This window comes from Pelophylax lessonae, assembly GCF_965119305.1.
Source record: "Pelophylax lessonae genome assembly, chromosome: 2".
NCBI classification, from domain to species: domain Eukaryota; kingdom Metazoa; phylum Chordata; class Amphibia; order Anura; family Ranidae; genus Pelophylax; species Pelophylax lessonae.
Window position 1 is genome coordinate 709,776,113 of NC_138769.1, and position 288,358 is coordinate 710,064,470.

Consider the following 288,358-nt stretch of genomic DNA (forward strand, 5'->3'; position numbering starts at 1 on the left):
CCTGCACCCTGGCAAGGCATAACACTGATCCAGGGAAGGCGGCATGCAGGGCCACCTCCAACATTCAAGAGTGGACGAAAGCCCACCTCCTCCAGATATTCTCCACCCCCCACCCTCTGCCGCACTTGTGGAGCCAAAAGGTAGGGCTCTGATATGAAGAGGGGACTGTGTGATTGCGGTGCTGTGTGATGAGAGGCTCTGATGCAAAGGGGGGGACCTCTGGCTTGAAAGGGGGATTCTGATGTGAAAAATGGACCTCTGATGTGATAGGGGAACCTCTCATGTAATGGTGCGACCTCTTTTGTATAGGGGAGCTGTGATGTGTTGGTGGGACCTCTGATGTGAAGGGGGGGGCTCTGACGTAAAGGGGGGACTCTGATGTGATGGAGGAACCCCTATTGCAGCCTTTCTCAACCTTTTCAACACAGAGGAACCCTTAAAATAATTTTCAGAACCCCTGCTAAAAATGACTATATTTACAACTCTTGATACATTAGTGTGATGGTCAGTGGGAAGAATGCTCCTTACACTTGTGGACACTGGGAAGAATTACATTCTTCCAGATAGCTAAACAATGGGGTCAGGGGGAACTTATCTGAGAGGCAGAAACTGCCAATTGCTCAAGGAACCTCTAGCAACCTCTGGAGGAACCCTAGTGTTCCATGGAATCCTGGTTGAGAAACACTGCCCTAATGTGAAGTTAATTTCATCAAGGTCGGCCCTAGGCTCAAGTTTTTCATTGATAAATAACACGTTATTACAGTTTAGACTGGTGGGCCTCGAGTAAATGCATACTTTAAAAGGGTGCCTCCACTGAACAAAAGTTGGAAAACATGGGTCTAGGGCACAGAAAATACAGTTTTACTAACTTGATCCTCTGCTCCCCGGGAAAGCCAGAGTTCTCCTCTATTCTTCTAAATTCTGTGAGCAGACTGTCCCTCTGTGTCTTCGTGCCCAGTGCAGGACCTTGGGCTCTGAATTGTACTTGATGATGTCAGAGGACCTTTATGTGGACTTCATCAGGGCTCCTCAAATTCACATGGGCTTTATCAGGGCTCCTCAGATTTATGTGGACTTCATCAGGACTACTAAGATTTATGTGGATTTCATCAGCGCTCCTCAGATTTATGTGGACATACTCAGGGCTCCTTAGATTTACGTGCACTTCATCGGGGCTCCTCAGATTTATGTGAACTTCATCAGAGCTCCTCAGATTATTATGGACTTCATCATGGCTCTTCAGATTTAAATGGACTTTATCAGGGCTCCTCAGATTTACGTGGACTTCATCAGGGCTCCTCAAATTTTTTTTGGCTTAATTAGTGCCCCTCAGATTTATGTGGACTTCATAACGGACCCTTAAATTCAAGTGGGCTTCATCAGGGCTCCTTAGATTTATGTGGACTTCATCAGAGCTCCTCAGATGAATGCAGACTTCAAGAGGGCTCCTTAGATTTACGTGGACTTCATCAGGGCTCCTCAGATTTAAATGGACTTCATCAGGGCTCTTCAAATTTACGTGGACTTTATCAGCGCTCCTCAGATTTACTTGGACTTCATCAGGGCTTCTCAAATTTATGTGGGGTTCATCAGGGCTCCTCAAATTTATGTGGACTTCATCAGGGCTCCTTAGATTTATGTGGACTTTGATTATGGCGAAGTCTTAGATTTGCACAATATACCTTTCAGGTTTTGATGTCCACCCTAACATATTATACATCATTTCATTTTGGGACATGCAGGACTTTTTATTGGTAACAAATTTGAATACATATATATTTTATTATAATTAGAAGAAAATGCATTTTCTTGTAATGCTAGGTTTTCATATAATGTGTGCAAAATCTTGCGCTTTCCTAACAAGCACAGAAACATGCTGCCCTTCAGCAGAGCTGCAGTGAGGCCTTTAAAGAGGAAGTAAAGCCTCATAAAAAAAAAATGAGGAAAAAAAAAACCTGTAAAGACAAAGACATAATGAGCTAGTATGCATTGCCTACTAGCTCATTATGGAATACTTACCTTAAAACGAAGCCCCCGCAGTCTCGCCCGCTCAACGACAGGAAGGCCGACATGTTCGGCCGTCCTGCTTCCTTGTTCGTGTCCTCCCGCCATCTGATTGGCGCGGGAGCCGCCGTTCACGGCATAGGGCTCTGAAGGAACGGCACGGGTGGCCTTTTCTTCAGAGCGCATGCGTCGATGACGTCATCGGCTGCATGCACTGTAAATATCTCCTAAACTGTGCATGTTTAGGAGATATTTATAGCACCTATAGGTAAGCCTTAATATACAGTAGGCGTACCTATAGGTAAAAGACTTTAAAGTGGGTTTACAACCACTTTTATTTGTAATAGCACCCCCATGCACCTGCAAATAGGCATGTTTTCAGTGCAATGCATTTTTGGAAAAAAATTGTGCACTTTTTTTCTGCGCTTCTCATGGGTAGGGCAGCCTATTGAAATGAATGGTGCAACATTTATGCACTTTTTGCACCCCCAAATATTTACTAAGGTAAACTTAAATTGGTTATTAACCCTTACATATACCTAGTGAAGTGACTGGGCCTCACGTTATACACAGATTAAACAAATCCTCCTACATAGGTTGTATCTGTCTATCTGCAGTCTTCTCTTATCTGCAATGTCCAAAGTGCTGAATTTATGAAGCTTGTCTGAGTTGTCAGGAAAAAAAAAAGGGGGTGGAGAGCTGAAGTTACACTCTGAAGAGCTCAGTAAGGAGAGCTCTGAGAGCTGATTGGAGGGAAGAGACACCACCCCCCTTCACAGGAACAGAGCTGAGGCTGTCAATCACTGGCTCTGTGCTGGAGCTTCCCCCCCCCCCCCCGTCACCTTTTCCTCTTGGTGTCAAGAAAACTTGTCAAAAGTGACTCATGCTGATAGCAGGGGAAGGAAGCAAAAGACAGGAAGTGGCACTTAGTACTCTTGATTGAGACAAGTACACTCTATAGAAGGATATGCTTTGTTAATTTTTCAAGTCTGAGGCTTACAACCACTTTATTGTATCTAATGGTGGCCATATGCGCTTCGATATATCAGGAATTTTTCAGGAATACCCGATCTGTAGTCGGCAACCTTTCTGATCGTTGTGCCACTAACAGGGAAGTGAATTTTGATTGATAGAAGCAATCATAACAGAAGTTATCGATTGCATCTCCGTTTCCATCATGTAATCTCCTAATATGATCGCACTCGAGAAAAAAGTATCTCAATGATGCCAATTGATCCAAAACGATCGATAATATTCCACCTTGGCCAGTCGACTCAATTTGATTGAATCTGATTGAAGTTGAGTTATGGCTATTCTATTCTTTGCAGAGCCGACTGTTTTGATCGAATCTCAGATCAATTGGATTAAAAAAAAAAAAAGAACGAAGTCCATTTGGCCACCATTAAGCCAAAATAGTTTTTTTTTTACTTTTCCTGCCATCTGTGTGCCATAGGAACTCACTCACGGCTGCCCCGGCCCTTGTCACCCTTCTGAAAAGTGATGTGTAAATACCAGCGCCGCCCCATTTACTTGCATGGGTACCGCCTGCCGAATGCGACAGGGGGTATACTTTTTGCAGCGGCTGCAAAGCAAAGCACTGCGCTGGTGCCAAGTGTACAATTCTAAGTGACTGCATGCTATCTTTGCAGCGGGGGTAAAATCGTGATTGCGGTAAAACCGAGATTTTTATCTGCTGCTGCTTGGCACAGGAACTGGAAAATCACAGCGATTGGTATGATAGCCCAAAACTAGTACAGTGATTGTCGGCTTCCACTCACATGTATGAGATTTGCATACATAAATTGGCCATATAGCACTGTCGCACTGCCCCTGTAGGGACTGCCAGATATTAACTCTGCGGGCTCTCCTGGTTACCAACACATGGTTATAAGCAGATACAGATCCTGGATCCCTCCTTGCTCCTGTTGGCTCTTCCCAGTCTAGGGGTGTTGGTTTTTTGTTGTTTATTGGTAATTGGGATAGGAGAAGGGTATAGTGGAATACTCCAATTGAACTATTCACATAGATGAGGACTTCTATCTTCACAACTTCTTTAGTGATCATAAGCCAGGCTGTTGATCCACACCATATAAAAGCGTGCTGCACTAGGGGGGCTTTGCCTTTGATAACGCCTATGCAGGACGAAACGCGTCAGGCATGCTAGCCCCCATGCAGGCACGCTGTTCGAGCCGCGGCCATCCAATTGATTTATGACATGCCTGTATCAAGCAGCAACATGTGAGTTTTTTACCTTTATTTGTGAATAAAATTCTGTACATACTTCACTATGTGCGCCCCCATTTGTATTCTTGGAGGTCATTCCTTATGCACACCTGGGGCTTATTGAGGTTTACTGAATCCATGGTCCTGCCCGGAGATTCCGTGGATGATTGGAGGAGATTTGGGTGCGTCGTTTGTTCCTGGTGACTGATATCGCATGCCTGTTTGACCTTCCCTAACAGGGGGTCCAACTTTCCGGTAAGGGTACATCCTTTATTGCCTTGTGTGATTACTGCCAGAAACTTCCTTTGCAAGATTGATGTTGGATTTACGGCTACATTTTCTGCATCTGAACCATTTCTCCTATGTGGACTTTATGGACTCTAATTTACCTCTGCAAGTTTAGATAGTTTATTTTATTTAGTGGCGCTGTACCTCCCTTTCATTTCTTCTGTTAATCCACACTACCACACCTACCGCTCCTCTGGCCCTCAGGACGACCTCCTGTGACCGCATGGCACCTCTACAGAGGAGGAGACAGCCGCCCCCTCCCTCCGGGACTCAGCTCTCCAAGAAAAGACCTCAAGCACATGATACTTTTATACAGTATCCCAGCATGCACCGAGGCGACCTGCCCTCTGCCAATCATCAGGACTGTATCAAAAGCCTATGCACCCATTCATCAGGTTTCCTCCCACTGTCCAGCATGCCTCCCTATTGGACCAGTGTGAAACACTCTCTAGACTGAATGAATCACATACTGAGCACAATGAGTAGACCTCACTGACAGATCCTGCTCCCTGGTAGGCAGAGAACAATATAGATTTACCTGCAGCCCCTCTGGTAAGCAGACAGAGCTCAACACTATACTTTCTCATTAGCACCGCCACCTACCTAGGAGGGTGCTACATATAATCTGATTGTATAGTTTCCAATAGATTTTCAAAAACTATACCGAAAGTGGGACACACCTAAACAAGCCATTTAATTTATATCCAATCAGACAGGTCATTGCACTACATAGTTGATGGTAGATGTAAAGTTGATTGTACAAGCAGACTGTATAGTGTATGGTCGCCGCGTCACCGCGAACATTACAATCTTAGTACAATCAACTTTAGATTTACCAAAACTATCTAAAATGAGCGCCTACCTAATCTATTAAATCACTCTGTATTCAATCAGGCAGGACCTTGCACTGCATAGATTTTGGTAGATCTAAAGCTCACCACACATGTTACAATCTGATTGTACAATCTCCTTTAGGTCCACCAACAACTGTGCAGCACAAGGGCCTGCCTGGTATTTTGGTATTTCAGTGATCCTAGTTCTCACCATTTTGGTGCTTTAATGTGCTTTTAAAGGGCCTCATGCACGCTGAAGGTTTTTTCTGCTGCTCCTAGGGGCGTCAGGGTCATCTAGAGCCCGGGGCAAATATGCCAAACTGCAACACCCCCCCCCCCCAAGATGTATGAGCACTATGTGTCAGCAATCCCCCCCCCCCCTCCAAAAACAGTGAGCACTAATCTGCATGTTTACCCCCTAAGAATACATTCAACCTCCTCCCAGCACAAATCTGCCCTCCTGCCAAACCCCCCCCCCCGAAAAAAATCACCCTTCCTTGCACAAACTGTCCTCCCCTAATCCCCTTAAACCACCTCTCTTAGTACCCCCCCCCCCCAAATTTCTACTTCTAGAACAATACTTACCCCCTGACGCCCCCCAAATTTCCCCTTCCAACACAAACCCCCCCCCCCCCCCCAATTACCTGAGCAGAAGTATTAGTAATCATCGATAAAAAAATGGTACCGGTTTAAAGTGCATGCGACTCCTTGCAGTGCAAAGGTATTGGTACCGGCGAGTACTTGAGCAGAAGTATTGGTACTCGTCAATAAAAAAACGTTACCGATTACTTGAACAGAAGTATTGGCACTCTACAAAAACAATCTGGTACCGGTTCAAAGTGCATGCGATTTTTTGCAGTACAATTTAAGCACATTCGCTTTGTATGGCCTTAAAGCGCACCCTACTAAAGGGTAGTGGGTTCAGAGTTTTGCATGTAAACGTACTAAAACGCACAGCAAACACAAATAACGTCTAAAAAAACGCACAGCAAATGCAAATAACGTCTAAAGGAACGCACAGCTGATGCATACAGAACTGCATAGTGATCAGGACTGCAGTGTAAAGAGGTAGATGGTACATTAAGATTGTATAACAGGGATCCTCAAAGTATGGCTCTCTAGCTGTTGCGGAACTACACATCCCATGAGGCATTGTAAAACTCTGACATTCACAGACAGCACTAGGCATGATGGGAATTGTAGTTCCTGAACAACTGGAGGGCCATAGTTTGCAGACCCCTAGTATAGTGTATAGCCAGCTTTATGTGTAGGGTGAGCCTTAGCTCTTCAAGCAATTAGAGATTGGTGGTGTGGGTGTCAGGATGGGGCAGGGTGCACTTTTTTTTTTTTTTTTATTATTTCTTTATCTCTGGTTCTTATATAGCACCATCAATTTACGCAGTACTTTACATGTACATTGTACATTCACATCAGTCCCTGCCTCTAAGGAGCTTACAATCTAAGGTCCCTAACTCATATACATACATACACATACTAGGGCCAATTTGGACAGGATCCAATTTGCCTACCAGCATGTCTTTGGAGTGTGGGAGGAAACCGGAGTACCCGGAGGAAGCCTGTGCAGGCACAGGGAGAACATGCAAACTTCAGGCAGGTAGTGCTGTGGTTGGGATTTGCACCATTGACCCCAGTGCTGCTAGGCAAAGGTGCTAACCACTACACTGTGCTGACTCAATTATTATTATTATTATTATTATTAGTAATAGTAGTAGTAGTATTTATTTATTATTATTATTATTATCATTAGTAGTAGTAGTAGTAGTAGTAGTATTTATTTATTTTTATTAATATTATTATTAGTAGTAGTAATAGTATTTAATTATTTTATTATTATCATTAGTAGTATTTATTATTATTATTATTATTATTATTAGTAGTAGTAGTAGTATTTATTTATTTTTATTATTATTATCATTAGTAGTAGTAGTAGTAGTAGTATTTATTTTTATTTTTATTATTATTATTAGTAGTAGTAGTATTTATTTATTTTTATTATTATTATCATTAGTAGTATTTTTTATTATTATTATTATTAGTAGTAGTAGTAGTAGCATTTATTTATTATTATTATTATTAGTAGTAGTAGTAGTAGCATTTATTTATTTTTATTATTATTATCATTAGTAGTAGTAGTAGTATTTATTTTTATTATTATTATTATTAGTAGTAGTAGTAGCATTTATTTATTATTATTATCATTATTATTAGTAGTAGTAGTAGCATTTATTTATTTATTTTTATTATTGTTATTAGTAGTATTTATTTATTCTTCTTATTATTATTATCATTAGTAGTAGTAGTTGTATTTATTTATGTTTATTATTATTAATATTATTATTAGTAGTAGTATTTATATATTTTTATTATTATTATTATCATTAGTAGTAGTAGTTGTATTTATTTATTTTTATTATTATTATCATTAGTAGTAGTATTTATTTATTTTTATTATTATTATTATTATTAGTAGTAGTAGTAGTATTTATTTATTTTTATTATTATTATTAGTAGTAGTATTTATTTATCTTTTATTATTATTAGTAGTAGTAGTAATGTTAATATAAATTGCGGTCCCATCAAAGGCTTGCAATGATTTACCTCTTAGCCTACGCTTGCCCCCCAGTAACCCGTGTCGCTGCGCGTTTCCAAAAAGCATCTGAAAATAAAACCAAAGTCCAGCGCAAACCGAAAATGCTGCATGTCGTTTTTTTGGGGTTTTTTTTTTAATGCAAGCGCCCAATGTGTGTTATTTCTGCATCCTGCCTTTCCTTGCCATCGATAGCTCCAGGCATCCTCCGGGAGTACAATGTCCTCTCTCTGCTCTCTTATAGGAAACACATTGCATTTTTCTCATTTGTGACATATTAGATACATTCTTTCCTGCAGTGAGCAGAAACTTCTGAGCCTTCCTTTTTTTTTTTTTTGTAATCCCTTCTCCCTCCCAGCTTTCCAAGCCATCCTCCTTCCCCCTGCAGCCTCCGCTCTCCCATCCACACAGCACCTCCCTAGCAACTTGTAGTCCACAGGGGCCCCTGCCTCCTATACAGTCTAATGGAGCAGCTGCCTCTGGCAGGACTACACCTCCCAGAATCCCCTGGGCTCCAGGCATCTCCCTGTGCACGTCTATTGGCCTGCTGTCCTGAGGAATGATGTCATGATAAGAAAAGCAGGGAGAACTCCAGTGCCTTTTATTGTGCATGGAGCCTGTGCAGAGGACGCCTGCTGCTGCTGCCTGCATCCATCCCCAGCCCACTGATGAGCTGCTGATTCCAGCTGCACACACCCTGTTTTTATTGTATGCACCCTTCTCAAGGTAAGCCACCCCATTGCTCATCTATTTCATTCTATTTTTATTATTTGCAATCTGTGCAAAGTTGTCCTGCAAATCCGCCGTGCTGAGATCCTTGTCAGGGCTGAGGACCGGCCACTGGGATGCTTGGCAACTTAATAGTAGTCAGCTGGCTGGTCCCTCTGCAATGCTGTGTGTGTATATTGTATAATACAGGGTGGCTGATCGCAGATCCCGGGGCTGCCCAATCAACGCCAGGCAGCTGGGAATCCTCAGAAAGCTTCAACATCTGGATATCCGGAGGCTCCTACACTTAAATCTACAACCACCGGGGTTTATTGCTGGTCGATGCAACCATCGCGTAGATGAATAATAATTACTTGAAGGATGACAACAACAACAACAACAATAATAATAATATAATACATAGAGTATAGGTGGGTTGTATTTGCCACCCGCGTATAGACGTGGCTGTCCCTGGCTCTGTGCCTTGGTCAACTTTTCAGTAATTTTTTGAAAACAATGTGGCAATATTGTTCATTATTGCCATTATTGTTATTTTATAATATTAATAATATTATTTATAAATAATAAATGCAGCAATAGTATTATTATTCGAACACATAAGAGGGTATAGGTGGGTTGTACTTGCCACCCATGTATAGATGTCGCTGTCCCTGGCTCTGCGCCTTGGTCAACTTTTCAGTAATTTTTTAAAAGAATGTTGCAATATTGTCAATTATTGCCATAATTGTTTTTTTTTTTATAATATTATTAATACTATTTATAAATAATAAATACAGCAATAGTATTATTATTCGAACACATAAGAGGGTATTGGTGGGTTGTACTTGCCACCCATGTATGGACGTGGCTGTCCCTGGCTCTTCTGTGCCTTGGTCAACTTTTCTGTAATTTTTTAAAACAATGTTGCAATATTTTTAATTATTGCCATCGCCATCATTGTTATTTTATAATAATATTATTATTAATATTTATAAATAATAAATACAGCAATAGTATTATTAATCGAACACATAAGAAGGTATAGGTGGATTGTACTTGCCACCCGTGTATGGACGTGGCTGTCCCTGGCTCTGCGCCTTGCTCAACTTTTCAGTAATTTTTTAAAACAACGTTGCAATATTTTTCATTATTGCCATCATTGGTATTTTATAATATTATTATTATTTATAAATAATAAAAACAGCAATAGTATTATTAATCGAACACAAAAGAGGGTATAGGTGGGTTGTACTTGCCACCCGCGTATAGACGTGGCTGTCCCTGGCTCTGTGCCTTGCTCAACTTTTCAGTCATTTTTTAAAACAATGTTGCAATATTTTTTATTATTGCCCTCATTGTTATTTTATAATATTATTATTTTTAAATAATAAATACAGCAAAAGTATTATTAATCGAACACATAAAGAGGGTGTAGATGGGTTGTACTTGCCACCCGCGTATGAACGTGGCTGTGCCTGGCTCTGCGCCTTGCTCAACTTTTCAGTAATTTTTTAAAACAATTTTGCAATATTTTTTATTATTACCATCATTGTTATTTTATAATATTATTATTATTTATAAATAATAAATACAGCAATAGTATTATTAATCGAACACATAAAGAGGGTATAGATGGGTTGTACTTGCCACCTGCGTATAGACGTGGCTTTCCCTGGCTCTGTGCCTTGGTCAACTTTTCAGTAATTTTTTAAAACAATGTTGCAATATTTTTCATTATTGCCATCGCCATCATTGTTATTTTATGATAATATTATTATTATTATTTATAAATAATAAATACAGCAATAGTATTATTAATCAAGCACATAAGAGGGTATAGGTGGGTTGTACTTGCCACCTGTGTATGGATGTCGCTGTCCCTGGCTCTGCGCCTTGGTCAACTTTTCAGTAATTTTTTTAAAACAATGTTGCAATATTTTTCATTATTGCCATCATTGTTATTTTATGATATTATTATTATTTATAAATAATAAATACAGCAATAGTATTACTAATCGAACACATAAGAGGGTATAGGTGGGTTGTACTTGCCACCTGTGTATGGATGTCGCTGTCCCTGGCTCTGCGCCTTGGTCAACTTTTCAGTAATTTTTTAAAACAATGTTGCAATATTTTTCATTATTGCCATCATTGTTATTTTATAATATTATTAATACTAATTATAAAAAATAAATACAGCAATAGTATTATTATTATTATTCGAACACATAAGAGGGTATAGGTGGGTTGTATTTGCCACCTGTGTATGGATGTGGCTGTCCCTGGCTCTGCGCCTTGGTCAACTTTTCAGTCATTTTTTAACACAATGTTGCATCACTTTTAATTATTGCCATCATTGTTATTTTATGATATTATTATTATTTATAAATAATAAATACAGCAATAGTATTACTAATCGAACACATAAGAGGGTATAGGTGGGTTGTACTTGCCACCTGTGTATGGATGTCGCTGTCCCTGGCTCTGCGCCTTGGTCAACTTTTCAGTAATTTTTTAAAACAATGTTGCAATATTTTTCATTATTGCCATCATTGTTATTTTATAATATTATTAATACTAATTATAAAAAATAAATACAGCAATAGTATTATTATTATTATTCGAACACATAAGAGGGTATAGGTGGGTTGTATTTGCCACCTGTGTATGGATGTGGCTGTCCCTGGCTCTGCGCCTTGGTCAACTTTTCAGTCATTTTTTAACACAATGTTGCATCACTTTTAATTATTGCCATCATTGTTATTTTATAATGTTACTAATACTATTTATAAATAAATACAGCAATAATATTATTGGTCGAACACATAAGAGGGTATAGGTGGGTTGTACTTGCCACCCGCGTATGGATGTCGCTGTCCCTGGCTCTGTACCTTGGCCAACTTTTCAGTAATTGTTTACAACAATGTTGCAATATTTTTCATTATTGCCATCGCCATCATTGTTATTTTATAATAATATTATTATTATTATTATTAATATTTATAAATAATAAATACAGCAATAGTATTATTAATCGAACACATAAGAGGGTATAGGTGGATTGTACTTGCCACCCGCATATGGACGTGGCTGTCCCTGGCTCTGCACCTTGGTCAACTTTTCAGTAATTTTTTAAAACAATGTTGCAATATTTTTTAATTATTGCCATCATTGTTATTTTATAATATTATTAATACTATTTATAAATAATAAATACAGCAATAGTATTATTAATCGAACACATAAGAGGGTATAGGTGGGTAGTACTTGCTACCCCTGCATAGACGTCCTTGTCCCTGGGTCTCTTCGCCTTGGTCAACTTTTCAGTAGTTTTTTTAAAACAATGTTGCAATATTTTTATTACCATCAATATAATTTTTTTCTATTATTGTTACTATATATAAATATTATTATAGCAATAGTATTAATTGATAGCTGTAAAAACCCGCCCCTTCTTCTGATCCTTCCAGACTTCCAGCCTTAAAACTGTATTGACTATCCCATATACAGCCCGTCTGGGCTCCTCACTGTAACTTTATCCAAAGATAGGAAAAGGTTTTTGGCTTGACAATTACTTTTAGCTTCCCAGAGTGAAACGCGTTAGTAAGGAAAAGCCCAGACGAAATGCATATGGTCAATAAAGTTTAATAGCTAGAATAAAATCTGGTGTGTAGCTTTCTTTATTTTTACATGCATGATGTGGAGGATTAAGCCCAGAACCAAGAGCACCCAGGACTGAGGTGAGCAATTTTATGAGAGGCCATCAGGAGAGTGACATAAAGGTCGGGACCCTGTATAGTGGCTTTATCACCTATTAGTATTTTTTAAAACTATTCTTGTAAAAAAATATATTTAATGTCCCTTACAACAATTTTCTATAATGTCTGTTAACCACTTTACCACCGGAGGATTTTGCTGTCTTACGTCTGGGCCACTTTTTGCGATTCGGCACATTTTTTTATATGAAATTCCTCCCAAAAAAATGTAAAAATCAAAATTTTTTATCATTTTAGGCCAATTTGTTATCTGCTACATATTTTTGGTGTAAAAATGACATCAGAGCCGCCGGTCACTCGCGCGGTGATGGCAGTAAACGAGCGGGGGCGGGAGCGTGGCGGCACGCACTTGCTACCTATTGGCTCACGGGCGAGTGACATACCGATACGTCACTTTGCCCAGGAGGGGCTGTCTGCCTCAGTATATGTACTTGCGGTGGTCGGCAAGTGGTTAATTCATTCTGTCTTGTCTATTTTAACCAGTTCTATCATTGTGTCATGATGACACTGTAGTGCAGCATGGTCCTCAATGAGAGCATCTATCAGCTTAGAGCACTAAGTCTTAACCTTTTTTGAGCCATGAACTACTTTACGAAACTGATTAAAGCTAAGGACCCCCATGATGATACAAATCTAAATAGTAAACATGGGCCAACAATGAGTCAAGAAACACTTAGCGGTCGTCACTATATGCAGTGGCGGGGTGCATTTTCTTTCATTTCTTTCAATGGGAAACCATTGATTAGGACAAGGGGGAGGGAAGTATAATAAATATGAATGGTATTTTTTATCCAACCCTCATGGACCCCCTGAAACCCATCCATGGACCGCTTAAAGTACATTATATTATCAAAAGTATTGGGACGCCTGCCTTTACACGTACATGAACTTTAACCACTTAAGCCCCGGTGGTATTTGATCACCTGTGCGATTTTTTGATAATGCGCTATAAACAAAAAAAGAGCATCAATTTTGCAAAAATAACAATATTTTTCACATTTTTTTATAGAAATTCCCCAAAAAAAAATGTAAAAATCAAAATTTTTTAACATTTTCGGCCAATTTGTTTTATGCTACATATGTTTGGTAAAAAAATCGCAAAAAGCGTATTTTGATTGGTTTGCGCAAAAGTTATCGCGTTTACTAACAAAGGGAAAGATTTTTGTCATTTTTGGTGGTTTTTTTTTAACACGTAATGGCGGCGATCTGCGATTTATTTTTGCGGTACTGCGACATTGCGGCGGACAGATCGGACCCTTGACTGACATTTTTGACACTTTTGGGGGTACCAGTGATATTACTACAGTAATCATTGCTATACATATGCTCTGTTACTGTAAAATTACACTGGCAGGGAAGGGGTTAACTGTATTGGAGAGGGAGGGGTTAAGTGTGTCCTAGGGGCGTGTTTCTAACTGTAAAGGGACATGGCTATTGGTGTAAAAAGAAAGATCAACGGTCCTACATAGTAGAACCGTCTGATCTTCATTTTTACACCAGGGAGAATGACGGGCGGCTTGTTTACATAAGCCGTCCGCCTTTCTCCCTTCACCGGAGCGATCGTGAGTGACCGGTGGAGGATCGGGTCCGCCGGTCACACGCACTGACTTGTCAGTGAAGGAGCCGGGGCGGACGCGTGCCTCGGCGGGCGCGAGCCCGCCCGCAATTGGCTCACAAGTCAGTGACAGGCGAGTGACGTACCCATACGTCCCTCTGCCTGGCCGGGGCTGACCGCCGCAGTATATAGTCGTGCGGCGGTTGGCAACCGGTTAATGGCATCCCAGTCTAAGTCATTAGGGTTCAATATTGAGTTGGCCCACCCTTTGCAGCTATAACAGCTTCAACTCTTCTGGGAAGGCTGTCCACAAGGTTTAGCAGTATATCTATTGGAATGATTGACAATTCTTCCAGATGTGCAGTCTCCACTCAAATTCATCCCAAAGGTGTTCTATCGGTTTGAGGCCAGTCAAGTTCCTCCACCCCAAACTCACTCATCCATGTCTTTATGGACCTTGCTTTGTGCACTGGTCCAAATCATTTGGTGGAGGGGGGATTATGGTGTGGGGTTGTTTTTCAGGGGTTGGGCTTGGCCCCTTAGTTCCAGTGAAGGGAAATCTTAAGGCGTCAGCATACCAAGACATTTTGGACAATTTTCATGCTTCCAAATTTGTGGGAACGGTTTGGGGATGGCCCCTTCCTGTTCCAACATGACTGCGCACCAGTGTACAAAGCAAGGTCCAAAAGGACACAGGTGAGCAAGTTTGGGATGGAGGAACATGACTGTCCTGACCGCAACCCGATAGGACACCTTTGGGATCAATTATAGGGGAGATTGCGCGTCTGAAAGAATTGTCAACCATTCCCATAGACACACTCCTAAACCTTGTGGACAGCCTTCCCAGAAGAGTTGAAGCTGTTATAGCTGTAAAGGGTGGGTCAACTCAATATTGAACCCTACGGACTATGACTGGGATGCCATTAAAGTTCATGTGCGTGTAAAGGCCCAATACTTTTGAACACCTTTGGGATGAATTAGAGCAGAAACTGTGAGCCAGCCCTTCTCGTCTGTGCCTGGCCTCACAAATGTGCTTCTGGAAAAATGGTCAAACATTCCCATAGACACACTCCTAAACCTTGTGGACAGCCTTCCCAGAAGAGTTGAAGCTGTTATAGCTGCAAAGGGTGAGCCAACTTAATATTGAACCCTACGGACTAAGACTGGGATGCCAATAAAATTCATGTGCGTGTAAAGGTAGGAGTCCCAATCCCGATTTGTAATATAGTGTTGGTGGCTTAACTCAATATTGAACCCCACGGACTAATGCTGGCCATACACTAAACGAAAAATCGTTCAAACTCTTTCTAAAAACGAACACTTGGCTGTAAGAACGAACAATAGTGCCATCATGTAATGACCGATAAATTGTTCATTAGACATAAATGACCTTTCAATTTATCGTCTGTTTGGCAGAAATTTTTTTGCCTCAAATACGTCACAACCGATTACCAATTTGTGTCCATTAACTGGCCGAAAAACGAACAAACTGTCCAAATGACTGAATTTCGGCCGATTTTTCATATAGTGTAATGCTAGCATAAGACTGGGATGCCATTAAAGTTCATGTGCATGTAAAGGCAGGTGTCCCAATACTTTTGGTAATATAGTATATATGTAAACCCTCACCTTGTAAAACAACTCATTCAGTTTAAAATAGAAATGAAAGGCAAACATTTGTGTATAGCAATAAAAAAAACATTATCAATACCCTTTTCCCCCCATTAAGTGATCACATACCCTCTAAGCTCCTTAGAGAACAGAGAGCTGGGGGAGGGGAAACAGCAGCACACGGATCTTACCATAGCGCGGGGGGAGGGGGTTGCGTGTGAGCAAAAGTCTGATCATTGGAGGAGAGCACACTGAGTTCCCAGCACAGCTAGAGAACTGACCACACTGTGTTCTCATGCTTAGTATGGTCAGTTTTTTTTTTTTTTATAGGAAAGCACAGTGACTGGTAGGAAGACCAGGGATCTCACACAAAGAAAGCAATACAAAGAGAACAGGAGATGTTTTCATACAAGTACATGGTACAGCAGGCACATATCAGGAATGTAAAATGTTGGTTTAGGTTAAAGAATCCCCGGCTTAGAAGTCTGCTTCAATGCCCTGTAATGTTTTTTGTATGTGAGCCACTGTTTCACATTTTTGATAATCCAGATAAAGGGAAACGACTTTGTAAATTCTGTTTATTTTGTGATTTCTGCAAAGGTTCTTTAAAGTTTTCAGTGTGAGACGTTTCAAATGGGCTTACTAAAGTAATGGAACAGTAAACACAGCTGTGTTCATTAACCTACTGTTGTCTACAGCAAGCGAACGGTGCAGCTTTTCAGAATTATTTTCTTCCCATATTTATAAGCACTGACAAATTCCGGAGTTTTTTTACAGAGAACCTAAAACCGCATCAGAGGAGCTTACTGTCTAATTTCCCCACCATACTCCTACAAGAACACACAGCGTAAGGAAATCTTATTCACAAGCCAGTAAAGAGATTGTGTCATGACTAAGGCACCCCAGATGTAATCCTCAACCTCATCATAACCCAGGGGTGTAACTACAGGGGTTGCAGGGGTTGCAATTGCAACCGGGCCCCATGCTCCAGGGGGCCTGTGCGACTCCCCTGTACACCTGGATAGGAGGGGCGGGGGGCACCATGTAGAGAAATCACTGTCCTCCTTTTTCCTCCTGTAGCTGCAGGAGGAAAATAGAGGAGATTGGTTCCTCTGTATGCTGCCCCCGCCACTCCTCCTATCCAGCTCACTTGTGTTCTGCTGTCTCTGGGCCCCTGTGTGCTCCCCTGGTCCCCCCCCCCTACTGTGCTGCCCCCGCCACTCCTCCTATCCAGTTCACTTGTGTTCTGCTGTCTCTGGGCCCCTGTGTGCTCCCCTGGTCCCCCCCCCCCACTGTGCTGCCCCCGCCACTCCTCCTATCCAGTTCACTTGTATTCTGCTGTCTGTGGGTCCCTGTGTGCTCCCCTGGTCCCCCCCCCCCCACTGTGCTGCCCCCGCCACTCCTCCTATCCAGTTCACTTGTATTCTGCTGTCTCTGGGCCCCTGTGTGCTCCCCTGGTCCCCCCCCCCTACTGTGCTGCCCCTGCGACTCCTCCTATCCAGTTCACTTGTATTCTGCTGTCTCTGGGTCCCTGTGTGCTCCCCTGGTCCCCCCCCCCTACTGTACTGCCCCCGCCACTCCTCCTATCCAGTTCACTTGTGTTCTGCTGTCTGTGGGCCCCTGTGTGCTCCCCTGGCCCCCCACCCTACTGTGCTGCCCCCGCCACTCCTCCTATCCAGTTTACTTGTGCTCTGCTGTCTCTGGGCCCCTGTGTGCTCCCCTGCGCCCCCCCCTACTGTGCTGCCCCCGCCACTCCTCCTATCCAGTTCACTTGTGCTCTGCTGTCTCTGGGCCCCTGTGTGCTCCCCTGGTCCCCCCCCCCCCCCTACTGTGCTTCCCCGCCACTTTATATTGCTTTCTTTGTTTTCAATTTAGTAGGTTGGAGGGCTATAGCATATGTGGGCCTTGCATGTTTATGCAAGGTCTGCTTTAAATAGGAACATAGAACAGTGTTCAGTAGGCCACAACAACCAATCACAATTCTTCTTTCGATGTGCGCACTCCAGTAAGCTAAAATTCAACTGGCTGCCTTGCAAAATAATTTACAAAATATTTGACAACACATATAAACATAAAAAATAACATTAAATCATTTAAACATATTTTACCAATTCACTATTATTATTTGTTCCATATGATGTAAATATCAATCAAATTAATTTCCATGGGCAGAATAACTTATTATTCTGGTCAATGAAATTAATTAACGCCCAAGCACTTGACGCCCATAAACGCGTCTAGACGCCTGAGGCCCGCCTTCCCACTTATTGCTAGCCTGAAGCCTGTTACCCAGAATAAAGAATGCCCATTCCAAATACATTTTCAATGCTTTACTGCAGAGGTCTCCAAACTTTCCAAACAAAGGACCAATTTACCACTCTTCAGACTTTAGGGAGGCAGAACTGTGGCCAGTGGAAGTAGAAAATGCCCCATCAGTGGGGTGAATAGTGCCCCATTGCTGATATCAAAGAGAAGAATGGTGGCCCATTGTTGGTATTCAAGAGAGGAATGATACCCCATCATTGGTTTCTGTGGGAGGAATGGTCCCCCATCATTGGTGCCAGTGGGAGGAATGGTGCCCCATCATTGGTGCCTGTGGGAGAAATGGTACCCCATCATTGGTGCCAGTGGGATGAATGGTGCCCCATCATTGGTGCCTGTGGGATGAATGATGCCCCATCATTGGTGCCTGTGGGATGAATGATGCCCCATCATTGGTGCCAGTGGGATGAATGGTGCCCCATCATTGGTGCCTGTGGGATGAATGATACCCCATCATTGGTGCCTGTGGGAGGAATGATGCCCCATCATTGGTGCCAGTGGGAGGAATGGTGCCACATCATTAGGGTCAGGTAGAGAAATGGTGCCCCATCTTTGGTGTCAGTGGGATGAATGGTGCCCCATCATTGGTGCCTGTGGGATGAATGATGCCCCATCATTGGTGCCTGTGGGAGTAATGGTGCCCCATCATTGGTGCCTGTGGGAGTAATGGTGCCCCATCATTGGTGCCTGTGGGAGGAATGGTACCCCATCATTGGTGCCAGTGGGAGGAATGGTGCCACATCATTAGGGTCAGGTAGAGAAATGGTGCCCCAGTGGTGTCAGTGGATGGAATGGTATCCATCAGATACAGGCAAGCAAAGGGTCACATGTGACAAGCGTTCCACAGTTTGGAGACCACTGTTTTGCTGCATCCACTTATGTTCAAATAGCAACATTTGTTCATGGTTCACTGTCACAATGCAGAACACTCGGTATAATACACATTACTATTGCAACCAGCAATCTTCCCAGGTGTTACCAGTCAGTCCTCAGTGGCAGTTCCACAAATAGGGAACTATCCTGAACCAAGCCTCAGGACCTGATAAGCAAAGCTCAAGGGTGGCAAGGTTCCTCCACCTTCTCCCTATATGTCCATTTCTGGTCCTGCTGTCAGTTAAACCCAATTGGCTCTATCAGCCTCTTCACATGACACAGACCTACATATTGTTGGTCAAGGGTGTCCTGCTCCGATACCCCAAACCGTCAGGCCCCAGCCATAGCTGGTATATAAAAAGCATAGACTTCACCTACTACATCACCAATTAAAGGGCACTACACTTGCCAACAGGTGTTCTTGTTTGCTGTATGACAACTTATTATAGTTTTCTTTTAACCACTTAAGCCCCGGAAGATTTTACCCCCTCCTGACCAGGCCCTATTTTGCGATTCGGCACTTCGTGACTTTAACGGACAATTGCGTGGTCGTGTGGTATTTGATCACCTGTGCGATTTTTACTTTTTGCGCTATAAACAAAAAGAGCGAAAATTTTGAAAAAATAAAATTTTTCACATTTTTTTATATGAAATTCCAAAAAAAAAATGTAAAAATCAAAATTTTTAAACATTTTAGGCCAATTTGTTTTTTGCTACATATGTTTGGTAAAAAAAAATCGCAATAAGCGTATTTTGATTGGTTTGAGCAAAAGTTATTGCGTTTACTAACTAAGGGAAAGATTTCTGTCGTTTTTGGTGTTTTTTTTTTCTTTTTAACGAGTAATGGCGGCGATCTGCGATTTTTTTTTTTTTGCGGGACTGCGACATTGCGGCGGACAGATCGGACCCTTGACTGACATTTTTGACACTTTTGGGGGTACCAGTGATATTACTACAGTAATCAGTGCTATACATATGCACTGTTACTGTAAAAATGACACTGGCAGGGAAGGGGTTAACAGTATTGGTGATGCAGGGGTTAAGTGTGTCCCTAGGGGCGTGCTTCTTACTGTAAAGGGGTGTGGCTATTGATGTAACCACAGAGACATACGATCCTATATAGCAGGAGCGTATGATCTCTGCAGTTAGATCAGGGAGAATGACAGGCGGCTTTGTTTACATTAGCCGCCTGCCTTTCTCCCTCTGCAGCGGACGATCGCAAGTGACCGGCAGGCATCGGGTCCGCCGGTCACACGCGCGGACATGTTAGGGAACGAGCGGGGGCGGGAGCGCGCCTCCGGCGGCACGTGCTCGCCCCCTAGAGGCTTTCAGGCGAGCAACGTAGTACTACGTCACTTTGCCTGTATGGGGCTGACCGCCGCAGTAAATAGTCGTGCGGCGGTCGGCAAGTGGTTAAAGAAATTATTCTTAAGTATTTCTCTTAAATATGAGCACCTCTGCTGACCTTACCTTTTTTTTTACCGCAGTTTTTTTTATCCTTTGGGGTAAAAAGCTTTTATTTTTTTTTCCATACTGGGATGCAACTACTACCCAGTGCAGGATTATCCAGGACACCTGAATGAGCATTGAGTGCAGCCACCCATCCTACCAATGCGGTGACAGATGTATTCTCTGAAAGCCCCAGAAGTAGGCTGCTTGATCCCCAGTTGGGTGTCTTGCAACCTTTAGTGTCCATTCACACTAGTTCGACTTGTCAGGCAACTTGGTCAGCCTGACAAGTCACGCACCGTCGCGTCCCATAGTGTAGTACAGGAACGGTTCTAATAGGAGCAACACAAGTCGCTCCGACTTAGAAAAAGGGTCCTGTACTACTTCGGGGCGACTTGCATAGACATTCATTTTATGAAGTCCGTGCAAGTCGTGCCGAAGTCGCGGTGCACGCGACTTCACAGGTCGCCCCGAGAGTCGTGCCGCTTCAGTGAACCGGCACTTAGACGTTAGTATTGATTGGAATTATTTTGTTCGTTGTTTGATTTCCTACTCTCCTCTACTACACTTCTATGGATTTCTCTCATGGCATTTTATCCCCCTTTTCTTTCTCTCCCCAATTTTCTGGAGAACCTCAGCATTTTTGAATATTGTCAACTTCACTGCTTTGTGTCCCCCCTTTGCTGTCAGCGTTGGAGGTTATCTCAGGATTAGGTTTCTCCTCTCCAACAGCAGGAAATATTTTTAATTGGCTGTTTGTGTTGCAGAGCCAGCACACTGCCATTTCACATATTTGCTGAAGCACATATACCAAGGTGTCTGTATGCTGGAGCACAGGGGGGGTTCCCAAGAAGTGCCTGAACAATATTTTAGGCTGTCGATGCTTATTTAGTGAGCACAGAAAGCAACAGTGAAGTGCAGAAGAAAAAAGTGGCATCATGAAAAATATAGGTGTCTTGTGCAAAGTTCTGGTGCCCTCAACCTTAAGACCTTCAAGGGCTTGTGAACATGAGAGTTGTTTCTGCAATGCATGTGTTTAAAATGCACATCAAACCCAAGACTGTAGATCAGCATTTATTTCAAAGGCGTAATGTAAATGACAGCTCAGAGGTGGCTTTTGACCTGCGTTGGTTTTGACCTGCCTTAGTAGATCAACGGGGTTGATCTACTAAGGCCCCTTTCACACATGCGGTCCGTTTGTCTGTTTTTCATTCATCCGTTGACGGATGAAAAACGGACATCAATGCATCTCTATGTAAAAACTGATGAAAAAGGATGATCATCCCTTAACATCCATTTTCATCCTCTTCCATCAATGTCCGTTTTTTGGAACGGATGAATGTCCTATTTTTCATCCGTCAAAAAAATGGATCAGACGGAAAAAGGGATGTTAACGGACAAACAGTTCCGTTTTTGCATTGGTAGTGGAAGTAAAAAAAACTGATGAAAACGGACGAAAAACGGACTAAAAACGGACGAAAAACGGACGAAAAACGGACGAAAAACAGACGAAAAACAGACGAAAAATAGACGAAAAACAGACGAAAAACAGACGAAAAACAGACGAAAAACAGACAAAAAACAGATGAAAAACAGACCAAAACGGATGAAAAATGGATAAAAAACTGATACATTTTTAATGTGACTGAACTGATGAACTGAACAGACCGTATGTGTGAAAGGGGCCTAAAACTGGAGAGTGCAAAATCTGGTGCAGCTGTACATGGTAGCCAATCAGCTTCTAACTTCAGCTTGTTCAATTAAAGGGTAAGTTCACCTTTACAGACAATCTATAAGGTGAACTTACACTGGACCCCCTCCTGGACCCCCTCCTCACCCACCACCCCCCCTCGCTCCCCCCGAGACACAGAGTATCCCCCGCTGTGAGACACGGGGACCTGGGACTTTATGGTCTGGGGAATTAAAATCCTTCTGGCTTTCTCTACTCCAGCTTAAATGGGACAGGCTAGGAGGGTTCAGATTGGTCAGTGCCGTCCATGTGAAGGTGCCGACCAATTAGAATGCCTCCTATCGTATGCTGAGAGGTTTAAGATTAAGCCGCAGTGAATCAGGGACCCGGTGTCTCACAGTGGGAGATCACAGGACTCTGGTAAAGGGGGACAAGGGGGGATGGGGAATGGATCAAATGTAAGTTCACCTTACAGATTTTCTTTAAAGTGTTGCTAAACCAACAACAGTAAAATCAGTCTGTGTATGTAGTAAAGCATGCTTGGTATACTCTCTGTGGAACCTAAGGGGTTAATCCTCTGCATTGTGTAAAAAGGCTGTTTGATCCTGTATGCACAGATCCTCCTCTTCTTTCACTGACTCCAGAACATGTCCGGATAAGACAGAGCCTTTGGAGTCAGGCTGCACATGCTCAGTTTGCAAGAAAGTTTTTTTTTATCTTGGGAGAGTGCATGTGATCAGCACAGAGCCAATCAGCACTGTCCAGACAGAGGGTCAGGGGCCCTAATAGGACAGCTCAGTGCAGTATGAAAACTCCTCCTACAAGCTTTACCAGGAACTGATAGAAGTCACAAGACTGCTAAATACTGCTGATGAAAAAAGGTATTTAGCTGTTTATATTTACTAAAATAATTGAATTTCCATGTTCTGTGTACTGTGGGAGACCGGATATAGTTACTGCCGGCTCCTGGGTTTAGTAACACTTTAAGCTTTGACAATAAAACCTGAAAGCTGATTGGTTTCTATGCAGAACTGCACCAGATTTTGCACTTTCTAGTTTTAGTAAATCAACCCCAGCATGTCCTACTGAGATGCATTTGGATTGCAGGCAAAAACTGGTCAAATTCAGCCTTTTCATGTCAAGCTCTGCGCCCAAAGGCATATGTTGGTACAGTGCTATGTTTGAATGGTAAAGGCTGCGTTTGCCATCAGTGTCCATCTACACAAGCCCTTTTTGCTGCCCTCCTTGCACTTTAGTTCCCTACATTATTCGAGTATAAAAAAAAAAAAAAAAAAACTGGTTCGGGTCATCCCTGGAGCAAGAGCAAAATCACAGCTTTGACTTCTTTAACCAAGGTTCCAATGCCACCACATAGCAATCAGATTTCCTTTAGTGAAATAAGATTTCTAATTGACTGACTCTCTTATTGACTAGATGTAGAGTCGTTTGCATTGTGTGTGGGTAGAAGGCACCAGCAAGGAAGCAGCCAATGACACGTGCCGAGTGCAGTGATGCTACCCCATGCACCCATACACTTGGTCATGTGACTAAGCACAGGGAGCACACAAAACACTGGTCAATGGATTTTCATAATGGGGTGATGTAATGTTTGGGGAGGCCAGTAACTGGCCCAGGTCTTCCCTGGAGCAAGAGCAAAATCGCAGCTTTGACTTCTTCAACCAGGGTTCCAATGCCACCACATAGCAACCAGATTTCCTTTAGTGAAATAAGATTTCTAATTGACTGACTCTCTTATTGACTAGATGTAGAGTCGTTTGCATTGTGTGTGGGTAGCATGAGAAACCTTCAAAGACAAAGTGAGATTTCCCTACTTGTGTAGGTAGACACAGGAGAAAAAAATGTCTTACGAACATTAATAGTACATGTCATGCTGTTGTATCTTCTAAAGCACAGAGAAAAGTGCTAATACTGGTAATTCAGTCATTCATTTTTATTTCTATATCGCTTATCTCCCTGGGCACTCAAAGTGTTTTTATCTGCTATTGGGGCAGATAGTGAGGCAGCCATCTTGGAAGTGCCCAGTAGAATATCATACTACTGTAGAGCCAATTTTAGATAGGAACCAATTAACTTACCAGCATATCTTTGAAGTGTTGGAAAAACGGACTACCCAGAGGAAGCCCACATAAGTACAGAGAGAACATGCAAACTCCATGCAGATAGTGTTGTGTGTGCTATTATGTCTTCTCAAAGGCCTGCCAAATAGCTAGTTACACACTTGACTTAACTGTGATGGACTGCCTGGCACCCCCACCTGTGTGCCTCTTTCAAGATACAGCTTCCTCCACACTGGAACCAGGAATTATAGCTGAGAATTGCATCCAAAAACTAGACAACACTAGCTTAGGTGAAAACTGGAACTGACATTATTGTAAATTCACACAGAATATATACCACACAAGATCAAGTAAGAGCTTGATCACATTATCCTAAACAATGCAAACTGTAAACAGTAATTTCAGTACATCTAATGAACAGCTAACATAAACAGTAAGCTACAACTAGTCACCTAGACAAGCCTAGGTGTCAGTGCCCACACACCAACAGTTTGGCACTGTTACTCAAGAAAACCCAGTGCTGTCCAAATCTCATTATTCCGCTTTCTTTTCACATACATCTGCTTACTGAGTTTCAAGTTGGCAAAGAGCATCATGGCTTCCTTGATTGTTAAATGTGGTAATGTCACCTTGCATTATATAACAGGACATCTTCCTGAATTCTTGTAGCCCCCTAAATGCCAGGGCCCATAGTCAGTAGGCAAGAGGCTACCCTGCAGTCCACTCCAAATGCCCGTCCCGGGTGTGTCTGTCACAATAACTAAATTGATTTCTACAATACTTGAAGTTAAGCAAAATAGTCTTGTGATTTCTCCACTGTTGGGCTATATGGTTGCATGGCTTGAAGGTGAACTCCATGCAAACACCTAAGCACACAGATGAAATGCATATAAGAGAACTGATTCAACTGCTAAATTATTTGCTATTCTGCTCACCCAATCCTGAGATTTACAGACCACACAGCTCAGCCTGGAGAATGACACCACTCCCTCTGTTACAGTTAGAAATACTTTGGTGTCATCGCCCTACCTCACCTTGTAGATTGGACAGTGAAGGAGCAGCAGCAGAATGATAAGGTCTTCCCTCTGTTCCTTGTTAGCACATTTACATGCAACACATATGACTGGCTGCTAAAACCATTACTGCTCCTAGAGTAGTGGTGGCCCTTGATGTAGGTTGCCTCAAGCACAGCCCCTGACCTCACCAATGGGATGCACATTATATTCAGTGAATGTAATACTACAGAGCGTCATAGACTGTGGACATGCTACAAGAGGTAGATGATCAGACTGCAGACAAGAGTGGTTGGTGACCTAGGATGCTACAGGAGAGTAGACTGGAGACTCATTACATGAGACTGGTAGGGATCACTGCTACTAAAGCCCCTTTACAAATCAATACTTTCACATTTGTGTTCCCTACAGCCTTCTTAAAAAATTAGTTGTGCCATAAGCATGGTGGCTTAGTGGTCCTTGGTTTGAACCCTAAGCAGGACAGTACCCACAGGGGGTTTGAATGTTGCCTCTGTGCTGGCATGGGTTCCCCACACTCCAAAGACATGCTAGTAGGTTAATTGTCTTCTGTCCAAATTGGCCCCAAGTGTGGATATGTAAGCATGTGGATTTACGGACTCTATATTTGTAAGGTTCCTGATGACGGGAACTCTTGTGAATGTACAATGTGTAAAGCACTGTAATTTGTAGAAATACCTGTAATAAAGAAACGTTAACTCCCAGCCTAAAGTATACAGTATTTATCTTTCCCTTACGTAGCATGCAACTAGATAATGAAAACACGGACTAATATCTGCAGGGGTCCCAGGGCCAAACAATGAGTGCCAAAGGGGTTGGGTTGGGCACATGTGGTATAGAGCAATGTTTCTCAAACTTTTTTCAGCCAAGGCACCCTTTAAAATTGCGGACAGTCTCGAGTCACCCCATTCTAAAATGTAAAAAATGATTCTAATAAATTTACATAATACATCAATATCCACACGTAGGACACCCAACGTTAGAGGTGATTTAGTCTTCCATATCCAATACACTTTTGCACACTGGTACTGACTAGTGTTCCAATGTCTCTTCTCCCTCAGTTTTTCTCCATCATTCAGCTAATGTGACCTATGTGCTGATAGCGAGGGGCAGGGGAGGTTCGTAGTTTGTATACAATTTTGGGGCAATTTTTAGGCATTTTGCCAAGGCACCCCAGGGTGCTTGGGGACCCTGGTTGAACAAGGCTGGTATAGAGCATCCACAGGCTGCTCTTACTTTAGTTTTGACCCTGCAGGGACAGGACCACTTTAATGCAGCAAAAAATATGCAAGATCAAACATGTTACATAAAAAAAAATATATATATATACTGTATATATATATATATATATATATATATATATATTTAGGCCAACTGCAATAAAGACTACAACGGGTTCCTATGGAGAATGCACTATATTGTCGTTTTTACCAAACTCCACTTTGAATATATTTATTGTGTCTGAAGAAGTTCCCTTCCCCCATCCAGTGCCTTTCTAACAGATTTGTGAGCCGAATTTGTTCTAGAAAAGGTTTTATGGAGTATAACACAAACACATCTACTGGCAGTGCCTCTCTATGAAATATTCCGATGTAAACAGAACTGCACATTTGGCCGAACGCTGAGTATTTCCTCAGATGGCCTACGAAATCTGCAACCAATTAACCCCTCAAGGCTGTATCGGCAAGTAATCTTAGTCAGTCTGGCCATATGGTAGGAGGTATTTAGCCTAATCAACCTTCTAACCCTCTGTTCCGGAACACAAAAATAACGTTCCATCGAGGTTTCAGCATAAACACTGCTTTGGAATTTGTATATCAGTGTAGATATTTTTCTTCTAGGAAAAATGATAGGTATAACTAAAAACAGGGTAAATAAGTGGGTACGTGTGGGTGTAGCTTCATCTACAGAACAGCAACCCCCTTCCCTTAAGGTAAGCAGGCCTATGGGCACTAAGTTGCCCCCAAGGCTTACTACACAAAACTACTGTACACACTGTGTGCACAATTATTAGGCAAGTTGTATTTTTGAGGATTAATTGTATTATTAAACAACTACAGTGCTCTTGGTAAACCCAAAATATTAATAAACCTCAAACCTGAATATTTAGGAATGTTAAAGTGAGGTTTTGGCTTTCTTTGGAGAATATCTATGTGTGCAAACTTATTGGGCAACTATTAGTGTTCAAAATTATTATGCATCTAAATGAAAAACAAAAATTTCTCTGTCGCTCATTGACAGACGCAGTCCTCTTGATTAATATCAAATCGGGTTATACTGCCCTCTACAGGAGTAGGACACTAGGCAGAAGGAAAACGTTCTGGCCACACCTTAGGGGCAGTCCCAGAGGGTATATCCTCTCCCTCCCTGCTACAGGAAGTCAGTTTTTTTCTGTCTAGTTAGGAGTAAGGACCTAAGTTCCTTGCTGGGATCTTTGGTCCTGGCAAGATTTTTTTTAGAAAAACTTTTTTTGTAGGAGGGATCCGGTGGATCGAAAAGTGGAAGCGGAATTCCGCTCCATTTTTTCCCTGATAGGGTCAACCCTTAGGCCAGTGGTTGCCATTGGTTTAGTTTCACAAACTAAGCCCTCCAAAGCCCCTTCAGGGGGTTTCAAAGGGCGCTGGTCGGGTAAACAAAAGTCCGGCTCAGCCAAGCCTGAAGATAAGTCCGATACAGCCTGGAGGTGCGCCCCCACCCATCTCTGGGGTGGGGGGACGTCTTCACCGGTTTCCGGATCCATGGCTTTCCAGAATCCCGGACAAAGGGGTTCGCGAGGTCATACGGTCGGGATACAAGATCGAGTTTTGATCACTTCCACCGGTGCGATTCTTCCCTTCCAATATTCGACTATCCCCGGATCGCTTAAAAGCTTTGCGGGGGGCAGTAATGGACTTGATGCAACAAGGAGTGGTAGTTCCCGTTCCTTGGACAGTTTCAGGGGTTCTATTCGAACCTGTTCACAATGCCCAGGAAAGAGGGCAAGGTGCGTCCAATTCTGGTCTTGGGAGAGATGGAGTCCATCCGAACAGTGGTGGCCTCCCTGCATCAGGGGGATTTCCTGGCGTCCATAGACAGCTAGGATGCCTACCTTCATATCCCCATCTTCGCAGGACATCAGCGTTTTCTTCGCTTTTCCCAAAGATCATCCCTGGTTCCCACCAGGAGACTGAACTATCTGGGCCTAAATTTGGATACATCCTTGGCAAGAGTGTTTCTCCTTGCGGAGAAACTCCAGAAGATTCAGTCAACGATTCGAATGTTGCTGTCCGTCAACTGGCTGGGACTGATGGTGGCCTCCTTAGAGGCAGTACCGTTCGCCCAGTCTCATACCCGAATTCTAAAAGAGGAGATTCTTCTCAAATGGAATTGGAATTCCGATTCCCTGGACAATCGGATCCGGTTAAACGAGGGGACCAGGGAGTCTCTGGTCTGGTGGCTTCGGTCTCCGATGCTCAGCCAGAGGAAGTAATTTCTTCTGATAAATTCCAGGTTACCGATAAATGTGTTGGAACTGAGAGCGATCAGACTTTGTCTGATTTACTGGACCGAGCAGCTCCAGGGCAGCCCGGTTCGGATCCAATCGGACAATGCCACGGTCGTGGCTTATGTCGATCACCAAGGGGCACCAAGAGTGCCCTGGCGGCCATAGAAGTGGCCAGCATTCTTCATTCGGCGGAACAGTTGTTCCAGCTCTCTCCGCGGTATTCATTACGGGGGTGGAAAATTGGCAGGCAGATTATCTCAGCCGTCAGATTCTGGATCAAGAGGAATAGTCTCTTCATCCAGAGGTATTTCACCAGTTGTGCCTCCATTGGGGCACCCCGGATGTGGATCTGTTGGCATCTCGGCTCAACAGGAAGGTGCGGAGGTTTGTAGCTTGCGCCCGCGATCCTCTAGCGGACGCAGCAGACGCGCTGATCGCCCCGTGGGGGCAGTATCAGCTACGGTATGCCTTCCATCCTCTCAAGTTACTGCCGAAACTTCTTCGCAGGATAGAGATGGAGGGAATTCCAGTTATCCTGGTAACTCCGGACTGACCTCGTCGAGCCTGGTACGCCGACTTGGTCAGGCTGGTCGCGGACGCTCCTTGGAGACTTCATCTCAGGGAGGTTCTGCTGTCTCAGAGACCGATCTTCCATCTTGCTTTACAATCGCTGGCTTAACGGCCTGGCCATTGAGACCCAGGTGCTGAAGGACAAGGGATTGTCAACTTCAGTTATTCCTACTCTAATTAAAGCAAGGAAAGCGACTTCCAGAAAAGTCTATCATCGCACATGGAGGTCTTATATTGCGTGGTGTGAATCCTTTGGATTTCCTCCACGGGCCTATTCGGTGACCCGAATCTTGGCTTTTCTGCAACAAGGAATTGAGCAGAAGCTGGCCTTGAGTACTATCAAGGGTCAGGTTTCAGCGTTAGCAATCTTCTTTCAGAAACCTTTGGCTACTCATTCCTTGGTGCGGAATTTCATCCAGGGGGTGCGGCACCTGGCTCCACCAGTGCGCGCGCCCTTACCGCCCTGGGATCTTAATTTAGTGTTGTCGGTTCTTCAGAAACCTCCCTTTTGAAAATATCAGGGAGATTCCCCTGCTTACTTTATCCCAGAAGGTGGCCTTCTTGGTGGCCGTTACTTCTGCACGCAGGGTGTCAGAACTGGCCGCATTATCTTGTCGTTCCCCATATCTGGTGGTTCATAGGGATAAGGTGGTTCTTCGTCCGAATCCATCCTTCCTTCCTAAAGTGGTTTCAGAGTTTCATCTGAATGAGGACATTGTATTGCCTTCCCTATGTCCTAAGCCCAGTCATCCTCGGGAGTTTGCGTTACATTCGTTGGATGTGGTTCGGGCAATCAGGGTATACCTGAAAACTACGGACTCGTTTCGTAAAACGAATTCACTTTTTGTGATCACGGATGGCCCCAAAAAGGGGTTGCCTGCATCTGCCGCGACTATCTCCAAATGGATCAGACAGACGGTGGTACAGGCTTATTCTATTAAGGGTCGGAATCCTTCGTTCCCTGTTAAGGCGCACTCCACTCGGGCGCTTAGTGCTTCCTGGGCCTTCCGCCATCAGGCGTCAGTCGTCCAGGTTTGCAAGGCGGCTACCTGGTCGTCGGTTCATACCTTTACAAAATTTTATAAAGTTGATGTGATGGCATCGGCGGATGCCTCTTTTGGCCGCAAGGCTCTGCAGGCCGCAATTTGAGGAGACCGTTGGTCTACCTCGAGGGTTTTTTTCTGTTGGATTTTCAGTTGAGTCTCATCCTTTGGTTTGATGAGCCTTTAAGACTTCTAGTCGGCACCGGTTGGGCCTTCTGGATTTAAATTTTGATTTCTGTTATCCCACCCCTCATTTGTGGCACTGCTTGGGGACGTCCCGATTTGATATTAATCAAGAGGACTGCGTCTGTCAATGAGCGACAGAGAAAAATGGATTTTTGTAAAATCTTACCGTAAAATCCTTTTCTCTTAAGCTCATTGACAGACGCAGTACCCGCCCCTCTACTTTTGAGTTGGGTTGGGTTAAATTCTCTAACACTGCTTTGTGACATAACTGACTTCCTGTAGCAGGGAGGGAGAGGATATACCCTCTGGGACTGCCCCTAAGGTGTGGCCAGAACGTTTTCCTTCTGCCTAGTGTCCTAATCCTGTAGAGGGCAGTATAACCCGATTTGATATTAATCAAGAGGACTGCGTCTGTCAATGAGCTTAAGAGAAAGGGATTTTACGGTAAGATTTTACAAAAATCAATTTTTTGCCATCTCACTTGTTTATTTTCATCTGTAAGAGTCGGTTCACACTAGCGCGACTTGTCAGGCGACTTGTCAGCCCGACAAGTCGTGCTCCCTCGCGGTCCATTGACCGCTACAGGACCCGTTCTAATAGGAGCGACACAAGTCGCTCCGACTTAGAAAAAGGGTCCTGTACTACTTCGGGGCGACCTCGGAGCGACTTGCATAGACTTCCATTATGTGAAGTCCCTGCAAGTCGCTCCGAAATCGTGGTGCATGGTAATGCACAAGTCGCCCCCGAAGTAGTAAGGAGTCGTGTCGCCTCAATGTGAACCGGCTCTTAAAGTGAGAATAATAAAAAAAAAAAACAACCAAAAAATCAGTGACCAATCTAGCACCCTTTTTTTCAAATATCAGTCATAAGCCCTCCATTCATGGAGTCTGTGAGTTTCTTGATCTTGACGATCAACTTTTTGTGCAGCAACAACCAGAGCCTACCAGACACTCTTCAGAGGAGTGAACTGTTTTCCTTCAACGTAAATCTCCCTGTTTAGGGAAGGCCCACATGTTCTCAATAGGGTTTAGGTCAGATGAAGAGGGCCATGTCATTATTCTTTCATCTTTAAGGCCTTTAATGGCTAGCCACGCAGTGGAGTACTTTGATGCGTGCAATGGAGCATTGTCCTGCATAAATATCATAGCCTTTATGAAAGATGCAGACTTTTTCCTGTACCACCGCTTGAAGAAAATCAACTCAAAATGCCTGCACAAAAACGCTACAAAAACGCCAGACAAACACCTGTAAAAAAAGCAACGCCTAGATGTGAATTAGTATGTTAAAGCTGGATTTCAGGCATGGCCATTTTGACATAGTTTTATTGATCCAGGTTGGAGAGCAATGTAAGTATTTACATCCCATACCTGTGCGATCTTCATGAAAGCTGGAAATCATTGTTGGATACGCTGCTACAACAGAGACTGGCTCTGGCTTTCAGGTCCCGTGCCTACTACACTGATTTTCAGCTTTCATAGGGATCAACTAGGTTTGACACATACATACTTACATTGGTACAAGCTGGACTAATATGCCTATGCAAAATAGCACCTACCTAAACTTCAGCTTTAATTCCTCATCTCGTGAATGTTTCTGAGTCTTAGCCCAATAATATATAGGTCAGTGTGTTCTCTGGTTCTATCATTGTCCTCTCTCTGAAATCACACTGTAGCCTTCTATATATTGGAACAGTCACTATATATAGCCGAAAATAGGTCCACTTTAAATAGATAAGAAGGGCAGTACTTCTTTTCCCCCAAAAAAACAGCGATAGTAATTTGTAGTGACTTGAACGTGGAAAAAAAGCCTAACTACAAGTTCTTCCTCTTACTTATCCTGCCTGACCTGTATAAAAATCTGTACACTTACCAATTTTTAATCCATTCCAGGTACATTATCCTGCAGCTCTGGAATAGATCAAGTTAGATCTTTCTTCCACTTTATTACCTACATTCCATATCATATTTACCAATATTATGGTTCCGTATCCAGCCACTTTAACCCCAGACACAGTCCACATTTAGTCTGCCAACATTTTGGGTGGACATGCTCAAATCACACCCAGTATACAGGTTGATCCCATCCAGACCATGCCTTTGAATATGCAGGGACTGTCGGCAACAACCATGGGTTGGTCCTACCCAGACCCCACTCTAAATAAGCAGGTACTACCCACTCATGGACCCAATCCCCTGCAATTAAAGTGGTTCTAAACCCAGATTAGTTTCCCATGCCTGCTATATGAGGCACATCAGCATGGTCAGTGTAGTGGCCAGGGCCGGCCCTACCATGGGTCCTTATGGGTCCATTAGACCCAGACAGCACTTGGAGAGGGGCAGCAAATTGACTCCCAAGATTTGTTTTTCAGCAGTTTTGTGTGTCATCAGTTTTCAGCGTATTATGGGCAGCATTTCCCTATACCATACTGCCGCTTGTCGTGCAAACTGGTGAGTATGATGAGCGTCTCCTCCAGGGAACGTCCCTCAAGTGATTCTGGTGTGCGCAATGACGTCAGACATCAGCGAACTCCATCTCACGCAGAGCATGCTGGATCTTCTAGGGCGGTGGTGCGGCAGACACAGGAGTGACAGGAGGACTGAGGACAGACAGTGGGTGTTTGATGGACCGGTCCAGTGGTGGGTTATGGAAGAAGATAACAGTATATATAATATTTTCTACATTTTATATTTATATAAAATAATGGATGTGGGGGCCTTTTGTTGGGTGTGACTTTTTTTTTGGGGGGGGGGGCAGCATTTCATTCTTTGTCCCAGGCAGCACAATGTCTTGGGCCAGCCCTGGTAGTGCCAATGCAGCTGAGGCGCTATGATCCCACACCTTATTGCCACCAATGACAAGGAAATATGACCGAATAGCCACATCAGTAGTATATTTATGTATAAGGGAAGTCTGTATACAGGGTGCACAGACATTTAAAAAAGCAATAGGAAGGTTTTAGTCTTTTGGTGATGGGGTTAAGGACACTTAAATGCCTTTTAGGTATGTGCAGTAACTCACTTAGGGTTGATTTTGGAATCCCAGGACACAGCATTGGCAGGACAGAGGGCCCAGATGTGGGACTTTCCCATCAAATCCAGGACAGTTGGCATCTGTACCTTATGTGTAGTGTGTCACACACTTTGTTGCCCCAGTTTTCACTGCTACCTTTAGCAAAGCATATTTCATCACTGTGGGTTTGTAAATAAAGGTGGGCCCGAAGCAAAAAAAAAAATAAGCGAAGGGCATGCACGACTAGGTGAAGAGGGGAGACAGAGAGGTAAAGGGTTAAGGCATAGTGGGTATGGTATATGCGACCTGATTGGTGGAAGTGTCAGGCAGTCACAGGAAGAGGCGGAGAAACAGATACCCCAGTCGGTGGCCATGGGACGGAGAAGGAACTGCCCACCCTCCCTGTGTTTTGGATTGGTTCAGGGTCTGAAGTCACAGCAGCCTGGCATTGTGGTCTTTGGAGGCGGTAAAAAATCAGTGATAGTCTAATGGTTGGGGACCCATCTGTGGTATGGTGTCCTCGGGTACTGGTTATATAGTTACATAGTAGGTGAGGTTGAATAAAGACAATAGTCCATCTAGTTCAATCTATGTAGGTGCGTGTGGTCGTAATCATTTTACATACTCCTGAATGTTTTGATCCTTGAGATGTACGTCCAAGAGTCTTTTAAAAATAGCCATACTCCCCGAAGTTACGACCATTTGTGGTAGAGAATTCCAGTCTTGTAGCCCTTACTGTAAAGAACCCCCTGCGTAGCCTGAAGTTAAATCTCTTCTCCTCTAATCGCATTGTATGGCCTCGTGTCCTCATGCATTCCTTGCGACTGAATCGTTTTTTTTTCTATGTTGAGATCTCCGTTGAGGTATTTGTAAATTGCTATCATGTCCCCTCTCAGGCGTCTCCTCTCCAGGGAGAATAAATCAAGCGCTTGTAGGCGCTCTTCATAATTAACCACTTGCCTACAGTGCACTTTCACCTTCTTCCTGCCCAGGCCAATTTTCAGCTTTCAGCACTCTCACACTTTGAATGACAATTGCGCGGTCATGCTACACTGTACCCATATGAAATCTTTATAATTTTTTTTTACACAAATAGAGCTTTCTTTTGGTGGTATTTAATCACCACTGGGTTTTTTATTTCGTACAAAAAAAAAAGAAAAAAGACAGAAAATTTTGAAAAAAAAAAAAAAAGTTTTTCTTATTTTCTGTGAGTAAATTCTGAAAATAAATACATTTTTCTCCTTCACTGATGTGTCCTGATGAGGAGGCACTGATGGGCACTGATGAGGTAGCACTTATGGGCACTGATGTGGTGGCACTTATGGGCACTGATGAGGTGGCACTGATGAGGAGGTACTAATATGCCACACTGATGAGCACTGATAGGTGGCACTGCTGGGCACTGAGAGGCGGCACTGCTGGGCACTGAGAGGCGGCACTGATGGGCACTGATGGGTGGCACTGATGGACACTGACGGGTGGCACTGATGAGCACTGACGGGTGGCATTGATCAGCACTGATGGGCAGCACCATCAGTGCCCACACTCAGTGCCCATAGTGCTGCCAGTCAGTGCCCATCAGTGCCTAGATGAGCAGGCACTGATGGGCATTGACTGGCAGCACTATGGGCACTAATTGTGGGCACTGATGGCAGGCACTGTGGATACTGATGGTGGGCAGTTATGGCATTTTATTTCACTCTAGTGTAATCAGGGCACTGGTGATCAGTGCCCTGATTACATTTCTCTGTGTCCCCTATGAGGAGGAGCCGCTGATCGTCTCTGCTCACCTCACACTGACAGTGTGAGCTGAATAACGGCACTTCCTCATTTACATGTGACCGGCTGTGACTGGACACAGCCGATCACATGGGTAAAGAGTCATGTCATTGACTCTTTACCGAGATCGGGATCGCGCCGTGTCCTAGCAACACGACGCAGTCACGATCGCCGCTCCACTCGCCCCCGGGGGCGCGCAAGAGAGGCTGTTCTAGTGCGCCGTCATATGACGGCGTCCCAGGATAATAGCTACACCGCTCCGCCGTCATTTGATGGCGGGCGGGTAGTAAGTGGTTAAGGTCCTCCAATCCCCTAATCAGTTTAGTTGTCCTTCTCTGGACTCTCTCCAGCTCCAACACATCCCTCCTGAGGACTGGCGACCAGAACTAGACAGAATACTTCATATGCGGTCGGACCAGTGTTGGGGACCCATCTGTTCTATGGCGTCCTCGGTAAATGGTTGGGGACCCATCTGTGGTATGGCGTCCTCGGGTGCTTTCCAGTTAACGATGGACTAATGGCTTGTTTCCACTGAGCTTTCTGGTACGGTTTGGTTCGGTACGGTACGCTATTTATGCCGTTTCCATTATGAATGGTACCCTGATTCCGAACCGTACAGTACCACTTTTTGGTACCCTTTCGTTCTTTTCATTAGTACCGTACCAACAGGGTGGAGCTACACTCTGCAGAACTTTGATTGGTTGACAGAGAATCATCTATCACAGCTTTCCTGCTACACCACGCCTATCATGAAAGGGTACTATTGGCAGTGGAAACGCAATGTGTACCGTTCCGAACCGTACCGTACTAAACCGAACCGTACCGTACCACTCAGTGGAAACGAGGCATAACTGGGGACATAGAGGTCTCTGCGGATAGTTTGGTCATTGTCCCTGAGCCGGCGTGTTGCGGCCGGGGGCCTATTATTCCGCAGATAAAATTAACCAGTTTTGGGGTGTAGTACCTCCAAAGATCAGGTACCTTATTACATATATTTCTGTTTTAAAGGAATTGTTTTTTGTTAATATTGTTACATGTTAATAAAAGGCTGCTATGGCCAATTTGTACCCGAAATCTGGTGTAGTCTGGTTATTGGCAGGTATAGGTACATAATTGGTTTGGTATGGCTTAGCAGGTCATTTTTATTAGGATTTGGGACATCTGTTCCACCTCAGTCATGGAAATAGCTACAAAACCAGCCCTGACTATGAGACTGGTGAAGCCGCACACAGAGAGAGAGCTGCTCTGTGTAGGCCGTAAAGGCCTCTCTCACCAATGACATTGCTGAATTGATTAAGTCAATTCATCAGGCGGCCTGAACGGGTGCATTGATTTGTGCAGTGTTTAGTAAGGCGTTGCTTGTAATGCAGGCTTAAAAGGAAAGGCAGCTTTCCTAATGTGTCAACATTAGGCAATGCATGCTTATGCATTAAATATACTTAACTGCCCTGGCATCTCATATTGTCCGCCTGCCGTACTGTGCTGTATGGCTTCCTATTACAGAAATGCTGTGATTCCTTGTTAAAGCACACGCATGTTTATTAAAGGGAATATAAGATATAAAATTATAAGCTATATTCATTATAAAACCATGAAATCTATTTCTGTATAGAGCTAGAATAACTACCTGAATCTTTCTTCCTATTAGCCTTCTGTACTGCTCCCCATAGTAGCGCTTAGCCAGGGGTAGGGAGGGTGGTACTCTGAGCCAATCACGCTCTATTGCTTTGCTCGGTGCTATGTGCAGGGCTTTTATTCAGTGGGAACATGTCTAGCACTGCATGTATGTAATGGCAAGGGGCGCCGGGATATGCTGGAGAATCTATTGATGCTAGGTGCTGGAGGATATATTGTCGCTGGAAGGGATCTATAGTTGGGAGGGTCTTTTGTTGCTGGCGGAGGATCTATTGTTACTGAGGGGGTCTAGTGTAGAGAGAGGTGTCTATTGTTGCTGAGGGATCTACTGTTGAGGAAGGGGTCTATTGTTGCTGGGGGGGGGGGGGTTCTACTGTTAAGTGAGGGGTCTATTGTTGCTGGCTGCTGAAGGGTCTTTTGATGTTGGCTGCTAGAAGATATATATTTTTGCTGTGGGGAATCTATTGTTGCTGAAGTGGATCTATTATTTTGGTTGGGGCATCTAATATTGCTGGGGGACCAATTGTTGCTGATGGGGTCTGTAATTGCTGGAGGCATCTATTTTACTGCTTTTCTTGTTATAAATAACAAATACCATACAAATTACTTAGCACCAAAAAAATAATAATTTGTTCTGTATTCTCTAAGGGGGGCTGTATTGGGAGGTGGCTAGGGGGTGGTACCAAGCAGGGGCTAACTGGCAACTTTCGGCCCAGGGAGCAAGTACAAACTAGAGGCCCCTGGTGCCTCTTCCCACTCTCCCTCTTCCTGGCCTTCTCCTGACCCCCATTCGAGGCTGAAGCTCTGCTCCTGGTATTCTCTACTCTGGCCAAATCAAGGTTTCTGACCTGGCCACCAGGGTGGAGCTGGAACAGCTCGGTCGGGACTGGCCAGGGGAGAAGAGTCTCCAGTGGGGCATGGAACCGGCCTCTGCTCAGACACAGTTTACACCATCCATGCTAGGGGGGAGAAAGGAGGCCTGTGCTCTGTCCTTGTCCTCATCCTGCACTCAGTAGGTCAGCGGCAGAGACTTTTTACTTCTCTTCACCAGGAATAATTTAGGCATGTCTGTGGCAGAAGCAGTGCAGCCTTTTTATGGGGCAAAAGACCGGCCCTGGGGGCAATTTCCCCCCTTCCCCCTGGCCCAGTCCTCCACTGGTACCAAGGGATGTGCTCAAAGGTGGGTAGAGGGCGGAGACAAGGGGTGACTCAGAAAGCACCTATTCTCTGAGAAACAAAGCTCTTGCTATGTGTATATGAATATGTGCTCCGGAGGGGAGAATAGAAGGTTCAACCTATTAGTCCCCGTTCACACTAAGGCGACCTGTGAGGCGACCTGGTCGCCTCACAGGTCGCCGTAGGTCGCCTCCCATAGGGAAGCTGCGGACCCGTTCTAATAGGAGCGACACAAGTCGCTCCGACTTAGAAAAAGGGTCCGGAGCTTCTTTGGGGCGACCAGGAGGCGACCGCCATAGACTTCAATGTTATGAAGTCCGTGGCGGCCGCTCCGAGGTCGCGGTGCGAAGTAGCGTCGCTTGTATGTGAATGGGGTCTTAGTGTCCTACTGCTTCTTCACTCTCCATCCACAAGCTGGGGTGGGTCCTGAACCAGGCTGTATTACTTACCACAGTGTTATTTGCAGAGAAGTGCAAGACCTGGCTGTGCTGTCTAATGGAGGTGCCAGGTCACAAGACTGGCTGATCAGAACTACAAAATCTTTTGGTAGATAATTAGTCATCTGTATGTATTTCAGTTGTGTATCTGTTCATCTTTAGTTTCTGCTTCATCCACACTGGCATATGTACACCTGTGTGAAGGGCCGTTTTTGCCTGCACGGGATGCACAGGTGCTTTTTGCATTCCGCATGCAGGCTCCCCTATTCTCTTACCAGCGTGCAAAGCAGATTCCCTGCAGTGAAATTACTAAAGGGTTGTCACCCGGTTGAATGTTGCGCAGTCAGTGCTGGCCTTGCCAAACTCCTCCCCTAGGCATGATGACTGACAGAAGGATGAAGGTGGTCCTACAGGACACCCTGAATCTGAGAAGGGTGCACGGGGCCCCCTCTTCCTTCCAGGTTCAGAAACACGCTGTAAGCCCTGTGATGATGTCCCAGGGGCTACAACAATGTTTCCTGCATCTCTGGACCAGAAAGACGAAAAGGAAAAAAACTCTGAAGCAACAAAAGGGGCACTGAAAACCTTTATTTTAGAAACATTTACTATAGATGAACTTAAAAAGAATGGTGGACTCACTTCCAGTCTCAACTTCTCCTTACCATGTCTGATCCAGGAAACGAAATATGTTGTGGTGGAACCTGAGCATGTCCCATTATGCTCAATATATCTGAAGGTCAATGTTACATTATGTAGGGGGTAGACATCAACCCCACAAATTTCATGGTGTCAGAATGTAAACCACATATGGATACAGCTACACTAGATGGACCAAACATTTGTGGACACTTGACTTCACACCTGTATGACCTTGATGGTAGTGTCGGTTCTACATTAAATTGCTCCCCGGGCAAGACTCACTCCCGGCGCCCCCCCCCCCCCCCCCCCAAAAAAAAATAACATGACAACATAACAATAAATGCAGAGTGCCACAGCATTGCCCCCAATAAATGCAGAGTGCCACAGCATTGCCCCCAATAAATGCAGAGTGCCACAGCAATGCCCCCAATAAATGCAGAGTGCCACAACAATACCCCCAATAAATGCAGAGTGCCACAGCAATGCCCCCAATAAATGCAGAGTGCCACAGCATTGCTCCCAATAAATGCAGAGTGCCACAGCATTGCCCCCAATAAATGCAGAGTGCCACAGCAATGCCCCCAATAAATGCAGAGTGCCACAGCAATGCCCCCAATAAATACAGAGTGCCACAGCATTGCCCCCAATAAATGCAGAGTGCCACAGCATTGCCCCCAATAAATGCAGAGTGCCACAGCAATGCCCCCAATAAATGCAGAGTGCCACAGCAATGCCCCCAATAAATGCAGAGTGCCACAGCAATGCCCCCAATAAATGCAGAGTGCCACAGCATTGGCCCCAATAAATGCAGAGTGCCACAGAATTGCCCCCAATAAATGCAGCGTGCCACAGCAATGCCCCCAATAAATGCAGAGTGCCACAGCGTTGCCCCCTTTCAATGTAGAGATGCCAGCGTCACGCGTACCACCTTTCAATGCAGAGCGCCAGCGTTCCCCCCGCGAGACCCATCCGTGCACTTACCTCACTTCTCTTCAGTTCAGTCCCCGGATTCCCTGCGTCTCCTCAGTCCTCCCGCGGCGCCTCCTCCTCGGCCAATGGCGTGGGGTTTGCCTTTCGGCCAATCAGGAAGCGGGAGGACCCCCTCCCTGTTTGGCCAGGAGGAGGATCAGTGTGACAATAGCGAATTTTCATTCGCTATTGTCACACAATTGGCGGGCTCGAGGGGGGGGGGAGCAATGCTCTGCGCCTCGGCTCGGCTGCCACAGTGAAATTATTCAAAGCTCCTCGGGTGGCCCAGCAGCAGGGGCGGCGGGATTCCCCTCCCTCCCCTTTCCGCTCGCTCTCGCTCAGCTCAGCTTCTGTGCGGCAGCGGCTCCTTCAGCAGCCGGGGGCGGCGCAGCCGCGCAGGTATAGAAAACCGCTTAGCGGCACAGGCTAGCACAGATCAGATGATTTTTTTTTTTCCTCCAGGTTCGTGTGCCGAGTGCCGCCCCCCCACGTGTCATGAAAAAATGCCGCCCCGGGCGGCTGCCCCGTTCGCCCATGCCTAAAACCACCACTGCTTGATGGGCATCTCAATCTAAAATCATGGACATTGGTCTAAAGCAGGTATAATAGCAGCCTCACCCCCTCCTGGAAGGCTTTCCACACAATTTTTGAGTGTGTCTGTGGGAATTTGTGCCTATTCAGCCAAAATAGCATTTGTGAAGTCAGGTACTGATGTTGGATGAGAAGAAGTGGCTTGTAATAGACATTCCAAATCATCCTGAAGGTGTTCAGAAGGGTTGAGGTCAGTGCTCTGTGTAGATCCCTCCAGTTCCTCCATGCCAAACTCATCAAACCATATCTTTTTTGGAGCTGGTTTTGTACACAGGGAGTACAGCCATGAAGGAGAAATGGAAGTTCCCCAAACTGTTGTCACAAGGTTGGAACCACACAGTTGTCCAAAATGACTTTGTATGCCATATAATTTGGAGTACCTGTAAGCATGTGCAGTCTACAGACTCCACTGCATCTGACGCTCAATCCGTAGCAGCAATGCAACTGGAGGAGGAAGTTGGGAGAAACTGGGTTCCTTTATGGTTTCGTCGGTAATCTAGAGCAGGATCCAGGTGACCCTGGTGGCCATCTTGGGTCATACAGGGTCTTTTTAAGCCCTGCCCCTGGGTTTGGTGCGCTTTATGCAAGTGGCTAGTGTAGGGACAGGGCACCTGCCTGTCAGGGACGGCACTAACAGTAGGGAGAGGTTCTAATGGAGTAGGAAAAGAGTAGGACCTACATCTGCCTCTTCAGGAAGCTCCCCTTTGAGTTGGACTTGCCAGGCCGCACTCCTCTTCCCTTGACAATGGACTCTCGTACTGCTAACTCTGACCAGAACTGCTCCAAACAAAATAAGGTGAAAGACACACCTTTCTCCTGCGCTCAGAAAATGAGGCTCCCCGACTGCTCTTCCCACAGAACTTTGCAAAAGGCGTCTCAGATGGCTATGGTCTTGCTGCCCTAAAGGACTGGGGCAGTCCAACAGTACTGCAAACAAAAAACACAAAAAGGGCGCACGACCTAGCGCATTATCCTCAATAATGGTTTTATTGTGTAACATAAAAATTGCTACTCACAAACGCAGATGAAATCAATCATATCGGACTCAGAGCCACTGAGGAAGAGGTGTAGGCCTCGAAACGCGTCAACCGTCATCCTAATAGGACAATGGACTTTCGTATGGACTACTACTGACACTCAAGTTTCTGAGTCCGATATGATTGATTTCATCTGCGTTTGTGAGTAGCCATTTTTATGTTACACAATAAAACCATTATTGAGGATAATGCGCTAGGTCTGCCCAGAACTGTTGTAAGTTCCCCGGTCGGGTGGGCTTTCCCACTGGGCTTGCTTGTGCTGTTTTACAAGTTCTGCAATACATAATTTTTGACAATCTAGGACTCTGCGTGCTTTCTGCCACCGCACCATGCTGCACCTACTCAACAGTACCCTTCACTAAAAACACCTCAACTCAATCATTTGGATGGGGGTCCACCTACTTTTTGCTATATAGTGGCATTATGAAGGTGAGAAGTCCTCATACGCTTGGCCTTATGGTGTACAAGTTTTGCAAGTGCTAAGAGTCAGCAGTTTGCCAGCTCTTCCCTAAAGTGTGTCACCATCTTTGTCGAATGTGGAAGACTCCCTCCAGAGGTGGTTCTGGTTAGCTCACTAAATTGCTTTAAAAAAGGTCTGGATTCTTTCCTAGGTGTACATAATATAAATGGGTATTAAAGCGGAGTTCCGGGCACAGATCTCATTTTTTGATGAACATACCCCCGGGACAGTCAGGGCTAGCACATTCCACAATGGCTAGCCTCTGATCTGTCCCGGTTCGCACTTACCTGCAAGAAGAAATGCTTACTTTGAAAATTTCTTCCACAGCGTTTCCATCTCTCTTGTGGGCAGCTGAAGCCGGCGCGGTCCTCTTCGGTGTCTTCTTCCGCGTCCTCTTCTCCCAGAATGCGCCGCACCGGCCCCTCTCGTCACTTCCGGTGCGGCGCCGCATTCCTAAACAGCTTCTGGGCATGCCCAGAAGCTGTTTAGCAGGGGAATGCGGCGTCGCCCGGAAGTGACGTGCGTGGCCGGTGCCGTCGCATTGATTCCTGGGAGCGATGACGTTCAGCTCCCAGGAATCATCGCGAGGCAGGAAGTGACGGGGTGAGCCGCGGCGCTGGAGGAGGAAGTACCCTGAGGTGAGTATTTACGATCTTCGATTACAAGGTGAGTGTACAAAAAAAAAAAATAACTATCCAATTCCTTTTCAGGTTATGTGTAGCTAGCGGAGGGGCACAAAAAAAAAATACCGATTTTGTGCCCGGAACTCCGCTTTAAACATTTTTTTAGGTTAAGTTGATCCAGGGAATATCCGATTGCCTCTTGGGGGATCAGGAAGGAATTTTTTTTCCCCTGCTTTAGCAAATTGGATCATGCTTTGCTGGGGTTTATTTTCGCCTTCCTCTGGATCAACAGCGGGTATAGGATTGTGTATAAGGGATTGTATGGTTGGGTTTTCATTACTGTTTTTTGTTTTTTTTGGTTGAACCGGATGGACTTGTGTCTTTTTTCAACCTGACTAACTATGTAACTATGAATGGACAAAAAATGAGATGGACTATAGCCAACTTCAGGTGGTGCTGCACCATACCCATAGAAATGAACGCAGATAAACTAGAGCAAATTATTTTGCTAGCTAAAACTCTGTTCTTAGGATAAAACTGATCGCCATCTGTTTGTGGATCCAGAGATGGAGTGCACACAGGCCGCATAGGAATGTAATGCCTTCAGGAAAACTCACACGGTCAGGTTGTTTTAAATGAGAATGACAGAGGTAAGCAGATTACATGCCGCTACATGTGTAGGACCATCAGGCGATGGAGCTGCGAGGCGGAATTTCCAATATTCTAAAAGAATGGGGCAGAGTGCAGACAAACAGGGAGATGTTTGCTTTTAAACTGACTCAGGGGATACAGGGTTTACATTAAAGCTTAACTCCGGGCAGATATAAGAGGCACAAATTAATGCAGCTCTGTATTCATTTATTCATCATTAAATGTAGTTTTGTAAAGCTGAACTCCAGCCTTTCTTTTTGTCTTGCACAGTCGTACCGGCGCCTCTTCTGTACTGAAATGGCTTACTCTGATTTCACTGCACACTGTGAGCTTCTCACAATGTGCATTAGAAGCTCAAGGAGATCCAGCATTCTCCACTGCTTTCTCCACTGCTTGCATCACATATTCATACCTCTCAACTTCGTAAATTGGGAATGAGGGGCACCTATTAGCAAAAGTATGTAGGCATAGATACGTTGGCAAACTTTGCGGTGTTATACCGGGGTGATGCCTCTAGCTAGAGGCATCACCCCGGTACAGTGGTTTAGAGCCGGCGGTCGGCTTTTCGGCTGTAACGTCCGATGCGGCTCGGGAGCCGCTCGATCGTTACCCCGGTGAGCGGGAGGGAACGTCCCCCCCCCTCCCGCGGCTTTGTCCGGGTCTCCCATCCCACCGGGAGACTGAACACCCAGCCGGCACGTCTGCCGGCTGGACAAAGCGGCTTCGATCGGGTCTACGATGACGTAACCCGGAGGCGGCGTCCATGACTTCACGTCCGGGTTACTCTGCTGCTAAAGGCGGCAGATTCAAAAAACGAATGCATTCAAAAATGCCCTTTGCAGCGTTTTGAATACATGGAAGTGCAGTGGAGGGGTTTGGGGTCTTTTAGACCCCCGATCCCTCCATAAAGAGTACCTGTCACTGCATATTGCTGTCACAAGGGATGTTTACATTGCTTGTGACAGCAATAAAAGTGATCAGATTTTTTATTTTTTTTAAAACCTGTGATAAAGTAAAAAAAATAAATTAAATAAATAGGAAAAAAAAATTTTTTAGCCGCCCCCATCGCCGTTAGCTCGTGCACGAAAGAAAACGTATATGGAAGTCGAGCTGTGAATGAAATCGCTGTTCAAACCACACATGTGAGGTATCGCCGCGATCGCCAGAGCGCGAGAAATAATGTAAAAAAAAGAGCTGCACTCCAACTCTAAACTGGTAACCGTTAAAATTTTTTAAAGCGTCGCCTTATTGAGATTTCTATTGACCGTAGTTTGTCGCCATTCCACGGGTGTGCGCAATTTTAAACCGTAACATGTTGGGTATCTATTTACTCGGCGTGACATCATCTTTCACAATATACAAATAAATGGGCTAACTTTACTGTTTAGTTTTTTTTAAATGCAGTGAAATGTGATTTTTCGAAATTTTTCCAAAAAAATGGCGTTTTAAAGACCGTTGCGCAAATACCGCGTGGCAAAAAATATTGCAATGACCGCCACTTTATTCTCCAGAGTCTTTGCTAAAAAAATATATATAATGTTTGGGGGTTCTAAGTAGTTTTCTAGGAACAAAAAACTGATTTTAACTTGTGAACAAAAAGTGTCCGAAATAGGCCTGGGGCTTAAGTGGTTAAAGAAGACTTATGCGCAAAAAAAAAAAAATGATTGGTTAAACCCATAAGTGCTTTTTTACCACTATTCCTTTATACTGTCTTTTGGAATTTACAAATGCCGCAATTTAGAAATTGGATGAAAGGTTTAGCACTGGGAAACACTTTTTGAAGGATAAAAAGGTGCATTTTATATACAACTATATAGATCAGACCAAGATGAGGGACAAATGAGGAGGAAAGAGGGACAGAGGGACTTTGTTCCAAATCAGGGACAGTCCCTCGAAATCAGGGACAGTTGGGAGCTATGCATATTGGTGTTACCAGGGTTTTCTTTCAGCGGGAAAATGGGGGATCGTAATTCTGGAACCTCCAGCAATGAATGCATGTAATGGAAAGGAGTGCTGGGGTGTGCTGGAGGATCTAGTGATGCTGGCTGCTGGGGGAATCTTTTGTCCCTGGTGGGGAATCTATTTTTGCCTGGGGGTCTATTGTTGCTGATAGGGGGTCAGTTGTTGCTGGGAGGGATCTACTGTTGAGGGAAAGGTCTATTGTTGCTGGCTGCTGGAAGTTCTAGTGATGCTGGCTGCTAGGAGATCTGTTGTTGCTGCTGGGGGTCTTATGTTGCTGGGGTGATATTTTGTTGTGGGGGAAGTCTGCTGTTGTATGGAAGATCTATTGTTGCTAAGAAGGGCCTGTTATTTCGGGGGGGGGGGGTGTCTACTGTTTTTTTGAGTATTGTTGCTGACTCCAGAGGTTCAATCCTACTGTCTTTCTTGTTACCATTAACAAATTGTGAGAATCACTTAGTGGCACAAAATTATACTTGGTTCTGTATTCTCTCAACGGGGGGGGGGGGGGGGGGGTACTGGCAGGTAGGTAGGAGGCGGAACCAAGGGACATTGCTCAATGGTGGGTAGGGGGCAGAAACTAAGGCAGATTTAGAAGGTGGGAGTTTCTGCACCTTTACTCTAAGAAAAAAAAGCCCTGGGTGTTACCATCGTTCTGCCAGCCCCTCTGCCTGTGTTGCATAGAGAAGCAGAGAGACCTGGTGAGAGTGCCACTGGGTCTAAGATTAGGTATGGTATGAAAAGAGAAATATTTAATTTTAGGCTGAAGTCTAGATATGATCTGAATTGCATAGTTACATCGACCCAGCTTGGACCAATGTATACCTATGGGATCCCTGTGGAAATTAAGGCTGGCCATACATTATACAATTATCTTGCTCAACCTTCCTTTTGATTTTCCAAGACCAGTGGCGGCTGGTGCTCAAACTATTTGGGGGGGGGGGCGCAAAAAGAAAAATTTGCGGCAAAAAAACGCGGTAAAAAATTTAGCATAGCACTTTACCTGTGTACAATGTAATTGGCCTGGCCTGCACTTATATTGTGTACACTGCTAAGCAAGCTGCTGGCCTGGCACTATATATTTATTAATAGTAAATGGCACACAGTGGCCTGGTATAAGATGGTATAAAACTCAGTAAAATTATTAAAACAGAAAGTTAATATTCTGAAGAGGAGTAATTGTCCTATGAAAAGCAATGCCATTTAAAAAGTAAAATAATTTAGAGCCTGCACACTGAATTCTCATCAATTAGTAAATGTCTGCACATGAAGTAACTCCAACACAGATATATACTGTACACAGGCTGTTAATATTTATAGGGCACAGATACCCTGTGTATGTAGGCCTTAGACATGACCAGCGTGCCGTGCCCCCCCATCATCAATGCAGTGACCAGCTTGCCTTGCCGTGCCCCCCATCATCAATGCAGTGCCAGTGAGCAGCTTTCCGTGCCCCCATGATCATCAATGCAGTGACCACCAGCTTGCCGTGCCCCCATGATCATCAATGCAGTGACCACCAGCTTGCCGTGCCCCCATCATCAATGGCAATGCAGTGTGACCTGACCAGTGACCACCAGCTTGTCTGCCGTGCCCCCCCATCAATGCAGAGACCAGCGTGCGTGCGTGTCCCCTTCAAAGCACCAGTGACAGTGTGCAGGCCGGGCCCACCCCCCCCCCCCCCGAGGCATCACTTACCAGCTCACTCACGGTCCACGGACAGTCTGCTGCTTAGTGCGGGAGTAGTGTCTGCGCCTGCAGTGCGGACTCTGAGAAGAAGTGTGGGTAGACGAACATTCTCTTCTCACGCTGACAGTGTCACTCTTCTTCTGTTCCGAACTTCCGACTCCTCACGCGGCTCTCCTCTCTCTGCTCTCTCGGGGCCGGCGGGCGGGAAGGTGATCATGTGACACCGGGACAGTGAGTGACTGGCGCATGTCACCAGGTCCCGGGATGTCCTCCTGTGTGATTGGTCCAGGCTGGAGTCTGGACCAATCACAGCCAGGATATCAGTAAAGTGGGGAGTGCCGAGACGCATTGCTCTGTGCCCCGATGACCCCCAGAAGGCCGCCAATCGGCGCCTCTGCCTGCCGCACATGGGGTGAAAACCCCCCCCCCCCCATACCCACCACTAGGTCCGGCGACCCTAGTGGGCTGAAAATTGACATTTTTTTTTTTAGCTTTTTCTTCCTGGCCACAGAGGGGGGGGGGGGGGCGGCGCCCCTGCGCCCCCTATAGACAGGCCGCCACTGACCAAGACCATATAATATGAGGTCAAACCTAAACACTTTCAATTTGTATGCAATCAAGCAGGCCCTTGCACTACATATAGTGAGGGAAAAAGTATTTGATCCCTTGCTGATTTTGTACGTTTGCCCACTGACAGAGAAATGATCAGTATATAATGTTAATGGTAGGTTTATTTTAACAATGAGAGACAGAATAACAACAAAAAATATCCAAAAAAAGGCATTTCAAAAAAGTTATAAATCAATTTGCATTTTAATGAATAAAATAAGTATTTGATCCCTTTGCAAAAACATGACTTGGTGGCAATCACAGAGGTCAAACTTTTCTTGTAGTTGGCCACCAGGTTTGCATACATCTCAGGAGGGATTTTGTCCCACTCCTCTTTGCAGATCCTTTCCAAGTCATTAAGGTTTTGAGGCTGACGTTTGGTAACTATGACCTTCAGCTTCCTCCACATATTTTCTATGGGATTAAGGTATGGAGACTGGCTAGGCCACTCCAGGACCTTATGCCTAGTTTCCACTGAGCAGTACGGTTCGGTTTGGTACAGTTCAGTACGGTTCAGAACGGTACACCTTGATCAGGCTTGTGTTTCCACCGCCAACAGTCCCTCAGCTCAACAGTGCCTCAACAGTGTAGCTCCACCCTGTTGGTACGGTACTTTTGTGCTTGGTACCCCAACAAAAGGGTCCCAAAAAAGTGGTATGGTACGGTTTGGAATTAGGGTACCATTCACAACTTTTGACAATGGAAATGGCAAAAATTGCGTACCGTACCGAACTGAACCGTACCGCTCACTGGAAACGAGTCATTAATGTGCTTCTTCTTGAGCCACTCCTTTGTTGCCTTTGCCATGTGTTTTGGGTCATTGTCATGCTGGAATACCCATCCACGACCCATTTTCAATGCCCTGGCTGAGGGAAGGAGGTTCTCACCCAGGATTTGAGGGTACATGGCCCCGTCCATTGTACCCTTGATGTGCTGAAGTTGTCCTGTCCCCTTATCAGAAAAACACCCCCAAAGCATTATTTTTGCCACCTCCAACTCCACGTTTGACAGTGGGGATGGTGTTCTTGGGGTCATAGGCAGCATTCCTCCTTCAAACACGGTGAGTTGAGTTGATGCCAAAGAACAAAATTTTGGTCTCATCTGACCACAACACTTTCACTTAGTTCTCCTCTAAATCATTCAGATGTTCATTAGCATACTTCAGACGGGCCTGTACATGTGCTTTCTTGAGCAGGGGGACCTTGCGGGTACTAAAGGATTACAGTCCTTCACGGTATAGTGTGTTACTGATTGTTTTCTTGGTGACTATGGTCCCAGCTGCCTTGAGATCATTGACAAGATTCTCCCGTGGAGTTCTGGGCTGATTCCTCACCGTTCTCATGATCATTGAAACTCCATGAGATGGGATGCCTAAATCCCCAGACCGAGAGAGATTGACAGTTATTTTGTGTTTCTTCCATTTGCAAATAATGGCACCAACTGTTGTCACCTTCTCACCAAGCTGCATGGCGATGGCCTTGTAGCCTATTCCAGCCTTGTGCAGGACTGCAATCTTGTCCCTGACATCCTTGCACAGCTCTTTGGTCTTGGCCATGGTGGAGAGATTAGAATCTGATTGATTGCTTTTGTGGATAGGTCTCTTGTATACAGGTAACAAGCTGAGATTGGGAGCACTCCCTTTTAAGAGAGTGCTCCTAATCTTTGCTTGTTACCTTGCTGATTGATAGGGGATACAATTCTTATCTCACTCATTAAAATGCAGGGGTTACCCGAGACCTGAAAATGTTTTGAAGGATTCTTCTGGTTTAAAATTTTTGAGAAAGGTTGGTTCAACTTCTAGCTGGCCTTTAAATGTAATTCCTGAGATATTTTACTCCTAATCACAAGCTGTATTTACTTCTTTCCTGCACTTCAGACGGATCTACTTTTTATAGAGATACTTGGTGTCAGATTTGGCTGCCCCATCTGCAGAATCAGCCTGTCTTCTGTGATGTAACTGAAGCGTTTCAGGAAATGTCTGTGTGAAGTGGGGCCTGGTGGGTGTTTTAGTGGCAGACCACAGACTACATTGGGCCGACCTTTGGGGTTTGAGGAAAACCACAGGAGACTATGTTGTTTAAGGGACATTGTGCCAAAATGTAATGCCCTAGCCAGCATTAATCAGGTCAAATACCATAAAGTGAACCTGTCGCCTCCTGTCTTGTTCCATCTGTATCCATTTATCTTAAAAAAAGAAGGAGGAAAGAAAATGAGCACACTGACAGTTATAGTATATGATAAATAGTCTTTTGAACCAGAGGTCTTTTAAAGCTGAACTCTAGGCACAACATTTTTTATTTAAATACACTATATTACAAAAAGTATTAGCATGCCTGCCTTTACACACACATGAACTTTAATGGAATCCCAGTCTTAGTTTGTAGGGTTCAATATTGAGTTGGCCTTCCCTTTGCAGCTATAACAGCTTCAACTCTTCTGGGAAGGCTGTGCACAAGGTTTAGGAGTGTGTCTATGGGAATGTTTGATCATTCTTCCGGAAGAGCATTTGTGAGGTCAGGAATTGATGATCGACGAGAAGGCCTGGCTTGCAGTCTTCGCTCTAATTCATCCCAAAGGTTTTAAATGGGGTTGAGGTCAGGACTCTGTGCAGGCCAGTCAAGTTCCTCCACACCAAACTCCCTCATCCATGTCTTTATGGCCCTTGCTTTGTGCACTGGTGCGCAGTCATGTTGGAACAGGAAGAGGCCATCCCAAACTGTTCCCACAAAGTTGGGAGCATGAAATTGTCCAAAATGTCTTGGTATGCTGACGTCTTAAGAGTTCCCTTCACTGGAACTAAGGGGCCAAGCCCAACCTCTGAAAAACAACTCCACACCATAATCCCCCCTCCACCAAATGATTAGGACCACACATTTGGGGGTGGGGGGTTGAGAGTTCACTCCTGTGATGGTGGGGGTGAGCTTAGCAATGTCCTAGCAACAAGGCTAGAAGGGATGATGCCATCTCTGGGTGTTTTTCAGGCTGGCTTCAGCTGGTACACACGGGGCTCCTGTTAGAAATCATGGGGCTCCTGTACAGCCTTCCTGACAGGGCCCACCCAACCCCACCCACCCCCCCGGGGTGAAGTGGAACAGCAGCACTGACTTTATCTGCCTATGCCTCAAAAATGAAAAAGTCTCTCCTCTGCTCCTACCTCCTGGGCCCCTCTGTTGACCTGATGGGATCCATGGAAATGCAACTTTGAGCCCTGGTAAGAAAGTAGGAGTGGGGGTGTGGTCTAGGAAATTCCATTTATTAATTTAGGCAGAAATTAACAATTTAGCCACCAATATCAATAAAGCTACCTTGGGCCCCCACTGTTCAACTGATGGGGCCTGGGCCCAGTACAACAGAAACCAGGGCCGCTGTTAGAAATCATAGGGCCCTGTAGAGCCCTCCTGACAGGGCCTCCCAACCCCGCCTACATCCCACCCACCCACCCCCAGGGTGCAGTGGAACAGCAGCACTGACTTTATCTGCCAATGCCTCTGCTCCCACCTTCTTGGCCCTTCTGTTGACCTGATGGGGCCCAAGGAAATGCAACTTAGGCCTTGGAAAGCAAGTAGAAGAGGGAGTGTGGTCTAGGAAATTCCATTTATTCATTTAGGCAGAAATAAACAAAAAGCCACCCTTGGCCCCCCTGTTCAGCTGATGAGGCCTTGGCCCAGTACAACAGAATGCAGAGCCACTGTTAGAAATCATAGGGCCCTGTACAGCCTTCCTGACGGGGACCCCCAACCCCTCCCACCCCCAGGTTGCAGTGGAACAGCAGACAAACTTTATCCACCTATGCCTCAAAAATGAAAAAAATCCCTCCTCTGTTCCCACCCCCTGGGCCCTTCTGTTGACCCGATGGGGCCCAAGGAAATGCATTTTAAAGTGAAGCTCCACCCAAAAGGGGAAGCTCTGCTTGTTTGCTTCCTCCCCCCTTCCACTGTCATATTTGACACCTTTTGGGGGGAGGGGGGAGCAGGTATCTGTTTTTGACAGGTACACATCCCCACTTCCGGATGACCTTGGTGCGGATCTCGCCGAAGGAAGTTTGCCCACCCCCCCTTAATTTAGGCAGAAATGAACCATAAAGCTATCCTTGGCCCCCCTGTTCAGCTGATGGGGCCTGGGCCCAGTACAACAGAAAGCAGGGCCACTGTTAGAAATCATAGGTCCCTGTAAAGCCTTCCTGACGAGGACCCCCAACCCCACCCACCCCCGGGGTGCAGTGGAACAGCAGCACTAACTTTATCCGCCTATGCCTCAAAAATGTCCCTCCTCTGCTCCCACCCCCTGGGCCTCTCTGTTGACCTGATGGGGCCCAAGCAAATGCAATTTAAAGCAGAGCTCCACCCAAAAGGGGAAGTTCTGCTTGTTTGCTTCCTCCCCCCCTTCCACTGCCATATTTGGCACCTTTTGGGAGGAGGGGGCAGCAGGTATCTGCTTTTTGACAGGTACACATCCCCTCTTCCCGATGACCTCGCCGTGGACCTCGCCAAAAGAAGTTCGCCCACCCTCTATTAATTTAGGCAGAAATTAACCATAAAGCTACCCTGGGCCCCCTTGTTCAACTGATGGGGCCTGGGCCCAGTAGAACAGAACCGGCTTTACTGCTTTATCAGCACTATATGGCGCTTTTCCACTGCATGGAACCGAACGGTTCGGCTTGCTTTTGCGCTTTTCCACGGCTGGTACCGCATGGTTCAGTACGGTACGGTACGGCGGCGCTTTTCCACTACATGGAACCGAACGGTATGGCTCGCTTAAACAGTACCACCTCAGTTGTGGTTCCAAGAGGGCCGTACCGGTACCATATCCCACAATCCTTTGCATGCAGCCTTGACTGTTTGTCACTACTAGCCACTGATTGGTCAGAGAATCGTTGTTATCCCACCCACTTACTACTTTAGTAGAAAAGCAAACCGTACCAAACCGTACCGAACCGTTCCAACACCGTACCATGTGGTACCATGCAGTGGAAAACCAAACCGAGCCAAGCAGGGCCAAGCAGGGCCGAGTGGAGCCGAGCTGGTACTTGCACTGGAAAAGTGCCAATAGTGTCATCCAACCTTAGTCCGAACTGCACAGTTCTTTTTTATCTATAGGTGCCCCTTACCTGTATAGTAAGTTTTTTGGTCAAGGTGAACTAACTCTTTAACCCTTGCAGTGCGGGGGAAGTCCCTTTGCAAGGGCAGCTTTTACATCCCCCCCCCCCCCCAGGGTTCAGCTTTACCTTTTTCTTGTGCTTTTTTTTTTGCAAACACATTAAAATTGCAAGATGAGACCAAGATGATGACAGCTTGAATCAAACGGCGATGGAGTTTAGGAGGCTTTAGAAGCCTTTTCCGAGCCGGCCTCGGCCCGGCAGTTTGCTAAGTAACCTGGCTGACTTTTATGTATAATTAAAGAATACAATGTGATGTGGGAGTATTATGAGGCTCGGAGCTCAGTGGGACTGAGAACACCGACAATAGACTTTGAAGTGGAGTGTAACATTCTAGAATCAGCTCTAGATCTGTAGAAAAAACAGACCCTTGAAGTCATGCGATTCATTTGTTTTGCGGGATGTAAAGTCCGTGACAGATGACTTAGCCGATACATAACACATCACACATCTGCATTCGCCTTGCTTTCATAGAAATCAGCTTTTATTTAGGAACCAAGATGAATGTAAACTTGTATTTTCCTATTGATCAAGGTCCTTTCAAGTTTACTTTTTTATTTTTTTTATTATTTGAGGATCTTAAAGGAATTTCGCTGTCTGAGAGAACATAGAAAAGCGACCCTCCTGCTAAATGCTGAAGTTCCATTCAGCTATTTTAAGAATGTGTGTATGTTTTGAAATATTGCTTCTATAAATAGATCCTACTTATACACGTCCCGCGTCTTGATTTGTTGAACAGCATGGCGATTGCCCCTTACCCACTTCAATACCCTTCCTGCCCAGGCCAATTTTTATCTCTCAGCACTGTCAAATTCTAAGAGCCGGTTCACACTGAGGCGATCCGACTTCGAGGGGCGACCTGTGAAGTCGCGGTGCACAGCGTGCACCGCGACTTCGGCACGACTTGCAGGGACTTCACATAATGGAAGTCAATGCAAGTCGCTCCCAGGTTGCCCCAAAGTAGTAAAGGACCCTTTTTCTAAGTCGGAGCGACTTGTGTCGCTCCTATTAGAACGGGTCCTGTGCTAATCAATGGCGAGCGACCGAGCGCGACAAGTCGCATGACAAGTCGCCCTAGTCTGAATGGGGTCTCAATGATAATTGCGCGGTCATGCAACACTACCCAAACTAGTTTTTTTTTTTTATCATTTTGTTCACACAAATAGAGCTTTCTTTTGGTTTTATTTAATCACCACTGGCTTTTTTTTATTTTTTGCTAAATAAAAAAAAAAAAAACAGGTTTTTATTTGTTTCTTTTATAAAATGTTGCAAATAAATTTAGGCCAAAATGCATTTTGTTACATTTCTTTGGTGAAAATAACCCCAAATCAGTGTATATTATTTAGCTTTTAGAAAAGATATAGAGTCCGCAAACTATAAGATATATCTTAAAATTGAAGAATCTTGATGTACTGACTGCCTATCTCATTTCTTGAGGCCCTAAAAAAATGTCAGGACAGTACAGATATCCCCCAAATGACCCATTTTTTTGGAAAGTAGACAGTCCAAGTAAGAGGCGAGTTTTTTTAAAGTTTTCATTTTTAGTCATAAGTATTTGAAAAATTAAGAAATTACATTTTTTTATTAGTTTAGTTGTAATGTTTTGGCTTAATTTTTTGGAATGTGAATAAATAAAAAAAAAAAATGTTCACAATTTTTTTTTTTTTTGTACATATTGTCACCAGTGTAGTACAGCATCATCATAAAACTGGTGTGGCGGTGATCGTGGCCACTGAACGGTGACAGTTAGGAAAATAATAATAATAATAATTTTTCTATTCACATTTTTTTTTACTATATATTTTTTCTTTTTTATGATTTATTTTTTAATACACTTTGACCAGAGCAATATAATGTTACCATAGTCACATTGTACTACTCTGGGGAAGTACAGTGCCTTGCGAAAGTATTCGGCCCCCTTGAACTTTGCGACCTTTTGCCACATTTCAGGCTTCAAACATAAAGATATAAAACTGTAATTTTTTGTGAAGAATCAACAACAAGTGGGACACAATCATGAAGTGGAACGAAATTTATTGGATATTTCAAACTTTTTTAACAAATAAAAAACTGAAAAATTGGGCGTGCAAAATTATTCAGCCCCCTTAAGTTAATACTTTGTAGCGCCACCTTTTGCTGCGATTACAGCTGTAAGCCTCTTGGGGTATGTCTCTATCAGTTTTGCACATCGAGAGACTGACATTTTTGCCCATTCCTCCTTGCAAAACACCTCGAGCTCAGTGAGGTTGGATGGAGAGCATTTGTGAACAGCAGTTTTCAGTTCTTTCCACAGATTCTCGATTGGATTCAGGTCTGGACTTTGACTTGGCCATTCTAACACCTGGATATGTTTATTTGTGAACCATTCCATTGTAGATTTTGCTTTATGTTTTGGATCATTGTCTTGTTGGAAAACAAATCTCTGTCCCAGTCTCAGGTCTTTTGCAGACTCCATCAGGTTTTCTTCCAGAATGGTCCTGTATTTGGCTCCATCCATCTTCCCATCAATTTTAACCATCTTCCCTGTCCCTGCTGAAGAAAATCAGGCCCAAACCATTATGCTGCCACCACCATGTTTGACAGTGGGGATGGTGTGTTCAGGGTGATGAGCTGTGTTGCTTTTACGACAAACATAACGTTTTGCATTGTTGCCAAAAAGTTTGATTTTGGTTTCATCTGACCAGAGCACCTTCTTCCACATGTTTGGTGTGTCTCCCAGGTGGCTTGTGGCAAACTTTAAACAACACTTTTTATGGATATCTTTAAGAAATGGCTTTCTTCTTGCCACTCTTCCATAAAGGCCAGATTTGTGCAGTATACGACTGATTGTTGTCCTGTGGACAGAGTCTCCCACCTCAGCTGTAGATCTCTGCAGTTCATCCAGAGTGATCATGGGCCTCTTGGCTGCATCTCTGATCAGTCTTCTCCTTGTATGAGCTGAAAGTTTAGAGGGACGGCCAGGTCTTCGTAGATTTGCAGTGGTCTGATACTCCTTCCATTTCAATATTATCGCTTGCACAGTGCTCCTTGGGATGTTTAGAGCTTGGGAAATATTTTTGTATCCAAATCCGGCTTTAAACTTCTCCACAACAGTATCTCGGACCTGCCTGGTGTGTTCCTTGTTCTTCATGATGCTCTCTGCGCTTTAAACGGACCTCTGAGACTATCACAGTGCAGGTGCATTTATAGAGAGACTTGATTACACACAGGTGGATTCTATTTATCATCATTAGTCATTTAGGTCAACATTGGATCATTCAGAGATCCTCACTGAACTTCTGGAGAGAGTTTGCTGCACTGAAAGTAAAGGGGCTGAATAATTTTGCACGCCCAGTTTTTCAGTTTTTTATTTGTTAACAAAGTTTGAAATATCCAATAAATTTCATTCCACTTCATGATTGTGTCCCACTTGTTGTTGATTCATCACAAAAAATTACAGTTTTATATCTTTATGTTTGAAGCCTGAAATGTGGCAAAAGGTCGCAAAGTTCAAGGGGGGTCGAATACTTTCGCAAGGCACTGTAATCATTTTTTTTTTTCTTCTATTTACACATTATGTTTTTTTTTTTAATCAGATAATTTTTATTAAAGACAAATTGACAATACAACAAGATAGAAACAATGATCAAAACTCAGACACCTATATAAAGACCAGTATAACAACAGATTTATGTACATTCATCAAAACATATATATGTGATCATTATTTATCTCTATACAGAAATACCTTCATCTCGTCACATGCACATACTCTAGTATAAAGTATAAATATTTTTCCCATTTTATTTCCTAACTAGCTACATTCTTAACACAAAAAAAAAAAATTCAAGCCCATAAAAAAAATTATGTTTGCATATACAGTAGCAGTGCATTATTCAAGCATTTTACTGAATTCAATTCATTCAGTTTGTTTTGTTGTGATTAGCTGTGATTGATCAGAGCTAATCACATGGTACAGGTTGGCTGTGATTGGCCCAGTCTGTACCCTTTGATCACACTGACTAATCACAGCTAGCAACACTATTGTATACAATGGTCGACTTGAAGGTAAGCCATCCATTATTTACAACTGCCATGCGATCGAATGTGATTGGTTAGAGCAGTCACATGGTACTGTAGCAGGCCAGTACAGTGATCAGTCATCGGCTGTGTGTCCGGTGGAAGCAGCTGGTGACAGATCACACCACACAGGACGTCATATGGCGAGGAGAGGTTCCTACCGGTGTCATTATGCTATAGCCCCCTCCCTCCGATGCTTCTACCGGCTCGCCCGTGCGGTTGGCGAGCCGGATAAGGAATCGGCCACCAGCGGAAGTGTACCATAGAGACTGCGAAGACCAGATGGTCCCCGGTAGTCTCTATGACACTTGGAGGCCCGGGCGCGACGTGATGACGTCACGCCCGGCCTGGCAGTTTCAATACTGCACTGATCTCAGGATTCAGCTGAGATTGTTTTTTTTTTTTTTTTAATTTCAGGCTTTCTAGCCTGTAGGAGTGATCTGAGGTCTTATTGACCCCAGATCTCCCCATAAAGAGGACCTGTCATTCACTATTCCTATTACAAGGGATGTTTACATAAAATATATTAGGAATAAAAGTGATCACAAAAAAAAAAAAAGTTAAAGGGAAAGTGTAAAAATAAAAATAAAAATAAAAATAAAATAAACAATAAAAAAAAAATTTAAAGTGCCCCCGTCACCGTGTGCTCGCTCGCAGAAGCGAACGCATGCATTCGTCGTGGCCACATATGTAAACAACGTTCAATCCACACATGTGAGGTATCACCGCGAACGTTAGAGCAAGAGAAACAATTCTAGCTCAAGACCTCCACTGTAACTCTAAACTGGTAACCTGTAAACATTTATAAAGGGCCGCCTATAGAGATTTTTAAGTACCGAAGTTTGGCGTCATTCCACGTGTATGCGCAAATTTAAAGCTTGACATGTTAGGTATCTACTTACTCGGCGTAACATCATCTTTCACATTATCCCAAAAAAATTGGGCTAACTTTAGTGTTTTTTTTTTTTAATTCACAAAACCGTTTTTTTTTCCCCAAAAAAATGCGTTTGAAAAATTTCTGCGCAAATACCATGTGACATAAAAAGTTGCAATGACCACCATTTTATTCCCTAGGGTCTCTGCTGAAAAAAAAAAATATATATATATAATTTTCTAGCAAAAAATTGATGATTTTTACATGTAGGAGCGGAGTGCCAGAAATCGCCCGGTATTGAAGTGGTTAAAGAAATTGTAAACGATCACCATGTAAAACAATCCATTCCGTTTAAAATAGAAATGAAAGGCAAAGCATATTTGTATAGATATATAAAAACATTATTAATACCTATTTTCCCTTTTTTAAAGTGTTCATATCATATTTGCTCAGCTGTGGGAGGAAAAGCAGCAGCACACCTCTGAGCTTCCCTGTGATTGGCTGGGCAGTGGGGGGCGTGTCAGGACAACTCTGATCATTGGAGGAGAGCACACTGAGCTCCCAGCATAGCTAGAGAACTGACCACGCTGTGCTCTCCTGCTTAGTGTGGTCAGTTTTTAATAGGAAAGCAGAGGGACTGGCCGGAACACCAGAGATTTCTCATAATGGAAGCAATACAAAGAGAACAGGAGACTTTCTCATACAAGTACATGCTACAGCAGGCACATATCAAGATGTTTTGATGGGCTTTCCCTGGGTTCCTCAGTGTTCTCTCACAATCTTGGAACATGCCGATCGGTTTATACTGTAAGCTTTCTCGCAAACTGGCCTTAGAACGTGTACTTATCCGTACGTCCATGGCAAAGTCATTTGATTGTAAGCTCTTTTTGGAGGCACAAACAGATGTATTAAAGACCAAACTAAATAATGCCAATCTGTAAAAAATTGTATTCATTCACGCAGAGTGGCCTTTGAGGTTGTGTCGGTAACTGATTAGTGATCATGGTCCTTTATCTTCGCCTCAGGCTGTCTTTTATCAATGGGATTAAAATAATCGCAGTGCATCCTTGTAATAGAGAAGTCAGTAAATGTTCGGTGATGTCTGAGGCTGACGCAATAAGGGAACAGTGTTTATGCTGCAGGCATCAGACCCGTGTATAATACAGCAGTATGTGTGTGTGTAGGTGGGGGGGGGGGGGGGGGGGTGCAGCTGTCAATGCAGGTCTGCAGGCTGAGAAAACAGTAGCAGCACGATGTGTTCTAATAATACAAGGACATCCCGAGTCCCTTTCCTTCCTGCCTGTGCATTGCTCTGCCCTAGGACCTCAAGCCTTCCGGCTCTCCCTATCAAGCTTTATTTTGGCATTTAGGGTGGATGGCTGCCTGTCACCACCCTAAGCGGGCGAAAGTCGCCTTCTGCTCAGGTGTATAGCTAAAGCTGGTCACGTTTATACCTGTCCTGCCTGATTTTTCCCATTCGGTTGGAATTATTAACCACTTAAGCCCCGGAAGATTTTACCCCCATTCCGACCAGGGGGTATTTTACGACTCGGCACTGCGTGACTTTAACTGACAATTGTGCGGTCATGCAATGTGGTACCCAAACGAAATTTACGTCCTTTTTTTCCCACAAACAGAGCTTTCTTTTGGTGGTATTTGATCACCTCTGCGCTTTTTATTTTTTGCGATATTAATAAAAAAAGAGCGAAAATTTTGCAAAAAAATGACATTTTCAACTTTGTCTTTTAAAAAATATCCAATATACTCAATTTATGTATTTTTTTTTGGCCAAAATATATTTAGCTACATGTCTTTGACAAAAAAAAATTCAATGAGCGTATTTTTATTGGTTTGCGCAAAAGTTATAGCGTCTACAAACTATGGTGTAAATACAGAAATTTACGCAGCTTTAATTTTTGACTGCCTATCTCATTTCATGAAGTGCTAAAATGGCAGGGCAGTACAAAACCCCCCCAAACTACCACTTTTTGGAAAGTAGACATCCTAAGGAATGTTCTGAGAGGCATGTTGAGCTCATTGAATATTTCATTTTTTTGTCACAGGTGTTTGAAAAATGACTAAAATTTTTTTTTTTTTTTTTTTTTTACACAAAGTTGTCATTGAAATGATATATTGCTCACACATGCCATGGGTATATGTGTAATTACACCCCAAAATATATTCTGCTGCTTCTCCTGAGTACAGGGATACCACATATGTGGGACTTTTTGGGAGCCTAGCTGAGTACGGGACCACAAAAACAAATCCCCACCATCAGAATTTCAAAGGGCGTACATTTTTCATTGCATTTTCTCACTACCTCTAACGGTTTAGGAGGCCCTGAAATGTCAAGATACCACAAAACCCCCCCAAATGACCCCATTTTGGAAAGTAGACACCCCAAGCTGTTTGCTAAGAGGCATGGTGAGTCCATGGAATATTTTATATTTTACCACAAGTTTTGGGAATATTACTATTTTTTTTTTTTATTTTTTTTTTTTACACAACGTTGTCACTAAAAGATAAAATTCTCACACATGACATGGGTATATGTGGAATTACACCCCAAAATACATTCTGCCACTTCTCCTGAGTATGGGGATGCCCCATGTGTGAGACTTTTTGGGAGCCTAGCTGTGTACAGGACCGCGAAAACCAATCAACACTCCCAGGTTTTCTAATGGCGTAAATTGTGCATGTCACCTCTGCACTACCTGTCACAGTTTCGGAGGCCCTAAAATTCCAAGATAGCACAAACCCCCCCCAAATGACCCCATTTTGGAAAGTAGACACCCCAAGCTATTTGCTGAGAGGCATGGTGAGTCCATGGAATATTTTATATTCTGCCACAAGTTCCGGGAAATACATATATATATTTTTTTTTTTTTTTCACAAAGTTGTCAGTAAATGAAATATTGCTCACACATGCCATGGGTATATGTGAAATGACACCCCAAAATACATTCTGCTGCTTCTCCTGAGTACAGGGATACCCCATGTGTGAGACTTTTTTGCAGTCTAGCCGAGTACAGGTCCCCGAAAACCAGTCCCCGCTTTCAGGCTTTCCAAGGGCGTAAATTGTTGATTTCACTCCTGACTACCTATCACAGTTTCGGAGGCCCTAAAATTCCAAGATAGCACAAAACCCCCCCAAATGACCCCATTTTGGAAAGTAGACACCCCAAGCTATTTGCTGAGAGGCATGGTGAGTCCATGGAATATTTTATATTTTGCCACAAGTTCCGGGAAATATATATATATATATATATATATATATATATTTTTTTTTTCACAAAGTTGTCAGTAAATGAAATATTGCTCACACATGCCATGGGTATATGTGAACTGACACCCCAAAATACATTCTGCTGCTTCTCCTGAGTACAGGGATACCCCATGTGTGAGACTTTTTTGCAGTCTAGCCGAGTACAGGTCCCCGAAAACCAGTCCCCACTTTCAGGCTTTCCAAGGGCGTAAATTGTTGATTTCACTCCTGACTACCTATCACAGTTTCGGAGGCCCTAAAATTCCAAGATAGCACAAAACCCCCCCAAATGACCCCATTTTGGAAAGTAGACACCCCAAGCTATTTGCTGAGAGGCATGGTGAGTCCATGGAATATTTTATATTTTGCCACAAGTTCCGGGAAATATATATATATATATATATATATATATATATATATATTTTTTTTTTTTACACAAAGTTGTCAGTAAATGATATATTGCTCACACATGCCATGGGTATATGTGAACTGACACCCCAAAATACATTCTGCTGCTTCTCCTGAGTATAGGGATACCCCATGTGTGAGACTTTTTTGCAGTCTAGCCGAGTACAGGACCCCGAAAACCAATCATCGCCTTCAGGCTTTCCAAGGGCGTAAATTGTTGATTTCACTCCTGACTACCTATCACAGTTTTGGAGGCCATGAAATGCCAAGACAGCACAACCCCCCCCCAAATGACCCCTTTTCGGAAAGTAGACACCCTGAGCTATTTGCAGAGAGGCATGTTGAGTGTTTTGCAGATCTCACTTTTTGTCACAAAGTTTTGGAAATTGAAAAAAGAGGAAAAAAAATGCATTTTCCTGTTTTTTCTTCATTTTCCAAAAAAAATTAGAGCTGCAAAATACTCACCATGCCTCTCAGCAAATAGATTGGAGTGTCTACTTTGCAAAATGGGGTCATTTGGGGGGGGTTTGTGCAATCTTGGCTTTTTATGGACTTCAAAACTGTGATAGGTAGTAAGGAGTGAGATCAACAATTTACGCCCTTAGAAAGCCTAAAGGTGCGCATTGGTTTTCCGGGTCCTGTACGCGGCTAGACTGGCAAAAAGTCTCACACATGGGGTATCATTGTACTCAGGAGAAGCAGCAGAATGTATTTTGGGGTGTCATTTCACATATACCCATGGCCTGTGTGAGCAATATATCATTTACTGACAACTTTGTGTAAAAAAATAAAAAAAAATAAAAAAAATTTTTTTCCTCGAAACTTGTGGCAAAATATAAACTATTCCATGGACTCACCATGCTTCTCAGCCAGTAGCTTGGAGTGTCTACTTTGCAAAATGGGGTCATTTGGGGGGGTTTTGTGCCATCTTGAAATTTCAGGGCCTCTGAAACTGTGACAGGTAGTCAGGGGTAAAATCAGCAATTTACGCCATTAAGCCCCGTACACACGTACCGATGGTCGGCTTACAAATGTTCCTCTTTTCTCCCCGGGATGTCGGTGTCTGCTGAAAAGTGCAAAGACAGCACAAGGACAGCACAAGAATTTTGTCCGCCGACTGCAGAAGTGATGTCATGTAATGGTTAACTTTCCCTGTGTTTTCTATTTTCTGAGCATGCCCAGTCTTGCAAATCTGCGGTCTGTCGGCCGAATTGTGTACTGACAGGCGAACAATCGTCCGTTCTGGTGTCGGCATACAAATATTTTCATGTTTGCACGAAAGACTTTTGTCCGCGGATTGTGCGCAGACATCTGTCGGAGGCACCATACTAACACGCGTACAATCGGCAGATCCTTCGTCCACCGACGTTTGTATGCCGACGATCGGTACGTGTGTACGGGCCTTTAGAAAACCTGAAGATGTGGATTGGTTTTCGGGGGCGCGTACACAGCTAGGCTCCCAAAAAGTCTCACACATGTGGTATCCCTGTACTCAGGAGAAGCAAAAGAATGTATTTTGGGGTGTCATTTCACATATTCCCATGGCATGCATGAGCAATATATCATTTAGTGACAACTTTCTGTAAAAAAACAACAAAAAAAAAAAAATAATAATTTTCCCGAAACTTGTGGCAAAATATAAAATACTCCATGGACTCACCATGCCTCTCAGAAAAAAGCTTTGGGTGTCTACTTTTCAAAAAGGGGTCATTAGGGGGGTGTTTGAACAGTTCCGGCATTTTATACTCAATCTTATCCACACATCACCCACTCTTCTAACCACTTGAAAACCAAGCCTTTTCTGTGCCTTTTTGTTTACATGAAAAAATATTTTTTTTTTACTAGAAAATTACTTTGAACCCCCAAACATTATATATTTTTTTAAAGCAGAGGCCCTATAGAATAAAATGGTGGATGTTGCAAATTTTTTTGTCACACGGTATTTGCGCACAGATTTTCCAAACGCAATTTTTGCGAAAAAAATACATTTTTTTTTAATTTATTGCACAAATACACTATATAATTCCAATTTTTTTGGTAAAATTTAAAAGATGATCTTATGCCGAGTTCATAGACACCTAACATGACATGCTTTAAAAATTGCGCATGCCTGCGCAGCGACAAAAACGTATGTACATTTTTGAAAACCTTTAAAAGTCTCTACAGGTTACCACTTTAGACTTACAGAGGAGGTCTACTGCAAGAATTACTGCACTCGATCTGGCGATCGCGGCGATACCTCACATGCATGCTGCAATTGTGGTTTACATATGACACTAGACCACCGCTTGCGTGCGCCATTGCGCGCAAGCACCGGGGGTAAGGGGGGGGGCTCAATTTTTTTTTTTTTTCTTTTTTCTTTTGCTTTTTTATGTTATTTTGACACCTTTCCTTTAATTTTTTTTTTTTAAATCATTTTTATTGTTATCATAGTGAATTTAAATATCCCCTATGATAGCAATCTGTGGTGACAGGTACTCTTTTTTAAAAAAATTGGGGTCTTTTAGACTCTAGATCTCTCCTCTGACCTTAACGCATCTGACCACACCAAAATTGGTGTGATAAAATACTTTCCCAATTTCCCAATGGCCCTGTTTATTTCTGGCGAAACAGAAGTCATAAAATGCTCGTAGCCTCCGGCATCTTAGGCCATAGAGATGATTGGAGCCATTCTCATCTCCAATTAGCTCTATGGTTAGATAATTGAACCACCGGCTGCACTCTCGGGTTAACCGGTGGGACAGGAGAGCCAGAGAAAAACCATGGAAGGCTGCGGAAGGCGGCGGTGGGGGGGGGGGAGGCCCCTCCCACTGCATGTAAAAGCAGTCTAGCGGCCAATTACCTGCTAGAATTGCTTTTACATGTAAGCCGACCGCTGGCTGTAAAAAACGATACCAAGATGATGCCTAAATCTGCAGGCATCATCCTGGTATAACCACTCAAAGTCCAGCAACGTACCAGTACATTGCTGGTCCTTGTTTGGCATATAGGTTTTTTTTTTTTTCATGCAGCCTGTGGGCTGAACGGAAAAAAAGAGAACCTATCAGAAATCAGCACAGGAATAATGCGTAGTATTACTCATCATTAACCGCCCAAACAACCACCCACTGAATTTAATGATGGGTATACACGACACTATCCACGTATACCAAAATAGGATTTTAACTGCAGTGCTGAAATCAGAAAATCACCACAGCTGCTATCAGCAAAGGTATCCATATATGCTGAGCGCAAACGCTGTTTGTGTCAGAATATATAAAATCAATGCGTGGTAGCCGACGAGGGACCTGCAAGAGAAACAGGTCACAAAAGAATGAAAAAACAAACAAAGGACATTGAAAAAAAGTATAGTAGGAAGGAGTAGAAGGACATATAAAATGACTGACAACAACAGTTTTTGGATCTTCATCATTAACCGCCCAAACAACCACCCACTGAATTTAATGATGGGTATACACGGCGCTATCCACGTATACCAAAATAGGATTTTAACTGCAGTGCTGAAATCAGAAAATCACCACAGCTGCTATCAGCAAAGGTATCCATATATGCTGAGCGCAAACACTGTTTGTGTCAGAATATATAAAATCAATGCGTGGTAGCCGACAAGTACCTGCAAGAGAAACAGGTCACAAAAGAATGAAAAAACAAACAAAGGACATTGAAAAAAGTATAGTAGGAAGGAGTAGAAGGACATATAAAATTACTGACACCACAACAGTTTTTGGATCCTTTTATTTTTCTTTCTAACTGTTCCTTTACTTCTTGATTTGGGAGGGACTGCAATCATCTGCGATCTTCTCTTCCAGCTTGGGTCTCTCAAAATGTTGATGGACATCCAACATCCTTCGAGACCCTGTGTTTATGTGCCCTACACTGTGTCGTGCTGTACCCTACGCTAATAATCCACTAGTGTATGGTAGCGCTCGAAACATTCCCCGATGCAGAGACCAGGTTGGTCAGGACATTTGGGACAATAATAACGGGTGTCACGCCTAAATCCGCGCTTGCTACAGACACGACATCTTCTTTGGGGCCATCTTTGGGTAGGGGTACTCGGGAGGACATGTGAAAAATGCCTCTCATGCAGCCGGCTCACTGCATCTGGAAGGGGAAGTTGGGCAGGCATGCCTCCTGGGTACAGGTAGGCAAGGATGATCTCTTCCTGGAATTCCCGGAAAGATCCAGTTCGTCCTGACGCCCTGTATAGGACAAAGGCGTTCAGCATAGCCAATTGGTATAGGTAAACAGACACTTTTTTGTACCAGCGTCTGGCTTTACGGGCAACTAAATACGGCGCCAAAAGCTGGTCGTTAAGGTCCACCCCTCCCATGTTAAGGTTATATTCGTGGACACAGAGGGGTTCTCCATAACGCCAGTTGCCGTAGGAATTTGGATCGTCGTGTCTGGGTGAAGGGAGGACAGAACATAAACATCCCGTGTATCCTTCCACTTCACCGCAAGTAATTTGTCCGTTTTCAAGCAGGCTCTCGCCCCCCGACTAAGACGGGAATCTACAAGCCGTTGGGGGAAGCCCCGGCGATTAGGTCGCACGGTGCCACATGCGCCAATTTGTAAATCGAGAAGGTGACTAAATAGTGGCACGCTTGTATAAAAGTTGTCCACGTACAAATGGTACCCCTTTCCGGATAAGGGTGACACCAAGTCCCAAACGATCTTACCGCTGCTCCCTATGTAGTCTGGGCAGTTGGGGGGCTCCACACAGCTATCTTTTCCCTCATAGACCCGGAAACTAACTGTATAGCCTGTGGCCCTGTCACACAATTTATACAGTTTGACCCCGTACTTGGCACGCTTGCTGGGGAGGTACTGTTTCATAGCAAGGCGGCCAGTAAATTTAATCAGGGACTCGTCAACGCAGACAACTTGTTCGGGGGTAAACAAGGCTGCAAACCGCTGATTGAAGTGGTCTATGAGGGGCCGAATTTTGTGGAGCCGATCGTATGCAGGGTCTCCCCGAGGACGACAGAGTTCATTGTCGCTGAAATGCATAAATCGCAGAATTTGCTCGTATCTCGTCCTGGACATAGAGGCAGAGTACATGCGCATATGGTGAACTGGGCTAGTGGACCAATATAGCCGCAATTCACTCTGTTTAGTTATGCCCATGTGGAGGGAAAGGCCCAGAAAGATCTTAAATTCGGAAACCGTTATAGGTTTCCAGCCGAATTGTCTGGCAAGGTGTGAATTTGGGTTGGCGGCGATGAACTGTTGTGCATATAAATTTGATTGATCCACAATAGATCTGTAAAGATCTTCCGTGAAGAACAGCTCAAAAAAGTTCAGGGGCGTAAAACCAGCTGTCTCCACGTGGATTCCAGGTTGGGCGGTGAATGGGGGAAGTACTGGCGCTGTAGTATCAGTGGGTTGCCAATTAGGAAATGCCAGCGCATCAGGGAGGGCACTATGGGCTCTACGGGCCTGTCTTCGAATACGCGGTGGCTGCGGGCCACTACTTGTGCTAGCCACCGCACCAGCTTCAACTGCACTTAGGGGACTCGCCACGTCACCAGGTCTTACTGCAGTGCTGGTTGTACTAGGTCCAGGTTGTACTAGGCCGCTGGCGCTTGCCAGGTCGCCAGAAGGATGAGCGGCACTAGTACCCACACTCTGCTCCATACGAGCACCCTGCGATTCCTGCATCACAACAACTTCAGAATGGGGTCGGGTACGCCTGGGTCTAACAGGGACCCATCTGTCGTCGGAGCTATCTGTCAGGGAGCCGCTGCCGTCATCAGGTTCATATACTGACACTAATTCGGTCATTGTAGCTTCCCCTTCGCTATCAGATGACTCGGTCAGCATACAACTGATAAGCTCTTCATCCCTGTACGAACGTTTGGTCATTTTGGTAACTAAATTTACTCGTACAGTGATGCGACTCACAGGTAATAAAAGCACCTGGTTGTCGAAGATTATTTCAAGCGCTACAAAAAAAACTGCTAATGCTAGCAGGGATCAGGCCTGACTCTGCTAACACAGCGGTTTTGTGTCTTGTGTTTTTTTGCAAGTGACAGTAATCTATTGATTACTACACTTGCCTGGGTGAAAGGGTTAAACGCAGGTGCTGGCCGGAATCAGTACTGATCGTGCAAACACCGCGTTTTGGGAACCCTAAACTATGGGGGCGCTAGTATAGTTCTGATCAGATCAGATATTGATCTGTTCAAACACTATACTAGAAATGGAAGTGTAGGTGCGTGCGTGCGTGCGTGCGTGTGTGGCAATCAAGGGGTTACTTCTAAACTATGCGCTGAGGATCTGGGGGGGGTGGCGGGGACCCTAAACCTCCTTTGGGAAAGAAACTAGCTAGCTAGCGCAACCTCAAGTCACAATGACACCAATACAAAATACAGTAAAAACAGTATATTATGTGTGTATTAGTGCTAATGTGACAGAGGGTGTAGGGGTTAACGGGATGTGATCAGGGGGGGATCAGGGGTTTAAATCTTTATTGGAAGGGACTGGCGGGTATCCTAAGGATAAAAGGAACGGTGGCAAGCGCTAAACCTGGTCACAAGTCACACTTATACGGGTATATAGAAAATGCTATATACTGTATACAGTGTGCGTTGTGGCAGGGGGTGTAGGGGTGATCAGGAGGGGATCAGGGGATTAAATCTTTATTGGGCGGGTGGCGGGGACCCTAAACCTCCTTGGGACACAAACTTTAGTCGCCTGCGCTAATTCTGATCACAATGACACTAATACAAAAATACAAAAACACAGTATATTACGTTTGTATTAGTGCTGATGTGACAGAGGGTGTAGGGGTTAACTAGCGGTGATCAGGGGGGGATCAGGTGGGATCAGGGGCTTAAATCTTTATTAGGGGGGGTGGCGGGTAATTCAAGTGGAAAAAGGGGGGTCGCAAGCGCTAGACCTGACCACAAATCACACTTATACGGGTATATAGCAAAATGCTATATACTGTATACGGTGTGTGTTATGGCAGGGGGTGTAGGGGTAATCAGGGGGGGGGGTCAGGGGCTTAAATCTTTATTGGGCGGGTGGCGGGGACCCTAAACCTTCTTGGGACAGAAACTTAGTCGCCTGCGCTAATTCTGATCACAATGACACTAATACAAAAATACAATAACACCGTATATTGCGTTTGTATTAGTGCTGATGTGACAGAGGGTGTAGGGGTTAACGGCGGTGATCAGGGGGGGGTCAGGGGAGATCAGTGGGTTAAATCTTTATTAGGGGGGGGTGGGGGGTAATTTGAGTGGAAAAGGGGGGGTCGCAAGGGCTACACCTGTTCACAAATCACACTTATACAGGTATATAGGTATATGCTATATGCTGTATATAGTGTGTGTTGTGTCAGGTGCTGTAGGGGTTAATTGGGGGGGTGATCGGGGGTGAAATGTGCCTATCTAACTGTGTGTGGGTGTGCTTGGTGCAATACTCACAGTAAGATGTGCTCTCCTCTCACGCTGGATCCAAAAAGACCGTTGTGGGGGGAGGGCACATCTCCTCTAAGCCTGTGTTTACATTTCACAGGCTTAGAGGATGATCTGATTGGGCAGGACCGATCAACAGGTCCAGACCAAAAATGATTGGCCTGGACCTGATGACTGATCGGTTCTGAACCCAATCGAGTCATCATCGGCGGCGGGGACGCGCGGGAGCGCGCACAGGGCCGGCAAATTGTGCTGACGTAGGCCTACGTCAGTTTGCCTGGCCGGGGCTGAGTGCCGACGTAGATCGTCGTGCGCCGGTCGTAAAGTGGTTAAAAGGACCTCATCTTAAATATGAAGTTCAATTTAGGGCACCAGTTAACAAAATGGATTGATCCTGCAGATTTGCAAAGAGCGCACAGAAGAGCAACTGAATTGCTAAGAGCTGTGGAGGATCTCAGCTAGGGGACTAACTAAAATTAATTTGAGCAAATACGGGTTGCAGGAAAGAAATTGGATTGATTCCCCCATTAACAGAGCCATCCCCGGTGAGAGAAGAGAAGACAGTCAATATTGCTAGCGGCAATACCAGCTGCTAGCGATAATTGCATGTAAGATCCAGGAGGCTGGTTATACCCAAGTTGATCTATCAACTTGGTACATTCAGCCTGCCCATACATGGTTCAAATCTCCCCCATTTCCAGGAACTGGCTGAGATTCGAACTGTCTATGGCTGGCCTTATTCTTCCTTGAGAAGGGGCAAAAGAAAATAAGTGCCCTTCAGAACAAAGTCCAATAAAGCTTCTTGCACCCTACCCTTGACCTAACTTTGAGACGGAACCGTCCCACACTCCGCGTGCTTCAAGATCCCTTCCATCAGTATACCGCTTTCTTTAGTTTGAACATAGCTATCAGATATTAAAGCTGCTTATTGCAACCAAGAACTAGACGGGACTCATTTAGCTGCAAAACTGGAACTCTTTATTGAACAAGAATACAGGCTTTTTATACACTACACACTCAGGTGAGGCTGATCACATTATCATATGCAAACGCAACTGTATACAGAAATATAATTAACACATTCAGTTAATTAAACAACTAGCCATCTGGACAATCTGGGATCTCATTCTAGGTCAGACTTGCCAGTATCGAGCTCACAAAGTACAATACACATCATTACAAGTGTAAACACACCCCCTAGCAGACAATAGGTTTGTTATTTAGCACAGTATACTGCTTTCATTAGTCTGAACATAGAAATTATATATTATAGCTGCTTATTGCAACCAAGAACTATACGGGACTAATTTAGCTGCAAAACTGGAACTCTTTATTGAACAAGAATACAGGCTTTTTATACACTACACACTCAGGTGAGGCTGATCACATTATCATATTCAAACGCAACTGTATACAGAAATATAATTAACACATTAAGTTAATTAAACAACTAGCCATCTGGACAATCAGGCATCTCATTCCAGGTCAGACTTGCCGACATCAAGCTCACAAAGTACAATTCACATTATTACAAGTGTAAACACAGCAGACAAAAGGTTTGTTAATTAGCACAACTAGCAATACAAACAGTGATCTCCCCCCTCCTCAGACTAGTAGGCAAAAGACTATAGCAGGAGACCTACTTACAATAAGCACATTATGGCAGGGGACCCCAGTGGTTTAAGTGGATTACATTAACATCTACAGTCATTGCTGGTCTGCATAGAGGCATAGAGGCCCCAAATATGCATATGGAACCTCCAGTTCCCAGAGTCTGTGTGTTTTGGGAAGACATGAACTTGAATCAGAAACAAGACCACTCCACGGATCCCCCAGGCATTCACCTTCCAAAGAGTAGTGTTCCCTTAAATTCCAGGGCCCATAGTCATTGGGTAACAGTCCCCTCCAATAGCCCCTGCCCCAGGTAGGTCTGTCAAAAACTTAACTCAATCTCCCCCTCCACATATGCATACTTACCTCAATCCAGGGTCGCCCAGTAGTGCAAACCTTCACTGCCCTGATCATGCCTGGGCATTGCAGCTCCATAAACTTTTAGGACAAAGATGATTGAAAATAGTCCCATTGAAGTCTACGGGGATATGCTGGCTGAGTCAGGGGAAGGGGGCAAAATGGATAAGTGCACTCTCTTAAAGTTCACTCATCCTTTAACCCAGGGTTTCTCAACCAGGGCTCCATAGAACCCTAGGGTTCCTCTACGGGCTGCTAGAGGCTCCTTGAGCAATGAGCAATTTCTGCCTCTCAGATTAGTTCCCCTGACACCATTGGTCGTTTTAGCTATCTTAAGGGGGGAAATTCTTCCCAATGACCACAAGTGTAAGGAGCAGTCTTCCCACTGACAATCACAGTAATGTATCATGAGTTGTAGAGATAGTAATTTTTAGTAGGAGTCTCCTGAGACCAGAAAGGAATTTCAAGGGTTTCTCTGTGTTGAAAATGCTAAGAAAAACTGCTCTAACCTCCTGATGACTGCGTAATGGCGTATATGCGGTGGCAAGAAAAGTATTATAGTTACATTGGTCCAGCTCAGGGTTGGTGCCCCTGGAAGCTGAAAATCACTGAAGTAGATACTTCTATTCTAGTGATCTCCACTTGCTTCCAGGTCCTGTGCTGAGTGACTGCCCTGCTGCATTCTGACCTCAGGACATTGCCTGCTAATTTCCTCAATAAATACAAAGACTTCACTGATTGGACGATGTAGAGAGGCAAGATGGTGCTTTTACGCTTTTCAACTCTTTTAATCAGAGAATGCTTTGCATTCATTCAGAAGATGCATCCAAACGGTCTTCTGATTTAACAAGTTGAAGAGGTGGGGTGGTGACATCCCACTCTCCGCCTTGTCCTATCAGAGAACACTTTGCATTCATTCAGAAAATCTTTAGCATTCTCTGAATGGCTCCTGTGCTGAGTGACTGGTCTCCTGTGTTCAGAATGCAGCAAGGTGGTCCTTCGGCACGGGACCCGGAAACAAGTGGAGATTAGTGGAGTAGTCATGTCTACTTCAGTGATTTCAAGCTTCCAGGGACATCAGCCAGGTATGGTATATACAGTGGAGTATTTAGGTTTTGTGCTGCCCTAGGCCTCACTAAACTTGGGCACCCCTAATTTAAATATGACCCCCCCCCGTCCTGGAAAGGCCACACCCTTTCCTGTTTATGACCCGCCCTGTCATCTGTAAACCACAGACCACAACCACAGTCTATCAGTGCCCATCAGTGAAGCCTCATCAATTCCCATAAGTTCAGCTACATCAGTGCCCATCAGTGCAGCCTCATTACTACCCATCAGTGCAGTCTCATCAGTGCAGCATATCAGTGCAGCCTCATCAGTGGCCATCGGTACAGCCCCATCAGTGGCCACCAGTGCATCATATCAGTGCCCATCAGTGCTGCCTTATCAGTGCAGCCCTATCAGTGCAGCTTATCAGTCCTGCCTCATCAGTGGCCATCAGTGCATTCTATTAGTGCCCATCAGGGCAGCATATCAGTGCAGCTCCATCAGCTTTTTTGCTGCCCCCCAGCAAAGTGCTGCCCTAGGCCTGGGCCTTTTTGGCCTAGGCCAAGATACAGCACTGGGTATATACATAGTTACATTGGTTCATGCTGGATCAATGTAATTATGTATAAAATATCCAGACCTGGAATTCCTCTTTTAATTACAAAGTGACTGGCTAGTGTAGAGTAGAGTTTTCCTTTCGTTTTTTATTAAAATTAATTAGGCTTGAAAACAGAGTGGATGAAGTTCCCATGTAAGGATTTTGAGTTAAACCAATGGCCACCGCTTTAACCGCTATACTGTGGCAGGCTGGCTTGGCTGGTCGAATCGTCGTACCTGTATGGCGATCTGCGGGAGCGTTCCTAGGGGCACACCGCCAGAGGCACGCGCACGCCCCATTCGCCAGTGGGGAAATTGCCGCTGGGCACCCGCGATCGCTCCCCGTGAAGAGAGAACCAGCAGTCTGCTGTTGTAAACACAACAGACCATTGTTCTCTCAAGAATCAATACAGAGCTCCTGTGTTCCTCCTATTTAGGAACACAGGTCTCTGTGTTGATTCCACAAGTCCATCCCCCCTCACAGTTAGAAAACACCCCCTAGGTTACCTACATTTAACCCTTTGAGTTCCCCTGGTGTTAACCCCTTCCCTGCTGGTGTCATTATTACAGTAACAGTGCATATTTTTAGCGCTGATTACTGTAGTAATGTCACTGGTCCCCCCACAAATGTCAGTTAGGGGTCCGATCTGTCCCCAGCAATGTCGCAGTCCCGCTAAAAATCGCAGGTCGCCGCCATTACTAGTAAAAAGAAAATAACAATAAAAATGACATACAGTAAAACTTTCTCGTAGTTAGTAGACGCGATAACTTTTGTGCAACCCAATCAAAATACGCTTATTGACATTTTTTTTTACCAAAAATATGTAGCAGAAAACAAATTGGCCTAAAATGTTAAAAAAAAATTAGATTTTTAAATTATTTTTTTGGGAATGTTATATAGCAGAATGTGAAAAATATTGTTTTTTTTTTTCAGAATCGTCTGCCTTTTTTTGTTTATAGCGCAAAAAAAAAAAAAATCGCACAGGTGATCAAATACCACCAAAAAGAACGCTCTATTTGGGAGAATAAAAGGACATTAATTTTATTTAGGTACAGGGTCGCACGACCGTGCAGTTGTCCATTAAAGTAACGCAGTAACGAATGACAAAAAAAATGGCCTGGTTATTAAGGGGGAAAATCTTCCGGTCAAGAAGTGGTTAACAGAAGTAGCAGATTTTGGGACCATTGAGCGACATATGCTGTGTGATTATTTAGCGGCTCGGGGGAGTTGACTGCCTGTAGCAACAAGCCTTTCATCAAAGTAATGCTGATAAATGAATCTTGCTGGAAAATTAGTGAAGACTGCTGGGTGCAGCTACCTCTCATTTTCTTTAATATACTCTGGGGGGGATTTGATGCTGAAAATAGTACAAATTAGACAAAAGTGGCCCATGCAAAACCCAGCCATAATTATACACCGACTGTCTGTGAGAAAGCGGGGCGTTTCAGGGCATGTGGGTAATATAGAGGTCTCTGTGTCATTAATGCAAACATCTATTGTAAACTGATCATAGGAGAGATACAAGAGCTGCCATTGCTGAGATTTTTCTGCAATTGCCTGGAACAAGTATGCAGCAAGTAAAGACAGATCTCTTGATTTGAATGCTTGTTCCTGTATAGCATTACTGAATCTCTTGTCATGGGTTCCATTTCTATTGAGTACTGAAATCAAGGTAGATATAAATGTGTAGCACCCTCCTAGGTAGGTGCTAGGAAAAGCATATATTTGGCCCTGTTCTGCTTATCAGGAGGGCCTGATTTGTTAGCTAGCCTGTCACATGCTTCCAGGTGTGGTCTGTTGAGTCTGGGGAGCCTCCCCCACTGTATACAATGAGGGATCTTGTTGTACAGTGGAGGAAACCCAGCTTATAGCACACCAGGGTTTATGACTGTCCCAGTGGGTGGGCATTGCTGCAATGCATCCTGGGATTGGGAATAAATCCGGAGGGAGCATGTGACAGAGGGTCTTTTGGCGGGAGCAAAGTCCCAGGAGGAGGTGGACGGCTGTGTCTCCTCCTGCTGATGTGAGGAAGGTGGTCCAGGCAGTCGGCCTAGGGACCAGGGGTTGAGCTGTGCTGCAGAGGATCCAGTGTGCTGACCAGTTGTCAGATCACTGGGTGGAGGCCAAAGTGCTGAGAGGGCTTCCCTTGCAGTTCGGTGTGAATCACCCCTGGAAGTGAGACAGGAAGTGACGCGACCCAAGTAGCACTGGATGCTTGTGGTGGTGCAGGTGGATGGCTGAGAGGGATATCCGGGTCCCTTCTGAGAAGCTCCAGTGAAAGCAGTGCAGTGGTAAATGCCAGGCCGGGGGTTATACACATGTGGTCAGTCCAAATAACAGCAAGCCGGGGTCGGTACACAGGTTATCAGGCAGAGACAAGTCCGTGGAGCAAGCCGAGGTCACAACAGGAAACAGGCATCAGGAAACAGGAAGCTGACGATAATCCAGCACTGGATGAGAGGGTGAGTGATCCTTAAGAGGAGGCTGGGTTGGTACAATGTGCGTCATGACGCATGCACATGCGCACTCGCCTAGATGGATTGTAGGCTGCACAGCGGCGTCTGAGTCCCTGACACCAGTGGAGCTGCTGGGCAGAAGACTTCAGGAAAAACAGTGTCTTGAGTACTCAAGGATCTGCCCAGGAGTCTGCCTAAGAGAGGGGACCACTCGAGGTCAAGGGGATCAAGGAGCCAGCTAACCCAGAGTGTTACAGGAAAGGGGGTGCCAAGTAGCTAAGCCCTGAAGATAGGGATAAAGGGGGTGCCAGGAAGGGCCCTGAAGTTGTTCAGCAGTACAGTCTACCTTAATCAACAGCTTGCCTTAGGAAAGGATTACCTCAGGAAGCTAAGTGACTCTTTTCACAGCCAAGGGAAACGTGAGGTTGTGGCCTAGCTGTGACTAGCTCTATACAGCGTTACACAACGTTCACCAGTGTTAACCAGCATTTTTCAAGTCGTCCCTGCTAATTGTGCATAGTTCTAGTCAGTTGGAGTATCCCACTCATCCCTTCTGCTATCCAAGTTCCTAATAAAACCTAAAAACCAAAGAAATTGGACTGGTCCTTGTCTGAGGTAAAATCACTTGGAAATATTCCAGATTGTTCTACTGTTGCTAATGGTAACCCACAGGAACTCATATTCAGCAGCTCCCAAAGGAGTAGTGCTACACCAATGATAGAGCACTATTCCTCCCATTGACACCAATGGTAGAGCACTATTCCTCCCACTGACACCAATGGTGGGGCACTATTCCTCCCACTGACACCAACGACGGGGTGCTATTCCTCCCACTGACACTAATGATGGGACACTATTCCTTCTACTAACTCCAATGATGGGGCACTATTCCTCCCACTGACACCAACGGCGGGGCACTATTCCTCCCACTGACACCAATGATGGGGCACTATTCCTCCCACTGAAACCAATGATGGGGCACTATTCCTCCCACTGACACCAACGGTGGGGCACTATTCCTCCCACTGACACCAATGATGGGACACTATTCCTCCCACTGACACCAATGATGGGACATTATTCCTCCCACTGACACCAATGATTGGGGCACTATTCCTCCCACTGACACCAATGATGGGGCACTATTCCTCCCACTGACACCAATGATGGGGCACTATTCCTCCCACTGACACCAATAATGGAACCCTATTCCTCCCACTTACACCAACAATGGGGTGCTATTCCTCCCACTAATACCAAAAAAGCACTCCCACTGACCGCAGGACAATTTCTGCTCCCAATAATCACAGTCTGCCCCCCCCTTCGAAAAACAATAAACTGGCCCTTTGCGTAGAAAGTTTGTAGACCCCTGCAATAAAGCAATGTTATTGTGGCTTCATTGTAACTTCTATGGTTCATTCATAGCAGATCAAAGGGGTGAACTGCATATGACGTGATGGCGAACCTTGGCACCCCAGATGTTTTGGAACAACATTTCCCATGATGCCTAACTACACTGCAGAGGGCATGAGCATCATGGGAATGTAGTTCCAAAACATCTGGGGTGCCAAGGTTCACCATCACTGGGCCAAATGATGTCAGTTAGTCAACCTTGTGAATAAATAAAAAAGTTGAAGTCTTGTCCCTCCCCCAGCTAGTGACTGGGCAGTGAAGAAGAATCAGCACACTGATGAGCGCATCTCTATGTCACTCTGCTCTCTCCTCCTATCAGCACCGTCCAGTCACAGGCTGGGGAAGGGACAAAACCTGTAAGGCCCCATTCACATTCCTCATTCCTAACCCTTCCCGACGTTTTACATCCAAGAAGGGGCGGCTGGACTTTACCATGGCTGCAGTGTTTCCTGCATAACATGGGCAAGTCACAAATTGATGCTTTTCTAATAAACAACCCCCGTTCCTGTTTGCAGCTTAGGCTTAAATCATAGAGAAAGTGAAACTGCGCAATGCTTCGGGGAATCTGTAGTGTGCTGAACATCTGGTGAGGTCCTGTACTAGCTGTAAGATTTAATGTTATCCATTTCTGTTGTATGAGAACATTTATGTTTCCTAATGCAAATCAAACCTCAAAGGTTCTGTAGCTCTTTACATGCGCTGAGTGTTGTATTCCATATGTTCTAAATAAAAGCCCAAATCACTGATTTCCTGCAGTTCACTTGAATTACTCAGCTAACATAAAACAGTTTTAAAGTTCAACTCTAGGCATAAGAAAGAAACAACCTTTGCAGTGCCCATGCACCAGCTTGGACCAATATATGACATACCTGGACCCTGCTGGTCTAGACCCCATACAGGAGGACTGGTGGTACCCCCTTATCCACAGAGCTGGCGTGGGGTCACCATCCTGCCTCTCCAACTCATCCAATCGAAGAATGATCCCTGTGATGGGAGTCACTTCGGTTGGGGTGCCCGTGGAACCTAGCTTACCTTTGAGAGGTTGAGAAATCCCTCTCTCAGCTCCCTAGGCCCCTTTTATGTGTAAGTCACCCTGTGTCTATAAAATGACGGACAACTACTTGGTGGACAATGAGAATGTGGTTTTGATTGCTTCAAATGGGACAGTGATATTTGTTCACAATATTCCTCAAGAAATCTAAGATACATTAATTTCACTGTATCAGAATGATAGAACATTGTATGAGCTTTGCCTCATAGACTGTTGTAGACCGTTGCCATGAAGTCTGTGTCTTCTGAATGGTCGGGGCGTTGCTTGGATGTGGATTCCAGGTTCTTCAATGTAGGAGACGGACAGTCTGTTACTGGTGGTCTCCTGCTATTGTCTGTTTAACAAGGTGTTCTGTGTTTATACGTAGGATTATGTGTAATGTATTTTATTTCGTTTTGTTGCAGTGCTGAGTTAATTAACAAGTTAATTATAACAATGTCTACATGTGGATTCCCATTCAGCTATTGTTTCTGTCCAGATGGCTAGGTAATTAGTTCAGGTTAATTATATTTCTGTACACAATTTCATCTGCATACGATAATGTAACCAGGCACCTGACCTGGTGGGGTAATCTGATCAGGAGGGGGATGTCCTCCTGTGTGGTATATATTGTGTGTGAGTCTGTTCAATAAAGGTTCCAGATCTATACAAGCTAAGTTCCGACTAGTTTTGTATGGGGCGCTGTAATATCTGATATCTATGTTCAAGGCTGAAGGAAGCGGTATTCTGATGGAAGCCCACAGGCACATTGTGGGGTCACGGTTCCGTTACAATCCCCACTTGTTTCCAGGTCTCGTGCTGAGCGGCTGCCCTGCTGCTTGTGAACACAGGAGGTTGGCTGCTCAGCATTGGTGCCAATCAGAGAATGCTTTGCATTTTCTGAATAAATGCTAAGCTCTTGCTTATTGAGGGAGGTAGAGATGCAGGGAGATGGTGGCCAACCTACTGTGTTCATAATGCAGATGCAGATCAATGGAACAATTTATTTATCTGTAAATGCTTTGTTTTGTCTATGGGTAGAGGAATAAGGTGAGATACTTACCTTATTCCTTGCCTCAGCAGGGTCCCTCTAGCTGTGCAACCGGTTCCCTGCAGCCACCTACTTAAGGTGCTACTGGCCTTGGTTGCCCACTCCTTTCCTCTACATGCAATACATGGCTAATATTATACATATATATTATATTATATTATAGACCTGCATTGTACCTGATGATGCCAAGGGATCACCCACAGAAAAGGACAACACCAGGGTGGGAATAAGGGAAATGCAGCCTTCTCATCTCCCCCCTAGACGTTATGAACGTTTAACCCTTGCAGTTACGGGGACCACTGCAATGATTTTTTTCCTTGGAGCCTGGATTTGGGCTTCAAAAAGGATTTCTGGTAAAAAAAAATATGAAAACATTTATAATGCTTGAATTCTGCTTAAAGGACAACTTCAGTTTTAGTAAAGTTGTCCTATAAACCCCCCCCCCCCCCCTCCCTTCTCACCCACTGTGAGTGGAAGCCACATAGCAATAAACATTTAGCTCTGCTCTGGGGATCCTCACTGTGCTGCCCTGATTGGCATTGCCAAGCCTTTGCATAGAAAAAAAGCCCAGCTGCATGTAGAAGAACCCAGGCTGATGCCGTGTGCAGTAAAGATATAATCCATGTTTTTTTTATTAACTCTGTATATACGTAGTACTCTTACATTTCAAGAATATATGCTTAGAATTTTGACCATTTATGCAAAGAAGCTGATTAAACATTTGACATATCCATCATTAATGCCAACCAAACCCAATCTAGACCTGGGAATTTCCAGAAGACAAGCTCATTGCTTAGTCATAACAAGCTCACTTGGGGCAAGATAACCCAGAGCCTTTCTTGTTTGTTCCCACATAACAAACTATACTTTTTCACACGTTCACATATTCTTGTTTAATAACTCTTTACAAGGCCGGAGGAGTCGAGGAGGAGTAAGACTATAATATAATAATAAGACTGTATAATAATATTAATAATAATGCCCACCAGGCCTATAACCTGGATGAAGCCACGTCCAAAATTCTGCATGCACATGGACATTCCTCGCATCATTCTCTCTTATAGCTAGGTTCGTACTTATAGCAGCTCAGCTAGTAAAGTAAACCTGTGCTTTACCTATGTAGGGCACTGATCCCCAATCTCTCTGTTCATCTACTGGAAACAGTAATACCCAGTACTTTGGGGTATGGAGACCATACGGCTCACTCGGTTTCCTCCGATGGGACAGTGCTAGTGCTTTGTAACAGGCAACTCAAGGACCCAGCTCTGTCACAAGGACTCCAGCCCTATCTAAAGCTGGCCATTGATAGGTATTTTTTTTGTCTTTCAGCCAGCGGGCTTAATAAAAAAAAACTATAAGATTCTTCCATTCACACAAATGAGGTGAATGGAGGAATCCCACCCGTCGGGTGTCAGAATATATTGATCAGCGGTGCAACCACTGATCAACAAAAGTTTTCCAGCATGTCTCTTCGACAAAGGTTGATCAAATGATTAACTTCCGTTGAACAGACTGGCCAAACATAATTGAAATTCAGACCACCCTTGCTAAACCAGCCAAACTTTGATTCATCTAAGGTCAGTTCAAGCCTCAACCAGGATTTGCACCTTGGAAAGTAGATATGGGTTACTCTCTTTGCCCCGATGCCAGATTAGTATTAGTGAGCATGTACAGCTAGGAAAGGTGGCAGTTAAAAGAACCTGTTGCCTTAACCTGGCACAGGCAGCCAATTAGGGTCTGTGCTTTGCATGATTCTGGTCCTTCGCCAATACTGGAAATATAAGTAAGCATTGATTCCAAGGGACGTTGCTCAAAGAAAAGAAGTGTTTAAGGTCAAGCAGCCATTTATTTTAAAGGCCTCTGCAAGAGAAACCAAGAATCAAGTTTTGAGTTATAATCTGCTTTAAATGAAAAAAATGTAAGTTCAACTGTAGGCAAATAAAAATTAAATGTTCATTAAATCTAGGGGATTGCAGAAGAGGTTGTTTTACTTACCTTATTACTTTATCCAGCAGGCTCCCTCGATCCATGTGATTGTTCACACAACCTCCTCTGTAACCTGCTCCCGGACCCTCCCAGGCATGATAATTCTCCTGCCTCCACCATGTACAATACAGGGACAATAGCCCTGCACTGTACTTGATGATGCAGAGGCTCCACCCACAGGCCAGAGCTTGGAGAACAAGAGGAGAGTGCTGGAGCCTGCTGGAGCGTGGAGTATAGGTAAGTAGTAGAGCCTCTTCTGCAACTCCTTAGACCTAAGGAGCATATAAAGCTTGCAGGGTGAGTTTGGGGGACTACCGCAAGGGTTTTTTTTGTTGCTGCGCCTGGAGTTGGGCCTTAAGACAGTAGTTCCCATTCATGTCTATAAGTCAAATTTAAACATGGAACACATTACATGCATTAGAGTGAGCCTTCAGTCCTGTTTGATCACCAGAAGTTGAGTAAAAACTCTGGCACTTCCAGTTACAAGTGTGCATGTTACCTAATCCTCCGCTTTCATGTGACTGTTCTTATGCCTGGGATTGGCCCAGCACTGTCGCATGGTATTGATGAAGTCTCCACAGTCCTGTGTAAGCCTTAAAATGTTGTTAGAGCTTACACAGGGCTTTGTTTCCCTAGTCCTGTTATCTGAACATAGGAGCAGGGGAGCAAGGAATTCCTAGTATATGCTAGTACAGCCTTTTTCAACTAGGGTGCCTTCTGGGTCCTTCAGGGGTGCCTTTGCAAAATGCCTAACAATTACCCCAAATTGCCCAAACATTGTGTACAAGTCAGCGGATGTATCAAGCTTGCTTTTTTTTTTTTTTTTTTACACAAAGCCACAGGTTTTTATTAGGGATGCACCGATCCGATATTCGGATCGGATTTTGGCGCCGATATGGCCATTTTAGATGGATCGGGGGATCGGTAACATTGACGGATCCACTGGCCGATCCGGTTTTTGCTTGGTAACGGCTCAGCCATCCCTTACTAGGTGCAGTAGTAGTATGGGATGGGAGCCGCTACTTCCTGTATAGGTCCGGCTCACAGGCGGAGTGATATCAGATGAACTGTGAATGGAGGAGTCGTACACATGAAGCAGCGGCTTTGCTCTGTACTGCAGCCGATTGCTTTGTGTGTAGCTCCGGATCAGTTCCGGTATCGGCGATTTCACAATGCCAGATATCGGTATCGGGTCCAAAAAAGTCGGATCGGTGCATCCCTAGTTTTTATTGTGCACAATTACAACCTTGGGTATTGTGCAGGCCAACCGCTAGCATCCTATCAACCATTGACATCATTGGTTGATGAGGAGGACATTGGGTACCTGCATAGCATCCTTGTTTGACCCTCATCGCTCTCTCTCAGCAATGGGGTCACGTTATCTGCGTAGGGTGTAGAAAATGAGAAAGAAGAAATGCTGGAATACTAATCAGTGCCAGTGTGCAAAAGTGTATTTGCTTTGAAAGAATAAATCATCTGTAATGTTGGTTGTCCTACGTGTATGTGGATGCTGCTATGTAACACTATTATGATTAGCATTCCCCCTCGCTCCAGGATATATACTCCTGCTTCAGATACTTTGAATACTTGGCAGCCTTGTTGAAGGTAGTACCTCCAACACTTTGGGGTAAACAGCATCGCCATACTATATGCTGCTGCAGGGCATGTCTGTTTCGGCCTCAGTGGTCAATGACTGTTGTGACTGGATATAACACTCCCACCACCAACACTTCATACCTATAAAAGTCACATAGATATGTATGTGTAGGCACAGATGGCGGAGATCCTGAGACATTGTTTTTAACATTATACATGGCAATGTAAAATCTCTTACCGGTGTAATATATAGGATTGACACATATTACACCTCTGAGCAGTGGCGGCCCGTACATACAGGGCATAGGGGCGCCGCCCCACTAATCCATGCACCCGGCCCCTAATCTACATGCAGGGTGTCGGAAGCATGGATTCCAATGGGTCTTTTTTTTTTTTAAAAGCATACGATTAGACCCGGAGGCTCTAATTGGCTTCAAAAAGGGAGGGATTGGGGCGCAGAGCACTGCGCCCCAAGCCCACCCAGTTGTGTGAGATTAGCAAATTAATATTCGCTAATGTCTCCCTGTTTCTCCTCACGGTCAATCAGGAAGCGGGTCCTGAGTCACGATTGGCCGCAAGCCCTAACTCCTGATTGGCCGGGAGGAGAATCGACTGCCAGGACTCCAGGGGAGACGCAGGGGTGAAGACGCCACCGGCATGGGGTAAGTGCAGGGGCTGGCGGGGGGCCTGACAGGCGATCGAGCGATCGAGTGATGGGGGGGTTATATGGTTGGCTGGCTGGGGGGGGCTGTGGGCCGCCCCCCCCCAGTAAATTAAGCACCAACCGCCACTGCCTCTGAGGAAGAAGCTGTCTGGGCTTTGAAACGCGTCGGTGACTTAGATGTTGATCCATGTACATTACACACATTGGTGCAAGTACCATTGCGCATTTCATGTATTTTTTGTAATTCTTTTGTAAATGCTTTTATTCTTTTGTGATACAATAAAATGAGCCTTTTAAAAAATACTGTGACAAATTTGATTAGTGCCTAAAAAGTCCCACCTTAAGGGGTATTTTTCCATGGTCCTTAAAGGGGAGGGCATTGGGTACCTGAATAGCATCCTTGTTTGACTCTCATCGCTCTCTCTCAGCACTGGGGTCACATTAGCTGCATGGGGTGTAGAAAATGAGAAAGAAGAAATAATAATTCTAATGGAATACTAATCAGTGAAAAAGTGTATTTGCTTTGAAAGAATAAATCATCTCTAATGTTGGGTTTCCTACGTGTATGTGAATGCTGCTATGTAAAACTATTAGTTTGGTTTACAATAAAACATTTCCAGAATTTAGGGTTTTTAAGGTGCCATTTAGAAAGAATATTAAACAATTACTAAAATGTATTCAAATTTTTATTAGACAATTATTAAAAATCTCTATTTAAAAAAAAACAGTTGTCACTTGCATATGATAGTATCCCAAACTATGTAATCATAGCTTCTTCAGGAGATTGGTCTGGATATTGTTCACATACAAATTACTGGGTCCATAGGAGGAACATAACACCCCATTTGATCAATATACATCCCAAAATTTTAATGAAATTCTTTCAAAACTTTGAAACCAGATGAAGGACACTTAAGAATTTAGCCAAAAAATGCTTTTTTAGAGTGGATATCAGTGTACCATAAGGAGCAATGGAAATCAAGAATAAAGCACCTATGATCACTTCTGTTAACTTAAAGTGGAAGTAAACCTTCCTCTACAACTTGTACCTATTGGTAAGCCTATGATAAGGCTTACCTATAGGTACTGTAAATGTACCGTTTAGGAGATATTTACTTTGCATGCAGCCAGTGACATCACTGGCACATGCGCTCTGAAGGAACGGCCGCTCGTACCGTTCCTTCAGAGCCCCATGCCGTGACTGTTGGCTACAGTGACGTCATCGCGGCTCCAGCCAATCAGATGGCCGGATGCCGCAAATCCAGAAGAAGGGTGACCGAACATGTCACCCATGAGACAGGTGAGCGGGCGGCACTGCGAGGCTTCGTTCTAAGGTAAGTATGTCATAATGAGCTTGTATGTGATGCATACTAGCTCATTATGTGTTTGTCTTTCAGGTGTTCGTTTAAAAAAAAAAAAATTTTCTAGGTTTACAACTTCTTTAGGAGTTGCAACTCCTTAGAAGCAACAGGACGCAAGAAACCTCATGGAGATATTATTAAAAATCTTCCTTGTCATAAAGGCATAGCATAAAAACTCTCAGCATACCTAATGTGACGGTATTCACCGTCACTGGGAGTGAAAGACAGATACTTAATGGTTTGGATTGCTTCAAGTGGGACAGTAATATTTGTCAGCAATATCTCTCAAGAAATATGAACATTTAATCCCACTTTACACTGTGAGACCTATAGCCTGTTGCCATGAAGTCTGACTCCTAAATAATCATAGCAATACGTAGATGTGTATTCCATGTACTTCAATGTAGGAGACCGCCAGACCGTCATTGGCAGTCTTGTCCTATTGTCTATCTATTGAGGTGGAATGTGGATTGTGTTAAGTCTGCCTGTCACATTCTTAAATGTTAATGAGCGCACATTGTTCTGTCCAGATGGCTAGATAATTCGTTCAGATTATTTCTGTTTCTGAATACAATTTAATCTGCATATGATAATGTAATCAGGCCTGTGTGTGGTAATATGTTTAGGAGGGGGAGGTCCATGCTGTATATAAATTCTGTGTGACTGTTCAATAAATTGTGATTCCAGTACAAGCTAAGTTGTGTGCTAGCTTTGTATGAGGGCGGCTGGGAAAATCTGGTATATACTGTATGTTTATGACTGCAAGGAAGCCGTATACTGACGGAAGATCACAAACACAGTGTGGGTGGGCGGTTCCGTTACATTTACGTTGTCCTTCCTTCTCACATTGGTCTCCCCAGGGGTGCTGCAGGGCTCAGGTTTGGTTTAATACATTTTAGAAGGGGGCTCCTTGAGATCATCCATTATTTTAACCACTTAAGCCCCGGAAGATTTTACCCCCTTCCTGATCAGGGCCTATTTTGCGATTCGGCACTGCGTGACTTTAACGGACAATTGCGCGGTCGTGCGACGCTGTACCTAAACGAATTTGGCATCCTTTTTTTCCCACAAATAGAGCTTTCTTTTGGTGGTATTTGATCACCTGTGCGATTTTTTTGATCATGCGCTATAAACAAAAAAAGAGCGTCAATTTTGCAAAAACAACAATATTTTTCACATTTTTTTTATATGAAATTCCCCCCCAAAAAATGTAAAAATCAAAATTTTTGAACATTTTAGTCCAATTTTTTTTTTTACCATGTCAAAAAGCGTATTTTGATTGGTTTGCGCAAAAGTTATTGTGTTTACTAACAAAGGGAAAGATTTTTGTCATTTTTGTTGTTTTTTTTTAACACGTAATGGTGCCGATCTGCGATTTTTTTTGCGGAACTGCAACATTGGGGCGGACAGATCGGACCCTTGACTGACATTTTTGACACTTTTGGGGTTACCAGTGACATTACTGCAGTAATCAGTGCTATACATATGCACTGTTACTGTAAAAATGACACTGGCAGTGAAGGAGTTAACTGTATTGGAGAGGGAGGGGTTAAGTGTGTCCTAGGGGCGAGATTCTAACTGTGATTGGCTGTGGCTTGATGTGTAAGAACAGTGATCAACGGTCCTACATAGTAGAACCGTTTGATCTCCATTCTTACACAGGGGAGACTGACAGGCGGCTTTGTTTACACTAGCCGCCTGCCTTTCTCCCGCTGTCACGGACGATCGCAAGTGCCCGGCGGCGTGCGGGGGGGGGGGGTCCGTGACCGAGCGCGCTCGCTCCAAAAACCCTTACAGGCTAGCGACGTAGCCCTACGTCGCTTTGCCTGTGAGGGGCTGACTGCCGACGTAAATAGTCCTGCGGCAGTCGGCAAGTGGTTAAAGGGTGCGTTGACTGGAAAAAGGTTGAGAAACACTGTGCTAGTGGGTGAGGGGTGAACTAAGTGAGCCTTTATCTTTGCCCCACAAGGACATGATTGGGTCACTTTAAGTTGTAGTGCAGAGAGCATAGTTCTGTAGACTCCATGTTGCATTGAAAAATGCTGAACTGATAAGGCAGTCAGCTGTTGACAGGTGGAATAGTATTGGTGGACTCACCGGTGCTGCAAAGATTCCTAGTTTGCCGGAGCACTGAGCCGGACATGCCTGCCAATCAGTATCTGGTGGGGTGAAAGGCAGGCAAGCGTCTTTCCATTTTATCTCTGAAAGTGGAAAATCTATTTTTTCAGCTATGACTCTTGTTGCGTTTCACCCTCCCAAATTTCCTCTAGCAGGAATTCTGGCAGTTCCATCTTGGAAAGTGAGCATGGGTGTATTCTGCTTTGTTAGATATTCTCAAATATTTTTATTCCAGGCAGCGTTTTACTGTTTCTATATTTGTTTTTTGAGCCATACAGCATCTTCGACAACTGTGCCTTAGGAGGAATATTCAAATTTAATGATATTTCTGCTTCCAGAATATAAGGCTTTGTAGAACATGAAATTACCATAGAGATGTCGCGTTGGATTACACTGCCTTATACAAAATACATAGTACAACGTTCTGGGGGTGGGGGTGTCATGATCACTACCTGCTGACAGTCCGTCACCCCTCGGGGTTCTCTTGAGCGCACGCGGTTTGAAGCCAGAAGCGTTACATTGATCCGTAGTCACATCTGCAGCCAACATGTTGACAGTGGCTCAGCAGTGGATAATGGGACCGGCTTCATGGAATAACACTGACATCAAAAACGGTCATTGTAACTCATTGAGAATATATTTACACTCACTGGCCACTTTATTAGGTACAACTTGATAGCACTGGGTTGGACCCCCTTTTGACTTCAGAACTGCCTTCATTCTTCGTTTCATAGATTCAACAAGGTGTTGGAAAAATCCCTTTTTTTTTTTTTATTTAAGAATAAAAATTATTTGTTTTTTTAGAAAGGGATTATTGAGCCGCAGGATTTTTATTGCAAAAGTGACATGCACGCACCTTCCTGCCTGCTCTTGGCGTTATCTAGTATTATAGTTTGAGCTGTGCATGCGCAGCTCTGCTTATAGTTTTGGCCTAATCCCTGTGTGTCAGGATGATTATCCCCTGTGCATGCACAGAAGTGACGTCATCCTGCACCGGCCAATGAAGATGGTGCAAGACCGGCACACAGAGGAAGATGCTGACGCGGGGAAGGAAAGGTGAGAATAGCTCTTTTTAGTTCTGCTTTATGCCGTGATCACATGATTATGCAACTTTCTGTTTACTCCTTGGATGGGTCCTTCTTCAGGTGTCCAGGTCCTATTGGCTGGCCAGTGGAGAAGTCCACTCAGGATTCAGAAGAGGACTGACATCAGACCAGTGAAGAGTGAAGAGGACCGGCCAGTGAGGGATAACGTGCGGCGCTGGACTAGCGGCAAGAGTGTGGGACGTGGATGTAGGGACTCAGACGAGTGTAACTGACTTCACCAGGTAAGGAAAAATAAACTAGAAAGAAAACCAATTCTCCTGCGCTTGAGAAGATTGTGTGCGGCTGGATGTGATTGTGTGTCTCCACTCAAGGGCTGACAGGCAACTTTCAGCCCAGGGAGCAAATACAAACCAGAGGCCCATGGTGCAGGGATTCGGCCCCCCTCCCACTTTCTCTCTTCCCAGCCTCCTCCTGACCACCATTCCAGGCTGAAGCTCCGCTCCAGGTACTCGCTACTCAGCGGCTGAATCCGAGTTCCCGACCTGGCCAGCAGGGGGCGGTTGGGTGGAGCTGGGGCAGCTTGGTTGGAGCTGGAGGAGAGTCTTCAGTGGGGCATGGAACCGGCCTCTGCTCAGACATAGTTTACACGATCCATGCTGGGGGGGGAGGCCTGTGCTCTGTCCTTGCCTTCAACCCGCACTCAGTAGGTCAGCGGCAGGGACTTTTTACTTCTCTTCAACAGAAAATTTTAGGCAGGTCTGTGGCAGTTCAGCCTTTTTACGGGGACTCAGAGTGGCCCAGGGGGCGATTTCCCCCTTGCCCCTGGCCCAGTCCTCCCCTGTCTCCACTGTTTCAGCTTCCACAATGGCTGTGCTGGCACTCCCAACAGGTCAGGCAAACCAAGTGGAACTCTACAAGTGGAACTCTATAAAGAAAAGGAACACAGGATGCACCAGCCTAGCACTTTACCTTTGCAACAACTTATTGCAACAATTTATGTTTATAAAAGGGAAAGAAGTGCAGCGCTATAATTGATAATTAACCACTTTACCACCAGAGGATTTTGCTGTCTTACGTCTGGGCCACTTTTTGCAATTCGGCACTGTGGGACTTTACCTGACAATTGCGAGGTCATGCAACGCCGAAAACAAACGAAATTTACGTCCTTTTTTCCCCCATAAACAGAGCTTTCTTTTGGTGGTATTTGATCACCTGTGCGATTTTTACTTTTTGCGCTATAAGCAAAAAAAGAGCGACAATTTTGAAAAAAATAACAATATTTTTCACATTTTTTTATATGAAATCCCCCCCCCCCCCCAAATGTAAAAATCGAAATTTTTTATAATTTTAGGCCAATTTGTTTTCTGCCACATATTTTTGGTAAAAAAAATAGCAATAAGAGTATTTTGATTGGTTTGCGCAAAAGTTATTGCGTTTACTAACTAAGGGAAAGATTTCTGTCATTTTTGGTGGTTTTTTTTTTTTAACTAGTAATGGCGGCGACCTGCGATTTTTTTTGTGGACTGCGACATTGAGGCGGACAGATCGGACCCTTGACTGACATTTTTGACACTTTTGGGGGTACCAGTGACATTACTGCAGTAATCACTGCTATACATATGCACTGTTACTGTAAAAATGACACTGGCAGGGAAGGGGTTAATTTTTATTGGTGATCAAGGGGTTAATGCATGCCTGGTGCTTACTGACGTGTGTGGGGGGAGGTGACTGAGTGACACAGGGACAGATCGCAGGTTCAGCTATGCTGAACCCTGCAATCTGACCCTGTCTGTCACTTAGGAGATCCGCCCGCTTTGTTTACACAAGCGGGCGGATCTCCAGACTCGATTCCCCGACGATCGGGGAAGAGCGGCGGTGATCACCGCCGCTCCTCCCCTGGCCCGACTCCCGCTGTAACTGAATACAGTGGGAGCGAGCCTCTGGCGGTGCGCGCGCGCCGCCCACAAGGGGAGGAGTCCAGCGATGTAGGTCTACGTCTCTGGACAGGAATGAGCCACTTTGCCGCAGTACAGTCAATGTGACTGGTCGGCAAGTGGTTAAAGAACTGGAACTTCAACAGGTGGGACAATCGTGCAACAATCTCAGTCTGGATATATGTGAAATATCCCATATGTGAAGATAAAATAGAAATGGAATTAAAATTCTGATAATCCCTACATCATGTGTCAACATATAAAAATATGCACATAAGAATAAAAAATATAAAAATATATATTATGTTGAAAAATTGGTTTAAGCCTGAAGATTGGCTTATACTGTGTGCTAACCGAAAAAGGTAAATACACCCGTGTAAATTTAAGACGAATAAACAAAAGAAAACATGTACAAAAAATTGATGAAAGAAAAAATTGTCCAAATTCCCTTGTGATAAAGATCTGCAGGGAGAGTGCTATATAGATTATAACAGTCTTCACATCTTATCCTTAAGGATCACCCGATCATGTATAAACCACCACCAAAAATAGAGGGGGGCTTACCAGGTGTAGTGGGCTCAAATAGGCATACGCCTAATAGGCCAAAAGCATAAACAGCCAGTGGTGACCGCCTCAACTCCTCCAATTAAATGTAGACAGCTGATGGTAATTTTATGTGGATAGGGTCAAGATTAGTGGACATTCAGTAAGGCCAACCACAGTAAGGTTTTATGTGGATAGGGTCAAGATTAGTGGACATTCAGTAAGGCAAACCACAGAATCCTCTCTGGGTCGTCTCCACAATAACTCAAAGAAAAGAGGAGCTCCACATAGTGTAAAAACCTCCCAAATAAATATTTCGTTAAAATTTAATAAAAATTGGATACTCTTACAAAATAGAAGACAACAAGCGCTTGTATCAAAGAACCTCAAAAGATTATGGGTATCACAATGGCATCAAGGTTAGACATCATCTGGGGGACATCACCTCCCCATTATAAACAATTTATGGTTAAAAAATATATAAAATTATACCCGCACGTGTTTCGAGGGTTGTCCCCTCTTCCTCAGAGCTGCCTGAGCTCTGAGAAAGAGGGGACATCCTTCAAAACACGTCAGCTTTTTTTGGACTCTTCATCTCACAATTGGCACTTGCCAGCAGACCATGCTGGGTGGAGCATTTGGTGGACTGTATTTTGCTTGATAAAATGCATTAGTTTTGTATAATTTTATAGATTTTTTAACAATAATTTGATGCAAAGGCAATGCGCTAGGCTGGTGCGCCCTCTGTTCCTTTTCTTTATTAAGAAAAAATAAACAACTGGAAGGATGGGCTAGAGGTGAGAGTCAGGAAGGGATGTAAAAAAATTGAATTTGCCCAGAGTTTGCCTATAACTGCGGCAGATAAAGGTCAATGCCTTTTGTCCTGCCAGACAGGACTGTGCTGTGTGGCACAGCTGTGGAAATCCTAGGACTGGATGGACTGTGATGCACATCTATAGTAGTGTGGGTAACCGCTTACACATTTCAGAGCAGTGGCGTAAAAATAGCCATAGCAGCATACGTGGCTGCTATGGGGCCTAAGGGTGGAAGGGGGCCTCCTTAGGGGGGCTGATAAAGCAATTTAAATAAAAAATAAAAAATGTGTGCATACCCATCCCTGTATTATTAATCATTGCAGAGGTTGCTTTTGACACTGACCCTGTATTCCCTGTGACATTTTTAAGAGCTGACATCAGACGTGCAAGAGGAAATTTCAGAATCGGCATGCCAAGAAACAGATCCCACTTTGCAGGATGTGGAGTAAGGAGAATGTTGAGCTGGAAATGCAAATCACTTCTTTTTTTTTTTTTATTGGGTTTTTGACAGGGATCAATTTTATTAGCTGGGATTAGGAGAAGTACAGGGGGAATTAAGGGTCCAAGAGAAAACTGACGTTTTCCTTTAAATCGAAACTAGTAAACAGCATTGGGATTTTGGCAGTTATATGACGGCCGTGTCCGATATCCTGGCAGTAACTGCATAACTGCAACCAGCTGTGCTACGACAGGCTGTAAAATAGTTGCGAAAATCATTATGACATGGAGCTAGCATGGGGATGATAATTATTTCTGGCGTGTCAGTGCTAATATGAAAATGTGACCATAAAAAAAAAAAAACAATAATAATAAATTATATAAATTAATGAATAAAAAAAATTAAAATATTAATGGAAGAAGCAGCTAAGACATTTAAAAGGAAGCTAAAATCTTGTTCACATCTTTTTTTAGATACACAAGAGAAAGTGAACTGTTTCAGATATGATGGTTTAAAACAGGGGTCTCCAAACGTTCTAAAGAAAGGGCCAGTTTATTTTCCTTTAGACTTTAGGGGCTCCGGATTGTGGCCAGTTGGAGTGAAAACTTTTCTGGCATCAGTGGATGTAAACATCACCACATCTGGTATTAGAGGGGGGAATAATGCCCCATTGTTGGTATCATTGGGAGGAATAGTGCCCCGTCATTGGTATCATTGGGAGGAATAGTGCCCGTCATTGGTATCATTGGGAGGAATAGTGCCCCGTCATTGGTATCATTGGGAGGAATAGTGCCCCTTGTTGGTATCATTGGGAGGAATAGTGCCCCATTGTTGGTATCATTGGGAGGAATAGTGCCCCATCATTGGGAGGAATAGTGCCCCATTGTTGGTATCATTGGTAGGAATAGTGCCCCATCATTGGTATCATTGGGAGGAATAATGCCCCATTGTTGGTATCATTGGGAGGAATAGTGCCCCATCATTGGTATCATTGGGAGGAATAGTGCCCCGTCATTGGTATCATTGGGAGGAATAGTGCCCCTTGTTGGTATCATTGGGAGGAATAGTGCCCCATTGTTGGTATCATTGGTAGGAATAGTGCCCCATTGTTGGTATCATTGGTAGGAATAGTGCCCCATCATTGGTATCATTGGGAGGAATAGTGCCCCATTGTTGGTATCATTGGTAGGAATAGTGCCCCATCAATGGGAGGAATAGTGCCACATCGTTGGTATCAGTGGGAAGAATAGCTCCCCATTGTTGGCGTCATTGGGAGGAATAGCGCCCCATTGTTGGTATTGGTGGAAGATATAGTGCCCCATCATTGGTATCATTGAGAGGAACAATGCCCCATCGCTGGTATTATTGGGACGAATAGTACCCCATCGTTGGTATTAGTGGGAGGAATAGTGCCTCATCATTGGTATCATTGGGGAATAGCTCCCCATCGTTGGTCTTATTGGGAAGAATAGTACCCCATCGTAAGTATCATTGGGAGGAATAATACCCCAGTATTGGCATCATTGGGAATAATAGCTCCCCATCGTTGGTCTTATTGGGAAGAATAGTGACCCATCATAAGTATAATTGGGAGGAATAGTGCCCCATTGTTGGCATCATTGGGAGGAATAATGCCCCTTCGTTGGTATCATTCAGAGGAATAGCTCCCCATCGTTGGTCTTATTGGGAAGAATAGTGCCCCATTGTAAGTATCAATGGGAGGAACATTGCCCCATCGTTGGTATCATTGGGAGGAATGGTGCCCCATCGTTGGTATCATTGAGAGAAATAGTGCTCCATTGTTGGCAAAATTGGGAGGAATAGCACCCCATCATTGGATTTTATTGGGAGGAAAAGCTCCCTATTGTTGGTATCATTGGGAAGAATAGTGCCCCCTTGTTGGTGACAGTTGGCAGAATAGTGTCTCATATCAGTGCTAGGAATAGTGCCCCAAGGGCCAGGTGAAGGAAAGAAAAAGGTTGGTTCCAGCCCCTGGGCTGCAGTTTTGAGACCACTGGATACTGTATGGGTACAAGGCTTTTTTTCTCAGAGAATAGGTGCAGGAACTCCCCCTTTCCAAATTACCCTTGTCTCCGCCCCCTACCTTCCTCCTTTCCTTTCCTTGATTCCACCCCTTCCCCACCTCCCACTGCTGCCCTTTTTAGAGAATACAGAACCAAGTATTATTTTGTGATACTAGGTAATTTGTATAGAATGTGTTAATGATACCAAGAATAGCAGTATAATAGATCCCCTGCAGCCAAAAACAATAGACCCCCTCAGCAACAGTAGATCCCACTAGCAACAATAGACCACCCACATCAAAATACCCCCAGGGACAATAGACCCCCAGCAGCAACAACAGATCTCCCTGTAGACCGCATCAATAGACCCTCCAGAAGCTTGACACAATAAACTGTTCCCTCAACAGAAAATCCCTCCCAGCAACAATTGACCCCCCCCCCCCAGCAACATAAGACCAAACCCAGCAACAATAGATCTGCCACAAGCAACAATAGACCTCCCCCCAATAAAAATAGATCCCTTTAAGAAATAATAGGTCCCCCAGCAGCAACAGTAGACCCCCCAGCAACAATAACCCCCCAGCAAAAATATATCTCCTCCAGCAACAATAGATCCTCCAGCATCAACAGACACTGTAGCAAACCCAGCACCCCTTTCTATTACATACATCCAGTGCTGGAGGTGCCGGAACTGCGTTCCCCCGCGTTCCCGCTGAAAAAAAGCCCTGTGTGTATGTATTCGGGGACATGCGCTCACACAACTGTCAAATTGAGACCACCAACTGTGTCCGTGCAGCCTCTAGGTCCCAATAGACTTAAATGGGACTGCCTGCGCATAGATGTACAGAATCCCTTGTGTGCACTCTTCACTCTGATATACAGATATGTGCACCTATGTAAATGAGCCCTAAAGGAGGCAGATTCATTCTGCTTGAGATACAGGCAGAAACTACAAATCCATATAGATGATACAATACTGGAAGTATAGTATGGCAAGCATGCAAACTCTGAAAGCTGAACTCTGGGTACAAAAACTTTAAAAACTGAGCTCAGCTGGAGAAGGCGACAGCGCACGGCACACATGCAAAGTTTGAATGGCCTGGAGGCGGATTTGGGAGCGCACTGCACACGTGCATCCCAGAGCGCCCACTAGGGGGCACACAATTCAAATGTCCATCCTGTCCTGCAAATGGCAGGACAGAGGGGGTTCAAGGAGCAAGTGGTTTTTGGGAAGAGGCCACCAACAGCTGCATCTGGGAGAACATGCACCACATGCAAGAGGAGCGCCGGTATGGTATATGGATTTGCATTGGGGGGATTTTGGGATAATTTTACCAAAGGCAAACTTACACTTTAAGAAGCAACAACCAATGACGTAAGAAGTGGTCCATTATTATTATTATCTTTATTATTGAATTGGAATTATGTTAGAGAACTGCGACTTGGAAATGTAAATGTAAGTCCTGAATTCTTGCAATGGAGGCTCATTCTAGACGTCAACTTTGTGGACTGCGATTTTCTCCATTTGAAATTCTTTTTATTATCATATTTACCTCTTTTGTTGCATTTCTGCTGTGTAGTGAAATTGTCTTCATTTGTATATTTTTCGTGCATCAGCACCCCGGGCAGAGGATTGTAAGATCCAGCCATTAAAAATATGATTCATCAGCAGTACATGGCTGAAATGTGCTAACTGCAAAAATCTAGACGGCCTAATAGGAGGCTGAATTATAAGGATGTCATGTGGTTTGCAGGATTTTGCAGGCCACAGTGAGTTGGAAGCAAAACTTGGCTTTCAAAGGTTACGCTATCCATAGACGTAGATGTGTGTTGCTGCTTGGTTGCCATCGTGGTACAGTTGAGCCTTCTCTGACCCCCCCCCCCCCCCCCATCAACATACTAGTGAATATAAAACCTTTGCTTTTTTATTACATGTCTTTTTTAGCCATGGTGACATCATCACTGGGTCTCGGTGCTTCTCTTCTTCTTGAATGCAGGCAGATCATGGCTGGTGGGGTGCAATTGCTTGATTGCTTGTATTACATACACTTGTATTACAGCGGTCCCTGGCTCCCCAGAGGAATGGGAGTGCCCGGAAATAGCGAGGGGGGGGGGGGGGGGGCAGGAGAGGGCTTCACACTACTGTAAAAGTAATCAGGTAGATGTAGAGCCATCTGAATCACTTTTACATGATATCCAATCCCCAGTGCTATACAATGGTACCAGGATCATGGCTGCAGCGGCAGCCACAACCGCGGTATCATCACTTGCTGTCCAGGATGTCTTTACACTATACTGCTAAAAGTATTGGGACGCCTGCCTTTACATTCACATGAACTTTAATGTCATCGCAGTCTTAGGCCCCTTTCACACAGGGAGTCCGTCAGGCGGACTCACTTTTTCTCCGCTGAGCAGGAGGATAGCAGCTCTGTCTCAGCGCTGTGTGCAGAGACAGAGCTGTCAGGTCCCCATTCTTCTCTATGGGGGAATCGGATGAGAACGGACCATCTGTCCGTTCTCATCCGATCCACCAGACGGATGGAAAATAGGGTTTCCATCCGTCCGGTTTTGACGGATTGGATCGGATTGTATCGGATCGGATGTCAGCGGACAGGTCTCCGCTGACATCCAATGCCCCATAGAGATGCATGGGGCATCCGTTCAGATCCGCCTGAAAAACGGACAGGCGGATCTGAACGGACTCCCTGTGTGAAAGGGGCCTAAGTCCAGGGCCGGTGCTTCCCCTAGGCAAACTAGGCAGCCGCCTAGGGCGCATTGCCACCTAGGGGCGCAGCCATGTCTCCGCACTCGCTCTCCATCATGAATGATCCTTGTGAGCTGAGGGGATTGGCAGCCGTGGGGGAGAAAGAAGGGGCAGTGGAAGATGCCAGGTGTCTTGGGCAGTGCGGAACTACTAGGCCCTGGCTTTCCACCACTGTTAGGTGGCCCAAAGGGGCAGGAAGTGAGTCCACCAGCGTGCTGCCTTAATGATAATCCTCTTCGGCTGGAGCTAAACGGCCTTAAACCCGGGCAGGAAGTTACTCTCTGTACTGAGCTGATGGGCAGCCGTTTATTTCCCTGGGTCGGTATTAAGCAGGGAGCTGAGGAGAGCTGAACCTGAGCCGGAGCTCGGCACTGTAGGGCGGAACCATTACTGGAGCAGAAGCGACGAGGCTCCGGAAGGGTCTGAGGAGGTTGGCGATGAAATAAGTGTGGAGCTCTCTGACTGCTGCTTTTCCCTTCACCAGGAGCCGGTTGGAGCTGTGGTGAGCACTGTGGTCCAGGAGAGGAGCGTCCTGGGACAAGGAATCAGCAGGATCACAGTGAAGGAGGGCAGAGTGCGGGCCACTCTCTTCATACCACCCAGTGAGTGCCCCCAGAACAAGGGATCAGGTCCCTGGGTGTTACATGGAGCATCACTGGTATGAAAGGGAATCGGGGTCATCAGGTGTGCCATGGGGGATAGGGGTCACCGGGTGTAACGGGTTCAGGGTCACCAGGTGAGCCATGAGGAATTGGGGTCCCTGGGTGTGCCACGGGGGAATTGGGTCCCCAGATGTGACACAGAGAAACATTAGGGTCCCCAGGTGTGACATGGATGAACATCAGGGTCCCCAGGTGTGACATGGATGAACATCAGGGTCCCCAGGTGTGACATGGAGGAACATTGGGGTCACTGGGTATGACAGCATGACATGGAGGAACACGGGGTCCCTGGGTGTGACATGGAGGAACATTGGGGTCAGTGGGTATCACAGCATGACATGGAGGAATATTGGGGTACCAGGGTGTGACATGGAAAAACATCAGGGTCCCTGGATATGACATGGAGGGACATCAGGATCCCCGGGTGTGACATGGAGGAATATGGGGGTCACTAGGTAAGAGAGCATAACATGGAGGAAGCATCAGACCAGGGTCACTGGGTATGACATAGAGGAGTTTTTAACCATTTCCCTTTTTTTTTCTTTTTTTTTGGGGGGGGGCGCAAGTAGCTGGTCTTGCCTAGGGCGTAAAATAGTCTAGCACCGGCCCTGCCTAAGTCCGTAGGGTTCAATATTGAGTTGGCCCACTCTTTGCAGCTATAACAGCTTCAACTCTTCTGGGAAGGCTGTCCACAAGGTTTAAGAGTGTGTCTATGGGAATGTTTCAAAGAAAAAGAACAAGGGCGCCAAGTCATAAAGGTAGATTAACAGCTATATAATTTAATGTAGTAACTTACATGTTAAAAACAGGTATTCCAATAAGACAGCATGCATGGTGCAAAAGGACAGTTCCCACAGTGAATCCGATGGAAGATGCAAGATGAAGGATAATCGCATCTGGGTCCTGTATAATGGTGAAGGCAGTCCTGGATACCGGCAATACCGGGTGATGCCGCAAATGGCGTGACGAACACTGAAGCTTTGCAGCCCGCCCTCCACTCTTGGTTCAGTGTTTGTTCCTGTCGGCTTCCGTGGAGGAACCGACAGACTTGTCCTTTCTACTTCCGGTTTCCGGGTCATTACCTCCCTGCTGCACGGCGGATTGTGGTGAGGCTGCCCAGCCAGGGAGCCCACGCCATTTGCGGCATCACCCGGTATTGCCGGTATCCAGGACTGCCTTCACCATTATACAGGACCCAGATGCGATTATCCTTCATCTTGCATCTTCCATCGGATTCACTGTGGGAACTGTCCTTTTGCACCATGCATGCTGTCTTATTGGAATACCTGTTTTTAACATGTAAGTTACTACATTAAGTTATATAGCTGTTCATCTACCTTTATGACTTGGCGCCCTTGTTCTTTTTCTTTGTTACATATTTGGAGGGTATCCCTACCTCTTGAGGAGCTGCCTGTCTAATCTTCACCCCAGTACTCTGATTTGGACTTTTTGTACTCTTTCATCAGCAAGGATCCATCCACTCGGGATCATCGCATGATTGAATAGGACTTCTATACATTTGAGGTTCTTGTATCTTGTTTGCCCTGTAATATTTCCATTGTCACTTAATTCAATTTATATATATTTTTTTTTTATTTTTTATTATTATTTTTTATTTATTTATTTAATTTATTCATTTATCCATTTAATGTTATTTACATTTATTTGTGATTTCATCTGTGGCACCACTGGTCATGTGGTCCCCTCCAGAGTGGTCCAGTGAGCGCTGATTCACTGACTTAGGTCAGTGTGTGTCTTTTTATTCTCTATGGAAATGTTTGACCATTCTTCCAGAGGTGCATTTGACCTGCCTTGCAGTCTCTGCTCTAATTCATCCCAAAGGTGTTCTATCAGGTTGAGGTCAGGACTCTGTGCAGGCCAGTCAAGTTCCTCCACCCGAAACTCGCTCATCCATGTCTTTATGGACCCTGATTTGTGCACTGGTCCAAATCATTTGGTGGAGTAGGGATTATGCTGTGGGTTTGTTTTTCAGGGGTTGGGCTTGGCCCCTTAGTCCCAGTGAAGGGAACTCCTAAGGCGTCAGCATACCAAGACATTTTGGACAATTTCATCCTCCCAACTTTGTGGGAACAGTTTGGGGATGGCCCCTTCCTGTTCCAACATGACTGCACACCAGTTCACAAAGCAAGGTCCATAAAGACATGAATAAGCGAGTTTGGGGTGGAGGAACTTGACTGGCCTGCACAGAGTCCTGACCTCAACCCGATAGAACACCTTTGGGATGAATTCGAGCGGAAACTGCAAGCCAGGCTTTCTCGTCCATCATCAATGTCTGACCTCACAAATGAGCTTCTGGAAGAATGGTCAAACATGAAATTTGGCAACTGAAATTTAATGTGGATAAGTGCAAGATAATGCACCTGGGGCGTAAAAACCCAAGGGCAGAATATAGAATATTTGACACAGTCCTGACCTCAGTATCTGAGGAAAGGGATTTAGGAGTAATTATTTCAGAAGACTTAAAGGTGGGAAGACAATGTAAAAGAGCAGCACGAAATGCCAGCAGAATGCTTGGATGTATAGGGAGAGGTATAAGCAGTAGAAAGAGAGAAGTGCTTATGCCGCTGTACAGAACACTGGTGAGACCTCACTTGGAGTATTGTGCGCAGTACTGGAGGCCATATCTCCAGAAGGATATAGATACTCTAGAGAGAGTTCAGAGAAGAGCTACTAAACTAGTACATGGATTGCAGGAAAAAACTTACCAGGAAAGGTTAAAGGACCTTAACATGTATAGCTTGGACGAAAGAAGAGACAGAGGGGATATGATAGAAACTTTTAAATACATAAAGGGAATCAACTCGGTAAAGGAGGAGAGCATATTTAAAAGAAGAAAAACTACCACAAGAGGACACAGTTTTAAATTAGAGGGGCAAAGGTTTAAAAGTAATATGAGGAAGTATTACTTTACCGAGAGAGTAGTGGATGCATGGAATAACCTTCCTGCAGAAGTGGTAGCTGCAAATACAGTGAAGGAGTTTAAGCATTCATGGGATAGGCATAAGGCTATCCTTCATATAAGATAGGGCCAGGGACTATTCATAGGATTCAGATATATTGGGCAGACTAGATGGGCCAAATGGTTCTTATCTGCCGACACATTCTATGTTTCTATGTTTCTAAACATTCCCATAGACACTCCTAAACCTTGTGGACAGCCTTCTCAGAAGAGTTGAAGCTGTTATAGCTGCAAAGGATGGGCCAACTCAATATTGAACCCTACAGACTAAAGGGCCATACACACTATAAGATTTTCTGAAGACTTTTTCCTTCCGATTTACCTTTTCTATGTAGTGCAAGGGCCTGCCGGATTGCATACAAATTGAAAGTGTTTAGGTTTGACCTCATATTATATGGTTTTGGTAAGTCTAAAGGAAAAAATCTTCAGAAAATCTTATAGTGTGTATGGCCCATAAGACTGGGAGCCATTAAAGTTCATGTGCGTGTAAAGGCAGGCGTCCCAATACTTTTGGTAATATAGTGTATATATGCTGAATGACAAGTGGTTATAAATGTGTAAAATTGAGTAGTATAGTGTAACAGTGTATTGTTAGCTTGTATTTACTAATTCATTCAAATGTAGATCAAAGGTGTGACTTTTGATCTATATATGACATCACATAATGACGCCCCACAAGTATACAAAAATGTTTACATTATATTATTAATAAAAAATATTTTTCTGTCTAACCCTCTATTAACCCTTTGTTAACTCTAATCAGCTCAAATGAACTCCTTCCTACCCTTCGCCCGAGTTTTTTGTTTTTTATTTTTTATTTATTTATTTTATAATCTGATTTTTTTTTTTTTTTTTTCACCATTAATTTTAAATTTTTTTCAGTTCTTTTGTTGGTTGCTTTTTTTCAGTGCCGCATTATGAGAAAATAAGCACAATTGGGGGGGGGAACACCTTTATTAATTTCAAAATAATATTGCACTCCAAAGTCAGTGCAACTTTGGAATCATATAAGTGTGAATGAAGCCTCAAGCTGTGCAGGCATATATCATAGTGGGGGTGGAAGAGTAATAACAGCGTGTCCCAAAAGTCACAATACATAGGGAAAATGAGAAATTGTAGCTTAAATGTAACTTTAATTACAAAATAGTCATTGCAACATTTTTACAAAATAATCTCTACGTGTTGGGCACCTCTTTCTACACTCACTCATGGTGAAGACATTCCAAGATCTCTATTGGTATGCAAGTATATAAATATTAAAAATATAATATAAGACATAATATGAATTTGTTAATTTTTCCTATGTATGGAGACTTTTGGGACACCCTGTAGATATTTTTTGACGCTGGTGACATATTTCCTTCAAGTGCTTTAATTATGTCTTTAACCACTTGCTGACCAGACACCGAAGGCTATACGGCGGCAGGTCGGCAGGTTCCCGTAAATCGCCATACCTGCAGTTGGCAGAAGCGCTCCTGAGGGCACACACGTGCGGGAGGAGGCGCGCGCCCGCACCACCTCACCAGCGGGGAAGCCGAGACGCGGGGCCGCGATTGCCGCCGGGCACCTGCGATCGCTCCCTGTGAAGAGAGAATGGCGGTCTGCTGTTGTAAACACAGCAGACCGTTGCTCTCTCTGGTATTAACACAGAGCTCCTGTGATCCTCCTATTTAGGAACACAGGTCTCTGTGTTGATTTCACAAGCCCCCCCCCCACTGTTGGAAAACACCCCCTAGGCTCACACTTAACCCTTTGATCGCCCCTGGGTTAACCCCTCTTCTGCTAGTGTCATAATTACAGTAACAGTGCATATTTTTAGCACTGATTACTGTAGTAATGTCACTGGTACCCCCTAAAAGTGTCAAAAAAGTCAGTTAGGGGTCCGATGTGTCCGCCACAATGTTGCGGTCCCACTAAAAATCGCAGATCGCCGCCATTACTAGTAAAAAAAAATAAAATGCAAATGACATAAATCTTTCTCCTAGTTTGTAGACGCGCAAACCAATCAAAATACACTTATTGGGATTTTTTTTTTACCAAAAATATGTAGCAGAATATGAATTGGCCTAAAATGATGAAAAAATTTGATTTTTACATTTTTTTGGGGGAATGTTTTATAACATTCCCCCAACTGAACGCTCTTTTTTTGTTTATAGCGCAAAAAATAAAAACCGCACAGGTGATCAAATACCACCAAAAGAAAGCTCTATTTGTGGGAAAAAAGGACATCAATTTTATTTGGATACAGCATTGCATGACTGCGCAATTGTCCAGTAAATAACGCAGTGCCAAATCGCAAAAAATGGCCTGTCATTAAGGGGGGAAATCTTCCAGAAGTGGTTAAAGCGAAGCTCCACCCAAAAGGAGAAGCTCCGCTTGTTGGAACCCTCCCTTTTTTTGGGAGGGGGGGAGCGGATACCTGTCAAAACCAGGCACCCGCTCCCACTTCCATATAAGACCGCCGATCGGTGATTGTGGCGATCTACGCAATTTCCGGCCCCTCATGCCCCCTCCCCCTTCCCCGCTGCTTCCTGGGAGACACACAGGTCCCAGAAGACAGCAGGACCATTCAGAAAGCGCAGCGCAACTCGAAAATGCACTGTAGGAAACAGTCTTCACTTCCTGTTTCCCTTAGTGAAGATGCCGCCACCTGCACCCAAAGCCCATTGATGAATCGACTAGGGTGGCCGACATCGCGGGATCCCTGGACAGGTAAAGCTGGATACACACTATCCAACTTTTGTGGTTAGATTTCCTTCAGATTTACCTTTTCTATGTAGTGCAAGGGCCTGAAAGATTGCATACAAATTGAAAGAGTTTAGGTCTGACCCCATATTATATGGTTTTGGTAAATCTAAAGGAAAAAGTCTTCAGAAAATCTTATAGTGTGTATGGCCCATAAGTGTCCTTATATTAAAAGTCAGCAACTACAGTATTTGTAGCTGCTGAATTTAAATTTATATTTTTTACAGGCTGGGACTCCGCTTTACCTGCGTGACTCAAATCGTCCAATGAATTAGTATTCTCTATAATTCAACACTTTTTGTTTTTCCTTCTCATTTTGGAACGTCCGGACAAATATATGATATCACAGATAGTTGCTGGGGTCTTCTACATTTCCCCCTCCGCCTGGTGGTTCCAGTCAGTTGCTTCTGGTCTACTGTTGATATTCTCACGGTTCGATGCATTTGTCTTAGCTCCGGCTCCATTGTCCTCTGGAGCTCCAGTATTTAATTTGAAAAAGATTGATTGGGGGCAGCGTATTGAGGTCGTAGCTCAGCTACCGAACAGTTATGTCGGAGTGTCGCCCGGCTCCCTATAAACACTTCGGAAATGAGTTTTTGTCTCAATTCTGTGTACGTTACGAAATGTCATAGTAGTTTTTTTTTCTAGCCAATGGTCCAACAATGTTCTGGAGAGGAGCAAATTTTAAAGGGCACCTGTCATTTATCACAAAGCACTGTGCTGTAATGAAGAAAGGTTGGCTGTTCTTTTATGTTGGTGAGGATTTTAGCCCTGTTGTGGAACTACACTTCCCATGAGGGAATGCATACTTGCCAACTGTCCCGTTTTTGCCGGGACAGTCCTGGCAAATTGGAGCCTGTCCCGGCAATGTACTTATTTACACTTTGCACCCTTTTTTATATTTACATATTACATTTTTTGTATGGTCACCCCTGAGCACATTTGACACTTTAGAATTGCAAGGAATTGTGAGGAGAATTTTAAACTTCAGGCAGAAGTAGTGCAGCTGAATGGGAGAATTATTCCAACTCTGCTACTTTGGCCTCAAGTTTAAAATTCCCTTTTCAATTTCCTGCAATTCTCTCTTTATTGAGTAGACCCTATAAATCTGATGATAAGTAGGCAGAGATTAATTATGCAGAGTGGGTGGAGCTTCAGGGAAGCGGTGTGGTAATTAATTGATAGCGGTGCTGCAAAGTGTCCCTGGAAATTTTTTTCAAATGTTGGCAACTATGGGAATGTAAACCTCTGACATGACTACGCATGATGGGAATTGGAGTTCCTGAACAGCTGGAGGGCCATAGTTTGGAGACCCCTGCTCTAGAGGAACCCAAGGGCACCGTGGAACCCTGGTTGAGATCCCCTGATTTAAAACATTTTCAGATGTACTTAATCACATTACAAATCTATACAGCCCTTCAGAGGAGGAGCGTCCATGTGCCGGTGTTCTATCAGAATACCGTCACCTATCAGACACTGGAAGTGACGTTCAGACGAGAACAACTTACTGAACAGGCGCCATGCGTTCCAACATGGCCGCTATGCGCTCCAATAGCTTTCCTAATCTGACAGAACACCAAGCAGTGGCGGACATCTTACACCCACGCAAGTCTTGAATTTTACATTTATTTTATTTTTTACTTTTTATTATGTAAAATGTAATGGAAGGAGCTGGAACACACAAAAGTGGATGGAACCACCAAATTGGGTAGGAACAGGAATTATGGCAATATGGCAGGAAGATTTCACTGTTGGACTGTCCAAGACTTTTGGGTTTTCCAGCAGTTTATTTGTTTTTCCAGTTTAATTAATTTAGTGAAATTATATGTTTCCTTTACCACTTTTATCAGGGGTCAGAGGGGCATAATGCACAAAGTACAAGGGTCTGAAGTGGGTATCAAACAGAGCAAGGCGTCAAAAGTACATATTGAACTGAGTGCAGGGGACAGGTGTGCGAATTGTAGAGAGTGCAGGGGACAGGGGTGCATAATGCACAGAGTGCAGGGGACAGGGGTATATAATGCACAGAGTGCAGGGGACAGGTGTGCGAAATGTAGAGAGTGCAGGGGACAGGGGTGCATAATGCACAGAATGCAAGGGGCAGGGGTGCATAATGCACAGAGTGCAGGGGACAGGGATGCATAATGCACAGAGTGCAGGGGTGCATAATGTACAGAGTGCAGGGGACAGGGGTATATAATGCACAGAGTACAGGGATGCATAATGCACAGAGTGCAGGGGACAGGGATGCATAATGCACAGAGTGCAGGGGTGCATAATGTGCAGAGTGCAGGGGACAGGGGTGCACAATGTGCAGAGTGTAGGGGACAGGGGTGCATAATGCACAGAGTGCAGGGGTATATATTGCACAGAGTGCAGGGGTGTAAAATGCAAAGCATACAAGGGTCAGAACTGGGTATCAAATAAAGTGCAGGGGTCAGGAGTTCATAGTGTAGAGAGTGCAGGGGTCCTAAGTCGATACTACACAAATTGCTGGGGTCAAATGTGAATAACACACAGAGTGCAGGGATCAAGAGTGAATAACACACAGAGTGCAGGGGTAAAGAGTGCATACCACACTGAGTGTAGGGTTCTGGTGTGCATAATGTAGAGAGTGCAGGGGTGAGTGATGTAGAGTGCAGGGGTCAAGAGTACATAACGGACAGAGCACAGGGGTCAGGAGTGCATAATGTAGAGCATGGGTGCTCAACCTGTGGCCCTCCAGCTGTTGCGGAACTACAAGTCCTATTGCAATACTGACAGTTACAAGCATGACTCCCAAAGGCATAGGCATGACGGGAATTGTAGTTTCACAATAGCTGGAGGGCCACAGGTTGAGCACCCTTGATGTAGAGAGCGCAAAGGTCAGAGGTGCCTACTGCACACAGTGCAGCGGTTATGAGTGCATAATGCAGACAGTGCAAGGGTCAGAAGTGCATGATGTAGACAGTGCAGGGATCAAGAGTACATAACACACAGGGTACAGAATACAGCCACAATTGAATTCCTCCTCCCATCCTTCCAGGCCAATATCCCCTATCGTACAGATCTCCACAACGTCACTATTCCCCCCAGTGCAGATCTCCCCACACAGCCCTAAAACCCTCTCACCAGCCAACCTGCTCAGTAAAGACTGCCTCCACCAGTAGAGCCTCCTCCAGCACTGACCTCCATTCCATACAGATCTCCCCCTCCTTCCCTTACACTTATTCATGAGGTGCAGCAGTTCAAAGTCAGGTGTTTTACCAAAGAAAGGAAATTTACACCATTTTTTATTCCAAAACAAATTAGGACAAACTGCTAACTTTAAATTCATAAAGGGACAATTGACACCATATTTGACAAACAGCTAGAGTCAAATGATGTAGGCCATTACCAATACAGACTCATTAATGCTTTTCAAAGTTTGCGGTTGCCCATCGTGATATCAAGATTGGACCCAGTTGGAAACCTTTTACAGATACTTTGAAAATTGTGCTCTGAGAATAAGTTTGAGGTATAATTATGTTGGAATTTCTATATTTATTACTCAAAGAACAATGTTCAGTCATTTGACAGTTCTTTGAAGTTTTAAATGTAATTATTGAATTCAAAAGACAGGGTTTTAGATTGAAACCTGGACCGAGATTTGGACTTACACTATATTACCAAAAGTTTTGGGACGCCTGCCTTTACATGCACGTGATCTTTAATGGCTCCCAGTCTTAGTCCGTAGGATTTAATATTGAGTTGGCCCACCCATTGCAGCTATAACAGCTTCAACTCTTCTGGGAAGGCTGTCCACAAGGTTTAAGGAGTGTGTCTATGGGAATGTTTGACCATACTTCCAGAAGTGCATTCGTAAGGTCAGGCAGTGATGTGGGCTTAGAAGGCCTCCACTTGAATTCATCCCAAAGGTGTTCTATCGAGTTGAGGTCAGTTGAGGTCAGGCCAGTCAAGTTCCTCCACCCCAAAATTAGCTCATCCTTGTCTTTTTTTTTTTTTTTCCAACAATCCTTGTCTTTATGGACCTTGTTTTATGCGGTCATGTTGGAACAGGAAGGGGCTATCCCCAAACTGTTCCCACAATGTTGGAAGCATGAGATTGTCCAAAATGTCTTGGTATGCGGATACCTTAAGAGTTAACCTCACTGGAACGAAGGAGCCAAGCCCAACCCCACACCATTTTCCCCCCTCCACCAAATGATTTGGACCAGTGCACAAAGCAAGGTCCATAAAGACATGGATGAGCAAGTTTGGGGTGGAGGGACTTGACTGTCTTGACCTCAACCTGATAGAACACCTTTGGGATAAATTAGAGCGGAGACTGTGAGCCAGGCCTTAACCTAAGCCAGGCCTAAACCTTCAAGAAGAGTTGAAGCTGTTATAGCTGCAGTGGGTGGGCCAACTCAATATTGAACCCTAAAGACTAAGACTGGGATGGCATTAAAGTTCATGTGCGTGTAAAGGCAGGTGTCCCAATACTTTTGGTAATATAGTGTATCTATAGTATTTACACCTTGATGTTGGGATACTATAATTGGATCCAGTTGAAATTCATTTTTGTTTAAACTTCAAAAATCCCCACAATGGTGGAGTTTGTATGTGTTAAGACTTTATCCAGGCATTTTTCTCTCCTAAATTCAGCAATGTAGGGATTAGATAAGGATACCTTAGTTTGCAAAATTCCAGTAAAATGAAACAGCTTCATTCTCTTGTTTGGCTTGCTTGACCGTAAGATTTATTTTGAAGATGTACAGACATGCATAGATAAAAAGACATCAAAGAATGAACCTTGGCGCGTTTCACACAATGTGCTTATTTGTAAGGATAATGTACTCTTAACTGCCAGCAGGAAACAATTGTGGGATAAAACTCTATGTTCTATTTAATCAAACTACTATCAAAATAGCAGATGCTTCATTCATACGAATCAAGAGTTCAAATAAAATTATAATACAAATAAAATTTATGTTACTTTAATCACTTGCTGACCAGCAGTTGAACTATTACTGCTGGCCGGCGGCTTTGTTGTCCCCCACTTATAACCCTTCCTGGTTTAAAGGTGAGCGCGACCCCATCCTCTCGTGCTGTGGTTGCAAACAACACAAGTTCCTCAGCAGGCTCACAGCCAATAATTTTGGCTGTGAACCTGCTGATTGTTGTGGCCAATCACAGTACAAATCTGTGTGTGTTAGTTAACATAACCCAGATCTGGGTGTTTTTTTTCTTCCTGATTTCACTTACTGGTCAGAGCTATAATCAGGAAGAAAGGCCAGCCACTCTGTAAGGGAGTAAAATCAGCACACATACACTTGTTAAGCACACAGCTAACCCTCTGATTGGCCTCCTGATCACCTGTCATCCAGCCAGTGCCATTAGTTCAGTGTCAGTGTACAGTATCACCATTGATCACTGTATTAGTGTCACGGGTGACATCATATAGTGTCAGTTAGTGTCCCTCCCAGCCAGTGTCAGTTAGCGCCAGTCAGCCACACTATAAGTCACTGGTCCTTGCCATTACTAGTATAGTGTCTTTCCAGGTCTGTATCCTGATCACGGTCACAACTATCCTAGTCTCCCCAGTAATATAGTGTCCCCAAAACCCCAGTGTTAGCAGAATCCAGTGGCTTCTCCAGCTTTTATATTTAGGAGGGGGGGTGACACATAGCGGGACGGGGACAAAAGTAGGGGGGCCAACTATAAAATGAGATTTTATATATATATTTATCATATTTATGCATTTGGTTCCCATTGTCAGGAATATTTAATGTTTATGTGTTTGATACCCACTATCAGGAATATTTCATGTTTATGTGTTTGATGCCCACTATCAGGAATATTTCATGTTTATGTGTTTGATGCCCACTATCAGGAATATTTCATGTTTATGCATTTGATGCCCATTGTTTCTTGACAATCTGCATCAAACGCATAACCATGAAATATTCCTGACAATGGGAATCAAATGCATAAACATGAAATATTCCTGACAATGGGAATCAAATGCATAAACACGAAATATTCCTGACAATGGGCATCAAACACATAAACATGAAATATTCCTGACAATGGGAATCAAACGCATCAACATGAAATACCCCAGACAATGGGCATCAAATGCATAAACATGAAAAATTCCTGACAATGGGCATTAAACGCATAAACATGAAACATTCCTGACAGTGGGCATCAAACGCATACATGAAATATTCCTGACTGATGCCCATTGTCAGGAATATTTTATGTTTATCCCCTCCTACTCTCCCTCTTCCCGATCTCCTCCTGACCCCCATTCCAGGCTGAAGCTCTACTCCATGTACTCTCTACTCACCGACCAAATTCGGGTTCCTGACCTGGCCAGCAGGGGGCAGTTGGGGGGAGCTGGGACAGCTTGGTTGGGGCTGGCTGGGGGAGGAGAATCTCCAGTAGGGCATGGAACTGGCCTCTGCTCAGACACAGTTTACACCATCCATGCTAGGGAGGGGGAAGCCTGCGCTCTGTCCTTGTCTTCAGCCCACACTCAGTAGGTCAGCGGCAGGGACTTTTTACTTCTCTTCACCCGGTATCCTGTAGGCATGTCTTTGGCAGAAGCAGTGCAGCCGTTTTATGGGGCATTAGAGCGGCCCAGGGGGCAATTGCCCCCCCACCCAGTCCTCCCCTGACAGGGACCTAGACAGTAACAACGCTGTACAGAACTTGTACATTCACATCAGTTCCTGTCGTTAATGAGCTTACAATCTAAACTCCCTATCTCACATGCATATACAGTATACATATATTAGGTTCATAATTAGTAAGTGCAGCGCTGTGCATGTAATAAGTGCATATACAAAAACAAATAAGTGTAAACAATAAACCAGTGAGACAAAACCAAGGTCCACTAAAGGAAAATCCAAAAGGAAAAAAAATCCTAAAAGAAATCAGTGCTCAGTAAAGAGATCCTAGCGGTGACACCAACATTTAGTTCACACTGGAGGCTTACCAGAAAGCCAGCGATCACCCTTACTCGGGGAGATCAAAACTCGCTTAATTGGATCTCAGACCCAGGCTCTATGGTTCAGATATCATCATGATTTCCCCAGAAAACAAGTAAACACTCCAGGAAGTAGATTAATGCAAGCCCCTTTTCGTATTCAATGGGTATATAAAAGACACAAACTTTGCGCACATAGCACAGGGGCCTGATAACATCACTTCTGACGAAGCGCGTTGGGTGGAGCCAAGTACATACGCTACTGCGCATGCGCTACCGGAGTTTGGCCATCTTTAGTGTTGGAAACCTACCTGTTTATCATGTTTTAGCGTTTTTTTTTATCGTCCTTAATGTAAATGCACTACTATTTGTATTTAATAAATGATACAAGTCGTACAGTACTGCGCTATGTGAAATTTATGTCTTTCATATACCCATTGAATACAAATGAGGGCTTGCAGTAACCTTCTTCCTGGAGTGTTTGCTTGTCTTCTGGGGCAATCGTGATGATAGCTGAATCATAGAGCCTGGATCGGAGATCCAATCAAACAAGTTTTGACCTCCCTGAGTAAGGGTGATCGCTGGCTTTCTGGTAAGCCTCCAGCGGGATTTAAATGTTGTTGTCATCGCTAGGATCTCTTTACTGAGCATGGATTTCTTTTTGAAATTTTTTTTTTGGTTTTTCCTTTTATGGAGTTTGGTTGTGTCTCACTAGTTTATTGTTTATACGTATTTGCTTTTGCATATGCACTTAAGGCCCTTTGCACACTTGTGCGACCTAAAAGTCTTTTTGCAGCAATTTTTTTTGCCGTGATTTTGTCACGATTTTTACTGGACTTGAAGCAATGCCTATGTCTATGGAGCCGCAAAACGCATCAAAGTTGGACCAAAGTAGTGCAGGGACTACTTTGAAGTTCTTGCAACTTGAAGTCGCACAGATATGAACGGTACTCATTGGAAATCAAGAAGTACGACTTGTCATGTGAATTTGCAGTCCCAAGTCGCAGGACAAGATGCACAAGTGTGAAAGAGGCCTTATACATGCACATCGCCGCACTTTGATTATGAATTGTTTATGTGCCTAGTATCTGGGTTATAGTGCTTGGCTGCTGATAGAAGTTCCAAGCACAGATAACCCTCTCTTTTTTGTTAATACATATATTAGGGCCAATGGGTTTCCACGTGCTACCTGTGCGTTCCCGCGCGTCACATATAGGGCAGCTCATTCATTTTAGTGGGCTGCCGTATGCGCAGAAAACGCGCAAAGGGAGTCGCAGACCCTTTTGCAAAATCACGCTGCATCGCTGTGCAGTACCATGGCACCGCTGCATGTTTGCTAAGCGGTAGGGATTGACCGATATAGTTTTTTTAATTGCCGATACCGATATTTTGGTCATCGCGTATTGGTATCAGCCGATATGGGCTGATAGTTTCGTACATTTAAAAACATTTTTATTTTTTTACTTGACAGGTACTCTTGTGGAGGGATCTGGGAGTCTAAAAGAACCCAAACCCCTCCTCTGCACTTAAAAGCGTTCAAAGTGCCAAGTTTGGCTGTTTTGAATGCTGTCATTTTTTTAAATCTGGCACCTAGTACCCGAAAGTGATGTCATTACATCACTTCCGGGTTTTTGCATGGAGACCCGATCAGAGCCGAATGCGGCTTTGATTGGGTCTTCGGCGGCCGTGCAGGCTGGTTTCCAGGGTCTCCCGGTGGGACGGGAGACCCGGGCAAGCCACGGAAGGCAGCGGGAGGGGGACGTCCCCTCCCGCTCCTTGTAATGACAGCAGAGCGGCTTCTCAGCCGCATCGGTTGAGATTACAAGACAGCCGACCGTCGGCTATGGACGCCGGTACCGGGGTGATGCCACTAGCTGCAGGCATCACTCCGGTACAAGCACTCGCCGAAACATCGGCAATATCAGTAACCTCCGGGGCCGATTCCGATATATCGGGGAAAGTGCAGATCGGCCCTCGATATATCGGCGTGTCGAGAAAGGGCGCGATTTGCATGTGTATCCGACACACACAGAGTGTAAATGTAGCCTTAGACAGGAGCCAATTACCCAACCACCATGTTTTTGAAGTGTGGGAGAAAGCCGGAGTACCAAGAAGTTGTGGTTGGGATGAACACAGGACCCCAGTGCTGCTAGGCAGAAATGCTAACCACCAAGCCACTGTGCTGCCCATATCTTCCTGTTTTTAGAATGAAAAGGGTCATAAGGAATAAAAACTGATTGAACCCCTCTATGTGCACACATACCATTAGTTTATTTTTCTCATATAGATGCTTTATGGTGTGCTACTTATTTTGACACATTAGCTCTGCCTGACATACGAAGGACGTTACTTTAGATGCCGATGATGACTCTGTCGGTGGACAGTGAGCATCTGGCAGCTGGGTAGGGATGGGGGTTGTTTGCGATGTGTGTCTGCATTATCAGTAGAAGAGTAAGCAGCGGGAGATATTCATATAGAATGGTAATGGTAAGCGAGAGCGCTGACTGTCCAGCTTGTTCCCTCAGGCTCGCGTCCTGCCATTGTTGTCCTGACCTACAGGAAGGTCACAGCCAAGCTCTGTCTATGGAGAGGGACCCGTGTGTTATTGACATGGATGCTGCTTACAGGGCTGTATAGAGGAGATGAGAGGGCCAGTCTGGGAAGCGTCCACAATTTCTTATTTAACAATTAAAGTGATTCATGTATGTATTCCTAACTTAGTGGTTAGCACTTCTGCATTGCAGCACTGGGGTCATCGGTTCGAATCTCAACCACAGCACTACCTGCATGGAGTTTGCATGTTCTCCCTGTGCTTGCTCACACTCCAACATAGCTACAATATGTTCAATAGCCCATGCTGCCTCTAGCGTAAGCCTTATGATGGTGGCAGTGGAAAGGTTAAAACCCCTTTTGTTTCCTGTGTCTTGTTTGGCAGATCTTTCACTTCCTGTGCCAGAGACACTACAGGAAGTTTTAGGAAATATCTTCAAAGGTGAGGAGAAAGCCCTTTTGGAAAAAGACACAAATCCATCTAACTCAACCAATAAAAAACAAAAAAGAAAACACAACTATACAATCCCATATACACAATCCTATACACCTAGTTGATCCAGAGGAAGGCGAAAAAACCCCAGCAAAACATGATCCAATCTGCAACAGCAGGGGAAAAAAATTCCTTCCTGATCCCCCGAGAGGCAATCGGATATTCCCTGGATCAACTTCACCTATAAATATTAGTACCCATTTATATTATGTACACCTAGGAAAGAATCCAGGCCTTTTTTAAAGCAATTTACTGAGCTGGCCAGAACCACCTCTGGAGGGAGTCTATTCTACATTTTCACAGCTCTTCCTGTGAAAAAACCTTTCTGTATTTGAAGACGAAATCTCTTTTCTTCTAGATGTAAAGAGTGTCCCCCTTGTCCTCTGTGTTGACCTTAAAGTGAATAAGTCAACACCAAGTTCACTATATGGACCCCTTATGTATTTGTGCATGTTGATCATATCCCCCCTTAATCTCCTCTTCTCAAGACAGAATACATTCAGTTCCTCTAATCATTCCTTATAGCTGAGCTCCTCCATGCCTCTTATCAGTTTGGTTGCTCTTCTCTGCCCTTTCTCCAGTTCCCCGATATCCTTTTTGAGAACCGGTGCCCAAAACTGAACTGCATATTCCAGATGAGGTCTTACTAATGATTTGTACAGGGGCAAAATGATGTCTCTCTCTCAGGAGTCCACGCCTCTCCTAATACAAGAAAGGACTTTGCTTTGGAAACCGCAGCTTGGCATTGCATGCTATTATTAAACTTATGATCTACCAGAATACCCAGATCCTTCTCTGCTATGGATTCCCCCAGTTCTACTCCCCCTAGTATGTATGATGCATGCATAGTCTTAGCTCCCAAGTGCATAACTTTACATTTATCAACATTAAACCTCATTTACCACATAATTGCCCTATAAAACAGTGCATTGAGGTCAGCTTGTAAGTTGGAGACATCCTGTAAGGAAGTTATTCCATTCCAAAGTCTGCAAAGACTCAAATAGTACGTTTAATCCCAGACCCAATATCATTTATAAAGGTATTAAAAAGTATGGGTCCCAACACTGAACCTTGGGGTACACCACTGACCATTCAGAGTAAGAATCATTAACTACTACTCTCTGAATTCTATCTTTCTATCTTTTAGCCAATTTTCCATCCATTTACAAACTGATCTTTCCAAGTCTGTAGACTTTACCTTACACATTAGCCGTGTGTGGGGAACTGTGTCAAACGCTTTTGCAAAATCCAAGTATACTACGTCCACAGCCACCCCTCTGTCCAAGGTTTTACTTACCTCCTCATAAAAAGAAATCAGGTTTGTTTGACAACTTCTGTCTTTCATGAATCCGTGCTGTCTGTTGCTTAAAATATTTTTTCTTGCAAGATCTCATCTACAGTATGTGGTCTTTTCTTAAACTCTCCAGTATCTTCCCGACTATAGAAGTTAAACTAACAGGTCTATAGTTACTTGGCAAAGACTTTGATCCCTTTTTAAATATAGGCACCACATTGGCCCTACGCCAATCCAGTGGTACTATTCCAGTCCTTAACGAGTCCCTAAAAATTAGAAACAAAGGCTTAGAAATTACAGCGCTCAATTCTTTTAGGATGCGTGGGTGGATACCATCTGGTCCAGGCGCTTTATCCACCCTTATTCTGTCTAAATATTTCTGGACCATATCACTTTCGAGCCATTGTGGATCATTTGGGGCTGTGTCAATACCATCCTCATTACGGTCATGAGCTCCCCCATGCTCCTTTGTATACACAGAGCTGAAGAAAGTATTTAATAAATTTCCCTTCTCTTTGTCCCCAGTCACCCACTCCTGATTATTTTGTAAAGAACCTACATGCTCAGACCTATCCTTTTTACTATTAATATATTTGAATAATTTTTTGGCGTTTGTCATACTATCTTTTGCAATCTGTCTTTCATTTTGAATTTTTGCATCCCTGATTTCCTTTTTTTACACTATCTGTTATATTATTTGTAACAATTAAACAATGATAGTGTTCCTTCATTTTTGATATTTTTTAAACACTTTTCTTATTATTTATAGTTTTTTAACTTTGGCCGTGAGCCACAAAGGTTTTATTTTTACCCTTTTATTATTATTATAATACAGGATTTATATAGCGTCAACAGTTTACGCAGCGCTTTACAATATAAAAGGGAGACAATACAGTTACAATACAATAAAATACAAAAGGATTAAGAAGGCCCTGCTCAGAAGAGTTTACAATCTAATAGGGTGGGGTAGGTATTACAAAAGGTTGTGACTGTGGGGAATGAGCTGATGGAAGAGGTAAAAAATTTGTTGGAGGAGGCTTCCCTGAAGAGATGAGTTTTCAAGGATAGCCTGAAGGCAGCTAGAGAAGGAGACAGCCAGACAGGTTGGAGGTACAGAGTTCCAGGGAATAGGAGAGGCTCTGGAGAAATCCTGGAGACAAGCATGGGAGGAGGAGACAAGGGAGCTTGAGAGTAGGAGGTCTTGAGAGGAGCGGAGAGGACGGTTTGGACACCTCCCAACTTTTTGATATGGGAACAAGGGACACCTATTAGCAAAAGTATGTAGTCATAGGACACACCCCCTGTCACGCCCCCTTAAAGGAGAATTGGGAGGAGAAATAGAACTAGTTAAACCCACAATTGCTTTTTTTTTTTTTTACCAGTATTATTTCTTTATATTGGCTTTTGATATTTACAAATGCAGCAATTTAGAAATTGGATGAAAGGTTTAGCACTGGATAATGCTTTTTTGAAAGATAAAAAGTGCATTTTATATACAATTCTATGGATCAGACCAAAATGAGGGCTTAATGAGGGACAGAGGGACTTTGTTCTGAATACGGGACAGTTGGGAGTTATGCAAGGAGTCTGTAAGTCAGCTACTGGTATCTGAGACCCCTAACCCTCTTTCCTACTACCTTCTTCCAAGTTCTACATTAACCACTTCAGCTCCAGAAGGTTTACCCCCCTTCATGACCAGGCCATTTTTTGCAAAACGGCACTGCGTTACTTTAACCGATTCTGGACCGCCCACCGCGGATATACTGCGGCAGGCAGCCCCTCCTGCGCGAACCGACTTAGGGCTAAGTCAGTCACGCGCCTGCAGCTAGGGGGCAAACGCAACGCCGCCGCCGGCGCACTCCCGCCCCCACTCGGCAGCGGAGACTCCCCGCTGAGAGAGAAGAACAGTCAGCTATTGTAAACACAGCTGACCGTTCTTCTCTCTGGAATGATCACAGAGTGCCTGTGATCCTTCTGTATATGATCACAGGTCTCTATGGTCATTCCATAAGCCCCCCTCCCCCTAGTTAGAATCCCTACCCTAGGCTCACATTTAACCCCTTGATCACCCACAGTGTTAACCCCTTCCCTGCCAGTGTCATTATTACAGTGCATATTTTTAGCACTGATTACTGTAGTAATGTCACTGGTCCCCCCAAAAGTGTCAAAAATGTCAGTTAGGGGTCTGATCTGTCTGCCGCAATGTCGCAGTTCCACTAAAAATCGCAGATCGCCACCATTACTAGTAAAAAAAATAAATATATAAAAATGACATAAATCTTTTCTGTAGTTAGTAGACGCGATAACTTTTGCGCAAACCAATCAAAATACGCTTATTGTGATTTTTTTTTACCAAAAATATGTAGCAGAAAACAAATGGGCCTAAAATGTTAAAAAATTTAGATTTTTAAATGTTTCTTTTTTTGGGAATGTTATATAGCAGAAAGTGAAAAATATATATATTTTTTTCAGAATTGTCGCTCTTTTTTTGTTTATAGTGCAAAAAATAGAAATCGCACAGGTGATCAAATACCACCAAAAGAAAGATCTATTTGTGGGAAAAAAAGGACATCAATTTTATTTAAGTACAGCATCGCACAACCGCGCAATTGTCCGTTAAAATAACACAGTGCCGAATCGCAAAAAATGGCCTGGTCATTAAGGGGGCAAATTCTTCCGATCCAGAGGTTGCTAACTGACAATTGCGCGGTCGTGCGATGCTGTACCCAAAAAAAACTGATGTCCTTTTTTTCCCACAAATAGAACTTTTTTTTGGTGGTATTTAATCACACCTTTGGTTTTAAAGTCTTGCGCTATAAACAAAAGAGCGACAAAAGAAAAAACGACCGACAATTTTGAAAAAAGAAAAACAATATTTTTTTCTTTCTGCTATAAAACATATCCAATAAAAAAATGTAAAAAATCTAATTTCAAAGTTATAGCGTCTACAAACTATGGGATATATTTATGGAATTTAAATTTTTTAAATCTTTTTACTACTAATGGCGGCGATTAGCGATTTTTTTTTACATTGCGGCAGACAAATCTGACATGGAAGTGACACTTTTTGGGAACCTGTGACACCAATATAGAGATCAGTGCTAAAAGAAAATGCACAGTCTCTGTACTAATGACACTGGCAAAGAAGGGGTTCTTTGGGAGTGCTTTCCAACTGTGTGGGGAAGGTGCTTTGACTGGGGGAAGACAGAGATCCGTGTTCCTGCTTAGCAGGAACACAGGATCTCCATCTTCCCATCTGACAGAACGGCGATCTGCCTTGTTTACATAGGCAGACTGCCGTTCTGCCTCTCTCAGAAATGATCGCCAGGTACTGGCGAACATGGGGTTGGACGGACCCGCTGATTGGCTACTGCTGTGTCCAATCACAGCAGAAGTGGTTCACCAGCGGCGCATGCACGCCCAAACCCGAAACAAAAAAATGCCCACTTTTGCATTACTATCAGTACAACCCACAAGGAAGAAAAATATATTTAAAATATATTTTTTAAAAAAAAATTCATTTTTCCCCAAAATATATTGGAAATATATTTGAAATGCTACAATTGTGGCCATATTCAATATATTTCTAAAAAAATATCCCTAAATATATTGGAAATATATTTTTCTTCCATATGGGAACCCTCGTATGTTTACACCCATCCAGGTCCAAAAAAGCAGACCTGGACCCAAACTTAATGCATTCGGTCTGACAAACTTGAACAAACCCGGATATAAACGGTTGCACAACCGTTTACATCCAGCCGCCCATAGGGATACATTGTAGTCAGTTTTTGATCCACTCCACCAGGTCAAAAATGGATTGATGGAGCACCTGCGTAAATGGGCCCTCATCATTCTAAAGCCTTCATATTACAGAAACGACTCTTTGATGGATTTTATTTCTTAGCGTTGGCCTCTTTTCTGTGTATGGGAAAAGATTAAGACGCAATCTTGCTGGGAATTGATAACAAGCAAACAAGAGTGAGTCAGTAAAGAGCCTTTAAACCCAGGACAACGTGATGGTGGTGTCACAAGGAGAATGTTTATTGCAATCATTAGGCTGATGATCTCACAGAATAGAGATATCAGAGGCTCCTGAGTCATTGTACCCTGCTCCACGCTTCTGAGAACAGAGCTGAAAGTTCCTCAGAGACCAGATCATCGTCATATAGTACACAACCACTCCTCGCACATAGGACAGAACATTATCAGAACATTATCTTTTCATTTAAAGCAAAACGGTATGTTGGCCATGTGGGCTGACTTCAATATTGAGTGGTCTTCCTCGGCGTCCCCTCTAGAAGCTCCTCTGGGCTGCATGACAGCCATTACCATGACTAGGGGATTAAAGATGATTTGTCTCCATTCTGCTCTGACCATCACTCTCCTCCTCCATTATAAATAACCACATGCCCAACGGTTGGATTTAAATGGCCATAGCAGCCTTTTATTAAAAAACTGTATACATAACAGATAAATAACACGTTAAACCCAGTTTTTTACTGGAGCCTCAAGGTTCCGTTAGGCATCAAAGAAGGAGGTACCTGCGTCCGACTTCATTAGGCCTCCAGCCACCACAGCACCGGCTTGGAGACAACCAGTCGCAGGTACCAACATACCAACTACTGGGAGCCATACCTCAGACGGGTCCCTACAATTATAAGTTTGTACCATCAGGGAGCCGTACTTCAGACGGGTCCCTACCAAGTATAAGTTTGCACCATCAGGGAGCCGTACCTCAGACGGGTCCCTACCAAGTATAAGTTTGCACCATCAGGGAGCCGTACCTCAGACGGGTACCTACCAAGTATAAGTTTGCACCATCAGGGAGCCGTACTTCAGACGAGTCCCTACCAAGTATAGGTTTGCACCATCTGGGAGCCGTACCTCAGACGGGTCCTTACCAAGTATAGGTTTGCACCATCAGGGAGCCGTACCTCAGACGGGTCCCTACCAAGTATAAGTTTGCACCATCTGGGAGCCGTACCTCAGACGGGTCCCTACCAAGTATAGGTTTGCACCATCAGGGAGCCGTACCTCAGACGGGTCCCTACCAAGTATAAGTTTGCACCATCAGGGAGCCGTACTTCAGACGAGTCCCTACCAAGTATAGGTTTGCACCATCTGGGAGCCGTACCTCAGACGGGTCCTTACCAAGTATAGGTTTGCACCATCAGGGAGCCGTACCTCAGACGGGTCCCTACCAAGTATAAGTTTGCACCATCTGGGAGCCGTACCTCAGACGGGTCCCTACCAAGTATAGGTTTGCACCATCAGGGAGCCGTACCTCAGACGGGTCCCTACCAAGTATAAGTTTGTACCATCAGGGAGCCGTACTTCAGACGGGTCCCTACCAAGTATAAGTTTGCACCATCAGGGAGCCGTACCTCAGACGGGTCCCTACCAAGTATAAGTTTGCACCATCAGGGAGCCGTACCTCAGACGGGTACCTACCAAGTATAAGTTTGCACCATCAGGGAGCCGTACTTCAGACGAGTCCCTACCAAGTATAGGTTTGCACCATCTGGGAGCCGTACCTCAGACGGGTCCCTACCAAGTATAAGTTTGCACCATCAGGGAGCCGTACCTCAGACGGGTCCCTACCAAGTATAAGTTTGCACCATCAGGGAGCCGTACCTCAGACGGGTCCCTACCAAGTATAAGTTTGCACCATCAGGGAGCCGTACCTCAGACGGGTACCTACCAAGTATAAGTTTGCACCATCAGGGAGCCGTACTTCAGACGAGTCCCTACCAAGTATAGGTTTGCACCATCTGGGAGCCGTACCTCAGACGGGTCCTTACCAAGTATAGGTTTGCACCATCAGGGAGCCGTACCTCAGACGGGTCCCTACCAAGTATAAGTTTGCACCACCTGGGAGCCGTACCTCAGACGGGTCCCTACCAAGTATAGGTTTGCACCATCAGGGAGCCGTACCTCAGACGGGTCCCTACCAAGTATAAGTTTGCACCATCAGGGAGCCGTACTTCAGACGAGTCCCTACCAAGTATAGGTTTGCACCATCTGGGAGCCGTACCTCAGACGGGTCCTTACCAAGTATAGGTTTGCACCATCAGGGAGCCGTACCTCAGACGGGTCCCTACCAAGTATAAGTTTGCACCATCTGGGAGACGTACTTCAGACGGGTCCCTACCAAGTATAAGTTTGCACCATCAGGGAGCCGTACCTCAGACCGGTCCCTACCAAGTATAAGTTTGCACCATCTGGGAGCCGTACCTCAGACGGGTCCCTACCAAGTATAAGTTTGCACCATCTGGGAGCCGTACCTCAGACGGGTCCCTACCAAGTATAAGTTTGCACCATCAGGGAGCCGTACTTCAGACGGGTCCTTACCAAGTATAGGTTTGCACCATCAGGGAGCCGTACCTCAGACGGGTCCCTACCAAGTATAAGTTTGCACCATCAGGGAGCCGTACCTCAGACGGGTCCCTACCAAGTATAGGTTTGCACCATCTGGGAGCCGTACCTCAGACGGGTCCTTACCAAGTATAGGTTTGCACCATCAGGGAGCCGTACCTCAGACGGGTCCCTACCAAGTATAAGTTTGCACCATACTAACCTACCAGGACCTTGTACCCCGCTTGCTGCCATGACAAAGAACCACCCCAAAAGAAGAAAGCCTCTGTTAAAACAAAAACCATAAACAAGGGCGGTGGACCGCAAAACCAAAAGTCAGAAAAAAACAAGAAAATACAAGAAAATGGGAGGGAGGGTGGGAAATATTCTCCAATGCAGCTTTCCTCTGGCTGAAGACTTCCTGAGGTCCCTAACTTGACCTCTCCCTATAGCTCCACCCCTTCCTGGCCAAAACACCAATTAAAAGTCCCACCACTTATATTGGGCTGAAAACCCCTCCTTGTCCCAAACCCCTTTAACCCCTGTAATGCCGGCCCTCCATCCATGTCTCTTCTCTCCTTTACTCCGGGCCTCTCTTTCAACCTGCTTCCTATCAGGGTGGATTTGATTTAAATCAAGTCGATTTAAATCTTCGTTTAAATCATGATTTAAATCACTAGTAAAAAGGCTTGATTTAAATCAACTCGAATTAAATCATAATTTTTGTAGAACAACTGTCATCTCTGTCCCGCAGCAGCTCCTCCTCTGACCCACTGTTAACTCACCGACAGTCCCATTCACTTTAACCACTTCTGAGCTCGAAGGATTTGCCCCCTTAATGACCAGATTATTTTTTGCGATCCGGCACTGCGTTACTTTAATGGAAAATTGCGCGGTCGTGCGACGCTGTATCAAAATAAAATTGATGTCCTTTTTTTCCCACAAATAGAGCTTTCTTTTGGTGGTATTTGATCACCTGTGTAGTACAGTGACAGTGCGTTTTTTTTTTTTTTGCACTGATCACTGTATTGGTGTCACAGGTCCCCAAAAATTGTCACCTAATGTCAGATTTGTCTGCCGCAATGTAAAAATCGCTGATCGCCGCCATTACTAGTAAAAAAAGATTAAAAAAATTTAAATTCCATAAATTTATCCCATAGTTTGTAGACACTATAACTTTGAAATTTGATTTTTTTACATTTTTTTATTGGATATGTTTTATAGCAGAAAGAAAAAAATGTTGTTTTTCTTTTTTCAAAATTGTCGGTCTTTTTTTCTTTTGTCGCTCTTTTGTTTATAGCACAAACATTTAAAACCAAAGAGGTGGTTAAATACCATCAAAAAAAGGTTCTATTTGTGGGAAAAGAAAGGACAGTTTTATTTGGATACAGCGTCGCACGACCGCGCAATTGTCAGTTAACCACTTCTTTGCCCCCTTAATGACTGGGCCATTTTTCGCAGTTCAGCACTGCGTTATTTTAACAGAAAATTACGCGGTTGTGCGACGCTGTACCAAACTAAAATTGATGTCCTTTTTTCCCACAAATAGAGCTTTCTTTTGGTGGTATTTGATCACCTCTGCAATTTTTTTTTTTTTTTATGTCTTATCAATAACTTGACATTCCCCGAGTAGTAGTGCAGAACACATCAGTGTCACCAACACAAACTTTTAAAATACGGCCATCTTCCATATTCTCACCCTATAGTTGATCCTCACATGGAGCCTCTTTCCGGGCCTAGGCCCAAAAAACCTTCTGCTCTCCAGGCTCCATAGCGTAAGTCAGGGGTAGCCTGTTCCCATCCCCCTTCTGCCCAGAGCCTCACCCACACCAGACTATATAAGATCCTAAACTCCACCCACAATCACACGTAGGGGAGGGGTCTCCCTAAAAGGGATACAAAATGGACAAAATGGTAAAGTATAACTTAGGACCCTTACACACGGGGCCAATTCGTTTGGACGGACTCCGCTTGTTCTGTTGATCCTCTCTGAGCAGGCTGATGACAGGTCCGTCTCCGCTCACTGTGCAGAGACTGAGCTGTCAGAGTTCTGCTCTCCTCTATGGGGAGATTGGATTAAAACGGACAGCCTGTCCATTTTCATCCAATCCAATCTGATCCGACCCACTGAACGGATGGTTGAACGTATTGCCAAACATCTGTTTTCAGATTTTGCCAGATCGGATGCTAGGCGGGTTTCAGCGGACACATGCCAATGGGTCAATGGGTGGCCCGATCGGCAGACAGGGAGACCCAATTGGTCAGAACGTGTGAAAGGGGCCTAAAGGTAAATCTTTTTGTAGTTTTGGATAGAGTTGAGAAGGTTTAGAATACCTGTCTGGTTTTTATTGCTGTCTGTGCCCCCGTTCACCACCCTCTTTTTTTTGTCTTGTTTACTGGTATCATCAAAATGTTTACTGGTATCCTCAAAAGTGAAAGTAAAAGAAAAATACCAAATTTTGGGTTGTCCCCAGAAAAGTAATAGAGGGGAAATCTAGTTCTAGTGACCCTGGTGACACCCGGAGTTCCCTCACTTTGACGGGATTTCCTCTCACTTCCTGATTTGGTTATGGGACAGGAAGTGAAGGGAAATTTCCCCAGTGGAACAGAAATGGCAAAAAAATAAAAAATGACAGGGGTCATAACCCTCCCTTACTCTTTCCAAAATGAAAAGAACATTTTTGTCTATAGTTCTACTTTAAGGACTTTCGATTAAATTAGTTGACTCATCGATGGCAAGAAAGAATGTTCTGACAAATTATTTCCATACAAACATTTAAATGAAAATCTAGCCATGTGTTTTCAGCTTTAATGTGGTCCTCAGTCATACTTATTGTAATGTGCATGTGTCAGGAAAAGTTTCATCTGGAATTAGAACTTTTGTGGTCAGCAACATTCGTTCTTTCGAACAATATGTATGGGAATGTATTACAATAAACAATACAAAGGCTCCTCCATAGTGTATGCAAAATTGGATTCATACTTAGATACCAATATACGTATACACAATATATATGTATACATATATATATATATATACATACACACATATATATATATATATACACACATACATACATACATACATACATACAGGTACATATACAGTATATATATATATATATATATATATATATATATATATATATATAGACACTCACTGGCCTCTTTATTAGGTACACCTTGCTAGTACAGGTTTGGACCCCCTTTTGTCTTCAGAACCGCCTTAATTATTTATGACATAGATTCAAGAAGGTGTTGGAAACATTCCTCAGAGATTTTGGTCCATAGTGACATGATAGCATCACACAGTTGCTGCAGATTTGTCGGCTGCACATCCATGATGAGAATCTCCTATTTCACCACATCCACAAAGGTGCTCTATTGGATGAGATGTGGTGACTGTGGAGGCCATTGGAGTACAGTGACCTCATTGTCATGTTACAGAAACCAGTAGTGAGATGATTGGAGCTTTGTGACATGGTGCATTATCCTGCTGGAAGGATCCATCAGAAGATGGGGACACTGTAGTCATAAAGGGATGGACATGGTCAGCAACAATACTCAGGTAGGCCGTGGGGTTTAATGATGTTCAATTGGTGCTAAGGGGCCAAAAGTGTGCCAAAAAAATATCCCTCACACCATTATATCACCACCTGCCTGAACTGTTGGCAAGATGGATCCATGCTTTCATGTTGTTTATGCCAAATTCTGACCCTACCATCTGAAATTGAGACTCATCAGACCAGGCAATATTTTTCCTGTCTTCTGTTGTCCAATTTTGGTGATCCTGTGTGAATTGTAGCCTCAGTTTCCTGTTCTTAACTACCATGAGTGGTACCCACAGTGGTCTTCTGCTGCTATAGCCCATCTGCTTCAAGTTTCAATATGTTGTGCGTTCAGAGATGGTATTCTGCATACCTTGGTTGTAACGAGTGGTTATTTGAGTTACTGTTGCCTTTCTATCATCTGGAACCAGTCTGCCCATTCTCCTCTGACATCAACAAGACATTTTCCTCCACACACCTGCCACTCACTGGTTATTTTATCTTTTTCGGACCATGCTCTGTAAACCCGAGAGATGGTTGTGCGTGAAAATCCCAGTAGATCAGCAACTTTTTAAATACTCAGACCAGCCTGTCTGGCACCAACAGCCATGCCACGTTGCGCGAACGCATATGCACGAAAATGCGTGAAAATATGCGCAAATGCGCGCTTTGCAATTAGACAAAAATTACGGCTGAAAAAGGAGATACTCAAACAGGAGTATCGTGTGCAAGAGGCCTACGTGCGACACTAAAAAAAAAAATATTAAACAAATTAAATAAAAATGACAAAGTTTAAATATCAAATAGATAAAGAATAGAAATAAAAAGATCAGCTGTAAAATATAATGCCTCGTTTCCACTGAGCGGATCGGTTCGGGTCGGTTTGGTACGGTACGCTAATTTGAGTGTTTCCATTATGAAAGCGGCCCATACAACCGAACCAAACCGCACCATTCCTGGTCCTGCTTCAGATGTAGGGCCATAGGAAATGGTACGGTACGGTTAGGGCGGAGCTACTGGCGTCACACGATAGAGTCCACTGATTGGTGGACAGGAAACCATCAATGCTCACATCAAATGAAAGAGCAAAACAAACACCTCATTTGGTGTAAACCCCGCATGGTCCCTGGTGGCCCGACTTGCAGTGGAAACGCTCACCTGAATAGACCGGACCATTCTAACCCTTCCAAACTGTACCGAACTGAACCGTTCCGCTCAGTGGAAACGAGGCATTAGTGAAGGTTAAGAATGAGTCAAAGTGGTTATAACGTTTCTTTTACTAATGTATTCTTTGAATACATTGGTTCTAAGGGATCAAGGTTTTTTTTTACCTGCATGCATTCTATGCATAGGTAAAAAAACCTTCTGTGTGCAACAGCCCCCCCCCCCCCCTTTAAGGCCTCATGCACACAGGGCATTTTTGCAGCTGCTTTTAGGAGCGTCAGATGATTTTTTTTGCAACTTAAAAACTCCATGTTATCTTATGGCCTCATGCGTTTTGCAGCTGTAAGTGGCATAGGCGTTTTTAAGCTTCAAAAAAAAAAAAAACATTCTGAGGACCAGCGTTAGGCCTCTTGCACACTGCAGCTTGAAAAAGCTCAGTACATCTTTTTTTTTACTGAGCTAAAATACAGCCCATTAATTGTAATGTGCCTATGCACACAGGCGCATAAACGAGCGCTGTGCATTCTTCAGTAAAAACAAAATATAAAAATCTGCATTTTTGGTCAGTAATTTACGCCTCATGCGCGCAAATGGCAATTTACAAAATGTGCAAGAACGCGAGAATAAGTTTCTGCGCATTTGCGTGCAAATGCACGCATGCGCGAAAATAAGCACAAATACATACAAAAAAAAAACAGCTGAAAAAGTAGATGCTCTGGTCTTCTTTCTCCAGTCTTCCTCCGGTCCTCCTCCGACGATGTCTCCCGTGATTATGCCGGCTCCGCTTTTTTCAGCTTCCTATAGAGCCACAGGGGCGTGGCCACCCGGTGACATCACTCGGAGACCCCACCCTATTGTGTCGTCATCTGACACAATGCTGAAAACAGCGGAGGCGGCATAATCATGGGAGACATCGAGGAGGACCAGAGGGAGAAGACTGGAGAAAGGAAACCAGAGGGAGAAGATCGGAGGGAGAAGACTGGAGGAAGATTTCTAATAAAGGACTTCTCCAAACTGTCATTTGTCATTATTTACACTACACTGCCTTTTGTGGGGTGAATGGGTAGGGGTACAATGTACCCCATACTCATTCACATAGAGAGGGGGTCCAGGATCTGGGGGGCCCCCTTTGTTACAGGGGGCGTCCAGATTCCGATAAGCCCCCTGCCCGCAAACCCCCACAACCACCGCCCAGGGTTGTCTGGAAGAGGCCCTTGTCCTCATCAACATGGGGTCAAGGTGCTTTGGGAGGGGGGGGGGGTGCAGAGCCCCCCCCCTCTCCAAAGCACCCACCCCCCCATGTTGAGGGCATGTGGCCTGGTATGGTCCAGGAGGGGGTGGGGCCGCTCGCTCGTCCCCTCCCCTTTCCTGACCTGAATGCTCGGATAAGGGTCTGATATGAATTTAGGGGGGGGGGGGCATGCTGTTTTTTTTGCGTGGGGCTCCCTTCAAAATCCATACCAGACCCAAAGGGCCTGGTTTGGAACCTGGGGGGGACCCCCACGCCGTTTTTTCCCCCATTTTGGCATGGAGTTACCCTTCAAGATCCTCAGAGCGCAAGTCGCATCACAAGTCGGGTCATCCTGATCCGACTTGGATGCGACTTCTATTCAAATCAATGGGCTCATAGGCAACCATTGATTTTGAATAGAGGTAGAAAAACGCTGCTAAAAGTTAACATGGCTAAACGTGCATTAACGCCAAAGGAAAAAGCTACTAAAAGCAAGTTTTTACCGCTGCTTTTTCCTGGTGTTAGCAGTGGCTCTGCAGCTATTTTTTTTCTAACGCCCTGTGTGCATGAGGCCCAATACTTACCACAGCCCCCTCTCAATCCAGCGATGTGCACGAGTACCTCGGCTCTCTGGGGACTCTGCCTCTTTGACTCATTGGCTTCCGCTGCTCTCAATTACAGCCACTAAGCCAATCAGGAGAGGGAGGGGCCAAGCCGCTGCTCTGTGTCTGAATTGACACACAGAGCTGCAGCTCTCAAGCACGCCTGCCCGGGTGCTACCATTGCAAGCTGCTTGCACTCGACAGGCGAGAGACCCGAGAAGAGGAGGATCTCTGTGCAAAACCATTACACAAAGCAGGTAAGTATGACATGTTTTTTATTTTTTTGTTTTATTTATTTTTTTTATAATGATAATGAATAGAAAATCAGAAATAAAATAATAATAATAATAATAATATAGAAAAAAAAATAAAAATAAATAAAATATAAAAATAAATAATGGACTTACTTATTTTTGTATGATATTTTGCTAATCTTATATTTTATTATACATCCCTCTAGTGCCACTTTATATATATATATATAATTAATTAGATTATTTTTTGGCTTTGTATATGATGTCCAATGTCCAGAACTGCTTAAAGAGACCCTGTTACTTTACTAAATAGGGCAAGTCGACAGGGTCTCACTAACCATAATAAACATATGATGTGTCTCTTACACAGAATAAATGGTCACCTACTATATTCTCCGTTGGTTTGCCCCAGACACAGGAGGTCTCCTGATGCCGTTGTGTCAATCAGGGCTTCTATTGTTTTGTGTTTGCTGATTTTTGAAAGGTTTTGCATGGGTTTGTAGAAATAATGAGTGACCCCTGCGGGCCAAACAGAGACAAAGCCAAATAGTCTGTGTTTTGTCGCCCTCGCCATGCAGATGAGCTGTGGGAACATTTGTCTGAACTCCATCTCGAGTTTGCGTTTTGAATATTGATGAAGATTTGTAGATTTCGCTTTTTTAAATTGCGGAGCCTTGTTATTGATGGTTTATAGGGGACATCTCAGGAGGCCTCTTGGTGGGCACAGTTTTTTTTTTTTAACCGGTTGCCAACCGCCGCAAGTACATATACTGCGGCGGTCAGCCCCGGCCAGGCAAAGTGACGTATGGGTACGTCACTAGCCTGTCAGTTGCTTTTGAGCCAATAGCGGGCGAGCGCGCGCCCGCGGAGGCACGCGCCCACCCCGGCTCGTTCCCTGTGTGTCACTCGCGATCGTCCTCCGTGAAGGGAGAAAGGCAGGCGGCTAATATAAACAAGCCGCCTGTCATTCTCCCCTGTGTAGAAATGGTGATCATACGGTTCTACTATGTAGGACCGTTGATCACTGTTCCTACACTAGTAGCGATGTCCAATCACAGTAAGAAGCACGCCCCTAGGGACACACTTAACCCCTCCTTCCCCAATAAAGTTAACCCCTTCCCTGCCAGTGTCATTTTGCAGTAACAGTGCATATGTATAGCACTGATTACTGTGGTACTGGTACCCCCAAAAGTGTCAAAAATGTCAGTCAAGGGTCCGATCTGTCCGCCGCAATGTCGCAGTCCCGCAAAAAAATCGTAGATCGCCGCCATTACTCGTTAAAAAAAAAAAAAACATCAAAAACGACATAAATCTTTCCCTTAGTTAGTAAACGCAATAACTTTTGCACAAACCAATCAAAATACGCTTATTGTGATTTTTTTTACCAAATATATGTATCAGAAAACAAATTGGCCTAAAATGATAACAAATTTTGATTTTTACATTTTTTGGGGGGGGGGGGGGAATTTCATATAAAAAAATTTGAAAAATATTGTTATTTTTTCAAAATTGTCGCATTTTTTTGTTTATAGCGCAAAAAGTAAAAATCGCACAGGTGATCAAATACCATCAAAAGAAAGTTCTGTTTGTAGGAAAAAAGGACTTAAATTTTGTTTGGGTATGGCATTGCATGACCGCGCAATTGTCAGTCAAAGTCGCTTAGTGCCAAATCGCAAAAAGTGGCCCAGACATAGGACAGCAAAATCCTCCGGTGGTAAAGTGGTTAAATTGCGGAGCCTTGTTATTGATGGTTTATAGGGGACATCTCAGGAGGCCTCTTGGTGGGCACAGTTTGTTTTTTTAAATTGCGGAGCCTTGTTATTTATAGTGTATAGGGAACATCTCAGGAGGCCTCTTGGTTGGCACAGTTTTTTTTTTTTAAATTGCGGAGCCTTGTTATTGATGGTTTATAGGGGACATCTCAGGAGGCCTCTTGGTTGGCACAGTTTATTTTGTTTTAAATTGGGGAGCCTTGTTATTGATGGTTTATAGGGGACATCTCAGGAGGCCTCTTGGTTGGCACAGTTTATTTTGTTTTAAATTGGGGAGCCTTGTTATTGATGGTTTATAGGGGACATCTCAGGAGGCCTCTTGGTGGCACAGTTTTTTTTTTTAAATTGGGGAGCCTTGTTATTGATGGTTTATAGGGAACATCTCAGGAGGCCTCTTGGTTGGCACAGTTTATTTTGTTTTAAATTGGGGAGCCTTGTTATTGATGGTTTATAGGGAACATCTCAGGAGGCCTCTTGGTTGGCACAGTTTATTTTGTTTTAAATTGGGGAGCCTTGTTATTGATGGTTTATAGGGGACATCTCAGGAGGCCTCTTGGTGGCACAGTTTGTTTTTTTTAAATTGGGGAGCCTTGTTATTGATGGTTTATAGGGAACATCTCAGGAGGCCTCTTGGTGGGCACAGTTTTTTTTTCTTTTTAATTGCGGAGCCTTGTTATTGATGGTTTATAGGGAACATCTCAGGAGGCCTCTTGGTTGGCACAGTTTGTTTTTTTTTTTAATTGGGGTGCCTTGTTATTGATGGTTTATGGGGAACCTCTCAGGAGGCCTCTTGGTTGGCACAGTTTTTTTTTTTTTTTTTTTCCAAATTGCGGATCCTTGTTATTGATGGTTTATAGGGAACATCTCATGAGCCCTCTTGGTGGGCAAAGTTTGTTTTTTGAAATTGCGGAGCCTTGTTATTGATGGTTTATAGGGAACATCTCAGGAGGCCTCTTGGTTGGCACAGTTTGTTTTTTTAAATTGGGGTGCCTTGTTATTGATGGTTTATGGGGAACCTCTCAGGAGGCCTCTTGGTTGGCACAGTTTTTTTTTTTTTTTTTTCCAAATTGCGGAGCCTTGTTATTGATGGTTTATAGGGAACATCTCAGGAGGCCTCTTGGTTGGCACAGTTTGCTTTTTTAAATTGGGGAGCCTTGATATTGATGGTTTATAGGGAACATCTCAGGGGGCCTCTTGGTTGGCACAGTTTGCTTTTTTAAATTGGGGAGCCTTGATATTGATGGTTTATAGGGAACATCTCAGGGGGCCTCTTGGTTGGCACAGTTTGTTCTTTTTACATTTCTGAGCCTTGTTATTGATGGCTTATAGGGAACATCTCAGGAGGCCTCTTGGTTGGCACAGTTGAAACTCACATCCAGTGCTGGAGGGTGCCATCACATAATGGTACAGACAGCGCTGGTTTTGGAGCAGCACAGATGTGGATAGTGGTCAACTAATGACCTCAAGACAAGGACCAAGTAACAATTGTCAGGACAGGATCCCTATAGCTTACTGAACTCCCATCAAAATACAACATTTAGCCATAGATATGCAAACTGTAAAGTAGATCTAAGCTAGGGGTGCTCAACCCTTGGCCTTCGATGTGGACCTCTGATGTGGCCTGTGAACTCAAACCAGGGAAGTGCATGCTCGGGGAGACCCGTTGTTTGGGATCTGGGCTTGCCAACTCCCCATTCCCAGAGCATCAGAGTGCTTGGAGCTGGCGCCGGCAGCAGAGGAAGCAGGTGGCTGCAGAGGAAGAAGGAGCTATATACTGTAAGCCAACGTATTCTCTTCAGCACTAGCTCCTGCCCCAGGTGGGGTGATACCAAGTGGACTTCACCCGGGACCTTTCTAGCAGCCTCTGGGTTAGCTGCATGAACCATAGTCTCCATTAAGGAAAGCAGGGAATAAAATCCATCACTTCCCTGGGTAAAAGCACCACTTATAGTACAGTAAAACACTAGCTAGGCACACAGTTAACACTTTGATCGCCCTAGATGCACAACCCCTTCCAAGCCCCTGTCATTAGTACAGTGACTGTGTATATTTTTAGCACTGATCACTGTATTACTGTCACTGGTTCCCACAAAGTGTCAGTGTAAGTGGGCAATCCAACAAAGTGTCCCACAAAGTGTCAGTGTAAGTGGGCAATCCAACAAAGTGTCCCACAAAGTGTCAGTGTAAGTGGACAGTCGGTCATTCTCAGGTGTTCCATGAATGATTACATGTGAGCCGCCATGATTACCAGCAGGAGCTGTCGGCCTCATATTGATTTCAATGGGGCTACCACCCACAGCCATTTCCTAGGAACCCCGCTGGATCTCCCACATGTAACTGCTAACAGTTCCATATGCAATTGTGAATGGGGCCTAAAAATGTAATTAGAGCAATCTGAGAGGCCTTCAGGATCTTGGCTCCATCTTTTTGTTTGGAATTAGTGGTTCGCCAAGTGGCATCGCCATCTGCTAGTGGTTTAAGTGGCTAAAGCATGACTTTAGACAAGTTGTTGGCAAAGAGAAACACTTCAGGGTAAGTAGAGGGTGAAAACCATAGTGGTAAACCACAGGACGCAGGGGTGGTGCTCTGCCAGATTGATGTTTTAACATTGCAGTGGATCTGACTGTAGCGGGAGATCAGAGGAGAAAGTGATATCTAAAAATCTTACTGTATGTACACTATATTACCAAAAGTATTGGGACGCCTGCCTTTACACACACATGAACTTTAATGGCACCCCAGTCTTATTCCGTAGGGTTCAATATTGAGTTGACCCACCCTTTACAGCTATAACAGCTTCAACTCTTCTAGGAAGGCTGTCCACAAGGTTTAGGAGTGTGTCTATGGGAATGTTTGACCATTCTTCCAGAAGCAATTTTGTGAGGTCAGGCACTGATGTTGGATGAGAAGACCTGGCTCGCAGTCTCCACTCTAATTCATCCCAAAGATGTTCTATCAGGCGATCGTAAGGCTCCATTCACACCAATGCGCTTTTTTATGCTTTTTGCAGAAGTGTAGGACATTTTTTTAACATGGGTTCCTATGGAACCCGTTCACATCAATGCATTTTTGTACCTTTGCGTTTTTGGAAAGGGCCAGGGACTTTTTTAAATGCAAAACCGTTCTTTTTTTTTTTTTTTTTTGCTTTTTTGGTTCAATAGACTTCAATGGAGCAGCTGCAGAAAAGCATGTAGTGCATTTTTACCGTGATATTTTTTTAAATCTGCCATTTTTAAAATCTGCCAAACAACAAATTTTCCCCCCAAAAAAGCATAAAAACCTGCAAATCACTGTAAAATCAAAGCAAAATCGCGGTAAAAATAAAAACGTGGAAAGCACAGCAAAAAGCATTACAGAAATGCTCAAAAGCAACATACATTGGTGTGATTGGAGCGTAAGATAATCTGATCATCAGTACAAAGCTTTCGAGAGCCAATCAGGACAGGTCGTGCAAAATTATCCGATAGAACAGGCATGAAAATTTTTCTCGCCGCATATAACAGATCAAATGATTTTTGTTTAACACGTTCCGGACCGCCCGCCGCACATTTACTGTGGCAGGCTGGCCCTCCTGAGCGAACCGACGTAGCCCTACGTCGGTCCCACACTTGGTGCTGGGAGGCAAACGCAGGGATGCCAATGCACGGGGCCGGCAGCCGCGAGAGAGAAGGACGGTCAGCTGTTGTAATCACAGCTGACCGTTCTTCTCTCTGTAATGATCACAGAGCCCCTATGATCCTTCTATATAGGATCACATGTCTCTATGGTCATTTCACAAGCCCCCCCCCCCCCCAGTTAGTAAATGATCCACTAGGCTCACATTTAACCCTTTGATCACCCACTAGGTTAACCCCTTCGATGCCAGTGTCATAATTACAGTAACAGTGCATATTTTTAGCACTGATTACTGTAGTAATGTCACTGGTCCCCCCAAAAGTGTCAAAAATGTCAGTTAGGGGTCCGATCTGTCCGCTGCAATGTCGCAGTCCCGCAAAAAAAAAAAAAAAAAAATCACAGATCGCCGCCATTACTAGTTTAAAAAAAAAAACAATAAAAATGACATAAATCTTTCCCGTAGTTATGTCGCAGTCCTGCTAAAAATCGCAGATCGCCGCCATTACTAGTAAAAAAATAAAAATAAAATAAAAATGACATAAATCTTTCCCCTAGTTTGTAGACGTGATAACTTTTGTGCAAACCAATCAAAATACTCTTATTGCAATTTTTTTTTTTTCAAAAATATGTAGCAGAAAACAAATTGACCTGAAAGGATGAAAAATTTTGATTTTTACCTTTTTTTTTTCGGGGAATGTTATATAGCAGAATGTGAAAAATATATATTTTTTTTTTCAGAATTGTTGCTGTTTTTTTGTTTATAGTGCAAAAAATAAAAATTGCACAGGTGATCAAATACCATCAAAAGAAAGCTCTATTCGTGGGAAAGAAAGGACATCAATTTTATTTAGGTACAACATCGCACGACCGCGCAATTGTCAGTTAAAGTAACGCAGTGCCGAATCGCAAAAAATGGCTTGGTCATTAAGGGGGAAAATCCTTCCGGTAGAGAAGTGGTTAATCAGTACAGTATTTATCCAAAAATACTATAAAAATAAAATACGGTACATCATGTTTGAATTTTTATTCTGTCGTTTGAGAATGTTCATAGCTTTAAAGAGTAACTCCACTTTCGTGGGGAAAAAACAGCAAATAGAAAAAAAACAATATAGCGTATACAATTGCGACACAAATCATATTGTAATTGAATGTTATTAAAAATGACTTTTCCTTTTCAATCTGCAGCTGTTGTCATTTTCTGGAAATGCAATGCAATATGGCCGCCTGGAGCTGTTCTGTAAACAGAATGTATACTGACCACACCCCCAGAAACATCATTTCCTGCTTGTGTGATTGGCTCACCAATTTTCCCAGAAGTCTGCACTAAGATACAAGTCAGATTTCAGGCATCCCCTGCAACAAAAATGTCATTTTGGTGAGATCCTCCCAATAGGAACACCTCTAAAGGGATGCAGGCCCAGCAGATTTCCTCATTAGTGCTCTGCAGCTGCCACAGCTGATAGATAACTATGAAACCACTCCCATTAGACTCACTCAGCACAGAGGAACAAACAATGATTTCTTCAGAATAACAAAAGGAAGGAATCTGCAACAAAAGTTGTTAAAATCCTTGTAATGTACAGAGATCACCCAGAGGGGAATGTTTTTTTCTCAACAAAAATGGAGTTACGCTTTAACAACCTCTTCATTTTTGATATAAGACTAGCATGCAAAAAAAAAAGGGGACAATCATTCATAGGGAGGGGACGATAATCTCATTGTGTGTACCAGGCCTAAAGTGCAGGAACCGCAGCATCCTATCCAATGACTGAAGAATAAATTCTGAGCGGATGTTGGGAGGTAATGTGCTTTGGTTTATTATATAATCTTAGATAATACATCCATGGATTGGCGTAAGAATTTGTTACGGTATAGAGAGAAATTGTATCTCCTCCTTGTTTTATTTTTATCCCTTCCCGCTTTTGATGAATAATTTTCCATAAATATAGCAGGTGGCAACAATGCTAACAATGATTGTTGTTAATTACCTCTTTTAATTAAAATGATGCTCTGTTTATACCAACCATGTTTACAGTCGCTTTAACGGAGCAATCTCCATGTTAACTCCATAGGAGCCGCAGGGAGAATGCGAAGAAAGATAGTCCGCAACCCCTTGCTTGCTCTTTAAAATCTTCAAAATGTATTGATTCTCCATAAAAGACACGGTAACAGACAGCAGATGTAAACGCGTTTCGGCCTCGTTTACTACAAATGCCATATACAAAAAATTTCACAATTTATGGTGTATAAACCCCTCCTGGCAGCACATGTCATTAATTTGCCAATTAGTAGATAAAACCATACTTGGGCAGACATAGTTTTAACCGAAAAAACAAACATAATTGGCTGCATCAAAAAAGGACATTAAAATCCAAGAAAATAACAATATAAAAGCTGAATAAACTGAAAAAAATAAGCAATAATGCCCTGTAGGGAAAAGAAAATAGTACTAAAACGGAAGAGGCAGGTAGTGCAAAAGGGAATCAACATGAGTGAAAATCCAAGTCCCATCTGAGATTTAACCCCTGAGGGACCCTGGTTTTTAATTCAAATATCCATCATGGCTCTCTGTCTAAAAGCCGTCTGTTCCTATCTCCACCCCTGGCCAGGGAGACTGCGATGGGCAATTTGAAGCGTTTTAAGCTAACCCCAAACAGTAACCATATTCTTATCAAAAATGAAGTGAACCTCTGCAGGTCTCCAAAAGAACGTGCCATATAATGCAACTATGGTTCTCTTCTTCCCAACCGGCTTCTTCTTTCTTCAGCCTTTGGCCAGCTACTGACAATGAGAATGCGCTTCTGGCATTCAGCTGGACTCTCAGTCTCCTACCCAAGGACTCTACCTGCTAGCAATTTTCGGGGGGGGGGGGGGAACCTTAGAACTACTCTAACTAGGGGAACTTTACCAGTGTAACGCTCATGCGTTTTTGTTAGTGGATGGATTTGCAGCTGCAGAATTGTCACACTCAGTAGTCGTGTAGAGATTCTGTTGAACAAACATATCCAACTCTCAGGACTTCATCACTGTGCACAGCCTGTTTATGCAATATACATACACTCAATCTGATGTTAATGGAGGGATAGAATATGTGAGAGTATATAGGTGAGAGACAGGCTATAGTATGGTGAGCACCTAGGAGTAGTATTAGGAGAGTGTTTAGGTGATGGTAGTAAGCAGATAGGTTCTAATGTCAAGTATAGTGCAGATGGTAGGGGACAGCAGATGGAGTATACAAGACAGAGTAACCTAGTGCAAGGATAGTTGATGGTAGTCCCAAGAGCTAACAGTCTATGCAGATGATAGGAAATAGCTTAGATAGAGATAGTCCTGGTATATGCAGTAGATGACAGTAGAAGTGCAGGTTAGTAAGGAATCCCCTGTGGGGTACTTATCACTAGATAGGTAGTAGTAACAAAGTTCAGTAGTGAGAGGTGATCCAGTAGCAAGATACGGATCGGCAGCGAGGTTCCGGTTCAGTTCAGGCAAAGGGAATAGCCAGCAGCTCCAGCTTCACAAGAGAAGGTGCGGTGAACATGCGGTTTGAACGAGCAATGAGTGAGAGAAAGCCGGCGATTGAAATAGCCGCTCATAGCGGCGCTCGGCGATGATGTCATTGCCCTTAAAGGTGTATGCGTCCCATTTGGATAGCAAGATGGGACGCAATATTAAGAGAGAAATGTGGAAATAAGGGTACCAGAGGTACCAGAACATTACAACCAGCAACCGGAATACCACACACCGAAATGCAAATATTAGTCTTCCCTTATAAAAAAAAAAAAGCCAAGAGGAAAAAGTTCTTCTGACACGTTTTGCCCTAGGCACAGCACTTTCTGAGAAAACGCTATGCCTAGGACAAAGCATGTCAGAACAGAACTTGTTCCTACTGGTTATTTTAATGAAAGAAGAATATAATTTGGCATCTCGGTGTGTGATATTCCTTCTGATGGTACAATTGATTGCTTTGGTGGAGATGAGCGGATCCAGCACAAGAAATTTCACATGCTGGCTACTCTTGTTTCCACCAAAGCAATCAATTGTATCAGAAGCAGGAATATTGCACACCAAGATGCCAAATAATACTCTTTCTCTGTTAAAAAAAAGCCAACAGAAAGCAACCATACATGTTGACATGGGAGAGGGACCTTAGTGTTGCAACGGAGTCTGAGGCTTGGTGTTCTAGGCTACGGACTGCTTACAGGGGCATATTGAACATTTCCTTGATAGTACTGACAAGATGGTACCTGGTTCCCTCTCGCTTAGCCAAAATGTATCCATTGACGTCTGAGAATTGTTTTCGAGGATGTTCAATGCGAGGAACAATGCTTCACGTTTGGTGGGAGTGTGCCAGGATTAGGGGCTTTTGGAATAAGGTTTTTGCTTTGATACAAAAAGTAACGAATTTTGAAATAGATCAATCACCCTATGTTGCTTTAATGAATGACACTCTGGGGGAAACGGACTCTCGTCACACTAAACGTCTACCGTAATTTGTTTTATGTTACTGGCAGCAATGATCGCTATTGCCGGAGCGTGGAAGTCTCCCTCTGTGTCTAAGCAACGCATGAAACAGAAAGTATCCTGGATAATGCTGCATGAAAAAGTGGCCAGTTTTCTGAATGATAAACAATAAATCTTTGAGCTAACTTGGGAACCGTGAGCACACTATTGGCACTTTTCCACTGCAAGTACCGGCTCAGCTCCACTCAGCCCTGCTTGGCTCGGTTTGGTTTTCCACCGCATGGTACGGTGTTGGAACGGTTCGGTATGGTTTGGTACGGTTTACTTTTCCACTAAAGTAGGAAATGGGTGGGATAACAACGATTCTCTGACCAATCAGTGGCTAGTAGTGACAAACAGTCAAGGCTGCATGCAAAGGATTGTGGGATATGGTATCGGTACGGCCCTCTTGGAACCCCAACCGAGGTGGTAATGTTTAAGCAAGCCATACTGTTCGGTTCCATGTAGTGGAAAAGCGTCGCGTACCGCACCGTACCGAACCGTTCCAACACCGTACCATGCGGTACCATGCAGTGGAAAAGCGGAGAAGTGAGCCCAACCATTCGGTTCCATGCAGTGGAAAAGCGCCTTAAGTTAGGTTACTACTATAACGCACACCTGGGTGAATGCTGAAAGGCGTTCTTCAATGCAAACTCTATTCCTCTCCCTTTACTCCTTACTTTCCTCTTCACCTTTCCTCTCTCAACTCCCACTACTTTGAATAACTTTGTCCCCATACGGGGCAAGGTTTTCCCTTTGGTGTTGTTGTAAGCCAGTTCAGCAGACGCGGGGTAGATTTGCAAACCTTTTTTTTTCCCCTTATATGTATGTTAGCCCATCTTTATTCTAAACCCTGAGGCTACTCAGTTGAGAATCCGAAGGAGCTTGGCGTTCCGAGCCCGCCACTTGCTGTTATTATAGCAGTTAATGCGGACCAGATTGGCGCGGCACGTTCCTTTTTCTCTTCACAAGATTGCTGTCGTGCTCCGCAGATAGTTGCAGGGTCTGGCTGTGGATGGTTGTGCTGTGGATCCCCCCCCCCCCCTTGGCGCAGTTGTGCTTTCAGTGGGGGTGTCGGGGGTGGTGAGATAGCACCCCAGTCGTAGACACAACAATGGTACTCACTTTTACTTCAAATAGACATGGGGTCTCATGTCTGGTATTATATAAACTGTACAGTTTATTTCACTAGTGATTTCTGTTTTTGTTGTTCTCTTTGAAAATCCAATAAAATATTTTCAACGAAAAAAAAAAGCCAACAGGGATTAAGGTAGCCCATACATCAACCAGCGGGTTGAATGAAAAAAATAACTTGATGTGGATCGGGGAATCACACATGCTGTGCTATTGAGTTCTGAAGCCAGGGAGCCTTCCCGGCTGTCAGAACACACCGATCAGTGCTCCAGGCTATAGCCAGCAGCATTGATCGTTCAAGAAGAAAAACCCAACTGGTTTTCTGGCTGGTTTTCGTCTACCGATCAAATTTTGTACAACCAGCCTGCCCATATATGGATCAATATTTGGCCAGTCCCTGCTGAACCTGTAGGCAGGTGCAGCCTACTTTCAGGTGACGCTCAACCACAGTGGCATTGCAGACGGAGAGGAAGTCAAGAGGAACATGGTTCCTCCATGGTTTCCTGGGTCACTGGGGGAGCTATCCAATCGGATGCTGGCCAACAATGTGACTCTGGTGGCCATCTCTGGTCAGGCAGAGTGTATTAAAGACCCTGGCTCCCAGGCTTGACATGCATTTCATGTGTGGGTAGTATAGGGACAGGTCACCTGTCCATCAGAGACAGTAATTAGAGGCAGGGAGAGGATCCAGACAAGTAGGAAAAGAGCAGGGACACGCCATTCTTCTTGGAAGCTTCCCTGTTTGGGTACGGACTGGCCACGCCGCATTTCATCTTTCAAGACAGACGCTGTTGGTGCACCCAGGACCTATTGTTATACTTCTCACTGCAAGATCCTTGAGTGCACCCAGTCGTCATCTGACAGTCCGGCCCTCTTATCTTTGGTGCCGGAATATGGGCAGACCCTTCGGCCAGTGGCTACTGGTCCAGCACTGATTACCGTGCAGGTGTTATGACATTGGTGAAAGGGGCTGTGACAAGACTGGTTAGAAAAGCTATTGTAGACTGGTCATCACAACTGGAACCAGTAGGGAGGAGGACCTCAGGACCATGTATTAAGGTGAGTATTACTCTGTGTTACCCATCTTCAGACAGGGGGTTGGGGAGACCTAATTTTACTATTAATTTACTGATTGGCTTTAGACTAGTCGACCTCAAACTGGTTATCAGTGATAGCAATGGAAGTTTACAAGCATGTAGGTACTGTTGTTTTTCCCAAACTGAAAAGCACATCATGCCTATATAAATTGGAGGCCTCTAAATATGAGCCCTATTTAGATCTTTAAAAGTGCCTCCTTAATGTGTTGGCATGCGGACTGATGTGCGTTGACACGTGCTTTCAGTGCGTTTGTCAGGTTGAGATTTGGAGCGGATAGAGTCAGTGCTAGGACAAGGTCATCCAGGGCCTAGGGCAAGGATGCTAAACTGCACCGCCCTACCTTGTTCATGGGAAATCCTACACCCAGCACTCGCTTGTTAAAATCACTGCTGTTGTCAGCCTTGCAACAGAAGAAAGGCGCCCCATCCCTACAGTACACCATTGTGCCCATGGCAGCCGTCCCTCTTGCCCACCCCTTGTCCCAGCCCTGGATAGGGTTAGCAGCCATTTACCAAGGCTTGGTAATACACCATCCCAATGCTTCAAAACTCATGTTACATGTGTTTTGATGTACTGCCATTGACTTCTGTGAGCCTCCCAATGCACTAAAATGCAGAAAAAAAAAGCAATTTTTCAAAATGAAAAGCCCAAAATAATATTTAAATTAAAACGCACCACCACTCTAGGTGTGGGCATGCTGAATATTATATCTGCAGCGTTGAATAGATGGGGCTTTCTGCTATAATGCCTGCAATTCAAAATAAAATCTCCTAAACATCGGAATTTGCTTTGCTGATTAGCTGGCAATGACATTTGGCAGTGACAGGATTTGAAAAGCAATAGCGATTTCAGCATCGTTTTAAAGCAGAACTATGAACAGGGATTTTTTATTATTAATATTACGGAAGAGACATACGGTACATCTGGCATCAACTTAAAATATGAAAACCACAAGCTGAAGGTTTTAGCTTCCCTAGTATAAGGGCTCGTTCACACGTGAGGTTGGGAGGTGGTAAAATCCTGCGGCTGAGCTGCGTTTTTTACCACCCCCATCTGCTATGCCTCTTTAGCTGTAGAGGCAGCTGTCAGGGGTGTACACATGCCAGGAATGGAGGAGGTTTACCCCCGTTATAGGCAGTAGCGCTTGCTGAGCACAGCCCACTTAAGTGAATGGGGCCGTGCTGCAAGCACCCCGCAACTGTGTGCAATGCCACGGTTGTGGAACGCTAGTGTGGGGTTCAAGGGGTTAAAGCAGGTGGTGAAGAAGTGATGCAAAGCCTCTTAAACCACCTGTTAAATGCTCTCTGACAAGTGATCTGAACGCAGATCGTTCTTCAGAAACTAAAGCAAATGTAAATTTCCCGTTAATCATTTTCCAATTTATGTGCAAAAATATCAGCATTACTTTTTTTCGCTGCTTTGCAGTCAAAGTGACAATTTATTTCTGCATGAATTACGGTAAAGGGGTAAAAAAAAAAAGTGTATGTACCCCTGTTTACATATCATGTTTTCAGTGCTGTGCTTTGTATGCACGATACGCGTTTTAAAGCGCATTTGCATGCTTTACTAATGAACTTTCCATATCATATGCTTTACTGAAAGCTGCATCAAAGTACTGTTTTCCAACATATTTGCCAAGCACCTAAAATGTATGGTTTGAAAATCCTTTGCATGCTCCTGACATTGCCTTTATGTACATGCAGCTGCGGGGCAGGGATCCCCCAGCTCGCAGGTGATTGGTCCTGTAGACAGCTTCCTTCCAGGTTCGGATAGAACTAAAACTCAATGACCCTTTATGGCCATGCGGCCATATTCAGTCGATGGTGTCAAGAGCATCCCTGCCTGCTTTGGGTACAGGGAGCTGCGGGCAGGGATTCTCATGCTCACAGGTGATTGGAACAGTATTGTAAGCTTCCTTCCGGATTCAGACAGAACCCAAGCTCAATGACATTGTCCCTACATGGCCATTTGGCCATATTCGGTCTATGGTGTCATCAACATCACTGCCCCCTTTGTGTACTTTTAGTTTCAGGGCAGGGATTCCCCTGCTCGCAGGGGATTGGCCCACTGCTAACATCTCCCTTTCAGGTTTGTACAGAACTCAAGCACAATGATTGACCAAGGTCAATGATATTGACCCTATATGGCCATGTGGCCATATTCGGTTGATGGTATCATGAGCATCCCTGCCCCCTTTCTGTACATACAGCTGCAGGGAAGGGATTCCCCCACTCAAAGGTGATTGGCGCCAGTACCGACAACTTCCTTTGGGGTTTGGACAGTACTCACGCTTAATGGCATTGACCAAGGTTATTGACATTGACCCCTATATGGCCATATTCGGTGAATGATGTCATGAGCATCCCACCCCCTTTGTGTACATGCAGCTGCGGAGCAGGGATTCCCCGGCTCATAGGTGATTGGCCCACTGCTAACAGCTCCCTTTCAGGTTTGTACAGAACTCAAGCACAATGATTGACCAAGGTCAATGATATTGACCCTATATGGCCATGTGGCCATATTTGGTTAATGGTGTTAGGAGCATCACATTTACTTGCAACTGTGGAGCAAGGATTCCCCCACTCGCAGGTGATTGGTCCAATAATGACAGCTTCCTTCCAGGTTCAGACAGAAGTCAAGCTCATTGACATTGGCCAAGGGCATTGACATTAACCCTATATGACCATGTGGCCATTTTTGGTTAATGGTGTCATGAGCATCAATGCCCCCTTTGTGTACATGCAGCTGCAGGGCAGGAATTTCCCGACTTGCAAGTGGTTGGCCCAGTACTGACAGCTGCCTTCCAGGTTCTGACAGAGCTTAAGCTCAATGACATTGACCAAGGTCAATGACATTGACCCAATGATGTCAAAGGTATCCCTGGCCCCTTTGTGTACATGCAGCTGCGGGGCAGGGATTCTCCAGCTCAGAGGTGAATGGCCCGGGACTGACAGCTTCCTTCCAGGTCTGAACAGAACCAAAGCTCAATAACATTGACCCTGTATGACTATGTGGTCATATTAGGTCAATTATGTTACGAGCATCCCTGCCCCTTCAAGTACATGTAGCTGCGGGGCAGGGATTCCCCCACTTGCAGGTGGTTGGCCCAGTACTGACAGCTTTCTTCCTGGTTCGAACAGAACCCAAGCTCAATTACATTGTTTCTATATGGCCATTGGGCCATATTCAGTCAATAATGTAATGAGTATCACTGCCCCCTTTAGTCATATAGGGTCAATGTCATTGAGCTTGGGTTCAGAACCTGGAAGGAAGCTGTACTGGGCCAGTACCGGGCCAATCCCCTGCAAGTGGGGGAATCCCTTCCCCGCAGCTGCATGTACACAAAAGGGGCAGTGATTGAAGTTAATGTGTGTGTAAAGGCAGGCATCCCAATATTTTTGGCAATATTGTGTAGGTTCCAACCAAAGCCCGAACCCAATCTCATCCCTGCACAGTGGGAGTAAGGACTTTAACCACCACCATCATGTAACAGTGCTTGGGCCTAGTGACGCTGCATCATGGGAGGAGGTCCCATACTCTCTTAGGCCCGTTAGCACTGGGCAATTTTCAGTGGTGGCAGCAGATGAAGGACTGGTGGGGGGTCACCGGAGAGGTCAGAATATGATGGTTGGGGAGTGGCCTTCACACAATGATGTGAATGGGCAAGGTGACAGCCTCTCTTTAATTTACTATAAAAGATAAAATATAACTCAAGATTTCTGAGTGGCTTCATTTTAAAAAGCAAACCCAATACGTGACAACACTGGGCGATGAATGGTATCCAGACTTGGAGCGTTTCTGCTGCCAGCTCTGTCCTCTGCATGCCCGTTCTCACATTTCAGCACAGAATGACGGCACCGATCCACGATGGTCCTGCCAAGTGCGTCTCCAAACGTAGCTGGCTGCTACTTCATCTCCTCCGATGGATGCTGTGCTCGTTGTCAAATCTCTGATCGCTGTTTGATCGGGAAAATATATTATGAGTCATATGTGGACATCTATCAACAAAGCCGAGATGATAATCTCCTGCAGAGCGTCTGTGTACACACATCCTGATTCATCCCTGTCTTCATATCCTCCTACAGAACAAGAATCACTAATAAGGCTCCTCTGCACCGCCGCCGCCGCTGAGTACGCTGATGTAGAGGGATGAGGGAGTTCGGCAGCCTTACACTAAACCAGAATCTTAAACATGCAGATTTACATTAGAAAAACCTCTAACGCCAATATTAATAGAACCCAACAAATAACATCAGAAGACAGTTCAGTATCTGCTTATCAGGGCCGCTGATAGGGGGGGGGGGGGGGGGAAACAAGTCCTCCTGTAGGGGGCCCCCTGATCATCAGTGCCCTGATTACAGAAAATGTAAATAAAGTGCCAATTACTGCCCCCCATCAGTACCCACAGTGCCCATAGTGCTGCCAGTCAGTGCCCATCAGTGACTGCTCATCTAGGCACTGATGGGCACTGACTAAAGAAATGCAATTGCCGGCACCTCAAGGGGAACTCTACGCCAAAATGTTAAAAAAAGTGGTGTGGTGTTCCCCTCCCCAATATCCATACCAGACCCTTATCCGAGCAACAACCTGGCAGGTCAGGAAAGGAGGGGGACGAGTGAGCCCCCCCCTCGTCCTGAACCATACTAGTCCATATGCCCTCAACATGGGGGGGTGCTTTGGGATGGGGGTAGCTCTGCCCCCTTCCACTCCAAAGCACCTTGTCCCCATGTTGATGGGGACAAGAGTCTCTTCCCCACAACCCTGGCCAGTGTTTGTGGGGGTATGCGGGCAGGGGGGCTTATTGGAATCTGAAAGCCCCCATTAACAACGGGGCCCCCAGATCACAGCCCCCTCCTATGTGAATGAGTACCCCTACCCATTCAGCAAAAAAGTGTCAAAAAGTAATAAAAACACAGAGACAGTTTTTGACAATTCCTTTATTAAAAAAATAAAAAACAGTGTCCCCCGATGTAAGGGGCTAGGCTGGCGCCTACTGTTATCTCCTCCGCTGTCTGACAGTTCTTATATAGGTAAGGGTGGGGCCACCTGGTGACATCACCTGGTGGCATCGCCCCCCCCTTGTGAAGTCACAGACCGGTGCATGCTGGGTCATTGATGTCACAAGAGGGCAGTGCCCCAGGTGACGTCGCCAGGTGGCCCCGCCCCTTACCTATATAAGAACTTTTAAACGGTGGAGCCTACAGTAGGCAGCCGGCCTTCATGGATGGCGGGAGCGTTATTTTTTGTTCCGGGTCCGGCGGTGGCAGCGTGATTGACTATGGATTTACATCGGGGGAAACCTTTTTATTTTTCAGTTTTTAATAAAGGAAATGTCAAAATCTGTCTTTGTGTTTTTATTACTTTTTGACACTTTTAAGGTAAATAGGTAGGGGTACCCCATACTCATTCACATGGGGGGGGGGCGGGATCTTGGTAAAGGGGGCTTCCATATTCTGATAAGTCCCCTTCCTGTATACCCCCACAACCACCGGCCAGGGTTGTGGGGATGAGGCCCCCCCCCCCGAAGCACCCACCCCCCCCCCATTTTGAGGGCATGTGGCCTAGTATGGTTCAGAGGGAGGCTAGCTCGTCCCTCCGTTTCCTAACCCACCAGGCTGCATGCTCAGATAAGGGTCTGGTATAGATTTTGGAGGGGGGGGGGCACGCTGTTTTTTTTTTTTCTTTACTGGCAATTTTTTTTATTATTCAGCTGTCAGCGGGGAAGTCCAATGACAGCTGATGACTCATCGGTTTTTAAGAATGCCGCAGTTGGCTTCCCAGCCCTGCTCCTTAACAACCAGCTTTTACTGTGCCCTGATTAGGCACAGTGCATTGCAGGCCGTTCGGCAGAGCGAACACCCGCAGAACACCCTGGGAAAGGAGTGACAGATTCCATCGTCAGCTTGTCTGGTGGCTTTGTCAGTTCAATTCTGAGACACTGTATTGTTTTAGAATGAAGGTACCCCCAGACCCGGGACAGACCTGCAAAAGGTGGGACTGTCCTGGGCAATCCAGGACACCTGGTCACCCTAGTCCAGAGAACCCCACTCCCCCTTACACATGTCAAGAGCCTCCCCCACCATCAGAAGTCAAGAGTCCTCCACCCCCCCTTTCATCAAAGTGCTGCCGCCGGAAATAAGCTAGGGGTGTTGCTGGGAAGCAGAATGCGTATGTTCTGGAAGAGGAGCGGAGGAGGGGTATGCTGAATGATGAGAACAAGGGAGAAGGAGACAAGGGGGTGCTGCAACTGCACAGAGAGATACAGGATCTGTAGAAGGTGTTCTGTCCCGCTCTCTGCTGCCAACTGCTGAGACCAGGGGCGTGGAGAGAAGGGGGCAGAGATGAGCCTCTCTGTGCCTGCATGGAGAAGCACAGGATCTTGTGGAGGAGTTCTGTCCTCTCTGCTGCCAACTGCTGAGACAAGGTGGAGGTGGAGACAAGGGGGTGTGTCGCAGCTGCAGGAGAGGTACGAGGGCCACATGAAATGGCTTGGTGGGCTGGAAGGTAGACAACCTAACTGCTTAGCCACCATGTTGCCTGGCTGTTATGGTGGCACTATTGGTAGGAGCAGTAAAGGTTGCCATGTAGAACACAAGGCCAGACAACTTGTAGACTTCACCTCCGCAACATCTCTAAAATTCGTCCCTTTTTAACAACTGAAACCACCAAGCTACTCATTCACTCCCTAGTTATTTCTCGCCTCGACTACTGCAACTCTCTTCTCATAGGCCTACCACTCTATAGGCTATCCCCTCTTCAGTCTATCATGAACGCTGCTGCCAGGCTTATCCACCTTACCAACTGCTCAGCGTCTGCCTCCCCTCTCTGCCAATCCCTACACTGGCTCCCGATTGCCCAGCGAATTAAATTCAAAATACTAACCATAACATACAAAGCCATTCACAACTCTGCCCCGAGCTACATCACCAATCTTGTCTCCAAATATCACCCAAATCGTCCTCTCAAGACCTCCTACTCTCAAGCTCCCTTGTCTCCTCCTCTCATGCTCGTCTCTAGGATTTCTCCAGGGCCTCTCCCATCCTCTGGAACGCTCTACCCCAACCTGTACGGCTATCTCCTACTCTAGCTGCTTTCAGGCAATCCCTAAAAACTCATCTCTTCAGGGAAGCCTATCACACCGCCAACTAATCTGCCATCAGCTCATTCCCTACTCTTACCTCTTGTAACACCTGCCCCACTCCATTAGATTGTAAGCTCTTCTGAGCAGGGCCCTCTAAATCCTCTTGTATTTTATATGTACTGTCTCCTTCTAATATTGTAAAACGCTGCGTAAATTGCTGGCGCTATAGAAATCCTTATTAATAATAATAATAATAACTGTCCATAAACAGAGCCAGTGATGCCGTTGTGCCAACGCATCACATCAGCCTTGGACATGTGGTCTGTACCATGGCAAAGGTCACTTGAATAAAGTCAGGTCACATTGTTTTATTATAAGGAACTTTCTCCTATCATATGACATCTTGGTTTTTGTCAATACGATAATCCACTTAGCCATAGATCTGCTTTTAATTAAATCTTCAACTTTTCTGCTACAAAAAAAGATATAATAATATGAAACTTCAGCACGGCCTGCTAGTTGGCAATCCATCCTGTTATGGTCTTCTGCTGTCAGTTCGCTCTTCGCTGTGCCGAGTATTGATTGATGTGACAGCGCAGGGGGAGGGAAAGGGGGGGGGGTAAAAAAAAAAGAGATTGTAAATGTGTTCTGAACGTCAGTGCCTGTTACATCAGCTGCAGATGATTCTAAAGATGGCAAGATGACCTAAAAGTCCTTTCAGGGGCTGGATTTTAAAGGCAAACCTCAGCTGATCACTGTACAAGCTAAAGAAAGTAAAGAGAACCTGTCACTAACTGATTCGGAAAATGCGCAGAAAAAAAAAATCAAGTGTTTTAAATGCACACGCGTGTTTTTCTTTCTATAAACTCTCTTGCCTCTGAGGTTGCTAGGAAATTGACACCCCAAAAAAGTGTAAATTTCCTAGCACAGTCCCCCTCTCTTCTTGCATATAATAAACCTCCACTCTTCTGGGATTGTCCGATTACTGTATGGGCTGGCCCAGCTCCTCTGCTCCTTCCCTCACCTCTCTACATAACCTTTGATATGGTGATGGAGAATACTATAGACCAGCTATTCTCAACCAGGGTTCCTACAGATGTCACCAGGGGCTCCTTGAGTTGTCAACAGTTTCTACCCTCAGATAATTGACCATTGACACCAATTGTCTTTTCCCTGCAAAGGGGGTGCATTCTTTCCACTTACTATGTACTATGCACTATGTAGGAGGGTCCTTTCCCTCTGGCTACTTCTCTACTAATCACCAATATAAGAGGACCCTACATTGACCACCATTGTAAAAGGATCCTACAATGACCATTAATATAAGGTGGTTCTACAAAAAGCACCAATGTAAGGTAGTCCTACAAGGAACATCAATGTAAGGGGGTCCTACAATAACCATTACTGTAAGGGGGTCCAACGATAACCATTAATGTAAGGGGGTCCAACGATAACCATTAATGTAAGGGGGGTCACACAATAACCATTAATGTAAGGGGGTCCAACAATAACCATTAATGTAAGGGGGGTCACACAATAATCATTAATGTAAGGGGGTCCAACAATAACCATTAATGTAAGGGGGTCCAACGATAACCATTAATGTAAAGGGGGTCACACAATAACCATTAATGTAAGGGGGTCCTACAATAACCATTAATGTAAGGGGGTCCTACAATAACCATTAATGTAAGGGGGTCCTACAATAACCATTAATGTAAGGGGGGTCACACAATAACCATTAATGTAAGGGGGTCCAACAATAACCATTAATGTAAGGGGGTCCAACGATAACCATTAATGTAAGGAGATCCTATGATAACCATTAATGTAAGGGGGGTCACACAATAACCATTAATGTAAGGGGGTCCAACAATAACCATTAATGTAAGGGGGTCCTACAATAACCATTAATGTAAGGGGGTCCTACAATAACCATTAATGTAAGGGGGTCCTACAATAACCATTAATGTAAGGGGGTCCTACAATAACCATTAATGTAAGGGGGGTCACACAATAACCATTAATGTAAGGGGGTCCAACAATAACCATTAATGTAAGGGGGTCCAACGATAACCATTAATGTAAGGAGATCCTACGATAACCATTAATGTAAGGGGGGTCACACAATAACCATTAATGTAAGGGGGTCCAACAATAACCATTAATGTAAGGGGGTCCTACAATAACCATTAATGTAAGGGGGTCCTACAATAACCATTAATGTAAGGGGGTCCTACAATAACCATTAATGTAAGGGGAGTCACACAATAACCATTAATGTAAGGGGGTCCAACAATAACCATTAATGTAAGGGGGGTCACACAATAACCATCAATGTAAGGGGGTCCTACAATAACCATTAATGTAAGGGGGGTCGCACAATAACCATCAATGTAAGGGGGTCCTACAATAACCATTAATGTAAGGGGGTCCTACAATAACCATCAATGTAAGGGGGTCCTACAATAACCATCAATGTAAGGGGGTCCTACAATAACCATTAATGTAAGGGGGTCACACAATAACCATCAATGTAAGGAGATCCTACAATAACCATTAATGTAAGGTGGGCCTACAATAAGCACCAATGTGAGGTGGGCCCACAATGGCCACTAATGTTAGGGAGTCCTACAATGACTATTGATGTATGGTGGTGTTGCAATGACCACCAATGTAAGAGGGTTCTACAATAAATGCCAATGTAAGGGGATCATATAGTGACCACCAATTCAAAGTGGTCCTATAAAGACTACCCATGTAATTGGGTCCTACAGTGACCACCCATGTAAGGGGATCGTACAGTGACCACCAATTTAATGGGGTCCTGCAATGGCCACCAATGTTAGGTGGTCCTACAGTAACCATGAATGTAAGGGAGTCCAACAGGGACCACCGTACAATGACCACCGATGTATGGTGGTGCTGCAATGAAGACTAATGCAGGGGTTCCTACAGTGACCACCAATGTAAGGTGGTCCTACAATGACCACCAATGTAATGTAATGAAGTCCTACAGTGACTACCGATGTGTTGTGGTGCTGCAATGGACATCAGTATAAGAAGGACTTGTATTGAGCACCAATGTAAGGGGGTCCTGCAATGATCACCGATGTAGGGGGTCATACAGTGACCACTGATATAAGGGATTCCTAAAATGACCACCCAAGTAAGGAGGTCCTACGGTGACCACCAATGTAAGGAGATCCTACAGAGACCACCAATATAGGGGGTCATACAATGACCACCCATGTAAGGGGGTCCTTCAGTGACCAAGCCATGTAAGGGGGTCCTAGAATGACTGCCAATGTAAGAGGATCCCACAGTGACCACTAATGTAAAGTGATCCTACAGGGACTCTGAATGTAAGGAAGTCCCCTTACATTCGCCCCCTAGCTGCAGGCGCACGCTGCCCGCCACGCACCCACCCCCCACTCTGCAGCGGGGACTCCGGTGCACAGGGCAAGCAGCTCCGATTGCCGCCTGGCACCCGCGATCGTTCCCCGCTGAAAGAGAAGAACGGGCAGCTGCTGTAAACACAACCGACCGCTCTTCTCTCTGGAATGATCACAGAGCTCTTGTGATCCTTCTATATAGGATCACAGATCTCTGTGATAATTTCACAAGCCCTGCCCCCATACAGTTAAAAACACGACCCTAGGTACACATTTAACCCTTTGATCGCCCCTGGGTTAACCTCTTCCCTTCCAGTGTCATTATTACAGTAACAGTGCATATTTTTAGCACTGATTACTGTAGTAATGTCACTGGTCCCCACAAAAGTGTCAAAAATGTCAGTTAGGGGTCCGATCTGTCCACCGCAATGTCGCAGTCCTGCAAAAAAAAAAAATCGCAGATCGCCGCCATTACTAGTGAAAAAAAAAACAATAAAAATGACATAAATCTTTCCTGTAGTTAGTAGACGCAATAACTTTTGCGCAAACCAATCAAAATACGCTTATTGCAATTTTTTTTTTACCAAAAATATGTAGCAGAAAACAAAATTGGCCTAAAATGTTAAAAAATTTAGATTTTTGATTTTTTTGGGGGGGGGGGGGGGGGGGGGGAATGTCATATAGCAGAATGTGAAAAATATATATATATTTTTTTTCAGAATTGTCGCTATATTTTTGTTTATAGCGCAAAAAATAAAAATTGCAGAGATGATCAAATACCACCAAAAGAAAGCTCTGTTTGTGGGAAAAAAAGGACATCAATTTTATTTGGGTACAGCGTAGCACGACCGCGCAATTGTCCGTTAAAATAACGCAGTGCCGAATCGCAAAATATGGCCTGGTCATTAAAGAGGAAGTAAATGTGGAAAAAAAAAACCTGTAAAGACAAAGACATAATGAGCTAGTATACATCACATACTAGCTCATTATGGAGTACTTACCTGAAAACGAAGCCCCCGCAATGCCGCTCGCTCAGCAACAGGACGGCCGACGTGTTCGGCCGTCCTGCTTCCTGGATCGCGTCCTCCGGCCATCTGATTGGCCGGAGGCGCGATTACATCACTCCCGCCATTCACGGCACAGGGCTCTGAAGGAACAGCACGGGTGGCCGTTCCTTCAGAGCGCATGCACCGATGATGTCATTGGCTGCATGCATTGTAAATATCTCCTAAACGGTGCAAGTTTAGGAGATGTTTATAGCACCTATAGGTAAGCCTTAATAAGTAAGCAGATGACATGGCTTCACAAATCATCACTGACTGTGAAAAATGTTGCATTTCATTTGGAAATCAAAATCCCAGAGTCTGGAGGAAAAGTGGAGAGGCTGAGAATCCACGTTGTATAAGGTCCAGTGTGAAGTTTCCGCAGTCAGTGATGATTTGGGGAGCCATGTCATCTGCTGGTGTTGGTCCACTGTGTTTTATCAAGTCCAAAATCAGCGCAGCCCTCTACCAGGAAATTCTAGAGCACTTCATGCTTCTCTCTGCTGACCAGATTTATGGAGATGCTGATTTCATTTTCCAGCAGTACTTGGCACCGCCCACACTGCCAAAAGTACCAATACCTGGTCACATGATCATGGTATCACTGTGCTTGATTGGCCAGCAAACTCGCCTGACCTAAACCCCATAGAGAAGCTGTGGGGTATTGTCAAGAGGAAGATGAGAGACACCAGACCCAACAATGCAGACGAGCTGAAGGCCGCTATCAAAGCAACCTGGGCTTTCATAACACCTCAGCAGTGCCACAGGCTGATCGCCTCCATGCCACGCCGCATTGATGCAGTAATTCATGCAAAAGGAGCCCCAACCAAGTATTGAGTGCATACTATACTGTACATAGACATACATTTCAGTAAGCCAACATTTCTGTATTAAAAAATCCTTTTTTTATTGGTCTTTGTAATATTCTAATTTTCTGAGATACTGAATTTTGGGGTGTCACTAGCTGTAAGTCATAATTATCAAAATTAAAAGAAAGAAATGCTTGAAATATATCACTCTGTCTGTGTGTAACACATCCATATAAAATATATGAGTTTCAATCTTGAATTTAATTACTAAAATAAACTTTTTGATGTAATTATAGTTTTATGAGATGCACCTGTATATATAAAGTATATATATATATATATATGAGGATGAGATCTGTATATTGCAATTAATTATTATTTAGAAAATCCATCTTCATATATAATAAATGATCCAACAAGCAACTGTACAGTTTCCAGCAGTGCTTTGCTCTTTCCCTTTCTCAAGCCACATCCTGGATTATTTTCAGAGAGGTGGTAGAAATGTGGAAAAAAAACCCAAAAATCCCATCTTAGTAAATAGGCGCGCTCTGATGAAATAGATCAGGGGTGGGGAACCTAAGGCCCGGGGGCCGTATGCGGCCCTTGAAGTCATTTGGTCCGGCCCCCCATGCAGCTGATCTGTGAGAATGGAGCCGATTCTTCCTGTATAGTTCCGGCTCTGTTCTGACAATCTGAGTGAGGCACAGCGAAGTGACATCAAATGAACTCCGCCTGTGACCAATACAGGAAACATCGCCTCTTCCTCCAGCGCAGCGCCGCTGCTAGCCAGCATTTCCCGCCAGCAGCACACACAGCAGTACCAGCCAGAGCCAGCAGTACCAGCCAGAACCAGCAGTACTCACAGCAGTACCAGCCAGAGCCAGCAGTACCAGCCAGAACCAGCAGTACTCACAGCAGTACCAGCCAGAACCAGCAGTACCAGCCAGAACCAGCAGTACCAGCCAGAACCAGCCACAGCCAGCAATACCAGCCAGAGCCAGCAGTACCAGCCAGAACAAGCAGTACTCACAGCAGTACCAGCCTGAGCCAGCAGCACACACAGCAGTACCAGCCAGAACCAGCAGTACTCACAGCAGTACCAGCCAGAACCAGCAGTACCAGCCAGAACCAGCCACAGCCAGCAGTACCAGCCAGAACAAGCAGTACTCACAGCAGTACCAGCCTGAGCCAGCAGTACCCACAGCAGTACCAGCCAGCAGTACCCACAGCACAGTACAAGCCAGCCATACCAGCCTGGGCCAGCTGTACCCACCAGCAGTACCAGCCAGCTGTACCCACCAGCAGTACCAGCCAGCTGTACCCACCAGCAGTTCTTATCAAAACTTACCACCACAAAGAGTCGACTGCGCTCCAAACTGACCGACGCAAACCTAGAAAACCAGTTGCGAGTAGCAACATCATCAATACCAGCTAACATCACACACCTCACCAAAGAGAAGCAGTTGCAGCCATCACATTAGGGGTGAGTTAATTAAATGTTTGACCAAATATAACAGGCACATTTTTAAGTTGATAATTTTATACGGCCCCCGAATGATTTTATAAATACCCAAATGGCCCTTGGCAGAAAAAAGGTTCCTCACCCCTGAAATGGATAGTAATCACAAAAAATGAAGAGAGGTTTTATAAGTGGGTTCTGGTGTTAGCGTGGAATTTGGAATTTATTCTATGTGTCCTTTCACCTAAAGCCTGGAGCCAGCAGATGCAGACAAGACTCTACACTTTCCCCTCCGTGCCATAAACCACGAAGTGACAGTTCCCCCGTACAGCCAGGTTTGCCCAGATCAGGTCATGTCTATGGCCTGCTGATTGCTGTCATAGAGAACAGATAATTACCATATCTGCCCCCAGCGCTGTTATCATAATTGCTGCATCTCTGCAAGGGCTCCCTTCACGCTAGCTTTGCTCCCTGAAAAGTGATCCACATTGGGATCGCTCTTCAGAGAGCTTTTCACAGGTGGTGAGGAGTTGTTGTATCCTCATGTTGGGTCACGTGCCAAAATGTAGCGTTCAGATGGTTTTCAGTCAAATGTTTATATAAGCCCAGGGCTTTTTTTCAGTGGGAATGCGGAGGAACACAGTTTTGACACCTCCAGCACAGAATGTATGTACCGGGAAGGGGGGCTGGGGTGTGTTAGAGGATTTATTGATGCTGACTGCTTGGGATCTCTTGTAGCCAGGGGTTGTAGTGTTGCTGGGGAGGTGTGCTGTAACTGGAGGGATCTACCGTTGTGGGGTGTTGTTGTTGCAAGGGGATCTTTTGTTCTGGGGTTCTTATGTTGTTGGGTGGGATGAACTGTTGAGGGGGAGAGGGTCTATTGATGCTGGCTACTGGGGGATCTATTGTTGCCAGCAGGGGTATTTTGTTGCCGGGGCAGATCTATTGTTGCTGGGGGTGTATTTTGTTCCTGGGGGAGGGTCTATTGTTATTGGGGGGTGTATTTTGTTCCTGGGGGAGGGTCTATTGTTATTGGGGGGTGTATTTTGTTCCTGGGGGAGGGTCTATTGTTATTGGGGGGTGTATTTTGTTCCTGGGGGAGGGTCTATTGTTTCTGGGGAGTGTATTTTGTTCCTCGGGGAGGGTCTATTGTTGCTGGGGGTGTAGTTTGTTCCTGGGGAGGGTCTATTGTTGCTGGGGGTGTAGTTTGTTCCTGGGGAGGGTCTATTGTTGCTGGGTGTGTATTTAGTTTCTAGTGAAAGGTCTATTGTTGCTGGGGAGTGTATTTTGTTCCTGAGGGAGGGTCTATTTTTGCTGGGGTGTATTTTGTTCCTGGGGAGGGTCTATTGTTGCTGGGTGTGTATTTAGTTTCTAGTGAAACGTCTATTGTTGCTGGGGGTGTATTTTGTTCCTGGGGAGGGTCTATTGTTGCTGGAGAGTGTATCTTGTGCCTGGTGGAGGGTCTATTGTTGCTGGGGAGTGTATTTTGTTCCTGGGGGAGGGTCTATTGTTGCTGGAGGGTGTATTTTGTTCCTGGGAGAGGGTCTATTGTTGCTGGGGGCTGTATTTTGTTTCTGGGGAGGGTCTATTATTGCTGGGGGGTGTATTTTGTTCCTAGTGGAGGGTCTATTGTTGCTGGGGGGTATTTTGTTCCTGGGGAGGGTCCATTGTTGCCGGAAGTGTATTTGTTTCTGGGGAAGGGTCTATTGTTGCTGGGGGGTGTATTTTGTTCTCATTGGAGGGTCTATTGTTGCTGGGGGTGTATCTTGTGCCTGGTGGAGGGTCTATTGTTTCTGTGGGGTGTATTTTATTCCTGTGGGGGGTCTATTGTTGCTGGGAAGGATCTATTATTGCTGTGGGTCTTTTATCATTAACCAACTCCATACAAATTACTTAACAACACAATGCGATACTTGGCTCTGTATAAAAGACGCAGTACTAGGAGGTGGATAGGGGGGTGGAGACAAGGGGCGGTGCTCAGAGGAAGGTCGGGGCGGAGAGAGAACCTGTACCTATGCCCTGTATAAGCCAGATTTCAAAACTTAGCTCTTCTTTCTATATTTAATTGATCAAGAGATGAAACCTACATACATTATTGTTTCCGCCTAAAACCACCTTCCTTGACGCTTCCATAAAGACATGGATGAGCGAGGTTTTGAGGTGGAGGAACTTGACTGGCCTGCACAGAGTCCTGACCTCAACCCGATAGAACACCTTTGGGATGAATTAGAGTGGAGACTGCGAGCCAGGCCCTCCTGTCCAACATCAGTGCCTGACCTCACAAATGTGCTTCTGGAAGAACAGTCAAACATTCCCATAGACACACTCCTAAACCTTGTGGACAGCCTTCCCAGAAGAGTTGAAGCTGTTATAGCTGCAAAGGGTGGGCCAACTCAATACTGAACCCTACGGCAGGGCTGTCTTTGAGGCAGGGCAAAAGGGGCAGCTGCCCCGGGCCCTGTCATTGTTGTGGGACCCAAAGTAGCTGTCCCTGGAGCCCACACTGCCAGCAAATATTTGATAGGTGGATTTTGGAGGGCCCAAGAACATGTTTGCCCAGGGTCAAATCAATATTAACCACTTGCCGACCAGTCACGTTGACTGTACTGCGGCAAAGTGGCTCGCTCCCGTCCAGCGACGTAGACCTACGTCGCTGGACTCCTCCCCTTGTGGGCGGCGCGCACGCGCCACCGGAGGAACGCTCCCGCTGTATTCAGTCACAGCGGGAGTCGGGCCAGGGGAGGAGCAGCGGTGATCACCGCCGCTCTTCCCCGATCGTCGGGGAATCGAGTGTGGAGATCCGCCTGCTTGTGTAAACAGAGCGGCCGGATCTCCTAAGTGACAAACAGTGACAGATTGCAGGGTTCAGCATAGCTGAACATGCGATCTGTCCCTGTGTCACTCAGTCCCCTCCCCCCACACACGTTAGTAAGCACCAGGCATACATTAACCCCTCCCTCTCCAATAAAATTAACCCCTTCCCTGCCAGTGTCATTTTTACAGTAACAGTACATATGTATAGCACTGATTACTGTAGAAATGTCACTGGTACCCCCAAAAGTGTCAAAAATGTCAGTCAGGGGTCCGACCTGTCCGCCGCAATGTCACAGTCCCGCAAAAAAAAAAATCTCAGATCGCCGCCATTACTCGTTTAAAAAAAAAAACACCAAAAACGACAGAAATCTTTCCCTTAGTTAGTAAACGCAATAACTTTTGCGGAAACCAATCAAAATACGCTTATTGTGATTTTTTTTTTTACCAAACATAGGTAGCAGAAAACAAATTGGCCAAAAATTTAGAAAAATCTAGATTTTTACATTTTTTTTGGGGGGGAATTTCAAAAATGTGAAAAATATTGTCATTTTTTCAAAATTTACGCTTTTTTTTGTTTATAGCGCAAAAAGTAAAAATCGTACAGGTGATCAAATGCCACCAAAATAAATCTCTGTTTGTGAGAAAAAAAGGACGTAAATTTTGTTTGGGTACATCGCTGCACGACCGCGCAATTGTCAGGTAAAGTCGCACAGTGCCGAATCGCAAAAAGTGGCCTGGACGTAAGACAGCAAAATCCTCCGGTGGTAAAGTGGTTAAAGATGGCCCTGCCTTATGGACTAAGACTGGGATGCCATTAAAGTTCATGTGCGTGTAAAGGCAGGCGTCCCAATACTTTTGGTAATATAGTGTAGGATGTACTTGCCAGCCAAAACTAAAATGTTAATTTGTAATAATTTGACTGTCACGTTGGCTGATACCTGGCCCATATACAGGTCCATAGAGCACTCAACTTATCATGTCAGTTGTGTTTTCTCAGAATGGCCTTGAGATATTGGCATCTGCTGATACGAACATGCATCGTGCCGCCACTTGTATGGTAGTATTGGGTCAGCTAGGTCTTGTCTCAACCTGAGACTAAGCCATGTCACCATGACACATGAAACCCTCTCCAAGGTCTCGGAGCAGAGATAAGCTCCCCTGAAAACATTCCTAATAGGAAGGCAGATGGCTGCTTTGTTGTGCACCATTCACCCCTCTCCTGTTCTCTGTGGGAATATAGGACATGATGCATTGTGATCCTTATCGGAGTCTGGTTGTGATGTACGGTACCTAAGTGGGATTGTACGGTTTAGGCGTTTCCTATTAAAGAAAATGTATAGTGGGTTTGTATGCATTATCTTTATTATGGTCAAATTGCAATTTTAAAAAATGTTTCCTTTTTTTTTTTTTGTAGCTATGAATTGTTGCATATGAATATTTTGTATTCTCATTTACAACCAGCAGGCGGAGCTATAGAATCATTTTCACCTTTTTTAGACAATCATCTGATGTTCTATAGCAAAAAAATAAATAAAAATTAACCACTTTACCACCGGAGGATTTTGCTGTCTTCCGTCCAGGCCACTTTTTGCGATTCGGCGCTGTGCGACTTCAACTGACAATTGCGCGGTCGTGCGACGCCGTACCCAAACGAAATTTACGTCCTTTTTTTCCCATAAACAGAGCTTTCTTTTGGTGGTATTTGATCACCTGTGCGATTTTTACTTTTTGCGCTATAAACAAAAAAAGAGCATTTATTTTGAAAAAATAACTATTTTTAACATTTTTTATATGAAATTCCCCACAAAAAAGATGTAAAAACCAATTTTTTTAAAAATTTTTGGCCAATTTGTTTTCTGCTACCTATGTTTGGTAAAAAAAAATCGCAATAAGCGTATTTTGATTGGTTTGCGCAAAAGTTATTGCGTTTACTAACAAAGGGAAAGATTTCTGTCATTTTTGGTGTTTTTTTTTTTAACGCGTAATGGCGGCGATCTGCGATTTTTTTTGCGGGACTGCGACATTGCGGCGGATAGATCAGACCCTTGACTGACATTTTTGACACTTTTGGGGGTACCAGTGATGTTACTACAGTAATCAGTGCTATATATATGCACTGTTACTGTAAAAATGACACTGGCAGGGAAGGGGTTAATTTTATTGGAGAGGGAGGGGTTAATGTATGCCTGGTGCTTACTGACGTGTAGGGGGGGAGGTGACTGAGTGAGTCATGGACAGATCGGATGTCCAGCTATGCTGAACAGTCCGATCTGTCACTCCCTGTCACTATGGAGATCCGCCCGCTTGTGTTTACACAGGCGGGCGGATCTCCACACTAGATCCCCGGCGATCGGGGCAGAGCAGCGGCAATCGCCGCTGCTCCTCCCCTGGCCCGACTCCCGCTGTGAATGAAAACAGCGGGAGCGAGCCTCCGGCGGCGCGAAAGCGCCGCCCAGAAGGGGGAGTGTCTGACGACGTTAATACTACGTCGTCAGACGATAACGAACCACTCTGCCGCAGTACTATTACCGCGAGCAGACGTAAAGTGGTTAAGCTCCAGGCATTTTCTGGCACTTTTTGTTTACAAGTAAAAATCAGTATAAAAGAAAAATAGTAGATAGGCGCTATCGCATGAAGGTCTAAACCTATATAATTGCACTGATAATGTAACTCTCAAAAAGTGACAAATAGTACATATAAAATATATAAAAATAAATCTTGATAAAAACGACAATGCAAGTGTAATAAAAATCACAATAATCTATCTATGTGATAAAGTGCATAAGAATATTGTAAAACAATAAATGCAATTCAAAAATCCGTAAATGTGAATCATGCTGAGTGCAAAAAGAAAATACATGAAAAAAATGTGCAATGAAAACTGAGTGCAAAAATATTGTTCAAGGTAGAATAGCAAATAATTAACGCCCAAAAATCAAAAATATCCTCAAAATCTATGTGCAAAAGACAAAAAAAAAAAGTAAAAATCAGTATTTTTTGCTAGAAAATTACGGTACTTAGAACCCCCCAACATATATATATATATATATATATATATATATATATATATATATATTTTTTTTAGCAGAGACCTTAGAGAATAAAATGGCGATCGTTTACACTTTAATGAATTGTAATGCAAAAAAAACCCACAATATATAACCCTATTGTTTGGTGAAATATGAAAGATGATGTTGCGCCGAGTAAATAGATACCTAACGTGTCACGCTTTAAAATTGCGCATGCTCATGGAATGGCAACATACTACGATACTTAAAAATCTCCAAATGGGGCGTTTAAAAATTTTTACAGGTTACCTGTTTAGAGTTACAGAGGAGATCTAGCTCTAGAATTATTGCTCTTGCTTTAATGTTTGTGGCGATACCTCACATGTGTGGTGTGAACACCGTTTACATATGTATGCGTTCGCTTCTGCGCACAAGCATTGAGGGATGGGGGCGCTTTCATCTTTTTTTTTTTTTCTTATTTATTTTATTTTTTATTTTTACACTGCCCCTTTTTATCACTTTTATTCCTATTACAAGGATTGTAAACATCCCTTGTAATAGAAATAAGGGATGACAGGTCCTTGTAGGGAAAGATCTGGGGTCTATAAAACCCCAAATCTCTCTATCTTTGAAAGCAATAGATCAAAAAAAGTGATCTTTTGCTTTAAAAAAGAAAAAAAAAAAAAAAACGATATTGATGTCATGACGTCGCTGTGGTACTTCTAGGTCAGAGAGGTGATCGGAGATGATCTGGTCTCTGTTCACTTCTGTGACCAGCCATGCGAAGCGCCTGATTGTTTCCCGGGCTCGCCAGTAAGAAGGTTAACCCTGAGAAAACTGGCGAGCGGTGGGAGGGGGGTTGGGGGGGTATGCGACCTCCCTTCTGCTTCTGAAAGCAATTCAGCGGCTAACTAGCTGCTTGGAACGCTTTCATGAAAAAGAGAATCGCTGGCTGAGAGAAAAAATAAATAAAATACCAGGGTTATGGCTTTGGTGAAAGCTTCAGCCATAACACCGTTAAACCACTTGAAAGCCCATACATATATATATATATATACGTATTGCAGTCGGCAAGTGGTTACAGAGTTTAATAACCCAAACTCCAATTTTGACAAACAAGTGAGTGAGCCGGAATAAGCCAGCATATGTGAATAACCATTTCTTAATAAAAGGAATGTATAGGGGGGTCTGTATGTATAATCTTTTTTAAGGTTAAGAGTAAAATTACTATTTATCCACTTAAGGACCGGGCCTTTTTCTGTCACTTGTTGCTTACAAGTTAAAATCAGTATTTTTTGCTAGAAAGTTGCTTAGAACCTCCAAACATTATATATACCGTATATATACACACACATATATATTGTGTGTGTATATATATATATATATATATATATACACACACACACACATACATATATGTATATATATATATACACACACACATATATTTATATACACACACACACACACATACACATATATATATATATATATATATATATATATATATATATACATATACATATATATATATATATATATATACATATACATATATATATTTATTTTATTTTTTTCATAGTAAAGACTCTGGAGAATAAAATGGAGGTTGTTGCAATATTTTATGTCACACGGTATTTGCGCAGCGGTCTTTCAAACTCAATTTTTTGGGAAAAAATACACCTCACTGAATTTAAGACAAAAAAACTAAACAGTAAAGGTAGCCCAATTTTTTTGTATTTTGTGAAAGATGATGTTATGCTGAGTGAATAGATACCCAACATGTTATGCTTTAAAATTGGACACACCTGTGAAATGGCGAAAAACTACGGTGCCTAAAATTCTCCATAGGAGACGCTTTACAAAATTTTAACGGTTACAAGTTTAGAGTTAATGAGGAGGTCTTTTGCTAGAATTATTGCTCTTGCTCTGACTATCGCTGGGATACCTCACATGTGTGATTTGAACACCTTGTAAATTTGCGGGTGCGACTTACGTATGCGTTTTCTTTGGTGTGCGAGCATGCCGGGACAGGGACACTTTAAGAAAAAATGTTTTTTTCTTTTTTCCGCTGTCCCTTTAAAAAAAAAATCTGATCACTTTTGTTGCTGTTACAAGGAATGTAAACATTCCTTGTGACGGTAATAGGCAGCGACAGTTACTCTTTATGGAGGGATCTGGGGTCTTAAAGACCCCAAATCCCTCCTTTGCACTTAAAAGTATTAAAAAACTTTTAAACCGAGTAAACCGGAAGTGACGTTGTGATGTCTCTTTCAGGTTACTACATCGGAGACCTAATTGAAGCCAAATCCAGCTTTGTTCAGGATTCCAGCCCGCTCATTGTGATAACGTCCGAAAGGCTGATGAGCCGCATCGGTTGTTATCACTAAAAAGCCGACGGCCGGCTCTAAAAAAAAAAAAGGGTGAAGCCTCTAACTGCATGCATCACCCCGGTACAACAACTTCCTCAAACCAACGTATAGGTATGTCGGTTTGCGGCAAGAGGTTTAAAAATAAAAAAATATTTTTTTTTTCTAATTATTAAATGTTGCATATGAATATTTGTATTCTCATTTGTAACCAGCAGATGGAGCTGTAGGCTTTTACCTTTAAGCCTACCATCTAGTTTGCTATAAATAAAATAAAAAAATCTGTTGTTTATAGTGCTCCATAACTCAAGCTCCATATTTTACACACAAGTGAATGAGCCAAAGTAATGATTTCTCCTCTCCACCCAGCCTGCTTTTTTCAGATGACTCTATAGTACCTTTCAATCAGAGAAAGAGAGAGAGAGGGAGAGAGAGAGAGAGAGTCTGAAAGGAAACAGCATTTGCTGTGCTTTGTCATTTAGAAACCCTCTAGAGCACCGGTGTCAAACTGGCGGCCCTCTAGCTGTTGTGGAACTACAAGTCCCATGATGCTTTGCAGTTACAAGTAAGACTCCCATAGGCAGAGACATGATGGGACTTGTAGTTCTGCAACACCTGGAGGGTCGCCAGTTTGACACCCCTGCTATAGAGTAAGTGATGTGTCATCGATATATCTGGTGCCAAAGTAGACCGGAAATTAAAAAGTGAAAATTTGTTATGTTATAGGGAACATTTAGTAACGTCTTACGGCCTAAGTTGTAGCCAGAGAAATCTTTTGCCTAGAATAATGGCAGTCCACATCCTGGTATGTGATGGTATTTAGGCACTCCTGTACCTATAGCCTCATAGCTGTAGCTGGATGGGTACCTCCTGTACCTACAAACTCATAGCTCATTTGCCTTTCCTTTACTTTTAAACTCCATTCAACGTTTGAAGCCAAGGTCATACCTTGTACTTCTGGGTATAGAGGGCATATACAGTATGGAGGACATTCCTGGTGCTTCTGGGTACACAAGAGCTTCTGATTCAGCTAGCATTACTCACAGTTCCTTCACTTCCACTCCATTTAACGTTTGGAGCCAAGGACATACCTGGTACTTCTGGGTATGGAGGACAAACCCAGTGCGGAGGACATACCTAGTATGAAGGCCATGAGACAATAACTGGTACTTCCAGTTACAGAGAAGCTTGTTATTCACTATGGCTAAGTCAATAGCCAACAGCGTTTGGAGCAGAGGGTATACCTAGTACTTCTGGATATAGAGGACACATCTGGTATGAAGGACATGCTGTAACTAATATGGAGGTCATATATGGTACTTCCAGGTACAGGGGACATACATGGTACCTCTAGGTACAGAGGACATGCCTGCTACTTTCAGGTACAGGGGACATACAGGGTACTTCTAGGTACAGAGAACATACCCGGTACTTGCAGGTACAGAGAACATACCTGGTACTTCTAGGTACAGAGGACATACCCGGTATTTCCAGGTACAGAGGACATACCTGGTACTTCTAGGTACAGAGGACATACATGGTACAGAGGATATACATGATAGTTCTAGGTACAGAGGACATACCTGGTTCTTATAGGTACAAAGGACATACATGGTTCTTCTAAGTACAGAGGACATGCCTGGTGCTTCTAAGTACAGAGGACATGCCTGGTGCTTCTAAGTACAGAGGACATGCCTGGTGCTTCTAAGTACTGAGGACATACCTGGTGCTTCTAAGTACAGAGGACATGCCTGGTGCTTCTAAGTACTGAGGACATACATGGTTCTTCTAAGTACAGAGGACATACATGGTTCTTCTAAGTACAGAGGACATACATGGTTCTTCTAAGTACAGAGGACATACATGGTTCTTCTAAGTACTGAGGACATGCCTGGTGCTTCTAAGTACTGAGGACATGCCTGGTGCTTCTAAGTACTGAGGACATGCCTGGTGCTTCTAAGTACAGAGGACATGCCTGGTACTTGTAATTACAGAGGACATACATGGTGCTTCTAAGTACTGAGGACATGCCTGGTGCTTCTAAGTACAGAGGACATGCCTGGTACTTGTAATTACAGAGGACATACATGGTGCTTCTAAGTACTGAGGACATGCCTGGTTCTTCTAAGTACTGAGGACATGCCTGGTGCTTCTAAGTACAGAGGGCATGCCTGGTGCTTCTAAGTACTGAGGACATGCCTGGTGCTTCTAAGTACTGAGGACATGCCTGGTGCTTCTAAGTACTAAGGACATGCCTGGTTCTTCTAAGTACTGAGGGCATACATGGTTCTTCTAAGTACAGAGGGCATACATGGTTCTTCTAAGTACAGAGGGCATACATGGTTCTTCTAAGTACAGAGGACATACATGGTTCTTCTAAGTACAGAGGGCATACATGGTTCTTCTAAGTACAGAGGGCATACATGGTTCTTCTAAGTACAGAGGACATACATGGTTCTTCTAAGTACAGAGGACATACATGGTTCTTCTAAGTACAGAGGACATGCCTGGTGCTTCTAAGTACTGAGGACATGCCTGGTGCTTCTAAGTACTGAGGACATACATGGTTCTTCTAAGTACAGAGGGCATACATGGTTCTTCTAAGTACAGAGGACATGCCTGGTGCTTCTAAGTACTGAGGACATGCCTGGTGCTTCTAAGTACTGAGGACATGCCTGGTACTTGTAATTACAGAGGACATGCCTGGTACTTGTAATTACAGAGGACATACATGGTTCTTCTAAGTACAGAGGACATACATGGTTCTTCTAAGTACAGAGGACATACATGGTTCTTCTAAGTACAGAGGACATACATGGTTCTTCTAAGTACAGAGGGCATGCCTGGTGCTTCTAAGTACTGAGGACATGCCTGGTGCTTCTAAGTACTGAGGACATGCCTGGTACTTGTAATTACAGAGGACATACATGGTTCTTCTAAGTACAGAGGACATGCATGGTTCTTCTAAGTACAGAGGACATACATGGTTCTTCTAAGTACAGAGGACATGCCTGGTGCTTCCAGGTACAGAGGACATACATGGTTCTTCTAAGTACAGAGGACATGCCTGGTGCTTCCAGGTACAGAGGACATACATGGTTCTTCTAAGTACAGAGGACATACATGGTTCTTCTAAGTACAGAGGACATACATGGTTCTTCTAAGTACAGAGGGCATACATGGTTCTTCTAAGTACAGAGGACATGCCTGGTGCTTCTAAGTACTGAGGACATGCCTGGTGCTTCTAAGTACTGAGGACATGCCTGGTACTTGTAATTACAGAGGACATGCCTGGTACTTGTAATTACAGAGGACATACATGGTTCTTCTAAGTACAGAGGACATACATGGTTCTTCTAAGTACAGAGGACATACATGGTTCTTCTAAGTACAGAGGACATACATGGTTCTTCTAAGTACAGAGGGCATGCCTGGTGCTTCTAAGTACTGAGGACATGCCTGGTGCTTCTAAGTACTGAGGACATGCCTGGTACTTGTAATTACAGAGGACATACATGGTTCTTCTAAGTACAGAGGACATGCATGGTTCTTCTAAGTACAGAGGACATACATGGTTCTTCTAAGTACAGAGGACATGCCTGGTGCTTCCAGGTACAGAGGACATACATGGTTCTTCTAAGTACAGAGGACATGCCTGGTGCTTCCAGGTACAGAGGACATACATGGTTCTTCTAAGTACAGAGGACATACATGGTTCTTCTAAGTACAGAGGACATACATGGTTCTTCTAAGTACTGAGGACATGCCTGGTGCTTCTAAGTACTGAGGACATGCCTGGTGCTTCTAAGTACTGAGGACATGCCTGGTGCTTCTAAGTACAGAGGACATGCCTGGTACTTGTAATTACAGAGGACATGCCTGGTACTTGTAATTACAGAGGACATACATGGTTCTTCTAAGTACAGAGGACATACATGGTTCTTCTAAGTACAGAGGGCATACATGGTTCTTCTAAGTACAGAGGGCATACATGGTTCTTCTAAGTACAGAGGACATACATGGTTCTTCTAAGTACAGAGGACATACATGGTTCTTCTAAGTACAGAGGACATGCCTGGTGCTTCTAAGTACTGAGGACATGCCTGGTGCTTCTAAGTACTGAGGACATACATGGTTCTTCTAAGTACAGAGGGCATACATGGTTCTTCTAAGTACAGAGGACATGCCTGGTGCTTCTAAGTACTGAGGACATGCCTGGTGCTTCTAAGTACTGAGGACATGCCTGGTACTTGTAATTACAGAGGACATGCCTGGTACTTGTAATTACAGAGGACATACATGGTTCTTCTAAGTACAGAGGGCATACATGGTTCTTCTAAGTACAGAGGACATGCCTGGTGCTTCTAAGTACAGAGGACATGCCTGGTGCTTCTAAGTACTGAGGACATGCCTGGTGCTTCTAAGTACTGAGGACATGCCTGGTACTTGTAATTACAGAGGACATACATGGTTCTTCTAAGTACAGAGGGCATACATGGTTCTTCTAAGTACAGAGGACATGCCTGGTTCTTCTAAGTACAGAGGACATGCCTGGTACTTGTAATTACAGAGGACATGCCTGGTACTTGTAATTACAGAGGACATACATGGTTCTTCTAAGTACAGAGGACATACATGGTTCTTCTAAGTACAGAGGACATGCCTGGTGCTTCCAGGTACAGAGGACATACATGGTTCTTCTAAGTACAGAGGACATACATGGTTCTTCTAAGTACAGAGGACATGCCTGGTGCTTCCAGGTACAGAGGACACTCCTGGTACTTCTGGGTGTGAAGGTCATACTTGGTACTTTCCGGTACAGAGGAGTTTAAGATGAACTCCAGTGCTAATCTAATTAGCTCTGTCACACCAAGAGTCCATAGCCCTGTGTAAGCTCTGACTCTGGCAATTTGTAGCTTACAGAGGGCTTACCTTCGCTCCTGGCAGCTGAACAAAGCGGCAAGGGGGGCAAAATAAGGATATGCATGTGCAGCTTTGAAGAGCTAAGGTAACGTGAACCTGTTGCTTTGCCATGTGTGAACAAAGCCCAGACTCACATTAAAGTACACCCATCATGATAGCAATATGGAGGTTGCCATTGCTGTTCTTCTGAGAATGCCAATTCCCTGGTTGTTTCTGGCTTCACAGAACAGTAAATGCATACAGTAAATAGGAGAAGTCAGGAATCCTCATCGCTATACTCATTACAGGACAGAGGGTCATTTTTCTCTCATATCCTTTAAACATGAAGGTAGAAGAGGGGTCTCGGTGGAAAGCCGTAGATAAACATTCGTTCATTTAGAAAATCCCAGGACCACTACAGTTTCCAACCTCACCCGTGACTTGCCTTTCAATGCAAAGAGATGACTATTGATCGGGTGTATTGATCCTTTGGCACGTTGCATGCTAACTACATGGATAAGGGGGGGGGGGGGGGTTCAGTTGTGAAATAACCCTTTTGTTGCTGACTTAAATGTGGCTCTGTGAGCTCATTGTAAACAAACCCACTCTGATAAGGATAATATCCATTCTACCATATTGCAAAGTACTTCTAATGCTTTCCAGGTGCACAGGGCAACTGGGAGACAGTCCCTGAGTAAAGGGAAATTTCCCCTATAGAACATAAACAGCCAAAAATCACCTAGCAGGGGCTTTACCTTTCCTTACTCTATCCACTAAAATAATTTTGGTTGTACATTCACCTTAACCTCTTCCCAACCGTGCAACGCATATACTGCACCCTTAATGCCCAGCCACCAGGGCCGGGACACAGGGTGGGCAGGAAGGGTGGCTGCCCTGGGCTCAATGGTTTTTTGCAGGGATTTGGGCACCCTGATCCTAACCGTAAGAGAAGGAGAGGGGGGGGGGGCAGTTTGGCATCTTTGCCCTGGGCGCTGGATGGCCTTGTCCTGGCACTGCCAGTCACCAAAACTTTGTCAGTTTTGTCTGAGGTTGTGCACTGAGAGCGTGCGCAGCTCACGGTCACGGCTTCTAATCAGGAGCCAGTGGGAACGGCTTCCGATCATGTGACCACTGTGGTAGCCAATCACATCGGACAAATGGCTGGGAAATTTCTCCATCTCCCGGCATTAAAGCCCACCTAAAGGGCCACCATCAGCTGTCAGGATCAGGGTCACAACTTCTGATCAGGATGCAGTGGACAGGATCCTGATCGTGTGACCTCTGTGAGAGCCAATCACATTGCTTAAATGATTTGGAAACTGCTCTGTCTCCACTTAAAGGGCAGCACCGGTCAAGAAGAGGATTACGGCCAATGGAACTTTCAGTTTAAAGTGGTTCTAAGCCCCTGTTCACTTTAACTGTGGCTTTGAAATCGTGCGACTTCATCTGAAATTGCACGATTTCAAAGTCGCATGTCAGTGCAACTTTGGGTGCGACTTGCAAGATATCTGTGCGGCTTCATGCACAGATGTCAATGCAAGTTGCACCTGAAATCAGCAAAAGTAGTGCAGGAATTATTCAAATTTTCAAATTGGTGCGGCACCCCAAAGTTGGCATCGCGCCTATTTGTACAGAGCGATTGCCGGCAAAATGACCCGTCAAATCTCATGACAAGTAGCTCCAATGTGAACGGGGGCTAAAGGTTAACTTTTTTTCTTTAAAAAAAACAAATCACACACAGAGTTTTACACAGAGCAGCCCCGATCCTCCTCTTCTCGGTCCCTTCCCCCCAGAGCTTCTGACCCCTTCCCCTCGCCGAGTGCCCCCATAGAAAACTGCTTGCCCTGGTGGCACGCATGCGTGCTCGTTCCCGAGACACCTTTTTGTGTCTATGAGACACACAGAGCATGGCTAGTCCCGCCTCTGGCTTCCATTGCTGTGTCTCAGCCAATGAGGAGGGAGAGACCCTAAGAGCAGCTGCTCTCCTGCACATTGCTGGATCGAGATCAAGCCCAGGAAAGTATTGGGGGGGGGGGGGAGGCTGCGGGAGGAGCTGCACACTGACGTTTTTTAACCTTCATGCGTAGAACCTTCATTAAACATTTACTCTTATACCTTCATAAAACCTATACCCATAGCTCCCAAACTGTCCCTGATTTCAAGGGACTGTCCCTGATTTGGAACAAAGTCCCTCTTTCCTCCTTGTTTGTCCCTCATTTTCTGCTTTATATAGTTGTATACAAAATGTACTTTTTATCTTTATGCTAAACCTTTCATCCAATTTCCAAATTACCTCATTTGTAAATTTCAAGAGTCAGTTTAAAGGAATAGTAGTGGAAAAAAAGCACTTGCGGGTTTTTTGTATTTTTTTTTCTGCTTTAAGGGGGTGTATTCTATGCCTGCATACTTTTGCTAATAGTTGTCCCTCGTTCCCAGCCCAAAAAGTGTGGAGGTATACCTATACCCTTTACAACCACATTTAAATCAGCTAAACACATTCCAGGTGTATCACAAAAACCGCATGCCAATTCTTACAGTTCATTTCCCTAATAAATAGAAAAGCCTGTCCCATTGTCTTGTTGAAGCAGTGGTCCCTCTGCAGAGATCTGATACACCCCCTCTACTGAGTCACGCCAGGATCTCTGCAATCAGCAAAGCCTTTGCTCCCTGCTGATTGGAGAGCTGTAGTTCTGACTTCTCATGGGGGGAGTGTACGGATTTCTGCAGAGGGGCCACTGCTTCCACACATAGAGCAAGGGTTCTTCTCTGCAGCATGCTGGCAGGGGACAGGCTGTTCTACTCAGGTTTTAGCAGCTTTCTGAATTAAACCAATAGTACATTTTTACACATATTTTGCTTTGATGCACCTAGGATGTATTTAGCAGATGTAAACTGAAAGTTCAGTTTGGTTTTAAAGTGAACCTGTTTCAATGCCAACATGCATCATTTGGATTGTAGGGTGTTACTGTGGGGTGATACCACCTTAGGTTCAGAACCTCTTGAGAGTGGGCATACTGTATATCAGTTTTTCTGTAAATTGGAGCTGAAGCCCCCCACCCATGTCCCTTACATTGGTGATCAGTGGGAAGAATGTCCCTTACATTGGTGATCAGTTGGAAGAATGCTCCTTACATTGGTGGTCAGTGGGAAGAATGCTCCTTACATTGGTGGTCAGTAGGAAGAATGCGTCTTACATTGGTGATCAGTGGGAAGAATGTTCCTTACATTGGTGATCAGTGGGAAGAATGCTCCTTACATTGGCGATCAGTGGGAAGAATGCTCCTTACATTGGTGGTCAGTGGGAAGAATGCCCCTTACATTGGTGGTCAGTGGGAAGAATGCTCCTTACATTGGTGGTCAGTGGGAAGAATGCTCCTTACATTGGTGATCAGTGGGAAGAATGTCCCTTACATTGGTGATCAGTGGGAAGAATGCTCCTTACATTGGCGATCAGTGGGAAGAATGCTCCTTACATTGGTGGTCAGTGGGAAGAATGCCCCTTACATTGGTGATCAGTGGGAAGAATGCTCCTTACATTGGTGGTCAGTAGGAAGAATGCGTCTTACATTGGTGATCAGTGGGAAGAATGTTCCTTACATTGGTGATCAGTGGGAAGAATGCTCCTTACATTGGCGATCAGTGGGAAGAATGCTCCTTACATTGGTGGTCAGTGGGAAGAATGCTCCTTACATTGGTTATCAGTGGGAAGAATGCCCCTTACATTGGTGGTCAGTGGGAAGAATGCTCCTTACATTGGTGGTCAGTGGGAAGAATGCTCCTTACATTGGTGATCAGTGGGAAGAATGTCCCTTACATTGGTGATCAGTGGGAAGAATGCTCCTTACATTGGCGATCAGTGGGAAGAATGCTCCTTACATTGGTGGTCAGTGGGAAGAATGCCCCTTACATTGGTGATCAGTGGGAAGAATGCTCCTTACATTGGTGGTCAGTAGGAAGAATGCGTCTTACATTGGTGATCAGTGGGAAGAATGTTCCTTACATTGGTGATCAGTGGGAAGAATGCTCCTTACATTGGCGATCAGTGGGAAGAATGCTCCTTACATTGGTGGTCAGTGGGAAGAATGCTCCTTACATTGGTTATCAGTGGGAAGAATGCTCCTTACATTGGTGGTCAGTGGGAAGAATGCTCCTTACATTGGTGATCAGTGGGAAGAATGTCCCTTACATTGGTGATCAGTGGGAAGAATGTCCCTTTCATTGGTGATCAGTAGAAAGGATGTCCCTTACATTGGTGATCAGAGAGAAGAATGTTCCTTACATTGGTGATCAGTGGGAAAAAAGTTCCTTACATTGGTGATCAGTGGGAAGAATGCTCCTTACGTTGGCGGTTATTGGGAAGATTGTCCTTACATTGGTGATCAGTATTTACATTGTTTTATAGAATGCAATATGCATGTGTATCAGCTCCAATTTACAGCATGCTTGGAATTTGTTAGTATGTATACAGCATAATTCCTGAACTGGAAGGCTTACATTGCACATTGGAGGCAAGTTGTACCAAGCAGATAGGATTTACCCATATATGCATGCCTGCTGTCACATCGTAATGCCAATTTATGCATTTACATGGTGACAGGTTCACTTTAAGCCTGGAGCACTGACCACCTCCTCTCTGCAGCTCATACTGCTGAATCTCTAGTCAATATTCACATCATTAACAGCTTGTTTTCAGTATATATCGGTGATATTTCTCCAAGGGCCAACTGACAAAGATAGCAGTTCTGCGCTTAAATGAGCGGTTAATCTGTAAACTGTCTGCATTATTGATAGAGGTCAGGGATATTAACCATATGGAAAGCTGCAACCCTGCAGGATGGACGTTATATGTTATGTTATGTGATGGGGAAATCAGCTCAGTTCTTTTTTTCTATTCAGAGTAATGTATGGCCAGCTTTACATTGGTGATCAGTGGGAAGAACGTTCCTTACATTGGTGATCAGTGAGAAGAACGCTCCTTACATTGGTGATCAGTGGGAAGAATGCTCCTTACATTGGTGATCAGTGAGAAGAATGTCCCTTACATTGGTGATCAGTGGGAAGAATGTTCCTTACATTGGTGGTCAGTGGGAAGAATGCGCCTTACATTGGTGATCAGTGAGAAGAATGTCCCTTACATTGGTGATCAGTGGGAAGAATGCTCCTTACATTGGTGGTCAGTGGGAAGAATGTTCCTTACATTGGTGATCAGTGAGAAGAATGTCCCTTACATTGGTGATCAGTGAGAAGAATGTCCCTTACATTGGTGATCAGTGAGAAGAATGCTCCTTACATTGGTGGTCAGTGGGAAGAATGTTCCTTACATTGGTGATCAGTGGGAAGAATGCGCCTTACATTGGTGATCAGTGAGAAGAATGTCCCTTACATTGGTGATCAGTGGGAAGAACGCTCCTTACATTGGTGATCAGTGGGAAGAATGCTCCTTACATTGGTGATCAGTGAGAAGAATGTCCCTTACATTGGAGGTCAGTGGGAAGAAGGAGGAGGACACACCCAAAGAGCTCTCTCAGAGAACCAGCCCTTTTCAAGCCTGGGCCTTGCTTGCTAGCTTGGCCCAGGAACAATGCCTGATCCTGGGGGAGGCCCTGGGAGGGATCCCCCTGATGACACGGGGCCTAGTGAGGAGGAGGTGGAGGACCTGTCTGTGGGTCCAGGCCCTGGTGAGAATGCGGATGTCTTCAGCCAGAAGATTATCAATCGTTTTAGGGCGATTGGGAGAGCGGAAGAAAAACTTAAAGTTTTGAAGGCTGAACACAAATCCTTCAAAACCAAGTATTTCCAGGCCTGGAGTAAAAATCGCACAGCCATGAAGCCTGAGTTACAGGAATTGGAAGAAAAGGTAAAGGAACAAACTTTATTATTGGAAAGGCTGAAAGACAGAAGTGGAGCATTTAAAGAAAAATTTGACAATGAGAGGCGATTTACCAGCCAAGCATCAGCAAGCTCTGTGGATCAGCAGCCTCAGTTAATGGATGACCAGGCTCCATCTGCCTCTGCACCTCTCCCCCCATGCCAGAACTGGGAATCACCAGCGGCAACCAGCCAGGGGGTTGAGAGTGGACATGGATCCCTGACATTCATCCAGCAGATGGAGTCACCCCTGAAAGCAGACAGGTTTGTATTTTCTGATGATCCATCAGAAATCCCTGAGGATGGGCAGAGGAGATTCAAGTCAGCAAAGCCAGTAATGGTGGAGAAATCCCAGTACACCATGCTGCCATCCAACATGTCTGCCCCATCTGCTGTAGTGGATGGTGTCCCAGGTGAGAAAGAGCTCTGCATACAGCTACCTATTGGAGTTACCGCTGTGGAGAAACCGACAGACATGCAAGCCCCGGACCATCAGACGAATGTGGATGGACCTGCATTAAACACCCCAGGCATGGATTTTGCTGGTCTGGCTGAGACCAGTAGTCCCACGGCAAGCAAAATGGTTGCCAGCTCCAAAGAGCCTGCTTCATGTTCACCTGAGCCTCCCAGTCTTCCAGTGCTGATTGCTGATGGGGGAGGGGATCAACATAGTTCTGGAAGTGGAATGGAAGTAGCAATGGAAATATCCTGCAATGCTTTACCTGCTGCTGTGTTAAAACAGAATGCTATTTCCACAGCTGAAAACCCTGTCCTAGTGGAAGAGAAGATGACAGCTGGAGTTCTTACCAATGCAGCAGCAACTATGGATTCTGCTGTGAAGACAACAGCAATAATAAGTATCCCAGCAAGTATAAAAAATGACAATGTTAAAGCAATGAATGTGGTGGGTGGTGGTGAAGGGGTTAGTAATGCTGGGAAAAATAAAAATGACATTTCTCCTCCTGCTCAGCAGAGGAAAGATTCGATTGCACAGATCAATCCCGAATCTGTGCAATCGTTATCTGCTAAGTGTGTGTCAGATAATTTAAAAAAAACTGATGGATTTTCTGCTGGGAGGAATGTTGGAAGCTATGCTTCAGCTTTGGGGAGTCACACCAGGGTGGGTGGTGGGAATTCTGTTATTAGTCAAAATTCAGGGAGGTTTGGTGGGTATAGGAGGAGGAATGTGGTACAGTTGAGGTGGGTGGGGGATGGAACTCCACCTGTAAGGGGGAGGGTGGCTGAGTTGATTTTGGAAATGGGGTTTAAAGCTTGTGATATTTTTGCTTTAATTTGCCCGGTGGGGAGTTATGAATTCGATTTGTCGTTTGTAAAACCTGAAAGTTTGGATCTCTTCTGGGAGAGATTTAGGAGGTGCAAGGGCCTTCAGCAGTGGAGTGGTTTGGTGCCAAAAGTGATTTCAAGGCAGCCTCTGATAAAATCAGTGACCATTTTGGTGCGTAACGAATCCATACCAGAGGCTGATTTATTAGTATGGCTACGCCGATATGGCGAGGTCCTCACTCCACTGCGGAAGGTCCTTGATGAGCATGGGATATGGACAGGGGCCTGGACAGTGTCGCTAAAATTGGGGGTGCTGGGCGATGTAGTTCAGCACCTTCCCTGCTCAGCCTTTCTGGGTAGGGATAGGCTGACCATTTTCTACCAAGGTCAGCCTAAGGTATGTAATAAATGTGGTGATAAAGGCCACTTTGCATCGTCCTGCACCCACAAGAAGTGCTCACTGTGCCAGGATTTAGGCCATTTGGCCAGAGAATGCACCCAGATTCGGTGCAATTTGTGCCAGCAGCTGGGTCATCCATATAGCCAGTGCCCAGAGGCACTGCATAACTTGCCAGGATTGGAGACTGAGCTGCAGAGGCTTGATAAAGAAGATGAAGCAGCTGAAGTTAGAGAGGAAATTGTTGTTGCCCCTCCTGTGTCTGTTGTGTCAGATTCTGTTTCCCCTAGTGATGTGGTCCCTGAGTCTGTGTCTGTTGTGTCAGATTCTGTTTCCCCTAGTGATGTGGTCCCTGAGTCTGTCCCTCCTGTTGTTCCTACATCTACTGTGCGTAGATCCTCCAGACTAGCGGAAGCTGCTGGGGGGGCGGGTATAGTGGATCTTCCCCCTCGGCCTACTCCACCTCCAGTCCCTGTCTCTCGACACCGCAAACGCGGCCAAGAGGGTGCAGGGGTGCTGGATGGTGGTGGGGTCGATGGGGTTGAGGGAGGGGTGTCCATGTCCCATGTCTCACCCTCTGTTGTGGAGGATTCGGATGATGAGGGGTGGGAGAGGACAAAGAGGAAGAAAAAGAAGAAGAGGAAGACCAGTAAAGCGGTCACTTCTTCCTTACAGTTAGAGCCAGGAGGGGTTCCTCTTGGCAACACATTTTCGGTTTTATCAGGGGAGGAGTTAGTATCCGATTTATCTACTTTATCATCTATGGATGAGGGGGAGTCACATAGTGTAAAGAGAGCTGTTTCGGGTGATGAGAGTGTGGTGGAGGTTAAGAAACGACTACCCCAATCATCCTGATGGCAGTGCCCGCTCTGATAAAGGTGGCGACCATTAATGTCGCCAGCGTGAAATCTGCAAGAGCTCGTGATATTGCCTTATTTTTGCTCAGTGAGTTTGATGCTGAGATTTTATTTTTGCAAGAGACCTGGCTCAATACTTTGGCCGATGTCCATCTAGCAAAAAGGGAGTGGAGATGCGGTCCCTCCTTTTGGTCTCTTGCGGCTGAGCCTTGCAGCGGAGTTGCGGTTCTTTTTAAAACCGATATGGTAACGTGCCGGCGGATAATTGAGGTAGAAATGGGGAGATGCATGGTCTTAGACGTCTCTGTTAGGGGGCAGGACCTGCGCCTGATCAATATCTATGGACCGCAGTCAAAATGGGACAGGAAATGCCTCTTCACAAAGATCAAGCCCTTCCTTTTTACATCCCAGCAGGTTGTCTTTGGAGGTGACTTTAACACCATAATTAGGCCTGAAGACAGGAGGGTCTCCATAGACAGGCTGGGTTATGATAGCGTTTTTCTTAGAGATATGGTTAGACAAGCAGGCCTGGTAGATGTGCACATTAAGCACTGCCCTGGCAGCACGGGATTCACGTTTCAGAGAGGGAATAGTCAGAGTAGGATAGATAGGTTTTTTTTAAAGGAGAACTCTGCTTTCTCGGCTCCTGAGTTGAGGGCGGTGGAGTTCTCTGACCACTGTATGCTGTCTGTGACTCTGAATGCCTCGGACACTCCACCCAGGGGAAGGGGTACCTGGAAACTGAATTTGGCTCTCCTGGAAGATGTAGAGGTAAGACAATCCTTTGAGGATTTTTTTCAGGCACAGGTTTCTATTCTGGACTTTTGCAGCAGTAAGTCAGAGTGGTGGGAGCTTGTGAAACAAAGGGCGATTGGACTTTTCAAGGCCATAAGTAAGAAGAAGCAGCTTGGTATGTATATTGCCTACCAGCATTTGCGGAGGAAGCTTGATCGTCTTGTCTCGTATGGAGGAGATCCAGGGGAGATCTCGGAGGTAAAGCTTCTTCTTAGGAAGTGTCAATACGACCGGCATGCCTCCTTGGTTCTGGAGAGAGATTATGGGAAATATCACTCGCCTGATCCTTACCAGAACTGTAAGCAAGGCATAGCAGTTAAGACGGTCATAGGTCTGAGGGATAGTACGGGTTCCCTGGTGAAGTCCAGATCAGGGATCCTGGAGATCTTCAGGTCATATTACGCAGACCTTCTGGGAAGAAAGGACCTTAGTCGGGACAGGATGGAAAGCTTTCTGGATTCTACTCCAGGATTGGGAAATGATACATTGCCTTTGATGGATTTGACAGAACCAATTTCAGCGGATGAGGTAGTTTGTGCTATAGAGAAGCTGGCTACCAAAAAGTCGCCTGGGCCAGATGGGTTGACAGCTGAATTTTACAAGTGTTTTAAGTCCATTCTGGCTCCCTTTTTAGCGGAGGTTTATAACAGCTGTTTAGATGAGGGTTCTCTCCCTCCCTCCATGAGGCAATCCGCTGTGATTCTTCTGTCAAAAGGTAAAGACCCCTCAATAATTGAGAACTGGCGCCCCATCAGTCTTCTCAATGTTGATAGAAAGATCTTGGCGAAGATTCTTTTTTGGCGCTTGTCGTCAGTAGCAGGCGATTTGTTGTCCAATCATCAGCACTGCTCGGTCCAGGGCAGAAGTACCTTTTCAGCAATTTTAGCTGTCCGGGAGGCTTTGGAGCGATGCAGGGCTGCTGGATGGAGAAAGTACTTGCTGGCATTGGATCAGGCGAAGGCTTTTGATCGAGTCAATCATGAGTACCTGTATTTGCTACTTGGTAGATACGGCCTGCAGGGGAGGTTTATTGATTGGCTGAAAACATTATATAAAGGGGCTGAGAGCTTCCCACTTGTTAATGGTTGGGTTGGACGGCCTTTTGAGGTTGGCTCTGGGGTGCGCCAGGGGTGTCCTTTGAGCCCCCTGCTATATGTATTCGCAATTGACCCCTTCATAAGAAGGTTAGAGAGTGGATCGTTGTGTGGGGTGCCTTTGGGCATTGCTGGTGTGCCGCCTTTGAAGGTCGTGGCCTATGCCGATGATGTGTCTGTTATTATCTCTGGGATGGAGGAGGCGCAGGAGGTGGTCTCTGTGATAGAGCAGTACACTGAGGCTTCTGGCTCTAAAATCAATCATGAAAAGAGTGAAGTTTTCTGGATGGGTGAGGAGGGTGAAAGCTTCGAACTTCCGGATGCCTTCCCAGAGCCCCAGCAGGAAATTAAAGTGTTGGGCATCAAATTTGGTCCTGGTGACTATGGTCATCGAAATTGGGAAAGCAGGTTGTTGAATGCCAATGCCAAGGTGGCAAGCTGGAAGAAATGGAAACTTTCCTTGAGGGAAAGGGTTGACTTGATTAAAACTTACCTGATCCCAATCTTTTTATATGTCAGCTTTGTCTGTATCTTGCCGGAATCTCTCTATGCAAGGGTGTACAGCTGCTTTTTCCAACTGTTATGGGGAAATAGGCTGAACCTGATTAAACGCAATGTAACTTACCTGTCCAGGCGGGAAGGTGGTCTAGGAATGGTCAACCCTATAGTTTTCTTTTCTCTGCTTTTTTTAAAGTATAATCTTGGTAATATGTTAGCAGAGACCCCGCCGGGATGGGTGGGTATTTTTCAATCTTGGTTTAGGCCTTTTCTGCGATGCTGGGAAGATGGCGGGCCAGTGAAAAGTCTGAGAGTCCGACATGGCAAGCTTCCGGCTTATGTTGCCCCGTGTCTGAAAATACTTAGGCAGTGGCAGGTGACAGTGGGGGATATCAAGTCCCTCCCCAGAAAGCTTCTGGAGAAGAGGATTTTGGGCTCTGCTTTCAGTGTGTCGCTGACCTTAAGGGATTGCCCAGGCCCCGTAATGAGGGAGGGGTTGCGTTTAATTAACTTAGGAAGAATCACTTTGAAGTTTAGGGATCAAGCCTGGCTCGCTTTCCATGGAAGGCTCTATGTGAGAGGGAACCTGAAGCATCGCCCTGTGGATGATCGGGATTGTCCTAGAGCGGAGTGTGTTGGTAAAGTGGAGTCTATGGACCACTTTTTGCTCCAGTGTCCCTTTAACATAGAGGTGTATAAAAGGGTGGGGAGGGCTCTAGGCATCCCCTTTCTCTATCGCATGAGTTATGCGGAGTGGGTGTATGGGGCATTCCCGACTCGCTGGGATTTTGATTTGGATACACTTTTTCTAGTTAGTATAGTTGTCCGTTACTTCACGTGGAATGCACGGTGCCAGATTACCCTGCGGAAGAAAGTCCTCCCTGTCGAGGTGGTGGTGTACGATATTCTGGGTGAGGTTGGGAAGATTCGGGGTCTTGAGAAGGGCAGGGAGCCTCGAGCGGTCTGGATAAGGGCGTGGAGGAATATCAGACCTGCTTTTGGTGAACTGTCCATCTCTGGGTGAAAAGCTTTTTTCCTATGCTATTTCTTTCACACCCTTAGCTTTTGTTAGTTAATATCTTCATTTTTGAAGAAGGGCTGCATGCATAATGGGAGTGGTTTTTGTTTCTTGACCTCGCAGGTTTGATGTCTGGTGTGGTGGTGTGAGTCTAATTAAGATTATTTTTCCCGGTAATGATGTGTTTCATGATGTGAGTTTTGTTTTTGCTGTAAAGGCAGTCTTTATTTGAGAGCAGAATTTGCTATGTATTTTTTTTTCCCCTTTTCATGTAAATATGTATATATTTATTTATGTATATTGATTTTATGATTATTGATTGCAAGACTTTTAATAAACAAAAATTGGGAAGAATGTTCCTTACATTGGTGATCAGTGAGAAGAATGTCCCTTACATTGGTGATCAGTGAGAAGAATGTCCCTTACATTGGTGATCAGTGGGAAGAATGCTCCTTACATTGGTGGTCAGTGGGAAGAATGTTCCTTACATTGGTGATCAGTGAGAAGAATGTCCCTTACATTGGTGATCAGTGGGAAGAACGCTCCTTACATTGGTGATCAGTGGGAAGAATGCTCCTTACATTGGTGATCAGTGAGAAGAATGTCCCTTACATTGGTGATCAGTGGGAAGAATGTCCCTTTCATTGGTGATCAGTGGGAAGAATGCTCCTTACATTGGTGATCAGTGGGAAGAATGCTCCTTACATTGGTGATCAGTGAGAAGAATGTCCCTTACATTGGTGATCAGTGAGAAGAATGTTCCTTACATTGGTGATCAGTGGTAAGAATATTCCTTACATTGGTGATCAGTGGGAAGAATGCTCCCTCCATTGGAGTTCAGTGGGAGGAATATCTCTTACATTGGTGATCAGTGGGAGGAATATCTCTTACATTGGTGATCAGTGGGAAGAATGCTCCCTCCATTGGAGTTCAGTGGGAGGAATATCTCTTACATTGGTGATCAGTGGGAGGAATATTCCTTACATTGGTGGTCAGTGGGAAGAATGCTCCTTACGTTGGTGGTCAGTGGGTACAATGTCCCTTACATTGGTGATCAATAGGAAGAATGCCCCCTAGCGTGGTGGTCAGAAAGCCATCCTTACAAATGGCTAAAGAGGTCATTGGTGTTATGCCGCTGGGTCTCCAAGTGACGGTAGCCCCCAAAACTCTGCAGGCACCATCAGATGGGAGGTTAATCAGCCACAGCCCAAGGAACCCCTAACAACCTCAGGAGGTTCAACCCTGGTTTAGAATGGCTGCCCCAAAGTAAGGTAAATCCCCTCTAAAGGTAGTTTTCACCTGAACAACTTTCCCAATCTAACAATTCTGTTTGGGTGACAACTCAAAGTATTGCATTTCCCCTCATTTCCAGTCCCAATGACATTGGTCACCAGGACTAATACGGAGAATCTTCCCAGATGGGTCACAGACCGCAGTACAGTTCTGGATTTCTTTTCCTCTCCTACTCTATTCAGAACTTCAAAAAAATATGGCTTTAGACACACTTTAAGGAGCCAATGTAAATCATAAATCATCCAGAGTGGATAGTACAGAAACAATCTGCAGAGCAATGTGTAGTGCGTATTTCTATCTAAGCCTGGCAATAAAGGTCCCTGTAGGTGTCCAGAGAAGGTCCCGGATCACTAGATGAATGCAGAAAGAAGCTTTATTGGAAATATCAGATTTATTTGACCATCGTTGAAAATGTTTCACAGTCTTGAATGATGGTTAGATTTACTGCTATTCTTCCAGCTGACAGTTTATTGTGTACAAGGTTTTGTCATGCTGTAAGAATCTCTCTCTCCACACCCGCCGTCATGGGAGATGGTGTAATTCTGCACAGCAAAGAACAAAACCATATATCAGGAATCTATGCCCACTCTGCAAGGGTTAATGGCTTGTTTGGATTGAAGATTGGAGAAGGGATATATACTTACCTAATCCTCCGATCCTCCCAGCACAAGACTGATCCAGCACCACCATGCTCCATAGTGGACTGTTCCTGATGTCATCATGCCCAGGGCAGGCTCCATAGACCAGGACCAGTCCACCGTTGGACCGTGGGGGAGCTCTGTTTTCGAGTGAGTATATGCTTTCTGCTCACCCATAGATAAAACAAGCAGTTGACCCATGCAATGAGGGCACTGCCCCACTGCATGGGGAAAAATTGTGTGAGGACATCAGAAACAGTCCACCTCTGGATCGTGGGGGAGCGCTGTTTGCTGCTGGAATGGAGGATCAAGTGAGTATACGCCGCTGGACAAAACAAGCAGCTAACCCATGCAGTGTGGGCACAGCCCAACTACATGGGACAAATGTTTTTTTGCCCAGAGTTGAGCTTAAAAAAAACGGGTTTAAAGTTAGTTTCACCCAAGCACTTAAAATCCCCCTAAATGTTTGAGCCCCACATACACGCATACAGGAAAATAAACACACATGTTACATTTCACCGCACATGCCGGAGCGAGAGCAATAATTCTCAGCTCATTATTTATGGTTAAAGAAGAATTCTGGACTCAACCTAACTAGTTTTAAAAATATCCATTCCCCCCCTTCTAAGATCATATACTTACATATCGTGTCCGCCAGTGGTGGCTGCATGGGAGAAAAGAGAGCACCGAACAACAGCTGTGAATTCAAGGAACAGAAACGTCACCCATAGGTTCCCATGGCCCATCTATTATCAGCACTCCCTCTCCCCTGCAGCTGCCACTGGCTGATACAGGAAATCACGTGATCAGACTGGACCTGTTGAAGATAGATGAGTATATACATATTTTTTACACAAATTAATCAACTGTTAAGAGGGGTAATTTTTAAACTCCATTGGCGCTGGATGCACACAAATGTGCAGCCTCTCGGCAGGTGGGCCTTGGCGCCAATATTACCAAACGTATTGGGACGCTGCCTGCCTTTACACACACATGAACTTTAATGGCATCCCAGTCTTAGTCCGTAGGGTTCAATAATGACTTGGCCCACCCTTTGCAGCTATAACAGCTTCAACTCTTCTGGGAAGGCTGTCCACAAGGTTTAGGAGTGTGTCTATGGGAATGTTTGACCATTCTTCCAGAAGCGCATTTGTGAGGTCAGGCACTGATGTTGGAGAGAAGGCCTGGCTTGGAATCTCCACTCTAATTCACACCAAAGGTGTTCTATCGGCTTGAGGTCAGGACAGTCAAGTTCCTCCACCCAAAACTTGCTCATCCATGTCTTTATGGACCTTGCTTTGTGCACTGGTGCGCAGTCATGATGGAACAGGAAGGGGCCATCCCCAAACTGTTCCCACAAAGTTGGGAGCATGAAATTGTCCAAAATGTCTTGGTATGCTGACGCCTTAAGAGTTCCCTTCACTGGAACTAAGGGGCCAAGCCCAACCCCTGAAAAACAACCCCACACCATAATCCCCCCTCCACCAAATGATTTGAACCAGTGCACAAAACAAGGTCCAAAAAGAAGACATTGATATTTCTAAAAGACAACCTCTGGATATGACGCTGAGCACATGCACTCAACTTCTTTGGTCGACCATAGCAAGGCCTGTTCTAAATGGAACCTGTCCTGTTAAACCACTGTATGGTATTGGCCACCGTGCTGCAGCTCAGTTTCAGGGTCTTTGCAATCTTCAATAGCCTAGGCCATCTTTATGGAGAGCAGTAATTCTTTCTTTCAGATCCTCAGAGAGTTCTTTTCCATGAGGTGCCATATTGAACTTCCAGTGACCAGTATGAGAGAATAAGAGTGATAACACCAAATTTTACACACCTGCTCCCCATTCACACCTGAGACCTTGTAACACTAACAAGTCGCATGACACCAGGGAGGGAAAAGGGCTAATTGGGCCCAATTTGGACATTTTCACTTAGGGGTGTACTCACTTTTGTTGCCAGCGGTTTAGACATTAATGGCTGTGTGTTGAGTTATTTTGAGGGCAGCACATTTAGTGTCGGTTCACACTACCGCAACTTGTCAGGCGACTGGTCCGCCTGACAAGTCGCGGTCCAATCAGTGCTACGGGAACCGTTCTAATGGGAGCGACTCAAGTCGCTCCGACTTAGAAAATAGTTCCTGTACTACTTCGGGGCGACATCGGAGCGACTTGCAATGACTTCCATTATGTGAAGTCCGTGCAAGTCGAGCCGAAGTCGCAGTGCACACGACTTCACAGGTCGCCCCGAAGTCGTGCCGCCGTAGTGTGAACCGGCACTTACACTGTTATACAAGCTGTACACTCACTACTTTATATTGTAGCAAAGTGTCATTTCTTCAGTGTTGTCACATGAAAAGATAGAATAAAATATTTACAAAAATGTGAGGGGTGTACTTACTTTTGTGAGATACTGTAGGTAATAATAAAATAACTTTTATTTTAGTTTTTTTCTTATATTACATCAATATTTTGAGATCTCTAGCATGTTTTGCTGTCACAGCCAGTTTAAAATAATCAGGGCCAGTGTTGAGTATGGCAATGTGTTGATATAAGTATCAAAGATCAGAAGAGAACGTTTCTTATTTATGAGATGAATTCGGCGTCGCTCTCTCCGGTCTCGGCATCTCCTGGCACAAATCTGAAATTAGCAGTCACATCTTTAGTTCTCGGTGTTGGGTGGCTTGTACAGAGAGGCTGGCGGTGTCACCGGCCTGACTTTTTCCCTGGGTGGATGAAAGCAATGCTCCGCAAGACACATTCTTTTGATTAGAAGCGTCACATGACGGCGCCGGTTTGGTCACGCGGCTCTGTGGGCAATGACAGGGCCATGCAGGGAATCTGTACAGCTATGGAGCCAATCTAATTCTGTGCCTGCTCATTTTTTACAAAGGACCACATTCTCATGCATTAAGAAGTCCTATTCATCTTAACCACTTAAGCCCCGGAGGATTTTCCTGCTAAAAGACCAGGGGGTATTTTGCGATTCGGCACTGCGTGAGTTTAACGGACAATTGCGCGGTCGTGCGACGCTGTACCTTAACGAATTTGGCGTCCTTTTTTTCCCATAAACAGAGCTTTCTTTTGGTGGTATTTGATCACCTGTGCGATTTTTTGATCACGCGCTATAAACAAAAAAAGAGCGTCAATTTTGCAAAAATAACAATATTTTTCCCTTTTTTTATATGAAATTCCCCCCCCAAAAAATTTAAAAATCAAAATTTTTTAACATTTTTGGCCAATTTGTTTTATGCTACCTATGTTTGGTAAAAAAAATCGCAAAAAGCGTATTTTGATTGGTTTGCGCAAAAGTTATCGCGTTTACTAACAAAGGGAAAGATTTTTGTCATTTTTGTTGTTTTTTTTTAACGCGTAATGGCGGCGATCTGCGATTTTTTTTGCGGTACTGCGACATTGGGGCGGACAGATCGGACCCTTGACTGACAGTTTTGACACTCCTGGGGTTACCAGTGACATTTCTACAGTAATCAGTGCTATACATATGCACTGTTACTGTAAAAATACACTGGTAGTGAAGGGGTTAACTTTATTTGGGAGGGAGGGGCTGTGTGTGTCCCTAGGGGCGTGCTTTCTACTGTGATTGGCTGTGGCTTGAGCTGTAAGGATACTGATCAACGGATCCACATAGTAGATCCGTGTGATCAGTGTCTTTACACCGAGGAGAATGACAGGTGGCTTGTTTACACAAGCTGCCTGACTTTCTCCCTCTTCCCCGCCGATCGCAGAGTGGCCGGCGGACATCGGGTCCGCCGGTCACATGCGCGGGGGGGTCCGTGACCGCGCGGGAGCGCGCTCACTCCCCAGACCCTCCCAGGCTAGTGACATTAATTAACGTCACTCTCCCTGGCAGGGGCTGACCGCCGCAGTAAATTTACTTGCGACGGTCGGCAAGCGGTTAAAAAAGCTGGCAGTGCATCCAAACGCAGAAAGAAACAAACATGAACTTTTTTATTTTTTCCAAGTCAGGGCACCACATTGCCGGCAGCAGTGTGGGCATGGTGCCCACTGCTGCAGTAATGCACTGTGGTGAACGTGGTGCATTGAAGTAACGCACTGAAAAACACTCATTTTATTGCACATTACTATTGTTTATTTTTATTATTTTCACACTTTTTATATTTTTTTATTTTTATTGTTTTGTTTTTTTATTTTTATTATTGCAGTAACATTTTAAAAACCTTACTTCTTTGTATAAACTATAAATAAACTATAGTTACTATTTTTATTTGTATTATTATTATTATTACACTTTTTATATTTTTTATTTTCATTATTATATTCAAATTATTACATTATAATATATTATTAAATTATATTAAGCAAGAGCAACTTGATTTAAATATTCTGACAAATGCAGTCAAATTTTAAAAACCTTATTTCAATGTATTAACTGTAAATAAACTATAATTACAATTTTTTTTGTATAATTGTTACACTTTTTATATTTTTTTTATTTTGACTATTATATTCAAATTATTATATTATAATATATTATTAAATTATATTAAACAAGAGCAACTTGATTTAAATATTCTGACAAATGCAGTAAAATTTTAAAAACCTTATTTCAATGTATAAACTGTAATTACTATTTTGTAGTATTACAAGTTCTTATATAGCTCTGTCAATTTACGCAGTGCTTCACATATATATATACTGTATATATTGTACATTCACATCAGTCCCTTCCCTCAAGGAGCTTACAATCTAAGGTCCCTAACTCACATACTAGGGCCAATTCAGGATCTAATTAACCTACCAGCATGTAAAGTGTAGGAGGAAACCCACGCAGGCACAGAGAGAACATGCAAGCTCCAGGTAGGTGGTTTTGTGGTTGGGACAGAGCCTTCTTTAATATTGATTGGACCCCGGGCAAACCTTTTCTTGGGCCCTCCCGAATCGACTTATCAACTGTTTGCAGGCAGTGAGGGTTCAAAGGGCAGCTGCTTTGGGCCCCACAAGAATGACTGAGCCCGGGACAGCTGCCCCTTTTGCCCTGTGTTAAAGACGGCCCTGGGTTGGGATTTAAACCATTATCCTGGTGCTGCTGGTTAGCACTTCAACCTAGCAGCACCAGGGTCACTGGTTCAAATCCCAACCACAACACCACACACCTGAGGCTTGCATCTTCTCCCTGTGCCTGCGTGGGTTTCCTCCCACACTCAAAAGACATGCTGGTGAGTTAATAAAAAATAATGAAAAATTTGAAAAAACTCAGCCACTGTGCTGCCCCTTTTCTATTTTTTTTTTATTTGTATTATTATCCTTTTTTCTATTTTTAATTTTTTTTTATTATTATTATTATTTTTTTTTTTTTTATTATAATAGCAACTCAATGTAAATAATCTGACCAACGCAGCAAAATTTCAAAAACCTTATTTCTATATATAACTTGTAATTGAACTATAAATACTACCGTGTAACATAAAAAAAATTGCAAAACCCACAAATTTATTCTCTAGAGCCTCTGCTTTAATAAATACATATAGTTTGGGGGTTCTAAGAAAATTTCTAGCAAAAAATACTGCTTGTTACATGTAAATAAAAAGTGTCAGAGAAGGCCTGGTGGTTAAAGCCAAATCTACAGTGGCAATTTTCTAAAAAGGATTTTTCCCTGGGATTGGAGGCGTTCATTCAGTTTTGTCTCCAGGACAGGCGGCGGTGAAAAATCTTCCCTAACGAAAAAAATAAATAAATTGGTTTGTGACTGTTCGGTTGTTCCCGTGTCATTGTACTATTCTAATCTCCTTTGCTTCTGGTAGGTAATCTATAGATCCCTACATGTAATACAATGGGAGATCAAACATATAAAATTGTGAAAATCACATTAAAATTACAGTAAACACTACAATAATGAATCAAAATTTGTGTGTACTGAAAACAATGCACTAAACTTTTGCTAGAGAGAGAGTATAGTTTTGGAATCTGTCTGCTTATCAGAAGGATTGCAGGTAAATCTATATTGTTCTCTGCCTACCAGAGGGCAGGATCTGATAGTGAGGTCTGCTCATTGTGCTCAGATGCAACTCAGTCTGTCTGAAGAGAGGCATATTGGACAGTGGGAGGAAACCTGACAAATGAGTGCACCGGCGTTTAATACAGCCCTGGTGATTTGGCAGAGGAGAATGCCTCGGTGTATGCTGGGATACTGTAAAAAAGGCCAGGAGCACAAGTGCTCGGGAGTCTTTCAGCTGGATAGTGGAGTCTCGGAGGGAGGGGGCGGCTGCCTCCTTCTCTGTAGAGGTGCCATGTGGCCTCAGGTGGTTGACCTGAGGGCCTAAAGAGCTAGAGAGGAACTGAACCCGGAGGTCCTGTGAAGCTGACAGAAAGGGGAGACACTGGAGGATCTGATTCTGCAGTACAGTGAGTACAGATCTGTGTCAAGGGGCCTGACCTGAGGGGGGCCATCCCTGCAACTAGAAGAGTCGGTGGATGGATGTCAGTAAAGGGGATGCTAGAGAGTATCCTGAAGTTAATGTAGATCACCAAATCTGTTGCTGGAGAAAAAGCAAGGAGACTTAGCCCTTTCCATACATGTGGCAGTATGGTTTAGGCAGTGAGACTGCTTTCACAAGCAAACTGGTGAGGCCAAGTGAGAGTTGTCCTTATCCAATGTATATAGTTCCAGTAAGAGTATCCCACTATTCCCTTCTCCCATCCAAGTTCCAGAATAAATACCAAAAATAAATACTCCTGGACTGTTTATTGAGCAACAAGCCATTGGGAGTAAGGATGAATGTGTGAATTGTACCCTATGTGACTGTGGGAGGGTAATCAGAGGAGGCCCAAAAAGTCATCATTCAGCAAGCCCTACGGGGACAGTGCTACAATTAACACAGCTTTTTCCCAAGATTTATACATTTTATAATTTTATGTAATTGGAAAAAAAATTGAATAAATTTAAACTCGTTTTATTATTTAAAAGCTGGTTTAGCACTAGATTTGGTCAGCTCTTTTCCCTGGTGCCCAACCTGCAGCTGCATGTTGTCCTCCGCCATTTATTGTGGGGTCTTTTGCGGCCTTCTGCAGACAGTAGTCTGAGTTTCCATTACCTAGAGCAGCACCCTTTAAAAGTATGCAACAATGCAACTCAAACAATCTGTCTTTAATTAGCTGCAGGGGAGACATCAGGGGTCTAATAGACCCCAGGTGGCTCCTCAAAGAGAGCCATGCTTTTTAGCCCCCCCCCCCCCCCTGTAATAGCAAAAAAGTTAAACAAAGAAAAAAAAATGATATGAAATAAATAAAAATGATAAAAAAACATTTTCAAAGCACCCCCGTACGCACCCAAATTCAAGCCCACAGAGTAGGACAAACACAAAATATAAAATATATAAAATAAATAAAAACAATTAAAAAAAAGACACCCTCGTACACACCCAAATTCAAGCCCACAGAGTAGGACAAACACAAAATATAAAATAAATAAAAACAATTAAAAAAAAGCACCCTCGTACACACCCAGATTCAAGCCCACAGAGTAGGACAAACACAAAATATAAAATATATAAAATAAATAAAAACAATTTAAAAAAAGCCCCCTCGTACACACCCAAATTCAAACCCACAGAGTAGGACAAACACAAAATATAAATTATATAAAATAAATAAAAACAATTAAAAAAAAGCACCTTCGTACACACTCAAATTCAAGCCAACAGAGTAGGACAAACACAAAATATAAAATATATAAAATAAATAAAAACAATTAAAAAAGAGCACCCTCGTACACACTCAAATTCAAGCCCACAGAGTAGGAAAAACACAAAATATAAAATATATAAAATAAATAAAAACAATTAACAAAAAAGCACCTTCATACACACCCAAATTCAAGCCCACAGAGTAGGACAAATACAAAATATAAAATATATAAAATAAATAAAAACAATTAACCACTTGCCGACCGCCGCACGACTATCTACGTCGGCGGTCAGCCCCTCACAGGCAAACTAACGTAGGGCTACGTTGTTTGCTTGTGAGGGTCTAGGGAGCGAGCGCGCGCCCCCCGGGGCGCGCTCCCGCTCCCGCGTGGTCACGGACCCCCCCGCGCGTGTGACCAGCGGACCCGATGTCCGCCGGTCACTCGGCGATCGGCGGGGGAGAGGGAGAATGTCAGGCAGCTTGTGTAAACAAACTGCCTGTCATTCTCCTCGCTGCAAAGACACTGATAAAACGGATCTGGTATGTAGATCCGTTGATCAGTGTCCTTACAGCTAGAGCCACAGCCAATCACAGTAGAAACCACGCCCCTAGGGACACACACAGCCCCTCCCTTCCAAATAAAGTTAACCCCTTCACTACCAGTGTATTTTTACAGTAACAGTGCATATGTATAGCACTGATTACTGTAGAAATGTCACTGGTAACCCCAAAAGTGTCAAAAATGTCAGTCAAGGGTCCGATCTGTCCGCCGCAATGTCGCAGTACCGCAAAAAAAATCGCAGATCGCCGCCATTACGCGTTAAAAAAAAAAACAACAAAAATGACAAAAATCTTTCCCTTTGTTAGTAAACGCGATAACTTTTGCGCAAACCAATCAAAATACGCTTTTTGCGATTTTTTTTACCAAACATAGGTAGCATAAAATAAATTGGCCGAAAATTTTTAAAAATTTTGATTTTTACATTTTTTTTTGGGGGAATTTCATATAAAAAAATGTGAAAAATATTGCTATTTTTGCAAAATTGACGCTATTTTTTTTTTTGTTTATAGCGCGTGATCAAAAAATCGCACAGGTGATCAAATACCACCAAAAGAAAGCTCTGTTTGTGGGAAAAAAAGGACGTCAAATTCGTTTAGGTACAGCGTCGCACGACCGCGCAATTGTGCGTTAAATTCACGCAGTGCCGAATCGCAAAATACCCCCTGGTCGGAATGGGGGTAAAATCTTCCGGGGCTTAAGTGGTTAAAAAAAAAGCACCTTCATACACACCCAAATTCAAGCCCACAGAGTAGGACAAATACAAAATATAAAATATATAAAATAAATAAAAACAATTTAAAAAAGCACCCTCGTACACACCCAAATTCAATCGTGCAGCATAGGGCACACATGTGAGGTATCACCATGTATGTCGGAGTGAGAGCCACTATTCTAGGACCATAATTTATAATTAACTCTGAACTGACAGCCTATAAAGACATTTAAAGCATCACCTGTGGACAGCTTTGGGTACCATAGCTTTTTTTTGTTTTACGATTTCATGGGAGTGTCCAGTTTTTAAGGCTTGACATTTTTGGTATCTAGTTACTCAGCACAACACTTTCTTTTGTATTTACCCCCCAAAAAAAATGGATATTATATTGTGTTTGCACTAAAATTAATTTTAGTGTATTCTGTTCTGAAAATATGCGTTTAAAAAATAGCTGCACAAATATTGTGCAACATAAATAATTGCAACAGCCACCATTTTATTCTGCGGGTTCCCTGCTTTGAGAAAATATATACATTTTTAGGGGGGTTTAAAGTTATATCAAGTAAAAAAAAAAAAAATGAACAAATCCACCTGGTAGAGAAGGGGTTAAGGTTTAAAGGGAACCTGTTGCATTGCTGTAAGCAGTGGGTTGGATGATTTAGAATCCCTTGGCTGGTAATCCGTACCCATGGCTGATCCGTGCCCAAGGCTGATTTTTTCCGTATTGCGTGAGTGTGCGTGTCATCCTCGCTGTGTGTCAGGCTACGTACACATGTCTGAGTGTTTGCATTTCCCTCGGTGTGACCCTTTAAGGATGATGTAAAAGTCTCTTTGTTACTATGAATTATAGGTTGTTCCGTGGCAGAACATGCACCATTGTGACTGTAACCAGGCAACAACCTAATAATGAGATCATTCCCCGCTAACGAGTAATTGTTCCCTCCCGTCATTACAAAGTAAGGTATAATAAGGACTTTAATAAAAGGATACTTCCACCTTTCACAATGACGGGGGTTTCGGCTTTTAAATAATATTATAAACACGACGCACAAACACTGCCAGCTTCTCTAGCAGTCAGCAAAAACACTTAGGCTCCATGCACACAGGGCGTCATAAAAAGGAGCTCCAAAGCTGTTTCTTGACGCCAGGAAAAAGCAGCTGTAAAAACGTGCTTTTAGTAGCTTTTTCCATTTGTGTTATTGCACGTTTGGCCACGTTGCTTTTAGCAGCGTTTTTTCTGCCTCCATTCAAAATCAATGGTTCCCTATGGGAGCCTATTGATTTGAATGGAAGGCGCACCGCAAGTCGGATCAGGATGACTTGCGCTGTGAGAATCTTGAGGGGGAACTCCACACCAAAATGGGAAAAAAAATGGCGTGGGGTTCCCCCCAGGTTCCAAACCAGGCCCTTCGGGTCTGGTATGGAATTTGAGGGTAGCCCCACGCCGAAAAAATGGCGTGGGGTGCCCCCCAAAATCCATACCAAACCCTTATCCGAGCATGCAGCCCGGCAGGCCAAGAAAGGAGAGGGGACGAGCGGCCCCACCCCCTCTGGACCATACCAGGCCACACGCCCCCCAACATGGGGGGTGTGGGTGCTTTGGGGCAGGGGGGGCTCTGCATCCCCCCAACCCCAAAGCACCTTGCCCCCATGTTGATGAGGACAAGAGTCTCATCCCCACAACCCTGGCCGGTGGTTGTGGGGGTCTGCGGGCAGGGGGCTCATCAGAATCTGGAAGCCCCCTTTAACAAGGGGGCCCCCCAGATCCTTGACCCCCTCCCTATGTGAATGGGTATGGGGTACATTGTACCCCTACCCATTCACCCCATAACAGGCAGTGTATGTAAATAATGACAGGAGACGTTTTGAAAAGTTTATTAAAAATCTTCATCCGGTCTTCTCCGCTCTGGTCTTCTCCTCTCCGCTCTTCTGGTCTTTTCCTCTCCGCTCTTCTCCCCTCCGCTCTTCTGCTCTTTTGCCTCCTCTGGTCTTCTTCTTCCTCTGGTCCTCCTCCGACGATGTCCCAGTGATTCATGCCGGTCTCCGGTCTCTGCAGCTTATTATATAGCCATTAGAGGGCGGGGCCTCCTGGTGACATCACCTGGAGGCCCCGCCCCCTTATGTCACCCAAAGTGTGACACTTTCGTTGAAAAAAAAAAAAAAACCTCTGGGTGATCTCTGTACATTGCAGGGATTTTAACACACTTTGTAATAGATTCCTACCTTTTGTAGCTCTGAAGAAATAGCTGTTTGTTTCATCATGTGCATATCAGGCGGATTCTGAATGGAAGGGTCCAGTTTATGCTGACCAGGCATTTTCTGGCACTTTTTGTTTTTAAGTTTAACTCTGTATTTTTTTTTTGCTAGAAAATTTACTTAGAACCCTCAAACATTATATATATACTTTTCTAGCAGAGACCCTAGAGAATAAAATGGTGTCTGATGCAATATTTTATGTCACACAGTATTTGCGCAGCGGTTTTTTGAAACACAATTTAACCACTCCTGACCCCCACCCCCCCTTAATGGCCAGGCCATTTTTTGCGGTATGGCACTGCGTTACTTTAACTGACAATTGTGCGGTTGTGCGGCGCTGTTCCAAAATAAAATTGATGTCCTATTTTTTCCCCACAAACAGAGCTTTCTTTTGGTGGTATTTGATCACCTCTGCAATTTAAAATTTTCGCTCTATAAACAAAAATAGGGACAATTTTGAAAAAAAAATATATATATATTTTTAACTTTCTGCTATATAACATTCCCAATAAAAAAAAATGTAAATTGCATTTTTCATATTTTTGGTAAAAAAAATCCCAATAAGTGTACATTGATTGGTTTGCGCAAAAGTTATCGCGTCTACAAACTAGGGGAAAGATTTGTCATTTTTATTTATTTTTTACTAGTAATGGCGGTGATCTGCAATTTTTAGCGGGACTGCAACATTGCGGCGGAAAGATCGGACCCCTAACTGACACTTTTGACACTTTTGGGGGACCAGTGACATTACTACAGTAATCAGTGCTACAAATATGCACTGTTACTGTAATAATGACACTGGCAGGGAAGGGGTTAACACCAGGGGTGATCAAAGGGTTAAATGTGTCCCTAGAGGATGTTTTCTAACTGTGTGGGGGGATGGGCTTGCTGCATGAACACAGAGACCTGTGTTCCTAAATAAGAGGAACACAGGATGCCTGTGTTCATTGCTGACAGAACAGAGGTCTGCCATGTTTACAACCGCAGACCGCTGTTCTATCTCCAGGGGGAGCGATCGCGGGTGCCCGGCGGACCCGCAAATGCTCCGATGCTTAATCGAATACCTCTAGGCTCAAAGCAGCGCCACACGAAGAGAAACCACGCGAGAGAGTTGGAGGCATGTTGGAGGCGTCACGTGTTCAATCCCGGAAGTCAGTGGGCGGAGAAGACAAAGGGAGTCAGCGGTGTATTGGAGGCGTCAGAACACCGCGGCAGCCATCATGCTACACCCCGTACACCCAGCACTTGCCCGCAGTTAGGCTTGTTAGTTGTTACACACAGCCAATGCAGTGCTGCCTTTCAGTGCCCATTAGTGCCTTCCCCTCAGTGCCCATCAGTGCCATCTATCATTGTCCATAAGTGCCGCTTATCAGTGCCACCTATCAGTGCCCATCAGTGCTGCATATCAGTGCCACCTATCAGTGCCCATCAGTGCTGCATATCAGTGCCACCTATCAGTGCCCATCAGTGAAGGGGAAAAATTACCTATTTACAAAATTGTGCTTTGAAAAAAAAAAAAAAGTATCGGAAATCAGTATCGGCGAGTACTTGAAAAAAGTATTCATACTTGTACTCTTAAAAAAGTGGTATTGAGTAGTGCACAGATAGTAAACAAAAGAAAGAGGGCGCCATCATCTAAGTGTAGCCTTTTATTAACCACTTTAAGACCGGAGGATTTTCCTGTTTAACGTCCAGGCCACTTTTTTCAACTTGGCACTGCGTGACTTTAACTGACAATTGCGTAGTCATGCAACGCTGTACCCAAACGAAATTTACGTCCTTTTTTTTGCCACAAACAGAGCTTTCTTTTGGTGGTATTTGATTTTTTTGCGATTTTAATATAAAAAGTGTGAAAATTTTGCGAAAAATTGACATTTTATACTTTGACAGTTAAAAAATATCCAATATATTCGATTTTTGTCATATATTTAGGCCAAAATGTATTTAGCTACATGTCTTTGACAAAATAATTCTCAATGAGCGTATTTTTAACCACTTTAAGACCGGAAGATTTTACCCCATTCCTGACCAGGCCATATTTTGCGATTCGGCACTGCGTTACTTTTAGTGTTGGGGTAGTTACTCAAAAAATGTAACTAGTTACTAGTTACTTCTGTAAATTGTAATGAGATTACTTTACTGGTTACTGCATTTGAAAAGTAACTTCACTACTTATTACTTTACTTTCCTCTTTCTTAATTGACCGTGTAGAAGAAGATACATGACACTCTTTCTGCATAGAGTTTATTGTATAAACACAGGCTTTAGGAAACATGAGAACAAAACCTGAAAAAACAGAATAAAACATAAAGTGCAACAAAAATTCATAAACTTCATCCCTCTCTATTCTTCGAAATAACGATTGGCTTGGGTAACGCAGGAAAGCGCGTTCCTATAGCCTAGTAAAGTAGTGTAGTTACCAATATTAGTATTGTAACTAGTTACTTTACTCAGTTACCAAAAAAGTAATGTAGTTACTGTAATCAGTTACTTTGTAACTAGTTACCCCCAACACTGGTTACTTTAACGGACAATTGCGCGGTCGTGTGACGCTGTACCCAAATTTAAATTTATGTCCATTTTTTCTCCCACAAATAGAGCTTTCTTTTGGTGGTATTTGATCGCCTGTGCGATTTTTAATTTTTGAAGAAAAAAGCGATAATTTTGAAAAAAATATATAAATTTTTCACATTCTGATATATAACATTCCCCAAAAAAAATTACAAATCAAAATGTTTTAACATTTTAGGGCAATTTGTTTTCTGCTATATATTTTTGGTAAAAAAATCACAATAAGCGTATTTTGATTGGTTTGCGCAAAAGTTAGCGCGTTTACTAACTACGGGAAAGATTTATGTCATTTTTATGGTTTATTTTTTTTTTACTAGTAATGGCGGCGATCTGCGATTTTTTTGCGGGACTGCGACATTGCGGGGGACAGATCGGACCCCTAACTAACATTTTTGACACTTTTGGGGGGACCAGTGACATTACTACAGTAATCAGTGCTATAAATATGCACTGTTACTGTAATAATGACACTGGCAGGGAAGAGGTTAACACTGTTGGTGATCAAGGGGTTAAATGTGTGCCTAATGCTTACTGACGTGTGTGGGGGGAGGGGGTTGTGTGACAAAGACACAGATCGCAGGTCCTCAGTCTTTCCCCGACGATCTGGGAAGAGGGGCGCCTCCGAGAGAGGGAGGTATCTGGCGACGTAGGTCTACACTCGCACTAACGTGTGAGAGGGTGTGGCTATGCGTTTCAGTGCTATACATGCCCCTTTCTCAAGTCGAAATGGGACTAACCAGCCATAGACTTTGACATGCTGCAGGCAGCAGGGCTGGATTCTGCACCTGTACTTCTCAAGCAAACTACTAAAACACTGGGAAGAATGCCCATGTGACGTTACTCACCTTCACTGGGAGTGAAAGATAGATACTTAATGGACACTGAGAATATGGTTTGGATTACTTCAAATGGGTTCTGTGTTTTCACTTATGATAATGTGTATTGTACTTCAATGTCAGAGACAGACAATCTGTCACTGGCGGTCTTTTCCCATTGTCTGTGTATTGAGGTGTGATGTGGATTCTGTTTAGCCTGTCTGTCCCATTGTTAATTGTTAATGAACTCAAATATTGTTTCTGTCCAGATGGCTATATAATTCGTTCAGGTTAATTCTATTTCTGTTTACAATTTCATCTGTCTATGATAATGTAATCAGGCAACCCCTGACCTGTGTGTGGTAATCTGATCAGGAGGGGGATGTCCATGCTGTATATAAACTGTGTGACTGTTCACTAAAGAAGAAGGTTCCAGAACAAGCAAAGTTGTTGGCTAGCTTTGTATGGGGGGTGGCTGGAATATTTGATATGTTCAATGACTGAAGGAAGCTGTATACTGACAGAAGCCCCACAAATACAGTGTGGGTGGCAGTTCTGTTACAGTCCAGTACCTAGATGGACCTGTGTGCAAGGGGCCTAAGTGGTCTAGATCACCCAAGATTCACCCAACTTTCATCCAAGATTGATAAAAAGATTTAAAATCAGGCAGGGATAACGATGGCAGACCCCTCCACTCAGCAATCAGCGTAATTAAAAGTGCCGGTCTCCGTATCTCCAGGACAGAAGCGGGTATATGATTTGTCTTGCCTTGGGATTGTGTTTTTTGTAATAAAACTGGAGTTTTACTTCTAACGATGTTAACGTACTTTTCATCAGCGGTAACTAAACAGCAGCACCAGAGGCTTAATCTGAGCCCCGCGCATACAGCTAAATGAGCCACTTTAGCAATTACTGGGAGATATTTATCCGGTGAAAACGCTTTGCGCTGTAAAACGCTCCACTGATTCATTATGGGAGACACTGGATGCTTCACGTCCCAGCTGGGAGTGGAGTGCTTAACGCATCTCCATCCAGATTTCTAACCGTTGTAGATAAGCCGAACTCCCGGTGAGTTGCTTTAATTTGTCTTCCATGTCCTTCTTTATTAGCCTAAGGCAAGAGACAAAGAAATTAATGGACTGCCTGAAGGGTGATTACTATGAAACTGAAGGGGGGCTTATATGTGCTTATATGGGGCTTCATGTGCTGAGCATTATAGATAGACTGCGAGAAACCTGTGATATCGTACCCAGAACAGATAATCCAAGACAGTGCTGCTGCTATGCCAAAGTCTGAACCTCCCTCAATTGTATATGGCCCAGATGGATCAGTTTGGTGGGACTGTGGTCTCTGGTTACATGATTCTATTTCTATGTTCCAGTATGCATGGGCATGGGCGTCCATAGAACTTTTTTCAGGGGGGGGGGGCATCATTTTAAGGTCACCCATGCTCCATCCCTTTTTGCCTCCATAGATCCCCCTTTAGAGCAGGCCAGGCCAGGGTTCCCTATAGATCCCCTTTAGAGCTGGGTCCCCCATAGATCCCCCTTTAGAGCAGGGTCCCCCATAGATCCCCCTTTAGAGCAGGCCAGGGTTCCCAATAGATCCCTCTTTAGTCTTACCTTTTCACCTATATTCCCCGTGCTACCAGGTTTTCCAGCATCACCAGGTACTCCAGGCTCTCCCTGCAAAGAATATAAATATCAAGGGGTTAAATGTATGCCTCATGTTTACTGACGTGTGTGGGGGAGGGGTGGGGTCTGTGACAGAGACAGAGATCGCTGGTTCAGCTATGCTGAATCCTGTGATCTCCTCCTGCCAGTCACTGAGAAGATCTGCCTGCTTTGTTTACATAAGCAGGCGGATCTTCTCTCAGCTTCCCAGACGATCGGGGAAGGGAGGCGGCGATCGCCGCCTCTCCTCCTCCGGCCCGTCTCCCACTGTGTCTAAACACAGTGGGAGCGAGCCTCCGGCTGTGGGCGCGTGCTGTCGAAATCACATAAACTCCAGCGATGTAGGTCTACGTTGCTGGACCCAGGAGAGCCGCACTGCCGCAGTAGGATTACTGTGAGCAGTCGGCAAGTGGTTAAGTCATGATTTGCTTGGGGATCAAATACTTATTTTACTGAACTGCAGCTCAATTTATAACACTTGTATCATGTGTTTTTTTCTGGATTTTTTTGGTTGATATTCGTTCTCTATCATTTAAAATACACCTATGATAAAAAATTATGGACCCTTCATTTCTTTGTAAGTGGGCAAACTTACAAAATCTGTAGGGGATCAAATAATTATTTTCCTCACTGTATAGACACCCCTTTGAAAAGCAACAGTGGATTGCTTTTGAAAGGGTGTTTGACAATCGTTGAGGAGGCGATAAGACCTCTTATTTGAACCCTCAAAATGCCGCACAACCACACTATAGCAATTCAATTTAACCGCACAATCCTAATTGTCAGTTAAAGTAACACAGTGGCGTATCGCAAAAAATGGCCTGGTCATTAAGGGGGTAAAACCTTCCGGTTCAGAAGTGGTTAGCAAATCTAAACGAAACAAAACTAAACACATTTTTTGCATCATGCACATGTCTAATTGCCACCCATAGTTGATTATTTGCTTCAGTTGCTCCTCCATGCTCTAGGAAAGCTCTTTTCATGCTGAGCTAATCAAAATGACCACAGCTGATCACAGTTGAAAGTTAAATGGTTTTGTGTGCCATTAAGAAGGTGATTAGCTACACCTGATTGAGTTTACAAGTCATTTTTAGGAACGGGGGGTCCTTTTTCCAACTCAGTTGCACTTCAATGCTCCAGGAAAGCTCTTTTCATGCTGAGCTAATCAAAATGACCACAGCTGATCACAGTTGAAAGTCAAATGGTTTTGTGTGCCATTAAGAAGGTGATTAGCTACACCTGATGGAGTTTACAAGTCATTTTTAGGAAAGGTGCGGGGGGTCCTTTTTCCAACTCAGTTGCACTTCAATGCTCCAGGAAAGCTCTTTTCATGCTGAGCTAATCAAAATGATCACAGCTGATCACAGTTGAAAGTCAAATGGTTTTGTGTGCCATTGGGAAGGTGATTAGCTACACCTGATTGAGTTTACAATTAATTTTTAGGGGGGGGTTCTTTTTACAACTCAGTGATTCTGTTTTTAATTTTTTTTTCCCCCTGACATGTTGGTGTTGTATCTTTTCACTTGGATGTTATAAGTTGCACCGCGTAAAGTCTGTCTTCATTTCAGGTTCCAAAGCAACAAAATGTGATTATTTTAAAGGGGGTGATTCTTTTCTATACCCACTGTACACTTCAGTGACTGTACACTTCAGTGACTTCATGCCCAGGTTAAGGCGAGAGGTTGGGGGGTGGGGGTTGTTTGTTAAAATCACCTGGTTTTACAATCTTGTGAAGGAAGCTTTAGCCATTGTTTCAGCATTCTGTATGTGGCTCCATGCATGGACTGAATCCAGGACCCCGATGCATCAGGATACATTTTATTTCCCTGTACACGTTATGCCTCTGAAGCTGTTTGAGTGTTTTTTTATATTTTTGGTTACTTGGTGCATTTGTCGTAAATCACCGCCAGCCTGGCACAGGCTGTTGTTAAGGTGAAGCGAGGAGACGGTACATTGGTTTTATGGAAGGATGGGGCCTGGCACTGCACTTCATCAGCCTGATGGCACTGACGGGATAAAAAAACAAACTATTTACTTAGCGCTCTAATTGAAATCAGATACTGTGGACTTGTAACAAGGGTGGATATTGATGAGTTGTCCTCGCAGGCTTTATTAGAGCAAATCTGTGCAATTAACGCTACGCAGCAACACGCAAGAACACAGAGACCAGTGTGAAAGTCTCCGTTTTTTTTCTTTTTTTCTTTAAATTGGTGATATGAGGTTGGCAACGATTTCCCGCACCCCACCATGCTTCCAAGGCACAGCTGTCCCACCAGCCAAAGAAGGAAATAATGGAGTGCAGTCTGCGTTCCATTAGCTTTAATGGAAGGCAGGTGAGACATCAGGGGTCTAAAAGACTCCTGATGTCTCATTAAAGAGAACCTGTCTTAAAAATATTATATCACATTGGGGACTTTTTGTAATAAATAAAGTTTTAGGCCCCTTTCACACTTGTGCGACTTTGACATGTGACTTCGATGCGACTTGAACCAAAGCCTGTGTAATCTTGAGGTCAATGGGTCTCAAGTCGCATCAAAGTCGCAGGGACTACTTTGAAGTCGCTGGGACTTGAAGTCTCACAGATATGAACGGTACTCATTGGAAATCATTGGATACGACTTGTCATGCGACTTTTGCAGTCCCAAGTCGCAGGACAAGTTGCATGAGTGTGAAAGGGGCCTTAGTGAAAGTAAAAGAAAAAACAATTTGAGCCTGCCCACTCCAAAGGGCATGCACCTGTCAAGGGCACTTGTGTAAGAAAGCGTCGCTCACGATACACATGTTATATATTGCTGCGCAAACTGTAGTGAGAACAATAATCCCAGTATCATTGTTCATGGTTACCTCCAAACCAGTGGTCTCCAAACTGCCGCCCAGGGTCCGAATGCGCCCTTTTGCTTGCCTTTATTCGGCCCTTGTGGAACAATTCCTTCCACTGACACTAACAATGGGGCATATTCCTCCCACTGACCCCAATGATGGGGCACTATTCCTCCCACTGACTCCAATCATGGGATACTATTCATTACACTTGCCTTTATTCGGCCAACAATGAGGTACTATTACTTCCACTGACACCAACAATGGGGCACTATTACTTCCACTGACACCAACAATTGGGCACTATTCCACCCACTGACCCCAATGATGGGACACTATTCCTTCCACTGACCCCAATGATGGGACACTATTCCTCTCACTGACCCCAATGATGGGACACTATTCCTTCCACTGACACCAATGATGGGGCACTATTCCTTCCACTGACCCCAATGATGGGACACTATTCCTCTCACTGACCCCAATGATGGGACACTATTCCTTCCACTGACCCCAATGATGGGGCACTATTCCTCCCACTGACTCCAATGATGGGACACTATTCCTCTCACTGACCCCAATGATGGGACACTATTCCTTCCACTGACCCCAATGATGGGGCACTATTCCTCTCACTGACCCCAATGATGGGACACTATTCCTCCCACTGACATCAGTGATGGGGCACTATTCCTTCCACTGACCCCAATGATGGGGCACTATTCCTCCCACTGACACCAATGATGGGGCACTATTCCTCCCACTGACTCCAATGATGGGACACTATTCCTCTCACTGACACCAATGATGGGGCACTATTCCTCCCACTGACACCAATGATGGGGCACTATTCCTCTCACTGACCCCAATGATGGGTCACTATTCCTTCCAGTGACTCCATTGATGGGACACTATTCCTCTCACTGACCCCAATGAGGGGGCACTATTGCTCCCACTGACACCAATGATGGGACACTATCCCTCCTACTAACTCCAATGATGGGGCACTATTCCTCCCACTGACACCAACAATGGAACACTATTTCTCCCACCGACATCAATGATGGGACACTATTCCTCCCACTGACCCCAATGATGGGGCACTATTCCTCCCACTGACACCAATGATGGGACACTATTCCTCCTACTAACTCCAATGATGGGGCACTATTCCTCCTACTGACACCAACAATGGGACACTATTCCTCCCACTGACACCAATGATGGGGCACTATTCCTCCCACTGACATCAATGATGGGGCACTATTCCTCCCACTGACCCCAATGATTGGGCACTATTCCTCTACTGACCCCAATGATGGGGCACTATTCCTCTACTGACACCAATGATGGGGCACTATTCCTTCCAATGACACCAACAGCAGGGAGCTATTCCTCTCCCTAATACCAAAGATGCATTGTTTTTTGATGCCAGGACAGTTGCTCTTTAAAAATGTTAAATCAAGCCTTTTTACTAGTGATTTAAATCCAATCCACACTGGTCCATACACATGCAGGCATTTGGAGGCAGGGACGTCCAGGTGCATTAGCTATTTGCCAGAGAAAAAAAACGCTTGACCTGTGGAAACACGCCTAAATGCTCATTAACGCTAGGCGCAACGACCGCTTGAGCGTTAATTCATTTCAATAGCCAGAATACATTTTTATTTTGCCCAAAGAAACAAATTACCGCCCTTGACGCTTGACACGTGTGCACGCGTCTTTATACTTTTACACACGTCAAAACGCTGATACCAGGAGGAAAGGTGTCTAGGAGAGATGGTCATATGTCCTGTGTGTATGAGGCCTTCTACTGCAAACAGCACCACCCATAGCTGGTAGCGGCACACATCACCGACCCTGCGAGACTGATCAGATTGCAGTAAGGCTACAGACACATTAGGACCATTGTGTGCTACTTACTTAACGCAAGCTGTGACACGAGTCTACGTGGCTCAGCTGGCCCGAGCGGCAGACCTTTGTCCTGTTGACTTGGAGGTGTAAAGTTCCCTGTGTATGTCACAAGAAGCCAGTTTGTGTATTGACGTCTCTGTACCAAGGCCAGCAGATGTGATCGTCTCTCTCTCTTCTGTCTCCCACAGCTGTGTAAATGAGTATGGAAGATTATGATTTCCTATTCAAGATCGTTCTAATCGGAAACGCCGGAGTGGGGAAGACCTGTCTGGTGCGGAGATTTACCCAGGTAAGGGGCATTGTCCTCATTTCTACTTTAACGTAGGAAGAGAGTGACTTAATGGGTAATAACAGTGCATTTTCAGCAAGCGTTTATCTTCAAACCATTATTGCAGCTTTTACCGTGAAGTGTATTTCTGAGCAATAAAAAAAGAAAAAAAACATTCAGTACGCCTCTTCAGTACGTATGCATTTTCCCATAATTTTCGTGACTGCAATACGATTTTCTAAGTCTAAAATGCCCCTTGATGTGAGCATATAAAAGTAGAACTATAGGCACATTTTTTATATATATATTTTTTTTATTTTGGATAGAAAAAGGAAAGGTTATAACCTCTGGACAGAAAAGTGTCCTATTGCGGAGATTTCCCTTCACTTCCTGTGAAACCACCAAACAGGAAGTGAGGCAAAATCTCTGCAAATTAAATGATTTTCTTGAGGACCCCCAGATCGCCAGAGCTAGTCCCCATTGGAAGATCTCCCCTCTTTTTTACTTTTCTAGGAACAACCCAAAATTTGAGATTTTGTTTTAATTTCACTTTTCAGAAAAATTCCCCTGGAGGTGTGGGACTATAAAGGCGACCTAAGCATCTCAATAACAGTACAACATAGTATAAAAAATATAGTTAATGTATATATGAGGACCTTATGTTTTATATATATATATATATATATATATATATATACAGTATAATAATATATATTAATATATAATATATTAATATAATATATAATATTATAATATAATATAATTATAATATAATGTATAATATATAAAATATAATATATATATATATATATATATATATATATATATATATATATTCTTTCTACAAATGTTTAGATACAAATGAATTTGTTCCACCAGATCCCTGAAGAAGGGCACGCTTGAAACGCATTGGGTCTCCTTGGAATACATGCATTCACGTAGTCACTTCAATTTTGACCTAATTCTGCTAGCCGTGATTATTTTAACCATGATATGTTTTTTGTATGTATATGTCCTGAGATTATTTTAATATGTCTTTACAATAAAAACTATATTTTTTATATTATGTTGTACTGTTATTGAGATGCATAGGTCGCCTTTATAGTCCCACACCTCCAGGGGAATTTTTCTTGGCATTGTATTTGGGATGATGGCTACCTGCATCTAGACGTCCACGATTAGACAACCACATTTCTACTTTCACTTTCAATGATAATGGTAAGGCCCCTTTCACATAGCTTCCAACTGTCCCTTATTTGGAAAAACTGTCTCTGATTGGGAGGGACTGTCCCTGATTGGGAGGGACTGTCCCTGATTTGGCGGGACTGTCCCTGATTTGGAGGGACTGTCCCTGATTTGGAAGGACCGTCCCTGATTTGGAGAGACTGTCCCTGATTTGGAAGGACTGTCCCTGATTTGGAGGAACTGTCCCTGTTTTTGAGGGACTGTCCCTGATTTGGAAGGACTGTCCCTGATTTGGAGCAATATCCCTCTGTCCCTCTTTCCTCCTCATTTTGGTCTGATCTATATAGTTGTATGTAAAATGCACTTTTTATCTTTTAAAAAGTGTTTCCCAGTGCTAAACTTTTCATCCATTTGATTCGGAGGGACCATCCCTCATTTGGAAGGACTGTCCCTGATTTGGAGGGACTGTCCCTGATTTGGCGGGACTGTCCCTGATTTGGAAGGACTGTCCCTGATTTGGAGGGACTGTCCCTGATTTTGAAGGACTGTCCCTGATTTGGAAGGACTGTCCCTGATTTGGAGGAACTGTCCCTGTTTTTGAGGGACTGTCCCTGATTTGGAAGGACTGTCCCTGATTTGGAGCAATATCCCTCTGTCCCTCTTTCCTCCTCATTTTGGTCTGATCTATATAGTTGTATGTAAAATGCACTTTTTATCTTTTAAAAAGTGTTTCCCAGTGCTAAACTTTTCATCCAATTTCTAATTTGCTGCATCTGTAAATTTCAAAAGCCAATATAAAGGAATAGTAGTGGTAAAAAAAAGTTGTGGGTTTACCCAATATTTTTATTTGTATAATTCTCCTTTAAGGGGGCATGGCAGGGGGTGTGTCCTATGCCTACATACTTTTGTTAATACGTGTCCCTCATTCCCAACTCAATAGGTTGGGAGGTATGCCTTTCACACTTATGCGACCAAAAAGTTGTGCTATTTTACCAGAATTTTTATGCAATTTTGACTGGACTTGAAGCAATGCCTATGGACCTAAAAACGCATTAATATCATCCCGAAGTAGTGCAGGGACTACTTTGAAGTTGCTGTGACTTGAAGTCACAATGATATTTACGGTACTCATTGGATATCATGGAGTATGACTTGTCATGCGTTGTTGCAGTCCCAAATCGCAGGACAAGTCGCACAAGTGTGAAAGGGGCCCAAACAGGAGAAATAGAGAGGGAGAATCTAACGGGGGCACAAACAGCAATAAAAACTGATAGATGTTCTAATCCCACTCCACACTATTCAAAACTAGAAATTAAATTTTTTGCCTTTAGTTGTCCACTTGATGACCATCCTAAGGGTCCTTCTGCCTGGCGGACTCCGTTTCGCTCGGCTGTCATTACAAGGAGCGGGAGGGGACGTCCCCCCCTCCCGCCGCCTTCTGCGGCTCGCCCGGGTTTCCCGTCCCACCGGGAGACCCGGGCAACCTACCTGCACGGCCACCGAAGACCCGATCAAAGCCGCATTCGGCTCTGATCGGGTCTCCATGTAAAAACCCAGAAGTGATGTCTTTACATCACTTCCGGTACTCTGCGCCAAATTAAAAAAAATGACAGCATTCAAAACAGCCAAACTTGGCATTTTGAATGCTTTTAAGTGAAGAGTAGGGGTTTGGGGTCTTTTAGACCCCCAGATCCCTCCACAAGAGTACCTGTAAAAAAAAATTTTTTTTAAATGTCCAAAAATATCGGGCAATATCGGGCGATACCAATATGCGATGACCAAAATATCGGTATTGGTATCAGCGATAAAAAACGAGGCAATAAGAATACCATGCAGTGAACGATATACATAAAGCCGGCCAGCTCTCCACATTCGCCCGTCCTTCCGGGATGATGCGCGGTGACGTCAGCGCGTCGCGACCCAACGCGTTTCGTCACAAATGACGTCTTCCTGGGGTATGGGCGGCGTGCTGACTCACCGCAGTTTATCTAACAAATCAAATCAAGCCACGGTTTGAACCTCCAGTCACGGACATGAACCACCATACTGAATAAGGGAAACTGTGCCACAACTCCAAGTACCGGTAATTGAAACTCGGAATTGGCAAACAAATAAATAAATCACTCCCGACCCTCACCTAAGTAAAGGGATACAATTTTATAAACCCCATCTACCCTCACTAGATTAATATACAATCGAGTTTGAAACCACCCATTATAATCATCCATAAATGGATTGGGACACCTTTACCTTATTAAAGGGGAATGTTGTAAAAAAACAAAGTGTAGATAAAAAAACATTTTCATTAAAAAATGCAAATAAGTTCCCTACAATTTATTTTTCATTGTATCACATCATAGGTGTATTTCCCAAACTCCTAGAGGCGTGTAGCCCGATAATGAAATCAAATCGAGTTTACATTAGAATAACACCTCAAATCAATACAATTATAAAAATACACAATCAAATAAATCAAAAGACCACCAGATGTGTTCCAAACCTGTGACCCCTATGAATTGTCAATAAACGCATTGACATCCACATCAACATTCAATCCATAGGGCGCATAGGACCTAATTCTTTGAATCCAAGCTATTTCTAATCTGGAAATACCCTTAATAAGAGAGCCTCCTCTCCAATGGGGTTGAAATTTATCAATCCCCAAAAAGATGGTATTCCTAGGGTCTCTATTATGTACCAATAAATAATGCTTCAATACAGAATGCTGTCTAAAACCCTTTCTGATGTTACTGATATGTTCATTCAAACGCATCTGTAGGGATCGTTTGGTCTGGCCTCCATATTGCAGGCCACAAGGGCACTGCAAGAATTAGACGACCCCTGTACCAATACACGTAATAAAGGGTTTAATTGGATGTTTATGACCTTTGCTGGTGGAAGTGAATTCCATACTTTTCCTTACTCAACTTTTCCTTACTCTACAACCATTAAGTAAACAAACCTGGTATCTCTTACACTGGTGGAATCCAGTAAGATTATGAAAAAAAACTAAGCTTTTGGGAGCATCCAAAACATTAGGTGCTAATCTATTCCTAAGGGAGGAAGCCCCTTTAAAAATAACCTGAGGTTTGTCCGGTAACACTTTGCCCAATATTCGGTCATTACCCAATATGTGCCAATGGTTCTGGATAAGGCACTTAACATTCCTATGTTGTACCAAATAGGAAGTAATAAAAGGTGTACCAGAGAAACAATTATCATTAACAGACCATGGCTTCTCCCTCACCAGATCATTCCTATCTAATTGAGTGACATGATTCAAGGTTACCTTGAGAAAGGGGAGATCATACCCTTTCTCCAGATACCTCCGAGTTAGGGTCTCTGCCTGTACCAAAAACTCCCCCATTTCAGTGCAATTGCGCCTCAGCCTCATATACTGACTTTTAGGTAGGTAACATGGCTGGCCAAACAAACCCCTGGTGTTCCTCAAACGTGACCAATAAGGAAGAAAAAGGGGGTCCACATAGCGTTAAACCGTAAAACACTTTTTTTTTTCGAGAAAAGGTTACTAAACACTTACAGCAATCCAGTGAATAGTCAGCGGTTAAATTGGTAGTTCCCAGGATAAAGACGACTTATATACAAGCTCAATTGGCTTGGTTAGTTCAGACATAGACTGCATCCTACATGTTTTGTCATATGTGACATCATCGGGGACATTCATGCTGTGAACTCATATCATGGGGTGATAATTCACAGCAGAAGCCGATCTGCGGGTGTCGGGCACTCGATGTCCTCCTGCACCTGCCGATCATTGGTAAAGTACACGGAAAGTGGATCTGCCTATATAAACAAAGCAGATCCCTGTTAAACTGTAAAACACTTTTTTTTTTTTTGAGAAAAGGTTACTAAACACTTACAGCAATCCAGTGAATAGTCAGCAGTTAAATTGGTAGTTCCCAGGATAAAGACGACTTATATACAAGCTCAATTGGCTTGGTTAGTTCAGACATAGACTGCATCCTACACGTTTCGTCATATGTGACATCATCGGGGACATTCATGCTGTGAACTCATATCATGGTGTGATAATTCACAGCAGAAGCCGATCTGCGGGTGTCGGGCACTCAATGTCCTCCGGTAAAGTACACAGAAAGTGGATCTGCCTATATAAACAAAGCAGATCCCTATTCTGATAGGGGGTAAGAGATGGTTTCTGTGTTCCTGCAAAGAAGGGACTAGAATGAATGCATTCCCCTAGTAAAAACAGCTCACATAGTAAATACAAACACTGTCTTGGCACATATTTAACCCTTTGATCCCCCCTGATGTTGAACCCCTTCCCAGCCATTGTCATTAATATAGTGACAGTGCATATTTTTAACACTGAACACTGTATTAGTGTCACTGGGTCCCACAAAGTGTCAGTTATTGTCCACTGCAATGTCGCAGTCCCGCTATAAGTCGCTGATCGTCACCATTACTAGTATAAAAAAATACATAAATTAAAATTCCATAAAAATATCCCATCGTTTGTAGACGCTATTACGTTATATACAGCATATAGAGTTTAATATACAATGAAATTTGGATGAATATCACAAGCATTTGCCCAGCCCTCACAAATTCTGACTGTATTTTGCCTAGTGCTGTGATTTCCTACGATCATCTGCTCCATCTAGTGGTCATAATGCTGCATGTATCCTGACTGAGGTATTTCAGGAAAACTACAGCATTATGGCCACTAGATGGAGCTGGCGATCATAAGAAATCACCATATAAGGCAAAATAGAGTCAGAATTTGTGAGGACTGGGTGAATGCTTTTGACAGTTGTCTTTAAATTTTTGTTATTGTCAAGTTAACTGACAAGTGCCAATGCTGTTAAACTTGGTCTGGTCCAAGGGGGTACACAGAACTTTTTTTCAGGGAGAGGGGCATCATTTTAAGGTCACCCATGCTCCGCCCCTTTTTAACAATGTTATGAAGGGGAGGGGCTTAGTAATTATACTTATTTTGTCAGATGTATTTCTGACATCAGTGAGGAATCCTCGGCCCCGCCTGCTGCAGGCAGCTGTCAGACGGGGAGAGGAGAGATCGGACGGGTCACGCTCGGCCCTCTGAAAAATGATAAAGAACGGCTTATTTTTTTAAAACAGACACACAGGATTGTTAAACAGACCAGAAAAGATGGTATAAAGTGGCTTAACAAGCATTTGAAAGGGGAAGTTGAGATTCCAGGGGGGGGGCATTTGCCCCTACCTGCGGATGCCCATGGTCTAGTCATCTAAGTTTTGAAAAAATGCTGGTCAAAAAAGGGTTACAAATGCAGCAAGTACTGAAAAATACCCGGTGATCTACCAGCAATCTAGTAAGCTCCTAACTTCATGTAGTGAGCTGAAAATACTGCCTCTGATGCACTGAAAGATAAGGAGAGGGGGAGGTTTTCTGTAGTCCAGCAGGGGAGAACTCAGGCAGGCCTGACAACACTGCTTGGGATTTTAGTGCAGAAGACTTGCCAAATCTCTATAGGAAGTTAGCAGCTCATACTGAAAATCTGGCAGGATTTTTGGGTATTTTTTTATTACCTGCAGGTTTTTAGAGAGAAAAGAGGAGGAAATGTGTATGTATTTTTAATTTTGTATTCTTGCCCAGACATGCACTTTACAACCTATATGCAAAAAAACTTTTTAGATGTTTTAGATAGAGTGGGGAAGGATTTGTCAGAACAGGAAAAGATGATGGCAACAACTTTTTACTAAAGTGGGGGGGGGGGGGCTAGATCTTTTGACAGTCGCAATATGGGACCATCCTCACCCCCCACAGCTGCATGTAACAAAGGGATGGAGATGGTGGAGACATTTTTGACCTAATATAGCCACGTGGTCACATTTGACCATGACATTGCTGAAATATGGTCATGCGGACAATGTAATTGATCAGATATGGCCATGTGTCCATATAAGTTCAATGATGTCACCACCATCCCCAGATCAAAGGAGCAGGGATAGTGGTGACATCAGTTACCTAATATGGCCAAATGGCAATATTTGGTCAATGATATAGTCTACATGGCCATATTTGTCAATGACATAGTCTACATGGCCATATTTGGACCATGTCATAGTCGAATATGACCATGTGGCCATATTATGTCAATGATGTCACCACCATCTCCACAACAAAGGAGCAGTGATGGTGGGGACATCATTGACCTAATATGACCATATTTGGTCAATAACATTGTCCACATAGCCATATTAGGGCAATGTTATATTAAAAAAAAGGGGGGGGGGGGGAGGGCACACTCAATGAACCACTTGATCTTTTTCTGCTGTCAGTCTTCTGTGTTTTATATATCTCTTCTCATTCTGCAGGGTCTCTTCCCTCCTGGCCAAGGGGCCACCATTGGAGTAGATTTTATGATTAAAACGGTGGAGATAAAAGGTGAAAAAATAAAGGTGAGAGGATTTTCATTTTGCTTATGTGTGTTTGTTTTGTCCATGCTGTGGTGTTATTTAGGAAGTTAATAGGTGTTCTTCGGAACCATCAATATGTATCAGCTCTGCTTGGTGCAGGTCTAGTGCATGTGCTTGTACACAGCATACAGATTTAAAGGTGAACTCCAGGAACTATTTGTATTGCATTCTTAAATGGGGCCAGTTCAGCATAATGTAAACATGCTATATTGATATCTGATGGACTGCTGGGGAAGCTCACAATCACTGTAGTAGTTGGTGCTACTACAATGTAAACTGTAATTTTCTGGGCCCTGCTCAGGTTCTGTTCGTGTGACTTCCCCTCTGTACACTGACCACAGTGAATGTAAGGTAACCTCTGATTGGACAAGAAGGAAAGAAGGGGTGGTGACCAGTGCCGGGACAAGGTCATCTGGTGCCCAGGGCGAAGATGGCAAACTGTGCCCCCCCCACCCCCGGGTATAAAGAAAATGTCAGTGTCATTTCAAAACCAATATTTCCCATAGATGCCAATGTTAAAAACAAGGAGCAGTGCCATGTCAAGCTGTCCAAGATTTCTCATAGACGCCAATGTTAGACAGGGAGCAGTGCCATGCCAAGCTGTCCAAGATTTCCCATAGATTTCCCATAGACACCAATGTTAAAAACCGGCAGCAGTGCTATGTCAAGTTGACCAAGATTTCCTATAGATGCCAATGTTAAAAACTGGGAGTAGTGCCATGCCAAGCCGACCAAGCTGTGTCCGTACTCGTGAGCAGTGCCGGTCATAGCAAGCAAGAGGGTCATCGAGGCGGGCGGGGAGAGAGGAGGCGGGCAGGGAATTCGGAGAACTGAAGGCAGCCTGACAGGAATCTTCACTGAGTGAAGCACAATGCCGGACGTTGATCCGGCACTGACTTCATCTCCAGGAGCTTCTCATGGGGCCCCCCACTGGTCCCGGGCACTCAGTTAGATGGGTCAGTCCGCCCCTGGTATGAACTAACACACCAGGCGGGCGGGTGAGCGGCCACTAATGGCTGCCTGTAATGAAGTGAGCCCTTCACTTCCCTGTCAGTGGAGATACCCGCCTGACAGGGAAGGGAAGGTTTCACTTCGTTACAGCTATTAGCAGCCGCTCCCCTGCCCGCCCGATGTGTTAGTAGTCACACACACTTCACCTGTGCTGCGCTGCACCCCCCTTCCTCTACTAAATGGTGCCGCCCAGGGCTCCTGTCCCTTCCCCCCCCCCCCCTTGTACCGGCTCTGGTGGTGACATCACAATCTCTACCTCCTCCAATCAAAGAACGCTTTGTGTTCATTTAAAAATATACTGTGAATGGTACTATGAATGGCGATAATGCCCGGCGAATGACCCTCTGTGGTCAGTGTGCGGTGGGGTAGGCGCTCACATAGAACCTGAGCAGGACCTGCAATATTGAGGCTATCACTGGAATAGTGATGAATACTACAGTGATTGTCAGCTTCCCCAGTGGCCCATCAGGTGTGCAAAAAGCATACTTACAGAGGTTTGATAGATAGAACTTTTTCTTAGCAATCTACAGTATTTGCCTACATTCAGATGTAAAGTTTCTGTAACCAGATTGGCACACATGTACATTATATAAATATTGTATAGGTTAGTTTCCTTAACCACCTTAGTACCCAATGTTCCCATTGTGTTTATCCCCCAGGCTGTGTTCTTTCTAGAGATTGGAAGGCCTGGAAAAAAACTGAAAAATTGGGGAAAAAGGTTATTTTCCAAAGCCGTTTAAAAAATTTTTTGGAATAAAACAAATAAGTGTGGAATATGTTCTTTTACAATGATAAATAATATATCTATGAAAAGGTATTCAAACTATATAACATGAAGACTTTAATGAAATATTTCTTAGACTTAAATTATTGCAAGTTCTCCCTGCTGAAGACAAGCAAATCCTGAAATACAATTCAAGTAACACTGTACTTCTCAATTCAGTTCTCATATACTATACATTTCTGCCACTAGGGGGAATTGCAGTGGAAAGGCTCCAGGTTAGTTTGCTTGTGGGCTCTATCCTGTACCTCCTACAGTTGTTGGGATACAGTAGATCAGGGATCCTCAAACTACGGCCCTCCAGCTGTTGTGGAACTACACATCCAATGAGGCCTTGTAAAGCTCTGACATTCACAGATATGACTAGGCATGATGGGAATTGTAGTTCCTGAACAGCTGGAGGGCCATAGTTTGAAGATCCCTGCAGTAGATGATAGTTTCTGTTCTCTCAGGCCTTCATTGACAGGTAAGAAGGTAAAATGTGTCTGACAAATTAGTATATCTTCAAATCTATAAATTATTCCTATTAATGGTCTCCACCATCACAGCAAACTGTTTCCCTATAGTCTGCTCAGTAAATAGTTTTTTCTTTTCCTCCTCTCAGTAAAATGATGAGACCAATATCTAAAGTTTGGAAACATTTCCACAGTGCTGCTTTTTACTAAATATCTGTTCCTTTGTCAGGCATACCTAACAAAGAGTTCCTCCATGGCCCCAAAAAGTTGCACCTTTACTGCTATGATGTGATCACTTGCTTGCTACAGCTCCCACCTATACCTTGCCATTTCCAGGAACGTGTATGATGGCAATATTATATATGGCCTACTGGTCAAGAGCCCCCTGAACAGGAGGGAAAACCGGAGTGCGAAGACAGAAATGTGCACACACCTTGGCTGTCAATTTGAAAGAGACCTTGTCTTGATAGGTACCAATCCCCACTGTGCCCACCAGCCTTGTATGAAAGGGTCAGAAACGAACCATTGGTTTCCAGTTTACCAAGGCAAAATTTAAGACCAGTCGAAGAGCCTACCTTCATTATCCATCAGACAATGTAGCTGTGCTAAACTGAGAAAGCCCATTCAGTTTTTCCTAATCTCAGTTCTCGATAATCCCCTTTGGCCAGAATCCAAAAAGCATCAGGCAGAGATGCTGGGAATGTACTTCCTGAAGCTTTGTTTGGTTTATCTTCTTTATGTCTTCCTGACACTATGTCTCCCCTAACACATATAAACCCAAATGGAGATTATAAATCAGGCGGCTGCGAGTGAGTGTTTGGCATAAGGATCCCTGTATAGGAGAGACAGCAAGGATCCTGCTGTGGGGTATTTTGGAATTATTGCTCTCCTCCAGACTACTGACAGAAGAGGAGCAGGGTGGCCTGGCACAATGACTCGGTAAAAAACCTGAGTGGGCAGAATCTGTGCCCTGTATGCATCTCAAAGCTCAATTTTGATTTTGGCTGGAGAGTTTCCCTTATTAGCAGGCATCCGTAATCTGGTAATTAATGCTCCTGTGTTGGAAATTTAATATACATTCTCGGCCTGATAGCTGGGAACATGCACAGATTTGCACTCCTAGATGTTGGACCTCACTTTCCCTGACAGTTCCCGTGTCACCTAACACATGGCAACCAATCAGCATGGTTCCAAAGCATGTGATCACCATGAAAGCTATGTCGTGAGGTTTGTTTGCAAATAAACCTCTCCCAGGTTTCCGCTGTAATAATATTTCTTTCTGTGTGCACTTACTAAACTAAACCTTAAAGTAGAGTAGAAGAAACATTTTAAAGTACCCTCCTACCTTTAAAGCATTTGTTGTTCTCTGTTCACTTGTATAGTGCAGTGTACACTTAGCACCAGTAAGAGCTGAGAATGTAGACAGGTGCCGAAAATATGGATCTCAAGTCAAGGGCTGACTGGCAAATTTTGGCCCATGGTGCAGTGACCCGGCCCCCCTCCCGCTCCCCCTTTTCCCTGCCTCCTCCCAACCCCATCCCAGTCTGAATCTCTGTTCCAATGCGGGTTGGGCTGGACAGAGCCTGCTGCACCAACTCCAGGTTCTCAAACTGGTTGGCAGGGGGCAGCCAGGGGCTGCAGGACTGGCTTCCTGATAGTAGCAATGGCAGACCATGCCTGCATAATGTTGACTGTCGAAACAGCCACTTGTAGTCTCGATCAAGGGTACCTGTGACATGGTGACAATGCAGGAGCACAACCGAGAGTTGACACCCTATAACAAGAAGTGCCTGAACAATGACCTTCATGGGGTGGCTCGGTCGGGGCTGACTAGGGAAGGAAAGCCTCTAGTGGGGCATGGAGCTCGCCTCTGCTTGGACACGACATACACCATCCATGCCGGGGGGGGGGGGGCATTCTGCGCTCTGTCCTCGTCCTCATCCTGCACTTGGTAGGACACCAGCGGGGACTTTTTACACCTCTTCACCAAGAAGCCCTTAGGCATGGCTATGGCAATTGTCCCCCTGCTCAGTCTGCCCCTATCTCCGGCTCATATGCGCAGGAGGTGCATCATCAGTGGCTATCTAATGGCTAAGAAGGGAAGAAACCAGACCCAAACAAAGTGGCTGAATGGCAACAGTGACTGTAGATCTGTCACCTCTGGAGGAAAGAAAACTCAGAGGTAAGTCTGCCATAATGTTGTGCCTACCGTACTTGCACCTTATGGCAAGAACTTCCCTTACCTCCCTCCCCCTTCCCTGCAGCTGGCAGTTTAGATTCACTTTATATAAAATAATATTTTTGACCATTTGTTAGCTAATAGTAAAAACACAAAGAAGGGGTAATTAAAACAGTTTACCAAAAAGGCATTTAGAGCTTTAAAAAAAACCATAAAATTTAGGTAAAATTAGGTAGGCAATTTAGCCCTAGAATTTTTGTCATGTTAACCATTGCTGCTAAAGTGGTTCCAATTATTTATGCATCAATGACCTTTGGTTAAGAAGGGGTTAAAGAAAGAAACTTATTCTCAAGTAAAACAAGTAGCGCAAAGGGCAGAGACTTTTGGCAGCAAGCAAAATTTCCTCATCAGACTCGGGACCAAATTTTGATTGGCAGCTATGCCTTGCAGTGCTCTTGACACCATCATAGCTCACGCCTCTGCCTGGCTGAATGAGTCTGTTTTTCCTGAGCTGAATTAAATTGGGTAACGCTATTCTCCATAGGAAAACAAACTGATGGGAACCTTGATTGAACTTCTCCTTAAGTGTTTTTTTTTTTGACAATGTCAACATAATAAATGAAGCTCATCAGCAAACTTAAAAATTGTTCTCCTAATTAGTGAGTGATTGGAAAATGATTTGCTGATTACATTATACATCTTATCTAATCCTGAAGCCACTGCGGCTAAAGAAGGATTTGCATTTTGTGCATCTGGAAAGACCTTGTCACATGACCCCATTGTAGACCAGTAGGTTCCAGTCCACATTTTTAGGTATCGTTAAACTTGGCGCATTCCAATGTGATACGTTGTGGTCATGTTAGTGGCTCCTTATAAATTGATATCAGCCCTCTGCTGATTGGACAGTGCTGTCAGTCTTTCTTCTTTGTAGAGCATTAGAGGGATGAGAGCATCACAAAGCTTGATTCAGTCCAGTAAAAACTTTATTTTTCACAACACATCTGTTTGGCAACCTGGATTTCATGCTATCAGTATTGTGCCACCACCATCCATGTCAGCACATCTAGGGATATGGCCGTTCTGTGACTCTCTGCCTGCAGTGTGTCTAGCACAGTGGCCTTTTAGCTATGGACAGTTGAGCTAGTAACTGTGAGCATGTGTGTACTGTATGTTGGAGCATGTGCACTGGTGCGCGTGCATTGGAGTGGGCCTCTAACACTGGGCATGATCTCAGGCCAAGAGAGTACTTGAGCTCCTTCCCTCGTGGTGGCCAGTGCGGTGACTTCTTGCCCTCTACCCTGTGCCTGAGATTCAGTTGTTCCTGCTTTTGCCTGTTGTTGACCCAGATTGCCTGACTTTGCTCGTGTCTACTGGTCTCGTCACAACTCTGCTTGTTCAGGTTACTCTCTTGCCTGTCATCAATCTCAACCTTTGCCTGGACATACGTAAAACATTTTCTCTTACGTCCTCCGACAGTCTCCGCCCCTCATATAGTCATAACCAATGGGTATTGACTTCCGCTCCGCAGGAGTAGCAATACCCATTGGTGATGACTATATGAGGGGCGGCGACTGTCGGAGAACTCAGAGAAAGGAATTTTACGGTAAGAAATTCAGTTTTTGCCTGCCGCTTGCCTTGACCTCAGCCTGGGGTATGACCTCCCATTATTCTTATCCTATCTCTGCACCATAGCCATCCAGTGGTGTCGCTATGGGGGTGTGGAGGGGGGGAGGGGTGCGGACCGCACCCGGGTGACACCCATCAAAGGGGTGACACCATCAGGTACATCAAGTATGGAGTGATATCCAACCATAATGGTGTCAGTCCAATTTGTGGCAGCACACGGATTGGTGCCCAGCATCAACCACTGAAACTAGCCTGCCCAGCTCCCTGCTGGGCACTGTTGCGTTCTAGACAGGAAAGTGCCGTAGGGGGGCTGGGGGTTGGTGGTGAAACCATGTCTACCGCACCAAACTTTTTTTAAAAAAGAAACACACTTACTGTACATGGCAAATGTAAGTGTGTTTCCCAGCTGAAGTCTGATAAGGAGAAACGCGTCGGGGGGAGTAGCTACGCCGTCACGCCACACAATGTGTTCCGCACTGCAGGCAGTCACGTTCGGTACACTTGGAACCATTGTTTATGCCCAGTTGCTTCCATTTGCCATGTAAGTGTGTTTCTTTTTTAATAAAGTTTTTTAAAAGGATAATGCACTATTGGCACTTTATATCTTTTGTTATGGGGGAGCCACATTAGAGTACAGTATCGCCAGCCACATCGGTGAGTTGGATATGGTGGAGTGGAGAAACATTCAGCCCAGGCATTGAAGCCACCATTGGATGTCTTCTATCTGGTGCATCCGTATAAACAACAGTGGTTTATGCCTACCCTCTACATACTTCTGGTTACAAATTGGCCTAAAATGTTAAATTTAGATTTTTAAAATTTTTTTTTTTTTTTGGGAATGTTATATAGCAGAATGTGAAAAATATTTTTTTTCATTCAGAATTGTCGCTCTTTTTTTGCTTATAGCGCAAAAACTAAAAATCGCACAGGTGATCAAATACCACCAAAAGAAAGATCTATTTTTGGGAAAAAAAGAACATAAATTTTATTTAGGAACAGCGTCGCACGACCGAGCAATTGTCCGTTAAAGTAACGCAGTGCCGAATCACAAAATATGGCCTCGTCATTAACCACTTAAGCCCCAGAAGATTTGACCCCCTTCCTGACCAGGGCCTATTTTGCGATTCGGCACTGCGTAACTTTAACGGACAAGTGCGCGGTCGTGCGACGCTGTACCTAAATTAATTTGACATCCTTTTTTTCCCACAAACAGAACTTTCTTTTGGTGGTATTTGATCACCTGTGCGATTTTTTGATCATGCGCTATAAACAAAAAAAAAGCGTCAATTTTGCAAAAATAACAATATTTTTCAAATTTTTTTATATGAAATTCCCCCCAAAAAATTGTAAAAATCTAAATTTTTTAACATTTTAGGCCAATTTGTTTTATGCTACATATTTTTGGTTAAAAAAAATCGCAAAAGGCGTATTTTGATTGGTTTGCGCAAAAGTTATTGCGTTTACTAACAAAGGGAAAGATTTTTGTCATTTTTGTTGTTTTTTTTTTTAACACGTAATGGCGGCGATCTGCGATTTTTTTTGGGGGACTGCGACATTGCGGCAGACAGATCGGACCTTTGACTGACATTTTTTACACTTTTGGGGTTACCAGTGACATTACTACAGTAATCAGTGCTATACATATGCACTGTTACTGTAAAATTACACTGGTAGTGAAGGGGTTAACTTTTTTTGAGAGGGAGGGGTTATGTGTGTGTCCCTAGGGGCGTGATTCTTACTGTGATTGGCTGTGGCTTGAGGTGTAGGAACAGTGATCAACGGTCCTACATAGTAGAACCGTATGATCACTATTCCTACACAGGGGAGAATGACAGGCGGCTTGTTTACATCAGCCGCCTGCCTTTCTCCCGCTCTAACGGACGATCACGAGTGACCGGCGGACATCGGGTCCACCGGTCACACGCGCGGGGGGGTGCGTGACCGAGGCGGGAGCGTGCCTCCGGCGGCGCGCGCTCGCTCCCCAGAGCCTCACAGGCTAGTGACGTACCGATACGTCACTTTGCCTATGAGCGGCTGACCACCGCAGTATATGTACTTGCGGCTTTTCGGCAAGTGGTTAAGGGGGAAAATCCTTCCGGTCTAGAAGTGGTTAATAATAAAAAAAAAACAAGGAAACAGTGGCAATCCTTGAGTCCAATTACTACTATAACTTCTATAGCGCTACCTGCCCATTTTTTCCAACAAGTTTGTATTGTTTTTATAGTTGTTACTAACAGACTCCATTATACTGTATATGTCATTTATGACTTTGCCCATTGTTCAGTTTTAACTCCGCTCTAATTATGAAGGAAACTTTATCTAGAAATTCGGGTACATTATCAATTCCTAGCAACAGTTTACTACTTTGAAAAATGTGCAGCTCAGTAATCATTTGAAATGACCAGCGGGTTCATTACCGAATATACTGCAAGGATAAGCTAATTAGCCAAATGCGAGCGGCTGTGCGTGCTAAAAGCAGACAAGTCATCCTTCTGTTTTTAGCACGGCCACATTTTTAGTTCATTCCCCTGTTCAATTTTTTTTTTAAATTGCCAAAAAAAAAAAAAAACAACTCCATGTACGTCATTTCTTACAGAAGCTAACAACTATTCAAGACGCTGATGCCCAAAAAAAATTGATTTTGGCCTCCTTAACCACTTGCCGAGCACCCGCCGCAGATATACTGCAGCAGGCTGGCTCGGATGCGCATATCTCCGTACCCATACGTCGCTTCTTGGGAGTGGGGAAGCTGATCTGCGGGGGCCGGTGGCCGCGATTTCCGCCGAGCACCCGCGATCGCCGCCTACTTTTCATCAGATTATAGGGTCTACTCAATAAAGAGAAAACTACAGGAAATTGAAAAGGGAATTTTAAACTTAAGGCCAAAGTAGCAGAGTTGGAATAATTCTCCCATTCAGCTGCACTACTTCTGCCTGAAGTTTAAAATTCTCATCACAATTCCCTGCAATTCTAAAGTGTCAAATGTACTCAGGTGTGACCGTACAAAAAATGTAATATGGAAATATAAATAAAGTGCAAATTGTAAATAAGTGCATTGCATGGACAATGTAAATTACCCGGGACAGGCTCCCATTTGCTGGGACTGTCCCGGCAAAAACGGGACAGTTGGCAAGTATGATACTGTAGCTGCTGACTTTTAATATTTGGACACTTACCTGTCTTATTTAGAAACACAGGTTCCTGTGTTGATCCAATAAGCCCACCCCCCTCACAGTTAGAATCACTCCCCTAGGCTCACATTTAACCCTTTGATTGCCCCTGGCTTAACTCCTTCCCTGCCAGTGTCATTATGGTGGAATGATCACAGGTCTCTGTGATCATTTCACAAGCCACGCCCCATACAGTTAGAAACACGCCCCTAGGTACACATTTAACCCCTTGATCACCTATACTGTTAACCCCTTCCCTGCCAGTGTCATTAATACAGTAACAGTGCATATTTTTAGCACTGATCACTGTAGTAATGTCACTGGTACCCCCAAAAAATGTAAAAAATGTCAGTTAGGGGTCTGATCTGTCCGCCAAAATGTCGCAGTCCCGCTAAAAATCGCCATTATTACAGTAACAGTGCTCCTGCCCCCACTAGACAGCAGGGATGCCGATCCACGGGATCCAGTTGGTGCCGCCGGGCACCCGTGATCGCTCCCCGCTGAGAGAGAAGGACGGTCAGCTGTTGTAAACACAACTGACTGTTCTTCTCCCTGGAATGATCACAGAGTGCCTGTGATCCTTCTATATAGGATCACAGGTCCTATGGTCATTTCACAAGTCCCTCCCCCATACAGTTAGTAAACACTCCTAGGCTCACAATTAACCCTTTGTTGGCCCCTAGGTTAACCCCTTCCCTGCCAGTGTAATTATTACAACAACAGTGCATATTTATAGCACTGATTACTGTAGTAATGTCACTGGTCCCCCCAAAAGTGTCAAAAATGTCAGTCAAGGGTCTGATCTGCCCGCCACAATTTCACAGTCCCGCTAAAAATCGCAGATCACTGCCATTACTAGTAAAAAAAAAAAACAATAAAAATGACAGAAATCTTTCCGGTAGTTAGTAAACGCAATAACTTTTGCGAAAACCAATTAAAATACGCTTATTGCGATTTTTTCTTTACTAAATATATGTAGCAGAATACAAATTGGCCTAAAATGTTAAAAAATGTTGATTTTTAAATTTTTTTGGGGGAATATTATATAGCAGAAGGTGAAAAATATTGTTTTTTTTTCTGAATTGTCGCTCTTTTTTTGTTTATAGCGCTAAAAATAAAAATCGCACAGGTGATCAAATACCACCAAAAGAAAGCTATATTTGTGGGGGAAAAAAGACGTCAATTTTATTTGGGTACAGCATAGAACGACCGTGCAATTGTCCGTTAAAGTAACGCAGTGCCGAATCGCAATATATGGCCTGGTCATTAAGGGGGCAAAACCTTCCGGGCAAGAAGTGGTTAATGGACAACTGTTGCGCACAAGTTGCATTGTATAACATTCAGGTAGGACTTTCATGCAACTTCTGAAGACTTTGGCCCTCAGGTTGCATAAAAATCCAACCAAAGTAGTGCATGAACTACTTAGAATTTGTTGCAACTTTCAGTTGCGCATATAAGAATGGGTATCATTGGAAAACACGGGGAATGACATGTCATGCAACTCTGATGTCCAAAGTTGCATGACAAGTTGCACAAGTGTGAAAGGGGCCTAAATTGTATCAGGAGAGAAGCAGTTCTCATGTGAACTCAGGCCTGTTGCAATAACTGTATTTGGGTGGGGGGGGGGGGGTAAAGAATTGAGGAGACCGCCCAGGAAAACCTTCAATAAAACTATGTATGGGATAAGTCATGTGGGCAGCTGGGACCAGTTAAGGCCTTGATGGAGTTCTTCTTAGCATTCACCATTCATAATAAATCCTTTTTTGATTTTAATCCACACAACAGGGCGCCTCCGGCATAGCGGCGTGTAGCAGACATGGGCCGTTGCACACACACACAGTTAATTGGTCCCTCCAGTTTCTGTTTAACTTCAAGGGCAGGTTTGCTGTTTTATAAGGCACAGTGGAATCGCATGTTTCTGCGGTTTTCACAGCAGCTTTTCCTCTAGGGAACAAAGCGAGGCTTGTGTGTCAGCTTGTGCTTTCACAGCGTCTCTCCGCGCCTCTGCCTGAAAGGAATAGTTTGTTTTACTGGAAGCGATTTGGATTGCGTTCTCGGAGGGTCACTGTGGATGTCGCAGCTTCCAGAGACACATTGGCCGGGCTGCATCAACAACACACTGCAAGCATGGGATTTAAAGCTGAACTCTAGACAGATATAAAATATACTGAATAATGCATACTCAGTAATACTGTACATCCTTACATGGCCTGGATTCTTTCCTGGGTGTACATAATATAAACGGGTACTAATATTTATAGGTAGAGTTGATCCAGGGAATATCCGATTGCCTCTCAGGGGATCAGGAAGGAATATTTTTCTCCTGCTGTAGCAAATTGGATCATGCTTTGCTGGGGATTTTTTATCCTTCCTCTGGATCAACTGCGGGTATAGGATTTTGTATATGGGGTTGTATGGTTGGCAGTGGCGGCCCATCCATTGGAGGCCCCCCTATCCATGCGTCCGGCCCCCTAATCTACATGCAGGGCGCCGGACGCATGGATTCCAATGGGGTTTTTTTTTTTTTTTGAAGCACGTGATTAGAGCCAGAGGCTCTAATAGGCTTCAAAAAAGGGTGGCCTCGGGGCGAAGAGCACTTTTTGCTTACATGTTTAACCACTTTCCGACTGCTCACTGTGCTGCTACTGCGGCACAGTGGCAGCCCTGTGTCCAGCGACGTAGACCTACATCACTGGACTTCTGCCTGTCTCAGCGGTGCGCGCGCGCCGCTGGAGGTTTGCTCCCGCTGTGTCTAAACACAGCGGGAGTCGGGCGGGAGGAGGAGAGGAGCCAATCACCGCCTCTCTTCCCCAATCGTCTGGGAAAGTGTGAGAAGATCCGCCTGCTTATGTAAACAAAGCAGTCGGATCTTCTCTGTGACAGAAAGGAAGATATCACAGGATTCAGCATAGCTGACCCTGCGATCTCTGTGTGTGTCACAGAACCCCCCCTCCCCCCACACACGTTAGTAGGCATGAGGCACACATTTAACCCCTTGATCACCAACAGTGTTAACCCCTTCCCTGCCAGTGCCATTATTACAGTAACAGTGCATATTTTTAGCACTGATTACTGTAGTAATGTCAATGTCACTGGTCCCTCCAAAAAAGTAAAAAATGTCAGATAGGGGTCCGATTGCCGCCATTACTAGTAAAAAAAAAAAATAAAAAAAAAAAAATAAAAATGACAAATCTTTCCCGTAGTTAGTAAACGCAATAACTTTTGTGCAAACCAATCAAAATACGCTTATTGCGATTTTTTTTTTTACCAAAAATATGTAGCAGAAAACAAATTGGCCTAAAATGTAAAAAAATTTTGATTTTTAAAATTTGTTTTGGGACGCTTATATATCAGAATGTGAAAAATATATATACTTTTTTTTTTCAAAATTGTCGCTCTTTTTTTCCAAAATTAAAAATCGCACAGGTGATCAAATACCACCAAAAGAAAGCTCTATTTGTGGGAGAAAAACGGACATAAATTTAATTTACGGTCGCGCAATTGACAGTTAAATTAACGCAGTGCCGAATCGCAAAATATGGCCTGGTCAGGAAGGGGGTAAAATCTTCCGGTCTTAAAGTGAATAAAAATACGCTCATTGAGAATTTTTCTGTCAAAGACATGTAGCTAAATACATTTTGGCCTAAATATATGACAAAAATTGAATATATTGGATATTTTTTAACTGTCAAAGTAGAAAATGTAAATTTTTCGCCAAATTTTTTTTTATTAATATCGCAAAAAATAAAAAGCGCAGATGGGGATCAAATACCACCAAAAGAAAGCTCTGTTTGTGGGAAAAAAAGGGCGTAAATTTTGTTTGGGTACAGCGTTACATGACCGTGCAATTGTCATTTAAAGTCAAGCAGTGCCAAGTTGAAAAAAAGTGGCCTTGTCATTGAGCAGCAAAATCCTCCGGTCTTAAAGTGGTTAACTTAGTATTTTTTGCTAGAAAATTACTTATAACCTTCAAACATTATACATTTTTTTTTTTTTTTTTTTTTTTTTTTAGCAGAGACCCTACTAGGGAATAAAACGGTGATTGTTGAAATGTTTTATTCCACACGATTTTTGCGCAGTGGTTTTGCATGAATAAAAAAAACAAAAGAAACCACAATATTTACCCCAATTTGTGCAGAGGCTTTAATCATTAAAGCCACTGCGCAAATTGGGGTAAATATTGTGTTTTTTTTTTATTCATGCAAAACCACTGCGCAAAAAAGTTTAATGAATAAAAAAAAAAAAAAAAAAACACATTATTTACCCCAATTTTTTGTGTAATGTGAAAGATGAGGTTACGCTGAGTAAATAGATACCTAACATGTCATGCTTTAAAATTCGTATTTTTTTTATTATTTTTATTATTAATATTACACTCAACAAACTATGGTACCCCTAAGCCCCCGTTCACACTGGGGCGACGCTACTTCCCGGGGCGACCTGTGAAGCGGGTGCCGCTCGGAGCGGCCGGCACGGACTTCATATCATTGAAGTCTATGCAGGTCGCTCCGGGTCGCCCCAAAGAAGCTCCAGACCCTTTTTCTAAGTCGGAGCGACTTGTGTCGCTCCTATTAGAACGGGTCCACAGCTTCTCTGTGGAAGGCGACCAGGTCGCCTGACAGGTCGCCCCAGTGTTAAACGGGCTCTTAATCTCCATAGGTGACACTTTAAACACCTTTACAAGTTACCTGTTTAGAGTTACAGAGGAGGTCCAGTGCTAGAATTATTGCTCTCACTCTAATGTTCGCGGCAATACCTCACATGTCTGGTGCGAATACTGTTTACATATGCATGCACGACTTATGTATGGGTTCGCTTTTGCACTTGAGCGCAGAGGGATTGGGGGGGGGGGGGGGGTTTAAATTTTTACTTTCTTATTTATTTTACTTTTTATTTTTTCACTGTCCCTTTATTTTTGTTTTTTATCAGTTTTAATCTTATTAGAAGGAATGTACACATCCCTTGTAATAGAAATAAAGATGACAGATCCTCTTTATGGAGAGATCTGGGGTCAAAAAGACCCCAAATCCCTTCTTTACTTTTAAAAGCTAAAGATATTTAAAAAAAAAAATGATTTACTTCCAGCCTGGACTGGAAGTGACGTCATGACGTCGCTTTGGTCTTCCAAGGCATTGAATCGTTAAATCTTTGAACGCTCATCGTTTATCAGGTGAACTAGCGGAAACTGTAAGCCCGAGAATCACCGGCAGGAGGGGACTCCTTCGGAAACCCCGGAGTAACTGGGGCTTATAAGTAGCCGCTTGGAACGGTTACAAGAGAAAGCTACCACCAGCCAAAAAAACTATACCGGGGTTGTGCCTGATATCTTCAGCCATAATCCCGGTAAACCACTTGCAGACCGCAACATATACTGTATATATATATATATATATATATATACCGTACTGCAGTCTGCAAGTGGTTAACAAACAAAATCAGAGCAACATTTGCCCCATTCTACTTACATTCCTTTTACTTGACTTAGAAGAGCAGGATACCAGGTCTAGGAGTTGTGCCTACATTGGGCCAAGCGGTGCTCCAGTCCTATTCTGAGCCGACTGGGCTGTGCTGTACAGTGAATGCATTCTCCATAGCCCTCCTTGGAAAAAAGCCTTCCTGTAGGCTTTCAAGTCGATGGCTTTTCCAGTTAGAAGACCTAGGCTTTTTTGTACTGAAATTCAGGCTCTCTGTTTGTTCTTATTAATGAATAAGAGATGTAGCTCTATCCCCCGTAGGAGCCGCTGAGTGGACGCTCAGGGTTCTTTTCCCCGTGATTGCTCGGCAGCCAGGCACACAATTCTGATCACTCTTCAGACTCATTAACCAGTCTAGAGGTATGCTTTTTCCTTTTGGCGCTTTAATTAAACTTTGAACTTGGATAGGTAGTAGGTAATTGTAGGGTACCTCAGTAACCCATAGTAACAATTTAAGGACACTAACTTTCTCCTTTAGAGCTGTGAACCAAGTCCTTGCACAAGTAATTGATGAACTGAGCTTTGCAGGAGGAACTTGAGGAATATTATCTTACTGTTTAAAATCCGAGTCTATCACTAAGAATTAAATAGAATGAGCTCTTCAGGATACCAGACACAATATCCCTTTTAAACATGTTAACTCTGTCAGGAGCGTGTAGCGCTCCTGAGCTTTGATAGCTGCTGGTCCCATTCTAGCATACTGGTTTTGGCTAATGCATTCTCCTTGTCTGTTTGTCCACCTGCAAGGTGATTGATGTGGCCAGTCTCTGGGTGGAGACCAAACCTGATTTGAGCCAGCCAAGCCTGCGGTCTAATGCTTGTTATAGCACTGGTTACAAGTGATCAAGCTCCCTGTTTGTCTGTCCTGCTCTGCTGTTTGGATTCCCTCGTTGATGACCTTGAATCAGATATCAACTACTCTCTAAACTCTGCCTGCCTTTTGATTATGGATTTGACCCTGACTATTCTGAACCTTGCCTGCCTTGTACCTGGACTTTCATTGAACCGCTCTGCCTGTCTGCCATTTGCAACTACCTGTTTGCTGTGCTCAGTTTGCGCCTGCCCAGGCGTGGTGGCCCAGCACTATAGCATTGTGTATAAGTCCTGAGGGGCAACCAAGCACCGGTAGGCCTGCTTGCCTTATGGGAAAAGGGCGCTGCTATAAGTGAAGTATACAGAAGACAGCTATATTGCCTGACCACCTGTGTTAGGGGTAAGCGTGACACTCTAGCATAGGAAAGATGGCAACAGTACACCGTCTCTCACACCAGCCTGTACTCACTAATGTCTTTGGATAATTGGTTGCCTCCTTCCATTATCCTCCTGACACTTTCTCCCAGCGATACCAGATTAGATCCTGTGTGTATATAGGAGGGGGGAGGAGGTGTATACTGTGTGTATATAGGAGGGGGGAGGAGGTGTATACTGTGTGTATATAGGAGGAGGGAGGAGGTGTATACTGTGTGTGTATATAGGAGGGGGAGGAGGAGGTGTATACTGTGTGTGTATATAGGAGGAGGTGTATACTGTGTGTGTGTATATAGGAGGGGGAGGAGGTATATACTGTGTGTATATAGGAGGAGGTGTATACTGTGTGTGTATATAGGAGGGGGAGGAGGTGTATACTGTGTGTGTATATAGGAGGGGGAGGAGGTGTATACTGTGTGTGTGTATATAGGAGGGGGGGAGGTGTATACTGTGTGTATATAGGAGGGGAGGAGGTGTATACTGTGTGTGTATATAGGAGGGGGAGGAGGTGTATACTGTGTGTGTATATATATATATATAGGAGGGGGAGGAGGTGTATACTGTGTGTGTGTATATATAGGAGGGGGAGGAGGTGTATACTGTGTGTGTATATAGGAGGGGGAGGAGGTGTATACTGTGTGTGTATATAGGAGGGGAAGGAGGTGTATACTGTGTGTATATATAGGAGGGGGAGGAGATATATACTGTGTGTGTATATAGGAGGGGGAGGAGGTGTATACTGTGTGTGTGTATATATAGGAGGGGGAGGTGTATACTGTGTGTGTGTATATAGGAGGGGGAGGAGGTGTATACTGTGTGTGTATATAGGAGGGGAGGAGGTGTATACTGTGTGTGTATATAGGAGGAGGAGGAGGTGTATACTGTGTGTGTATATAGGAGGAGGAGGAGGTGTATACTGTGTGTGTATATAGAAAGCCCCTCAGTCAGCTTCAGCAAACTAAGCTTCCAGCTAGCCCAACTGAGGCCTCGATGAACTGCAGGCACACAGCAGAATTGCCTAAGGGGGGAAACAGTCCACCTAGGCTGTGATCTCCTCCTCAGGGAAAAAGACCCCTGTTCCACGTCTCAGACTATTTATACATGTAGCACCCTCCTAGGTAGGTGCTAGTGAGAGAGTATAGTTTTTGGCTCTGTCTGCCTATCAGAGGAGCAGCAGGCAAATCTATATTGCTTTCTGCCTACCAGAGAGCAGGATCTGTGAGTTAGGTCTGCTCATGGTGCTCAGTGTGTGATTCATATGGTCTAGGGAGTGTTTCACACTGGTCCAATAGGGAGGCATAATGGACAGTGGAGGAAATCTGACCAATAGGTACACAGGCTTTGATACAGCCCCAGTGATTGGCACAGACTGGCTGTCTCAGTACATTGTGGGGTGTGGTATAAAAGCCAGGAGCACATGTGTTGCGGGGTCTTTGGCTGGTGAGCAGAGTCCCGGAGGGAGGGTGCCTCCTCCTTTGTAGCAGTGGCACGTGGTCACAGGCAGTCGGCCTGGGGACCAGAAGGAAGGAGATAAACCCAGAGGTCCATGAGAGCTGATTGAAGGGGTAGAGACACCGGAGACCCTAAAAAAAACAGTATCGTGAGTACAAGGGATCGTGTCTAGGGGCCTGACCTGAGGGGGGCCACCCTGGAATGGGATAGTCAGAGGACGGGTGTCAGCAGGTGGAGTGAAAGGGGGTACTAGGCGTGTATCCCGAAGATCATTCATCCTAACAAGTCATCTGCATAGAGACTTAATTCTAGTTTCATCTAGCGCAGTGATCTTCAAACTGCGGCCCAGGGGCCGGATGTGGCCTTTTGCCTGCTTTTATGTGGCCCTTGAGGCACTATTTCATTAATTGACACCAACAATGGGGCACATTTCCTCCCAATGATACCAACGAAGGGCCTCAATTCCTACCAATGACACCAGCGATGGGGCCCAATTACAATAATGATGAGACACAATTCCTCCCAATGACACCAACGATAGGGCAATATTGCTCCCAATTAAGCAAACAATGAGGCACAATTCCTCCCAATGACACCAACAATAGGGCACAATTCCTCCAAATGACAACAATGATAGGGCACAATTCCTTCCAGTGACACCAATGATTTGGCACAATTCCTAGCCATGAAACCAATGATGGGGCCCAATGACAGCAATGATGGGACACAATTCCTACCAATGACACCAATGATGGGGCATTGTTTACTCAAACTGATGCTGGGACATTTTCTACTCCCAAAGGCCACAGTCCGGCCCCCCTAAACTCTGAAGGGCAGTAACCCGGCCCTTTGTTTAGAAAGTTTGGAGATCCCTGATCTAGTGGCAAGGTGAATCAGCAGCCTGGCTGCATCTTCAGAGAGGAGTCCTCATCTACTGTGAATAGTTAGAGTATCCCACTATTCCCTTCTCCCATCCCTAACTTAAATAAAACCACAAAAAAACAACTACATCCCCTAGACTGTTTATTGACTGAGCCAAAGATTAAAGAGTTAAATTGTTCATGCCGCAGTTGCAATCGGTAACCCAGGGGGATCCCAAGGTGAACAATCCAGCAGTCCTCAAAGGGGCAGTGCTACATACATCTTCCCAGCAAGTCTGGGAGTCTGCCACAGGGATTGGCTGAGACAGTATAAATATTCATACTGCCCATTTGCCTTGCACCACATCTTATGTTCCAGAACCACCTGGAGAGTTTTGGAGTGCAGGGAGGAGCAGTCACACCTGCAGCCTTTGAAACACAGAACAGAGCAAAATAATCACCTGCAGCTCAACTGAATACAGTGAACCTGAATTAAATCTACCTATCCTAGCACCTATCTAGGAGGGAGCTACAGGGAATACCAGGAAATGGTGGTAACAATGAGCAGTATATTAGCAACATGGTAACTGAAAGATGGATCTACTGCCGTAGTCATGCTCTTTGCATGTGCTTGCTCAGAACTAAAAAGTTCTGCTTGGACAAATAAAAGCATGTGTAGAGTTCTGTAAGACCGCATTGCAATTTTTCTTTACTTTTTGGGAAGGTCAGACAATTTCCAGCCATTTTCAAGAGTGGGATATCATGTTTTATTTTTTCATTATGATCCTTTCAGTCAAGTGGTAAAGCACAAAAATGGACAGTATGAACAGTTATCAAAAAATGTCATCTGAATATATAAAGAAAGTCTTTTGGTTCATAGCTGCAGCAGCTTTAGAAATACATGGGTATGCTCCCCCAAATTTTTTGCCTGTTTATTATGTATTCGATCTGACCAGACTATCGAGGTTGAGCAACCCTCCCCACCCCCCCACACACACCTGTACTCAATCAGTGTCCACCATCAAGTGGATATAGGAGGAGTCCCCTGTAGTGCATTTGCACATCCTTCCCAGCAAGGAGTGTTATCTCTAAGGGTTAGAAAGGCTGGATTCATCTCTTTTTCATGGATAGTGTAGGACCCACTGATAATGGGGTACTTTGACGCAGTAGTGGGCTTGAGCACGATATGGCCATATGGTGGGACCAAACCCCCATTTTTATTTATGGATTGTCTTCAGATTTGGTAGTTATTTCTTTTGCATTTGCGCGCTATTCTTTTTTAATATACATGTCTTTTGGTTCATAGCTGCAGCAGCTTTAGAAATACATGGGTATGCTCCCCCAAATTTTTTGCCTGAATATATAAAGAAACCTTATCACTGAAAAATATACTATGTGTATAAAATGTAGGGCACCTGAAGGTCCTTGCATATATGGCCAAAGTTATGTTGATGCCTGACCTGACATCAATATGAGCTTGTTGGTCAGCCCATTCCAAAATATGAGCATTAATATGAAGTTACATAGTTACATAGTAGTGGAGGTTGAATAAAGACAATAGTCCATCCAGTTCAACCTGTGTAGGTGTGTGTGGACGGAATTATTTCACATACCCCTGAATGTTTTGATCCTTGAGATATACGAGCAAGAGTCTTTTAAAAGTAGCCATACACCCTGCTGTTACTACCATTTGTGGTAGAGAATTCTGCAATCTTGTAGACCTTACTGTAAAAAACCCCCTGCGTAGCCTAAGGTTACATTTCTTATCCTCTAATCGCATTGTAATGGCCTTGTGTCCTTTGTTGCGATTGAACAGTTTTTTTTTCTATGCTGAGATCACCGTTGAGATACTTGTAAATCGCTATCATGTCCCCTCGCAGGCATCTCCTTTCCAGGGAGAATAAATCAAGCGCTTGTAAGAGCTCTTCATAATTTAGATCCTCCAATCCCCTAATCAGTTTAGTTGCTCTCCTCTGGACTCTCTCCAGCTCCAACACATCCCTCCTGAGGACCGGCGACCAGAACTGGACAGAATACTCCAGATGTGGTCGGACCAGTGTTTTATGAAGTGGTAGGATTATAAGAAGTTAGAGAAGTTGCCTCCCTCATTTTTAGCTCTGACAGCCTCTGTTCCTCTGGGATGGGGTTCTACAAGACTTTTGAGTGTGTTTGTGGGAGTTTGCGCCCATTTAGTCAGAAGAGCATTTGCTGATGTTGGATGAGTAGGGTGTTCAGTAGAGTTAAGGGCAGGGATCTGTGAAGGCCACTTGGGTTCCTCCACACCGAACTGGACAAGCTGTCTTTATGGAGCTGGCTTTGTGCACAGGGTCGTAGTCATGCTGGTAGAAATGTAAACCTGTATATTAAAAAAGAATAGCGCAACCATGCAAAAGAAATGACTATTAAATATGGAGACAATCCATAAATAAAAATGGGGGTTTAGTCCCACCATATGGCCATATCATGCTCAAGCCCACCACTGCGTCAAAGTACCCCATTATCAGTGGGTCCTACACTACCCATAAAAAAGGGGTGAATCCAGCCTTTCTAACCCTTGGAGATAACACTACTTGCTGGGAAGGTGTGCTAATGCACTGCAGGGGACTCCTCCTATATCTACTTGATAGAGGACACCAATAGAGTACAAGTGTGTGTGGGGGATGGGATGCTCAACCCCATAAGTCTGGTCAGACCGAATACATAATAAACAAGCAAAAAATTGGGGGAGCAAACCATAAACATGTATATCTAAAGCCGGTGCAGCTATGGACCAAGCAATATGTATATTAAAAAAGAATAGCGCAACCTTTTGCTTGTTTAGAAATGTAAACCTGCACACAGTTCTGTGTTGCAAAACAGCAAAATATTGTTATTCCATTGGCAAACATAGAACAAAGTCTGTTGAGTAGACTTTGTTCTGTGTTTCTGTTTGTCGTGTTTCTGTTTGCCGATGGAGGAATGCATTTTGCTATTTTGTAACTTAGGATTGTATGCAGGCTCACTTTTCTCATCAGATAATTTCAGGCATATGGAAGCCTTTCCAACCATCGGTGTTTCCTTGAATGGTAGGATAAGTTACATAGTCAGGTTGAAAAAAGACACAAGTCCATCTGGCTCAACCAATAAAAAACAAAAAACAAAAACAGTATTGAAAACCCAACCATACAATTTCGTATACACAATCCTATACCCGCAGTTGATCCAGAGGAAGGCAAAAAAAACCAGCAAAGCATGATCCAATTTGCTACAGCAGGGGAAAAAAAATTCCTTCCTGATTCCCCGTGAGGCGATCGGATATTCCCTGGATCAACTTTACCTAAAAAAATGTAGTACCCACTTATATTAAGTACACCCAGGAAATAATTCAGGTCTTTTTTAAAGCAATCTATTGAGCTGGCCAGAACCACCTCTGGAGGGAGTCTATTCCACATTTTCACAGCTCTTACGGTGAAGAAACCTTTCCGTATTTGGAGACAAAAATCTGTTTTCCTCTAGACGTAAAGAATGCCCCCTTGTCCTCTGTGAGGACCTTAAAGTGAATAACTCAATGCCAAGTTCACTATATGGACCCCTTATGTACAGGCATACCCTGCTTTAAGTACACTCACTTTAAGTACACTCGCGAGTAAGGACACAGCTTGTTCAGCTTGGCATGACACTACTCCCGGTTTTTAACATTGGCGTCTATAGGAAATCTTGGTCAGCTTGACATGGCACTGCTCCCAAACCATAAGTGACAGGGATACCAAACTTAGGGAGCACCGAGAGGGGACCCAGGACTACAACATACCCTTTTTGTGGCCGGCCAGCTTGCCTAGGTAATCTACCATTTCATAGTCCTGGATCCCCTAAACATGCTCCCCAAGCTTGGTGTCCTTATCACATGGTTTAGGGGGCAAAGCCATGTCAAGCTGACCAAGATTTCTTATGGAACTAGTGTATTTACATGCATTGAGAAATGAAAAAAGGTATTGCTTCACTTTAAGTACATTTTCGTTTTACATACATGCTCTGGTCCCATTGTGTACTTAAAAGTGGGGTATGCCTGTATTTAGTTGAGCAGGTAAACCTATATATTTGTGTAGAAAAGAAATCAGGTGGGCTAAAATTCACTGGTGTCACAAATCAGGAAAAGGTGTGACACTATAATGAGTGTCCCCCATATACCTGTGATGTGTTTCCAAAATTGATGTGCACTTGAACGGGTGTACAGTAAATACTCTACACCCTGGTGCATATACTTGGGTGTGTTATGGTGAATAGGTGATGATAAATGGATAATGTGATACCAACATAAACCAACAAAGTGCACAAGTAATTCAAAGAAAAAGTGTCCAATATTTCAATGGTTGCCACCTCAGTGTATAGTCCATATACATATAAAAGTGCATAAAGTCCCAATCGTCCCCTCACAGGCTAAAGTAAAATCCACTCTGTGGGTTCCTCTAGATCCGTGGGGTGCAGATGGGTTCCACCACCTTTGTGGGGATTAGCCCCTTACCATAGAGAAAAGAGGTTAAGGACGGATAATCAGCCCAGTAGTGTCTTGGGAATTCAGGGAGGTCACCGTGAAATAATCAGATAGTAAGTGTGGCCTCTTACCAGATCGCTCAAACCAAAAGGCGACTGTCTCACTGATCTTTCGGTGTCTCAACCCAATCCCGGTCCACTCTTGTTCTGGGTGTTACTCTCCGCACAGGTGAGGGCTTCCACGTGTATCTCACAGAAACAGAATCAGACCATAGCGCAGTACCTTTGACAATTTATTAAAACAAAAGTATCCAGTGCACTTACAGTTAGATGTTAACTAATGGACACAGGAAACCGATACCGATATTGGAGAGGCCGTGGCCGCCTGCAGTACGGTCCTCGGCAACTTGCGATGACGATGCGGCGCTCTTCTGTTGTTTCTTTTCTACACATTTTTATCACCATTTGGTTCGAAGGTTGCAGCTATTCACACTACTGATCCTGCGCACTTATTTAATTTTATACAAACCTATACATTTATCCAACAGTCACGTTGGAGCAGAAAAGGGCCTTTCCCACACTGTTGCCACAAGGTTGGAAGTCCACAACTGTGCAAAATGTCTTTGTGTGCTGTAGCATTAGGGATGAGCTGGGGGTTCAGGTCAACCATAAGTTTGATTCTTAATCATCTTGTTCACAGCTCACTGAACACACAAACTTAATGGCAAGTTCACCCACCTTCCAAAACCTCCAACTACTGCAGGCAGAAGTCATTCATTCAATGGCAGTATCACTACTGGCACTAAATGACAGCTTCCTGCAGCTTTCTGGGTGATGTCATTGACCATTATGGTCATGACATTCCAGCAACACTGGAAAACTATCATTTGCAATGAGATTGTCAGTGGGAGAGGATTGTCATGGTGTGGAGAGTCAGGGTGCCACTCATCATGATTGCCAATACATCTACATTGCTGTGATTGACTTTAGATTTACATTGTGGGATTTCTTTTTTAATAAAGGCCTTTTTCATAGTTTGACATGTGCAGAAGGAAAACATTTTTTTAATTTGAGTCGTTATTTAAATACGTTTGTTTAGTTAAATTAGTTTAATTTGTTTTCGGAATTAGTTTTGTTTAGTTTATTTGTTTTCTAATTCGATTTAAATTTTTCGAAATTGGAAAATTCGAATCAGCATTCAAATGCAAATTTATTCTATTCGAATTTTCGGAAGACAGTTATATTATTTCTATTTTATTTTATTCTATTGTTTTTTTTTTCTATTCTAATCTATTCAATTTGAATTCAAATTAGTTCTATTAAAATTTTCAGTTTTGGAAGACATTTATATTCTTTCTATTTTATTATTTTTTATTGTTTTTTCTATTCTTTTATTTTCTACTCTATGATTTTCTATTCTATTTGAATTCAAATTCATTCTATTCAAAATTCTAATTTTGGAAGACGGTTATATTATTTCTATTTTGTTCAACTATATTCTATTGTTTTTTTCTATTCTATTCTATTTTTTATATTATATTCTTTTGTTTTTATTCTATTCTAATCTATTCTATTTTTTTCTATTCTTTTCCTTTCAATTTTATACCATTCTTTTCTATTCTATTTTTTTATGTTTTCTCTATTCTATTATTTTCTTTTCTTTTCTATTCCTTGATTTTCTATTCTATTTTATTCTATTCTTGTTTTTGTCGATTTTGATTCAATATTTTTGATTCAATATTCGTTTCTTTATTTCGGATTTCTTTAAATTTGTTACTTTTGTAATTCAGAGGTTTGGATGCATCCGAATTTCGGAATAACAAAAAATTTGTCCGGATTTTGATTCGGAACTAAAATCTATTCATAGTATCTGTTTTTATTCACATAGGAGGCGGCCAAAAAGTATGCGCTTTTTATTCACATAGGAGGCGGCCAAAAACTAGGAGACAGGAAGGCCTGGGGTAGCTTCGGCGATTTATAAAGTACAGAAGTTTTACCTGTCAGAAAAGTCAGGGATTTGGCAGTGTATTAGAGGATATGGCAGATATCTGTCCTGTCCGTTCATGCCCTCTAAACGTGGAGCAGTTTTTTAACCGGTTTTGGACCGCACACCGCATATATTCTGCGGCAGGCTGGCCCTCCTGCGCGAATCGACGTAGGGCTACGTTGGTTGCGCGCCGGCAGCTAGGGGGCGAGTGGGCCGCTCCCGCCCCCACTCGGCAGCGAGAACGCCGATGCACGGAGCTGGCGGCTCTGATTGCCGCCTGACACCCGCGATCGCTCCCCACTGAGAGAGAAGAATGGTCAGTTGTTGTAAACACAGCTGACCGTTCTTCTCTCTGAAATGATCACAGAGTGCCTGTGATCCTTCTATATAGGATCACAGGTCTCTATGGTCATTCCATAAGCCACGCCCCCATACAGTTAGAATCACTCTCCTAGGCTCAAATTTAACCCATTGATCACCCACAGTGTTAACCCCTTCCCTGCCAGTGTCATTATTACAGTAGCAGTGCATATTTTTAGACACTGATGTCACTGGTCCTCCCAAAAGTGTCAAAAATGTCAGTTAGGGGTCCGATCTGTCCGCCGCAATGTCGCAGTCCTGCAAAAAATCGCAGATCGCCGCCATTACTAGTAAAAAAAACAATAAAATTGACATAAATCTTTCCCGTAGTTAGTAGACGTGATAACTTTTGCACAAACCAAAATACGCTTATTGCGATTTTCCAAAAATATGTAGCAGAAAACAAATTGGCCTAAAATGGTAAAAAATTTAGATTTTACATTTTTTTTTTTTTTGGGAATGTTATATAGCAGAATGTGAAAAAAAATGTTTTTGTTTTTTCAGAATCGTTGCTCTTTTTTCGTTTATAGCGCAAAAAAAAAAAAAAAAAAAAATTGCACAGGTGATCAAATACCTCCAAAAGAAAGCTCTGTTTGTGGGGGTAAAAAAAAAAGACATTAATTGTATTTAGGAACTGCGTCACGCGACCGCGCAATTGTCCGTTAAAGTAACACAGTGCCAACTCGCAAAATATGGCCTGGTCATTAAGGGGAAAAATCTTCCGGTCCAGAAGTGGTTAATGACAGATTCTCTTTAATTTATATTAAAATAGGTATGAAATCTATAGCACAGCTAGAGAGCTGCATGAGACATAAAAAGCAAGATAATTACTTCCCCATGCATTTCGTCTCAGCTGCGTTGGTCGCATGAGCAGTGGTTGTTTAGGAAAGGTAAGTATTTACGTAAAATAGTTTACTAACTGATAATATATTGGAGCAAGTTAATTAGGAGGGGCAGGTTGCTGTTATAGTGTAGCTATATAAACCCACCACAAAGCAGAGCATCTGAAACTAAGATTTACGTGAAACAAATGGATGTACTTTCAGTGGAAAACTCATGCTAACACAACTAGATTTAGCAATATAAGCAGCTGAAGTTCTATGGTGATCTTGACTTCTTTAAAAGTCAAGCTTGGTCCTGCCTCTTTCTGCTGGAGACTGTCTATCACAGTAAAGGAATAACTTGGGAGACTTGAGAAGGCCAAACTCAAATAAATGTAGCGCTACTCCTTCAGGAGCCACTTGGTGTGATGGGTCCTCTGTTCTGTCCTGACTCCTTAAACTGCTCAGTTCCCACTGACTCACCGGGTATAGACTGAAGGACGCTCACACCTGTGTAACTTAAGCCTTAGTATATTACCACTCTATAACAGTACACAGAAAATAGGCCAAAGGCAACCAATGATAGATAAAGTAAGTATTTTATAGCAAAGTAGAATAAACACCATACGCATACAGTATCTCACAAAAGTGAGTACACCCCTCACATTTGTGTAGATATTTTATTATATCTTTTCATGTGACAACACTGAAGAAATTACACTTTGCTACAATGTAAAGTAGTGAGTGTACAGCTTGTATAACAGTGTAAATTTGCTGTCCCCTCAAAATAACTCAACACACAGCCATTAATGTTTAAACCACTGACAGCAAAAATGAGTACACCCCTAAGTGGGAATGTCCAAATTGGGCCCAAAGTGTCAATATTTTGTGTGGCCACCATTATTTTCCAGCACTGCCTTCACCCTCTTGGGCATGGAGTTCACCAGAGCTTCACAGGTTGCCACTGGAGTCCTCTTCTATTCCTCCATGATAACATCACGGAGCTGGTGGATATTAGAGACTTTGTGCTCCTTCACCTTCCATATGAGGATGCCCCACAGATGCTCAATGGGGTTTATGTCTGGAGACATGCTTGGCCAGTCCATCACCTTTACCCTCAGCTTCTGTAGCAAGGCAGTGGTCATCTTGGAGGTATGTTTATGGTCGTTATCATGTTGGAATACTGCCCTGCAGCCCAGTCTCTGAAGGGAGGGGGATCATGCTCTGTTCCAGTATTTCACAGTACATGTTGGCATTTATGGTTCCCTCAATGAACTGTAGCTCCCCAGTGCTGGCAGCACTTATGCAGCCCCAGACATGAAGCTCCCACCACGATGCTTGACTGTAGGCAAGACACACTTGTCTTTGTACTTCTTACCTGGTTGCCACCACACATGCTTGACACCACCTGAACTAAATACGTTTACCTTGGTCTTATCAGACCACAGGACATGGTTCCAGTAATCCATGTCCTTAGTCTTCTTGTCTTCAACAAACTGTTTGTGGGCCTTTTTTGTGCATCGTCTTTAGAAGAGGCTTCCTTACCATGCAGACCAGTTTGATGCAGTGTGCGACATATGGTTTGAGCACTGACAGGCTGACCCCCCACCCCTTCAACCTCTGCAGCAATGTTGGCAGCACTCATACATCTATTTCCCCAAAACAACCTCTGGATATGACGCTGAACACATGCAGTCAACTTCTTTGGTCGACCATGGCGAGACCTGTTCTGAGTGGAACCTGTCCTGTTAAACCACCGTATGGTCTTGGCCACCGTACTGCAGCTCAGTTTCAGGGTCTTGTCAATCTTCTTATATCCTAGGCCATCTTTCTGTAGAGCAACAATTCTTTTTTTCAGATCCTCAGAGTTCTTTGCCATGAGGTGTCATGTTGAACTTCCAGTGACCAGCATGAGAGAGTGAGAGCGATAATACCAAATTTAACACACCTGCTCCCTATTTACACCTGAGACCTTGTAACACTAATGAGTCACATGACACTGGGGAGGGAAAATGGCTAACTTGGCCCAATTTGGACATTTTTACTTAGGGGTGTACTCACTTTTGTTGCCAGTGGTTTAGACATTAATGGCTGTGTGTGGAGTTATTTTGAGGGGACAGAAAATTTACACTGTTATGCAAGCTCTACACTCACTACTTTACATTGTAGCAAAGTGTAATTTCTTCAGTGTTGTTACATGAAAAGATATAATAAAATATTTACAAAAATGTGAGGGGGGGGTGTACTCACTTTTGTGAGATACTGTACCAAAAAACAGGTCAATGAGTATGTCAGATTGACTGATGGGAATAATAGCTATACCTACGGCCATTGACTTACACCACAACAAGGCTAAACCCCACTACTAGTATACACAGCTTTAGTAAGGACAGCATCCACTGTGAAAGCATGAATGGCACAAAGAAAAAGTCTCACTGTAACCCTTGGCAATGACTATTCAAAAAGTGTCCCTGAGTGCACTCTGCACATACAATCCTTTAGTGGGTGGGTGTGCGCGTTCGGCAAAAAGGGGTACCCCTGGAGGTGACTGCAAAGTACCTGGCACCTTTCGTTGGGGCCCTTCTGTATGTGGTGCACATGTAGCTGTCCCTTTAAGACCGTGTACATTGGCATTAACTGTAATCCATTGCGCCTGCATAGCAAGTCCTCTACCCGCTTCTGATTGGTTCAGGTCCTTTGCAGCCAGGAAAGGGGGGGATGGGTGGCAGGAGCGACACAGGTAATTTCACATAGAGCCGCTACTATCAGCTGCAGTGAGAGAGAGGAGCAAATAAATGATCTTCTTTTATACGGTTAACTTAAACTTTAAATGCATATAAAGTCTAAGCATACAATTAATTAACAAAGGCATAGAATCCTATCTAAAAATAATGTCTTTGTACACTCACAGTATTCACACTATTTATTAGGAATATAAAGGCTTGTGAAGCTACAGCTACACTTATATAACAATATTGCAAGTGGCTATTCTTAAATCAATTTCAATTTCACAGGTTTTTGTTACGTTTGTTGCTCTTTGCACTATAAATCAGTTCTGAGAGAAGTTACCAGTGGATGTCTAAATGCTTACATTGTCTCCACTTTTTGTGTTCTGCAGCTCCAGATATGGGACACGGCAGGGCAAGAGAGGTTCCGTTCCATCACTCAGAGTTATTACCGCAGTGCCAACGCCTTGATATTAACCTACGACATTACCTGTGAGGAATCGTTCCGGTGCCTTCCAGAATGGCTGAGGGAGATAGAGCAATATGCAAACAACGAAGTCATCACTGTGCTTGTGGGTAAGTCAAGATCCTTGGGGGTGGAGTCTCATTTATTCAGGCAATGAGGTTAGTACTGGGCTTGTGGATAGGAAAAGATCCTTAGGGGTGCAGTCACCAATATCCAGTGTATCGGCCAAGATCCTTTGGATGGGAGTCACATTTATTCAAGAAACAAGGTCATTACTGTGCTTGTGGGTAAGTCAAGATCCTTGGGGGTATAATCACATTTATCCAGGCAACGAGGTCAGCACTGGGCTTGTGGGTAAGAAAAGATCCTTAGGGGTGGAGTCACCAGTATCCAGTGTATCAGCCAAGATCCTTGGGGTTGGAGCCACTTTTTTTCAAGCAACAAGGTCATAATTGTGCTTGTGGGTAGGTAAACATCTATGGGGGTGGAGTCCCATTTATTCTGGCAATGAGGTCAGCACTGGGCTTGTTAACAATAAAAGATCTTTAGGGGTGGAGTCACCTGTATCCAGTGAATCGGCCAAGTTTATTGGGGTAAGAGCCACTTTTTTCCAAGCAACAAGGTCATAACTGTGCTTGTGGGTAATTCAAGATCCTTGTGGGTAGAACCACATGTATACAGTGTATCCATCTTATCCAGTGTTATGGTCAAGATCCTTAGGGGTGGGTGGAGTCACATTTATTCAGTTTATCGTGTTTTAGTATAGGTCAGGGATCACTAAATGACAGACCGCAGTCTAACCCTGGACAGAATGACGCTCCTGTCTGACCACGGCCATGCAACTTAGTAGATGGGTGTCCTTTCCCGGGTCTCCCACCCAAATGACACTGTCATCCCCACAAGAGGGCAGGGAGCGCTAGGTGCCGCAGCAGATCTGCACATAGAACTTGAATCTTTTCTAATTAAAAGCGAGTAATTACCTACTTGTGAACATATTAATTTGGGAAGCTCCCACCTTCCATTCAGACCTGTCCCACCTTTCTGCCTTGCTGTGAGGATGACAGCGGCAGCCAAGCAGGAGACCCGAGAGAGGACACCCTGGCTGATAAGTGCCTCTGCCCTGCTGTGTTAAGGTACAGGGGAGGCTGGGATTGAAAGGGGGTCTTTGGTGTAAAGGAGGAAAGGTAGGCTATGACTGCAAGAGGGATTGTGATGGGAGGGTGCTGTGATTGCTAGAGGCACTGTGAATTAAGGGGGGGGGGGGTTGTTTTTGCAAAGGGGACTGTGAGATGAAGGGGACTGCAATGTAAAGGGGGGCTGTGATGTGCAAGGGAAATAGAGATTCTGTAGGACTGCTGTAAAGGGGAAACTGTGATGTAAGGGGGGGGGGTTGGGACTGTGATGTAAAGGGGGTCTGTAATGTAAGGCTCATTTACCCCTAAATGTGCTGTGGGAAATCCGCGTTCTGTGCGTGTTTCCTGCACCATGTTCAAAATGCACTTGGTGTAAGATATGCTGCAGAAGTCAGTATATTCCTAACCATGCCCCAAAAACAGATTACGAACCCAGCGCGTTTGCCTGCATCAGATCGCATGGTACCACAGTATGTGTATGATTTACTGTGAACCAACCCTCAAGAGGGACTGTGGACACTGATGTAAATTGGGGGGGGGGGGACTGTGATGTTAAGGAGGGTTGTGAAGAGGGGCTAGAGACACTGATATAAAGAGTGGGCTATGATGTGGAAGGGGGGCTAAGGACACTGATGTAAAGGGAGGGCTATAATGTGGAAGGGGGGCTGAGGACACTGATGTAGAGGGGGTACTGTGATGTAAAGGGGTGGTTGTGATGTGAAGGGGGGATGAAGACACTGACATAAAGAGGGGGCTATGATGTGAAGGGCCTTTAGGACACTGATATAGAGGGGGGCTGTGATGCCCGCCCCTACTCTCCACCTCACCCAATCACAGAATGTACCTAAAAATACAAGGCATTCTCTAAATCAGCCTTTCTCAACCTTTTCAACACAGAGAAACCCCTGAAATAAATTTCTGGTCTCAGGGAACCCCTGATAAAAATTAAAAATCTACAACTCATGACACATTAGTGTGACAGTCAGTGGGAAGAATGCTCCTTACTCTTGTCATCATTGGGAAGAATTACCTCCTTACAGATAGCTAAAAGGAACAATGGTGTCATTGGAAACATATTGGAGAGGCCGAAATTGCCCATTGTTCAAGGAACCCCTATGGTAGCAACCTCAGGAGGAACCCTAGGGTTACACAGAACCCTGGTTGAGAATCCCTGCTCTAAATGAAAGAGGTGCCAAGTGAACACCCCCCTGTGTACAGAGGGAAACCTGCTTAGCTGTATGTAGTGTGGCCTACTACAGTGGTTTTCAGCATCCCCAGTGGCCCTCCAGATATAAAATATGGATAGTTACATCGTTCCAAGCTAGACCAATGTAAGTTGGCAATAAAGATAATTCCCAGAGTTCCACTTTAGCTATAATGGAAAATGTCTGTGTATTTATTTTTTCATGCGTTGTTGCTTGCATACCTTGCTGATGTTGTCTTTGAAAAAAAAATGAACAATGGAAGTCTAGATTTGTCCATATGCGCCTACTTCAGAAACACAATGGTGTCCATGTACGTCAATGATAGACATTTGTCCTTGAGTGGCTTTTGTCGAACACGTATTTCAGATAATACCCACATCTTGCCACCCACACAGCTGTTCAGCCAGCTTCCTGCCATCTCTAATGCACACTTCTGTTTGATATCGTTACAGGGAACAAAATAGACCTGGCCGAGAGAAGAGAAGTCTCCCAGCAAAGAGCTGAAGAGTTTGCAGGCTCCCAAAACATGTATTACTTGGAAACCTCTGCCAAAGAGTCGGACAATGTGGAAAAACTCTTCCTGGACTTAGCATGTCGCTTGATCAGCGAGGCCCGACAAAACGCGTTGGTTAACAACGTGGACTCTTCCTTGCCGGGAGAGGGAAAGAACATCAGCTATTTGAACTGCTGTAACTTTAACTAGTAACCAAGTCGGCCTAATGACGAGCAAGAAAAATTTATTAAAAAAAAACATTCAGTATGGGCGAGAGTGAGAGTCCTTGCCGAGTTGGATTCTCTCCGCGGGATGATGGTGCCGAAATACAGGCGAAATCGACTCCTGTTTCGGAGTCTAAGCTTAGTTGACCACACATAGGTCACAGCATGGTGAAAATGGACCGGAGCAGGACGAACAGTGTTGCGAGTCCTGCCAGCAAGTCATCGGGTACAACTTGAACAAAACTATATATATATTTAACGACGCGGTGCATACCAGTTAGAGTATTTTTGTTTTTCTGTTTACTTTTGTTTTTAATAGATAGGGGGAAAAAAAAAGCGTCCTTGAAGAAGTAGAAGACCTTTATCATAGTATCTCATTATCATACGATGAGAGAACTCCAATCTATACTCTACAACCGTTACATTTTTGGATTTTATTGTTGCGGAATGCTGGCACCGGTTTTGGAAGATGTCATTTTTCTGAGAACTGTTTTGTCTATTCTGACGTGTTTAGAATTAATTAAAGCCAAATTTTTACTGCTTGGCTTCAGACGTTTATGAAAGCAGCGATGTTTTTTTTTTTTATTTACCTTGACTGTACTCCGCAAAAGAGCGCTGACTCGTTTTGCATCTATAGCCATTTAAGGAACTCCAGCGCAAATTTTGGCTGCCGATGTCTGTTATTCTTTTGCCAAAAAAAAAAAAAATAAAGAATGTTTGTGATTTTGTTTTTTAAGTAGAAAAATATACAGGGTGATAGCGTATGAAAGGGTCACATTGTAGAAACTCTGAGACAGCAGAGAAAAAAAAATGGGATGCATATTCTAGTATCACATGGACACTAACCCATTTATTTCATATTGCAAATTGTGTGCTGGTCGTAATAAGTAGGGATAAGTTAATCAAAGGGCCAGTCCATCAATGCTGCCTTTTTTTCTTTTCTTTGGGGAATGTCAGCAGGTCAGATTATTTTGTTACTTTTTGATACTGCAGTCATGAGATCTGTTCCCCAGCTGCGTCAAATTGTTGTGATGATAAAAAAAGATAATTCTGTTATGGAATCTCCTTTTTATTAGATATTATAATTTCCTGGGACTCCAGTGGTAAGATCTCTACATCTAGGTTCCCAGCCATGCCCATTTGTTATGGCTGTTGTGAAGGCATCTCACTGCCTACCTCTGAGTTCTCCTTTTGTTAATGTTACAGTATCTTCCTGGGACCCTATTGGTGAGATCTGTACACCTGGGCTCCCAGCCTCGCCAACTTGTCATGGCTGTTGTGAAGTTATTGCTACCTCTGGGTTCTCTTTTCGTTAAGGTTACAGTACCCTACTGGGACTTTAGTGGTGAGATCTCCGCACCTGAGTTCCCAGCCCTGTGCACCTGCCGTAGCTGTTATGGAGTTGCCTCACTGCTTCCTCTGAGTCCTCCTTTAATTTATATTACAGTATCCCTCTGGGTCTCTAGTGGTGAGTTCTCAACTTCACCCGCTTACCATTGCTGAAGGTATCTCACCCATGTCCCTCAGAGGGACTATATTGGTAAGTTCTCTGTACTGAGTTCCCAACATTGTCCAGGTGTCATGAAATCTCACTCCTGTCTTTTAGTTTCCTTTAGCTTATCTTACTTTACACCTTGTTGGAGCTCTAGGAGTAGAGTTCCCACCTTGGCCCACTTGTGATTGCAGTGGTGCTTAGGGTCACCACAAGCCAGAAACATGGAGCTGTCACCTTTCCATAATGAATTTAAGAAGCTAATGTTGTGGTTCTGGCTTAGTGTCATCACAAGCCAAGACCATGGAGCTGTCACTGTTCCATGAGGAATTTAAGAAGCTAATGTTGTTGTGGTTCTGGCTTAGGGTCATCACAAGCCAGGACCATGGAGCTGTCACCTTTCCATGAGGAATTTAAGAAGCTAATGTTGTTGTGGTTCTGGCTTAGGGTCATCACAAGCCAGGACCATGGAGCTGTCACCTTTCCATGAGGAATTTAAGAAGCTAATGTTGTTGTGGTTCTGGCTTAGGGTCATCACAAACCAGGACCATGGAGCTGTCACCGTTCCATGAGGAATTTAAGAAGCTAATGTTGTTGTGGTTCTGGCTTAGGGTCATCACAAGCCAGGACCATGGAGCTGTCACCTTTCCATGAGGAATTTAAGAAGCTAATGTTGTGGTTCTGGCTTAGGGTTACCACAAGCCAAAACCATGGAGCTGTCACCTTTCCATAATGAATTTAAGAAGCTAATGTTGTTGTGGTTCTGGCTTAGGGTCATCACAAGCCAGGACCATGGAGCTGTCACCTTTCCATATTGAATTTAAGAAGCTAATGTTGTTGTGGTTCTGGCTTAGGGTCATCACAAGCCAGGACCATGGAACTGTCACCTTTCCATGAGGAATTTAAGAAGCTATTGTTGTTGTGGTTCTGGCTTAGGGTCATCACAAGCCAGGACCATGGAGCTGTCACCTTTCCATGAGGAATTTAAGAAGCTAATGTTGTTGTGGTTCTGGCTTAGGGTCACCACAAGCCAGAACCATGGAGCTGCCACCTTTCCATAATGAATTTAAGAAGCTAATGTTGTTGTGGTTCTGGCTTAGGGTCACCACAAGCCAGAACCATGGAGCTGTCACCTTTCCATAATGAATTTAAGAAGCTAATGTTGTTGTGGTTCTGGCTTAGGGTCATCACAAGCCAGAACCATGGAGCAGTCACCGTTCCATGAGGAATTTAAGAAACAAATGTTGTTGTGGTTCTGGCTTAGGGTCATCACAAGCCAGAACCATGGAGCAGTCACCTTTCCATAATGAATTTAAGAAGCTAATGTTGTGGTTCTGGCTTAGGGTCATCACAAGCCAGAACCATAGAGCTGTCACCTTTCCATTATGAATTTAGGAAGCTAATGTTGTTGTGGTTCTGGCTTAGGGTCATCACAAGCCAGAACCATGGAGCTGTCACCTTTCCATGAGGAATTTAAGAAGCTAATAATGTTGTGGTTCTGGCTTAGGGTTACCACAAGCCAGAACCATGGAGCTGTCACCTTTCCATAATGAATTTAAGAAGCTAATGTTGTTGTGGTTCTGGCTTAGGGTCACCACAAGCCAGAACCATGGAGCTGTCACCTTTCCATGAGGAATTTAAGAAGCTAATGTTGTTGTGGTTCTGGCTTAGGGTTACCACAAGCCAGAACCATGGAGCGGTCACCTTTCCATAATGAATTTAAGAAGCTAATGTTGTTGTGGTTCTGGCTTAGGGTCACCACAAGCCAGAACCATGGAGCTGTCACCTTTCCATGAGGAATTTAAGAAGCTAATAATGTTGTGGTTCTGGCTTAGGGTTACCACAAGCCAGAACCATGGAGCGGTCACCTTTCCATAATGAATTTACGAAGCCAATGTTGTTGTGGTTCTGGCTTAGGGTCATCACAAGTCACGAACATATGTGACAAGGGCGGCAACGCAGGAGTATACTTGGGAGACCGTTGTCACCCCGAAACAGGAAGTTCCTGAACAAGGACCTTCAAGACTTACTGTAATCACCAGGTATTAAAAAGCTGCAAATTTACAAAAACAGAAAACAACTTTTGAAATCACGTTACAGTTATGAGATTTGAGTCATTGGGTTTAGGTCTGCTTTAAACTGGCCACGCATATTAGTCACATAGTCATGTTTTGATTTCGATCAGAAAAGCAGATTTTCATGACAGTTATGTATGGTAAGAAGCACTAAAGTGATGATGATGATGAAATTATATCAGTCAGTTTTTCGTAAAGTTTGTTAAAGCGGATCATCCAACAACAGAAGGTCTGCTTATTTAAAAGCTCCTTGCTCCTCAAAACAAAGGGCTTTAAAAATCCATCTGCAAACAGATCAAATCCCAGAAGAATACAATCTACCGGAGTGCATTATCACAGGAATCAAGCTCCCTGGCCAGCCGGAAGGCCTAGTGATGTCATCCGTGTCTCTTGCAACGTTGAAGGCCCAAAGTATTTTATTTTTTATTTTTTTTTGGGTGGGTGAACAATTTGTTTGTACATGGCTTGCTAAAGAAGGGAGCTATCAAAAAAAAGCTGACCTTCCATTTTAATCTGACAGATCAAATCTGGAATGATCTCTGGCTGTGTGAGGTGCATGATTAGAGAAGCTTGCCATGGCCATTCTTAGTCCTCTTGAGGGATTTAGTGGTGGAAACACTCAAAAAGGGAGCAAGCGGAAGACAAAAAAGTGGCTGGGCTGTTTATAAGAAGATAAAAATAAATACCAGAGATGCATCAGGGAGGGTTCTGAGACAATAGAGCAGCATTTACCGAGAACAAAGAAGAGGAACTAGTCGAGTGTGGGGCCAGACATGAGATGGCTATTGTCCATCATGGATCCAAATATTCTGTAGATCCTTCGAATTAACTTTTTACAGTGAACGTGTACTCAGCAAACTGACACAACTACTAAAATGCTGATACCACAAGGAACCTGTCCGTGCACTGACAGAGGACCACTCTTCACGATCCATTTTTAAACCCTACAAAAAAAACATGAAAGTCAATATTTGCATAGGACTAAGCACGCCCCTCTTGTTCTCAGAGCTTGTAAAAGGTCACTAAGCACCAAGAACCCTTCACTCTAACAACTGGCCATGTTGATTTGCTTAACATCAACTAAGATACTTTAAGCCCCGGTTCACATTAGGTCGCTCCGACTTAGGGGGCGACCTGTGAAGTCGCGTGCAGCGCGACTTCGGCGCGACTTGCACAGACTTCATAAATGTCTATGCAATTCGCCTCCAGGTCGCCCCGAAGTAGTACAGGACCCTTTTTCTAAGTCGGAGCGACTTATGTCGCTCCTATTAGAATGGGTCCTGTAGCGCACAATGGGAGCGTGACGGACCGCGACTTGTCAGGCTGACAAGTCGCGGTCCAAGTCGGACTAATGTGAATGCGGTCTTAAGATATACTATCACTTCCCCTACTCAATACTCACCTGCTCATTTTCTGTCCTTTCCCAGTCCCTAGAAGCCCTGCTCAACCAGAGCAACGAAAGGAGGGCTCAGTCAGAGCCGGTAGCCAGTGATGGGGTGGTACATGGTCAAAGCTCAGGTTCTCTTTTAGCTACACAGTCTAGTTGTTCAGTATCATTTAGATCTACACACAGTTCTGTAGTGCAAGGGTCTACTTGAATGGATGCAAACTCAATATATTGTTTTGGTGGGTCCTGCATTTTGGTAAATCCAAAAGCAATTGTACTGAAGGTGTGATGTGTATAGTGAACTTTAGAGGGAGCCGATGCAACATTTCTGAGTCCTCCTTTGGATTATGAGGACAGTACCCACTGGTTGGCATACCCGTAGTGGTTATCAGGACAATATCCCCCCGGACAATATCCCCCCAGACACTATCCCCCGGGCAATATCCCCAGGGACAATATCCCCCCGGAAAACATCCCCCTGGACATAATGGGGATATTGTCCAGGGAGGATATTGTCCAGGGGGGGGGGTGTTGTCCAGGGGGGATTATGTCCAGGGGGGATGTTTCCCGGGGGATATTGTCCGGGGGGATATTGTCCTAGAATACCCGTAGTGTGGCCTAAGGCTGGCAGAGCCCGTACTAGCTGCGCAGTGGGCAGAAGAAAAAATTCCACAGAGGTCTAGGACACCAGTAGCCACAGACATACAGAAAGCTAGTGTTTGTAGAAGGTCAGCAATGGTGGCCTACAGCTAGTAGTAGACATTCAATTTAACTTCCAACGTTGGAAATGTTTTTTAGCTTCTCCAAGCCACGTATTCTAATGAATGTCAGGACGATACCCCAGCATATACCGTATATCCAGCAGGCCACCTTAACCACTTTAGGACCGGATAATTTTCCTGCTTAACGTCCAGGCCACTTTTTTCAACTTAGCACTGCGCAACTTTAGCTGACAATTGCGCGATCATGCAACGCTGTACCCAAACAAAATTTACGTCCTTTTTTCCCCATAAATAGAGCTTTCTTTTGGTGGTATTTGATCACCTCTGCACTTTTCATTTTTTGCGATATTAATAAAAAAAGCACGAAAATTTTGCAAAAAAATTGACATTTTCTACTTTGACAGTTAAAAAATATCCAATATATTCAATTTTTGTCATATATTTAGGCCAAAATGTATTTAGCTACATGTCTTTGACAAAAAAATTCTCAATGAGTGTATTTTTAACCGCTTTAAAACCGGAATATTTTACCCCATTCCTGACCAGGCTATATTTTGCGATTTGGCACTGCGCTACTTTAACGGACAATTGCGCGGCCGTGCGACGCTGTACCCAAATTAAATTGATGTCCTTTTTTTCCCCCCACAAATAGAGCTTTCTTTTGGTGGTATTTGATCACCTGTGCAATTTTTAATATTTGAATAAAAGAGCGACAATTTTGAAAAAAAAAAAACAATATTTTTCACATTCTGATATATAACATTCCCCAAAAAAAAATTATAAATCAAAATGTTTTAACATTTTAGGCCAATTTATTTTCTGCTACATATTTTTGGTAAAAAAAAATCACAATTAGCGTATTTTGATTGGTTTGCGCAAAAGTTATTGCAATTACTAACTACGGGAAAGATTTGTCATTCTTTATTGTTTATTTTTTTTTTTTACTAGTAATGGTGGCGATCTGCGATTTTTTGCGGGACTGCGACATTGTAGCGGACAGATTGGACCCCTAACTGACATTTTTGACACTTTTGGGGGGACCAGTAACATTACTACAGTAATCTGCTATAAATATGCACTGTTACTGTAATAATGACACTGGCAGGGAAGGGGTTAACACTGTTGGTGATCAAGGGGTTAAAGGTGTGCCTCATGCTTACTGATGTGTGTGGGGGGAGGGGATTGTGTGACACAGACACAGATCGCAGGTTCAGCTATGCTGAATCCTGTGATCTGTCCCTGCCTGTCACAGAGAAGATCCGCCTGCTTTGTTTACACAAGCGGGCGGATTTCCTCACTCTTTCCCCGACGATCGGGGAAGAGCGGCAGTGATCACCGCTTCTCCTCCCCTGGCCCGACTCCCGCTGTGTATGAATACAGCAGGAGCGAGCCTCCGGCGGCGCGTGTGCGCCGCTGAGAGAGGGAGGAATCCAGCGACGTAGGTCCACGTCGCTGGACCCCGCCGAGTCGCTCTGCTGCAGTAGCAGCAATGTGAGCGGTCGGCAAGTAGTTGATTCACTCACCTTGGAATGTATCAATGCAGATGTTGATTGTCCAAGAACAGGGCGGTAGATATTGAATGTTGTGGAGCCAACGTTTAGCTCCCTCTAGTTGAAATTCATATCTTCAGCCGTGAGAATCGAATAAATAACAACACCCATTCAGACTTCTTGACACCAAAGGATTGGATTATGTTACTAGAACAGGGTGGTTCTACAATTTTCACACCTCCCATCCTGTTCTTTGACAATCAACATCTGGCTTGACAAATTCCATGGTGATTGGGTTAAGGTGTCTGTATTACCTGTGTGGATATAAATGCTGGGCTTTGTACCTGACGCTAGAAACTGATGAAAGTGTTGTAAATAAGCTACGAATTGTCTACAACATTACAGAACAAGTATGGCTGAATGTCCTTATCTATTATTAGTTATACTATGACCTGGATAAAGGAAAACATTTACAGACAATGGTAGCCTACATAATTCCCTGGGTTCAGATCTCCTTTACATCAGCCAATATTTGGTTGGGTTGACTTTCAAAAGTGCACCTGTCACGTGAACCAAACTTACAAGAAAGCAGGCACTAAATATCAGCCTGCAACTATCTTTCAGATGCACCTAAAAAATCCTGTGATCCAGAGTGGTAGCTTCAAAAAGCATTGCTGTGAAGCCCCGCCCCTGAGGATCCAACCCTATTAATCAATAATGTGATGCTAAAGCAGGTATCCTCAAACTACAGCTCTCCAGCTGTTGCAGAACTACACATCCCATGAGGCATTGTAAAACTCTGACATTCACAGACATGACTAGGCATGATGGGAATAGTAGTTCCTAAACAGATGGAGGACCATAGTTTTAAGGCCCTTGTGCTAAAGCCCCTGTTGGCAGCTCAGACCCTACAATGGAATTGTAGAATGGCTACTAGAGGGGTTTACATGGAACAGACGTAAAGGCCAATATCTGAGGATTGGGTGAAGCAAGAAAGATTTGGGATGTATAAAAGGTACCTGTGGGCACCTTTATGGTGTCTTACCCTCAGCAGCTTTGACATTTTTGTTAATATTAATATGTTTGACAGGTCCACTTTAGGCTGACATTGAAAACCATTCCATACATGTATCCTGTATTACTTTGTCCAGTCACGTTTTATTTTAATTCTGTACAGGCAACACAATTAATGTTAAATTGCTCCCAAAATATCTGAAAACGTAAACAGTGATATTTTCGGTATTTCATTTAAATTTGAGCTTCTAAAAAAAAAAATCAAGTTTGACGAGAAAAGGCCATTGTATACTTATTTATGTTATGCATGTGTAATGTAACTATGATTTAAAGGATGTGGATTGATCTAATGCCCTCTTCATATTGATAATTAAAAGGTTAATGTTTTACTACTTGCAGAATGCAGCTTTTCATGCTATCACTCACCTTCTCACCCTTCCAGGGTGCACTATTTTTCTTTTGCCTATTTCTGGACGGGCAGACCAAACACGGCTGTAGCCCTGTCCCCGTAAGGACTGCCAGATATTCACTTTTCGGGTTTCCCTGAGTTACCAGCACACAGTCCCAGCAAATAAAGTTCTCAATGTTCCCCTTTTCAGCTCGCTCCAATAATCAGTCCAGGGGTATGTAGTTGTTTTTGTTTATTTGATAAATTGGGTATAGGAGAAGGAAATAGTGGGATACTCCACTTTAACTATGCACAATGTTGAGGACTCCTATCTTCTGGTACAGCCAGGTTGTTGATTCAAAAAGTACTGCAAGAAAACGACAAGAGAAGTGTGCAAAAATTGTTCTGAGGAAGAGGGTCCACCCTCGAAACGCGTAAGCCATACCAGGTTTTGAGGACGCCATCACGCTATCCAGCAGTAGAGAAATGTTCTGGAAGCGAGCGGTTCCCATTTCCTACATGCTTGTACATATCCTATGTTTGTGAGTATAATGAACGCTACCCTTCTTTGATTGTAATAAACTTTTTAGCGGTAATACACAAGGTCGGTGCGCCCTTCTCTTGTAATTTTCTTGCAGTACTTTTTGGATACCCTTAGTGCTGAGGAGGGCAGCAAGACCACTCTAAAAACCACCTAGAGCATTTACCTTCGCAGGAGAGATACTGTTTTTGGAGGTTGTTGATTCACCCTGCCACCATGGATGAATTGGTAGTTGAGTCTCTTCTCCCAAGACAACTCAGTGAATAGATATTTATCTTCAGGACACTCTCTCTAGCATCCTCTTTCTCTTGACCCGCTGTCACCCGTCCACTGACTATCCTACACGAAGGGGTGGCCCCGCTCAGGTCAGGTCCCTTGACACGAGTCCCTTTACTCACGATACTGTCACCCCAGGGTCTCCAGTGTCTCCCATCTCAGTCAGTGTTCCTGGACCCCATGGTTCAGCTCCTCTTAACCATTCCTCAGGACGACCTCCTGCGACTGCATGGCACCTCTACAGAGGGGGAGGCAGCCACCACCCTCCCTCCAGGACTCTTCTCTCCAGCCAAAGACCCCACAGCACATCCTGGCTTTTATACAGTATCCCAGAATGCACCAAGGCGACCTACCCTCTGCCAGTCACCAGGACTGTATCAAAAGCTTATGCACCCATTGGTCAGGTTTACTCCCACTGTCCAACATGCCTCCCTATTGGACCAGCGTGAAGCACTCTCCAGACTGAATGAATCGCATACTGAGCACAATGAGCAGACCTCACTAACAGATCCTGATCTCTCATAGGCAGAAAGAAATATAGATTTACCTGCAGCCCCTCTGGTAAGCAAACCGAGCTCAAAACTATATTCTCTTACTAGCACCTACCTAGGAGGGTGCTACACACAATTTCTGAGGGTTCAGCACAAGTAGCAGCTCACTGGTCTCTCACACACCAGCATGTATTTATGACTGCTGGTCGGTCAGTGACTTTTTAGGTTTACAACAGCTTGTGTGAAGGTCAGAGATGAACAGACTAAAGGGCTGCAGATAATAATTATTCGATTGCTTGTTTGCATTAAATTGTATGTCTACTTAAAGTATTACTAAACCCAGGAGCCTGCATTCACTATATCTGGTCTCCCACAGTACACAGACCATGCAAATGCAATTATTTTAGTAAATATCAACTGTTAAATACCTTTTCTCATCAGCACTATATAGCAGTCTTGTGACTTCTATCAGTGTCAGGTTAAAGCTTGTAGGTGGAGTTTTCATTCTACTCTGGCTGCCCTATGAGGCTGCAGGACCCCTGACCTTCTGTCTGGACAGTGCTGATTGGCCCTGTGCTGATCACATGCACTCTCCCCAAAAAAAAAAAAAAAGCAATACACACTAAACTTAGCATGTGCAGCTTGTCCCCTGTGCTTTGTTCAGATGGATTGAGGACAGTAAAAGACAGTAAAAGAAGGGGAGGATCAGAGAATACAGAATCAAACAGCCTTTTTACACAATGCACAGGATTAACCCCTTGGGTCCCACAGTGAGTATAACAAGCATGCATTACTGCATATACAGCCTGATTTTACTGTTGTGGGTTTAGTAACACTTTAAGGCTTTATTTCCTTAACAATTTGGCATCCATTATTCTCAATGGACCCATTGACACCTGAGCATTGTGTCGCTTGTTACCTGAAGCTCAAAAAAGTACACACCTTTCTTTGGGGCAGAATCACTCATTTTTTGGCCCCTTATACTTTCTTTCAAAGATTTTTTTATTAGTAAAATTTTTGAAAAAACAAGAGAGGCTCTTATATTTTATTGGTAGCGCCTGAAAAATGCTTGAGAAACACGTTTACACTTGTTTTTCAGCCATTTACAAGTCTATGAGACCAAAAACACATGATTCTGCTCCCATACTACAATTTGCGCGTAAAAAAGCACAAAAAACATGTACAAACATTAAATAAAAAAAAAAACTCTCAATCATCTGGGTACGCTCAAGTGTGAATGGGTTCTTTATAGAACAGGGGGACACTGGAGATGCAAGAGTGCCACTGCCCAGGGGTCTCTGGAGATGCAGGAGCACATGGGGTCTTACTGGAGACATAGGAGAACCCAGGGGTCACTAGAGACACAGGAATGCCCATGTAGTCACTGGAGACACAGAAGCACACAGAGGTTGCTAGAGATACAGAAGTGCCCAGAAGTCACTGGAGACACAGGAGTGCCTAGAAGTGACTGGAGACAAAGAAGCGCACAGGGGTCACCGGAGACACAGGAGCGCTCAAGGGTCACCGAAGAGACAGGGATGCCCAGAAATCACTGGAGACACAGGAGCACACAGGGGTTGCTAGAGATACAGGAGTGTCTAGAAGTCACTGGAGACACAGAAGCACACAAGGGTCATCAGAGACACAGGAGTGCCCAAGGGTCACCAGAGACACGGGAGTGCTCAAGGGTCACCCGAGACACAGGAATGTCCAGAAATCACTGGAGACAAAGGAGCACACAGGAGTTTCTGGATATACAGGAGTGCCCAGAAGTCACTGGACACACAGGATCACACAGGGGTTGCTAGAGACACAGGAGTGCCCAGAAGTCACTGGACACACAGGATCACACAGGGGTTGCTGGAGACACAGGGGTGCCCAAGGGTCACTGGAAACACAGGGGTTGCTGGAGATACAGGAGTGCCCAGAAGTCACTGAAGACCCAGGAGTTGCTGGATATACAGGAATGCCCAGAAGTCACTGGAGACACAGGAGCAAACAGGGGTTGCTGCAGATACAGGAGTGCCTAGAAGTCACTGGAGACACAGAAGCACACAGGGGTTGCTGGAGACACAGAAGTGCCCAAGGGTCACTGGAAACACAGGAGTTGCTGGAGATACAGGAGTGTCCAAGGGTCACTGGAGAGACAGGATTACACCGGGTCACTGGAGACACAGAAGTGCCCAAGGGTCACTGGAAACACAGGAGTTGCTGGAGATACAGGAGTGTCCAAGGGTCACTGGAGAGACAGGATTACACCAGGTCACTGGAGACACAGGAGTGCCCAAGGGTCACTGGAGACACAGGAGTGCCCAAGGGTCACTGGAGACACAGGAGCGCCCAAGGGTTGCTGGAGATACAGGAGTGCCCCGAAGTCACTGGAGACACAGGAGCACACAGAGGTTGCTGGAGACACAGGAGTGCCCAAGGGTCACTGGAAACACAGGATCACACCGGGTCACTGCAGGCACAGGAGTGCCCAAGGGTCACTGGAGACACAGGGGTTGCTGGAGATACAGGAGTGCTCAGAAGTCACTGGAGACACAGGAGCACACAGAGGTTGCTGGAGACACAGGAGTGCCCAAGGGTCACTGGAAACACAGGATCACACCGGGTCACTGCAGGCACAGGAGTGCCCAAGGGTCACTGGAGACACAGGGGTTGCTGGAGATACAGGAGTGCTCAGAAGTCACTGGAGACACAGGAGCACACAGAGGTTGCTGGAGACACAGGAGTGCCCAAGGGTCACTGGAAACACAGGATCACACCGGGTCACTGCAGGCACAGGAGTGCCCAAGGGTCACTGGAGACACAGGGGTTGCTGGAGATACAGGAGTGCTCAGAAGTCACTGGAGACACAGGAGCACACAGAGGTCAATGGAGACACAGGAGTGCCCAAGGGTCACTGGAGACACAGGAGCACAAAGGGGGTCGCTGGAGACACAGGAGTGCCTAGAAGTCCCTGGTGAAACAGCAGTACACAGGTTTCTCCGTAGATGCAGGGATGAAATGCGTCACCAACATACTGGCAGCAAGGTTGTTTCAAAGTGCAAAGCTCTTTATTCTTGTATGATCACATAGGAAAGCAACATTTCCCCTGCCTGGCCCCAAAACATTTATTTTACATGTAATTATAAAAGAATAAAGAGCAGTAAGAAGCAAGCATTTTGGCACGCTGGCGACATACACTTACCTGACATTTTTTTAGGTACACCTGTTGAATTTCTTGGTAACACAAATTGCTAATCTACCAATCACATGGCAGCAACTCAATGCATTTAGGCATCTAGACATGGTGAAGATGACTTGCTGAAGTTCAAATCGAGCATCAGAATGGGGAAAAAAGGGGATTTAAGTGACTTTGAAAGTGGCATGGTTGTTGGTGCCAGACGGGCTGCTCTGAGTATTTCAAAAACTGCTAATCTACTGGAATTTTCACACACAACCATCTCTCGGGTTTACAGAGAATGGTCCGAAAAAGAGAAAATATCCAGTGAGCAGCAGTTGTGTGGAGGAAAATACCTTGTTGATTTCAGAGGAGAATGGGCTGACTGGTTCCAGATGATAGAAAGGCAACAGTAACTCAAATAATCACCTGTTACAACCAAGGTATGCAGAATACCTGGTTTGAACACACAACACATCGAACGTTGAAGCAGATAGGCTACAGCAGCAGAAGACCACACCGGGTGCCACTCCTGTCAGCTAAGAACAGGAAACTTAGGTCTATAATTCACACAGGATCACCAAAATTGGACAATAGAAGATTGGAAAAGCGTTGCCTGGTCTGATGAGTCTCGATTTCGGCTGCCACATTCAGATGGTAGGGTCAGAATTTGATGTAAACAACATGAAAGCATGGATGTATCCTGCCTTGTATTAATGGTTCAGGCTGGTGGTGGTGGTGTAATGGTGTGGGGGATATTTTCTTGGCACACTTTGGGCCCCTTAGAACCAATTGAGCATCATTTAAACCCCACGGCCTACCTGAGTATTCTTGCTGACCATGTCCATCCCTTTATGACTACAGTGTCCCCATCTTCTGATGGCTCCTTCCAGCAGGATAATGCACCATGTCACAAAGCTCCAATCATCTCATCACTGGTTTCTTCACCATGACAATGAGGTCACTGTCCTCCAATGGCCTCCACACTCACCAGATCAGGTCACTGCACTCCAATGGCCTCCACAGTCACCACATCTCATACAATAGAGAACCTTTGGGATGTGGTGGAATATTCACATAATGGATGTGCAGCCGACAAACCTGCAGCAACTGTGTGATGCTATCATGTCACTATGGACCAAAATCTCTGAGGAATGTTTCCAACACCTTGAATCTATGCCATGAAGAATGAAGACAAAAGGGGGTCCAACCCGGTACTATCAAGATGTACCTAATAAAGTGGCCGGTGAGTGTATTTTATCTATGTTGTACACTGTGACCAGTCAGGAGTCGTTGTAGCACAGTTTTAATCACACGGTCGATCCCCATATGGTGTATGAGAGGAATATCCCACATGACTGAAGACACAGGAGTACACAAGAAACACAGGGGGCCCTGGAGACACGGGAGCATAGAGGGGTACTGAAGGTTACAGCAGGGGGCCCGGTTTAGGTTTATAGCGATGTACTCATCGAACGCTGAGCAACATGATGCCCAATGCTTCAAGCTTACACTAGTCAGAGGAGCGGTTTCTGGTTGGCTGTATCGACCGATGTGAGTGTCACACGTAAGGTACAGACAGAGTCTTTCGGAAGCCAGTGATATCACCAATTCATTTCATTGGTTCCTACAATGGCTGATATTGTCCACAACAAGATGGAAGCCATTTTGACCTAGAAAACCCTCCATTCCTAAAAGGAACTATCCAGCTTCATTCTCAAGTATAAATGTCTGCCTCTTAAAGTGGTACTTACCTTCCCTCCGACCCTAAATGTTTCTTTTGTTACCCCTCTTATCTGTATTGTAAGGATATCTTCAAAATACTTCCTACCTGCAGAGAAAGTTCAGCACTGTCCTGCTGCCATCCACTGTGACTTAAACTAGGTTCTGCGCCACCATCTTGGTCCTCTTCAGTTAGCTGCCTCTTCCGGGTTCAGGCAGCCAGCCCTCGATGATGCACCAGGCTCACCCCCTGACCTGGTGTACCTGGTCCTGAAGCCCCAATGATACTCCCATCCAGGGCTTTTTTTCTCAGAGAATATTTGCAGGTACTCCTTCCTTCCAAGTCACCCCTTGTCTCCACCCTCTACCCACCTACGAACACCAACCACTGGTTCTACCCAATACTGACCTCCAAGCACCGTCCCTTGGTTCCAACCACTACATACCTCCAAGCACCGTCCCTTGGTTCCATCCCGTACTTACCTCCAAGCACCGTCCCCTGGTTCCATCCCCTACTTACCTCCAAGCACCGTCCCTTGGTTCCACCCTCTATTTACCTCCAAGCACCGTCCCTTGGTTCCATCCTCTACTTACCTCCAAGCACCATCCCTTGGTTCCATCCTCTACTTACCTCCAAGCACCATCCCTTGGTTCCATCCTCAACTTACCTCCAAGCACCATCCCTTGGTTCCATCCTCTACTTACCTCCAAGCACCATCCCTTGGTTCCATCCTCTACTTACCTCCAAGCACCATCCCTTGGTTCCATCCCCTATTTACCTCCAAGCACCGTCCCTTGGTTCCATCCTCTACTTACCTCCAAGCACCATCCCTTGGTTCCATCCTCTACTTACCTCCAAGCACCATCCCTTGGTTCCATCCTCTACTTACCTCCAAGCACCATCCCTTGGTTCCATCCTCTACTTACCTCCAAGCACCATCCCTTGGTTCCATCCTCTACTTACCTCCAAGCACCATCCCTTGGTTCCATCCTCTACTTACCTCCAAACGCCATCCCTTGGTTCCATCCTCTATCCAACTCCCAGTACTGCCTTCTTAGAGAATACAGAACCAAGTATCATTTTGTGGTGATAACACATTTTTGTGGAATTTTTTAATAATAACAAGAAAATTAGTGAAATAGATCCCCTGTAGCCAGCAACAAACCCCCCCCCCCCCCCAATATAAATAGATCCTCCACAACAAAACATACCACCTAGCAACATTATATCCCCCACAACAAAATACGCCCTGTAGAACCCAGAAACTATAGATTTCTCCCTCAACAGTAGATTTCTTCCAGCAAGAACTGACTCCCCAGCAAACCTACAAACCCCCCCCCCCCCCCAGCAATAACAGATAACCCAACGGTAACAATAGACCTTCTCAGCAACAATAAACCCCCTGCATACATTCAGCCCTGGAGGCACATCATTCCTGCCTAGGCCAGAATAAAATAAATAATAACTGAAAGGAACAAAAACTCCATGTTTGGAGTTAGGTTCTGCTTTAACTTTTACTACGTGGAATAGTTTAGGCAGTAGAATTTTGTCTGGTGTTTACATGTGGTATTCATGCAACATGGCGGCATGACGTCCATACATTTTTCAATATCTGCCCTGTCCCCAAAAAAGGATCCTTAAGGGGGTCAAGAATAGATCACTTCCTATGTATATATTATCCAGGGCAGAAATTCTAGAACTGATTACTGATTTTAAGCTTCCCTTGATTTATATTTCAAACCAGTCTCAGCTCAACTAGTTCATTATAATTTAGTAACTTTTAAAATTTTGTAAAATTTAGTTAAAAGATCAGTGAGATTATAGGAGCTGAAGTCCTAGATGACCCTTGGTGGTGTCTATTCCATAGAACAAAAATACCATTTAAACACTTCTGGACCGGAAGGATTTGCCCCCTTCCTGACCAGGCCATATTTTGTGATTCAGCACTGCGTTACTTTAACAGACAATTTGCGCGGTCGTGCGACGCTGTACCCAAATAAAATTGATGTCCTTTTTTTTCCCACAAATAGAGCTTTCTTTTGGTGGTATTTGATCACCTGTGCGATTTTTCTTTTTTGCGCTATAAACAAAAAAAGAGCGACAATTCTAAAATAAAACAATATTTTTCACTTTCTGCTATATAACATTCCCCATATAACAAAAAAAAGAAAAATTTAAAATCATTTTTTTTTTTAACATTTTAGGCCAATTTGTTTTCTGCTACATATTAGGTTAAAAAAAAAAATCGCACTAAGTGTATTTTGAATGGTTTGCACAAAAGTTATCGCGTCCACTAACTACGGGAAGGATTTATGTCTTTTTTATTGTTTTTTACTAGTAATGGCGGCGATCTGCGACATTACAGTGGACAGATCGGACCCCTGACTGACATTTTTGACACTTTGGGGGGGGGGGGGGGGGGGCAGTGACATTACTGCAGTAATCAGTGCTAAAAATATGCACTGCTACTGTAATAATGACACTGGCAGGGAAGGGGTTAACACTGTGGGTGATCAAGGGGTTAAATATGTTCCTAGGGGAGTGATTGTAACTGTAGAGGGGCGTGGCTTGTGAAATGATCATAGAGACATGCGATCCTATATAGAAGGATCACAGGCGCTCTGTGATCATTCCAGACAGCTGACCGTCCTTCTCTCTCAGCGGGGAGCGATCACAGGTGTCAGGCGGCAATCGGAGCCGCCTGCCCGCAGCATCGGCTTTCCCGCGGACGAGCGGGGGCGGGAGCGCGCCGGCTGCGGCACACGCTCACCCCCTAGCTGCCTGTGCGTGACCGACGTATAGTAAAGTCGATTTGCCCAGGAGCGGCTGCCAGCCGTGAAGTGGTTAAACAGTACTAAACTACAATGGTCCCAACTTTATTAAATGCAGCTAAAGGTGTTATCCCGAGTAAATGGTGAGAAGTAAAGAGCCCTACCCTGAAGGAGTGGTGGAATAGAATGGACTACATTTACAATATGGAGTATTTGGGAAGTAGGGAAGAAGAACAACCTAAATATTTGTTGGAAAAATAAGGGAAAATGGGAAGACTTAAAAAAAAAATCTGATAAATACCTGGAAATTTTTGATGGATGATATATGATAATTAGAACTTGGTAATGATTTGAGAGTAAATCAAAAATATTGGCGTTAAGCACCAACAATCCCGCGCAGTGTTTAGATATGATGGTGTATTAAGTGATAGGATTGTTTCAAATCAGAAACAAATAAATAAATATAAATGAAGGGAGCCCCAGCGTAAACGTGAAAAAATAACAAAATTATATAGTGAAATATAATGACTGCGCTCAACCTAATATTAAATTAACCACATGCCGACTGCTGCACGACTATTTACTGCGGCAGTCAGCCCCTCACAGGCAAAGCGACGTAGGACTACGTCGCTAGCCTGTGAGGCTCTAGGGAGCGAGCGCGCACCCCCGGAGGCACGCTCCCGCTCCCGCTCGGTCACGGACCCCCCCGCGCGTGTGCCCGGCGGACACTCGCGATTGTCCGTTACACCGGGAGAAAGGCAGGCGGCTAATGTAAACAAAGCTGCCTGTCATTCTCCCCTGTGTAAGAATGGAGATCACACGGTTCTGCTATGTAGGACCGTTGATCTCTGTTCTTACACCAGTAGCCACATCCAATCACAGTTAGAATCACGCCCCTAGGGACACACTTAACCCCTCCCTCTCAAAAAAAGTTAACCCCTTCACTGTCAAAAATGTCAGTCAAGGGTCCGATCTGTCCACCGCAATGTCACAGTCCCGCAAAAAAAAAAAAAATCGCAGATCGCCGCCATTACCCGTTAAAAAAAACAACAACAAAAATGACAAAAATCTTTCCCTTAGTTAGTAAACGCAATAACTTTTGCGCAAACCAATCAAAATACGCTTTTTGCGATTTTTTTTTTACCAAACATATGTAGCATAAAACAAATTGGTCTAAAATGTTAAAAAATTTTGATAATTACATTTTTTGTGGGGGGAATTTCATATAAAAAAATGTGAAAAATATTGTTATTTTTGCAAAATTTATGCTCTTTTTTTGTTTATAGCGCATGATCAAAAAATCGCACAGGTGATCAAATACCACCAAAAGAAAGCTCTGTTTGTGGGGAAAAAAAGGACGTCAAATTTGTTTGGGTACAGCGTCGCACGACCGCGCAATTGTCCGTTAAAGTCACGCAGTGCCGAATCGTAAAATAGGCCCTGGTCAGGAAGGGGGTAAAATCTTCCGGGGTTAATGGAGAAAACCAATTGTGCAATACCATGTGCTGTGAGTAAATAAAAACAAACAGTATATCTATAATGCAAAGCCCAAATGATTGGTAATATTTACTAGGTACCATATTGATTTGTACGGCATATTATTTATGTTTATGTTCAAAGTATATACTCAAAAAGAATAGCGCGCAAATGCAAAAGAAATTACTACCAAATCTGAAGAGAGTCCATAAATAAAAATGGGGGTTTGGTCCCACCATATGGCCATATCGTGCTCAAGCCCACTACTGCGTCAAAGTACCCCATTATCAGTGGGTCCTACACTATCCATGAAAAAGAGATGAATCCAGCCTAACCCTTGGAGATAATACTCCTTGCTGGGAAAGATGTGCAAATGCACTACAGGGGACTCCTCCTATATCCACTTGATAAAAAATTTTTTTTGCCTGTTTATTATGTATTCGGTCTGACCAGACTATCGAGGTTGAGCAGCCCTCCCCACCCCCCACATACACCTGTACTCAATCAGTGTCCACCATCAAGTGGATATAAGGGGAGTCCCCTGTAGTGCATTTGCACATTTTTCCCAGCAAGGAGTATTATCTCCAAGGGTTAGAAAGGCTGGATTCATCTCTTTTTCATGGATAGTGTAGGACCCACTGATAATGGGGTACTTTGACGCAGTAGTGGGCTTGAGCACGATATGGCCATATGGTGGGACCAAACCCCCATTTTTATTTATGGACTCTCTTCAGATTTGGTAGTAATTTCTTTTGCATTTGCGCGCTATTCTTTTTTAATATACATGTCTTTTGGTTCATAGCTGCAGCAGCTTTGGAAATACATGGGTATGCTCCCCCAAATGTTTTGCCTGTTTACAAAGTATGTACTCACCTAGCAAATATTACCAATCATTTGGGCTTTGCATTATAGATATACTGTAATGATTTGAGAGTACAGAGAGACAACATCGAAATTGAATAAGTGTTTAGATGGTTGATGGAGGAGGTGGGTTAGGGTTGGATTGGGGGGGGGGGGGGGGGTTGGGTGGAGGGTATCTGGGGATTAAGTTGTACTGATAACTTTTTGTGAGATATATGTTTAAGTCTCTTGTTTTTATTGTTAACAGTATATTGGAAAATGAATAAAATATTTATAAAAAAATAAAATTTAGTAACTCTTAATTTCAACCTAGTCTTAAAAGCATTTCTGAAATTTCTGACAGTGGAGCATTTTTGTCTTTGTTGCTGGAACTAGAAGGGCTCATGATAAGCCAAAACTGTGATTTGGCTGGAATTATGTTAGATTTGCTCCAAAAAAACATTGCGACTGGGCTCAGCGAAGCCTCCTGTAGTCCACAATGGTCGTTAAATCAAATAAAAAGGAAGCACTCGGCTTTATAGCAGTCATGTTTGACATACAGGAACCTTCACACACATATTAGTGAATTCCACTTCTAGCTTGTCTACCCAACACTAACTTGACTCATAGGTTTACATTTCTTGATATTGGTCATGGCCGATAAAGCGGCAAGGAATAAAATTCACGTACAAAGGTACGCACTGTATAATTGCAGAGTTTGTGGCAGACTTTACCCCTATTTTCTTCCAGAATGCAATGGACGCTGAGTGACAAAATTGTTAATTTCTATGATTTCACATTTATCACGAATGTATTTGTCTACTCCTCTATGCTGTATTATTCGGATGCTTTGGGTCACCCCTGTCTTTTTATATATAAAGTAAATAAACCATTAAAAAACTTAGATTAGTTCATTTTGCAGATATTAATGGTGGTGGTTTTTTTTTTTTTTTTTCTTGAAAAATCTAGCAAATATTTCAGATTTTGCTGTAAAGTAAGAAAGTGTATTAATTCTCTTGGCCTGTCAGTCAAAGGGTCGAGGATGGAAACAGATCCTGCGCCGCAGTTCTGTCTATTGCACACTGCTGCCTAAAAATGCAGTAATTTCAGGCATACAGGTGTTTTTTTTACTGATGTAAGTACTGCCCCCTTGAGGACTGCTGGATTCCACTCCTTCGGGTCCCCCTGGGTTACCATTAGGATAGACCGATATGGTTTTTTCAGGGCCGATACCGATATTTTGGTCACAACATATCGATATCGGCCAATATGGGCCGATATTTTGTACATTTAAATTTTTGAAAAATAAAGACAATTTTTGACACAAATCTGGTACTGAACATGTTCATTTTTATTTAATGCTTAATGGCTGGCTTGCTGGCACCCTGTGGTGGGTGGCTGGCACCCTGTGGTAGGTGGCTGGCTGGCATCCTTTGGTGGGTGGCTGGCACCTGGTGGTGGGTGGCTGGCTGGCTGGCACCCTGTGGTGGGTGGCTGGCTGGCTGGCACCCTGTGGTGGATGGCTGGCTGGCACATTGTGGTGGGCGGCTGGCACCCTGTGGTAGGTGGGTGGCTGCCACAGGGGCTGTGGATGGCTGGCTGGTACAGGGCCTGTGGGCGGCTGGCTGGTACAGTGCCTGTGGCTGGCTGTCTGTCTGGCACCCTGTGGTGGGTGGCTGGCACCCTGTGGTGGATGGCTGGCTGGCACAGGGGCTGTGGGTGGCTGGCTGGCTGGTACAGTGCCTGTGGCTGGCAGGTACAGGGCCTGTGGCTGGCTGGTACAGGGCCTGTGGCTGGCTGGCTGGCTCGCTGGTACCGTGCCTGTGGCTGGCTGGCTGGTACAGGGCCTGTGGATGTGGGTGGCTGGCTGGCACCGGGCTGCTGTGGGTAGGTGTATGGGCTGTGATACACTCCCGCAAACCTAGTCCCGACTCCAGATGAGGCTGTCCAAGGCGAGGGAGGCGGCCTAAGAGGGCAGAATGACGTCACAAAAATATCGGCAACATTGGCCAGTTCCGGGGCCGATACCGATATATCGGGGAAAGTTCATATCGGCCAAGGATAATCGGTCTATCCCTAGTTACCATTAGCAATTCCAGCATGCACAGAATAACACTTTACTTCTTGTCTCACTGACATAGTTAGAGAGGTTGAAAAAAGACATCAGTCCATCCAGTTCAACCTATGATGTGTGTGTGGGTTTGCTGTTAACCATACATTGTATACTCCTGTATGTTGTGGTCTTTAAGGTGCCCATCTAATAGTTTTTGAAACTATCGATGCTCCCTGCTGATAACACTGCTTGTGGAAGAGAATTCCACATCCTTACTGGTCGGACAGTAAAGAACCCCCTACACAGTTTAAGGTTAAACCATTTTTCCTCTAGTTTTAGTGAGTGGCCACGTGTCTTATTGTATCTCCTTTCTCTGAATAGTTTGTTCCTTATGCTAGGGTCACCAGTACAGTATTTGTACATTGATATCATATCCCCCCTCAATCGTCTCTTCTCCAGAGAGAATAAGTTCAGTGCTTGTAGTCTTTCCTCATAGCTGATGTCCTCCATTCCCCTAATTATTTTTGTTGTACTTCTCTGGACTCTTTCCAGTTCCAGCACATCCCTTCTGAGGACCGGTGCCCAGAACTGGACAGCATACTCCAGATGTGGCCGGACCAGAGTCTTGTAGAGTGGGAGAATAATCTCTTTATTTCTGGAGTGAATCCCCTTTTTTATACATCCCAGTATTCTGTTGGCTTGCTTGCAGCGGCTTGGCATTGCATGCCACTGCCAAGTTGTTGTTGACTAGGACCCCCAGGTCCTTTTCCATCTTAGATTCCCCCAGAGGTCAATGATCAGTCCAGGGGATGTAGTTGTTTTTGGTGTTTTATTTAAATTAGGGATAGGAGAAGGGAATATTGGGATACTCTAAATTTACTATTCACAATGCGGAGGACTCCTACTTCTGATGATGCAGCCAGGCTGCTGTTTCACCCTGCCACTTGGTGAATTTGGATTATGTCTCTATCCAGATGACTTGATGGACTAGATTATCTTCAGGATACTCTCCTAGTATCCCCTTTCATTTAACACACTGACACCTGTCCTCTGACTATCCTACACCAGGGTGGCCCCCCTCAGGTCAGGTCAGGCTCCTACACACGATCCCCTGTACTCACGATACTGTTTTTCTAGGGTCTCCAGTGTCTCTCCCCCTTTAATCAGTTCTTCTGGACCCCTGGGTTCAGTATCGTTACTTTGATCCCCAGGCCGACCCCCTGCAACCACGTGCCACCACTACCGAGGAGGAGGCAGTCGTCACCCTCCCTCCTGGACTCTGCTCACCAGCCAAAGACCCAGAAGCACATGTGCTCCTGGCTTTTATACAGTATCCCAGAATGCACCAAGACAACCTGTCTCTACCAATCTCCAGGACTGTATCCAAGCCTATGTATCCATTGGTCAGGTTTCTTCCCACTGTCCAACATGCCCCCCTATTGGACCAGTGTGAAACACTCTTTAGACCCAATGAATCACACACTGAGCAGACCTAACTCACAGATCCTGCTCTCTGGTAGGCAGGAGGCAATATAGATTTCCCTGCTGCTCCTCTGAGCCAAAAACGATACTCTCTCACTAGTACCTACCTAGGAGGGTGCTACATAATTGTAGACCATTGTTTTCAATGTGCTTGTACACACAGATGCGTAAAGATCAGTAAAAACACTAAAACAGAAATCTGCATTGCTGGTCAGTTTTTTTCACGTGCATACAGGCAAATACACACCTATATGTGCATAAGGCACACTCCCTTACCCACATATACAGCGGTTTCCCATGAAACGATGTACCCGTACGTCGCTTCGCATGAATGATGGTGCTCATTCGCAAGTGGGGAAGCTGATCTGCGGGGCCGGTGGCCGCGATTGCTGTTTGGCACCCACGATCGCTCCCCGTGGAGACAGAACGGCAGTCTGTCGTTCTAAACATGGCAGACAACTGTTCTGTCAAAATGAACACAGGGCTCCTGTGTTCCTCCTATTTAGGAACACAGGAGCCCTGTGTTCATTGCATAAGTCCATCCCCCCACACAGTTAGAAAACATCCCCTATGCACACATTTAACCCTTTGATCGCCTCCTAGTGTTAGCCCCTTCCCTGCCAGTGTCATTAGTTCAGTAACAGTGCATATTTTTAGCACTGACTACTGTAGTAATGTCACTGGTCCCCCCAAAAGAGTCAAAAATGTCAGTTAGGGGTCCGATCTGTCCGCCGCAATTTTGCAGTCCCACTAAAAATCGCAGATCGCCGTGATTACTAGTAAAAAAATAAATAAAAATGACATAAATCTTTCCCCTAGTTTGTAGACGTGATAACTTTTGCGCAAACCAATCAATATACACTTATTGGGATTTTTTTATCAAAAATATGTAGCAGAAAACAAATTGGCCTAAAATTATGAAAAATTAAATTTTTTTTTTATTGGGAATGTTATATAGCAGAAAGTGAAAAATATTGTTTGTTTTTTTGTTTTTTTTCAGAATTGTTGCCCTTTTTTTTTAGTATATAGAGCAAAAAAAAATAAAAATGAAAAAGGACAGTTTTCTTTTGGTACAGCATCGCACGACCGCGCAATTTTCAGTTAAAATAACGCAGTCCCGAATCGCAAAAAAAATGGCCTTGTCATTAAGGGGGGGAAAACATTCCGGTCCAGAAACTAAAATATTTTTTTTTTTTTTTTAATTCAATTTTTTTATTTAAAAGAGGACGGCAGCTTCCAATTAGACAAAACAAGTATACAAAGGATCCAGTGATAACAGATTACAAGTACAACAGATTCGTTTCAGGGGAGTCAAAGAGAGGACCAATGCTGTCTGTCAAATTGCAGGAGTCATAGCAAATATCAATCATAATGTAAACCAGATCCAGTAAAGGGAGCATGGGGGAACGATCCCTAAGGTTAGTAACCTGGCATGTCAAAGTGAAGTCCCAAAAAGTAATCCTGGAATGGGATAACCTCTGGGTGAACCCTATCTGAAGTAGAAAACTGCCTGATTTGTACATGAAAGTGAAAAAACAGGGAATGGAAAGAAGGATGGAAGAGAAAAAAATAAAATAAATAAAAGGGGGGGGGGGAGGGGGTGACAAGGGTAATTTGGTGCGTCGGTCAGCCTGTTATGGGATGTAGTGACACCATCAACCATTGGAACTCACATAGATGATATATAAAGATGTTCCACAAGGTCCAGGTGTTCGTGTAAGCCTCTGGTTTCTGCCAGGTGGTCAAAACCAGGTCTTCCACCTGGTTTAACTCCTCCACCTTCCTCAGCCACAGCTCAATTGGGGGAGGCTGCGTCTCTTTCCAGATGAGGGGGATGCAGTGGCGTAGCGTGGGGGGTGCAGGGGGGGCCAGCCGCACCGGGCGCAACATCTGGGGGGGGCGCATCCGCAGTGTCACTCTGTCTGTCTGACTCTGACATACACAGTTCACACACTGTCTGCGGCTGCCTCCATCTTTAGGCTGGGAGATGTCCAGCGCGGCCGCCCTATGGCTGAAAATGGTGGGGCGGGGCTGGACTGTGCCTCATCTGTCCATTGGTGTAGGGTGGGGTGGCTTTGCAAGCCAAGCCCCGCCTATGCCGCTTCTTCTCACTGGGGTTTTCTTTTTGCATCACCTGATTAGAGCCAGAGGCTCTAATAGGCTTCAAAAAAGGGTGGACCCGGCCATTGTGTGACCAGCATGCCCCTTTCAATGCATTCTGCATTGAAAGGGGGCACGCTGGTCTCTCTGCATTGAAAGGGGGCACGCTGGTCATTCTGCATTGATGGGGGCACGCTGGTCTCTCTGCATTGAATGGGGGCACGCTGGTCTCTCTGCATTGAAAGGGGGCACGCTGGTCGTTCTGCATTGATGGGGGCACGCTGGTCTCTCCGCATTGAATGGGGGCACGCTGGTCTCTCCGCATTGAATGGGGGCACGCTGGTCTATCTGCATTGAATGGGGGCACGCTGGTCATTCTGCATTGAAAGGGGGCACGCTGGTCTCACTGCATTGAAAGGGGGCACGCTGGTCTCACTGCATTGAAAGGGGGCACGCTGGTCTCACTGCATTGGAAAGGGGCACGCTGGTCTCACTGCATTGGAAAGGGGCACGCTGGTCATTCTGCATTGAAAGTGGGCACACTGGACTCTCTGCATTGAAAGGGGGCACGATGGACATTCAAACTTGTATTTAGATGCATTTTACTTTAATTACATCAGTATTTTCATAACAAACAATATATGTGCTTAGGGGGTAAGGGTTTCTTTAACTAATCTAGTGGAAGAGACTCAAGTGCTAAAATCCCACGGGTTAGGGGGCGCAAATTACTTGCCTTGCCCCGGGTGTTGACAACCCACTCTACGCCACTGGGGGGATGCAGGACTTGGCCGCATTTAGAAGGTGGCGAAGAATAGATTTCTTGTAGACTTTAGAGGAGATTGTGTGAACGTACAATAAGAAGAAAGCCGGGTCCTCTGGGACCTTGTAGTCGGTAAATTTTTGGATGATCTTACGGACCTCTTTCCAGAAACTCCCCAGCTTAGTGCAGGGCCAGAAGATATGTAGTAGACAGAGTTGTATAAAGTACTCGAAACCCATACTTGAGTAAAAGTACAAGTGCTCGATCAAAAAGTGACTTGAGTAGAAGTGGAAGTGCTCGATCAAAAAGTGACTTGAGTAGAAGTACTAAAGTATTCAACATTTTTTGTACTTAAGTATTGCAAGTAGTTTTTTTAAAAAAATTTGCTACTCAAGTACTGAAAGTAAAAGTACCAGTAGTTCTGAAAAAAAAAATGCTACTCAAGTACTGAAAGTAAAAGTACAAGTACTGTGTTATGTAGTTATTAAAGAAAGAAGTCAAAAGTTTGAACATCATATTGTTTTTTTATTATTTCAAATGCAGCTTTTATTTATACATACAGTAGCATTTATTTTCGTATGCGCTGATAATACACATGCTTTGAGCTTCATGAAACCTGCCATCTACTTTTCTGGCAGTGGTAATTTTTATAATTGTAACGAGTAACTATGCAGCACAAAAAAAAAATATCTGAGTAGAAGTATTGAAATCATTGAAAAAATGTAGTGAAGTAAAAGTGGAAGTAGGAGAAAAAAATTCTACTCTAGGAAAGTACAGATACCGCCTTTCCGTACTTAAGTACAGCAGTGAAGTAGTTCTACTTAGTTACTATACATCTCTGGTAGTAGAGTCCCACATTCCACCTGGCATCCTTCTGCCAGCACTGATCAGAGTTGCTCAGGGAATTCATATGAAGAAGAGATGGGGTGCGGTACCACCAAGTAAGGATCTTGAAATTGGTTTCCTGCATTTTCGTGCTGACTGAGGATTTCAAGGCATATCAGGTTATATTGGTTTGCTGCGTCTTTGAGAATGTTCTACCCAGGTACGATTCCCAAGAAGAAATTTTTACCTGTGTGTGCATGTACACGCAAAGACCAAAAAGTGCTATACAGTCCATCCTTGTGGTTTTCTGCCAAGAATGTCTAATATTCATACAAGTGCACAGTATGCAAGTACCCTAAGGGGGCCTTCCATCCATGGGATAGATAGATAGATAGATAGATAGATAGATAGATAGATAGATAGATAGATAGATAGATAGATAGATAGATAGATAGATAGATAGATAGATAGATAGATAGATAGATAGATAGATAGATAGATAGATAGATAGATAGATAGATAGATAATTTGAGAATTCCTGGCACCTCAGGGGTGGGGCTTCCTCGGGGTAGGAACATGATGCTTTCTAGACTTTGATTGCTCAGGGGTGTGGTCTATTTAGGAATTTAGGCAAGGGTATGACAAATGTAAAAGGGCAGAAAGAACTTTTGAAGGAAATATTGTAGAATCAGATATGCAAAATCACACTTGGCAGAGACATTTGAGTGAAGAGTACCTTTGCTTCATTTTGGTCAAGTTTCGAGAGTCACTGAAGTTCCATCAACTTACTGATCAATAGCACCGGATTGACTGATGCCCTGCTCATTGGAAAATCTCATTTATCATCATAGCTAGTCCGCTCTGCACGCTGTCTGTGACAGGCTCAGGAATACAGAATGGATTAATTACAGATACATGTGTCCATGAATATTAGATGAAGTCATGAACACTCCAGAAATTGATTGTTCCAAGGAAACGAGGCAACAAATGATAATTGAGACGAATTTGCTTATAATTCTAAAGCCACTTTGTAGACTAAAATCTGTTTTAGACGTTCATTCAATCTGCATTCCTGAGTAATGAGAAGGGCTGGGAACCAAGTAGAAGGCTTCCTAGTGGCTTTCATATTAATTAAAGCTTTATTTTAGTTTTTCTCTTTCTAGATATTTTTGTGAATGTTAGACGCTCAAAGTCAACTCACAGACTTGCCCTCATGTATATATATAATTATCAAGTACACAAAGAAATAAGGTCCTTAAAACATTAACCAGTTGCCGACAGCCCGCCACAGAAATACTGCGGCAGGCAGCCTCTCCTGCGCGAACCGACGTAGGTATACGTTAATCGCGTGCCTGCAGCTAGGGGGCAATCGCACACCGCCGGCGGCGCGTTCCCGTCCCCACTCGTCAGCGGGGACACTGATGCAGCGGGCAGGCAGCTCCGATTGCCGCCTGATACCCGCGATCGCTCCCCGCTGAGAGAGAAGGACGTTCGGCTGTTGTAAACACAGCTGACCGTTCTTCTCCCTGGAATGATCACAGAGCCCCTGTGATCCTTCTATATAGGATCACATGTCTCTATGATCATTTCACAAGCCCCGCCCCCATACAGTTAGAATCACTCCCCTAGGTACAAATGTAACCCGTTGATCACCCACTGGGTTAACCCCTTCCCTGCCAATGTCATTATTACAGTAACAGTGCATATTTTTAGCACTGATTACTGTAGTAATGTCACTGGTCCCGCCAAAAGTGTCAAAAATGTCAGTTAGGGGTCCGATCTGTCCGCCGCAATGTCGCAGTCCTGAAAAAAATCGCAGATCGCCGCCATTACGAGTTAAAAAAAAAAAACAATAAAAATGACATAAATCTCTCCTGTAGTTAGTAGACGAAATAACTTTTGCACAAACCGATCAAAATACGCTTATTGCAATTTTTGTTACCAGAAATATGTAACAGAAAATTGGCCTAAAATGTTAAAAAAATTTTGATTTTTAAATTTTTTTTGGGAATGTTATATAGCAGGATGTGAAAAATATAGTTTTTTTTTTCAGAATTGTCGCTGTTTTTTTGATTATAGCGCAAAAAATAAAAATCGCACAGGTGATCAAATGCCACCAAAAGAAAGCTCTATTTGTGGGAAAAAAAGGACATCAATTTTATTTGGGTACAACATCGCATGACCGCGCAATTGTCCGTTAAAGTAACGCATTGTTGAATCGCAAAATATGGCCTGGTCATTAAGGGGGCAAATCCTTCCGGTCCAGAAGTGGTTAAAGTATATCTATACTGAAAACTTTTATTTTTAGTTTTGCATAGAATGGAGGAACTTTTTGAACAGCTGTCAGGTGCTGCTGTTTGGGGCTCCTTTAGAGAGATTTCCCCTCACTTCCTGTACTTGAGACAACGTTTTTTAACAGACAGGAAGTAAGGGAAAATCTGAAACAGGGAAATAGACACCGATAAAAAACTGATGGAGGTTCTATCACCCCGTACTTAAAGTGTTAATAAACCCAGGACTCTGCATTCACTATATCTGCTCTCCCACAGTACACAGAACATGGAAATGCAATCATTTAAGTAAATATAAACTGCTAAATACCTTTTCTCATCAGCAGTATATAGCAGTCTTGTGACTTCTAACAGGTGTCCGGCCGAGCTCTGATTAAAGCTTGTTTTAATTCTCCTTAGACTGTCCTATGAGGCTGCATGACCACTGACTATAACTCCCAACCCAGAGGGACACCTAATGGCAAAGGTATGTGGGCATTGGACACACACCCCCTGCCACGCTCCCTTAACCACTTCAGCCCCGGAGGATTTGGCTGTTCAAAGACCAGGCCCTATTTTGTGATTCGGCACTGCGTGAATTTAACGGACAATACTGTACATAAATGAAATTGACGTCCTTTTTTACCCACAAACAGAGCTTTCTTTTGGTGGTATTTGATCACCTGTGCGATTTTTATTTTTTGCGCTATAAACAAAAAAAAAAGAGCGACAATTTTGAAAAAAAATATATATATTTTTCAAACTTTTTTCATATGAAATTCTCAAAAAAAAAAAAAAAATGTAAAAATATTTTTTTTTAACAATTTAGGCCAATTTGTTTTCTGCTACATATTTTTGGTAAAAAAAAAATCACAATAAGCGTATTTTGATTGGTTTGCGCAAAAGTTATTGCGTTTACTAAATACGGGAAAGCTTTATGTCATTTTTATTGTTTTTTTTTAACTAGTAATGGCGGCGATCTGCGATTTTTTTTTTGCGGGACTGTGACATTGCGGTGGACAGATCGAACCCCTGACTGACATTTTTGACACTTTTGGGGGTACCAGTGATATTACTACAGTAATCAGTGCTATAAAAATGCACTGTTACTGTAAAAATTACACTGGCAGGGAAGGGGTTAATTTTTTTGGTGATCAAGGGGTTAAGTGTGTCCCTAGGGGCCTGATTATAACTGTCAAGGGGCGTGGCTTGTGAAGTAACGACAGACACATGCCATCCTATATAGCAGCAGGGCTTTTTTTCAGCGGGAACGCGGGGGAACGCAGTTCCGGCACCTCCAGAACTGAATGTATGTATGTAAGGTATGTTGCTGGGGGTCAGTTGTTGCTGGGAGGGAGGTACTGTAGAGGAAGGGGTCTATTGATGCTGACTACTGAGGAACCTTTTGTTGCTGGAAGGGATCTATTTTTGCAGGGGGGGGTCTATTGTTGCTGGTAGGGATCTATTTTTGCTGGGGGTGAATCTTATGTTGCAGGGGGTCAATTGTTGCTGGCAGGGATATACTGTTGAGGGAGGGGTTGCTGTTGCTGGCTGCTGGAGGGTCTATTAATGTTGGCTGTTGGGAGTCTATTGTTGCTGGGGTGGATCTACTGTATTGCCGTTGGAGTGTCCATTGTTGCTAGATCTATGTTACTGTCTTTTTTGTTATCATTAACAAATTCCATACAAAATACTTAGCACCACAAAAGAATACTTGGGTCTATATTCTCTAAAAGGAGCGGTATTGGAAGGTGGGTAAGGGGCGGAACCAAGGAACGGTTCTTGGAGGTGGGTAAGGGGCAGAGGCGAAGGGTGACTTAAAAGAGAAGAGTTCCTGAACCTATTCTCTGAGAAAAAAAGCCCTGTAAAGCAGGATCACATAGCCTCTGTCATTACTTCAGGGAGAATGACAGACGGCTGTGTTTACATCAGCCGTCTGTCTTTCTCCCTCTCCTGAGGGAGATCGCGAGTGGCCAGCGGACATCGGATCGCTGGTCACATGCGCTGGCAAGGCAGGAAACTAGCGGGGGATGGAAGCACGCCGCCGCCGGCACGCCTTTGCCCCTACAGGTTCTTTGGCAAGCGACGTAGTACTAAGTCACTTTGCCTGTAAGCGGCTGACTGCCGCAGTAAATGTACAGGAGGCGGTCGTTATGTGGTTAAAAGGGAATTATACAAAAAAATTATTAGTTAAACCCACAAGTGTTTTTTGTAGCGCTACTATATTCCTTTATAATGGCTTTTGAAATTTACAAATGCAGCAATTTAGAAATTGGATGAAAAGTTTAGCACTCGGAAACACTTTTTGAAAGATAAGATTAGTTGGTTGAAACCTGATTACACCTGGCCTGGAATGCCAGCAGAGCAAGTTTACCCAGCAGGGTGTTCGTGACAAGGAGTCATAAATGGGAATTTATATCCTCACAGAATGTTCTCGCATAGGCCTCCTGTTGTGAGGTATGGGGGTAGAGGAGCCTCAGATAAGACCTCCTGGGGAGGTTATACCAACATCAAAGGCCAGCTGTTATTGAAAGATGTCCCAGGTCAAAAACAGTGATTCTTGGATTGATGGCGCCCCTAGTGGGAGAATATAACATGCTTCCTGGAAAGATGAGATACTTCCCGTTGATTAGGAAGGGTGGCCTCTTATGAATTGTCATTGGACAAGCAGACAGTGGGTGTTTATGTGGGTGGTGCCTGAGTGGACTTTAAAAGCAATCGCCAGCTAGAATTCTGTCTCCTCGCTCTCTTTTGCGTTTGAGCCCAGCTGAAAAAGATACCGAATTCCATGAATGCCCATATGTAAAGTGTTATCTGTGCTTGTTTTGTCTTTTATGCTCTGTAGTATCCTTTTAGTGTTTTATGTTAGCCTTTCTACTTTTTTAATAATAAATTAGATCCTTGCTTATTTAAGCAGTGTGCTTATTTTTATAACTAGCATTGTCATTGTACCCTCCATTAACCTTAGAATGGCTTTGATAGACCATCATAGGAATAGGCAAGATAATACATGTTTATAATAAATAGGGCAGATACAAAACCACCCCACATATTTATTTCAATCACCCTAGGTCAGTGATGGTGAACGTGAACACCTAGTGCATTACCCCTGGACACCTTTAAAACTTTTTATTAAAACGCCAAAAACATACTCAGAGACATGAAGGGCAAGAATCACGTGAGGAAGGGAGCATGTCTCCCGAAACGCGTCAGCGGTCCAATTACAGGGATATGTTCACTTCCACATGTGGTGGACTCATTCAATGTGATTTTTGCCCTTCATGTCTCTGAGTATGTTTTTGGCATTTTAATAAAAAGTTTTAAAGGTGTCCAAGGGTAATGAACTAGGTGTTCATCGCCTCCTTTTCTCTTTCACATGCACTTCTGTTTGGAGTTTCCCGCCTGAGGAGAGCAGCACGCCTATCATTCCCATCAGAGTGAGCACTTGGGTGATTCAGTTGTTTGGAAAATCAGTGATGGTGAACCTTGGCACCCCAGATGTTTTGGAACTATGTTTTGTTTTCTATCCAGGTGAGTACCTGGATAGAGAACTGGCTCCAGGGGAGAGTACAGAGGGTGATGGTTAATGGGGAGTACTCGGATTGGGCGGGTGTGGAAAGTGGGGTCCCCCAGGGTTCTGTCCTGGGACCAATCCTGTTTAATTTATTCATAAACGATCTAGAGGAGGGGATATCGAGTACAATCTCAGTATTTGCAGATGATACTAAACTAAGCATGCCAATATCTTCTATGCAGGATGTGGAAACCTTACAAGCGGACCTGAACAAAATAATGGGGTGGGCAACTACATGGCAGATGAGGTTTAATGTTGAAAAATGTAAAGTAATGCACTTGGGGGCCAGAAATCAGAAAGCAAGCTACTCACTAGGGGGGGAACCTCTGGGTGAGTCTAGGATGGAAAAGGACTTGGGGGTACTGGTAGACAACAGGCTTGGCAGTGGCATGCAATGCCAAGCCGCTGCAAGCAAAGCCACCAGAATACTGGGATGTATAAAAAAGGGGATTCACTCCAGAAATAAAGAGATTATTCTCCCTCTCCACAAGACTCTGGTCCGGCCACATCTGGAGTATGCCGTCCAGTTCTGGGCACCGGTCCTCAGGAAGGATGTGCTGGAACTGGAGAGAGTTCAGAAAAGGGCAACAAAAATAATTAGGGGAATGGAGGACATCAGCTATGAGGAAAGACTACAAGCACTGAACCTATTATCTCTGGAGAAGAGACGCTTGAGGGGGGATATGATATCAATGTATAAATATTGTACTGGCGACCCTAGCATAAGGAACAAACTTTTCAGAGAAAGGGAATACTAGAAGACACGTGGCCACTCACTATAAAATGGTTTAACCTAAAAATACATAAGGGGTTCTTTACTGTCAGAGCAGTAAGGATGTGGAATTCTCTTCCACAAGCAGTAGTATCAGCGGGGAGCATCAATAGCTTCAAAAAACTATTAGATGGGCACCTTAAAGACCACAACATACAGGGGTATACAATGTACGGTTAACATCAAATCACACACACATCATAGGTTGAACTGGATGGACTGATGTCTTTTTTCAGCCTCACAAACTTTGTAACTATGTACATTTCCCATGATGCTCATGCACTCTGCAGTATAGTTGAGCATCATGGCAAATGTAGTTTCAAAACATCTTGGGTGCCAAGGTTCGCCATCACTGCCCTAGGTAATGGCCACGTGTGATGCTGAGCCTCTGTGATTGAAAGAACTGAAATCCAATGATTGAAAAGGGACAGGCCAGTGATGGAAATGAGGCGGCTCCATGTGACTTGCTTCAGCTTCCCTTGCACATTGTGAGAAGCTCACAGCGTGCTGTGAAATCAGAGTAAGCCATTTCAGTACAGGCTTCATATTTGAAAGAATAAAGTGACAGTGTTCCTTTAAAGCCTGGTTGGACGTGAATTTCCATTAACCTTTACGGGTTGCTTTCTGTGTCACAGAAGGCACATGGTAGCCTCCAGGAGTCCTGTGTGCTGGTCTGACTCATGCAGTTTGAAGGTCACCATGAGAACATAATGCGGTAATATCATCCCATTTTGTGCGCAGTGTGCGATGGATCAGGAGATTATGCGGTAATCGTTCTCTCTATTTTCACTCTCCCGACATTAATAAATGCCTAATGAAAATATGTGAAAGGAGATCAGAAGATGATGGGAAAATAAGAGCCTCTTTTCTTTTTTTTTCTTTTCTTCATCAAGCAGACGCCAAGATGTGGTACACAGTGATATCTGATATTTCGTTTATTCAATTATATAATACCGACATATTACAGCGAACAATACGCCATTCACATCACATCTTTTGAAGGGGATGACAATTCGGCATCACTGTCATGGCCACGCACCAACGTCAGAAACAGTGTGATTACCGATTGCGTTGTACAGTTAATCTTTCTTGGTAGAAATTGATGGCTGCCATTGCTGAATTGTTGTTGGGAAAAATAGGATTTTGCTCACCAAAAAATCTTTCTCTGTAGTCCATTGAGGGACACAACAAGCCTTAGGCCCCTTGTGCCATCTAGGTCCAGTCCTAACATTTCAACAGGTTGTGGCTGGATGGGGCTTACCACTCTACCAAGTGCATACTTGCCAACTGTCCCATTTTTGCAGGGACAGTCCCGTCAAATAGGAGCCTGTCCTGGGTAATTTATATTGTCCTGGCAATGTAATTATTTACACTTTGCACTTTATTTATATTTACATATTACATTTTTTGTATGGTCACTCCTGAGCACATTTCACACTTTAGAATTGCAGGGAATTGTGATGAGAATTTTAAACTTTAGGCAGAAGTAGTGCAGCTGAATGGGAGAATTATTCCAACTCTGCTACTTTGGCCTCAAGTTTAAAATTCCCTTTTCAATTTCCTGTAATTCTCTCTTTATTGAGTAGACCCTATAATCATGATAAGTAGGCGGAGATTAATTATGTGGAGTGGGTGGAGCTTCAGGGAAGTGGGTGTGCTAAGTAAATGATAGCTGTGCTGCAAAGTGTCCCTGGAAATATTTTTCAAATGTTGGCAACTATGCAAGTGCTGCCGGTATTTAGGGCCCTGTGCATGTTTAGTGCGGTGTTTAGGCCCCCGTGCATCCACACGAGTTTGTGGATTACAGAATGTAAAGGAAAAAGGGGGTAAAGTCGGTGTCAAGGCCCCCCCCCCTTTTCTTCATGGGATTGGGTCACCTGACCCTTGGAAATTTCTGGAATTCCTGGGGTTCCTTATACAAAGGGGTTTTGCCAGTCAAGAGAAGGATTTAACCAGGACAGCTTCCCGCCCCCCCCCCCCCATCCCTCTTCACGGCTTGTTATGTGGTGGGACCTATCTGTAAATAAAGGACAGGGGATAATTGATAACCTTGGCTTAAAGGAAAGGATGTTAGGCTCGAGCCGTAGTGGCTGGGCCGTGTTTGAAGTTTCGGTATTTGTGATATGAGTTAATAAAATATTCAGTAATATGTTGAAATGATTTGTTTGTAAAGTTGATTAAAACCAATAAAAAAGCCGCGGCCATGATTTATCCAAAAGAAGTGGTAGTGTGGTTCATTTAATTCTTAAGTAGTTTGGCTCCTACAATACCCATACCAAAAGCATTATTGTAAAAATACAAGGGCAGGACCTATGTCCCTTAACCACTTGCCGACCGCCGCACAACTATATACGGCGGCGGTCAGCCCCTCCTGGGCAAAGTGACGTACCGGTACGTCTCTCGCCCAGGAGCTTCTAGGGGGCGAGCGCGCTGCCGGAGGCACGCTCCCGCCCCCGCTCATTCCCCACGCGAGTGACCGGCGGCTCCGATGTCCGCCGGCCACTCGCGATCTCCCGCTGGAGAGGGAGAAAGGCAGACGGCTGATGTAAACAAAGCCGTCTGTCATTCTCCCTGGTGTAACTGCAGAAACTATACGATCCTGCTATGTAGGATCGTATGTCTCTGTGGTTACATCACAAGCCACAACCCCCCACATTTAGAATCACGCCCCTAGGGATACATTTAACCAACTGATCACCAATAAAATTAACCCCTTCCCTGCCAGTGTCATTTTTACAGTAACAGTGCATATGTATAGCACTGATTACTGTAGTAATGTCACTGGTACTCCCAAAAGTGTAAAAAATGTCAGTCAGAAGTCCGATCTGTCCGCCGCAATGTCGCAGTCCCGCAAAAAAAAAAAAAAAAATCGCAGATCGCCGCCATTACTCGTTAAAAAAAGAAACAACAAAAATGACAAATCTTTCCCTTAGTTAGTAAACGCAATAACTTTTGCACAAACCAATCAAAATACGCTTATTGCGATTTTTTTTACCAAAAATATGTAGCAGAAAACAAATTGGCCTAAAATTTTAAAAAAATTAGATTTTTACATTTTTTTGGGGGGGAATTTCATATAAAAAAATTTGAAAAATATTGTTATTTTTTCAAAATTGTTGCTCTTTTTTTGTTTATAGCACAAAAAGTAAAAATTGCACAGGTGATCAAATACCACCAAAAGAAAGCTCTGTTTGTGGGGAAAAAAAAGGACATCCATTTCATTTGGGAACAGCGTCGCACGACCGTGCAATTGTCCGTTAAAGTCACACAGTGCCGAATCGCAAAATAGGCCCTGGTCTTTGAGCAGCCAAATCCCCCGGGGCTTAAGTGGTTAATGGATTTTAAAAATTTTTTTTGGGGGAGTGCAAAATTCTATTTATCTTTCTTGTCCACAGAAAACCTTCAGGATGTTCAAAAGATGTCCAAATGAGTGGTAGGCAACACAGAAAAGAAATGTTAACAGGCCCAAAGAAACGAAAAGTAGATGGAGACTGCCTGCAGCTCAAAGAACTGCCTTAAGGACCTTATTCCCGACCTAGCAACAGTTGAAGCTGAAATGTCCTCTGATAGAACTAAAGCCTAGTACACACGCAATGATTATCGGCCGACCGATCGTTCGTCTTTGTCCAGAGTGGTGTTTTGTTGGTTGGAATGTGCCTAGACTGCACACGAATTTTCTCGCCCGACAAAATTCTACTTCAGAAGTGATGTCATGTGTTGGTTTGCTTTCTTTGTGTTCTTTCTTCACTGAGCATGCCCAGACTTGCTCATCAGATTTTTCCCTGTCGAAATCTGTACTGACTGCCGGAAAATCGGCCGTGTTTTGACGGCAGACAAAAATTTTATAGCCTGCACACCAGATTTTTTTCGGCCGAAAAGTCGGAGTCGGTTGTTGGAAGCATCATACTAACAAGCCGAAAATCGGCAGATCGGTCGTCGGACGAAAATTCCCTGCCGATTTTCGACGCGTGTGTACGAGGCTTTAGAGAACATGTGAACAGACGACCAGATGCCAGTCTTGTAGATCTGGGAAGCAGTTGCTTAATATACATATAGTGCAGCGCTATCGAATAATGATAAAAATGTGTGACACAAAATTAATATGACAATAAATTCCAATAAATCAGATAAAAGTCCATTAAAGTTCAGAACTAAAATGAAGAAAAAAACTTGAAAATTAAGAATAGATTCCAGTGTCTCAGAAGAGCATATTCCACAAAAGGAAAGGCCACAGATGAAAGTATGCATAGGAGAGCCAGCTTCCCCAGATCCTTCGTGTGCAGCACCAATGACATAAAAGATGGCAGCTTACCAGAATGTGTTGGCTTCCAATTTAATGGAAAAGCCAAATACGCTGTTGGGAGAAACCTTCCCAAACACAACCATGCAGGCACTGGCAATCCTGGCATGCTTCAAATCAGAGTATTGTTCCCGATGTGTCTACATTAAATATAAAAGATCATAGCATAATACTGTATAAAAAGGAAGGAAGCCTTGGGCCTCAACACAACCTTGTCTCTACGCAAAACCAGAAAGGGATCCTTGCTGGATAAGACTGCCAGTTCAGACACTAGCTTAGCGGAGGTCTAGACAAGAAAAAATTTCCTAGTGGGTGAGAGTTGAGAGGGAAATGCATCTAATAACTTCAAATGGTGGTTTCTGAAGCACAGAGAGAATCAAGTTCAGATCTTACAGTCACAGGGGAACATACGGGCAAAGCTATTGGAAGACAACCTGTACAATGGTCTTAATGAAAGGGATTTGGCAGACTTTGAATGCTAGGTGGTTGAATGGGGATCCAAGCTTGGGGGGGTCTTGGTGAAGAGGTCAAAGGAGTAAAGAAACCAAAGGGAGGTTTTTTTTAACAAATAAAAGGGGACAAGACTGCATTCTGTTCCTTAAGCCCCGTACACACGAGAAGAAATTCGGCCGGGAATTTTCATCCGACGACCGATCTGCCGATTTTCGGCTTGTTAGTATGGTGCTTCCGACAACCTACTCTTCGGCCGAAAAAATCCTGGTGTGCAGGCTATATAATTTTTGTTGACCATCAAAACACGTCCGATTTTTGTCTTATTAGTACAGATTTCGATGGGAAAAAAATCTTATGAGCACGACTAGGCATGCTCAGAGATGAAACAACACATAGAAAGCAATCCAACACATGACATCACTTCTGAAGTAGAATTCTGTCGTACGGGAAAATTCGTGTGCAGTCTAGAGCACATTCCAACCAACAGACACCACTCTGTACAAAAGACGGACGACTGGTCGGCGGAAATTCGTTGCGTGTGTACGAGGCTTTAGGCTTCTTCTGCTCTTGCCACCAGCAGCATCCTTGTTGATGTTGTAAAGAGTGGTCTGAATAGACCTTGTTCCTTGAATGTCATGAGGATCAAATACCTTTTAAAAAGGTTTACAGTTTCTTACATATCTTCTGGCAATGCCCTCATATTGAAAGGTTTTGGGCGGCTGTAACATTGTTTAGCTACTCAGTGACCACTATACAAATACCTCAAATGGTGGAGGTCTGCTTGTTGGTTCTGGTAGATCCCCTAGCCTACCACAGAGCCTCAAGAACCCTTGTAGGGTTGCTCCTATTTTATGCAAGGAAAATGATTGTACTCCAATGGAAGTCTACATCTATTCCCACTTTAACGCTATGGAAAAAGTTGATCAATTCTCAACTGCCATTGTACAAGGCCACTTATTTATCAAGGGGATGCCCTAAAAAAATTCTACAAAGTATGGGATATCTGTATTGAGGCCCCTTTTACGAACGTGGACCCAGACCTTACGGTTAAAGTGGAGCTCCACTCAAAAGGGGAAGTTCCGCTTTAAGCACCCCCCCCCCAATATGCCACATTTGGCATGTTATTTTTTTTTGGGGGGGGGGGACAGGTACCTAGTTTTCACAGGTAGTTGCTCCCACTTCCGCTCATGCCGAATTTCTCCTCTCCCCTCCCTCCTGCGACATGTCACAGGTCCCAGAAGATTGCCCAACCAATGGGGAGGCGCTGCACGGCTCACACATACACATGTGCCATACATACACATACATGTGTGTTACAGCCGGGTGCCCACACTTGCAATGGTGGCGCCACGGAGAGCAGATGGATAGAAGCAAGGCTTCAGGCGGCCACATAGCTGGATCGTGAGACAGGTGAGTGTGTGTTTTTTTATCAGGCAGCAGCTGCACTTTTTGCCCCCTTGAGGACTGCTGGATATTACACTTTTTGTAGCTGCTGAATTTTAATAAACAAAAAAATAAGTGTAACTCCGCTTTAAGTAGCTCAACCCACTGTATTTGTAGCAAGTGTAGGAGCATGTTCTGAGGACCATACCCAATTTGAAATAGAAAGAACTGAAGTTTCACCTTTTACCTAGTCCTTACTTTGGACCCTAAGTAGTTGAACCCCAACATTCTGTAGGAATCCTTAAGTAGCTAATAGAGCGTACCACTGGTTCAGTGCCAGTTAGGGCACTAGAGTTGTTGGTTGTATGTGTTTTTTCAATGTATATGTGCCGAGCCTGGGTATGCCCAATAGGCTCCGTTTTGTACTTACCTTTTTTCAAAACGTAATAAAAAGAATTTTCAAAAAATAAAAAAATTGGTTTACACAGTCTACTTTAGTCAAAGTGCCCAAGGCATATGCACTGATGAGATACATTCGAAATGAGATGAGAATCTTCCAACAAGCCGTCACACTACTGCCATCTGCTCCATGTGTTCTGTGGGATTCAACTACAGCAGCAGTTAAATCTTTTTAAATGTATGACCAGTCACACAAAGTAAGGTCACAGCCACATTGGGATATAGGGCAGAACATGCCAGTGAGAACAGAGCTCTAGCAACAGTGGTGTGAGAATGCACCCCTCCCCCAGGGAGTGTGTCCAATGGTGCTCTGGCCTCACAAGAAGTATATTGATTGACACTGGTATCATTCACCCTTGAAGAGGAGCATCATCTAGTGGAGGAGTGGACTTGCTGTGGGGGACAGCCCCAGATTAAAGGCAAGCATTGCAGTGATAGCATACTTTTTTTTTATTTTAATGAGGTCTGAGCAATGTATTTTTATTTTAAAATGAAGATGAGCTTTACTATTCCAAGTTATGGGTTCCTGTGCTGAAGTATGGATAATTTACAGTATCCATATGACAGCTAGGGGCACGCATAGCTCTCTCTGACAGCTATGGTCTTAATTAATGATTGAGAACCAATCAGCATCGTTTCCAATCCATGACAAACTTCTCTAGCTGTCAAATTATGTTTTTTCTATGTGCGCATAGAAAAAAAAAAAAAAAAACGGAATTTTTGTAAAATCTTACCTGTAAAATTCCTTTCTCTGAGTCCTCCGACAGTCGCCGCCTCTTCATATTCGTCACAATGGGTATTAGACTTTGCTCCGAAGGAGTAGCTAGGCAACAGAATATGTTAACATTAAAGCTTTTAACATATCCCACCCTCAAGGGGTGGTCCCCTCAGTCAATACCCTCCTACTTCCTGCAACCATTTCTCAGTTTCAGTGGAATAGCAGTAGAGTATACAACCAAACCCCAAAAGAGGGGCGGGGGCGGCGACTGTCGGAGGACTCAGAGAAAGGAATTTTACAGGTAAGATTTTACAAAAATTCCGTTTTCTCTTATGTCCTCCGACAGTCGCCGCCTCTTCATATTCGTCACAATGGGTATTAGACTTTGCTCCGAAGGAGTAGCTAGGCAACAGAATATGTTAACATTAAAGCTTTTAACATATCCCACCCTCAAGGGGTGGTCCCCTCAGTCAATACCCTCCTACTTCCTGCAACCATTTCTCAGTTTCAGTGGAATAGCAGTAGAGTATACAACCAAACCCCAAAAGAGGGGCGGGGGCGGCGACTGTCGGAGGACTCAGAGAAAGGAATTTTACAGGTAAGATTTTACAAAAATTCCGTTTTCTCTTATGTCCTCCGACAGTCGCCGCCTCTTCATATTCGTCACAATGGGGACGTCCCAAAGCAGTGCAAACATGAAGGGTGGGAAACGCATCCGCGCCGGAAGGCAACGCAGTCTCCGCATCAAAGAAAAGAACCTTACCAAAGGAAGGAAACCAGCTGGGCAACAGGAAAAAAAAATTGCTCAACAGGAGCAACAACCCAGGAAAAAACAAAGAACCAGGGGATAAAAAAAACCTATCCCAACAGCCAGAGGTCCCAACAAGGGACCCTAGGGAACTGCCGCACTAAGAACCTTGCGGCCAAAGGAAGCATCCGCGGATGCCTGAACATCTACCTTGTAGAATTTTGTGAAAGTGTGCACGGTCGACCAGGTCGCCGCCTTACACATCTGGGCTACAGAAGCCCCATGACGACAGGCCCAAGACGTACTCAGAGATCTAGTAGAGTGCGCCTTCACAGGCACAGGGGGAACCTTCCCCTGCAAAGCATACACCTGTTCAATGGTCTGCCTGATCCATTTGGCGATGGTAGAGGCCGACGCCGCCATGCCCTTCCGAGGACCCTCAGGAAGAACAAACAAGGAATCCGTCTTTCGAAAAGACTCAGTCGATTTAAGGTAAACCCTTATCGCCCGAACAACATCCAAAGAATGTAGTCTCACCTCTTTCGGGTGTTTAGGCTTCGCGCACAGCGAAGGCAAGACAATATCCTCATTTAAAAGGAATTCCGAAACTCGCTTCGGAAGAAAAGAAGGATTAGGTCGCAAGACCACCTTATCCAAGTGAATAACCAGATACGGAGACTTGCAGGACAAAGCCGCCAGCTCCGACACTCTGCGAGCCGAAGTGATCGCAACCAAAAAGGCGACCTTTTTGGACAACATAGACAACGAGATCTCCCTGATCTGTTCAAAAGAAGCACGTTGTAACACAGATAGAACGAGATTCAAGTCCCAAGGGGGCAGAGGATCCCTCCTAGGAGGAACCAGATGCCGCACACCCTGAACAAAAGTGCCAACCAAGGAGTTGGAAGCCACGGGACGTTGAAAAAGAACGGCCAGCGCAGACACCTGACCCTTTATCGTAGCCAGCGCCAAACGCTGATCGACACCTGTTTGAAGGAAGGACAACACTCGGGAAACCGAGTACGTGCGGGGTGAAAACCCCCTGGACTCACACCAGGCAAAATAGGCCTTCCAAGTACGGTAGTAAACCTTCCCCGAGGAAGACTTCCTCGCGTTGATCAAGGTATGAACGACCTCAGGGGAGAGACCCCTCTCCTTCAGGACCTCGGTCTCAACAGCCAGGCCGTCAAAGCCAGCGACTGTAAAGCAGGATGGTATATCGGCCCTTGAGACAGGAGATCGTCTCGAAGAGGCAGACGCCACGGGCGTCGATCGCCAGATTCACGAGGTCTGCGTACCAGGACCGGCGTGACCAAATCCGGCGCCACAAGAATCACCGTGCTGCGTTCCGAGTGTAACCTGCGAAGGAACCTGGACAGCAACTGAATCGGTGGAAACGCGTACATCAGCTTGTACTGATGCCACGGGGCCACTAACGCGTCCAACGCGTCTGCCCGAGGGTCGCGCGCCCTTGCCACGAACCTTCTCACCTTGTTGTCGAGACGAGACGCGAACAGGTCCACATCTGGAAGACCCCACTTCGCGCACAACATCTGGAATACAGCCGGGTGGAGAGACCATTCCCCCTGATCCAGGGTCTGGCGACTCAGATAGTCCGCCTGCCAGTTCTCCACCCCCGGAATGTGAACCGCCGTTATCGCCGGGACATGAGTCTCGGCCCAGGACAGAATGTCGGCCACTTCCCGAGCCGCTCGGGCACTCCTGGTGCCCCCTTGGTGGTTGATGTAGGCCACCGCCGTGGCATTGTCCGTCTGCACCCGAACCGGGCAGCCCTGCAGCCGGTCCGTCCAACGATGAAGACAGAGATTTATCGCACGCAATTCCAGAATGTTGATCGGAAAAGAGGACTCCTCCTCCGACCAAGTTCCCTGGGCGGACAGAACGCCCAGAACACCACCCCAGCCCGACAGGCTGGCATCCGTGGTGATTACCGTCCACGAGACAGGACGAAAAGACTTGCCCCCCGACACCATCGGGGACTGGAGCCACCACAGAAGGTCACTTCTGGTGCGATGGCCCAACGAGATTTGAAGATCCAGAGATTGAGGTCGCCCGTCCCACCTGGACAGGATCTCCGCTTGGAGACCCCGCGTGTGAAACTGGGCGAAGGGAATCGCCTCGAAGGCCGAGACCATCAATCCCAGACATCTCATGCACGTCCGCAGAGACGAGTGTGGAACGTCCCTGAGGGACCTGACTTCCTCCTGTAGAGGACTGAGTTTGTCTCCCGGCAGGAAGACCTTCGCCTGAACCGAGTCCAGGATCATTCCCAGGTAGGGAAGACGAACCGACGGACTCAGTGTCGACTTTGGAAAATTTATCGTCCAACCAAACTCCTGCAGAGTTTGCATCGTGACAGACAGGTCCTTCTCCAGACCCTGGCTGGTCGCAGACCGAACCAGAATGTCGTCCAGATACCCCAGGACAGAGATGCCCTGGGCTCTCAATAATGCCAGAACCGGTGCAAGCACCTTGGTGAAAAGGAGCCGAGGCGAGACCAAAAGGAAACGCCACGAACTGGTAGTGATCCTCCGCAATGGCGAATCGAAGGTACCTCTGGTGACCCTCGAAAATGGGGATGTGAAGATACGCATCCTTCAAATCGATGGAGGCCATGAATTCCCCTGGAACCAGGGCAGCCACCACCGACCGCAGGGATTCCATGCGGAATTTGCGAACCCGCACAGAGCGGTTTAGAGCCTTCAAGTCCAGAATTGGACGAACCTTGCCCTCCTTCCTGGGCACGGTGAACAGATTGGAATAAAACCCCCGAAATCTGTCCCGATGAGGCACCGGAACCACCACTCCCTGAGCCCTCAGGTCTCGCACCGCCAGGTGCAGGTCCCGTAAACGCTCTGGAGACAGTTGAAGATTTGAGCGAAAAAATCTGCTCTCCGGCCGAGAGAGAAACTCGATCTTGTAACCAGATCGAACGATCTCCTGAACCCACCTGTCCCGCACGCGGGCCAACCAGGGTTGAAGAAAACCGAGCAAGCGTCCCCCCACCCCAAAACTGGGTGAGGGCGCCCCTTCAGGCCGCACCGTTATGGGCAGTGGGTCCGGACTGACCGGACTTCTGTTTACCAGACCAGGGCTTCTTTTGAGAGCCTTGTCCTTTGAACGGTTTGCCCTTGTAGTGCGACCGAAAGGCACGAAAGGACCCCTGAGGGGGTCGAAAATTATCATGCTTCTTCCCAGAAGCCCCCTTAGCCTTGGGGAAATGGGGCAAGAGAGTGCTCTTACCTCTGGTGATCCCCTTAATCAACACATCCAAGGACTCCCCAAAAAGGCGAGACCCATCATAAGGCAGATTGGCTAAGGTCTTACGTGAAGATTGGTCCACCGACCAACACTTCAACCAAACCAGGCGGCGAGACAACACCGCCACGCTGTGCACACGTGCAGCCAACGGAACTAAGTCCAAGTCCGCATCACACAGATACATGACACCCTGGTGGATCTGATCCACCATATCCAGGGTCGCCGGCGAGGCCGAATCGGCCACTAGGACGCGCCTAAGCATCTGCGTCCAACTTGTGACAGCCTGGGCCGCCATGAGAGAGGCAAACAGAGCCTTAAGCATAGAACCCGTAACAGAATAAGTATGACGGGCAAGAGACTCCAATCTTCTATCCGTGGCATCACGGAACACCGGGGAATCCTCTGCAGGAATCGCAGTGGATTTGTTCAAAACCGCAATCGCGTGATCCACCGGGGGTGGTACACACCACCGTTCATCAGTGGAAGGCGAAAAAGGATAACGCAGCTTGAACCTACTTGGCACAGCAAAAGGTTTGCGGAAATTGCGCCATTGTTCCTTAACAGCGCGCTGAAAATCATCATTGCAGGGAAAAACCTGCGGCGTCCTGCGTTTTCTCTGCGTCCCATAAGCCGCCAAGGCAGCGGGGGGACACACTTCATCCTGCAAACGCAGCGTTTGTTTTATGGAAGCAATCAAGTCATCCATGATTGCAAGCTCTTCAGGCGAGCCAAGGGGAGAATTATCCACCCCTTCAACTTCAGCCTCCACCTCGGACCCCACTAGATCCAGGGAGGAGCGGGACCCCGATAAGGAGACCCCCGCCATAACAGCCGCATCACCTTCACCCTCAGAATCAGAGGAAATAGAAACTCTGGGTCTTTTAGTAGATTGAGCAGCCACCAGCATCTGCACCTGAGCAGCAAGGCCAGCCACAATAGTGGCCAAATCCCCCCCTGGGGGGGAAGCAGCGGTCCCCTGGCTTTCCACCAAGGTGGCAGGAAATTTGCCCTCCTGAGAATCCATTGCCCCAATATGATATGCCGGAGAATAAAGGGTTAACTGCCCCTTTAACAAGCGCGGCGAGCGCAGCCCACCGCACCACACACAAGCACAATGAGACCCCCACAGGGACAATAAACTGACACAGGCAATAGATATAGCAAGAACAGAAGGATAGAACCTGAGGAGACCCTCGCCGCTGCTGCCTCGATCGGTGTACCCAGGAGAAGAGGAAGTGATGAGGCCAGGGCGCTCTTTTAAAGCCTATGGGAGGCTACAAGAAAATGGCCGCCATGCATGTAGAACATGCGGCCGGAGCGAGTGTAGGCAAAATGGCACCGTTTGGCGCCGAAACCGCCGCTCCTCAGTACAGTAATGCACATAACACCATCCACATAAAAAGCATGGCAGATCGCCGCAGCGATCGCTGTATAGTGCCCAAACATGCCACAAAACATGCCCCACAGCACACAGCTTCTCACACTGACAAGGCTGACACAGACAGTGTCACACAGCTCTCCCCCCCCTTGCAGCCCGCAGCATGCAGCAGAATGATAGGGAGACAAACAGTGAGAACAGAGGCAGGTTACACAGTCCCAGACTGACACCCCCCCAGACAGACAGGTCCCCACATAGATACACTTACCTCCAATGGCGTGGGGGACCCGCACAGGCGAACAAGCCGCTGCACATGAGGCAGGGAGAGTCGCATACAAGACGCACAAAATGGGGGTTAAGAAACCGCACAGCATCCAGTGAGGTAGCCACCTCACCAATCATCCCTGCACCGAACAGGGATGGGTTGTTCACTGTGCCAGGAGCGTTACCTGGCTGAACGCTCGATGGCAGGCTGGGAAGCCACTGACCCACAACCTGCGACCAGGGGGATCAGCCCGAGACCCAGCCCGCATAATCCTCTTCGTCAGAAGAACTAACTAATGCTGACAAAAAGAACAGCTAGGTAAAGATAGAGAAAAAACTTAAACAAAAAATCAAAAAAGAAGAAAGAGGCTGGGGCACAAAGCCCCAGCACAGAGAGAACCAGCTACTCCTGACAAGCTAGACATTAAAACTGAGATATGGTTGCAGGAAGTAGGAGGGTATTGACTGAGGGGACCACCCCTTGAGGGTGGGATATGTTAAAAGCTTTAATGTTAACATATTCTGTTGCCTAGCTACTCCTTCGGAGCAAAGTCTAATACCCATTGTGACGAATATGAAGAGGCGGCGACTGTCGGAGGACGTAAGAGAAAGTATGTTTTAAAGACAAGTACAGTGTTAAAAAAAATGAATAGAAGTTAAATAAAGTATAAAGTTAAATAAAATAATTATTTCAATGAATAAAAGTTTTATATAGCTCTTAGATTGTAAGCTCTAAGGAGCAAGGCGCTGATTCCTACTGTATTAAATTGTATTGTAACTGTACTGTTTGCCCTCATGTTGTAAAGCGCTGCGTAAACTGTTGACGCTATATAAATCCTGTATAGCAATAATAATAATAACATTTACAATTACATTTGTCAGCTATGGAAATATACCAAAAATAGTATTATATGTCCTTCAAAAATATAAATTAGGTAGCCAAATAAAAGGGAAATGGACTAACATGCACAACACTGCTAAATTTACTATCAGAATAAAGTCTGCATCACATGAACCTCTCACCACTGGCACACAGTGCTCAAAATAAACTAAAAAATGTGATTGCCATATAGCATTAAATATGTGCACTTAATTAATATACAAGTACATAGAAACAGAATATATACATCAAATTCTTATAAAACTGATATACAATAAAGTTCCAAATATTCTCCCCCAAATTTTTTTGTATTATAATTTTTTTTTTTTTTATTATAATAAAGTGTCCCGTGCAGTCTAATATTGCATAGAACACTTTATAAATTTATATTATGAATTTTGGCATTTTCTGATGAACTTTATGCATGGATTTATTGCACTGAATGAATATTGGACTGCACGGGACACTTCATTATAATAAAAAGAAAATGTATGATCCGAAAAAAAAATGTAGTTTGGAATATTTGGCACTTTTTTTATTGTATATAATTTTGCATATGAATGTTATGTATATATTT

General features: G+C 44.2%; 1 protein-coding gene across 3 annotated transcripts; it reads left to right on the forward strand.

The window, feature by feature from the left end:
• Positions 1–8,430: 8,430 nt before the first annotated feature.
• RAB30 (RAB30, member RAS oncogene family) lies at positions 8,431–240,953 on the forward strand. Of its 3 annotated transcripts, none has more exons than XM_082244468.1 (5): positions 8,431–8,682; positions 200,385–200,485; positions 207,986–208,069; positions 237,100–237,283; positions 239,964–240,953. In XM_082244468.1, exons 2-5 carry the CDS (start codon positions 200,393–200,395, stop codon positions 240,212–240,214), a joined length of 612 nt encoding a protein of 203 aa, XP_082100594.1. In that variant the 5' UTR covers positions 8,431–8,682; positions 200,385–200,392; the 3' UTR covers positions 240,215–240,953. The 3 variants fall into 3 exon arrangements, with proteins under 3 accessions (XP_082100594.1, XP_082100595.1, XP_082100593.1); XM_082244469.1 differs by lacking the exon at positions 8,431–8,682 and adding an exon at positions 200,262–200,280; XM_082244467.1 differs by lacking the exon at positions 8,431–8,682 and having other exon boundaries at positions 200,319–200,485.
• Positions 240,954–288,358: the final 47,405 nt, after the last annotated feature.

What these genes read in the sequence shown, in the direction of transcription:
- RAB30 (XM_082244468.1), top strand. Translation starts at nt 200,393, where the DNA reads ATGAGTATGGAAGATTATGATTTCCTATTCAAGATCGTTCTAATCGGA. An exon ending in TAAAAGGTGAAAAAATAAAG is followed by an intron (nt 208,070 to 237,099) that starts GTGAGAGGATTT and finishes TGTGTTCTGCAG; the next exon opens with CTCCAGATATGGGACACGGC. An exon ending in AGTCATCACTGTGCTTGTGG is followed by an intron (nt 237,284 to 239,963) that starts GTAAGTCAAGAT and finishes ATATCGTTACAG; the next exon opens with GGAACAAAATAGACCTGGCC.